Genomic DNA, 288,358 nt, shown 5'->3' on the forward strand with positions numbered 1-288,358 from the left:
TGTAGAGTATGCTGCAGAGTAATTAAATCTCTGAGAAAAAATTTTACGGGCAGTTTGTATGTCAACTTTTTGTAGAGTTTTGATTGCTTGAATCTCCTTTTCTCTTAAAAATATGGGACACTTTTTATCAAGGGAATTGTGTAGGGTGTTCTCCAATTTGTAAGAATAACAATTTACACAATGAGTTGTTAATGTGCATTTTTCGTTGTTATCTAGGTTGAGGTGATGGGAATTGCTGCAATTTGCACATATTTTGTTGTCTTTACAGTATTTTGTAGGGTGGCCAAATTTAAAGCAATTATAACATCGGAGTGGGTTTGGTATGAAAGGTCGAATGAGAAGGCGCTCATAACCTACATATATGTCTTCTGCGGGGGCACTGGTTGAGAATGTCAAAATCACGAGTCCAGTTTGTATCATATTGTCATTGGCTTTTCTGAGAATTTTCTTCACTTCAATTACATTGAAAACTTTAAGTTCCTTTAGAATTTCGTCTTCTGTTATTTCAAAAAGTTCTCGTGTAAATATAACACCTTTTGAATTATTTAAAAAATTGTGTTCTGTTACATCCACAATTATAGTTGGTGATATTTTTATTAATTGAACAAGTTGTTTAGCTTGATTTAGATTTTTCGTTTTTATTAGAACAAATCCGTTTCTTGTTTTTTTGCATATCTCCACTTCTCCGTCGCATGTGGAGTCAATTACTTTTTTCAGTAAGAAGGGAGAGACTCTTTGTAAGTCTCCACCATACTTTCTTTGCATCACAAGGTATTTACCACCAGGTGTTTTGTTTTTTAGTTCTCGTTTTTTGTCATACATTATTGGAGACTCTTCTCCATTTGTCTCACACTCCATTGTATGTAACGGGATGGCAAATATTTTGTGAAATTTCGTTTAAAGAACTTTTTGTTTTCTTTAAATGTTTTGCTTTTTAAATGAAAGAATGGGTATAGCTAAACAAATTATACACTATTGATTTCTGTTAGTTTTTCTTTTTTCCAAAGATATTTTAACGATATATTCTAATATTTGATTGATTTAAACTTCTACTCTCAAAGTCACGTCCGATCGCTTTCAACTCTCAAACAAGACTGAAGTGCTTCATTGTTTTGGTTAATTTGTTGTAAAAATATTTATTAATATTAAATTCATTAAACGAAAAAGTCTTGGACAAAAAAAATCCTCTGGCTTACAATGTTCACGCCCCACCACAAATTCAATGGCAAATATCAGTGGAGAAAAAGTGAGCTTTAATGCCATATCTGCTTACCACCGAGTGTGTGTTGTAATATGGTTCGAAATCCGTTTGGAAGTTTTTTGTGCGATTGTTACGGGAAAAAAAAAACCTGCAACTTGGGAGCAAACAAATATTTTTTGGCAATGGGTATTTTCCAATATTGTCGAACACAATGTATAAGCAAAAAAGAAGGATAAATACCTTCATCGAATCGTAAATCGACAATCGAATAATGAAATTTGTTCTTAACAAAAAAAATTGAATAGTAACTCTGTGTTGCCATAAGAGGGGTCCCCTTGGCCAGATATTCGGAATATTTTTTGTTGGCTTTTTCATTTATTTTTTTCGTTTTCAATGGCCAACTTCCTGATATGAAAATAAAAAAGCAATTCTTTGTTCGAATTTTTAAAATGTAATGCTTTAACGAACATATGTTACTCCCCAAAAGGGTGTCATGATTTGGCAAGATGTGTTTTGATGCGCTTTTTTCTGAAAAAAAAATCAATTTTATGGAAATCCCTATAAGGATTTAAAGACGTCTTCTAGAGGGATAAAATATATGAACCCTACATCATTTAAATATTATTCTTTATTCTAAAGCAGGGTGCGTATGATTGATATCACTAATCATACGACCTCGGTGCCATATGGTAAAATTATGGATTTCCCAGTTTTCTGTTTTAAATGGCTCCACTTTATTACTTCCTCCACAGAAGAAAATTGTTCTTGTAGGAATATCAGAAGACTTTTTTTTAGAGATTTATTGATTTTTTCTACCAGGGAGCGTATGATTGATAACACTACTCATACTCCACCCCATACCAAAAATAATGAAAATATTGGATTTCTTTCATTTGTATATTTTCAGAATTTTTTTCATTTCAATTAGTATCCCACTCATCGTAAGCACTTACAATATTAGCAAAAGGCCTTAACCCCGGTATCTGGCGGAAATTTACATTTTAAATACATTTTTTTAAATAAAAAATGTTCCACAATAACAATACTTTGTTAAATGTTAATAAAAATACGACGACACACACAAACATATATCAAGAACAATTTTTTATTTTTTGGTGGAGGGGGGTGGTTGTTATCAGCGCAAAATTGTTTATCCGAACAGCTTTTGCTTGTCAGTTCAATCTGTTGTCGTTTTAAGTGAATGATGAGCTTCATTCACTGCAGGATGTTATAAATAAGTAAATTACTGAACATGTTTTTTGTTGCGACTATTTGTTTCTTTAAATTGGATTTTCGGTGAAGGGTAATTCGAAAGAAAATTGGCAAAAAAAAAACAAAAAAATTTGCATAAAATTCTTGTATTTATAAAACTCCGTACATTCTTGAAATTTAAAAATATTTTTCGAAATTCATACAGACTTGGATTTTTTTAAAAATATATTTTTCAATAACGCACAGGCGTGGATTTTTTATAAAATATTTTTTCCAAATTTATAAAGCCGTGGTTTTTTAATAAAATATGTTTTTAAATAATTTAAATTCGTCGATCTTTTATAAAACATTTTTTCTAAATTTATACAGGCGTGGATTTTTTATAAAATATTTTTTTACAAATTTATACAGGCGTGGATTTTTATAAAATATTTTTTTTCCAAATTTATACAGGCGTGGATTTTTTATAAAATATTTTTTTACAAATTTATACAGGCGTCGATTTTTTATAAAATATTTTTTTACATATTTATACAGGCGTGGATTTTTTATAAAATATTTTTTTACAAATTTATACAGGCGTGGATTTTTTATAAAATATTTTTTTACAAATTTATACAGGCGTGGATTTTTTATAAAATATTTTTTTTCCAAATTTATACAGGCGTGGATTTTTTATAAAATATTTTTTTTTCAAATTTATACAGGCGTGGATTTTTTATAAAATATTTTTTTAAAAATCTATACAGGCGTGGATTTTTTATAAAATATTTTTTCCAAATTTTTACCGGCGTGGATTTATTATAAAATATTTTTTTCAAATTTTTTACAGGCGTGGATTTTTTATAAAATATTTTTTTTCAAATTTATACAGTCGTGGATTTTTTACAAAATATTTTTCTCCAAATTTATACAGGAGTGGATTTTTTATAAAATATTTTTTTTCCAATATTATACAGGCGTGGATTTTTATAAAATATTTTTTTTTCCAATATTATACAGGCGTGGATTTTTTATAAAATATTTTTTCCAAATTTATACAGGCGTGGATTTTTTATAAAATATTGTTTCAAAATTTATATAGAGACGTGGATTTTTTATAAAATATTTTTTCCAAATTTATATAAGCGTGGGTTTTATATAAAATATTTTTTCCATATTTATACAGTAGTGAATTGTTTATAAGATATTTTTTCCAAATTTATACAGGCTGGATTTTTTATAAAATATTTTTTCCAAATTTATACAGGCGTGGATTTTTTATAAAATATTTTTTTCCAAATTTATACAGGCGTGGATTTTTTATAAAATATTTTTTTTCCAAATTTATACAGGCGTGGAATTTTTATAAAATATTTTTTTCCAAATTTATACAGTTGTCGATTTTTTTATAAAATATTTTTTTTCCAAATTTATACAGTTGTCGATTTTTTATAAAATATTTTTTTTTCAAATTTATACAGGCGTGGATTTTTTAAAAAATATTTTTTCACTTATATACAGGCGTGGATTTTTTATAAAATATTTTTTCCAAATTATACAGGTGTGGATTTTTTATAAAATATTTTTTTTTCAAATTTATACAGGCGTGGATTTTTTATAAAATATTTTTTTCCAAATTCATACAGGCGTGGATTTTTATAAAATATTTTTTTCCAAACTTATGCAGGCGTGGATTTTTATAAAATATTTTTTTCCAAATTCATACAGGCGTGGATTTTTTATAAAATATTTTTTTGCAAATTTATAGAGTGTGGATTTTTTATAACATTTTTATTCCAAATTTATACAGGCGTGGATTTTTTTAAAAATATTTTTCCAAATTTATACAGGCGTGGATTTTTTATAAAATATTTCTTTTCCAAATTTATACAGGCGTGGATTTTTTTAAAAATATTTTTCCAAATTTATACAGGCGTGGATTTTTTATAAAATATTTCTTTTCCAAATTTATACAGGCGTGGATTTTTTATAAAATATTTCTTTTCCAAATTTATACAGGCGTGGATTTTTTTAAAAATATTTTTCCAAATATATACAGGTGTGTATTTTTTATAAAATATTTCTTTTCCAAATTTATACAGGCGTGGATTTTTTTTTTAAATATTTTTCCAAATTTATACAGGCGTGGATTTTTTATAAAATATTTCTTTTCCAAATTTATACAGACTTGGATTTTTTATAAAATATTTTTTCCAAATTTATACAGACTTGGATTTTTTATAAAATATTTTTTACACATTTATACAGGCGTGGATTTTTTATAAAATATTTTTTACACATTTATGCAGGCGTGGATTTTTTATAAAATATTTTTTACACATTTATGCAGGCGTGGATTTTTTATAAAATATTTTTTACACATTTATAAAATTTATATTTTTTATGAAATATTTTTTTTTCCAAATTCATACAGGCGTGGATTTTTTATAAAATATTTTTTTTTTCCAAATTCATACAGGCGTGGATTTTTTATAAAATATTTTTTTTTATTTTATACAGTCGTGGATTGTTTAAAAAATTATTTTTCTAAATTATTACGGAAGTAGGTTTTTATAAAATATTTTTTCCAAATTTAAACAGGCGTTGATTTTTAAAAAAATATTTTTTTAAATTATTACGGAAGTAGGTTTTTATAAAATATATGTTTTAATTTTTACTGAAGTAGGTTTTTAAAAAATATTTTTTCCACATTTATACAGGCGTAGATTTTTTATAAAATATTTTTTTTTTTTAAATTTATACAGTCGTGAATATTTTATAAAATATTTTTTTACAAATTTATACAGGCGTGAATTTTTTATAAAATATTTTTCCAAATTTATACAGGCGTGGATTTTTTAGAAAATATTTTTTTCCAAATTTATACAGGCGTGGATTTTTTATAAAATATTTTTTTTCCAAATTTATACAGGCGTGGATTTTTTATAAAATATTTTTTTCTAAATAATTACGGAGATAATTATTTATTAAATATTATTTGGCGTAGATTTTTTTATAATTTGTTTTCCAATTTTTTACAGGCGTGGATTTTTTAAAAAATATTTTTTTCCAAATGTATACAGGTGTGGATTTGTAATAAAATATTTTTTTTAAATAATTTAAAGTTGTCGATTTTTTATAAAATATTTTTTTTCAAAAATGTATAGGTGTGGATTTTTTATAAAATATTTTTTTACAAATTTATACAGGCGTGGATTTTTTATAAAATATTTTTTTACAAATTTATACAGTCGTCGATTTTTTATAAAATATTTTTTTCCAAATTTATACAGGCATGGATTTTTTATAAAATGCTTTTTTTCCAAATTTATACAGGCGTGGATTTTTTATAAAATATTTTTCCAAATTTATACAAGCGTGGATTATTTATAAAATATTTTATTTTATAAATTTATACAGGCGTGGATTTTTTATAAAATATTTTTTTTAATGATTTAAAGTCGTCGATTTTTTGTAAAATATTTTTTCAACAAAGTACAAGCGTGGATTTTTTATAAATTTTTTTTGATAATTTAAAGTTGTTGATGTTTAATAAAATATTTTTTTCCAAATTTATACAGGCGTGGATTTTTTATAAAATATTTTCTTCCAAATTTATACAGGCGTGGATTTTTTACAAAGTATTTTTATCAAATTTATACAGGCGTGGATTTTTTAAAAAATAATTTTTATCAAATTCATACAAGCGTGGATTTTTTATAAAATATTTTTTCCTTCATTTTTCGAAGGCATTTAACTCGAGGTTATTTCCACAAAATAGGTTACTTAACACCAAACAATTTGGGGGTCTTGTTTGTAGAATTTTCAATATTAATCATAATAAAAGAATTTCAATTTCCTTATGCTCTTAGGCGGAAAAGCTACATTTACATTTTCCCTCGAAGTGCCAAAATGACACTTGTAGTCATTTAAAAAAAGCGGATTTCCAAAACATATCCAGGCAATCAACAAGATTTGAAACCCCACTCTCCGACATGTCCCGCAACGGAATACTTAATTCAAATTTCCCCCCTCTCTCTTTGCAAAGTTCAAAATTGTTCCAACTTGCCATGAACTATGAACAGAAAACCTCAAAGCAAAATAATTTTTCATTTTCATCATCAACAGCAACAAGCTCGAACTCAAGCTCCTGCTGGCCAACCATAAGGAAATGATTTCCTTTCATTGCCTACTTTCCTGCCTCCAAACCACCATCACCAACACCACCACACCAAAATTTGAGTGCATGTGTGTTTGTGTTTCGAAATTTGATGGCAATAAACTTTGTGACACAAACCACGCCAACACTTATTCACTTATCCACACTCAATCACATTCATTCACACACACACACATATTTAAACACACGACTCACACACACACTCAATGACATTTGCTAAAATATCTTCACATGGAAATGCTTTTAAGTCGTAATGAATTTTGCATATAAATTTGACACATCAACGCTCTTTGGCCTATTTTAGCTGTGGAAAATGTCAAGAAGGAGGAAGAGTGGAAAAAGAAAAAGAACTTTTGATGTTTACGATGTGGCCAATTTAGGACACAAGTAGGGACAATAAATTGGCATAGATTTATTTCTGTAAAAAAACTAAAAAAATATGGTAAAAAAACAAATTTCGATAAACAGTGTTATCGATAATTTTAAATATCGATTAATTATAAGTTGTTATCGCCAACTTTCTATATGGAAAAGATGTTATCGCCAACTTTTCTATACGGAAAAGTTGTTATCGATAATCTTTCTATTTGGAAAAGTTGTTATCGGCAACTTATCTACACGAAAAAATTGTTATCGACAACTTATCTCTACGGAAAAGTAGTTATCGACAACTTTTCTATATGAAAAACTTGTTATCGACAACTTTGCTATAGAAAAAAGTCATTATCGACAACTTTTCTATAGAAAAAATGTGTTATCGACAATTTTTCTATAGAAAAAATGTGTTATCGACAATTTTTCTATAGAAAAAATGTGTTATCGACAATTTTTCTATAGAAAAAATGTGTTATCGACAATTTTTCTATAGAAAAAATGTGTTATCGACAATTTTTCTATAGAAAAAATGTGTTATCGACAATTTTTCTATAGAAAAAATGTGTTATCGACAATTTTTCTATAGAAAAAATGTGTTATCGACAATTTTTCTATAGAAAAAATGTGTTATCGACAATTTTTCTATAAAAAAAAATGTGTTATCGACAATTTTCTATACAGAAAAGTTGTTTTCGACAACTTTTCTATACAGAAAAGATGTTATCGACAGCTTTTCTATACAGAAAAGTTGTTATCGACAGCTTTTCTATACAGAAAAGTTGTTATCGACAACTTTTCTATCTAGAAATGTTGTTATCGATAACTTTTTTATACATAAAGTTGTTATCGATAACGTTTCTATGCAGAAAAATTATTATCGACAACTTTCTACACAGAAAAGTTGTTATCGACAACCTTTCAATTTTTCTATAGAAAAAATGTGTTATCGACAATTTTTCTATAAAAAAAATGTGTTATCGACAATTTTCTATACAGAAAAGTTGTTATCGACAACTTTTCTATACAGAAAAGATGTTATCGACAGCTTTTCTATACAGAAAAGTTGTTATCGACAGCTTTTCTATACAGAAAAGTTGTTATCGACAACTTTTCTATGTAGAAATGTTGTTATCGATAACTTTTTTATACATAAAGTTGTTATCGATAACGTTTCTATGCAGAAAAATTATTATCGACAACTTTCTACACAGAAAAGTTGTTATCGACAACCTTTCTATACAGAAAAGTTGTCATCGACAATCTTTCTATACAGAAAAGTTGTCATCGACAATCTTTCTATACAGAAAAGTTATTATCGATAACTTTTCTATGGAAAAAGTTTGTTATCGACAACTTTTCTATGGAAAAAGTTTGTTATCGACAACTTTTCTATAGAAAAAAGTTGTTATCGACAACTTTTCTATAGAAAAAAGTTGTTATCGACAACTTTTCTATAGAAAAAGTTGTTATCGACAACTTTTCTATAGAAAAAAGTTGTTATCGACAACTTTTCTACAGAAAAAAGTTGTTATCGACAACTTTTCTATAGAAAAAAATTGTTATCGACAACTTTTCTATAGAAAAAAATTGTTATCGACAACTTTTCTATAGAAAAATTTGTTATCGAAAACTTTTCAATACAAAAAAATTTTTATCGAAAGCCTTTCTATATGGAAAAATTGTTATCGACAAGTTTTCTATACAGAAAAGTTGTTACCGACAAGTTTTCTATAAAGAAAAGTTATTATCGATAACTTTTCTATGCAGAAAAGTTATTATCGATAACTTTTCTATGCAGAAAAGTTATTATCGATAACTTTTCTATGCAGAAATGTTATTATCGATAACTTTTCTATACAGAAAACTTATTATCGATAACTTTTCTATATAGAAAACTTATTATCGATAACTTTCCATGCAAAAAAGTTTTTATCGATAACTTTTCTATGCAGAAAAGTTATTATCGATAACATTGCTATGCAGAAAAGTTATTATCGATAACTTTTCTATGCAGAAAAGCTATTATCGATAACTTTTCTGTACATTAAAGTTGTTATCGACAACTTTTCTATACAGAACGGTTGTTATCGAACACTTTTTCTTGCTATCGATAACTTTTTTTAACCTTTTCCCCATTAAAATTTGGTCCTCAACCAAAAATTTTTCTGTCATGTTTTTTTAAATTGTCAATTTGTAATGAATATCCTCATTTGTTTCGCGCACACACACATGTACACATGCACTCTTCATTGTCTGCACAGACTTCATTTTGAGGCTTTTGAACATGTTCCTTCGCAAATATGAAAACAGGCATCTTCTCCATTTCAAAGAAACCTCAACCCGCAGATTCTTTCGCGTTGCCAGGGTACAAAACTTTTATTTCTTTGTTAAGTGAGCAACGTTTTGGAAAAGTTGTTGGCATTTTCTTCCTTTTTTCGGTAGACGAACACGACTGACTACACGGCGAAAACAATGAAAATGTTGGAGAATTTTAAAATTGAAACAGCTATTTGTTCTTTGACAGACTTCGAGTTAATTGCCAAGTTTATTTGTCAGTCGGATAAAGGGAGGGAGGAGGGGAGGAGGGAAGGATAGATGAGAGGAAGAGGGAAGAATGGGGATATGAAGAACACATGGAAAATGTAGAGTATGGTTAAATAGCTACAGTGGAGTTTTAATGGGGGATTATATGGAGATTTGCAAAAATTAGGAAGAAAACACCGGAAGTGGGAGGATATTTTTCGTGGAAACATATTCAACCGATATAATTTTTTTTTTTATTTTATTTATTTATTTATTTATTTATTTATTTATTTATTTTTTTTTTTTTTTTGAAAATTAACCACATTTTTTTATTTTTATTTTTTTTTTTTTTAAATTTTGTGCCAACAAAATATGTTCTCGCTCTGCCATCAACATTTAATTGATTTAGTGTGACAAAAATCGGATTGTCCCCAACATCACGAATAAAATTGTCAAAAAAAAATCATCCCGAAAGATATGCCCACTTTTAGACTATGAATTAGGTTGCCAACACCATCAATGCCACAAAAACGTTGCATATTTTTAGGGGAATATTTTAATCCTCAGGTCTTTAAAGTTCATCTCTTTCGGCTGTGGTGTTGGCGACTTTTCACCAATGGCCGGAGCATTCAAAAATGTGTTCTTCATGGTGTTTACTTCAACCACTCCAATCGACTCCACCCCCATCCCCCCCTTCCCAGTCCATTGAATATTGTTTGTCACTTTGTTTTTCTCGTTGCCAGCATGTGCTGTTGTTGAGAACATGTGAATGACCATTAAACACATTCCGGATAAAGTTTTTTTGTTGCTGTAGGTTTTCCTGAAATGCTTCAAACAAATTCGCGATGGTTGCTAAAAATAGGGTAAACCTATTAGGGATCTCATATTTTTAAGGAAGACTTTGAATCTCCCTTATTGATAGGACAGCCAAAAAGTAGGCTACAAATTATCTTTCATAATCGAAAAAGCCTTTATTCCTTACCTATAACTTGAAAGCTTCCAGGATAACTTAACAAAACAGGACCTCCTTATTTTACTTTTAAATATTTCGGTAAAAATCACTCACCCCCTTAACGAACACCCTTTTCCCGGTTCATCAAAAATGGGCATTTTGCCAATATCGCAGAGCATCCTTCAGAGGTGAGTGAGTGAGTTCGCAAGTTCTGGTTATTATAACGCTCAACGCTGTTTTCATTTACGGACAACGAGTTTCAGGCCAACATTTTTTGTTGTTATTGCTCTTGTTTTCGCTGTTGTTGTACCACGGTTTTTAAAGTAAAAACTAATTTATTTTATGTGGATTTCCCATGCCGGAAATGTTGCTGTTGTTACTATTTTTAGTCGTAATTATTGAAACAACAAAACATTATTCGCTGTTGGGATATGGAAAAAAATAACAAGGATAACAGCAGCAACAAGGACACCATGAAATGTTCAAATTCGCCAAACTTTTGCTTAATTATCATCTTTAATAATTAATAAATATCTAATCTAATAATTATGGCTGTTTTCATAATCAGTATGTGGCTGCGATTATTGGCGGAGCTTTTTTTGTCCGAGGTTTCCAACGACCCATGAGAGTAACTTTGTGATTAGAAAAGTTTAGTTTTGCAGCGGAAAAAGTGATAATCGAAAACAATAACTTTTTACATTGCGGTTGGTTTTGGTCCACAGAGAAATGCGAACGATTCAAGTAGTTTATCGATAGCAATTTTTTGTACAGAAAATTCATCGATATCAAGGACAGTTACAATTTTCCCTATAGAACAAAATTGTCGACAACCACTTTTCTGTATCAAAAGTGGTCCATAATAACTTATCTACATAGAAAAGTTGTCGATAACAGATTTTCTGCACAGAAAATTTGTCGACAAGAACGATTCTGCATAGAAAAGTTGTCGATAATAATCTTTTTCTATAGAAAAGAAAAGATAACAATCTTTTTCTATGAAAAAGTTTTAGATAACAATTTTTTTTCTATAGAAAAATTGTCGATAACAATATTTTTCTATAAAAAAAAATATCGATAACAATATTTTTATATCGAAAAAATATCGATAACACATGTTTGCTATAGAAGAATTGTCGATAACAACAATTTTAACTTGTCGATAACTTACTTTTTATAGAAAAGTTTTCCGCATTTCCGCATGGAAAAGTTGTCTATAACAGTTTTCCCGTATGAAAAAATTGTCGATAATAATTTTTTTTCTATGGAAAAATTGTCGATAACAATTTTTTTTTTGGAAAAATTGTCGATAACTATTTTTTTCTATGGAAAAATTGTCGATAATAATTTTTTTTCTATGAAAAAATTGTCGATAATAATTTTTTTTTCTATGGAAAAATTGTCGATAACATTTTTTTTCTATAGAAAAATTGTCGATAACAAATATTTTTCTATAGAAAAATTGTCGATAACACATTTTTTCTATAGAAAAATTGTCGATAACACACTTTTTCAATAGAAAAATTTTCGATAACAATTTTCTATAGAAAAATTTTCGATAACAACAATTTTCTATAGAAAAGTTGTCGATAACAACAATTTTCTATAGAAAAGTTGTCAATAACAACAATTTTCTATAGAAAATTTGTCGATAACAACAATTTTCTATAGAAAAGTTGTCGATAACAACAATTTTCTATAGAAAAGTTGTCGATAACAACAATTTTCTATAGAAAAGTTGTCGATAACAACAATTTTCTATAGAAAAGTTGTCGATAACAACAATTTTCTATAGAAAAGTTGTCGATAGCACATTTTTTCTATATAGAAAATTTGTCGATAACACATATTTTCTATATAGAAAATTTGTCGATAACACATATTTTCTATATAGAAAATTTGTCGATAACACATATTTTCTATATAGAAAATTTGTCGATAACACATATTTTCTATACAGAAAATTTGTCGATAACACACATTTTCTATATAGAAACACATATTTTCTATATAGAAAATTTGTCGATAACACATATTTCTATATAGAATATTTGTCGATAACACATATTTTCTGTATAGAAAATTTGTCGATAACACATATTTTCTGTATAGAAAATGATAACACATATTTTCTATATAGAAAATTTGTCGATAACAACAACGATAGCAATATTTTTCTATAGAAAAGGTTGTCAGTATCGATATTTTTCATAGAAAAGTTGTCGATAACCATATTTTTTATAGAAAAGTTGTCGATAACCATATATTTTTATAAAAAATTTATCGATAACAACTATTTTTTGTACAGAAATTTTGTCCATTCCAACTTTTTTCTATAAAAAATTTGTCGACAACACATTTTTTCTATAGAAAAATTTTCGATAACAATATTTTTCTATAGAAAAATTTTTGATAACTATATTTTTCTATAGAAAATTTTTTGATAACAATATTTTTCTATAGAAAATTTTTTGATAACAATATTTTTCTATAGAAAAATTTTTGATAACAATATTTTTCTATAGAAAAATTTTCGATAACAACTTTTTCCTAAAGACAAGTTGTCGATAACAACTTTTTCCTAAAGAAAAGTTGTCGATAACAACTTTTTCTTAAAGAAAAGTTGTCGATAACAACTTTTTTCTATAGAAAATTTGTCGATAACAACTTTTTTCTATAGAAAATTTGTCGACAACAAGATTTATCTAGTGAAAAATTGTCGATAAAAAGATTTATCTACTGAAAAATTATCGATAGTAAATTTTCTGTATAAAAAAAAATATTTACCTTTGATAACTTTTCCTAATAAATTCTTAAATTTTTATCATCAAAATAAAACTCCTTGCTTTATTATTTCAAATAAGTTATAAATTTTTATTTTAGTTTTTTTTTATTACTAACAAATAAAATTCAATTTTGTGGTTTTCTATTCCTGGGTTAGTAGTACAAAAATATTTTCCAATAAAAATATCGATTATTTTTTTTTCTTTCTTTCTTTCATAATTATTATTTAACACAACAATCTTTGTTAGCAAATGAGGAAATAAAAACAAACACAACTATTCGGATGTTAGGGACAAACACACGAAAGGGATAGGGAGGAGAAGAGATAGAAAAACGTAATACAACAACACACAAAACTCGAACTGTAAATCTGCGATAATAGCTGGTCACAAGGAGCCGAAAGAAACGTTAGAACTTAAATAATAAGTTATTATAGCCAAGGAGCAGCAAATGGCAGAAGAAATACCATAATTATATGAAAACATCAAGAATACTTAACGAAGACGCCAAGAACCCTGGTCGTAAGTAAAAGAAGAAGACTAAGAAAATGGAGAAACAAAAGCTAAGCCAAAATGGTTTTGACTTTTTGAGCTGTAATGCTGTAACAGTTTTCAACTTTAAACCTGAAATTGAGGTTGAGGAGAAAAACTATGGCAAAGTAAGTCCAAAAAAAGAAAACAACTGTGGTCGCAGGTCCTTTGGTTGGTCTGTCATTGCAAGGGGAAAGTAACTTCGTCTCAACCAAGCATTCACACAGAATACCCTCTGGCAAAACTATAAATAATACCCAAAAAAAGAATGAAATAAAATAATAAAGAATTATTTTAACAAAGAGAAGGAACAGAAAAAGAAGAAAGGAAAAACACAGCTGGAACTGAAACTGAATCCGTTATTATGGCCACTTTACCAGGTTCTTGTCGTACAATTTTCTCAGGGTCCTTTAAAAAGACCCCCTTCCAAAACAAGACAAAAGGAAGCAAAACTTAAACACAGAAAAAAAATAAAAAAGAAAACACTTAAAAAATAACAATTTTTGTAGGTTTCTGGCACGCACAGACAAGCAGGGTTTTAAGGACTTTCACTTTATTACGATGCAACAAACTATTTGCCCACCGCCCTCCATATACAAAAGTGATAGCTGTTTCCGACTTGTTTTACTTTGGTTATTTTCGTTCATTGTGCGTTCATTCCTTTTTCCACTCCCTCTCTCGCATCTAGGCCTTTGTCCTTTGTTTGGCATAATCGAGGGCCGCCACCAATATACGTTTCTCCAGCACACGATACTCCAGTATCATGGCCGCCCGCGACGTCATTGCCACTTGCTGGTCCTTAACCAAGGCTAATTGCTTTTCATCTTCCTCCAGTGTCTGGGGGAAGACACGCAACAGCAACATCAAACGTGTCTGCAGATACTGCCACGTTTTCGATTCCAATGACGTCTCCAAAGCACAATCAATGTGCAATAAATCCATAGCCCGTTCCGAGTTTATCCAATGATCCAATTGTTCCTCGTTCATGTTGAAGACACGTACAAAGGCCAAAAGTTCGGGTGAAATAAAATCAGGTGCTGGCAGTACTTTCAATTCACTGTTCTTTGGTATGCTGAGGAGTTCCAAAAGTTTGGCACGTTTTTCGAACAGGACATCCGAGGGACTGAGGCCAAGTTTGATCGATACTTTGTCCTTGGGATTGGACGCATTAATGAAACTGGAAAAGAAAAAAAGAATAATTACTGAAAAAATTCAAAATTTCCATGGGAATATATATCGATAACAATAAACAATTAATTAACTTTTGTTTATAGAAAAGTTGTCGATAATAACTTTTCTTTATAAAAAAGTGGTCGATAGTAACTTTTATTTATAAAAAAGTGGTCGATAGTAACTTTTATTTATAGAAAAGTTATCGATAACAAGTTTTTCTTATAGAAAAATTGTCGATAACAATTTTTCCGCATAGAAAAATTGTCGATAATAATTTTTCCGCATAGAAAAATTGTCGATAACAATTTTTCCGCATAGAAAAATTGTCGATAACAATTTTTCCGCATAGAAAAATTGACGATAGATAAATTGTCGATAGCAACAATTTTCTATAGAAAAATTATCGATAACACATATTTTCTATATAGAAAATTTGTCGATAACACATATTTTCTATATAGAAAATTTGTCGATAACACATATTTTCTATATAGAAAATTTGTCGATAACACATATTTTCTATATAGAAAATTTGTCGATAACACATATTTTCTATATAGAAAATTTGTCGATAACACATATTTTCTATATAGAAAATTTGTCGATAACACATATTTTCTATAGAAAAATTGTCGATAACAATTTTTTTCTATTGAAAAATTGTCGATAACAATTTTTTCCTATTGAAAAATTGTCGATAACAATTTTTTTCTATTGAAAAATTGTCGATAACATTTTTTTCTATTGAAAAATTGTCGATAACAATTTTTTTCTATTGAAAAATTGTCGATAACAATTTTTTTTCTATAGAGAAATTGTCGATAACAACTTTTTTTCTACAGAAAACTTGTCGATAACATCTTTTTTTCGATAACAACTTTTCGTTATAGAAAAGTTGTCGATAACAACTTTTCGTTATAAAAAAGTTGTCGATAACAACTTTTCGTTATAAAAAAATTGTCGATAACAACTTTTCGTTATAGAAAAGTTGTCGATAACACATATTTTCTATATAGAAAAGATGTCGATAACACATATTTTCTATATAGAAAAGTTGTCGATAACACATATTTTCTATATAGAAAAGTTGTCGATTACAACTTTTCTCTGTATAGAAAAGTTGTCGATAACAGTTGTCGATAACAACTTTTCTGTATAGAAATGTTGTCGATAACAACTTTTCTTTATATAGAAAATTTATAGAAAAGATATCGATAAAAAATTGTCTTTATAGAAAAGTTGTCGACAACAAGTTTTCTTTATAGAAAAGTTGTCAATAACAAGTTTTCTTTATAGAAAAGTTGTCAATAATAAATTTTCTTTACAGAAAAGTTATCGATAACAACTTTTCCGTATAGAAATGTTGTCGATAACAACTTTTCTGGATAGAAAGCTTGTCGATAACAATTTTTCTGTATTGAAAAATTGTCGATAACAATTTTTCTGTATTGAAAAATTGTCGATAACAATTTTTCTGTATTGAAAAATTGTCGATAACAATTTTTCTGTATTGAACAATTGTCGATAACAATTTTTCTGTATTGAAAAATTGTCGATAACAATTTTTCTGTATTGAAAAATTGTCGATAACAATTTTTCTGTATTGAAAAATTGTCGATAACAATTTTTCTGTATTGAACAATTGTCGATAACAATTTTTCTGTATTGAAAAATTGTCGATAACAATTTTTCTGTATTGAAAAATTGTCGATAACAATTTTTCTGTATTGAAAAATTGTCGATAACAATTTTTCTGTATTGAAAAAATGTCGATAACAATTTTTCTGTATTGAAAAATTGTCGATAACAATTTTTCTGTATTGAAAAATTGTCGATAACAATTTTGCTGTATTGAAAAATTGTCGATAACAATTTTTCTGTATAGAAAAGATATCGATAACAAATTTTCTTTATAGAAATGTTATCGATAACAAATTTTCCTAACTATTCTATATAGAATAGTTATCGATAACAACTTTTCTCTATAGAAAAGTTATCGATAACAACTTTTTTCTATAGAAAAGTTATCGATAACAACTTTTTTCTATAGAAAAGTTATCGGTAACAATTTTTCTCTATAGAAAAGTTATCGATAACAATTTTTCTCTATAGAAAAGTTATCGATAACAACTTTTCTCTATAGAAAAGTTATCGGTAACAATTTTTCTCTATAGAAAAGTTATCGATAACAATTTTTCTTTATAGAAAAGTTATCGATAACAACTTTTCTGAATAGAAAAGTTGTCGATAACAACTTTTCTGAATAGAAAAGTTGTCGATAACAACTTTTCTTTCTAGAAAAGTTGTCGATAACAACTTTTCTCTGTAGAAAAGTTGTCGATAACTACTTTTCTCTGTAGAAAAGTTATCGATAACTACTTTTCTCTGTAGAAAAGTTATCGATAACAACTTTTCTTTATAGAAAAGTTATCGATAAAAACTTTTCTTTATAGAAAAGTTGTCGATAACAACTTTTCCGTATAGAAAAGTTGTAGATAATAACTATTCTGTTTGTTATCGATTCTTTTCCACTCACCCATTGTGTATCATCAAATCCGAGTTGGTCCGATCTCCATAATAAATAAAGATCTGCTCCCCCTTCTTGTAGTCCTCCTGGGCGCTACTCTCCACCTGTTGCGTTTCCATGTTGAAGAAAGTGGTGATGGTGCCATCGCGATGATTTGCCATATCCCAGAAGGGTATCAAGGCGGCAATCGTGTCCGATGTGTCACCCTCACGCTTTGGCTTGGTGCGAGGTATCAGATTTTCGCGGGTCATGACCGTTGAGACAGCCCATCTGTAAGATAAAAAAAAATTTTAAATTATTAGAAAAATATTCCTCTATAATTGAAAGCATGGCCTCGAGGTAGGGCCAGTCATGGTTGGGGGTGCGGGAGGTAGCACAAACCCAATTTAAAATTAATTACCACATCTAAAATTCGCTCAAGACCATAACAATTTGTTGTTCGCCATTATCCTTGTAACAGACAAAAACTTTGTCCGTCTCTCTTAAAAGTTAAACCCCAAATGCAAATGGTGTGGTTGCTGTTGAGTTCATAAAAATGCCTAAAACTATGCTGTAATTTTTCAACTTTTTTTACACTTGAATAATTTGTTTTAACAACCATACTTTTGAGGTTGCCGTCTAAGGACCGGCAAAAAAACACAAGAACACAGCTCTGAGGCAGACCACAACCAATGTTTGACAAACGGAGTGAAAGCAGGAGGCGAGGTTGTAAACAGAAGACCAACAGAACAGGGTAATAAAATAAACAACACCAACAGCAAAAGCAACTTGAGCGCTAACAGCCATCAAAGTCAATCGGCCTAGTGAAGAAAATTTGAAATGTTGAAGAGGATGGAGATAAGGTTGTCATCAACGAAATTTTCGGTGACGACTATGACATCACCACAACTTACATCCTCTCATCATCAACACTCCAACGCAGTCTGAAAGTTGTAAAACTTCCATCATCATCCTCATCATTATCAGGGCAACAAGGACTTTAGTTTTAACTTTTCCGTTACCATAGCCATCATCAGCGGCCAAATAACTGGTGCCTCTTCTCCCGCGGTATTCCTCCGCCAGTCTTGGTGTCATTACTAATGAGCTTTAAGCCTCTAATCCTTTCAGCCACACAAAAATAAAAACAAAATTAAAAAGCCAAAAAGAAATGATGTTGGGCTTCATCATCATCCACATCGCTGTTATCGGCAATTTTCCGTTAGAGAAAATTTGTTAACTCCATTTTTCCCACACACAGAGGTTGTTATCGAAAACTCCATCACCAGAAAAACATTGGACAGGCCTTACTTCCTTAAACCTTAAACAGAACCCCCTTCGACCAGTAAAAACCATTTTTCAACAAGAAGAAGGCCAATGTCTGCCACCACTTAACCTACTCTTCTCATGACGAGAGAGCACAAAATTTCCATGCCGTGAAGTGGGACACAAAGCAAGCCTTAAAGTATGCAACAATTATATGCATAACAACATAAGTAAAAGCTATGCTGCTCCTCGACATTCTCTCATTCCCTCCGGCCTTACAAGACCACCACAAATGTCAGTTATCGTTTCCAATTGCCATGAGTGTCTTTCGAGCTGGGGGTTAGGGAGGACACAAGTGGCTTTAAGGTAGCCCCAACGTTTTGTGTGACCCACATTAAAAAAATGCATCGAGTTTTGCTACGAAAATTTAATAACCTTTCCTTTACCCCATAACTGTTTCGCACGACTAACAATCAAATTTCCATGTGACCTGAGCAAAAGGAGAGCGTGAAAAAAAAACCAGGCCGCCAAAAATGACAATGAAGTTGTCGCAAACTGATGCCAGAGAGGGGGAGGGGGAGAGAGTAAAAGTTTAAGGAAAATGAATTTTGACTCTTTCTTTTCTTGTGGCGTAATTTAATTATGGCCGACTTTTTATTGAAATTAAATTGCAAAGACCAACCTGATGTGGGACAAATATTATTGGGACGAAGGACAAGGGTTTTTTCATTTCATTTTTTCCTGGAAAGTAGCTGCTGCCAGCAGAAACGCCATGCCTTTTAGAAATAGTTTCTCCGAAGTTTAAGTTTTAATTTTTTTTGAAGGTAGACGGCTAAAACATAGCTGCCTCCCCTATCTCCTTAAGGACATACCTAACTCTCCCTAACGACTTCGAAGATATTTTTAATCAGACATAACTTATGCAGACTTATTCTTACCAACAATCTCTGAATTACTGAGACAGTCATGGAGTTCCGTGAAGCTGCCTGCATGCCTGCATTCGGATATTGTCATAACTGGTTGAAATTTCCAGTTGCCTGAATGTGACGTTAACATAATTAAATCTTAAATGAAATTGTAAATGCAGGCGGACGTTTTAATGGCTTTGGATGAGAGGACGGGGAAAAGGCAAATGAAAGGGGTAAACTATAAAAAGCAGAGATGTTATCGACAACTTTTCTATGCGGAAAAGTTAATATCGACAACTTTTCTGTGCAGAAAAGTTACTATCGATAACTTTTCCATGCAGAAAAGTTACTATCGATAACTTTTCCATGCAGAAAAGTTACTATCGATAACTTTTCCATGCAGAAAAGTTATTATCGATAACTGTTCTATGCAGAAAGGTTACTATCGATAACTTTTCTATGCAGAAAGGTTACTATCGATAACTTTTCTATGCAGAAAAGTTATTATCGATAAATTTTCTCTGCAGAAAAGTTATTATCGATAACTTTTCTATGCAGAAATGTTACTATCGATAACTTTTCTATGCAGAAAAGTTACTATCGATAACTTTTCTATGCAGAAAAGTTACTATCGATAACTTTTCTATGCAAAAAAATTACTAACGATAAGTTTTCTATGCAGAAAAGTTACTATCGATAACTTTTATATGCAGAAAAGTTACTATCGATAACTTTTCTACGCAGAAAAGTTATTATCGATAACTTTTCTCTGCAGAAAAGTTATTATTGATAACTTTTCTATGCAGAAAAGTTATTATTGATAACTTTTCTATGCAGAAAAGTTATTATCGATAACATTTCTATGCAGAAAAGTCATTATCGATAACTTTTCTTTGCAGAAAGGTCATTATCGATAACTTTTCTTTGCAGAAAAGTCATTATCGATAACTTTTCTATGCAGAAAAGTTATTATCGATAACTTTTCTATGCAGAAAAGTTATTATCGATAAGATTTCTATGCAGAAAAGTCATTATCGATAACTTTTATTTGCAGAAAAGTCATTATCGATAACTTTTCTTTGCAGAAAAGTCATTATCGATAACTTTTCTTTGCAGAAAAGTTATTATCGATAACTTTTCTATGCAGAAAAGTTATTATCGATAACTTTTCTATGCAGAAAAGTTATTATCGATAACTTTTCTATGCAGAAAAGATATTATCGATAACTTTTCTATGCAGAAAAGTTATTATCGATAACTTTTCTATGCAGAAAAGTTATTATCGATAACTTTTCTATGCAGAAAAGTTATTATCGATAACTTTTCTATGCAGAAAAGTTATTATCGATAACTTTTCTATGCAGAAAAGTTATTATCGATAACGGAAAAGTTGTTATCAAGGTGTTATGTGTAAACTCAGAATAACACAATTTCAACCCGTCAAAAGTAAATATCAACTTTTAGTTCCCCACTTGCGGTTGCCTTACAAACTCATCCAAAATGACAGTTAACTTTCCGTTTTGGAAACTATGATGCAAACTTTATTAAAATACTGATTATTCAATTACATCTTCCACTCGCTTGCTTACTTTTGGCCCTCACGGCGAGGAGAACAGAAATTGTAATTTGCTTCATGAAGATGAGATACGAACTGGCAAGTTGCAGATATTCAAGTAAAGAAGAAAATTTCGCTGGCAGATTAGAAGAGAAGAGAAAGAATTGCAAAAGAAAAAATAATCCCCCTAGACATTGGAGGAATGAAAGTGTCGGTAGAACAGCTCGAAGATTCTAACTTTACAAGAGTATCATATCCTGCAGATCCACTTGAGAACTTCACTTCAATTAGTAATGGATGTCGTGCTGTGGCTGAGTTCCTTTTTCTAGTGGATGCGTTGGATGAGTGGTTTAAAGTTCTTCTCCTTCCCATCCTCCTGCCAAGGAGAAAAAACCACAGGATTTTTATTTTCTTTTTTTAATTTTTGCTCCTCACAAGGACGTATATCTAGTGGCTGTCGAAGGATAAATTACAACGTGACTCTCGAATATAATTGCATTTCATAGCTTATAACTGCAAGCATTAACGTGTTGTGGAGCTTATATGTCTCAGCCGCGTTACAACTTGAGAGCAGAGAAAGATGAACTTAAATTCCTAAAAGGTAAATTGAAAACTTACAAGGCAGGAGGTTACGAAATCCGCAGAGTTAATAGGTTTCATGGGTTATTGACACTGCAGCCAGATTGGGTGTTTGTCACTCCCTACCCCATTTCTCGGCGTTGAAGGCACTCTGATGTAGTCAATTATTGATATCCTCTCAATCACCTATCGACTTTATTGCATTAATTTATCCAGGACATAACTTCAATTTCCCTCCCGCCTTTCTCCGCCCCCTTTTCTTTCCCGCCCACAACATGAGCGTTATTGACTTGATTACTGTCACTTGTTATCGAACGCTTCGAGCAGATTATTATGGCATATGAGTGCTGGCACTTCACCCCATTTTACGATGTGTGTGTGGTTGTGAAGGTGGTTGTCATTGCTGTCATGACAGGCAAACCAATAAATGGTGGAATTATTTTACATGTGTGGGGGAAAGAACCCCTCTCCTACATACATGTATGTATATACTTTTTTTTCTCCCTTGTAACCTTTTCAGATATTATCGCCAACTTTAAAATAAAGGGAAAAATATCACTGGCACTTTAAAAAAAAAAATCATGAAATTTCGAAATTGTTATCGATAATATGTCTTTACATAAATATTATTTAGCGACAATTTTCTTCGGCAGACAAAATTTGCTCCATGAGTTTTCTGCCCAGAAAAATTGTCTCATCTGCGGTCATAAAATTAATTACCTTCTCAGGTTTTCAATTCAATAATCTGAAATAGATTGAATTTACCGAAACTTTAATTTGAGTAGGAGCTCCTTTTGAGGGTGTGAAGCAATATCTGTACTTTACAACCACAAGAACAATCGCAGACATTTTGAATATTCAAAATGAGGTGCTAATCAATGTTTTGGGGAGGAGAATTGACATCCAAATGATAAACATTTAATTTCATTCCCAAATCAACAGAATTTACATTTTAATTGAAATTTTATCGAAATGCTCAACATTTAATCTCTGTCGATATTCTTAATGGAATTGAATTAATAATGGGAAATTTACACCTTCGTGATAAGGCATATTCACCCACACCTTAGCACTTAGTTGAACACATTCAGAATATACAATTGTTGTCGGTGAACCGAAAATCAAAATATAATTAAGTGTGCAATTAAGCTAATAATTAATCGATGGAAATCTGGTCTGTTATCGACAACTTTTCTATACGGAAAAGTTGTTATCGGCAACTTTTCTATACGGAAAAGTTGTTATCGACAAGTTTTCTAGGCGGAAAAGTTGTTATCGACAAGTTTTCTAGGCGGAAAAGTTGTTATCGACAACTTTTCTATGCGGAAAATTTATTATCGACAACAAAAAATTGTTATCGACAACTTTTCCATACGGAAATGTTGTTATCGACAACTTTTCCACACAGAAGAGTTGGTATCGGCTACTCTTCTATACAAAAAAGTTGGCATCAACAACATTTCTATACAGAAAAGTAATTATCGACAAAATTTCTATACCGAGAAGTTGTTATCGACAACTTTTCTATTCAAAAAAGTCGTTACCGACAACTTTTCTATACGGAAAAGTTGTTATAGACAATTTTTTTTGCACGGAAATGTTGTTATCGACAACTCTTCTATAGACACAAGTCGTTATCGACAACTTTTCTATCGAGACAAGTCGTTATCGACAACTTTTTTATGCAGAAAAGTTGTTATCGACAACTTTTCTATACGGAAAAAGTTGTTATCGACAACTTTTCTATACGGAAAAAGTTGTTATCGACAACTTTTCTATACGGAAAAAGTTGTTATCGACAACTTTTCTATACGGAAAAGTTGTTATCGACAAATTTTTTATACGGAAAAGTTGTTATCGACAACTTTTCTATACGGAAAAGTTGTTATCGACAACTTTTCTATACGGAAAAGTTGTTATCGACAACTTTTCTATACGGAAAAGTTGTTATCGACAACTATTCTATACGGAAAAGTTGTTATCGACAACTATTCTATACGGAAAAGTTGTTATCGACAACTTTTCTATGCGGAAAAGTTGTTATCGACAACTTTTCTATACGGAAAAGTTGTTATCGACAACTTTTCTATACGGAAAAGTGGTTACCGACAACTTTTCTATACGGAAAAGTGGTTATCGACAACTTTTCTATACAGAAAAGTGGTTATCGACAACTTTTCTACACAGAAAAGTTGTTATCGGCCAACTTTCTACACAGAAAAGTTGTTATCGGCCAACTTTCTACACAGAAAAGTTGTTATCGGCCAACTTTCTACACAGAAAAGTTGTTATCGACAACTATTCTACACAGAAAAGTTGTTATCGACAACTATTCTACACAGAAAAGTTGTTATCGACAACTTTTCTATACGAAAAAGTTGTTATCGAAAATTTAATTATACGGAAAAGTTGTTATCGACAACTTTTCTATACGGAAAAGTTGTTATCGATTACTTTTCTATACGGAAAAGTTGTTATCGACAACTTTTCTAGACGGAAAAGTTGTTATCGATTACTTCCTAACAAAAAAGTTGTTATCGATATCTTTTCTATGCAGAAAATTTGTTATCGATTACTTTTCAATACAAAAATGTTGTTATCGACAACATTTCTGTACAGAAAACTTGTTATCGACAGGAAAGTTGTTATCGACAACTTTTCTACACGGAAAAGTTGTTATCGACAACTTTTCTACACGGAAAAGTTGTTATCGACAACTTTTCTATACGGAAAAGTTGTTTTCGACAACTTTTCTATACGGAAAAGTTGTTATCGACAACTTTTCCACACGGAAAAGTTGTTATCGACAACTTTTCTACACAGAAAAGTTATTGTCGACAACAGAAAAATTGTTATCGAAAACATTTCTATACAAAAAAATTGTTATCGACAATTTTTCTCCACAGAAAAATTGTTATCGACAACTTTTCTACACAGACAAGTTGTTATCGACCACTTTTCTATACAGAAAAGTGGTTATAGACCACTTTGATGTCGTTTCTATTTAATTGTCCTTTAATTTTGTCTCTATAAATATAAATCCCTTTACGAATTATTTTTTTTTTGATCTAAAATCTTTCTAAGCCTTGCCCTTTTACTTAACAAAATCATTTATTAAAATATATCACTCCTTCAAAAGAAAGACTCGTTGACAGCTTTTTATTATGAAATATATAAAGCACAACTCACAGGCTTCTTTTCGTTTGACTTTTATTGATTTATAGAAACCATGTCCATTATATAAATGTTGAGAGCCCTCCTTGATATTATTGCAGGCTTTCACTTTTCATTAAGTGGTTGTCTGATAGTTTATTATGGCCTCAATAGTAATCGAATAAAAAAGTTTTATTCTGGTTTCCAGTAATCCTGACGCCACCCCACCGCAACCAACCACTTCACTTTACCCACTTGCAAAAAGAGTGTTTATATTTTTAAGAGGATAAAAAACTATTTTAATATTCAAAAGGGGGAGGGCAATTTCTAGTGGGTTGCGTTGGTATGTGTGTCAATGGAAAGCGATGTAAATAAATATGCCAATGATGAATGGGTGTGAGTACAACAAAACCTTGATCCATTAGAAATTATTTATGCACCACAACTTAAGTGGAAAAGTGGAAATCGAGGAAAGTAATTTTAGTGTAAAGAGACAAAATTTAGAATTTCCATCATTCCTTATGGAAGACACCCTTCCATTTACCACACACAATAAAAATATTGTACACATTTCATTCAGTATTGAATGAATGGAAAAATATGTTCCCAGTCTTAAGAGAATCGTGTCAAGATTTTTGTGTTATTCGATTGTTGAGCAATGGGGCCGAACAGCTAACAAAGCCAAAACAACAATTTGTTGAGCAGTTGAAATTTCTCTCAAGGGGAATGAAAATAAATTAGCACAGAGGGAGATATGAATACACAACAAAGAGCAATTTTTTCTTACAATTTTAATAAAAGGATAAATATGCCAATGAAAATGATATTCAAAGAACTTTATTTCATGTTTCCTTAGTTGTCGATAAGAAGATGTAACAACATTTTTCTAAAGAAAAATTGTCGATAACAACTTTTTTCGATAGAAAAGTTGTCGATAACAACTTTTTTCGATAGAAAAGTTGTCGATAACAACTTTTTTCGATAGAAAAGTTGTCGATAACAACCTTTTTCGATAGGAAAGTGGCCGATAACAACTTTTTTCGATAGAAAAGTTGCCGATAATAACTTTTTTCTAGAGAAAAGTTGTCGATAACAACCTTTTTTCTATAGTAAAGTTGTCGATAACAACTTTTTTCTACAGAAAAGTTGTCGATAACAACTTTTTTCTATAGAAGAGTTGTCGATAACCACTTTTTTCTATAGAAAAGTTGTCGATAACAATTTTTTTCTATAGAAAAGTTGTCGATAACCACTTTTTTTTATAGAAAAGTTGTCGATAACCACTTTTTTTATAGAAAAGTTGTCGATAACCACTTTTTTCTATAGTAAAGTTGTCGATAACCACTTTCTTCTATAGAAAAGTTGTCGATAACAACTTTTTTCTATAGAAAAGTTGTCAATAACAACTTTTTTCTATAGAAAAGTTGTCGATAACAACGTTTTTCTATAGAAAAGTTGTCGATAACAACTTTTTTCTATAGAAAAGTTGTCGATAACACACATTTTCTAAAGAAAAATTGTAGATAACACTTATTTTCTTTAAAAAATATTGTCGATAACAAAGTTTTTCTACAGAAAAGTTGTCGATAACAACTTTTTTCTACAGAAAAAATTGTCTATATCAACTTTTTTCTATAGAAAAGTTGTGGATAAGAACTATTCTCTATAGAAAAGTTGTCGATAACAATTATTCTCTATAGAAAAGTTTTCGATAACAACTTTTCGCTATAGAAAAGTTGTCGATAACAACTTTTCGCTATAGAAAAGTTGTCGATAACAACTTTTCGCTATAGAAAAGTTGTCGATAACAACTTTTCGCTATAGAAAAGTTGTCGATAACAACTTTTCGCTATAGAAAAGTTGTCGATAACAACTTTTCGCTATAGAAAAGTTGTCGATAACAACTTTTCGCTATAGAAAAGTTGTCGATAACAACTATTCTCTATAGAAAAGTTGTCGATAACAACTTTTTTCTATAGAAATGTTGTCGATAACAATTTTTTTTATATAGAAAAGTTGTCGATAACAACTTTTTTCTATAGAAAAGTTACCGGTAACAACTTTTTTTCTATAGAAAAGTTATCGATAACAACTTTTTTTCTATAGAAAAGTTGTCAATTACAACTTTTTCTAACTTTATTCGATAGAGAAGATTTCGATAACAACTTTTTTATATAGAAAAGTTGTCGATAACAACTTTTTTCCTATAGAAAGTTTGTTGACAAAAGCTTTCTACAGTAAATGTATCGATAACACTTTTTCTGTACCGTAAAAATGTCGATAACACTTATATTTAAATTTTTCTCTTTAATTAATTCACATACTTTAATAAAATGTATGAATGTGTGTGTGTGATCAAAAATGCTATATGTTTTCTTTTCCGAGATTGGCTGGTGGTTACCGTTGTTGTTGCCGCTATTGTAATCACTGCTGTAATTGTTGCTATTCGCTCTCTCTCTCTTTGTGTGTGTTGCCACTTTTACACTTCAACTATTGACTTAATAAAACAACAGTATAAACTAACTATAAAAAGCAACAACAAAAACTAGCACTTTATGAAGATAAACTTTAGACAAACAAACGGCAGGATGGATATGTTACCAGGAACCGAACCAAAGGAACCGCAAGTCATTGAAAACAAACACACAGAGAGCGACAGCTCAACTCAACTCAAATCAAAACTACCTACATATGTACGTGTGTATGTATGTGTGTTTGCAATCTAACAAAGTGAAGCTTCCTGCCAGTGTTGCCATGTGCGTGTATGCACATAGTTCAATTTGTAAGTCCCACACATCTACACACTCCCATTACACTTTTCATATTCGCAGGAAATGCGTTGCTTTCCAACTGAACTTTATTTTATTCCAATGTTTTTTTTTTGGTTTTTTTTTTCTGTTGCTTCCACTTCTCGGCAACTAGACAAGTTCGCCAGCTGTAGTGGCAATAACAGCTTTCAAAAAGTACTCTTGACTATTCATATCATTCTGTTGTGAAAAATGTAAACTATTCGCATAATATATACGCATTCACGCGTTGCACTTTACGCATGGACGGATAGTCAAAGTCATTCACACACAAAAAGGAAAATTAGTTATTAGTTATGTTTCATATGGCAAGTTATTTTCATTGCGAAGTTTTTCAATCAAATATGCGGGGGGATAGAATAAGTTAGGTTTGAAAAAAGAAAAAAAAAGTTGTCAATAACAACTGTTTCCTATAGAAAAGTTATCGATAACAACTTTTCTGCTTAGAAAAGTAGCCGATAATTAGTTTTCTACATAGAAAAGTTATTATCGATAAGGAAAGTTATCGATAATACCATTTCTGCACAGAAAACTTGTCGATAATAACTATTCTGCACAGAAAAATTATCGAAAATAACTATTCTGCATAGAAAAGTTATCGATGATAACTTTTCTGCATAGAAACATGATCGATAATAACTTCTCTGCTGAGAAAAATTATCGATAATAACTTTTCCGTAGAGAAAAGTTGTCGATAATAACTTTTCCGTAGAGAAAAGTTATCGATAATAACTTTTCCGTAGAGAAAAATTGTCGATAATAACTTTTCCGTATAGAAAAGTTATCGATATAAACTTTTCCGTATAGAAAAGTTATCGATAATAACTTTTCCGTATAGAAAAGTTATCGATAATAACTTTTCCGTATAGAAAAGTTATCGATAATAACTTTTCCGTATAGAAAAGTTATCGATAATAACTTTTCCGTATAGAAAAGTTATCGATAATAAATTTTCCGTAGAAAAAAGTTGTCGATAATAACTTTTCCGTAGAGAAAAGTTGTCGATAATAACTTTTCCGTAGAGAAAAGTTGTCGATAATAACTTTTCTGTAGAGAAAAGTTATCGATAATAACTTTTCCGTATAGAAAAGTTATCGATAATAACTTTTCCGTAGAGAAAAGTTATCGATAATAACTTTTCCGTAGAGAAAAGTTGTCGATAGTAACTTTTCCGTAGAGAAAAATTGTCGATAGTAACTTTTCCGTAGAGAATAATTGTCGATAATAACTTTTCCGTATAGAAAAGTTATCGATAATAACTTTTCCGTATAGAAAAATTATCGATAATAACTTTTCCGTATAGAAAAGTTATCGATAATAACTTTTCCGTATAGAAAAGTTATCGATAATAACTTTTCCGTATAGAAAAGTTATCGATAATAACTTTTCCGTAGAGAAAAGTTGTCGATGTTAACTTTTCTGTAGAGAAAAGTTATCGATAATAACATTTCCGTATAGAAAAGTTATCGATAATAACTTTTCCGTAGAGAAAAGTTATCGATAATAACTTTTCCGTAGAGAAAAGTTGTCGATAGTAACTTTTCCGTAGAGAAAAATTGTCGATAGTAACTTTTCCGTATAGAAAAGTTATCGATATAAACTTTTCCGTATAGAAAAGTTATCGATAATAACTTTTCCGTATAGAAAAGTTATCGATAATAACTTTTCCGTATAGAAAAGTTATCGATAATAACTTTTCCGTATAGAAAAGTTATCGATAATAACTTTTCCGTATAGAAAAGTTATCGATAATAACTTTTCCGTATAGAAAAGTTATCGATAATAACTTTTCCGTATAGAAAAGTTATCGATAATAACTTTTCCGTATAGAAAAGTTATCGATAATAACTTTTCCGTAGAAAAAAGTTGTCGATAATAACTTTTCCGTAGAGAAAAGTTGTCGATAATAACTTTTCCGTAGAGAAAAGTTGTCGATAATAACTTTTCTGTAGAGAAAAGTTATCGATAATAACTTTTCCGTATAGAAAAGTTATCGATAATAACTTTTCCGTAGAGAAAAGTTATCGATAATAACTTTTCCGTAGAGAAAAGTTGTCGATAGTAACTTTTCCGTAGAGAAAAATTGTCGATAGTAACTTTTCCGTAGAGAATAATTGTCGATAATAACTTTTCCGTATAGAAAAGTTATCGATAATAACTTTTCCGTATAGAAAAGTTATCGATAATAACTTTTCCATACAGAAAAGTTGTCGATAACAACTTTTCCATACAGAAAAGTTGTCGATAACAACTTTTCCGTATAGAAAAGTTGTCGATAACAACTTTTCCGTATAGAAAAGTTGTCGATAACAACTTTTCCGTATAGGAAAGTTGTCGATAACAACTTTTCCGTATAGAAAAGTGGTCGATAACAACTTTTCCGTATAGAAAAGTTGTCGATAACAACTTTTCCGTAGAGAAAAGTTGTCGATAACAACTTTTCCGTAGAGAAAAGTTGTCGATAACAGCTTTTGAAGCATAAAAAATATCTTCCTCTAAATACATTTTTGATTTTAGCCTTTCCGAACTACATTTCGATAACTACTTTCATTTATTAACATTTTTATTTACCCCTCTCTCATTTGCTTTGCTCTGCATTTATTCTCTGTTTGTATCGCATAATTAAAATTAGATTGCCTCTGTGATGCCAAAACAAATACAATTTTCCCATCTTTGTTTAATAGTCTCAGATAATTTTGTGCAGCACTCATTCAGCTCTGCATCACCCATCTAACATTGATGGACTGATTGACTGATTATGGCCAAACTGGATTCAATTCGATGCTCCACATTTCATTTATCATAACATCATTTCCCACAAGTGTGCTGGCAGCAGCCTACTTGCTACTACCATCGAAGCTCCTGACGATAACGATTTCGACACATAATTGCTTTTTTTGTTTCTATGCCCAGTCCTCCAATTGGAAATTGCTTTGGATAACGGGAATTGAAGCAATAGATAATGGTCCCATTGATGCAAATGCATGACAAAGGATGTAGATTTTCCTGAACAAGTCATAAATATTATTATTTTATGCCAGGGACACTCAATTGTATCGATAGTTTTACTATCGATGTGAAATAGTTTCATTTCCAATGGCGAAAATTTGAGGTTAACCCATAACCCCACAATACATTGTATTCTAACCTATAATCAATAAAATTATATGACAATACATGTGAATGTGTTAGTGTGTGTGTGTGTGGTCCATTGAGTGTGAGTGTGTTTGGGAGTATGTTTTCAACATTTCCGCTTAAATATTTTTACGGAAGTATTTGTAAAAATGTATCGGATGTTAAAATGTAATCAAAACTACAAATATAAGGAAATGCATGTTGCATACTTTTAGGCGCAGGTTGAGTAGAATACAAAATGAAAATTTATTTTCAATTTATTATCGATTTTTCTATATAGAAAACAGGTAATCGATAAATTCCCTCTATTGAAAAGTTGTTATCGATAAGTTTTATACATGATTTCTACATAATTATTCAATATATAATTATTGGTGGGCATAAAACTTCCACTCAGAAAAAATTGTTATCGATATATTCTTAATGACCTAATTATTAATTATTATAAATAATTCCTAGAAAATAATAATAATTTTTTCCGTTGCTCTAAAAATACAAAAGAAAAACGTAAACCTTTTAGAACAACAAAATTGCAAATAATTCCATCACAGTTGTTCAACAAAGAATTTGAAACACACACAAGCGGAACGAACGTAGAATAATAATTAATGTAAACAACACTAATTATGGACATAATAATAAGATCCCTTTGCTAGGACTCTAATGGGCAGCATGCCATTGCCATGAATAGAGAAGGACATTGTCAATGGTTCTGACTGAAGGAGAAATGCAAAAGTTTTGATAGTCTCTCGGACTAAAGTACACGGTAATGGATACTTGTAAGCAGATTAAATGTTAAGTAGCTCGTTTTTTTCTCTGAGAATGACAGAGAGAGGGTGGGGGGAGAGAAAAGAAAGAAGGACAAGAAGAATGCACGGAATAAGCAACTATGAGAAAAACAAAACAATTACTTAGCTGTATAAAGACAAAGAGGAGGTCGTCAAGTTGTAAATTTGCAAGGAATAAATGTTTAAAGGATAATTGTTGTGGAAAATTTTTATCGACAGGATTTTTATACGGAAATCTGGTTATCGACGATTATTCTGTGTAGAAAACGTTTTATCGATTAATTTTCTTCATAAAAAAAAAAAACTGTTATCGAAACTTTTATAAATACAAAACTTGATATCAGCAAATGTTGTGCATACAAAACTTGTTATCGACAAATTTTTATGTAGAAATCTTGTTATCGATATATTTTCTATTAAGTAACTTTGTTATCGAATCTTAAAAAACTTGTTGTACCAAAAATTTTCGTAATAAAAATCTGTAATCGAATCTTCTGTATAGAAAATTTGTTATCGACAATTTTATATGTAGGAATTTTGTTATCGATAACTTTTCAAAAAAGAAAATTTGTTATCGATAACTTTTCTATTATGTAATTTTGTTATAGACGACTTTCATGCAAAGGAATCTTGGTATCGTTTACTATTTAAAAAAAAGAAAACTTGTTATCAACAACTTTCCTATTAGGTAATTTTGTTATCGACAACGTTAATGAAACGAAATATTATTATTGATAACTTTTCATAAAAGAAAACTTGTTATCGATTAATTTTCTATTAATCAACTTTGTTATCGATAACTTTCATGCATTGGAATCTTCCTATCGATAATTTTCGAAAATAAGAAAACTTGTTATCGATAAGATTTCTATTAAGTAACTAGTTATCGACAGTTTTCATGCAAAAAAATTGTAATCGATAACTTTTCAAAAAGAAAACTTGTTATAGATAACTTCTCTATAAAGTAACATTGTTATTGATAACTTTCATACAAAAGAAGATTGTTATGGATAACTTTTCAAAAAAGAAAACATGTTATCGATAACGTTTCTGTGAAGTAACTTGATTATGGAGAACTTCCGTGCAAAAGAATATTGTTATCCATAACTTTTCGAAAATAAGAAAACTTGTTATCGATAACATTTCTATTAAGTAACATTGTTATCGATAACTTTTATGCAAAGGAATCTTTTATCGGCTGCTTTTCTATATAGAAAGCTTTTTATCGATAACTTTTCTATTAAGAAAGTTTGCTATCGATAACTTTCTATTGAGAAACTTTGTTATCGATAACTTTTCAAAAAAGAAAATTTGTTATCGATAACTTTTCTATTAATTAACTTTGTTATCGACAACTTTCATGCAAAGGAATCTTGTTATCAATAACCTTTCAAAAAAAGAAAACTCGTTATCGTTAACATTTATACCAAGTAACTTTGTTATCGACAACTTTCATGCAAATGAATATTGTTATCGATAAGTTTTCAAAAAAGAAAACTTGTTATCGATAGCGTTTCTATAGAGTAACTTGTTTATCGACAACTTCCATGCAAAAGAATATTGTTATCGATAACTTTGCAAAAAAGAAAGCTTGTTATCGATAACTTTTCTATAGAGTAACATTGTTATCGACTACTTTCATGCAAAGGAATCTTCCTATCGATAACTTTGCAAAAAATAAAATTTGTTATCGATAACTTTTCTATTAAGTAACGTTGTTATCGATAGCTTTCATGCAAAAAATCTTGTTATCGATAACTTTTCAAAAAATAAAACTTGTTATCGATAAATTTTCTATTGAGTAACTTTGTTATCGATAACTTTCATGCAAAGGAATCTTCCTATCGATAACTTTTCAAAAAATAAAACTTGTTATCGATAACGTTTCTATGAAGTAACTTGATTATCGACAACTTTCATGCAAAAGAATATTGTTATCGATAACTTTTCATAAAAGAAAACTTGTTATCGATAACATTTCTATAGAGTAACTTTGTTATCGACAACTTTCATGCAAAGGAATCTTGTTATCGATAACTTTTCATAAAAGAAAACTTGTTATCGATAACATTTCTATTAAATAATTTTGTTATCGACAACTTTCATACAATGGAATCTTCCTATCGATAACCTTTCGAAAAAAAAAAACTTGTTATCGATAACGTTTCTATAGAGTAACTTGTTTATCGACAACTTCCATGCAAAAGAATATTGTTATCGATAAGTTTACAAAAAAGAAAAATAGTAATCGATAACTTTCCCATTAAGTAACTGAAAACATGTTATCGATCATTTTTCCTTGCAGAAAACTCGTTTTTTAAAAACAAACTGTTATGGTCCACTGATCCATGAGACAACTATTATCTACAGAAAACTTGTTATCGACAACTTTTTGGCATAAAAAGCTTTTCATAAAATTTTCTATATTTAAAATTTGTTATCGATAATTTTTGATATTTTATCGAAAACTTTATGTACGCAAATTTGTTATCGACAATTTTTCTCTATAGAAAATCTGTTATCGATAACTTCTCTTTATAGAAATTTGTAATCAATAAATTTTCAATGTGTTATCAATTGTTATCGAAAATTGAAATTCCATGGAAAACTTCTTATCGAACACTTTCTGTCATCAAAACTTGTTATCCAAATTTTTTCGTTTAAGGATCGATAAATTTCCTGCTTAGGAAACATATTATCGATAACATTTTCATCGATTAGTTTTTCTTAAGAAAATGCGAAATTTTCTTAATTTCCTTCGAAATAAAAATTGTTTAATAGTTTCTCTCTATTTCCTTGCAGATGCTACAAACCGCTGCCTCCCTGATTGTCGAAGAAGAGCTGGCCCCACAAGCCGATGCCTTGCGAGGTCAACCGGAATATGCCAAGCCAAGCAGTGATGGAGGAACGGCAACAAAACGACGACCAGGCAATCGTAAACGTAAGCGTAGACCCCAAGTGGCTGCAAGTGGAGGTAGTGAAGAGATGGCCTCAGGACCTACAGCGCCCAGTCCCATAACCCACAATTGGCGTGTCTCGTCCAGTGAGGAAACTTTTAGAAATGATTTCAAGCCTGTGGCAAGTCCCAGCAGTGTGGCCGAAAGGAGATCAACATCTCCCGCTCAATCTCCTGGTGGAGGAAGACGAAGGAAGCCGGCAACCATTCGGGAACCCTTGGCCGCCTTAGAAAAGGAACAAAAGCTATATGAAATGCGTAACACCAAAACGCCGGGCACCAAGACGACATCCAGCTCCAACAAAGAAAATTCCAAGGGAAGCTCGACAAATCGTAATTCGGAAAATGTGAAAAATATTTTGAAAAACAGTGGCGGCTTAAGTTTGAGTGAAATTTTACAACAGAAAAATCTCTCCCTGGATGATCTGCTCAAGGGTAAACAAAATGCCCTGCAAGCTTTGCAGACCACTGCCACAACAGTTAGCCATAATGCCACAAAGGATTCCGGTGCCCGTTATACGGCCAAACCAAAATTTAAGCTCAGTACCACCTCGGTAAAGTCCACGGCAAATCAGGATGCCAAGGAGCATTCCAAGTTGACGGCCTTGCAGAAATTAAAGCTATTCGGGGCTGCCTCTAGGCCGGTGGGATCTCAGGTGGGTCTGGTGGATCATTTGACGACAAGGAAAAAAGAGGGAGGGGCAACAACGACCAGTACCACGACCACAACCACTGCGGCGCCCACCACCCGCATTCCGCTGTACAAGAAACTTTTGCATCAACGATCCACCTTGAGGCCGGCATTTTTGTTGAAAAATTCCCGGATGACATTGGCCAGTGTGGAACCGGAGCATGATACCACCACATTGGCCATGGGTATACGGGAAGCCAACTCAAGGGAGATGGAAGAGGATGATGAGAATTTCGATGATGAAGATTTGGAAAATAGCACAGCCACAGTTGATAGCTTGGAGGTCACCACATGGAGGGCCGAAACCACCACAACGCCCCCGCCCACAAGGCGTCCTCAGCCTACACAAATCACCGCCAAGCCCATTACCAAATTTAGCACCCTGCGAGAGAGGGCCAACTCTCTCAAGGAACTGAGTACAACAAGGCGCATGTATTCCACCACTCGGGGTCTTGGCAGGGCCACAAATCGTTTCACCACCAGCAGTAGCACGGTGGAGCCTCCACAGACCACCACATCTGTGGGCGATGCCATGACCACTACATCTCAGACAACCACGACGACGACAACAAAAGCAACGACAACAACCGCCAGCAGCAGCACCATGAATTTAACACCTCGGGCCAATTTAAATCTCAACACCGATGACATTCGGGAACGTATCCAGGAAACCCTGCTCAAGAATCTCATTGAAAAAGAGCAGGCATTTAAAAAACAAAATTTTGCCTCCAAGGAAACGGCGGCGGAGGAGGACAATGATGATGATTTGGAGAATTTCTTTGAGGAGTCAGTGAAACCCAAGGCCAGTAATGCCCTGGAAACCTCCACCATTACCACAAGGATGAAACAATACAGTTCAGCCATACCCAGCTCCACACCACTACCGCCAGCTACCCAGCAAACCTCCAACAGCATACCGGACTATGACAACGTAGATGATCGCACCGATCTGTTGGAGCTAATTGAGGATCGGCGATCAGGCAATCGCTTGTTTAAGGTGTTGGAGCAACGCAACATGACCCTGGATGAGCTGATTGAACATCGCAAACGTGGCTCCAGCCAATTGCATTTGGCCACCATTGTTCAGACGCCCTCCCGCTATTATCCCGACAAGAAAGTTCTGCTGCAGGACAACATGGACATTGTGACAGCCTTTGAAAATTTCCCCCATTTCAATTTGCTCAATTTGAAAAGTGTCAAACCAGATGACATTAAAACCGATTCACAGGGTTCCAGTTATTTCACCTCGATCATTGACATCGAGCCCACCGATGAGATTTACAAAAAGGGCCAGGCCTCACCGGGACTCAATGAAAAAGGTGCGTCCCACAATTATGTTAGCCATAATCGTTTGGATCGTAGACGCCAGCTGAGAGGCTCTTCCAGATATTTGTATCGTGGTTATCCTAGAATCAGAGAAGACAGGCAGTAGAGGGGAGGAGATAAATTAGAGAGAGGAAGAGTTTCGGAGATCTTTAATTTCCCCTTTTCCCAAATAAAATTTCATCAGATGGGAGCTGAGGCTGCTGCTGCTGCTGAGGCGGTTGTCAAATGGATTTCAAAACAAAATTTTTTTCATTGGCCAACAAATCAGAAAATCTCCTGCAAAAATTTTGCATTAAAAAGAGACAGTAATTTTTTATGAAAATTTGGAAGCCGCTAAAGCAGCAGTAAGCTCTCATCTCCATACAAAGGCAAGTAGGTGGAGTCCTGGATGAAATTATTTTAGGTTCCGGAAACAAAAAGTATTTAAATGTCGCTAAAATCATCAAAAATACCGAATATCGGGAGGTATCTTTATATGGGGGCTATACGAAGACGTGGACCTGCTTGGACAATTTTCCGTCATAGGCTGTAGTATCCATTACGAACTTCAAGTACCAAATTTGAAACATTTCCGGTGAAAAAAGTCGCTTAAATCATCAAAATACCGAAAATAGGGAGGTACCATTATATGGGGGCTATAAGAAGGCGTGGATCTGCACAGACAATTTTCTGTCATAGGCTGTGGTATCCATTTCGAACTTCAAATACCAAATTTGAAACAATTCCAGTAAATAACGTCGCTAAAATCATCAAAATACCGAATATCGGGAGATACCTTTATATGGGAGCTATACGAAGGCGTAGACCTTCACGGACAATTTTCTGTCATAGGCTGTAGTATCCATTACGAACTTCAAATACCAAATTTGAAACAATTCCGGTGAATAATGTCGCTTAAATCGCCAAAATACCGAATATCGGGGGGTACCGTTATATGGGGGCTATGCGAAGACGTGGACCTGCACGGACAATTTTCTGTCTTAGGCTGTAGTATCAATTACGAACCTCTAATACCAAATTTGAAACAATTCCGGTGAAAAAAGTCGCTAAAATCATCAAAATGCCGAATATCGGGAGGTAACGTTATATGGGGGCTATACGAAGACGTGGACCTGCACAGACAATTTTCTGTCATAGGCTGTAATATCCATCATGAACTTCAAATACCAAATTTGAAACAATTCCGGTGAATAATGTCACTAAAATCACCAAAATACCGAATATCGGGAGGTATCGTCATATGGGGGCTACACGAAGGCGCGGACCTGCACAGACAATTTTCTGTCATAGGCCGTAATATCCATCATGAACTTCAAATACCAAATTTGAAGCAATTCCGGTGAATAAAGTCGCTTAAATCATCAAAATACCGAATATCGGGAGGTATTGTCATATGGGGGCTATACGAAGATGTGGACCTGCACAGACAATTTTCTGTCGTAGCCTGTGGTATCCATTACGAACTTCAAATACCAAATTTGAAACATTTCCGGTGAAAAAAGTCGCTTAAATCATCAAAATACCGAAAATAGGGAGGTACCATTATATGGGGGCTATACGAAGGCGTGGACCTGCACAGACAATTTTCTGTCATAGGCTGTAATATCCATTACGAACTTCAAATACCAAATTTGAAACCTTTCCGGTGAATAATGTTGCTAAAATTATCAAAAACACCGCATATCGGGAGGTACCTTTATATGGGGGCTATACGAAGGCGTGGACCTGCACAGACAATTTTCTGTCTTAGACTGTAGTATCCATTACGAACTTCAAATACCAAATTTGAAACAATTCCGGTGAATAATGTCGCGAAAATCATCAAAATACCGAAAATAGGGAGGTACTATTATATGGTGGCTATACGAAGACGTGGACCTGCACAGACAATTTTCCGTCATAGGCTGTAGTATCCCATACGAACTTCAATACCCATTTTCAATACCAAAAGTCCTGCAGACATGATATACATTTGAGTAAAATTTAATCAACCTACTTCATTTCATTCAGAAGCTAGAGTGATTTCCACAGACGAATAGACCGACGGACATCGCTAAATCGACAGATTAGTTGGTTCCTAAAAAAACTCTTAGAAGTCCATAAAAGTTGTTTTTGTTTTTTTTTAATTTAGTCCTTAAAAATATTCTCTAAAAAATCGGAAATCTCCATTTTTTTCCTTCCAAAAAATCCTTTTCAAAAAAAAAAAACTTTGAAAATAATATCTGGAGGATTCATTCCAAGTCGATTTTAAAATTCCATATAAGTCAGCACCCCAAGGTGGCCCCTGACTTTTCCCCAAATCATCATCCTCCGTAACATGTTTTTCAATTCAATTTCCATTCTCTCATTTCAGTTGCCCTGTTACCCGATCGCTCTGACAAATCCCTGGGGTTCTTTCCCTCATGGAAGACCTTGGCTTTGGCCTCCTTGGCCACAACGACAACCACCAAAAAAGATAGTCCCAAACAAGCCCCCTTCTATTTGGCGCAACCCAAAATGCTACTGGAAAACAACAACGGCAATAATTCCGATGAAGATGATTACGAGATTCGGGAAAATGAATTGGTATTGATTAACAACGATGACAGTGGAGACGACAACGAAGATGGTGACTCCTCCAATGCGGCAGATGTTGATTATAGGCCCCAATCACCGGTACAGGCTGCGGTGCGTGTTGCTGGCTCGGCCAGTCTATCGCCTGGCGATAATTTAGAAAATCAAGCCCACGATTTGGTTGACTTGGAATTATCAGGTCATGGTTTCAAACGTAGCCCCATGGCAGCTGGTGCCCTGGCCGGTGGCAATCAGCACAAAAACTTTTATGCAAATATGCCTGCCGGCATTAAGTCAGCCATTGTGGCCAGTGCCACCATTGTAATGACAGCTCTTGTTACGTTCATGGTTATTTTTGCGGTGTGTCGCTGGAAACAGAAACATAGTCGCATGTCGAACATTATGAAATCCTATAATGCCATGAAAAGTAAATTGCCACCCATTGCCATGACGCAGACAACAGCCGCCTCCGCAGGTGGTGGAAATGCAATGGCCAGCACTTCGTGTACACGACATTCGTCGCTGCGCGAAATGAATAGTTTATTGGGTGGCAGTGGTCTATCGGTGGCGGCCACGATTACCACGACAACCACAGGAGTGCCAAATACCCCCTCACCGACCACTTCACAGACAACAGTGGCCCTGAGCACCTCGACGACAACGCCAACGGCAGCCGGCGCATCATTATCATCAGGTGGTGGATTGCGTGAAAGCAGCAGAAAATACAATCCCCTTATCCAGCACAGTAGTGGCCCGCAGCATATGCAAAGACCCAGCTCCTTGCTATTTCATCGGCCGCCACCAGCGAACAACAAAAACCACCAACAGCATCAGCAACAACAGCAGCCCACAAATCTAGCCATTCTAAGCAATTGTAATCTGTCGGATCTACGAAGAACCAGTGCAAATGATTTAAGAGGTTCAACGACATCGTTGAGTTTCTCACTGACCAGTGGCCACAACATTCCCAGCACACACATAAACAGTATGGATGCCAATTCGCCGGAAGTGCAAGAATATCTCTTCGATACGCTAAGGAATTCATTTTAATAGGAATTAAGAGACAGAGAGAGAGAGAGAGAGAGAAAATAATATCTGGTGGAAGTTTTTCTGAAACTAAAAAATATGGAGAACAACAAAAAACATGAATTGTTTAATTTCTGTGGTATTTTTTCTGAAACTCAACAACAACAACTACAACAATACAACACAATATAAATACACAAATTTAAACAAGGTTTAGTAGGTTTTAATTACAAAAACAAAAAAGATTCACAAAAATTAAAAACAAAAAAAAAATAAAATATTTAAATATGGAAAATAAAATTAAAAATAAATGGGAGGTAAATTCGGCATGGCCGATTAAATTGTAAATTCCACAAGAAAATGGAGAAATTTTCTTAAAAATAAATAATTTTTGTGGGGGCCTATACCCCCTATTCGCTTGAAAAACAGTGACAAAAATCTAGAAATCGGGCGATACGTCTATAGAGGTCATTATCCAATGATGGACCTAGACTGGCAATATTTGACAATCTAGTTTTCCAATAACCGAGAGCTCCAAATACAAAATTTCATACAATTCGTTTCGAAAATTAAGGCTAAAACCTACAAAATTGAAGAAATCGGGCGGTTCGTCTAAAGGGGTCAAAACCCAAACATGGACCTATCTTGACAATATTTGGCAAGGAGGTTCTTTAATTAATAGGAACACAAAATATTCAATTTCAGCCAATTCGGATGGAAAATTGTGCATAAAATCCACAAAATTCCAGAAAGCGGGCGGAACGTCTATAGGGGCTTTATCCAAATATAATACTATGTTGATAATAATTTGTAAGGAGGTTTTGCAATAGCTGAGAATCCGAATTACTAAATTTCAGTTAATTTGCTTGAAAAATCTAACAAAAATCGACAAAATTCAAAAATCGGACGATATTTTCTAAAGGGGGCTATATCTAAATTTGGACCTACAGTGACAGTATTTTGCAAGAAAGTTATCTGCCGAATAAGAACCCTGAATATTAAATTCCAGTCAATTCCGTTGGAAAATGATAGATAAAAACCACAATGTTCCTGAAATCGGGCGGTGCGTCTAAAGGGGCCCAACCTCAAACATAGACCCATCTTGACAATATTTTGCAAGGAGGTTCTCTAATTAATAAGAACCCAAAATATTTAATTTCAGCTAATTCGGATGGGAAATGGTGCCTAAGGTCAGCAAAATTCCAGAAATCTAGCGGTACGTCTAAAGAGACCTATACCCAAATATGGACCTAGGTTGATAATATTTTGCAATAAGATTTTCTAATACATAAGGGCAGAAAATATCAAATTTCCGTCAATTCGCTTGAAAAAATTTGACAAAAATTGAAATAATTCAAAAATCGGGAGGCATCTCTTAAAGGGGACTATATCTAAACTTGGACCTACAGTGAAAGTATTTTGCAAGGAGGTTATCCGACGAATAAGAACTCCAAATAACAAATTTCAGCCAATTCGTTTGGAAAATGATGGCTAAAATCCACAAAATTCCTGAAATCGGTCGGTGCTACTGAAGGGGGCTTGTCCTAAATATGGACCTATATTAGAAAAAATTTACATAGAGGTCTTCCCTTGAATAAAAATCTCAAATATCATATTCCAGTCAATTCTGTTGGAAAATGGTGGCACAAATTCACAAAATTCCTAAAATCGGACGGTACGTCTAAAGGGGGCTATAGCTAAACATATACCTATGTTGATAATATTTTGTAAGGAGGTTTTGCCATAGCTGAGAAGCCGAATTACTAAATTTCAGCCAATTCGCTTGAAAAATCTAACAAAAATTTGACAAAATTCAAAAATCGGACGATATTTTCTAAAGGGGGCTATATCTAAACTTGGACCTACAGTGACAGTATTTGGCAAGGCGGTTTTCCAATGAATATAGCTAAACATATACCTATGTTGATAATATTTTGTAAGGAGGTTTTGCAATAGTTGAGAAGTCGAACTCCTAAATTTCAGTCAATTCGCTTGAAAAAATGTGACAAAAATCGACAAAATTGAAAAATTGGACGGTATCCCTTAAAGCGGGCTATATCTAAACTTGGACCTACAGTGACAGTATTTTGCAAGTAGTTTTTCCGTCGAATAGGAAACCCAAATAGCAAATTCCAGCCAATTCCGTTGGAAAACTATAGATAAAACCCACAACATTTCTGAAATCGGGCGGTACGTCTAAGAGGCACAAACCCAAACATGGACCTATGTTGACAATATTTTGCAAGGAGGTTCTCTAATTAATAGGAACCCAAAATATTCAATTTCAGCCAATTCGGATGGGAAATGGTGCCTAAGGTCAGCAAAATTCCAGAAATCTGGCGGTACGTCTAAAGAGACCTATACCCAAATATGGACCTAGGTTGATAATATTTTGCAATAAGATTTTCTAATACATAAGGCAGAAAATATCAAATTTCAGTCAATTTGCTTGAAAAAATTTGACAAAAATTGAAATAATTCAAAAATCGGGAGGCATCTCTTAAACTTGGACCTACAGTGACAGTATTTTGCAATGAGGTCTTCCCCTGAATAAGAAATTCGAATATAAAATTTCGGAGAGTTCGTTTGGAAAATTATGGCTAAAATCCACAAAATTCTATAAATCGGGTGATAGGCCTAAAGGGCCCTACACCCAAATATGGATTTAGCTTAACTATATTTTGCAAGGAGTTCTTCGCCTGAATAAGAAACCCAAATACCAAATTCCAGTCAATTCGGTTGGAAAATGTTGCCTAAACTCTACAAAAGTCCTGAAATCGGGCCGTACGTCTAAAGAGGGCTACTCCGAAACATGGACTTATATTGGAAATATTTTGCAGGGAGGTTTTCCATGAAATAATAACCCTAAGCGCCAAATTTCAGCTCATTCGTTTGACAATTGGGCCAAATATAGAAAAAATTCACAAATCGGACGGTACCCCTTAAAGGGGGCTATATCTAAACAAGTACCAATATTGGAAGTATTTTGCAAGGTGGTATTGGCCTATAAAAGAAACACAAATACCAAATTTCAGCCAATTCTGATGGAAAATAGTGGCCAAAATTCCAAAAAAAAAAAAAAAAAAATACCGAAATCGGGCGGTACGTCTAAAGGGGGCTATTCCTAAACATGGACCAATATTGGAAATATTTTGCAGGGAGGTTTTCCAATAAATAACAAACATAAATAACATATTTTAGCCAATTCGGTTGGCCACAAGAGCCACAAATACTAGATTTTGTCCTATTCGTTTGGAAAATTGAGGGGAAATGCCAAAAAATCGATGAAATTTGGGGTACGGCTTAATTCCTAAACATTGACATTTATTGCAAATATTTTGCCAGAAGCCTTTACAGTTCTTCAGGAGCCAAGTCACTAAGTTTCAGCCAATTCAGTTTAAAAATGGTGACAAAAATCCCAAATACTCAAATATCTGACCTACTTATACTGGGAATAGACTTATACTGTCACTATTTGCGAAGAGGTTTTCCAATTATTAAAAAACCCAAAATTGATGTTAAAATATCAAATTTTCAAAAATATTTTTGAAAAATTATTCTAAACTTTTTTTTTAATTTTTCCTGAAATATTCAAAAAATATCTTTAATTTTCTTGTGGAGTTAACAAAAATGTATAACACAAAATCTCTCCTACACCGGTGATTTTGTTAAAAAGGGGTTTCCATAACAAACATCAACAGCACAGAGCGAAAGACACAACACTTTAGTGTCAATTACATTCAAATTATAGAATTAAAATAAAATAAAAAAACGTTTTTAAAATAAAAAACATTATATTGTTTTTGTTTCAAATCTTAGAGACCCAAACACAAAATAAACACACACACACAACATATTTTTCGTGACAATAATCTAAGGGAAAAAACACAAAAAAAAAAAAACTAAATCATTTCAAATTAGAAAAAAAAAACTGAAAACTAAATATTTGAACAAAAGTTTGAAAAATTATGCAACTTCTAATTTTTTGTTTTTTTTGTTTTTTTTTTGGCACACAAAGTGTATTGGAACTGAAACACAATATTCAATTGACCTAATTTCAACAGCAAATATTCAATTTGTAGATTTGTTTTGTTCTTTTGTTTTCTATTTGTTATTGTATACCAATTATTGTTATCATAATTATTATCATTTTTATTTTTAATTGTTATATTTTTCTTAGCATTAATTATTCGTTATTTTATTATTTTGTTGTATTTGTATTCGTTTTCTGTAATAATTGCAATTATTTTTTTGGAAATTCAAATATTACTTATATTTTGTTTACTACCAACAACTAACATGTTCATAGATTTTAAAACAAACAAGAAATAAAACCCACAATGGCAACAAGAACAACAAATATATACACACACTATATGTATATTTATATATAATATTATTAATATATATATAACACTTATGATTACATTTAATGTAGAATAAAAAAAATACAAGAAATAATTTTCAATAAAAATGTTTAATAAAAAAAACCAACGAAGTAAATTTAATTTTGGGAAAGTAGTAATGAGGCTTTCCTTTCTTCGGCGTTCCACAATGAAAATAAAAGGGGGCAAATATTCATAAAAGTCTTTTAAACTGCGAAACCAAGCTCGAAAACATGCAAAAAATATTTTCGTTTGGTTATAACCAAATTTGCTTGTGACATTTTTTCAAAATATATTACACCAACACATTTCATTTGTTCGTTGACCTATAGTGAAATTACTCGAAGAACAATTTTCTCATTGACATCATCATCCTAAAATGTAGCACTGAGGAAAAATTTTTCGAAATCCTAACCTAACTAACCTCAAAAACAAGCAATAAATGTTCTTTTTGTTTTAACCAAGTTTGTTTGATATATTTTCTCGTTATATATCATACATACAAATTTCTTTTGCTAGGAGACCTAAAGTGGAAGTTGACGGAGAATAATATTCTCCTTGACATCATCAACCTAAAATAAAGCACTGAGGAAAAAAATTCAAAATGCGAAACTAACCTCAAAAACAAGCAAAAAATATTTTCTTTTTGTTTCAAGCAAATTTGTTTTCTCGATATATATCATAACTACAAATTCCTTTTGTTCGTTGACCTATAGTGAAATTTCGCGGAGAATAATTGTCTCCTTGACATCACCACTCAAAAATGAAACACGGAGGAAAAATCTTTCAAAATGTGAAACTAACCTCAAAAACATGCAAAACATATTTGCTTCTTGTTCCAACCAATTTTATTTGTGATATTTTCTACATAAATATCATACCTACAAATTTCTTTTATTCGGTGACTTATAGTGGAATTTGACGGGGAATAATTTTCTCCTTGACATCATCATCCTAAAAGTAAGCACTGCGGAAAAATCTTACGAAATTCGAAACTTACTACAAAACATGCAAAAAATAATTTCTTCATGTTATAAACAAATTTGTTTGTGATATTTGCTCGTTATATATCATACCTACAAATTTCTTTTGTTCGGCGACCTATAGTGCAAAAAAAAATTATTTTTATTTCAACCAAATTCCTTTGTGATGTTTTCTCTATATGTAACATACCTACAAATTTCTTTTGTTCGGTGACCCATAGTGAAATTTGGCGGAGAACAAGTTTCTCTTTGACATCACAACTCGAAAATAAAGCACTGAGGAAAAATCTTTCGAAATGCGAAACTAACCTCAAAAACATGTCAACATGTTACTTCGTGTTATAAACAAATTTGTTTGTAATATTTTTTCGATATATATCATAACTACAAATTTCTTCTGAACAGTGACCCATAGTGAAATTTCTTGAAGAATAATTTCCGCCTTGACATCACCCCCCTAAAATGAAGCACTGAGCAAAAAATTTTCAAAATACGAGGCTAACCTCAAAAACATAAATAAATCTTGTTTTTAAAGCTAAAATTGTGTGTGCTATTATCGTGATATATATCATACCTACAAATTTCTTTTGTTCGGTCAAGTATCCCCTTGACACCACCACTTTAAAATGAGGCACTGTGGAACAATCCTTCGAAATGCGAAACTAACCTCAAAAACAAGCAAAAAAATATTTTCCTTTTATTTCAACCAAATTCGTTTGTGATGTTTTCTCAATATATATCAAACCTACAAATTTCTTTTGTTCGGTGACCTATAGTGAAATTTGGCGGAGAACAAGTTTCTCTTTGACATCACAACTCGAAAATGAAGCACTGAGGAAAAATCTTTCGAAATGCGAAACTAACCTCAAAAACACGCAAAAATATTTTCTTTATGTTTCAAGCAAATTTGTTTGTGATATTTGCTTGTTATTTATTATACCTGCAAATTTCTTTTGTTGAGTGACCTATAGTGAAATTTTATGGAGAATAATTTTCTCCTTGGCCTCACCACCCTAAAATGAAGTACTGAGAAAATATCTTCCAAAATGCAAAACTAACCTCAAAAACATGTCAAAAAAAATATTCTTCTTGTTATAAACAAATTTGTTTGTGACATTTTCCCGATATACATTATACCTACAAATTTCTTTTGCTCGGTGACCTATAGTGGAATTTGGCGGAGGATAATTTTCTCCTTGACATCACCACTCTAAAATGAAGCACTCAGGAAAAATCCTTCAAAATGCGAAACTAACCTCAAAAACATGTTATAAACAAATTCTTTTGTTCGGTGACCTATGGTGAACCAAATCTCTAAGCTGAAGTTTTGCAGGTGAATTAGGCTCTCAATTCGAAATAGGTGGAATTATCTATTACTACTTTGTTACCAAAATTTCGGGGATTTATGTAAACTTTGGAGTTGGAGTTAAACATTGAATTTCTGCGGCGAATAGTTTTGTTTTTACACAAAAAGACAGGGGTCCCATTGTTCACCGACACGGTGGTCCCAGATTTTACACTCAGTTTGGATATGCTTAATTCTTTTAATTCATCGTACAGCCATGCATTGACCCCTAGCCTCGGAAAAATAGGTCTGCTCACATCATTATGAATTACACAAACATATTATGTCACGGGCATTTCTTGTTCCACACCCTAGGAACACTCACCTATCAATTAAATTATAAATCAATATTTCTTTTAAAATGCGCCAAATATTGCACTTACCTATACAAATCATAGTGGAAGAGCTCCTTAAAATCCGCCATGGGTATTTGACTAGATGGCCAGTGATAGATGACAGCATAGAGGCGGGCAATTAAACGACATTGTTTCAATGCCGCTGCCAAGGCATTGGACCCCTTCAGCTGGGTCATTTCCTCCACTGTGAAATACAACACCGTATTATAACTTTCCGGCAGCAAGTCAATATAGGGTTTCCAAAAACTATCCTCCTTGAGAGCCTCAACCATTAATAAAAATGCCAATTTCAAATTGGATGGTTGAAAGAAATCCCTTACAAATGCACAAACTTCATGTTCTTCGGACAACACCAATTTGTGAGGTATACCAAAGAGGATTTCATCCTTTTGTATATCACGTGTGGCCTTTAGGCCCAAATCGTAGCCAGGAAATTCAGTGATTTCTACATTTTCATATTGTAACCCGTTTTCCTTGGCCCATTGATAGAATTTGTCAATGTTCGCCAAACGATTGCCCTTGGGCTTATGACTGCACTGCTGTTTCAAGGGTTCCTCCAGCTTTTGAATACGTTTTAAAATCTCCTGGATTTTTAGGTATTGTTCCCATTCCTCTTTGGGATTTGAGGTTTCTATATAGACTGTTTTCAACAGCAGACCAATAAGTTCGTGCAATTCAATGCGAGCCTGAGGGGATAAATTCAATTTTTTTGGTTGCTCAAATTGACGGACAGCGGCTGCAGCATTATGACTACTACTGTTATTGGTATTGTTTTTGTTGTTGTTGCTGTTCTGCTGGTTACCGGCATTGTTTTTATGTTTATTTTTATTGTGCTGCTTTTTGTTGCTTGGCATCTTTTGTTTGTTATCACCGAATGTCTTGGGTTTTTGATTATTCAATTAATAAATGTAAATTTATTTCGTTAAATAATTCACTCTGTTGTCAGGTATATGGCAGGATTTAATAATAGCTAAAACTAAATAAAATTCCAGCAACAAATAAACACCAAAAATAGAACTGCTTTTCACGTGCGTTGGCGGTCGGATTTGTTTTATTGTTTTTTAAAGGACTGTTTCACGCACAATCTCAAATCACACATATACACACTTGTTCTATTTGTTCCTAGATATTTATATATATATTTTATTTATATTATTTATACGAAATGCGATAAATAATTAATGAATTAACAATTTACCAAACCGACGCCGCCGAGCATGGCCCAATTATAAGGTCTTCCTTCGAGCGAATTAATCTAAAAAACAGCTGTTATTTTACTACATGAAATGTCAAAATTAAATATTTTCGCCTTGACAGAAGAATTTTGTGGCGAATACCATGGTAGAATTACAAGGTAGCCCTATCAGGGCAGCTGTAGGCAACTTGATATGTCAAACAACTTGTTGTAATTCGAATTCGCCCTACATATACACAAAGAGAAAAAAGAACACAAATAATTATTAACATTGAACATTTTGGAATAGTAAATTTTGAGGTATTGCATGGTGGACAAGCTAAGTCCAATACCTTCCTTAAGTTAACATTTGTATAAATGCATTCATGTGTTGGTGTTCAGTTCTTTATGTCTGTGAATTGGCAACTCTATCAGCTGTTAGCATTTGCTTAGAGACAGAGTAGTATTTTGGGTGCACCTTAAAATGTCACGCAAAAGTGATGAAATGAAACCCCTCAGAAATTCAGTAGAAAATGGGGGAAAATTCATAATTTCTTGTGGAAAACTATTGTTTCTATTATTGTTGATATGCTAAATATTTCGATGCTTAATAAAAGAATTTAAGAGAGGGGCAAAAGGAAAAAAATGTGTGGATTGTAAATGACTAAAATATTGATTAAAATCGATTAAGATTTTAATATTCAAATATTTATTATTTTTATATCGCTGAACTATTTTTAAAGAACTTTGTATAACAACAATACTTATACCCTACACCACATAGTGGTAAGGGTATTATGGCTTTGTGCATATGTTTGTAACATGGAGAAAGATAGACCCATTTTCTTCATAGAATCACTTTCTGAGTCGATTTACGCATATCAGTCCGTCTGTCCATGTATTCTTGTGCAATTTTCCAAACAATATTTGTTTGGCCCAAGGACGAACCCTATTGAAATTGGTTTTAATCGGATCAGATTTAGATATAGCTCCCATACATATCTTCAACCAATTTCGGCAAATATCAGTCCAAATGACCTGAATTTTGGCACATCCGACCCAATTCAACCTAGAATATTTATTTCATTCGATTTGGTGTTTAAGTCCCCCACATTCGTAATATGCATCCGACAACATTGATATTTAGTTCCAGATATCTTATAGAGCTCAGAAATACCTCTGCCAAAGTTCATCCCACATATATCTTCAACCGATTTCGGGTTAAATGTGCCCAAATAGCGAATATCACATTTTGGCACATCCGACCGAATTCAATCTAGAAGCAAGTACATCTAATTTGGTAAAAATCGGTTCAGAAATAGCTATAGCTCCCATATATATGCTTCATCCGATTTGGGGCTTAAGTCCCTTACATGCGTAATATGCATAAGACAACATTGATATTCGGTTCCTGATATCTTACAAAGTATCTTATGAAGCTCGGAAATATTTCTTCCAAATTTCATCAAGGTCGGTTACGATTTGGATATAGCTCCCATATATCCTTAATCCGAATTCCGGGTTATTGTGCAAATCATAGCTAATATCAGCCCAAATGGAGCGAATTTAGGGACGTGCGTTTGGCCGTGGAACTCGGCTCCGACTTTTTTTAATATAATTCTTGGAGCAAGTTGAGTTTAGGGGCTATGCTCGGATCATTTTGAAATTTTTACCGCAGGTAGGTATTTGTAACCTGATTACGGCAATGTAATTTTTTTGTGGGGGAAATACCCGGTTACCCGGTTATTCGACCCAAAAGTTCGAATACAACATCCGGTTTGTATCCGGTTCTACGTAACCGATATCAATAAAATGGGTATCATTTGAAAGCTTATGAAAATACCTATCCAACAAGTGGTAATATGACGGGGTTGCTGGAACCGGTTTCGGAGAAATTTAGGAAAATTTGCATTTTTGTATGAGTACTTTTTGAAAAACCTATAAAAACTCGAAAATGGACCCATTATAGGGTCTTAAAATCTATACACTATATTATAGCTAACACTATTGCCTTTCCAAAATGGTGTCATATGTGTTGATATCTTTTGTGGTTCCGTGGATATAAGAGATAGAATTCATTAAATTATATTTTTCTCCAGTCTAGATGCATTTGACTTTGACCTTTATAGCTTTTTTAAGCAACCGGCCTTCGGCCGGGGCTTAAGATTTTCTCTTCTGGGGTATGTCCAACACCGGCTACGCGATCCATAGTTTTTCTAAAAATTGTACATTTTGTAAGTAGCCGGCCTTCGGCCGGGGCTTAAGATTTTCTCCTCTAGGGTATGTCCAACACCGGCTACGCGATCCATAGTTTTTCTAAAAATTGTAATTTTTGTAAGTAGCCGGCCTTCGGCCGGGGCTTAAGATTTTCTCCTCTAGGGTATGTCCAACACCAGCTACGCGATCCATAGTTTTTCTAAAAATTGTAATTTTTGTAAGTAGCCGGCCTTCGGCCGGGGCTTAAGATTTTCTCCTCTGGGGTATGTCCAACACCGGCTACGCGATCAATAGTTTCCTAAAAACTGTAGTTTTCGAAAGTAGCCGGCCTTCGGCCGGGGCTTAAGATTTTCTCCTCTGGGGTATGTCCAACACCGGCTACGCGATCCATAGTTTTTCTAAAAATTGTAATTTTTGTAAGCAGCCGGCCTTCGGCCGGGGCTTAAGATTTTCTCCTCTGGGATATGTCCAACACCGACTACGCGATCCATAATATTCTAACAACACCAAATTAAAAACAAAGCAGATTAACAAGAACGTTAAACCCGACACAAAACTTGGGTTCACTCAAACTGCTTTCATAAGTAACGACTTTAAAAGTCAATATCTTCGGAACTACCAAAGATATCAACACATGTGACACCATTTTGGAAAGGCAATAGTGTTAGCTATAATATTGTGTATAGATTTTAAGACCCTATAATGGGTCCATTTTCGAGTTTTTATGGGTTTTTCAAAAATTACTCATACAAAAATGCACATTTTCCTAAATTTCTCCGAAACCGGCAACCCAGCAACCCCGTCATATGACCACTTGTTGGATAGGTATTTTCATAAGCTTTCAAATGATACCCATTTTATTGACATCGGTTACGTAGAACCGGATATAAACCGGATGTTGTATCCGAAATTTTGGGTCGAATAACCGGGTAACCGGGTATTTCCCCCACAAAAAAATTATATTGCCGTAATCAGGTTACTAATACCTACCTGCGGTAAAAATTTCAGGTCAATCCAAGCAAAGCCCCTAAACTCAACTTATGCCTAATTCTTCTCGAAGTGGTATCATCCATTCTATAGAATTGTCATTTGCTATAAAAAATTAAAATGTCTTCGTCAAACTTAGTGAAAATCGATTCAGAATTGGATATGCCTCCCATATATTAGTTCCCTCTGAAATCACACTGTAACCGCTCTAAAGCCAAATGTTGATAAGTGGTATAATCTACCACTCAGACTTTCAAAACTTTTTTCGCCAAAAAAGTGAGTTTCCCATAAACTATTCCCCTTTGTACTTCTGAATGGAGTCTCACTTTGTCGCAAAATGTATGTTAAACTTCCGTCATCATTAAAGTATCCCCTTCAAAAGTACCCTCATGTGGCAACCTTCTGAATACTGACTACCGAACTCTCCCCAAAGTACTCGCATACTTGTCAACTTTACAACACAACATTTTTCACACAAATTTTTCGATCGAGATGTTTTTACGCGTTTCGAAGTAAAATTAAAGAAATTCTGCTGGAAAAACAATCGAAACGCTTGTGAAAATATTAGAAAAACGTTTTTCAAACGCAAAGGGTAATAAATTCATTAAAATTCACACGAATTGCTAACATACAACGTGAGAAAAGGCCGGTGAAAAGAAAGGAATATTTTTTCAATGAGAAAAAAATCTGAATTCTCATGAAATGAGTGCAATTAAGTGTTAATGCACATAAGCCAAAAGGGAATTGGTGGTATTGTGTGTATGATGTGATTGTTGAGAGTGGTTGTCTCTTTCTTGTTAGTGTGGTGGCATATGAGTGTGTCGTTGGTGAGAAGAACAGGAATATATGTGTGCTGACTGTTTGTGGAGAAAAAGTGGGCGGTTTGTGTTGTTCTTTTTCATGTTTTTTCGTTTCGACTTGCTGTGAGATTTGTTTATGTGGCATACATTTTTGGGGTATTGTTTTTATCTTTAGCTGAAATAATTAAACTTTATGTGCAATAAAAAGAAATAAATAATAAAGTAAAGTTAATTAATAGTCAAATAAAAACAGGCAATAAAAATATATGTTCTCGGAGTGTGTAATTCGGCTTTTTTACCGTGAGTATGATTAAGCGTGGTGAATTAAGAATCCCAAATTGCGACAATATTTAACTTTATTTACTACTCCTGTATTAATTTAAATATAAGCCGGACTTTTCAGTGAGATTACGTATTTTAAATTTATTTTAAAGTATTTGCTGTACATTCCCTTCATTTTTTCTCAGTTATTTACTTTTGACATTTCCACCAGACCCCCAAGTTTTTGTTTGTTTTCTACCTAATGTCAAATTGTCACTGAAATTCACCACTACGTCTTTTTTCTCTGCCTTCAACTGTCAAATGTAGAAAAACGACAGTCATTTTTTAGAGTTCTTTACACATAAGCGGCAATAATCGGTTGGTAGAGATTTTATGTGTGTGTGCAGTGTGTAATAAATAATTTTGTGAAAAAATCGATGTAATTTGGAAATGAAATTCATTTTTGTTAAAATATTTGGCCAATTATTATAAATAAAGCCCAGTTTAATTATTTTTGAGAAAATTAAGAGGCGTTTTCAGGAAGTTGAATTTCTCTTAACATCCGCCCCTTTCTTTAGTGATGGGATTATTTTAATTTAATAATTTTTCTTTCACAATTACTTTTTTCTCAGTTTCCTTTCATTTTGTTAATTTCCATTCACAAATTCTTTGCCTTATTTTATGGTGGCTGTGAGCGTATGTGTGCATTGCAAACAAAATAAAATAACAATTCCAATGAAACCGTAAATTTCACCTGTGTGGCTCACTAAAAAAATTATACCTACCAACAAAAAATTAAATAAAATCAATCAAAACCCAGTGAAAAAAAAGTAAAATACAATAACAAAAGAACACTCACCAAGTGTTGTTAACTGTGTATTGTCAGTAAAAGAGGGAGTGTGAGTAGTGTGAGAGAGAAAACCAGCCAGGCCATTGATTTAACTAGCCAAAAAGAGAGTTAGAGCATAATATCAGTTAGTTCATCGTTCGTTAGTTGTTTGGTCGGTCGGTCGTCGTGTACACGTAATTACGACTTCTTTTTTGTGTCATCACTGATTTTCTTCTATATTTTTTGTCATTACAACATAACCACCAACAAAACACAATAAAATAAACCAATACCACCAACTCATTGTATAGAGTGAGTGTGAGAGAGAGGAGAACTAGTAAACAAACAATTGAACATACCTTTGCAGTGTTGCATTTTTTATGAAAACGTCATCTTTCAGCAAAACAAGACAACAGAAACGAACAAAAGTGCTAAAGAAATAATAATAAAAAAACCATAGTGTCCGTGCAACATTAACCAAGAAGAAGCGCAAGAGTAGCAGCAGCAAAAGGTGCACAAAATGACTCAAATTCTACCCATACGCTTTCAGGAGCATTTACAGGTAAGTTTTTATGAAATTTGAATTGAAATTTCAGCTAACAATTCCCTTAAAATGTACCATATGTTTTTGGGTATTTTTCTCTGTTTTAGTTGTTCATATCATTAGAAATTCTCCATTTAGTTCAACACCCCTATATAATGTTTTATCAGTTGCTCTTCTTCCGCCGCCATCGACAAATAAAATAACTCAAACAGCAACAACTTGTTGCCAATGTTATCTGCATTTTGGTGGTGAAGTTAAAAATGTTCTGTGATTTACAATTGTATAAAAGCAATGTATACTTGGTTTAATGAATTTTCTGTTGTAGATCCAACTCAGCATTGCAAAGAGTTAGTCGTCAAGCTCGTACCAGCAACAGCCAGCCAGCCAGTCTGCCAGTCAGTCACTCATCCATCCAACCAGCATTCATACATTATCGCTCATACAAAAGCAAAAACAAAGTCTGTTTGACATGCATGAGTCATGCTTTAGTGAATATCAGTCGGCGTTTCCTTTAATTTTGAATGGTGTGTGGCTTTCACAACCCCACAAAAAAAAATGGAGGAGGTTTTTGCTTATTTTTTTTTTTTTGGAGAAAACAAAGAAATTTGCCATATCTAGATTGTTATCATTAGATGGTGATACATTAAAAACCTCTAATTTAAAGTATAATGCCAGGGGTCAAAACATAGGAAAACGAATCTTGAAAGGGTTTTGGTACCTAGCTACTCGAAGTCAGACTCCAAACTTCTATGGAATTGAAACAAAACTTGAAAACACATAGACAAACTTAGATCGAGTTCGGAGATGGTCAATATCGGTACACTCCTCCTGGTACCTCCCCCACAAAATATCAACATTTTCAAAGAACATAATTTACTGCACTGAAAGAAAAGTGATAATCCGATTTTCGTCAAACTTTGCAAATCTTAATATTTGCATCATTGCTAGGTCAGGTCGAAAATGGACAATAATGGTCCACTCTATCAGGTACCTCCCCCACAAAGGGTCAAAATTTGGAATAATTATAACTCTTATAAAATGTGATGTATGAGTGCAATTGTCTTCAAATTACACGCATAACACTATTAGTTATTAACCCAAGGCCTGGTGTGAAAATTGGATATATCGGTCCACTTCTTTTGGTACCTCCCCCACATCCGAAGCTCATAAAACACGAAATTAACATCCGATTCTTTTCAGACGTGACACATCTCAATATTTCCATCAACGTAAGATCTGTAATATAGATGGTAGAGGTCGGACCATTCCTTCTGGTACCTTCCCCACAAAGGGTCAATATTTTGAATAACCAAAACGATCCTAGAATCCAAAATAAGCATCCGGTTCTCTTCAAATTACACACATCACAATATTTTTACTCATCCTAGATCTGGTGTGAAGATGGTAGAGATCGGGACATTTCTTCTGGTACCACCCCCACAAAGGGTCAAAATTCTAAGTATCCATAAAGCTCATAAATCGTGAAAATAACGTCGGATTCCATTCAGACTTGATACATCTCAATATTTCCATCAATACAAGATCTGTTATAAAGATGGTAGAGTTCCGACCATTTCTTCTGGTACCTTCCCCACAAAGGGTTAACATTTTAAATAACCAAAACGATCATAAAATCCGAAATAAGCCTCCGGTTCTCTTCAAATTACACAAATCACAATATTTTTATTAACTCAAAGTCTGGTGTGAAGATGGTGGAGATCGGTACATTTCTTCTGGTACCTCCCCACAAAGGGTGAAAATTTTGATTAACAAAAACGATCATAAAATCCGAAATAAGCTTCCGGTTCTCCTCAAATTTTACACATCACAATATTTTTATTAACCCTAACATCCGATTCATTTCAGACTGGACACATCTCGATATTTCCATCAACGCAGGAGATTTCAATATAGGTCCAGTTTTGGGAATGTCCCCCAAATGACGGTATTCCCAATTGTTTAGCAAATTTTCAATTCTAATTTTCAAATTTATAAACTATCTACTCGTTTTTTGTGGCTATAATTTGATGCTTTGAAATCTTATTAGACCCTGACCTCGATATTTGGTAGATATATGGTTCAAATCTGCATAATTTACACACACATAATGACTTATCCCCCTAGTCCATCTTCCTCAAATTTTTAAGGTTCGGAAATTATTTTCATGTTTTTAATTTCCTCCAACTAATTAAATTATCTAATTTCATAGCATACGCATGTAAAATTATTGATTCGATTACATAGCTTGCAAAGCATCCAGTGATTTAAATGGTTCGAATACTAAATAAGGGCATTAGCACCCAAGCACTCCCCACTGTTCTATTATAATACTATCCCCTCCTCCGGCAATGTTGGTCATTCGTGTCTAATCTACAAAGATAGGCTCCTCTCACTTGTCAATTAATATTAATTGAAAGTAGACCATAAAAAACTACAGCTATTCATAGCTAAGGCGAAGAAAGTGCGTTGAACATTTTCACCAACTGATAAAAGTACGGGAACTTAAAGCAATAACAACAATGTCCCTACTTCAGACTCATATCTAATTTTTTTTGAAGGTAGTAAGTAACAAAGCAAAGATGAGAGGAGGAAGTGGATTTTGAAAACATGAATGGTCTTTGGAGATTATGACACCGTTGTTTTACTTTAGTGGACAACTTGACAAAAACAACAAAAATTAGAAAAAAGAATATGAAGAAAAGGCATTAAGATAATCATTGTTGTTTTGTCCAACTTAAGTTTGGTGTAGGGAACCCAATTTAAAGGCAAAACAGAATATGTGTCCCATTGGCAAAAAAAAAATTTAGCGCATGCGTCATTTTTATGTAGAGCAATAACCGTTAGACAAGTTAGGCAGATTGATGACATGCAGCCAGTTTTGTATCAAAATACCTAACTATTGTTGTTGTCTGCTGAATGAATATAAAGACACAGCTTGTCATTCATGATGTTTTTCTTTTTTTTCGATATTATTTACATGTCTACACAACAATGCATTTATCGGGTTCTTTCCTACATCTTCCTTTCTCCCTCCTCCTCCTAAAATAATATTGCCAATATGGTGTTCTATTACTGAGCAACAGGAATATTGTTGCTATCAGGATTTTCTACGAATTTTCCTTTAAACAATGATGAAATTTCCTTGGAGGTTTTCCAAGGAGTCTGGGTGTGTATGTTTTTGAAACCTGCTCCTTGAGAACAAGAGAAAAGAGGAAGAATTAAATTTTCTCTAGGTGATTGATTTGATTGTTCCTGGAACGAAATTTTTCTGGTCTTTAGAGTTATACACATAGATATGTCCAATTTTACTTACCTACACCAAAGAAGTTTTTGGCGAGGTTGGAAAATGGGATATGAAGAATTCCAATACCGTCACTGAAACCTTCTGGAATAAGTCCCAGGGTACTCTTATAGATAATCGAAGAATATTCTCACAGGCAACCCAGAGATTTTCCCATTGAAGTCTGAGAGACTATCTTTTTACAAAACTAAAAGCTTCACATACATTATTTTTCCATGAATAGGTCACCTGCTTCATTTCCAGGACAGTTTTTGGGCATCTATGTCTCACAACAGACGAAGTGCTCATAAAGACATTTTCAAAGAAGAGTTGTTCTAAAAAAAGGAACAAGGTGTCTTTTTTTAATTTTTTTAATATAAAATAGTCTACGTTTTTTTGGCAAAAAAAGAGTTTCTGCGAGACCATATTTTCCTTTCCGTAATGGCCCATCGAGATTTATTGCTAATATGAATTAGCAACTTCTGTGTTTTATTTCTTGAAAAGCTCATCTCTAGGATAAAAACGTATATAATAATTGACCTTTTTCACATTTTTTCCGGTGTCTTTTTTGTTCTACTTATTCTTCCAATAAAGGGTGTTTAAGAGGTGACCATATATGTTTTCATTTTTCAAATGTAACCTTTTTTCTATATACTATACTATAACTACAGTGCGTAATAACAGTGTAAACTCAAATGCACACATGAATTAGGTTTAATATGTTTGTTTTCTTTTGTCTTTTCTTTCCTTTTTTCGTTCATAATTCATACTTTATCCATTGAAATTGTGATATGAATAAAGCCGCTTTAATGTTGCGTCAAATAAAACGGCGGTCGGTTCCGTTATTAGAAGAAAAAGAGAAAGAAACAAAAGCAAATTGTGGGTGATTAAGTGTTTGTGTGTGTGTGTGTACTTTAATGCTTATTCTGTCATTCATGGTAATTACATTTGTTGTTTTTTTTTCTTGTTTTCTAACACACAACTCATTTGCTTAACTTTTTCCTTTTTTTTATTTTATTATTTTCATTGTTTTCTTCATGCCTTTAAAACCAGTTTTACTTCAATTGAATTAAAAAAAGAGCGTATCGTCGTAACACACGTTTAACAACAACAGCAACACTACACATTGAGGTTAAAGAAGACACCGTCTGTCACTGAGCCATGCATAGAGCAAGCAAGCAAGCAAGCAAATCACGATTCACATAGAGACAATGACAAAAATAATGTGTATGAGCAGCAGCTCTCTTCTCAATCAATGATTGTAACTGAGACTTTTGACTGCTGCTGACTAATACACTGTTGTTACGTTGTTATTGCATATAGGTATTACGTACGGAATGACAGTAGAAAATAAGTATTTGAGAATAAGACGAAAAAACACCACAAAAACAAAAGCCGGCTTTATAAAGTTAATTAGCACTTGAACGATAAAAAAAATATCGTATGGAAAAGGAAATTGTAATAAGAAAAAGAGACCGGGCTGGCTAGTAAGCGAGACTATTGGGAGAACAAGAAGGTGAGAAAAATGTGCTCTCTTGTCGGGTGTCTGGAGAGAGAGCACTTGTGTAAATTGGTTGTTAAAAGGTGGAAATAGACGTAGAAATTTATATATTTTCAAGCAAAGTCATTAAGAAATGTGGAAATGGCTGCTTCCACAATGAAATTCACAAATTGGATAACAGATTTTTAACTATTTTAAAAGAAAGTTATTGTCATTGAATAACTAAAAGAGCAGAAGAAAATAAGTAATTTACTGGCAAAAATAGAAGAAAGTGAATCCAAACCAGTAAGTGGAGGACACTATCGGATGGAACTTATGTTTGGAGCACGGTAGTTAGAGTGCATATTATGACTTTAAGAAGGCTTAAATATCAAATAGTGTTATCCTTATATTTGGGATCATAGAACGTATAAAATTGTTTATTTTTTGGTATTTCTGGTACATTTTATATAAAAAAGTTAATTTTTTCCAGTACATCGGCGATGGAAGCTAACTTTTGACAGATATTACTCTGATCGGAGCTTTATCGTATTATCCAAAATTCACCCTAATTGGACAAACATAGCATGATTTGTGTATCATTTACATCAAATTGGAGGGAATTGAAATGGAAGCTATATATAAACCTGTTAGATTTGATTTTTTGCGATCTCATCGCTTTCTCTGTATTTTGTCTCCTGCCTTCCATGTGATTTTGGTTTCACATGGATTCTACTTCTAGGCATCTCCGAAGCCGTGATCAATGAACCCTTCCTATATCCCTTCTTCCCGACAATTGTGTAACCAGAAGTTGAAATAGCATCTCTATCGTCCATAAAAGTTTATGTTTTTCATCGATCTTTGAGTTTATTGGGCTTCTCCACAAATATAGCCTTTGGCGGCTATGTTTTTGGGCCTACCTTTGAGACCGATGACTGGGTAGAGCAGGCCCCTCCGTAGACGCCTTGGCTATTCGTTCTGGTTCCATCGCATTTTCTATTGTCGATGCAGCCCCAACCCTTATAACATAGATATTTACTCTATACATTTTCCCTTTGATTCCTAGAGCCTATATGAACTTTGTCGTCTAAAACCTTACGATAAGTTACAGTGGTAGAATGTGGAGGAGTACAGAGTGATCTTGGCTATCATATATTCAGACTCGCACAACATTTGAGCTTATTTCTCTGGTTTTCTTAATGTCCTTTCTTGGAGCCTTTCTAACTTGGGACACATCATTTTTTCCAAGTTTTTTTGTTTTCTCCCTACCCTTAACCCGATTTTTAAATTACCTTACAGAATTTTTTCATTCAAAAATCTATTGGCGCATTAAAATTTTACAAATTTTCTTTGCCAAAAACAAAAACCGATAACCTTGAACCCCCAACACATTGCCCCATTGCATTCCTGTTTTTCAAAATAACAATCGTCACTGGTAATCTAAAAATAAATCTTTTATATGGCGTTTGCCTTATAGGCAGTTTGTTTTCCTTCTCCTTTTTTCACTCTTTGATAAAATAGATTTTAAGACAAGGAAGAAATAAAATCACCAACAATAGTTTAGAAATTCAGGCGCCACCGTGATATTTTCTTTTTGTTTTTTCTTGTGATTTTCTTTCTTGAAAAGACAAATGAAAAATCTCTTCTCGATTAATAACATTGTGTGCGAGAATAAAATGTGAATAACAACGCATGCTGCTGTGGCGATAAGCAAAGGCAAAAAGCAAGCTGTCGCCAGCTTTTGTAAAAAAAATTACAATGGCAATGACACGGATAATAAATACACAATGAAAATTATGTGCGAAAAAGAATACAGAAAGAAACACATAAAAGGAAATATGTCTAACACTTCCACACATCCTTTGTGTGACCCAAAATTATGGTGAGAAAAATGAAAATTCTTAAAATTTAATTCAAGCCATTTTTAAAGAAATTCAATATTATTTAGAACCTTTAGAAGTTAATAAAATCATGGGACGGGTGTTATTGTTCCTGTAGGCTTGTGAGAAAGGGGAAACGAGTCGGGATTTGAAAAATGCATAATGGTCTATAGTTCCATATTCCTCCCAGTCGATTTTCCTATCCAGAATTGTTATCATATTTGAGGAAAATTAAGACAAAAAAATAGAATCAAATTAATTTCCAAAAAACTAACTGGTTCCAGGCACCCAATTTCATTGCATTTTAATTAAATTCAAATTCTCTTTGTGTTAATCTCTTTTATTTATTTTTCTTTGTACAAATTGTTAAATTGAGTTTGCTTTGTTTCTTCAAATCTTTATTTCTTTATAAGTAATTTTATTAACGCAAGAAGTTTATTGCACTTTTGTGCTAGGGTAACATCATCACCATCAGTCATGTGCCGTTTGGCATTTTTTTTCGGTTGTTTCTTCAATCTATTAAAACGATGCCCCTTGCAAATTTTGCATTGATAAAAAAATACTGGTTATATTGCCTGACTGGCTGGCTGACTGGTACTGATGGAGACGGGGTGGTACTAATTGCTTTTGTTTGAGTTCTTTTTCTTTTTTTTTTGATTTTTTTGCCTTATCAGCCAAATAAACGCGAGGCATCACTCACTTGTTAAAAAATCTACAGATTTGAATTGAAATTTTCACAAAAACCCAATAGCCGAATACTTATTTTTCCTCTGAGTAAAATATTCTAAACAAATTTCTTTTCATTTTGAAAATAAAGTCTATTTTTCCCCAATTATAAACAATCTTGACCTTGAACTGTTTTCAAATCGTTTAGAGAGGAAAATAAAATGCATTTCGACTAGTTATCTGCGATCATTGTTGTTTCGTTTCTTATCTTCTATTCTAATAAAAGCATATATTTATTGTAGGCCAATTAAAATAATTTTTTGAGGCCTAATTATAGAAACAAAACATGTCTAATGATGAATGACTTTTCGCCCTGGGGCAAATAAAAATGTTACACTGGGGTGTGTAGATAGAATTATTGGAAAACCATGCCATAAATAATAAGTTTTTTGAGCAATTTGATATTTTCAACAAGAAAAAAATTATCGATAACAACTTTTCTATTGATATATGTTGTCGATAAAAAGTTTTTTAGTTAAAAGTTGTTGATAACAACCTTTCGGTTGAGAAAAAGTCTTCGATAAAAACTTTTTTCGAGAGAAAGGCCCTCAATAACAACTTATCTAGGTAGAACATTTATCGATAACATCTTTTCTATAGAGAATTTTTTTCGATAAAATCTGTACTATAGTTATAAGTTGTCGATAACAATTTTTCTATAGAGGAAATTTATCGATAACAATTTTGCTATAGAGAAAAATGATCGATAACAAGTTTTCCATAGAGAAAAGTTATCGATAACAATTTTTGTATGTGGAAAAGTTCTCGATATCAACTTTTCTTTTGAGAAAAATCACGATAGCATATTTCCTATGGAGAATAGTTATCGATAGCATATTTCCTATGGAGAACAGTTATTGATAACAACTTTTCTATGGAGAAAAGTTGTCCATAACAACTTTTCTATGGAGAAAAGTTGTCGATAACAACTTTTCCGAAGAGAAAAATTGTCGATAACAATTTTTCCAAAGAGAAAAATTTTCGATAACAATTTTTCCAAAGAGAAAAATTGTCGATAACAATTTTTCCAAAGAGAAAAATTGTCGATAACAATTTTTCCAAAGAGAAATATTTTCGATAACAATTTTTCCAAAGAGAAATATTTTCGATAACAACTTTTCTATGGAGAAAAGTTGTCGATAACAACTTTTCTATGGAGAAAAGTTGTCGATAACAACTTTTCTATGGAGAAAAGTTGTCGATAACAACTTTTCTATGGAGAAAAGTTGTCGATAACAACTTTTCTATGGAGAAAAGTTGTCGATAACAACTTTTCTATGGAGAAAAGTTGTCGATAACAACTTTTCTATGGAGAAAAGTTGTCGATAACAACTTTTCTATGGAGAAAAGTTGTCGATAACAACTTTTCTATGGAGAAAAGTTGTCGATAACAACTTTTCTATGGAGAAAAATTGTCAATAACAATTTTTCTAAAGGGAAAAATTGTCGATATCTATTTTTCTAAAGAGAAAAATTGTCGATAACTATTTTTCCAAAGAGAAAAATTGTCGATAACAATTTTTCTATAAAGAAGTTATCGATAAAAACTTTTTATAGAGAAAAATTATCGATAACAATTTTTCTAAAGAGAAAAATTATCGATAACAATTTTTCTAAAGAGAAAAATTGTCGATAACAATTTTTCTAAAGAGAAAAATAGTCGATAACAATTTTTCTAAAGAGAAAAATTGTCGATAACAACTTTTCTAAAGAGAAAAATTGTCGTTAACAACTTTTCAATAGAGAAAAATTGTCGATAACAATTTTTTTATACAGAAAAGTTACCGAAAACTACTTTTCGGTGGTTATCGATAGCAACTTTTCTATAGGGGGATTTTTTCGATGTGGAGAAAATTTGTCGATACATTTTTAGAAAAAAAAACTTTCGATAAATTTTCTAGATGCATTTTGTTAATAAAAACTCCGCCGCTAACTTATTCTTTTTTAAGTTCACTTCCCCATATAATTTTATAAAAATCGAGAAAGACCCCCAAAAAAATCTGTACAACTTTCATGAAAAATATTCATTTTCTAATCTTTTATTTTTTCTCTCCTTTTATTTCTTTTCCAGCTCACAAATGTCGGTATTAATATCAATTCGATATCGTTCAGTACTCTCACCATGGAGTCGGACAAATTTATTTGTGTGCGTGAAAAGGTCAATGATACCGCACAAGTGGTCATCATCGATATGAATGACACAAACAATCCGACAAGACGTCCAATTTCAGCCGATTCGGCCATCATGAATCCAGCTAGCAAAGTCATTGCACTCAAAGGTACGAAACATGAATATTTGGAAAACATGATCAAACATGTTACATAACTATCGCAAAAATTTCATTGCAGCGCAAAAAACTTTGCAAATTTTCAACATCGAAATGAAATCGAAAATGAAGGCCCATACCATGACCGAAGACGTAGTCTTTTGGAAATGGATATCCTTGAATACACTGGCTTTGGTGACAGAGACCTCGGTGTATCACTGGTCCATGGAGGGTGATTCGACGCCCCATAAAATGTTCGATAGACATTCCTCATTAAATGGTTGCCAAATCATCAACTATCGTTGCAATCCCAATCAACAATGGCTGCTGTTGGTGGGTATTTCGGCCTTGCCAAATCGTGTGGCTGGTGCTATGCAATTGTATTCGGTCGAGCGTAAGGTGTCACAGGCTATTGAAGGTAGGTTATTTTTTTCTTTTGTGTGATAGGTTCAAAAAAATGCCATAAATTAATGTTGCATTGTTTTTGTTTTCTCCTCCAGGACATGCCGCCGCTTTTGCCTCGTTCAAAATGGAGGGCAACAAGGAACCTTCAACATTGTTCTGCTTTGCCGTACGCACTGCTACCGGTGGCAAATTGCACATCATTGAAGTTGGCGCTCCCCCAACCGGCAATCAGCCGTTTGTCAAGAAATCGGTGGATGTATTCTTCCCACCCGAGGCGCAAAGTGATTTTCCGGTAGCAATGCAAGTTTCCTCTAAATATGATACCATCTATTTGATTACCAAATATGGTTATATTCATCTTTATGACATGGAAACCGGCACCTGCATCTACATGAATCGCATATCGGCCGATACGATTTTTGTTACGGCCCCACATGAGTCGAGTGGTGGTATTATTGGTGTCAATCGCAAGGGCCAAGTGTTGTCGGTCACGGTGGACGAGGAACAAATTATACCCTACATCAATACGGTATTACAAAATCCCGATTTGGCCCTACGCATGGCTGTGCGCAATAATTTGTCCGGTGCCGAGGAGTTGTTTGTGCGAAAATTCAATAAACTTTTTACGGCTGGACAATATGCCGAAGCTGCCAAGGTGGCTGCCCTGGCACCAAAGGGTATTTTGAGAACACCCCAAACCATACAGCGTTTCCAACAGGTACAAACTCCTGCTGGTTCCACCACACCCCCTCTATTGCAATATTTTGGCATCCTCTTGGATCAGGGTAAATTGAATAAATATGAATCCCTGGAATTGTGTCGTCCGGTATTGTTGCAAGGCAAGAAGCAACTTTGCGAGAAATGGCTAAAGGAGGAGAAACTGGAATGCAGCGAGGAATTGGGTGATTTGGTCAAAACATCAGATCTCACCTTGGCCCTGTCCATTTATCTGAGGGCCAATGTACCCAATAAGGTCATACAATGTTTCGCCGAAACTGGCCAGTTCCAAAAGATAGTATTATATGCCAAAAAGGTGAACTATACCCCTGACTATATATTCCTCTTGCGTTCTGTGATGCGCACCAATCCAGAACAGGGTGCCGGCTTTGCCACAATGTTGGTGGCCGAGGAAGAGCCATTGGCTGATATCAATCAAATCGTTGACATTTTCATGGAACACTCAATGGTGCAGCAGTGCACAGCCTTTTTGTTGGATGCTCTCAAACACAATCGTCCCAATGAGGGAGCCTTGCAGACACGTCTGCTGGAAATGAATTTGATTTCTGCCCCGCAGGTGGCTGATGCCATTTTGGGTAATGCCATGTTCACCCACTACGACAGGGCCCACATTGCCCAATTGTGTGAGAAGGCCGGTTTGTTGCAGCGTGCATTGGAACACTACACCGATTTGTATGACATCAAGCGTGCCGTGGTGCACACCCATCTCTTGAATGCCGACTGGTTGGTTGGCTTCTTTGGCACCCTGTCCGTTGAGGATTCCTTGGAATGCCTCAAGGCCATGTTGACCGCCAACATTAGGCAAAATCTACAAATTTGTGTTCAAATCGCTACCAAATATCACGAACAATTGACCACCAAAGCTTTGATTGACCTCTTCGAAAGCTTTAAATCCTATGAGGGTTTGTTCTATTTCCTGGGTTCCATTGTAAATTACTCCCAAGATCCCGAGGTGCACTTCAAGTATATCCAGGCGGCCTGTAAGACCAACCAAATCAAAGAAGTCGAACGTATTTGTCGTGAATCGAATTGCTACAATGCTGAGCGTGTGAAGAATTTCCTCAAGGAGGCCAAACTGAGCGATCAATTGCCCTTGATTATTGTTTGTGATCGTTTCGATTTTGTCCATGATTTGGTCTTGTATTTGTATCGCAACAATTTGCAAAAGTATATTGAGATCTATGTGCAGAAGGTGAATCCATCCCGATTGCCTGTAGTTGTGGGTGGTCTGCTCGATGTGGATTGTTCGGAGGACATCATTAAGAATTTGATTTTGGTCGTTAAGGGACAATTCTCCACCGATGAATTGGTGGAAGAGGTTGAGAAACGTAATCGCCTGAAGCTGTTGTTGCCCTGGTTGGAGTCCCGTGTCCATGAGGGATGCATTGAACCTGCCACCCACAATGCCTTGGCCAAAATCTACATTGATTCGAATAACAATCCCGAACGTTTCTTGAAGGAGAACCAATACTACGACAGCCGTGTTGTGGGTCGTTACTGTGAAAAACGTGATCCCCACTTGGCCTGTGTGGCCTATGAGCGCGGCCAATGCGATCGTGAATTGATTGCAGTCTGCAATGAAAACTCGCTGTTCAAGAGTGAGGCCCGTTATCTGGTGCGCAGACGTGATGCTGAATTGTGGGCCGAGGTCTTGGCCGAATCGAATCCCTACAAACGCCAACTTATCGATCAAGTGGTGCAGACCGCCCTCTCCGAAACTCAAGATCCCGATGACATTTCTGTTACCGTCAAGGCCTTTATGACCGCCGATTTGCCAAATGAACTCATCGAATTGTTGGAGAAGATTATTTTGGACTCGTCAGTATTTTCCGATCATCGTAATTTGCAAAATCTTTTGATTTTGACGGCCATCAAGGCTGATCGCACCCGTGTCATGGACTATATTAATCGTTTGGACAACTATGATGCCCCCGACATAGCCAACATTGCTATCTCGAATCAGCTGTACGAAGAAGCCTTTGCCATCTTCAAGAAATTCGATGTCAATACCTCGGCCATTCAGGTTTTGATTGAACAGGTCAACAATTTGGAGCGGGCCTATGAATTTGCCGAAAGATGTAATGAGCCTGCCGTTTGGTCGCAACTGGCCAAGGCCCAATTGGACAAGGGTTTGGTCAAGGAAGCCATCGATTCGTACATCAAGGCCGATGATCCCAGTGCCTATATGGATGTGGTGTCTGTGGCCTCCCAGTCCGATTCGTGGGAAGATTTGGTGCGTTACTTGCAAATGGCCCGCAAGAAGGCCCGCGAATCATACATTGAAAGTGAATTGATCTACGCCTATGCCCGCACAGGTCGTCTGGCCGATTTGGAGGAATTCATTTCTGGGCCCAATCATGCCGACATCCAAAAGATCGGTGACAGATGTTTCAACGATGGCATGTACGATGCTGCCAAACTGCTCTACAACAATGTCAGCAACTTTGCCCGATTGGCCATTACACTGGTCTATCTGAAAGAGTTCCAGGGGGCCGTTGACTCAGCCCGCAAAGCCAATTCCACACGCACCTGGAAGGAAGTGTGTTTCGCCTGTGTCGATGCCGAAGAATTCCGTCTGGCTCAAATGTGCGGTCTACACATTGTCGTCCATGCCGACGAACTGGAGGACTTGATCAACTACTATCAGGATCGTGGCTACTTTGAGGAACTCATAGCCCTACTCGAATCCGCCTTGGGTCTGGAACGTGCCCACATGGGCATGTTCACCGAATTGGCTATTTTGTATTCGAAATTCAAGCCATCGAAAATGCGCGAACATTTAGAATTGTTCTGGTCTCGTGTGAATATTCCCAAGGTTTTGAGAGCAGCCGAATCGGCTCACCTTTGGTCTGAGTTGGTATTCCTTTATGATAAATACGAGGAGTACGATAACGCTGTTCTGGCTATGATGGCACATCCCACCGAAGCCTGGCGTGAAGGTCACTTCAAAGATATTATCACAAAGGTTGCCAACATCGAGCTCTACTACAAGGCAATTCAATTCTATTTGGACTATAAACCACTGTTACTCAATGACATTCTGTTGGTATTGGCACCTCGCATGGATCACACACGGGCCGTATCGTTCTTTGGCAAGACCGGACATTTGGCCCTGGTCAAACCCTATTTGCGTTCCGTACAATCGCTCAACAATAAGGCCATTAATGAGGCACTGAACGGTCTGCTGATTGAGGAGGAAGATTATCAGGGCTTGAGGAATTCGATTGATGGTTTCGATAATTTCGATACGATTGCATTGGCCCAGAAATTGGAGAAACATGAATTAACTGAATTTAGACGTATTGCTGCTTATCTGTATAAAGGTAAGGGGACTGATCTCCCTCTGGAGAAAGAAGAGACTGGGATTTAAAAAGTATGTTTTTTTTTCAGGCAACAACCGCTGGAAACAATCAGTTGAATTGTGTAAAAAGGATCGCCTGTACAAGGATGCTATGGAATATGCCGCCGAATCGGGTAAACAAGAGATTGCCGAAGAACTGCTGGCCTGGTTCCTCGAACGTAATGCGTACGACTGTTTTGCTGCCTGTTTATTCCAAGTAAGTAATGATGGGGGTTTGGGGGGGGATTCTGGACAATGTTGGTTTTTTGTATTCCCCAAGCTGCGCAGTATTTAAAAAAGGAATGAATTGGGTGCATTTGTAAGTAATGGAGTGACATTTGGAATGGAAGTGCAAATGGAAAAATGTGTATTCTAGATATCCAGAAGAAGAAGGGGAAGTTATCAGAAAATTTTGGTCAAGTTATAAAAATTTGAATTCTTTTTGATCAGGAAGTCTCACGCCACAACATTTGGACCTAGGATTCCAGTTTTTCCCATGTTTGACCCTTCAACATAACCTCAAACATGGCATAAATTGAGAATTTCGTGTTCTCAATGGTTGGGTAATATCTTGAACCCAATCGATGAGGGTTTACCTCCCATAAAACAAAATTGTATGAATTTCAAAAATTTTGGAACATTTTTTTCCCAAATTTTTTTTTCTAAAAATTTTCTCAGTTTGGGGAATTTGAGCTTTTATTGTTCAGGGTATATTCTAAAGAAAAATGAGTTCTCTGAATTTTGTACTTTTTAGAAAGCTGGCCTTCCAATGGTTGCAATTGCAAGTTTCTAGAAAACAACTTCTGACCGGTTTGATCACATTTTTATACCCTCAGCCATATGGCTAGTTATACCCTTCCTGGCTGAAGAGAGGGTATATATATATATATATATATATATATATATATATATATATATATATATATATATATATATATATATATATATATATATATATATATATATATATATATATATATATATATATATATATATTTGATACGGTCAAAACGTGCCTCATCGAAATAACGGGTTTAGACCTTAGGTCTCTTTGGATCAAATCCATTTCAGGACATTTGGAGTCGATCTAACGATGTCCGTCCGTTTGTCTGTCTGGTTGGTGCGCACGATAACTCTCGAAGGGAGTATCCGATTTGATCCCAACTTGGTACATCGTAATATTATTGTCAAACTTAGATCGAGTTCGGAGATGGGCAATATCGCCCCACTCCTTCTGGTACCTCCCACACAAAATCGCAATATTTTCAAAGAAAATAATTTAATGCACGTTAAGAGAAAGGATAATCCGATTTTGCTCCAACTTTGCGAATCTTAATATTTGCATCAGTGCTAGGTCAGGTGTGAAAGTGAACAATATCAGACCACTCCTTTAAGTACCTCCCCCACAATGGGTCAAAATTTTGAATAATTATAACTCTTATAAAATGTGATGTAAGTGTCCGATTGTCTTCAAATTACACACATCACAATATTTTTATTAATCCAAGGTCTGGTGTGAAGATGGAATACATCGGTCCACTTCTTCTGGTACCTCCCCCACAAAGGGTCAAACTTTTGAGTATCCATGAAGCTCATAAAACACGAAATTGACATCCGATTTCATTCAGACTTGGTACATCTCAATATTTCCATCAACACAAGATCTGTTATGAAGATAGTAGAGATCGGACCATTTCTTCAGGCACCTCCCCCACAAAGGGTCGAAGTTTTAAATAACCAAAACGATCATAAAATTCGAAATAATCATTTGGTTCTCTTCAAATTACGCACATCACAATATTTTTATTAACCTAAGGAGTGGTGTAAAAATGGAATATACCGGTCCACTCCTTCTGGTACCTTCCCCACAAATGGTCAACATTTGAATATCTATGAAGCCCATAAAACACGAAATTGACATTCGATTCTATTCGGACGTGGTACATCTCAATATACCCAAAAACACAAGATGTGTTATAAAAATGGTAGAGGTCGGGCCATTCCTTCTGGTACCTCCCCCACAAAGGGTCAAAATTTTGAATATCCATGAAGCTCATAAAACCCGAAATTGACATCCGATTCCATTCAGACTTGGTACATCTCAATATTTCTATCAACACAAGATCTGTTGTAAGGATAGTAGAGATCGGACCAATTCTTCTGGTACCTCCCCCACAAAGGGTCGATGTTTTAAATAACCAAAACGATCATAAAATTCGAAATAATCATTTGGTTCTCTTCAAATTTCACACATTCACATTGTTTTTATTAACCCAAGGTCTGGTGTGAAAATGGTGTATATATCGGACCACTCCTTCTGGTACCTCCCACACAAAGAATCAACATTTGATTATCCATGAAGCTCATAAAACACGAAATTGACATTCGATTCCATTCAGACTTGGCACATCTCAATATTTCCATCAACACAAAATCTGTTATGAAGATGGTAGAGATCGAACCAATCCTTCTGGTACCTCCCCCACAAAGGGTCGAAGTTTTAATAACCAAAACAATTATAAAATACGAAATAAGCATCTAGTTCTCTTCAAATTACACACATCACAATATTTTTATAAACCCAAAGTCTGGTATGAAGATGGGAATTATCGGTCCACTCCTTCTGGTATCTCCCCCACAAAAGGTCAAAATTTTGAATACTCATGAAGTTCATAAAACGTATGATTATCATCCGATTCCATGCAGACTTGCTACATCTCAATATTTCCATCATCACAAGATCTGTTATAAAGATGGTACAGATCGGGCCATTCCTTCTGGTACCTCCCACAAAGTTTTAAATAACCAAGACGATCTTAAAATCCGAAATAAGCACGGCACGTAATATTTTTATCAGTCTTAGGTCCGATACGAATTGGTCAACATTGTCCAGTTGCTTCGAAACACCCTCCCCATAAAGGACCAACAGTTTCAATATCATAACTCAAGGCTGGGGGTATATACGAGTAGAAAACCTTTGTCAGGTCTTTGGTGGAGCAAAAGTAATCCTCCTTTAAAAAAATTCTATAAATTTTACGATTGGCCCCTAATGTCTTAATTACAGCAAAAAACAGACATTCCGATGTTTTTTTCAGCTGTAATTAAGACATTAGGGGCCAATCGTAAAATTTATAGCATTTTCTGATAGGAGGATTACTCTTGTCCCACATGTTATGTTTAAACTTTCCAAAAGACTTGGAAAAATTGCAAACTTATTGAAAAAAAATACACCTTCTTTTTTTATAAAAGTCATCAGCTTCCAGTAGTCCAAAGACCTATCTCTTGGTGTTCTACCATACCAAGTTGCCTTGACCTAGATCCAAATCTCATTATTCTTATACTTATATTTTCATTTGCTTTCTTTTTCAGTGTTACGACTTGTTAAGACCCGATGTTATTATGGAATTAGCATGGAAACACAATATTCTGGACTTTGCCATGCCTTATCTAATTCAAGTGAGTTGGAAATTCCCTTAAATGTTTTTTTTTTTAAAGTAATCATAACGAAATTTTCCAAATCTCGTTTCTAGGTTATACGTGAATATACCGCCAAAGTGGACAAACTCGAACAGAACGAAGCGCGACGAGAGAAGGAAGACGAAACTGTCGAACATAAAAACATTATTAGCATGGAACCTCAATTAATGATCACAGCCGGTCCTGGTATGGGTATACCGCCACAGTATGCTCAAGGTTATGCGACTGCTGGACAGGCGCCTGGTTATGCGCCCAACATGGCCTATCCCGGCTATGGAATGTAGGCTCCTTTTTGTCATTCGTTAAACTATGTGTAAAAAACAAAAACAAACAAACAACTTTTAAGAACCACGAATTAAAATAACAATAACAAAAACAACAACAAAAAACATCAACACAACAAACATCATTAATGTTAACGATAAAACAAAAAAAAAAAAAACAACAACAAGATTCCATGTTTAATATAATTAATTATTATTACTATTATTATTGCATATTATAATTTTTTCTTTACAAAAAAAAAAACACACAAGATATAAGTTCAATTCCAAAACCAACAAAAGTTAAACAAACACTAGACCTCTCATATATATATTACACACAACACCACATACCTACCATCATTATTACAAAACAAAAATGTTTAAAATTTCTCAAAAAAATTCAAGATTTTGTTTGAAATTTACTAAAACAAATATATATATGTATGTTGGTTTCTTTCCCCCGTTTGTTTGTCTTAACTTCCATTTTGGATTATGTTTGTGGATTTAGCATATATATACATATTTTGATAACTGTTTGATTTTCTTCCTTATTTCCTCCTCCCCCTCCCCGTCGTTTTTTTATTTGTATTTATGTTTGCATTACAAATACCGCAAAAAAATAATAAATTTATAATTTATCTCGTCGTTGACTCTCGTCACCACGTTGGCTGGCATTGGAGAATTGAATGCAAAACATTATTTAATCTAGAGAAGAAACAGACAAAAAAAAAACAACAAAAAACAAAACGAACATAGTTTGAGAATATACATTTATTATATTATTATAATTTTTTATTTTACTTTTTATTCTCTTTAAATAAGTTTAAAATTAATTAAAAAATTTAAACAAAAAATAATTAGTAATGCCGCTCCATCAACAAAAAAAAACAAAGTTACAACAAAAATATACGCTCTATTATATATAATCGAACGAAAAATAATAATGATTTTATTTTATTTCATTTTTGCAGGGAGAAGAAGGAAGGTTCTTTTTTTGGTATTCCATTTTGGGTTAGATTAGATTAGAAATAAATTAAGTGTTTTGGGTAAATAAATAATAGGAAGGTAGATGATCCAGTTTTTAAACCCCCAGCCATATGGCTAGAGAGGAGGGTATATACAATTTCATACGGCCAAAAAGGTGCCTCATCAAAATAACGGTTTTAGACCCTAGGTCTTTGGACCAAATCCGTTTCATGAGATTTGGAGTCGATCTAGCAATGACCGTCCGTCTGTCTGCCTGCTGCTGGCTGGTGCTAACGATAACTTTCGAAGGGAATATTGTAATTTTATTGTCAAACTTAGATCGAGTTCGGAGATTGACAATATCGGTCCACTCCTTGTGGTACCTCCCCCACAAAAATGTCAATTTTTTTAAAGAAAATAATTTACTGCACAGAATGAGAAAGGATAATCCGATTTTGTGCAAACTTTGCATATCCTACTATTTGCATCAGTGCTAGGGCAGGTCCATTGCTTCTGGTACATCCCCCACAAAGGGTAAAAATTTTGAATAATTATAACTTTTATAAAATGTGACATAAGGAGGCCGATTGTCTTCAAATTTCACACGTCCCAACAATTTTGTTAACCCAAGGTCTGATGTGAATATGCGATATATCGATTCACTCCTTCTGGTACCTCCCACACAAAAGGTCGAAATTCTTATATGACGGTTATCAGAGACATGGTATAAAAAGCTTTAAGTCAAATTATAATGGAAAACGACGGCAGGATTTTAGTGCAGATATGTAATCCCTTTATGAAAAGTCACAAAGTTTGCCTAGCCTTCTTATGTACTTACACCTTTATATGGGATACGGGTAGTCGCATCGACGAAGACGCTTGAACTGTCAAACCAATTTTGAAATTGTAAATTTTGAATGCAAAATTATCAAAATTTTTTATAAATTATTGAAAAATACACACCACAACAATCTCCAATTGGTGTCGTATAAGAAAACATCAAAAAATCTACTTATTTTTGACAAAACATCTTAAAAATGTTGACATATCAATGTTCCCAAGCGTTGATGCATCTACCTGTATTCTTCTACCATGGTATTTTCATTAGCTATCAAGTGACATTCACAAAGAGACAATCAGGGTCGACAGAACCGAACCGTCACCCTGTGTTTGTTGTTTTAGCGATGTAGCGTGACATGAAATAACGGATGGCGCCTTCATTCTGACATGGCGTTTACAACGAATAAATAATTATACAGGTGGTCTGTTCCAGAACCTTCAAGATTCTACCCGTTTTCCAATTTTCTCCGATATCATAAAGGGAAAAATTTTATCAGGCATTGTAAAACAATAGAGGTGAATTGAATATGGCAACTCTTTTCCGAACTATACAGGTAGATGCGATAACGGTTGTCAAAATTTTTATGTTTTTTTTTTTGTATTTTTAACTTGTTTAACATTTTATTAACAATTGTTTGTTGTTTTTTAATTCTTCCCTTTTTTTGGAAAATAGATAAATTCAAAGTGAGTATTTGTATGTTTGTACACCAATTGCATGTCTTTTTTAAAATTGGAATCTAATCATGAAATTAAAACACAAATCACATCAGAAAACACTGTACAATACCTTCATCTAATTTGGCTTGATTGTGAATGCATAAATATAGGGTAATGTAGTCCGTGGATTAAATGTCAAAATACCAACATTTTTCTTTGTGATGATGGCGAAACCATAATTACACACACCATGGAAATACAATATTTTTTATTAGGAAAGAAATAAATGAAGGTGTGGGTACATAAAAAGCTTGGCATTATGGCAAGGCATATTAATTCCAAATTATAAGGAAAAACGACGGCGGAAATTGAGTGCGAGTCTAGTATTTCTTTATGATATGTCACAAAATATGTCATGTGAAGACCTCAAACTGCTTATTTACTTAAAATAGATCAAAGCTTTAGTCGTGACTTCGGCGACATAAACATAGGGTAAGGTAGTTCATAAATTAAATGTCAAAATAACAAAATTTGTCTTTGAGACGACGGCGGTACTATAATTACACACACCATGAAAATACAATATTTTTATCGGAAACAGAATTAAAATAGGTGTGGATACATAAGAAGCATTTCAATTTGGCTAGGCATATTTGTGTTAAATTATAGGGGAAAACCACGGCGGGATTCGACTGGCATCCCTTTATGATATGTCATAAAATATGGCATGTGAAGACTCCAAGCTGCTTATCTACCCACACTTTAACACAGATTAAAGCTTTAGTCGTGACTTCGGAGCGAAAACACAACACCGTTGCCACTTGTAGCTGACAATAGTGTTGTATTTTAATATTTCGTGCAGGCAAAAATGGCAGAGTTGCATTTTAACGCCAAAGTCACGATTTGAGCTTTTATCTATTTTAGCTTCAAGGGCTTGGTTATTCTCATGGTACAATTTTTTATTTGATGTCCATTAAAATTGGCAAAATTTAAATTTTGCAGTTCTTCCTTAAATATAAGCATACAGCTGGCAAGTAATTGATATTTTTTTTCCGACCTATTATGTAATTTTCACGCCTTTTAAGGTGAGAATATATAAAAGGTTTTTTTTTTTTTTTGACTGGCTTAAGTCATCGGCTGGCTTGTTTGTAGAGGAATAAAGGAGTTTTAGTTTGACATAGTTCGATCTTGGCCCTATGCTCCTTTGTTCATTTACGAAGAAGCCAGAAGCCTTTAGAGGATATAGGAATATAAAAACAAAAACATTAGCCTCATAAGTAATGTAATAGTACGTTTATATATATGAGGGTTAACCCACTGGATTTGGATTTAAATTGTCATATCCATTACTTTTACTTCAAATAAATCCTCTCCAAGTAGGTTAACCCTACAAAAAGTTCTAACGTAAACATGGCATAAGGCTTGATTATAGAATGGTTCAATTTTGTTTCAAAATACCATTTTGTAGCACCAAGTATGAAGATCGAAAATATCACAGCTTGTTTTGCTATAATGCTGGTAGAAGATTGTCATCCCGAATTAAGGCCAACTGGCCTTAATTTCATTGCAGAAAGTGGTTAGAGTAAAGGTGAGAATAGATAATACAATTTTTTGGCTGACTTAAGTCATCAAGGAACGTAGGCCCAAAATCGAACTAAGTCAACCTGAAACTCCGTTATTTCTCCTCGAAGAAGCCAGCCGATGACTTAAGCCAGTCAAAAAAACAATTTATGTACTCTCACCTTAAGTTATCGTTTTATAATCCATATAGGATACCTGCAAGAGTCTACTAATTTTGCAATTTTTTCAGACAGACCAATTGTGACGATTTTCCCAACATTTTTGGCCGGTTATTCTGGGGTTTTGATCCTTAAATACTGACTTAAAATAAAACGTCACTTGAGGAAAACACTTTGCCTAAAGTTGAAGGGTTTAAAGTCACAATTTTTATGTGTTTAAGCTTAAGACAATCTAAATAAAATTCATCTTCCTAAGATATAGAACAAATAACCATTTTTAAGAGCCTAGGAACTCTGAAAATGATAGATTATATGTGATCTTTGTAAAATATGTCACTCGTCACACGTAAATATTTCAGATATTAAAATAGATTTTATTTGAAAAAATACTTCAGAAAAGTGTTGCCATATTCGATTTAGCAAATGAGTCTACCGCTATTGTTTTGACAAGCTTATTCCGTTTTGTGTCTCGAGATAAAATTACAAATTGGAAAATAACATTTCACAATCAAGCCACTACACTACATATACATTTTAAATTTATATTTATTTTTCTAATTTTAAATCATTTAAAAAGTAATTATAAAGAATTTTTTCATCTTTTTCTCCTTTCTTTTAGATACAAATAAACATTCTGAATCTAGAAACAATAGTATTACAAATCATCCAGTTCTCGTTTTTGTTCTGTGAAAGCTGTACAATGCAACAAGACTTTTGAAAAAAAAAAACAAGAAAACGAAACTCTCGACAATGGCCAGCTGCTTCCGTAAACTCAACATCATTCGCATCGGTTATACCCATCCGTGAGCACGCACTTTTTGGTGGAAATGCATGAATATTAACTTTTCTCAATCTAACCCCTGAGAACTTGACAGAAAAATAACTAAATTTCATGGCGGACTTCTCACTCTGTTACAATTTTAAATTTTGGTTCAAAATAATGTGTTCCAACGGATTTTCTATATCAGCTGTAATGGCAAAATTGGTTTACGTTTCATTTATTATTTTACTCTCTAATGTAAACACAGTATAAGATCTGATCATGGCCATGGAATACTGGCTTGGGAACTTGAAATATGAAAAAAAAAAATTTTTCCAAAAATAAGTAGATTTTTATATATTTTCCTAAATGACGACAATCGGAGGTTGTTATGATATACATTTTTTAAAAATGTTTACAAATTTCAATAGTTTATCATTCAACATTTTCAATTTCAAAATTGGTTTGACAGATCATTGCCCCAGCAGCTGTGTCGATGCGACTACCGGTATACTTCTACCATGATCAGACGAAAAGGTAAAATTTGTATACTTTTCATTTATCATTGTACTCTCTAATGTAAACATAGTATAAGATCTGATCATGGCACAGTAAACAGATTCTCCTTTTATTACCTTATTGTGATTGAGATGACAGTACAATAATATTAGTAAATAGTAAATGAAACGTCACACATTTTTTAAACGTCAGGTGGAATACATTATTATTTCAACATGTGGCAACACCATGTTAAAAGTAGGTAGTCGCATCGACACAGCTGCTGCGACAAAGAACTGTCAAACTAATTTTGGAGTTTCAATTTTTGAATGAAGAATTACTCAATTTTTTAAAAATTGTTAAAAAAAATCATATCATGACAACCTCCGATTGGTGGGTGTTGTATGGGAAAACGTATACAAATCTACTATTTTTTGAAGAAACATTTGAAAAGATTTGTCATTGTTCCCAAGCGATAATGCATCTACTTGTATTCTTCTACCATGACATTCGTTTAATGTTCCATAAATTATTCATGCACAATAACTTGAAAGCCAGGAAAACATAACATCCCACAATAAATTATATACATCCAGTTCAGAAAAACTATTATCTTATTAATTTTAATAAAAAAAATTAGAAAATAACCCATTTGTAATTTATTTAAAAATTAAAAAAAAAGAAATACAGTTGCAAGAAATACAAATTCCCCGAATGGGAAATTGTTACATATTTAATTTAACATTTCCAATAGAAATCCTCATATAAAATAATTAAATTCAAATGAACAAAAAACTAAAATAAAATATAAATAATAAATTAAATATTATATTAATTAAAATAAAATATTGTTTTTTTATTCAAAAATGGTACAAGTTTGTTGTAATGTTTCTTGGAATATTGGGAACAGAGTACAGCAAGTGTATTCTCAATGCATATTTTCCCAATGCCTACCAGAGAGACATAATGAAAATTTAATTTCCGAGTTAATATCAGGCCTCAAAACTATATTTTCTATGAATATATTTTGAAAGACTCATAAATCACTAAGGAGTAGATTTTTGGAAGTCGTTTCTGGACCAAACTAATCACAACAAAAAATATAAGTTTTTTAAAATGTTTTTAAAAAAACTCAATATTTTTTGAGAATGCTGAGAATTTTAATCATCAGCCAATAATATATAAAATATAAAAGATATATAATTCTTTAGCTATATTCGCTGATTTTGTTTTTGGGGAACACTTCCATTTCTGTTTCGAAACTTTCCCTTTTTTGACTTCTAAGAACTATTGTAATATTTTTATCAACCATTTTTTTTAATTTAATTTTAATTTAAGATTCCTTATATAATTTGTTGTTGGGAGTAATTTCCATTTATGTTTTTGTTTCGAAACTTTCGTTTTTTTTTTTTTTTGTTTTCCAAGATATATCAGAATTTTAATAATCAACCAAATAATTTTCCAAAATTTAAGATTTCTTAGCAGCCTTCTCTGATTTTGTTTTTGGCGATAGCCAAATTTATTTACAAATATATGATTCTTTAGCTATATTCGCTGACTTTGTTTTTGGGGAACATTTCCATTTCTGTTTCGAAACTTTCCCTTTTTTGACTTCTAAGAACTATAGGAATTTTTTTCATCAACCAATTTTTTTTAAATTTAGGATTCCTTATATATTTTGTTGCTGGGAGTAATTTCCATTTATGTTTTTGTTTCGAAACTTTCCTTTTTTTGTTTTCCAAGCTATATCAGAATTTTAAAAATCAACCAAATTAATTTCCAAAAATTTAAGATTTCTTAGTAACCTTCTCTGATTTTGCTTTTGGCGACAACTTCCATTTATCCTGTTGCTTTGCACATTCCTTGTTGACTTCTATTAACAATTCAATTTCATCCTTAATATAATCCAATTGCTTTTCGATTTCATTACGTTGATACAGTGGATCCATATCTGTTGAAAAAATAAATTTTAATATTCCAAAGTGGTTGTCTTAAAAACCAAATCTTACTTCTCCTTTTGCATAGCAATCGATACATATAATGGATACCATCCAAGGCCCGATCCTTATTCAAGTCATGTGTCGCAACAGTATCCTTGGCATTGGCCATAATTTTCTCCCATTTCGAGCATTCTGCGCGAGCTTCATTATAGGATCTTTCCAGTTCGGCCAGATCATTTTTCAAGCCCAAAACTGTAAGAGCTGCCTCATTGGTTAGCTTGACCATACGCTTGCGCATTTCCTCAATTTCTTGAAGTTTCTCCTGTTCCAAGCGGGAAATTTCCACTTGGGCTAGCACTAAAAATTATCAATGAAAAATAAATAAAATTAAAAGTCTAATTTTTTAAAGCTCAGGGAATATGGAAGTTATTTGTCATAAAACTTACTCAACGCATCACATCTATCCATGCAATCTTTCACCGACTCAAAAATATCCGACTTTTCAACAACTTCTTCCAATACCTTTTCGTACGGCTCAAATTCCTTAACGGTGGCCTTCAAGACATCACGGAAATGGGCTAAGGACAAAATAACAAAAATTAAACCCAATATATTTTTTTGCATTCAATACTCAAACAGTCGTTTACTTAGTTCCTCAATGCTAGTTTTATATTGGGCGATTTTTTCCCTCAACTCTTTATGCATGGCCGTCTCCTCGGCCACCTTCTTCTCGGCTATGCGTTTCTTATCGGAACAATCCTTTATGAAATTGTTGACCTCAATGAAACGTTTACGCAAATTTGCATGAATTTTATACAATTTGCGTATACGAGCAGCATTTCCAGCGGCCTGGGTTTTAGCATTTGCAAGCATTTCATCTTGCAGACGCATCATGGCCGCATGTTCACGTTCATTGCGTATGTAGAGCAGCTCTATGGAATCCCCGGCTGAATCCCAATTTGGTGGCTTGCTATAGGAATTGCAAAAAATTATTGTTTCTATTCTCTCTATTGCCTGTTTATTCATGCTTACACAAAGAACTCCTTTTGCTGCTTGGATTCAATGTAATCGCCAACAGCCTTTTCGGGGCTTAAATCCAAGTTTCCTATCACATCTACTTTGGTTGTTGGCTTAAGACGTGGCATTTTAATAAATTTCAATGATTTTTTAATAACTTTTTTCAAATAAATGTTAAAAAGATATGCTTGTTGTTTTAAAGTCAAATTCTGCCGTTATGACAACCAATTGCCAATAGGGTTGCCAAGACATAAGAAAATGTAGGGTTGTATACATATATGATAGCATAGGAAGTGTTTAGAAACATAAAACCATGTTCAGACGATGATGTAAAACTGTTTTACAAATAGCCACGCAGAATAAAAGGCAAAAATATTACATTTTGTTATTTCGAAGAAGCAAAAGACAGAAAGAGAATGAGAAATTGTTGTTATACGTCGCTTGGATATTAATTTTTTAGTTAAAAATATCAATTCCCCAATGTTTGCTTGTTAGAAACCTTTATTAGTTATTTATTTGGAAATACTATTTGGTTGGATCATGAAAGAATCGACTATTTCTTTGGAAATTAAAAAGGTACAATTAGGGTTTGGACAGTACAACATCAAACTTTCAGATTTTACCTTCGAAATATATTCTCATCTTATGTGGGAGAAAATTGCAGATTTTTTTATTGTATTTATGTCAATTTGCAACCCTGATGCAAACCACTTGGGAACATTTTTCAGATTCTTTTTCATCAGATTTTTTAGTGAATTTATGTCAATTTGCAGCCCTGATGCAAACCACTTGGGAAAAATGTTCAGATTTTTTGTGATCAGATTTTTTAGTATATCTACAGGGTGAGATAAAAAAACTGCAACAAAGTCAAACGCCATAATTTGTAATTTTTTTTAAATTTTATTGATTAAAAGCAAAAAATGTCGGAAATAGCATCAAAGATTTGATTTGTTTGAATTGATCACCTTTTGACACAAATTATGGCCTTCAGACGGCCAATGAAAACGTCACACGCATGTTGCTCTGCGGTATTTTGGCCCATTCCTGGCGAAGCGCTTGCTTGAGGTGATCGACACTTTGATATTTTTTAGTGCCAACCTCGCTTTCCAAAATACTCCAGACACAATAGACCAACAGATTGGTATCCGGAGATTTTAGTGGCCATTCTGCGCTGGAAATGAATAAAGGAACCTCATTTTGTAAACATTCTTGGGTGGCGCGTGCTCATTGCGATGATGCTGAGTCCTGTTGGAATGTCTAAGGTCTGCGGCCAAAATGTTTCCGTGCGTGTTTGTTAACTGCCGGACAACGAATGTTTTCTCATCGGAGAAAATCAAATTCGGCAGTTCACCACTTTCGGCCAAGCGAAACAACTCTTTAGCTCTTTTGAGTCTATTTTCTTTCTTTTGCGGTGTAAATTCTAGCACTTTTTGGAATTTCAATGACTTTACCCCGAGCTCATTTTTCAATATTTGCGAATGCAATATTGCGATATGTTCATCTCACTAGCCATTTTTCGGCCACTGCGACGCGGGTTTCGATCAAGTCGCTTCTTTACTTTTCGAACCATTTCGGCAGATGTTGCTGTTTTCTTCCGTCCATTTCCTTAATGTCGGGCTACGCTACCAGTAACGAGCGATGGTACGAGACACAAAAGATTTATTCACATTTAAATGCTGGAGTGCTTTAATGATAGCCTCTTGTGGTTTTCCAGGGAAATATAAATAAATCACCCTATCACGCATAACTTTTAACTTTATTTCTGGAAAATTCTCACCAAAATGCTTTTGTACGGTTGTAAACAATATATAGAGATGTCACTGGAATAATTTTAACAGCTGTTGGAAGAGTGGCTTAGACATGGCAGTAGTACGAAGTTGGTTGCAGTTTTTTATTGTCACCCTGTATATCCCTAAAGGTTTAATTCGCTACAAAAACGGCACATTTGTTGCAATACGCATTTTGAAAACATCCGAATTCGCATATTTTCTGAACAATTTTTTTTTTTATTATTGAAAAGAATACACACACATAAACAAATAAAGTTGACACATTTTTAATATTTTATTTATTATTTTAAAATGATAGATAATTTCCAATACAAAGGAGGCAATTTAGGAAATTAGATCAGAACCTGTAAGGGTGCATGTACATAAAAGGCTTGAAGTCAAGGCTAGGCATATTAATGTCAAGTTATAATGGATAACGACGGCAGGATTTTAGTGCGACTCTGTACTCCCTTTATGAAATGTTACAAAATATGCCTATCCATGACTTCAAGCTTCTTATGTACTTGCAGCTTAAGAATCTAAAAAATATTTCCATATTTTTTATGTAAAACTGTCAACTTCGAGTGACTGTGTGCATTCTACTTTGAGAACTACACACACTGTCAGTTATGATTGCCATTTCTGCTCAAATATCGATTGCTTTGCACGATGGCAAGAAAAACCTAGTGAACCCTACAACTTGTAAGACGTACCGATTTTCGCTCCAATAAAAGATAAAAAAAATAAATTCAGTCTAGTAGACTTTGTAACAATAAATTGTAGCCCAGGCATCTAAACTTGCATTTATTTGCAATGGAGGTGCCTGAAACTCTTCCAGATATGGACCTTGATGTTACAGAAATAGTTGCAACTACTTCTGATCATCCCTTACCGGCGTTAGCAACAACAAAATTGCAAACAAAACAAAATGAGCGCAAAAGACAAAGACTGGAAAGCGTTCTGTCCCCCATAAATGTAGACATTTCTGATTTAAATAACCAGTTATTGAAACATAACATGCAAGACGACAATAGATTTGGAATTCTAGGAGCCCTTGCAGACATCAACATTGAATTGCCAAATCAAAATGATACTAATCAAAAACCCCAAAATCACAGCGTTGTTGAGCCAAAGACCAAGAAAACCTGGTGTCCTCCAATTTTTGTATTTAATGTGGATATAAATGCCCTAGTGGAGACCTTACGTAAATCCGTCCCAGAATCTTCGTTTAAAATAAAAAACGTTAACAGGGCAAAAAGCAAAATCTACTTTGCAGACCCAAAAGTACATGCCTCAATGATGGCTATACTCAAGGCCAAAAACGTACACTCCTACTCATTTACACCAAAGGAGCTTAAACAAGTCCCACTAATAATAAGAGACCTGTATCCAAACACAGATCCGGGAAATATCAAAGAGGAACTCGATATACTTGTTCCAAATACAGTGGCAAACGTAACGAAATTTAAAACGCCGAGGTCAATAAAAATGAACACCGACACGGGTCTTTTCCTAGTAACATTGTTGCCAGGCAAAACTTTCGGAGAAGTCTCCCATATACGTGGTCTACAAAACCAATCCATCTCCTGGGAAAAACCCAAAAAGAAAGAAGGCGATCCACAATGTCGTAGATGTCAAGGTTATGGCCACATATCCAGGAACTGCAACACTCCATATAAATGCGTAAAGTGCCGCGATGTTCACCTCCCAGGAGAATGTCAGCGTAAGAAATCTGACACCTCAGAACCCTTCTGCGTAAATTGCAACAAATCAGGGCATCCCGCAAACTATAGAGGCTGTCCGGCATACAAACAATACATAGCTGCCAAAAAGAAAAGAACTACTAAAGATATAGAAATTAAGAACATTGCACAAAACAACGTCAAAAAAGTCATAAATTCGTCCGATACTTACCATGGAAATTCTTTTGCAAGTCTTTTTAAACCGAACTCGGCATCTACGAACGGAAACATTCCAAAACCATCACTGATACAAGATTTTTTAAAACTTGCAAATTTATTCCTTGATCCTGAAGAACTAACATTAGAAGAAGAAATTCAATTGTTTTTAAATAACTTTAAAAACATGCCAAAAAATGAAGCCAAGAAGGAATTTTTGAGGCTTCTTACAAAAGTTAGGACTAATTATGGACCATAGGCTCATAAAATTCCTAACATTCAATGTTCGCTCACTTGTTGAAGCGAGTCGTCAAATTGAGCTGAAAAATATTCTCCACAGCGAAAAAATTGACTTTGCTCTTGTTCAAGAATGTCACCTTCGAAGGAACCGTTACGTCAAATTAGACGGATACAAATTTATTTACGACAACTCACCTATTGGAACAGCAGTAATAGTGAAAAATGACATAACTTTCACTCGAATACAAAAAAACGATATTGGCATTAATACTTCTTTCATACAAGTAGAAATTTCTTCAAACAACGGACCTAAAATGTTCTTGATTGGCACGGTATATATACCTTGCAGTTATCCTGTCAACAGTCTCGAAGCAGATCTAAATAAACTTTTGGAATTCTGTACTTCTTTTGATGGATTTATCATCGGTGGTGACCTTAACTCCAAAAATCCTGTATGGGGTGATTTAAACGAAAATTCAAATGGTAAAGTTTTGTTTTCATGGCTAAGCAACAACTCCTTAGATGTCACGCGGCTTTGTGACACCTCGCCGTCATACCCAAATGGACCGTCTTACTTGGACCATTTCTTAATCAGCCCACATCTAATAAACCATGGAATTCAAAACTACCACATATCTTCGCTTCCGACCTTTTCGGATCATTTTCCAATAAAACTTTCTTTGAAACTCGATGGTTCCAATCTAGTTCTGAAGCAACCAAAATTCTTCACATCTTACAAAAATACAAACTGGCATGATTTCCGTAGAAATTTGGAGACAATAACTCAACAAATTATGCCACCGACAAATAAAAATCTCGAAAACAATGAGATTGAAATGATCATCGAGAACTTCAACAATGAATTTAACAGCATTCACAGCTCTCATTCAGAAAAGATATTCATAAAAGACGGAAAATTCCCTCTTTCCGATAGAACTAAAAACTTTCTTAAAGTCAAACACCAATGGCAGAAAGAACTGAAAAAAATTTTCCACCGTACAGGAAACAGAATCAACCGTGAGTACATAATTCTCTCAAAACAAGTTCAATTACTTAAAAACATAATAAAGGAGCTCATAAAAATAGAATCTGCCAACATGTTTAGCAAAAAGCTGGAAAAAATCAAACCCGGACCATCAGCTTTCAAAAAAATTTCCCAATTTACAAAAAAAACAAACTCATCTTTTTGTCAAAAACTTCAACACGGCGACGGTATTATTACAAACAACACTGAAATTGCAAATAAGTTTCAATTATTTTATTCATCAATTTTCATAGAGAAATTGCCTCTACATCCAGTTCACGATCTGAATTCCAGGGTTTCATCGTGTATTGACGCCACAACACCTTACATTTACACTTTCAATGACGAATTCAATGTCCTGGACAATCCCGACTCCCATCATTTTACTACTCCTGAAAAAGTAAAGAGTGTTATTGCTACTACCAATTCAAAAAGATCTTGTGGATCCGATGGCATATCAAACTTTATACTTAAAAAATTTCCGGACTCAACAATAAGATTTTTCACCTGTCTGTTCAACAATTGCATCAACAATGGGTATTTTCCAATACAATGGAAACGCGCCCAAATCATCCCAATTAAAAAAAAGCCGAATGCTGTGTTTGTTGATGACTTTCGGCCAATTTCGTTGTTGTCCAACATTGGGAAAATCTTCGAGTTAATCCTGAAAGAAAAAATTTTGAATGAACTCACAATAGATCCGACCTCTGTCTACCAATTTGGATTTAAACCCGGACATTCTACCCAACATGCTCTTCTCAAGTTCCATAACGATATAACTTCTAATTTGCGGAACAAAATGTGTACCGTGGCAATATCGTTAGACATTCAAAGAGCATTTGATTCAATATGTCACGTCGGAATTATTTACAAATTAATAGAAATTGGCATTGACCCATATTTAATAAAAATTATGAAAAGTTTCTTCACATCAAGAACGTTTTCCGTCCACATAAATGACGCATCATCACCTCCAGGAGAAGTAAATAGCGGAGTTCCACAAGGCAGTATTTTGGCACCATTTCTCTTCAATCTATTCCTTCACGACTTCCCTCACATTAGTCAAAACTCAAAAGCAATTTTATACGCCGATGATTGCCTCATTTATGCGCATCACACATCACCATCAATTGCATTAAATAACGCAAAAAATCACCTTCAGAACATCAACAGCTACTACAAAAAGTGGGGTATACAAATAAACGCCGCGAAGTCTGTTGCAATCTGCATACGTAACGCCTCCGGAAAATGTCCATGGTACGTTGTCCCAGAGAGCAAATCACTACAACTGTCCTTGGATGGCGTAAACATACCATTCAGAACCTCTATCAAATATCTCGGCATCCAATTCAACAACTTAATGAAATTTAATTTCCATGCCCGCTCAATCATGAAAAAAGGAAAAGGTGTTTTAGCAAGATTTGCATATGTGTTAAACAATAAACACCTACCTCAAAAAACAAAACTCCTCCTCTACAAGGTAGCAATCCGTCCTATTTTGCTCTATGGATTTCCGATCTGGTTCTCTGTTTCCCCAACAGTGGCCAAAGAATTAGAAGTCCTGGAAAGAAAAATTATAAGGAAATGTATCAACAAAAACTTCATCAATGAACATAAACGATACTCAAACACCCACATTTATACTGCGTCAAATGTTGTTCCTCTTTGTGAATATGCCCAACGCCAACAATTAACATTCGTCGAAAAACTTGCCACGCATGAAAACTATCTGATGAATGAAATTTATGAAATTGAAAAAGAAATTTCCTGGTCACAATCCTCCTACCTATCATCTGTAGGAATTTTGAACGAATCGCTTGAAAGCCTTCTTGACCACAACTTGCCACAATTCTACCAAAAAATCGCGTCTGGCTGTCACAGAGGATAGATAAATAAGTTTATTCTTATTTACATTGTATACTATATAGCAACTTAATATACCACATAAGGTTCCATATAATTGTTTTTACATATAAGCTCACTGAGCACTCGATTATTATTATATGATACATTTATCTGTGATAATGTTATTTTACTACACATAAAAAAAAAGCTCTTTGAGCACTCGATTAACTGTGATAAACTATACATTAAGCATACAATTATATTTAAAAACTATCACTTTTATACCCTCTGTTCGACACTGTTTTAACAGACCACTTTGTTATTTAGTTTTTTAGTTTGTTTTGATTCCTTATTTATTATTACTGCAGACGTCAAAGCGCTGCTCGTATCAGCGGAGGCCGGGAGCAAGCCTCATTTTCTCTTTTCACCTTGCACGAAAAATAATACATTCTCATATTACGCTAAGTAGCATATCTTTACGACTTCACTGTATAATAGAACAAGACGACTATAGTTCTAAGTTAAACATGTTAACCATTCGATTTGTACGTACATTTACCAAAGAAAAAGAAGAAGACTCTAATAAAGTTTACTTTACTTTACTTTACTTTACGATGGCATCTCTTGCATTCTCTCATACATCCGGCCACACCAGCAATCGATTTATCGATAAATCTAATGTCGACTTACGCATCCCTTGGCAGCAGCAGTCAAAAAAATGCGTTCATTGTGATTGGTTCGATTTCAAGTTTCGTCGGTAAGCGAGAGAATAAACCAAAAAAAAAATAAAAAAAAACAGACACGGTAAATCATGCACGGGTGATACAATCAATATATTTTTGGAAAAAGAAAACCCAAGAGTTAACCAAAAAATAATGCAAAACTAAAGAAAAAATTAAAGGAAATTTATTGGAGGAAATATAAACGCGAGCAGGAATGCAGAAGTGTGTGAAAAAGTGCTGCATTTGAAAAGAAAACTCCACAAAATAAAAAGAAAGCAAAAAAAATTGCCGAAAAATAGAGGAGATATTTGCTGGTCTTCCAATGTTTTGTGACAAATTCTTATTGGGAATTTAATTCCTGATCGCATTTGACATTTTTTTTGAGAATGGAAACGAAATGAAAATTCCTCCACACCCTTTTGTGGTGGTGCTGTTGTTGTTGTGCTCACTGCAAAATCATTTTTTTTAGTTTATTGGGTTATTTTTGTATATTTCTTCTTTTCGCTTCTCCGCTGACTCGCGTGTGTATTTGTTTGTGTTGCCAGTGCTGCTTGTTGTTGTTTTATCTTGTCTTCATTTTACGCCGATTAGAAACTAATTGGATTTGTGTGGTTTTGTGCGTGTTTTGTTATTTTTTTCTCCCTCTCGTATTTCATTTGTTTTTAAGTTTTTATTTTTTCGGGTGGAGAAATAATATTAACAACAGCAACAACAAATGTGATTCACTTATACAGCGCGCAAAAGGAGAAGAAGCTCCATCCAAAATTACCCCACAAGATAAAACAGAAAACATGTGAAGAAGTAGAATATAAAAAATCGAGGAGATGAACAACAGCAACATGAAGAATAAATGATAGACGTGTTTTGGCCAGTTCAGCTTGACCCAGCATCCATCCTTTGGACTGACAAAAATATGTTGGGTTAAAAAAAAAACGCGCGGCATTGTTCCAACAAACCAAAAATATAATGGTCGATAAAATACAAATATAATGTTCCATAGCATGTGCTGAAGACCTGATGAAACGGAGAATACATGACAACGGTCAGGGTCGTATCCTAGTGACCAATATGTAAAAATGAGTCAGATGTGCAGGGTCATCACTGTCAGAGCAGCAACATATCGTGATTCACAATTCCAGCAGACAGCATATGGGGTATACCAAATGGTGCCCTACGCCAGCATCTTTCTGCGGTCAAAAAGGCCAAGCTGACCTTACTATCAAATAGATCAACTCTGGATGTATATCCTAATGTTTTACCAGATATAAAATAATCAAATCGTTGATGATATTTCCTTTCTGAGCAGGCAGGAACCAATAGCTAGATCTGGCCGTTGTGTATCTGCTACCCTTAAATCGTGAGGTCAACTTCCTGCACATAAGGAAGAAAAATCTGTCTGGAAATACTCTACTCAAACATCGTTCTGCGATCGTAGAGGTCGATAAACCTCTGACCTAACAGCCAAAAAGTCCTGAATAACTAGATCAACTCTAGATCTGGATATATCTATCATCCTCGATTCTTGCCAGGTCACAACTAATGAAAGCGTAGAGCCTTGAAATACTCTACTCGAACATCGTTCTGCGATCGTCGATTATTCTCTGACCTAACGGTCAAAAAGTACCTGAGTAACTAATTCAACTCTAGATTTGGATGATCCACCATCCTCAATTCTTACCAGCCCAAAACTAATGAAAGCGTTGAGACTATCTGCCTCCTGTCCAGGCAGTGGCCTTACAGTCAGTAGCAGGGTCTGATCGATGCCTACCTAATGCCGACCCTAAAATTGTTAGCGCAAGTTCTATTGGGCCAAGCACTGACACATGAGGAAGAAAAATGTGTCTGGAAATGTCCTACACCAACATCGTTTTGCGATCGTAGAGGACGATAAATTTCTGACCTAACAGTCAAAAAGTCACTGAATAACTAGATCGACTCTAAATCTGAATTGATCCACCATCCTCAATTCTTACCAGGCCAAAAATAGTCAGAGCGTTGCGTATTATTGCCTTATGTGTGGTCAGGTCGTTAATGGTTCTGAGACCCTAAAATCGTGGAAATGTGTTCTATTGGGCCAAGCGCTGTCACATAAGGAAGACAAACGTGTCTGGAAATTCCCAAGGAGGACAGAATTTATTCTATCTGTCTTGCATACCTTTAGTCATACTTTTTTCCTTAAGTTCAGAGGACCGAGACTTTTAATTGTTGGCAGAATTCATTGCAAGCTTTGCCCCCAGCTCTCATTTTTAAGATGTCAGCACTTTCTAGCTGGCTAAATCATGATGAAAAGACGGTTGGTGGCTTTACTGAATATGGAAGCATAAATAAATTACAGATAAATCTGTAAAAAAATTGCTTTCATTTTTCGTCAACTGTGGAACCAGCTGATTTTGAAGAAATTAGTTTCCATTTCCGGCATTTACATTTGGTATTTTGTAATTTTTTTGTTTTAGACAGTACTTTGAGTTAGGAAACTACAGCGAAAAACAGGAGAATCTCAATTAACGTGGATTTTTAAAATATTTTCCAGTACCTCCAAAATTGGATTTTCCTTGCCTTAGGTCGCCAAATGGGGATTGTGATGGGATTTTCGTAGTTCCTAATCATATTTAATAATACTAGCTTTGTGTGAACAAAAAACCATCGAACTAAATTAGAATATCTTCTCAAATTCCCCCTCTGCATTTGGCTACATGACGAACCACATATCTGTTTTATTTATAAATATTTTCACAGTAAACAATTTAATTAGCACCTTATGGACAGGTTAATAGCTTTGCAGAAAATATCTTCATTATCATCATCAAGTTTTTCTTTGTTAATCAATTCCTAAAAATATTATTTCCGGTAGCTACCAACCTAGAAAGGAAAAGCAAAAAAAAATTAAATTAGGATCACATGATGATGGAAAGCAGTTAGGATACTTGAGGTTACCACTAGGTATAACCACAATGTTTCCTTGGGAAAAAATTCAACAATTTTTAATTCTTCTTTTCAGAAATCTGGAGTATTTTATGATACCTTAAGTCCATTCCTTGGGTAATCCTAACCATTCTTTGTCTACTTTTGAAAAAAAAAGAATTGTTAAGATATTTCCCAAAAATATTTTTTAGCTTTATTACCTCGACCTTTACGTGTTTCTCCCGAAAATCTATAGAACTTCTCAATACATGCCCCTTTTTGGCACTTCTTTCCATTTGCATAATGGATCTTTTCTCCGATATTGGCAAAAATATATTCAAGAGTGGTCCGCAGTTCTAAATGTGTGGTTCGTTTTGGTGTTGGGGACATCGCTTCTTACTCTCAGGTCCACCCTTTCGTCTGCTTTTAAATTAAAATTTAGTTTATTTCTCAAAAATATTTTTTCCATAACCTCAATATTTACTTTTCGGAAATCTAAACAAGTTTCCATCTCCAAGTTCCTTTTATTCAATTCTTAGTGTGTGATTACCGCCTTTTTTAATTCTGGCTCGTGCTATGGATCTTTAAATTTGATATGCCCTGGCCATAACCACAAATATCAATGCACGCGACTGCTGCTGAGTGGATCATGAGCTCCTTCAATGTTTGTGGTTTTAAACTTATTTATGTTGCTCTATTACACTTCCTACAAATATTTATGCCTAGCTTTATACATTTTTTACATTTTCTTTTTAGATTTCATGTGAATTTTAATTAAAAGCAAAGAACAGAAAGAAACTACAAATTCTAATTGTAAACAATATTTTCAACTTTACTCCAATTAGAAAATTATTCTCCAAGTGAAACAGTGAAAAGAGAGAGAGAGAGAAATACAGAAAAAAAATTCTCAGTGGTGTTCTGTCCCCGTGAGAGAGTGAGAGAAAGAGTGTGTGCGCTTGTGTTGTTATTGTTGCGTGTGTGCAGTGCACTTAAGAAAAAAAAAAATAAACCCAGCAACAAATTCTTTAGCGAAGTGTGAAGTAATTCGTAAAAACAACAAAAACCAAACGACGTCAGCAGCATTATTCATGCCAAAGGCGTAAGAAGCGGCACCGACGAAAAATAATTAAATAAACAATTAAATAAATTTTAAGTTCCTTCAAAAGAAAACAAAAAAAAAAAAACATAATTGCCGTAAAGAAGCAAGTGAGAGCGTTACATTTCTCACCAGAAAAAAGAGAGCAACAGACCAAACAAACCAACAAGTGACATCAACATCGTTAATCAACAATAATAACAACGACGGCGACGACGACGCAGCAGCATCAGCATCACAACACTGTAATCAGAGTAAATCATTCACAATGGCGGATTTTGATTTAAATGTGGACAGTTTGATACAGCGGTTACTGGAAAGTAAGTAAACAGTGAAATTATTTTATTTATCTAAATTATTTCAATTCATTTAAAAGGCTAGGTGCAAAGTTTTTATATTTTCTTATTTTTTTACACATTTTCACAAACAAAAAATGTAAAAATGCAATGTAAAGCAAATGCTTGATGTGGGCTTTTGCACTCACAAACCAACACCCCACCAGCCGCTAGCAGGAATTTTTTTGTAATTTGTGTAACAAATCTTAGGCCAGAGACCCGAAATGTGCACTAAAACGGTACTAAAGAATTATTTTATTGTATATTTTGTTTAATTTTATGATTTTCTTGTTTTTTTGCAATTTATTAAGATCATTCACAGTAGTTAAGAAGTTCATCGCTGTAAAGGATTTGTAGAGGGCGAATAGAATATTCGGGTTATACGCAATATACGGTTAAAAAGATTTGAAGGAGATCTTTTTGGTATAGAATGTTTGCTGGATATTTTCCAGAAATGGACAGTCTTTTGATATTGGATATTGATGTCCCGGGAGATATAATATAAACAGGTCTTCGACATAGGATTTTAGAATTTGCATAGCAAACATTAGCCCAGAGCTCGGAAAAGAAGTATTTGTTGAAATTATTTGTTTATGACTTTTTAAACTAATATTGTGTATCATTCACAATAGACCATTCTAAGATGTTTATCTCTGTAAAGAACGTCTGGAAAACTTTTGGAAGCTACAGGTTAAGAAGATGGTATAGCAGACCTGCTGAGCGGTTTTTGGACGTCCTATAGAAGGTCTTTTGTTTATTGATGTCAGGGAGGATATTCTAATAGCTCATGGATTTAGGATTCTGGAATTTTTGTAGAAAATGTTCAATGGAGAAGGCATAGAAGAACTGAAAAAAGTTTTTAAGGTATATGCAGCTCACGAGAGGGTTTATGGTGTCGAAAACTTGCAAAAAGATCTTATGGGAACAGACGTCCTGGCGGAAGTAGGATTTCTTGCCAAGCCATAAGTCCAAAAATGCACTGAAAGGAAGTTACCAACCTAAAAATTATACAGTATTTGCAGTTGTTTTATCATTCACAATTGTGAATTCATAGAAGTTCAGAATGCTTGGAGGGAGGAATTAGAGGATTCATACTTAGAAATTTTTCGAAAGCCTTAAAATTGTAGAAAAGTTGAGGGGTAATAGACCTCCTATGGGTGTTTTTTTTTTTTTGGGATTTCCCAAAAAAGAAAAGTTCTTGAAGATCTCCTTGAATAAATTCCCAATAGTCCTTCTCACATAGGCCGTAGATCCTCACAAGATTTCCAATGGCTTTCTAAGACTTTTACATTGAGATTGCCACCTAGAGGACTTATCTTCTAGAAACTTCGTCTAGAAAAACGCCCTCCTGAATGTCTTCTTCCATCTAAAGAATATATGGACATTTTCAATAGATAAAAGAGATCCAAAAGGTATTTCGTTAATAGGGGAGACTCCTTATAAAATTCCCTTTTAGATGCACTCTGACCACAAAAAGCCCCTTATAAATTTCCTCTGCAGAAAGTAGTTCTTTAGGAGGTTTCCTATAAATTGGAGATCATCTAAATGTAGTTAAGCTTCCAAGTGGGTTCCAAAAGCCCTTCTGAAGTCTTCCTTCTTCTTAGAAAATCTCTAGAGAATATATCTCCTTCTACAGAGAACATACCTTCTCCATAAAGAATCCCTGATAACCTAGAGTAGCGATCCGGAAAGCTTCCAGAAGTTTCTTTCGAAGAAAATGTCTGCTAGTCATATTCTGAAAACAATAGCGTTTTAGAGGCCTTCATTAGATGTGAGTTTTTTTAGAAGTTTCTTATTGAATGGAGACCATCTAAGTGAATTTTAAGGGTAAAAAACTTTCAAGAACCCCATGAACATCTATGAGAGGTAGATAAACTCCTAAAGGTCTTCCATAGAGAAAATCCTTTTAGACATCCTCTTCTTAATTTCCTTATATCGACTTAGTATTGGAACATAACAACTTTATTTTTAATAAATCTATTTACCCTGGTAATATCTTTCTCCCACTGTTCCCCCATTGCCATATAACTTCTGGACATTTCAAAAACCAAAAAAAAAAATTGTAACCCCTTTTTTTGTTATCCATTATTGCTATTGCAAAATTACGTTTACTACACAGATGTCACCTTAAACTCAATTTAAACAAAATATAAATTGCGCATCTTTTTCGCCCACATGATGACGATGATGATGTACATCAAAGTTACTTTTTGCTCAAGTTGGCGGTGTATTCAGAATTTTCATTTGAATGCTCAAATGGTCATTTCTTCCTTCCTTCCACCGTTCGTTCGATCGGTTGGTCGTTCATTCATTTCGTTTTCATTTAATAATAAAAAATGCTAATTAAACTTTTTGAACTGTATTTTCCAGTCAAAGGCATTGTTGTTGGTTGGTCGTTATTAGCCAGCCATCTAACCAGCCAGCCAACCAAGTAGATGCAGTAGTGGTTTCCATTTTCATAAATTTATAGACGAGAACCACCCAAGCGTCAAGTTGAGCAAAAAAAAATGAAAACCAAAATACGTTTTCAAATGATTCACAAAACAGAGAAAAATCTAAATAGAAATGTTTATTGAAAATCATGTATGTGGTCGGTTGGTGTTTGGTACGTACGTACAGGTCGTCCGTCGTACATCCACTGGAGATGTCATTTGAGTTGTTGTAATTAAAGGAAATGTTGGGTTACTATTTTTATTTATTTTTTAACTAAAGAAAAAATGTAAAAAAATTATCATTTTGGGCATTTGTAAATTTCTGATATGCCGGAGACTTAATAAATCATTTAAGCTTAGATATGTTTTAAACAAAAATGCAATTTGCAAATACAAAGAGATCTATTTGGGCTACCTATTTTTGTATTTATGAGCCAAAGAAAAAATCTTCGAAAAACTCTTAAAATTCGAAAAATTCGCATATTTTGGAGGACACATCCTCAGAACTTACCCTGCCCCACCCTCAGATGTTGCTCTTATAAAATCATGTAGACTTATAATTTTTTTTCATTAACTTCAAAAGTTATGACCCATGAAATAGACTCCCGAAAAAATATCGAAAAAAAAACAAATTTTGCTATTTTTACAATTTGGCCATATCTCGGGTATTAGAAGAGATATGACATCAAAATTTGTTTTGTTTATACAGGAGATATTCTACTACTAGAATCAAGTGGATTTTTTAAAGTATCCCCAATAGTTTAGAAGTTATGGTCAACGGAATGTGATTGTTATGGTCAACTTATTTGCAAATTTTCAAAATTGCGTACCAATAATATTTTGCCTATATCTCTGGTATTAGAAGAGATAAGTGAATACAATTTTCTAAAGTAACCTTGAGATATTTTGCTTTCAGAATTTAGTGGATTTTTTAATTTCGATCGAATATTTGAAAAGTTATGATGTCTGGAAAGGTATTGAGTAAAAATGAAAGAAATTTTGCAAAATTGCGTACTAGTGATTTTTTGCCTATATCTCTGGTATTAGAAGAGGTAATTGAATACAATATTCTCTGTGTTACCTTGAGATATTCTGCTTTCAAAATCAAGTAGATTTTTTTAAATTCCGCAAGTTATTACGAAAGTTAGGGCCTCTGAAAAGGGATTGTGTAAAAATAAAAGAAATCTTGCAAAATTCCGTACTAGTGATTCTTTGCCTATATCTCTGGTATTAGAAAAGGTAATTGAATACAATCTTCTCTGTGTAAGATTGACACATTTTGCTCTCAGAATCTAGGAGATTTTTTAAATTGATCGAATATTTGAAAAATTATGGTCTCGGGAAATGGATTGCGTAAAATTTTTAGAAATTTTGCAAAATTGCGTACTAGTGATTTTTTGCCTATAACTCGGACATTCGAAGAGGTATGTTCTTGATATTTACAGAGCACACAATGGCAACGTTCTTCTTTGCAAATCAAGCAAAAATAAATAAATGGGATGTATATTAAGAAAGTTATGGTTACCAGAGTGTGACTATGAAAATATTCCAAAAAAAAATTTCAAAAATAAGCTCTTGTGATTTTTGGTCATATCTTAGGTATTGGGAGAGTTATATCAATAAAATTTAATCTGTGTAAACGTGAGATAATATTCTTTAAGAATCAAGCAGATTTTTAAAATTCGACGGAATATTTGAAAGTTATGGTCCTCGGAATATGATTGCGGAAAATATTAGAAATTTTGCAAAATTGCGTAGTCCTGATTTTTTGTCTATATATCAGGTATTAGAAAAGTTATGTCGTTAAAACTTGCTGTGTGTTAACATCAGATGGTTTTCTTACCAAATCAGCTAGAATTGTGAAATTATGCCGGATATTGAAAAAGTTATGGTCTCTTCAAGGGATTAACTCGAAAATATCAGAAATTTTCTAAAATTGCCTGCCAGTGAATTTTTGCCTATAACTCGGGTATTTGTAGAGGTATGTCAACGTTATCTACAGAGCATATATTTGAGATATTCTTCTTTCAAGATCATGTCAAATCATTAATATTGATAGGATACACAAAAAGTTAGGGACCAATGAATGTGATTGCCGAAAATTTTCAATTTTAAATAAATAAATAATTTTTCATTCTCCACAAAATGACTTGATCTTCTAAGAATAATGTCTCTTGGAGGGTTTGAGAAAGTTTTGTTTATGTATCCCAACAAGTACCAGAGATATCAGAAAAGGTATATGGGTCGCCAATTCAAAAATGTTGAAGACTTTTTGAGTTATTATTTTCCAGAGCCCATAACTTTCATTATATCCTGAGCAACATCAAGAATTAGGATGATTTTGAAAGGAGAATGCCTAAACATGCAGTGGAGAAAGTTTCAATGGCATATCTAATCAAATACCCGAGATATGGTAAAAATATCATGGAATCTTAAAATTCATAATTTTTGGTATATTTTGCGTAACCTCCTCTCATAGGCCATAACTTCCAAAATAATTGATCAATTTTTATAAAATGACTTGGTGTTATAAAAATAATGTGTCTTGACGCTGTTGAAAAGGTTTTGTAGATGTACTCCAACAAGTACCAGAGATATCCGGAAAGTTATATGAGACGCAAATTTAAAAATGTTGAAGACTTTTTGAGTTATCATTTTCCAGAGCCCATAACTTTCATTATATCCTGAGCACCAATAAGATTCTATATGATTTTGAAAGGAGAATGTCTAAACATACAGTGGAGAAAGTTTCATTGGGATATCTAAGGAAATATCTGAGATATGGTAAAAATATCGTGGCACCTTAATATTCAAAATTGTTGGTATATTTTGCGTAACCTCCTCTTATGGGCCATAACTTTTCAAATAATTTATTATTCTTTATAAAATTACTAGATCATGTAAGAATAATGTCTTTTGAAGGTTTTGAGAAAGTTTTGTCAATGTATCCCAACAAGTACCAGAGATATCAGCAAAGATATATGTGTCGCAAATTCAAAAAAGTTGAAGACTTTCTGAGTTATCGTTTTCCAGAGCCCATAACTTTCATTATATCCTGAGCACCATCAAGATTCTACATGATTTTGAAAGAAGAACATATAATCGTTATGTAAAGAAAGTTTCATTAGCATATCTAACGAAATACCCGAGATATGGTAAAAATATCTTTGAATCTTAAAATTGGAATTTTTTGGAATATTTTGCGTAACCTCCTCTTTTAGGCCATAACTTCCAAAATAATTTATCAATTTTTATAAAATGACTTGATCTTGTAAGAATAATGTGTCTTGACGCTGTTGAAAAAGTTTTGTAGCTGTATCCCAACAAGTACCAGAGATATCAGGAAAGGTATATGAGTCGAAAATTTAAAAATGTTGTAGACATTTTGTGTTATCATTTTCCAGGGCCCATAACTTTCATTATATCCTGAGCACCATCAAGAATTCGGATGATTTTGAAAGAAGAACGTCTAAACATACAGTGGGGAAAGTTTCATTGGCATATCTAACCAAATACCCGAGATATGGTAAAAATATAGTGGAATCTTAAAATTTAAAATTTTTGGTATATTTTAGGTAACCTACAAGAGGAGGTCATAACTTCCAAAATAATTTATCAATTTTTATAAAATGACTTGATTTTGTAAGAACAATGTCTCTTGAAGGTTTTGAGAAAGTTCTGTAGCTGTATCCCAACAAGTACCAGAGATATCAGCAAAGATATATGAGTCGCAAATTCAAAAATGTCGAAGACTTTTTGAGTTATCATTTTCCAGAGCCCATAACTTTTACTTAATATTCTGCATGATTTTAAAAGAAGAACATCTAATTGTTATGTCATGAAAGTTTCAAGGACATCTCTAACCAAATACCCGAGATATGGTAAAAATATCTTTGAATCTTAAAATTGGAATTTTTTGGAATATTTTGCGTAACCTCCTCTTATAGGCCATAACTTCCAAAATAATTTATTATTCTTCATAAAATGAATTTTTCTTTTAAGAATAATGTGTCTTGACGCTGTTCAGAAGGTTCTGTAGATGTATCCCAAAAAGTATCAGAGATATCCTGAAAGTTATATGTGTCGCAAATTCAAAAATGTTGTAGACTTTTTGAGTTATCATTTTCCAGGGCCCATAACTTTCATTATATCATGAGCACCTTCAAGATTCTACATGATTATGAAAGAAGAACGTCTAAACTTAAAGTGGCGAAAGTTTCATTGGCATATCTAACCAAATACCCGAGATATGGTAAAAATGTCTTCAAGTCCTAAAATTCGATTTTTTTGGAATATTTTGCGTAACGTCCTCTTGTAGGCCATAACTTCCAAAATAATTGATAAATTTTTATAATATGACTTGATCTTGTAAGAACAATGTCTCTTGAAGGTTTTGAGAAAGTTCTGTAGCTGTATCCCAACAAGTACCAGAGATATCAGGCAAGGTATATGAGTCGCAAATTAAAAAATGTCGAAGACTTTTTGAGTTATCATTTTCCAGAGCCCATAACTTTCATTATATCCTGAGCACCATCAAGATTCCACATGATTTTGAAAGAATAATGTCTAAACATACTTTGGAGAAAGTTTCATTGGCATATCTAACGAAATACCCGAGATATGGTAAAAATATTATCTTGGAATCTTAAAATTGGGATTTTTTGGAAATTGGAAAATTTTCAATTTTGTAACTTTTGTAAATTTTTTCCGATATATGACTAATTGACGAAATTGTTTTCGGAAGTCTCTTTTGGAAAATTCTAGATTTTTTAAATCTTTTTTTCCTTTCTTTGAGATTTTCAATTGAAGGCCTCTTTAGGCAATTTCTGGCTATTTTTACATTGTTTAAAATTCTGGCTAATTTTCAATTTAAATTACAAAGTACTCCATAATAGAAACTGTTTTCATATTCAACTGATTGGCATGGCGCTGGGCTGTTGAAAATGCATTCATTCATTGGAAACCATAACGATAATGGCGGCTACGACTACAACGTCGTCGCTCTTGATGATGATGCTGCTCTTTATGGGTATGACGGCAATGACGATGATGATGATGGCGATTTTATGAACATCATCATCATCATGACGATACCTGCCTTCAATGGTGATTATGGAACTATGCACGTGTTTATGACTATGGTTCAGGTTTGTTCGATGTACATGATTTTGTTTTCGTTTTTTTTTTTTTTTTTTTTTTTTTTTTTCATTTTCATCTTTCATCCCACTATCCTCCCCCATAAAATAGACATTTCGTTTTTTTCAGTGTTCATCATCGTTATTGTTTTCTTTTCGCCAGAAAACGAACAATAAACAGAAAAACAAAAAATTATTTTGTAAGAAAACAGTTTTGAATTTAATTTTTTTTCGCTTGCCTTCATTCCACCACTTTGTCAAAATGTAGATCTCTGGCCGTTTTCTATTCCCCCCACATGAGTGAGTGTGTGTGTGGGTGCTTTCAAAGTTCCCCCTCGTATGGTTTAAGTACCAAAGAATATCGACAAAAGATACACGCAGACACTGTAAGCGGTATTTTCTTTTTCTTTTCAGCGTCATTTCTAATTCACAAAAGCAGCCATTTCGAAATTACCCCTTTTTTTTTCAATATAAACAACAATTAACTGTACTTTTTTTTTGTATTTGATTTTCAACATCTCCAGATGTGGCTAAAAATATGTATTATTTTTTTTCGTTAGACATTTTTATGTAATTTTATGAATGCCGTTCAATAAACAAATGAAATTCCTCATTTCAAAAAAAAAAAAAACACAGTTTTCAAAGAAATTTGAAGAGAAAAATGACGAAAAAATTATGAGAACCAAATTCAAAATTTCTTAATAGATTTAAGTTAGCAGTTTCCAGAGCCCATAACTCTTATAATATTCTAGCAACTTTTACAAATTTGCAAGATTTTGAGAGAAGAACCTCTTTTCGTTGAGTGGTGAAAGTTTCATGGGCATATCTAATCAAATACCCGAGATATAGTAAAAATATCTTAGAATCTTAAAATTGAAATTTTTTGGTATATTTTGCGTAACCTCCTCTTGTAGGCCATAACTTCCAAAATAATTGATCAATTTTTATAAAATGACTTGATGTTGAAAGAAGAACGTCTAGGCATACAGTGGAGAAAGTTTCATTGACATATCTAACCAAATACCCGAGATATGGTAAAAATATCGTGGAATCTTAGAATTGATTTTTTTTGTATATTTTGGGTAACCTACTCTTGTAGGCCATAACTTCCAAAATAATTGATCAATTTTTATAAAATGTCCTGATCTTGAAAGAAGAACGTCTAAGGATACAGTGGAGAAAGTTTCATTGACATATCTAACAAAATACCCGAGATATGGTAAAAATATCTTGGAATCTTAGAATTGAATTTTTTTGGTACATTTTGCGTAACCTCCTCTTGTAGGCCATAACTTTCAAAATAATTAATCAATTTTTATAAAATGGCTAGATTGTGAAAGAAGAACGTCTAAGGATACAGTGGAGAAAGTTTCATTGGCATATCTAACCAAATACCCGAGATATGGTATAAATATCTTGGAATCTTAGAATTGAAATTTTTTGGTATATTTTTCGTATCCTCCTCTTGTAGCCCATAACTTTCAAAATAATTGATCAATTTTTATAAAATGGCCTGATATTGAAAGAAGAACGTCTGAACATTCAGTGGAGAAAGTTTCATTGACATATCTAACAAAATACCCGAGATATGGTAAAAATATCTTGGAATCTTACAATTGGATTTTTTACTATATTTTGCGTAACCCCCTCTTACAGACTATAACTTCCCACAAAAATTATAATTGTCCATAAAATGACTTAATCTTATAAGAATAATGTCTCTTTAAGGTTCTGAGAAAGTTTTGTGGATACAACTCAACAAGTACCAGAGATATCGTAAAAGTTATATGAGTCGCAAATTTAAAAATTTTGAATATTTTTGAGTAATCATTTTCTAGATGCTAACCATTTGCGAAAGTCACAACTTTCAAAATAGTCGAGCGATATTCTTGAAATGTACTGTTATTGGTATAAAAACATCTAATAGAAATGCTGAAAAAGTTTGGTCGGTGTAGCTGAGCGAGTACCAGAGATACCGCGAAAAAGTACTCGAAATGCGAAAATTAAATACCTTAGTATGTTTTGCGTAATCCGGAGGCCATAACTTTTCAAATAGTTGCCCAATCTTTTTGAAATGACTTGATATTGGTAGAAAACTTCTAATAGAGATGCTGGGAATGTTTGGTGGATATAGCTGGGCGAGTAACAGAGATATCGGTAAAAAGTCGTTGAAATGAGAAATTAATATACTTTAGTATGATTTGGGTAATCGTAATCCAGAGGTCATAACTTTTCAAATAGTTGACCGATCTTCTTGAAATAGCTTGGTATTGGTAGGGGTACATCTAAAGAAGATGTTGCGAAAGTTTGGTCGATGTATATGAGCAAGTACCAGAGATATCGTGGAAAAATCTTGAAAGCGAAAAATGAAAAAAAAATTCATATATTTTGCGTAATCGTTATCCGGAGGTCATAACTTTCGAAGTAGCTGATCAATCTTCTTGAAATCACTTGATATTGATAGAAGGCCGTCTGGTGAATATATTGAGAAAGTTCTGTCTATGTATCTGGCAAAATTCCAGAGATATGGCGAACAAATCTCAGTAACGAAAAATTAAATAGGTTTCATACATTTTGCGTAAACTCATTTCAGAGTTCATAACTCTCAAAATATTCAACCAATCTTCCTGAAATGGATTGATATTGTTAACAGAAAGTCCTACGACGATGTCAAGAAGTTTTGGCATAAGTATTTTACCGAATATCTGAGATATCGTCAATAAATTTTAGGAACAAATATTTTAAATTTTTTGATTTATTTTGCGTTGACAACTTCTTAAGGTCCTAACTTTAAAAATAGTTAATTAATCTTCTTGAAGTGAATGGATATTGATAGAATTACATCCAATGAAGATGTTGGGGAAGTTTGGTGTGTGTATCTCTAAAAGTATTAGAGATATCGCAAAAAAATCTTCAAAACAAAAAATTGATTTTATGTAGAAAATTTTGCGTGATCATTTTTCGCAAGTCATAACTTTGAAAATAGTTGGCTTGGCTAAATGAACTAAATTGATTTTGAAAGAAGACTGTCTCATGATGAGGCTAAGGAAGTTTCGTTTGAATATCTGACAAAATATCGGAGATATAGGAAAAATACTTTGAAATCCGTACTTTAAATTTTGAAGATTTTTTTGCGTAAGCCTTTTCCAGAGGCCATAACTTTTGCAGTTGTTGACCAATGTTTATGAAGTGACTTGATTTTCGAAGAGGAGTATCTCACCTTTAAGTCCACCCAAAATTTGTCTATGCATCTCATCAAATACCCGAGATATCGCCAAAATATATAAGTAACCCAAAATAATTTCTTATTGCATATTTTTGGCGTAGTGATTTTGAAATGTCCAAACTTTGAAAATATGCAATATATATTGGCAAAATGACTTATTTATGGAAGAAGCGTTTGCAAAGAACTCGTTTTCGGAAAAATAAATTCTAATTTCTCAATTGATAGGAAAAAAATTCCCCCAAAAACGTCACCAATAAATTTTTTTCAAATTATAGAAATGCTTATCTTTTAAATCACCTTCAGGGTAATTTCCAAAACTGCATTTCCCATTTTTTCGTATATTTCGCCATATAAACCAATTATTTGTCGATGGATTTACTTATCTTTTCCCATGCCATCAATCACCGGGCATTACTTACCTTGGGGTCACCCAACATATTTTTAAGTAAATAGTCATATTTTGGACAACATCCAAATTTCCGTTGCAATGAAGAAATCCATGTAAATGTTATCAAAATAATTAGAGCTGGAAATTGATAATGAATTTTTATTAGTCAGAATTTTTTGGCGGATATTACGTGGAAGTTATAAATCTATGGACTTCAATTTCGAAAAGTCTTGGGATGCCTTTTCTTTAATCCCTAATTAAATCCCCCCTAAAGAATGACTTAAAAATTCATTCACTTCTTTCCATTATTCATTAATGAAAAATGTCAAACCAATTCCGTAAACGGAAGTATCCACTTGTTATTGTATCTGTTTTCATTCTGTATTCCCGAGGGGATGTCTGTTTTGTTTGCTGTGACAATGTCAATGTTATTAGAAAACGCCATCGTTTTTTCTTTCCCCCTTCATCCCAACCACCATTGGTTTCCTTCGCCTCACAAAATTCCTATGCATAAATGAAAATAACATTTTTAATGCTACCTTCCATATCCTAAGGATTCCGAAGAGCTTTCATGTTACATAAAACACGGACACGTTTTGCTTTCACAAGAGCAGCCTACACGGAGAGAAAGAAATTTGTTATAGCTCAATTAAATGTATTCAGGTAGGTTGAAGGAATTTGAGGTGCTTTCATAAAGGCTTATGGCAAGTTATGGAAGTAAAATTAACAAATTTCAGTTCAATTGATGCAATTTGGGACCCTACCCATTCCTTTTTTGCCTCCTAGTAAGCAGTTTGTAAGCAAAAGTTCTTCCTTTCTTCAGGATGGAAAATATCGGCCATGAGAAATATTCCACGAAGATTATCGTGACTTTAAGAAGACCTTTCCATTATGTGAAATTGAAAAAATCCGTAAAAATTTATGAACTTTGAAACCATATACTTACTTTTTGCCTCCAGGAAAGCACAATTGTAAGCAAAAGTTCCTTTCTTCGTGCACGGAAAATTTGTTCAAGGGTAATTGGTCCTTGAGGACTCGTAAGACTCAAAAAAGATTGATTCATAGTTCGAAATATATATCTCTAAACTTTGTTAGCCGAGTTTTTGGATTTTTCACTGACGAAAAAATGCTTACATAGAAGCAGAGATTCATCACTTACTTGAAGAACTAAGAAAATGGCATAATATTGCTAAATTATCATACGAAAGCTCACGTTTTCTCCCAATTTTCCTAATTTATGGCTATTTTGTTCGGTGAAAAAATGCTTACATGGAAGCAGAGATTCATCACTTATCTGAAAAATCTAAAAAATGACATAATTTTAAGAAATTTCCCTGCGAAAGCTCACGTTTTCCCTCAATTCCCTCTTTTTATGAGTATATTCACTGAGGAAAAATATGCTTACATGGAAGCTGAAATTCATCACTTATCTGAAAAACTAAATTTGGATTTGGAAATCGATTACTTATCTGAAAAAAAAAATAAAAATGGCATAATATTGAGAAATTTTCCTACAAAAGCTCACGTCTTCTCCCAATTTTCCTAATTTATGAATATTTTCTTCGATGAAAAAATGCTTACATGGAGGCAGAAATTCATCACTCATCTGAAAACTAAAAAAATGGCATAACATTGATAAATGATCGTACGAAAGCTCACGTTTTCTCTCAATTCCCCCTTTTTTATGAGTGTATTCACTGAGGAAAAAATGCTTACATGGAAGCAATAATTCATCACTTACCTGAAAAGCTAGAAAACAAGACATATTATTGAAAAATTTTCCCTTCGAAACCTCACATCCCCCAATTTTCCTAAATGACGAATTATGATTAACATATTCGGAATTTGTGAATTATGGGCGATATCTCAGGTATTACGAAAGATATGTCAACAAAAACTGTACCGTACATTGACTAGATATTCTTCTATCAAAATCAAGTATAATTTTTTGAAAGGAATTAATAACTAAAAAGTTATTAGCCCTGAAATATGGCTTTGAAACATTCAAGAAAAATTTGTAAATCCACGCACTTGTAAATTTTGGTTGATAGCTCATGAATTTAAAGGGATATTTTGAAATAATTTTCACCATTTAAAGATATGATTCTAAGCTTTCCAAATCAGGTAAATTCAACAAAAACGAACACCTGCTTAAAAAGTTATGGCCTCTCCAAAGTGATTACAGAAAAATTCAAAAAAGTTTGAAAAATTGCGCACTCACGAATTTTTGTCCATATCTCAGCAATTTAAAGAGATATGTCCCTATAATTTATTGATTATTAAGTTCTAACATTTTCCTTTCAAAATCAACTAAATTTGTAAAAATTGGCCTACTATCTAGAAAGTTATGACCTCCAGAATGTGACTGCGGAAGAATACCACAAAATTTTCAAAATTGAGTACTTGTGAAGTTTTGATGATATCTCAGAAATTTAAAGAGATATTTTGAAACAACTTTCATCACTTGAAGATATGATTTTAAGCTCTCCAAATCTGGTAAGTTCAACAAAAACGAGCATCTGCTGAAAAAGTTATAGCCTCCGAAAAGTGATTACGAAAAAAATTCCAAAAATCTTTCAAAATTGCGCACTCACGAATCTGTGTCCATATCTCAGCAATTTAAAGAGATATGTCCCTACAAATTATTGGGTAATGAGTTCAAACATTTTCCTTTCAAAATCAACTGAATTTGTAAAAATTGACCGACTATCTAGAAAGTTATGGTCTGCAGAATGTGACTGCTGAAGAATTCCACAAAATTGAGTACTTGTGAAGTTTTGATGATAACTCGTGAATTTGAAGAGATATTTGAAACAACTTTCATCACTTGAAGATATGATTTTAAGCTCTCCAAATCTGGTAAATTCAAGAAAAACGAACATCTGCTAAAAAAGTTATGATCTCCGCAATGTGATGACGGAAAAATTCCAGAAAATATTGAAAATTGCGCACTTGCGAATTTTTGTCCATATCTTAGTCATTCAAAGAGATATGTTCCTATAACTTATTGTGTATAAAGTTCTAAAATTTTCCTTTCGAAATCCACTGAATTTCTAAAAATTGGCCGACTATCTAGAGAATTATGGCCTGCAAAATGTAGCTGCTGAAGAATTCGACAACATTTTCAAAATTGAGTACTTGTGAAGTTTTGATAATAACTCAGAAATTTGAAGAGATATTTTTAAATAACTTTCACAATATAAAGATAATATCATAAGCTTTTAAAATCAAGAAGTATTATGAAAAACGAACAACAGCTTAAAAAGTTATGGCCTCCGAAAAGTGATTACGGAAAAATTCCAAAAAGTATAAAAAATTGCGCACTCAAAAATTTAAGTTCATATCTCAGCCATTTAAGGAGATATGTCCCTATTGCTTATTGTGTATTAAGTTCTAACATTTCCCTTTCAAAATCAACTGAATTTGTAAAAATTGGCCGACTATCTAGAAAATTATGGCCTCCAGAATGTGACTGCGCAAGAATACCACAAAATGTTCAAAATTGAGAACTTGTGATGTTTTGATGATAACTCGTGAATTTGAAGAGATATTTTGAAACAACTTTCATCACTTGAAGATATGATTTTAAGCTCCCCAAATCTGGTAAATTTAGCAAAAACGAACACTTGCTGAAAAAGTTATGACCTCCGCAAAGTGATTGCGGAAAAATCAAAAAAGTATTCAAAATTGCGAACTCACAAATTTTTGTTCATATCTCAGCCATTTAAAGAGATATGTCCCTATAACTTGTTCTCTATTAAGTTCCGGCATTTTACTATCGATACCAACTAGTTTCGTGATATTTGGAGAGTGACAACCGTTTCCACCAAAGAAGCGATTTGTAAGCAAAAATTCCTCACTTTGTAAGGAGAAATTTTCCCAATACCGATACAGACATCAATTTGACTTTTAATATTTTTACTCAAGGTCTGATTCTGAAATTTCTTGCCATGTATTTTTTATCTCTACATTTTTCAATGCCTGCGAGCGTTTATTGAATGAATGCTGACTGAATAGAGACGAAGAAATATCAAGTTTTGTTGGAAACTCGTGTAAAAAACGCCACCCTCCCCTCTCTCCTTTGAGAGGTGCGAAATTTCCAAGTATCAACATTTTACAAACGGTATGGCTGTCAAAAGGGATATAAGGGTTATGAGTTTCCATACTGCCATCATCACCATACAAAAAAAAAAAAACTTCTGAGTCGATTCAAGGCAAGTGAGTGTGTGATATATCACCACCATCTCTGAGCTACGCAATTTCTTTCACACAAAAAGGTTTCTATGGCTCTAAAGGTGTTCACCATTATTTGAGTTTCTTTATTTCGTTTCTTTTTTTGTAACCTGAATGATGCTATTAAATAACAACTCATAGCCAAAAAAGAATTCATTTTGGGTATTGAGAAATGGGAATTGAAAGATGAAGGTTGTTAAGATACTTCAAGTAAAATGGGAGACTTTTTTAAAAAGAACCCTTTGCGGAAGAAAACTTTTTTCAAACAATTTTATCGAGTGTCCAATTGCCTTTCAATTGGCTTTCCAGGTCCGGGAAAATTTTTTCCTGCAAGAAAATATCGATTGGAATTCTATGCCTGAATAAGAGGAAATTTCAACTTCACAGCTTGCAGTAATGCCTTACCAAAGACTTGACAAGGAAAATAATATTTTTCCCAAAAAATATATCCCTCAAACGTGATTATACCAAATTGTCATTGAATAGAGGCAAAGGAGTAGCAAACTTCATAGAAAGAGGATACAATGGTTCCGAATCCGAAATAATTTCTATTTAAATTGACTCCCCGGCATCGTTTCGTACAGTTGGAACTATTTTCAGATCTAATTCGTATTTATTATGGGGAAAGAAGCAATATGTAAGCAAAAAATCCTCACTTTGTAAGGGCATATTTTCAAAAAGTAAGGTTTAAGCTTCCTAAGACCATTAATTGAACCCTAAATTGAGTCAGCACATATAGTGACAAGAGAAAACTATTTCTCCGAAAGTGTGTATCGCTCAAACGTTCTCATACAAAATATCCATTGAATAGAGAAAGGTTCTGAATTCGAAAAAAAATCTATTTAAAAAGACTTCCCGGTATCGTTTCGTACAGTTGGAACTATTTTCAGATTTAATTTATATTTATTATGGAGAAAGAAGTAGTTAGTAAGCAAAAAATCCTCACTTTGTAAGGGGATATTTTCAAAAAGTTAGGTTTAAGCTTCCTAGGAACACTAAATTCCATTTTTTGAACTCTAAATTGAGTCTGTATATACTTTAACTTTATATACTTTAAATAAATCCAAGTGCTTACCAGAAATATTCGTTTTTTGAGAAAAAAGAATGCTTTCCTGGAGGCTGTATTTTAACAGTTACATCTCAGAAGTATTGGCATTTCTTACATACCACCACGGTACAGTACCTTGCCAACCATTGAGGAATATTTTGAGGTCATATTAACACTTATTACAGACCAAGAAGCACTTTGGAAGCAGAAAATCCTCACTTTGTAAGGAGATATTTTCAAAAATGAGGTTTATGCTTCACAAAAATATTATTTCCATACTTCAAATTAAGTTTACATTATTTTATAGCATATTTCGTAAATTAATTCAAGTGCTTACAAGACATATAAGTGTTGAGGAAAAAGTGGTTACCTGGAAGCAGTATTTCATAAACAAAGTCTAAGACTATTTCTAACCTTTGCAAACCATGTGACAGTATTTTGAGATCATAATAACACTTATTACAGACCAAGAAGCACTTTGTAAGCAAAAAATCCTCACTTTGTAAGGAGATATTTAACAAATATGAGGCTTATTATTTCAAAATCTCAAATTAAATCTCCAAAATTTTATATCATATTGCGTAAAAAATATGAGTATCTACGAGCAATATAAGTATTTGTAAAAATGTGCTTACCTGGAAGCAGTATCTCATAAGCAACGCCTAAGAGTATTTCTTGCCTACCATTGTTCCACATTGCCTTGCAAACCCTGTGACAGTATTTTGAGATCATATTAACACTTATTACAGACCTAGAAGCAGCTTGTAAGCAAAAAATCCTCACTTTGTAAGGAGATATTTTCAAAAATAAGGGTTCATGCTTCACGATAACATTATTTTTAGGCCTCAAAACAAGTCTCCACAATTTTATAGCATTTGGCGTAAATTAATTCAAGTGCCTATGTGAAATAGAAGTCTTTTCGAAAAAGTACTTACCTAGAAGCAGTATTTCATAAGCAACGTCTAAGAGAATTTCTTACCTACCACTATTCCACATTGCTTAACAAAGCCTGTGACAGTATTTTGAGATCATATTAACACTTATTACAGACCAAGAAGCACTTTGTAAGCAAAAAGTCCTCACTTTGTAAGGAGATGTTTTCAAACAATGAGGTTTATGTTTCAAAAGATACATAATTTGGACTTCAAAGTAAATCTCCACTATTTTATAACATATTGAGTAAATAAATTCAAGTACCTATGAGAAATAAAAGTCTGCGAAAAAGTGCTTACCTGTAAGCAGTATTTAATTTATATTTCAATGTATAGATATAACTTACCACCATTGCACAATCCCTTGCAAACGATCTTAAGCATTTCCAACCCATATTCATGCTTACTTTAGGTTAAGAAGCAGTTTGTAAGCAATAAATCCTCACTTTGTAAGGAGATGTTTTCAAACGTGACTGGCAATCAAGAGACTTAGTTTGGACACAGATCTATTAAGACTGAATATTTTATTCATATAAAAGAAACGAAAGGTTGAATGATACCAACCAATTATTTGGCACCCTTTTTGTAATGTGTAGTGCCTTCCCAAGGCATTACGGGTAATCAGGTCTATTATTTTAGACAAAGATTTATAAAAACTTTAAATTTTGAGTAACGTACAACTCGGTAAAGAGGGAAAGTCGTACAAAACTCCTTACTTAGCACCTTTTTTGCAATCAGCAATGCCTCCCAAAGACTTGACGGGTAAGCAAAAAATCTCGTTTTAAACATAGAACAATAAATAAAGAATTTTTGGAAATATTTAAAGTACATTAACGAAGGGATATGGCTTTTTAATATCATGTGACCTAAATACGCTTACGTGGCGTCTTTATGTAATGTGTAATGCCGTCCAAAGTCATTAACGGTAATCAAGATTCTCATTTTAAAGATAGACCTATAAAAACTGGATATTTAGGTATTTTTTATTCACCGAAACGAAAGGATATAATCTTTTAATGTCAGGTGGCCTATAACCTCTTATTTGGCATTTTTTGTGATGGGTAATGCCTTCCAATGTCATTACCGGTAATCAAGATTCTCATTCTAGATATAGAACTTTAAAAATGGAATATTTCGATATTATACGCTCTCCGGATTGAAAGGAGATAACCAAAAACATTCTCCTAAAATTTCGGATAAAAACACTTTTAGGTAATGCCTTCGTAATGGCCTTACCGGTTATCAAGTATTTAACGTAGATATATAAAAACTGGACATTTATAAATATTTCATTCACCCAAACGACACGATATGATCTTTTAATGTCAAGTGGCCTATAACCCCTTATTTGGCAACTTTATGTAATGAGTAATGCCTTCCAATGGCATTACGTGTAATTAAGATTCTCATTTCAAAGATAGAGCTATAAAAAATGAATATTTGGCTATTATACATACTTCGAATTAAAGAGAGATAACCAAAGATATACTCTAAAGATGTCTGATAGTTTAAAACACCTTCTTTTGCACTTTTATGTAATGCGTAATGCCTTCGTAATGTCATTTCCTGGTAATCAAGAATCTCATTTTGAATATGGAGCCATAGAAATTGGACACTTACAAATATTTAACTCACCCAAACGAAAGGATATGATCTTTTAATGTCAGGTGGCCTATAAACTCTTATTTGACACCTTTTTGTGATGGGTAATGCCTTCCAATGTCATTGCCGGTAATCAAGATTCTCATTTTAGATATGAAGGAAATATAAATGAATATTTGGGAATATTTTAATCACATAAGAGAAGGGATATGGCCTTTCGAAGGCCAAGACGACAAAAACCTCCTTTTTTGGCAATTTTATGTAATGTGTAATGCCTTCGTAATGTCATTACCGGTAATCAAAAATCTCATTTTGAACATAAAAAAGAAATATTTGGATATCATATGCACCCTCCTTTGAAAGAGGACGTATTCATGGTAGATCCGATTGCGTGACACGCCTTTTTTGGTATGTTTGTGTAATGGGTAATGCCTTCCAAGCCCATGCATGGTAAGCGAGGGTCTCGTTTCTAAGCATCCGCCATAAAAAGTGGATATTTTGGTATGAAAACTTTATAGAATTGAAAGGCTATAATCTTCCAAGGTTATATCTCATAAAAAATATGAGAAAGCGATATCTAGAAAAATTGATTTTTTCCTCTCTGAGAGAGAGAGAGGGAGAGTGATGTGAGGGAGAATAATACAATTATATTGAGCAACCGCCTTCCTCTAATATCTCCAAGGCGATATCTAGAAAATTAATTATTTTTCTCTCTGAGAAAGAGAGAGAGAGTCTGGGTGAAGGAGAGAATGACTAATACAATTATTTTGAGCAGCCGCCTTCCTCCAACAGCTGCCTTCATCCAAGAAAATTATCTGCCGATAAATTAATAATCTTTACTTTTCGCAATGCAATAAAAGAACTTTTGGCAAATAACAGACAAATTGAACAAATAGACAAATTGGTGAGTAGTATTTTTTGGTGGGATTAACATTTTTTTATTATTTAATAATTTCTATTTGTTTTGTAAATATTTTGTTGCAAACAAAAAAAATATAATTAAGAAAATTTGGAATACGTTTGCCAAATTCGATGGTATTATCTAAGACAATAAACTGTAATTAACAAAGGCAAATAATGGGTGACGAATCTTCCATGGCGGCGAGTGGTAGAAAATAGAGATACTCAAGGTGTTGTCGATAGTAAGAAAATTTTTTGAGATGTTTCTCTATAGGAATTTTATAATTATAATAAAAAAAATAAATAAAAAAATTAAGAAAAAATATAAAAAATTAAAAAAAAAATTAAAAAAAAAAATAAAAAAAAAATTAAAAATAAAAAAAAAAATTTTAAAAATTTTAAAAAATTAAAAAAAATTAAAAAAAAATTTTAAAAAATTAAAATATAAAAAAAATTAAAATATAAAAAAAAATATAAAAAAATAAATAAAGAAAAATAAAAAAAATTTTGTATCGAAAAAAATGAAGATTTTTTTAAATTTTCTTATTTTCTAGAAAAAATATTCTTAAAATATTTTTTAAGAAAAATTATTTTCATAATATTTCCATGTGCCCCCCAACTTCTCATCCACCAAATAAATTGCCCTCAAAATAAGCCTTCCTTCGTTCGCCTTGCCTTGGCTTTATTGACACATTTTCCTTCAAATAATTTTCAATATTTTTTTATTGATTATTTTCTTTCTCACAATGCGGCACACACACACACCTTTGTTTTCCCTCCTTGAATTAATTAATATTTTTTTCCTTTTCAATTTTCTTTTTGTCATCCGATTCGCATGCTTTGTAAGAAGTCTCTTCCGTTCCTCTCAAAAAAAAAAGCAATAGCCCTTTCCTCACTTCCTCCCAAACCAAATGGCTTTGATGTTGGGAGGCTTGTTGTTGTATTTGCTGCTGCTGTACATACTTTCATTTATTTGCACTTGGGGGAGCCATGTAACGTCGTCAATGTCAATGTAACGGGGCGAACCGAACGACAGCCACCACCTTCATTTCAGATGTGCCAAAGCTCGACCGGTTCGTTTTCGCCACAATCTGTAACCACAAACCAGCACAGCTCCCTTTTCCACAACCACAACCAGCTAACCAAGCCAATCTAAAGATCCTAGTTATGGAGAGAGGAGGGGGGAAGGTATACTGCAAATTTGTTACTGAACTGGAAAAATTGAAATTCATGGATATTTGGGTGGCAGAAGGAGGCTGTCGGGGGATGGCATTAAGGGGTTATTATTTTGGCAGATAGATTTAAATATAACACCAAATAACATTTTCTATAGCAAAAAATTTTCAGGATAACATTTTCCCTAAAAAAAAATTGTCCGGATATCATTTTTTCCAGAAAAAATTTATTCGGTTAATATTTCTCCAGAAAAAAATTATACGGATAATATTTTCGCCAAAAAAAAAAAATATCCGGATAATATTTTTTTCCAGAAAAAAAAAAAACATTTTCGAGGGGAAAAAATATCCGGATAATATTTTTGATAGGAAAAAATTTATCCGGATAACATTTTCGATAGGAAAAAATTATCCGGATACCATTTTTCGATAGGAAAAAATTCATCCGGATAACATTTTTCGATAGGAAAAAAATTTATCCGGATAACATTTTTCTATAGGAAAAAAATGTATCCGGATAACATTTTTCTATAGGAAAAAAATTTATCCGGATAACATTTTTCTATAGGAAAAAAATTTATCCTGATAACATTTTTCTATAGGAAAAAAAATTATCCGGATAACATTTTCGATAGGAAAAAATTTATCCGGATAACATTTTTCGATATATATAGGAAAAAAAAAAATATTCGGATAAAATTTCTCCGGATAAATTTCTTTAAGGAAAATGTTATCCGGATAATTTTTTTCTAAAGAAAATTTTATCCGGATAATATTTTTCTAAAGAAAATGTTATATGGATAATATTTTTCTAAAGAAAATGTTATTCGGATAATTTTTTTCTAAAGAAAATGTTATCCGGATAAATTTTTTCTAAAGAAAATGATATTCGGAAAAACTTTTTCTAAAGAAAATATTATCCGGATAAATTTTTTCTACAAAAAGAGTTAGCCGAATATTTTTTTTCTATAGGAAATCTTAACCGGATAATTTTTTTCTAAAGAAAATGTTATCCGGATAATTTTTTTCTAAAGAAAATGTTATCCGGATAAATTTTTTCTATAGAAAATGTTATCCGGATAATTTTTTTCTATAGAAAATGTTATCCGGATAAATTTTTTCTATAGAAAATGTTATCCGGATAAATTTTTTCTATAGAAAATGTTATCCGTATAAATTTTTTCTACACAAAATGTTAACCGGAAAAATTTTTTCTAAAGAAAATGTTAACCGTATATTTTTTTCTATAGAAAATGTTATCCGGGCAATTTTTTTCTAAAGAAAGTGATATTCGTATGAATTTTTTCTATCGAAAATGTTATCCGGATAAACTTTTTTTTGGAAAATTTTATCCGGATACATTTTTTTTAATAGGAAAAAATATCCGTATACATTTTTCAATATTTAAAATTAATTTCCACTTCCATTTCCAATTGACAATCTTCTTTGTAAGCGCTAAATGATGACTTGGTGATGCCATGGCCGTCTCTGTGTTGGCTTTAGTGTCAAATTCAATTGACCTCAAATTGCAAAATAACGTAAAAAAATACTGGAACATTGAACAGAATTTAAAGCCAGCCAGCCACATTCCGCCCACACACACCAAAGCCAAGTAAATTGACGACCAAGCTGACAACGTATTGAGACCAATAAAAACGAAACACATTTTCATTGAACGAAACAATTAGCGAGAAGCAACTAAAATAAAATGGTGATGACAAAGCTCCAATGCATTGAATGGAGTAGCTTAGAAATTGAAAAAGAATTGAAGGAAAATTGGAAAAAAAAATTAGATTTAAATGCAAATAAGTACTGTCTCTCCCTTTTACTTTTTTACTCCTAATGTCTCCTGGTATGGGTGATACTGTCTCTCCTCACTTTGGCAATTTATTATTTCACATAATCCAAATTCACTTTTCATTCTCCGTTCGTTGAAAAAAAAAACACATTTCAACTTAAAACGTCATTTAATTTTCAATTTCCTTCGATAATTTCTTATGCTCCCCCCTCCCCCTTCCCTGTGCAAATTTAGCTGCAGATTAAATGAGCCAAAGAACGAGCGAGATGAAGCGTGGGTGAAGAATACCGAGGTGTAGAAACTAATTTCACATTTCATTTCATTAGACGACATTATCGCGTTCAGAACATTCATCTTGTTAAACATTTTCATTGTTGGAATTTCATTAAAAATCCATTACCTTTTTAACAACGAGAATGTCGTCGGGCGAAAGTACAACATTACTAAATGTTCAGGACAAGGGAAATGGAAAGGAGGCAGATGAAGGAAGGCAGGAGAAGGCAAACTCTCATCCTCACACAAACACATTCCAGAAAAAAGTAGCTTAAATCAGCTGCAAAGTAATGATGGCTGACACTGCCATCAGCAATTTACTGAGAACTACCACATTTTACTTTTTCCAGCTTTTCTTCATCATTTTAAGCAGAGCAATTTCAGGGTGTCGGAAATCAGAGATGATGGCATTTTTTCGAACATGAAAATGCCAGTAACAAGAATTTCTATGGAAATATGTATCCGGATAAATCTTTTCCATAGAAAATGTTAACCGAATAAATTTTTTCTATAAAAAATGTTATTCGGATAGCATTTTTGAAGAAAAAAATTATCCGGATAACATTTTCGATAGAAAAAAAAATATCCGGAAAAATTTTTTTCTATAGAAAAAAAATATCCGGATAAATTTTTTTCTATAGAAAAAAAATATCCGGATAAATTTTTTTCTATAGAAAGAAAATATCCGGATAAATTTTTTTCTATAGAAAAAAAATATTCGGATAAATTTTTTTCTGTAGAAAAAAAATATCCGGATAAATTTTTTTCTATAGAAAAAAAATATCCGGATAAATTTGTTCTATAAAAAATGTTATCCGGATAAATTTGTTCTATAGAAAATGTTATCCGGATAAATTTGTTCTATAGAAAATGTTATCCGGATAAATTTGTTCTATAGAAAATTGTATCCGGATAAATTTGTTCTATAGAAAATGTTATCCGGATAAATTTGTTCTATAGAAAAATGTATCCGGATAAATTTTTTTCCTATAGAAAAATGATCCGGATAATTTTTTTTCCTATAGAAAAATGATCCGGATAAATTTTTTCTATAGAAAAATGTATTCGAATAATTTTTTCTATAGAAAAATGTTATCCGGATAAATTTTTTCCCATAGAAAATGTGTTTTGGATAAATGTTTCTATAGAAAAATGTTATCCGGATAATTTTTTTTTCCTATAGAAAAATGTATCCTGATAAGAAAAATGTATCCGTAATGCAAAAAATTATTCGAATAATTTTTTTCTATAGAAAAATGTATCCGGATAACATTTTCTATAGAAAAAATTTATCCGGATAACATTTTCTATAGAAAAAAATTATCCGGATAACATTTTCTATAGAAAAAAATTATCCGGATAACATTTTCTATAGAAAAATTTATTCGGATAACATTTTCTATAGAAATATTTATCCGGATAATTTTTTTCTATCAAAAATGTTATTCGGATAACTTTTTTCTATCAAAAATGTTATCCGGATAAATTTTTTTCTATAGAAAAATGTTATCCGGATAAATTTTTTTCTATAGAAAAATGTTATCCGGATTAATATTTTCTTATAGAAAAATGTTATCCGGATAAATTTTTTCTTATAGAAAAATGTTATCCGGATAAATTTTTTCCTATAGAAAAATGTTATCCGGATAAATTTTTTTTCTATAGAAAAATGTTATCCGGATAAATTTTTTTTCTATAGAAAAATGTTATCCGGATAAATTTTTTTTCTATAGAAAAATGTTATCCGGATAAATTTTTTTTCTATAGAAAAATGTTATCCGGATAAATTTTTTTTCTATAGAAAAATGTTATCCGGATAAATTTTTTTTCTATAGAAAAATGTTATCCGGATAAATTTTTTTTCTATAGAAAAATGTTATCCGGATAAATTTTTTTTCTATAGAAAAATGTTATCCGGATAAATTTTTTTTCTATAGAAAAATGTTATCCGGATAAATGTTTTCCTATCGCAAATGTTATCCGGATAAATGTTTTCCTATCGCAAATGTTATCCGGATAAATTTTTTCCTATCGAAAATTTTATCCGAATAATTTTTTTTCTATCGAAAATGTTATTATTTCTATACAAAAATTTACAATTTTTTCAATACAAAAATTTTTATCTAACCCCACGACTCTGGGTGTTGGTGACACAGATGACAGCCACTGAAATGAAACAAAACAAAAAAATTACCGAAAGAAAATTAAAAACCATAACATTGTGACGTTATTTTCAAAATGAATCACAAGTCATGGAAGGGGTGGGAGATAGGGGTAATGGGGTTCTTGTTTATCACAGCCATTGCTGTGGCGATGAGGAGGTACCCAAATGCCTTTTGCTGGGGTGATGGTGAGCGAGTTCTAGTTTATTATTAACCTTGACCTTTACTGATTTGTTGACGACCTCTCCTGTGGCTGATGGGAGGAGGAGTTGACTTGTATGGCGTGGCAGGCTGCCTTCCACTTCAATTAGGCCATGCCAGCCAGGCATTGATGGTGGTGTTGTCGCTGAATTCTCCGGCTGATATGTGACGTCGTGCAATGTCGGCCACTATGCAAGGCGCTCTTTTGTTTTTGTTCAAGTGTTAATAGACTTATGTCATCAAAACGAAAACAATAACAACAACAAAAACAACACCGCCATCTTCATTATTTCCAAGTGCTAATATTTCATATTTTTCTTGTTTTTTGGAACTGGACTTTTTTTGTTGTAAATTTTTGATTTATTAGGGTTTTTATAGCCTTTGCCCGGAACCCCTCCCCTCTCTTATTATAGTGTAGTTATATAGTTTTCCAATTTATTTAAATGACAGTATTGTTGTAATTTCCATTGAACTGACATGCCCTGAGGGCAGCAGGGAGCAGGAGTAAATTTCACAAGAAATAAAGCTGAACAAACACCAGGTTTTATCCGGATACATTTTTTCCTATAGAAAATGTTATCCGGATACATTTTTTCCTATAGAAAATGTTATCCGGATACATTTTTTTCTATAGAAAATGTTATCCGGATAAATTTTTTCCTATCGAAAATGTTATCCGGATAAATTTTTTCCTTTCGAAAATGTTATCCGGATAAATTTTTTCCTATAGAAAATGTTATCCGGATAATTTTTTTCCTATAGAAAATGTTATCCGGATAAATATTTTCCTATAGAAAATGTTAACCGGATACATTTTTTCCTATAGAAAATGTTATACGGATAATTTTTTCCTATAGAAAAATGTTATCCGGATAAATTTTTTTCCTTTAGAAAAAAGTTATCCGGATAAATTTTTTTCCTTTAGAAAAATGTTATCCGGATAAATTTTTTTCCTATAGAAAAATGTTATCCGGATAAATTTTTTCTATAAAAAATGTTATCCGGATAAATTTTTCCCATAGAAAATATTATCCGGATAAATTTTTTCGCAAAGAAAAATGTTATCCGGATAAATTTTTTCCATGGAAAGTATTATCCGGATAATTTTTTTCCATAGAAAATATTATCCGGATAAATTTTTTCCATAGAAAATATTATCCGGATAAATTTTTTCGCAAAGAAAAATGTTATCCGGATAAAATTTTCCCCATAGAAAAATGTTATCCGGATGAATTTTTTCCTATAGAAAAATGTTATCCGGATAAATTTTTTCCTATAGAAAAATGTTATCCGGATAAATTTTTTCCTATAGAAAAATGTTATCCGGATAAATTTTTCCCATAGAAAAATGTTATCCGGATAAAATTTTTCCCATAGAAAATGTTATCCGGATAAATTTTTTCCTATAGAAAAATGTTATCCGGATAAATTTTTTCCTATCGAAAAATGTTATCCGGATAAATTTTTTCCTATAGAAAAATGTTATCCGGATAAATTTTTTTTCATAGAAAATGTTATCCGTATACATTTTTTGTATCGAAGATGTTATCCGGATAATTTTTTTTAATCGAAAATGTTATCGGATAATTTTTTTCTATAGAAAATGTTATCCCTGTATATTTTCTTTGCTAAATTTAAATTATTTAAGTTATTGTGTAAAATGGATGTGAGTGTCGATAATTGAATTCGAAATATTTGTTACAACTCGCCCAACAATGCTCGGCAAACAAACAATGGTTGGATTTAGTTTTCTGGCAAAAAATCACGTTTCATTTAATATTTTATTATTTGTTGTATCTTTACTGCTGTTTGCTTTGTAATTTCCCTATAACCATTGGCACAGCGTGAGCTTTTCTCTTTCTACAATCCCCCCCCCCCCTCCTCTCATAAATTATTGCACCACTTAGAGTAATGGATAAATGAATGAATTTCACATGAAAAAAAAAATAAATAAAATCATAAAACTGGGCAATAAAACATTTCTCGTATTTGCTGCCTGCACCATTTAACACCAGTAGTAGCTCCGCTTGATGTTTGGATGGATAGCTGAAGTTATCATTTGTAGCTGCGTTTGGCTTTCTTTCAATTTTTGTTTTGCCTCAATTTTTTCCGCATATTATTTTTGAATTATTTAAGCTATTTATTTCGTTTTCTGTTGCCTTAAAAAAAATAGATTTTTGTTTAAATAATCAGGTCACACACTCAACACACACTTACGTATAAAAAAATATTTTTAACTTTTAATCAGTTGGCTTTGTTTATGGCAAATAGATTAATTTCATTCGATAATTGGCTGATAGGTAAATGAAAAATAACTTGTGCTGAGATTTATGAAAACGTGAATATTTTCTAACCAAATCTTTATCGGAAAAAAAATTGAAGAAAAAAAAAATATTCGGATATTTTTTTCTATAGAAAATGTTACCGGATAAATTTTTTCTATAGAAAATTTTATCCGGATAATTTTTTTCTTTAGAAAAATGTATACGGATAATTTTTTTCTTTAGAAAAATGTATACGGATAAATTTTTTCTGTAGAAAATGTTATCCGGATAAATTTTTTTCTATAGAAAATGTTATCCGGATAACTTTTTTCTATGGAAAAATTTATCCGGATAACTTTTTCCTATGGAAAAATGTATCGGGATAACTTTTTCCTATGGAAAAATGTATCTAAGGAAAAATGTATCCGGATAAATTGCTTCCCATTAAAAATGTCATCCGGATAACATTTTCTATAGACAAAATTTATCCGGATAACATTTTCTCTATAGGAAAAAAATTATCCGGATAACATTTTCTCTATAGGAAAAAATTTATCCGGATAACATTTTCTCTATAGGAAAAAAATTATCAGGATAACATTTTCTATAGAAAAAAATTATCCGTATAACATATTCTATTGGAAAAAATTTATCCGTATAACATATTCTATTGGAAAAAATTTATCCGTATAACATTTTCTATAGAAAAAATTTATCCGGATAACATTTTCTATAGAAAAAATTTATCCGGATAACATTTTCTATAGAAAAAATTTATCCGGATAACATTTTCTATAGAAAAAATTTATCCGGATAACATTTTCTATAGAAAAAATTTATCCGGATAATATTTTCTATTGAAAAAAATTTATCCGGATAATATTTTCTATTGAAAAAAATTATCCGGATAATATTTTCTATTGAAAAAAATTATCCGGATAACATTTTCTATAGGAAAAAATTTATCCGGATAACATTTTCTATACGAAAAAATTTATCCGGATAACATTTTCTATACGAAAAAATTTATCCGGATAATATTTTCTATACGAAAAAATTTATCTGGATAACATTTTCTATACGAAAAAATTTATCCGGATAACATTTTCTATACGAAAAAATTTATCCGGATAACATTTTCTATACGAAAAAATTTATCCGGATAACATTTTCTACACGAAAAAATTTATCCGGATAACATTTTCTACACGAAAAAATTTATCCGGATAACATTTTCTATACGAAAAAATTTATCCGGATAACATTTTCTATACGAAAAAATTTATCCGCATAACATTTTCTATAGAAAAAATTTATCCGCATAACATTTTCTATAGAAAAAAAATTTATCCGGATAACATTTTCTATAGAAAAAAAATTTATCCGGATAACATTTTCTATAGAAAAAAAATTTATCCGGATAACATTTTCTATAGAAAAAAATTTATCCAGATAACATTTTCTATAGAAAAAAATTTATCCGGATAACATTTTCTATAGGAAAAATTTTATCCGGATAACATTTTCTATAGGAAAAAAATTATCCAGATAACATTTTCTATAGAAAAAAATTATCCGGATAAACATTTTTCTATAGAAAAAAATTATCCGCATAACATTTTCTATAGAAAAAATTTATCCGCATAACATTTTCTATAGAAAAAAATTATCCGAATAACATTTTCTATAGAAAAATTTTATCCGAATAACATTTTCTATAGAAAAATTTTATCCGAATAACATTTTCTATACAAAAATTTATCCCGATAACATTTTTTATAGAACAAATTTATCCGGATTACATTTTCTTTAGGAAACAAATTTATCCGGATAACATTTTCAATAGAAAAAATTTATCCGGAACATTTTCTATAGGAAAAAATTTATCCGGATAACATTTTCTACAGAAAAAATTTATCCGCATAACATTTTCTATAGAAACAATTTATCCGTATAACATTTTCTATAGAAAACATTTAAACATTTTTTATAGAAAAAATTATCCGGATAAATGATATGCTATTGAAAAATTTTATTCGGATAAATTTTTTCCTATAGAAAATGTTATCCGGATAATTTTTTTCTATAGAAAATGTTATCCGGATCATTTTTTTCTATAGAAAATTTGATCCGGATCATTTTTTTCTATAGAAAATTTGATCCGGATAATTTTTTTTCTATAGAAAATTTGATCCGGATAATTTTTTTTCTATAGAAAATTTGATCCGGATAATTTTTTTTCTATAGAAAATTTTATCCGGATAAATTTTTTTCTATGGAAAATTTGATCGTGAATATTTTCTAACCAAATCTTTATCGGAAAAAAAATTGAAGAAAAAAAAATATTCGGATATTTTTTTCTATAGAAAATGTTACCGGATAAATTTTTTCTATAGAAAATTTTATCCGGATAATTTTTTTCTTTAGAAAAATGTATACGGATAATTTTTTTCTTTAGAAAAATGTATACGGATAAATTTTTTCTGTAGAAAATGTTATCCGGATAAATTTTTTTCTATAGAAAATGTTATCCGGATAACTTTTTTCTATGGAAAAATTTATCCGGATAACTTTTTCCTATGGAAAAATGTATCGGGATAACTTTTTCCTATGGAAAAATGTATCTAAGGAAAAATGTATCCGGATAAATTGCTTCCCATTAAAAATGTCATCCGGATAACATTTTCTATAGACAAAATTTATCCGGATAACATTTTCTCTATAGGAAAAAAATTATCCGGATAACATTTTCTCTATAGGAAAAAATTTATCCGGATAACATTTTCTCTATAGGAAAAAAATTATCAGGATAACATTTTCTATAGAAAAAAATTATCCGTATAACATATTCTATTGGAAAAAATTTATCCGTATAACATATTCTATTGGAAAAAATTTATCCGTATAACATTTTCTATAGAAAAAATTTATCCGGATAACATTTTCTATAGAAAAAATTTATCCGGATAACATTTTCTATAGAAAAAATTTATCCGGATAACATTTTCTATAGAAAAAATTTATCCGGATAACATTTTCTATAGAAAAAATTTATCCGGATAACATTTTCTATAGAAAAAATTTATCCGGATAATATTTTCTATTGAAAAAAATTTATCCGGATAATATTTTCTATTGAAAAAAATTATCCGGATAATATTTTCTATTGAAAAAAATTATCCGGATAACATTTTCTATAGGAAAAAATTTATCCGGATAACATTTTCTATACGAAAAAATTTATCCGGATAACATTTTCTATACGAAAAAATTTATCCGGATAATATTTTCTATACGAAAAAATTTATCTGGATAACATTTTCTATACGAAAAAATTTATCCGGATAACATTTTCTATACGAAAAAATTTATCCGGATAACATTTTCTATACGAAAAAATTTATCCGGATAACATTTTCTACACGAAAAAATTTATCCGGATAACATTTTCTACACGAAAAAATTTATCCGGATAACATTTTCTATACGAAAAAATTTATCCGGATAACATTTTCTATACGAAAAAATTTATCCGCATAACATTTTCTATAGAAAAAATTTATCCGCATAACATTTTCTATAGAAAAAAAATTTATCCGGATAACATTTTCTATAGAAAAAAAATTTATCCGGATAACATTTTCTATAGAAAAAAAATTTATCCGGATAACATTTTCTATAGAAAAAAATTTATCCAGATAACATTTTCTATAGAAAAAAATTTATCCGGATAACATTTTCTATAGGAAAAATTTTATCCGGATAACATTTTCTATAGGAAAAAAATTATCCAGATAACATTTTCTATAGAAAAAAATTATCCGGATAAACATTTTTCTATAGAAAAAAATTATCCGCATAACATTTTCTATAGAAAAAATTTATCCGCATAACATTTTCTATAGAAAAAAATTATCCGAATAACATTTTCTATAGAAAAATTTTATCCGAATAACATTTTCTATAGAAAAATTTTATCCGAATAACATTTTCTATACAAAAATTTATCCCGATAACATTTTTTATAGAACAAATTTATCCGGATTACATTTTCTTTAGGAAACAAATTTATCCGGATAACATTTTCAATAGAAAAAATTTATCCGGAACATTTTCTATAGGAAAAAATTTATCCGGATAACATTTTCTACAGAAAAAATTTATCCGCATAACATTTTCTATAGAAACAATTTATCCGTATAACATTTTCTATAGAAAACATTTAAACATTTTTTATAGAAAAAATTATCCGGATAAATGATATGCTTTTGAAAAATTTTATTCGGATAAATTTTTTCCTATAGAAAATGTTATCCGGATAATTTTTTTCTATAGAAAATGTTATCCGGATCATTTTTTTCTATAGAAAATTTGATCCGGATCATTTTTTTCTATAGAAAATTTGATCCGGATAATTTTTTTTCTATAGAAAATTTGATCCGGATAATTTTTTTTCTATAGAAAATTTGATCCGGATAATTTTTTTTCTATAGAAAATTTTATCCGGATAAATTTTTTTCTATGGAAAATTTGATCCGGATAATTTTTTCTCTATAGAAAATTTGATCCGGATATTTTTTTTCTATAGAAAATTTTATCCCGATAAATTTTTTCCTATAGAGAATGTTATCCGGATAATTTTTGAAATTTTATTTTTTAAAAATAAATATTTTTGATTTCAATTTTCTTTTAGTTTTGCTTAACTAAAACCCACGCGTGCTTCATTTGGCTTGCGCTCGCTCTCTTTTGTGCACCCATGACTAGTAGTTTTCCATGATCGTTTCTCCAAAAAATTTGGTTGAATTTCCAAAAGAAAATATTAATTGAAATTTCTTGTTTATTTTCAATTTTTTTACTAACAACTACAACACCACAACCAACACCCACCACCACCACCATCCACATTAAAATCGAAAATTCGAAAACAAAAAAAATATCGAAAAAACAGATTTCAAAAAACAAAAGGAAGCCGAAGAGAATGCACAAAAACTCTTTGTGACTCAACAGCTGATGAAATTGAAATCGGAATCGAAGACTCCCGAAGAGGAGGCCGATCAAGATCAGGAACGTCGTCTGATGGAACAGTACGCTCTGTCGCCCACCACTGAGACCATTATCTCCGCCGATGGTGATCAGTTGACCATCCATCATCCACGAGAGGAGCCCATAAAGAGGTCCAAAACGAAATTACGAGATTACTTTGTATCCGAATTCGGTATTTAAAAATTTCTTACTTTCTTCCTTTTATTTCCAAAAAAACAATTATTTATTCCACTTCTTCTCTCCTACTTCTCGTGTAAATCATTTTGTTGTAATATAATTTCAATGTCCTCCTCACCAGAAAAAAAAAACACAAAATAAATATTTGTAATTTCACCAAGAGATGGCCAAGAGTATCAGCCAGCTCTCTTTGTCTCCTCCCCTCGCCCCCTTTGTGTATATCGCTATGTCTGGGTGTTGGAAGGACCTTTCAAGTTCTTCCTGGCCTTCCAGCCCCCAATATAATTCCCTTTATAGTGCACTAAGTGTCTCTGCTCAACACCTCTGTGCCATTGGATATTTATTCTACATTTTCCATTTTTTTTTACATCTATACAAACGTAGATACATACCTATGTACATATCGAACTGATGGCTACTGAAGTTGTATACATTTCGTTTTGAAATTTACAGAGAACAAATTGTAAAGCACACAACCAATCATCCGCACATTTCGTCTGTCTACCGTGTACTCGTTGTTGTAGATTATGGTAGAATTTTAGAAAAAAATAGAAAAAAATATCCGGATAACATTTTTCTATAGGAAAAAAATTTATCCGAATAACATTTTATTTAGAAATAATTTATCCGGATATAAAAACTTTATCCGGATAATATTTTCTATAGGAAAAAAATTATCCGGATAACATTTTCCATTGAAAAAATTTATCCGGATAATATTTTCCATTGAAAAAATTTATCCGGATAATATTTTCCATTGAAAAAATTTATCCGGATAACATTTTCTGTAGAAAAAAAATTATCCGGAAAACATTTTCTATAGAAAAAAAATTATCCGGATAAAATTTTCCATAGAAAAAAAATATCCGGATAAAATTTTTCATAGAAAAAAATTATCCGGATAAAATTTTCCATAGAAAAAAATGTATCCGGATAATATTTTCCATTGAAAAACTTTTTCCGGATAACATTTTCCATTGAAAAAATATATCCGGATAACATTTTCTATAGAAAAAATTTATCCGGACAACATTTTCTATAGAAAAAATTTATCCGGACAACATTTTCTATAGAAAAAAATTATCCGGACAACATTTTCTATAGAAAAAATTTATCCGGATAACATTTTCTATAGAAAAAGTTTATCCGGATAACATTTTCTATAGAAAAAATTTATCCGGATAACATTTTTCTATAGAAAAATTTTTTCTGGATACATTTTTCCATAGAAAAAAAATTTATCCGGATAACATTTTCTATAGGGAAAAAATTTATCCGGATAACATTTTCTATAGGGAAAAAATTTATCCGGATAACATTTTCTATAGGGAAAAAATTTATCCGGATAACATTTTCTATAGGGAAAAAATTTATCCGGATAACATTTTCTATAGGGAAAAAATTTATCCGGATAACATTTTCTATAGGGAAAAAATTTATCCGGATAACATTTTCTATAGGGAAAAAATTTATCCGGATAACATTTTCTATAGGGAAAAAATTTATCCGGATAACATTTTTCTGTAGGAAAAAATTTATCCGGATAACATTTTCTATAGGAAAAAATTTATCCGGATAACATTTTTCGATAGGAAAAAAATTATCCGGATAACATTTTTCGATAGGAAAAAATTTATCCGGATAACATTTTTCGATAGGAAAAGATTTATCCGGATAACATTTTTCGATAGGAAGAGATTTATCCGGATAAATTTTTTCCTATAGAAAAATGTTATCCGGATAAATTTTTTCCTATAGAAAAATGTTATCCGGATAAATTTTTTCCTATCAAAAATGTTATCCGGATAAATTTTTTTCTTATAGAAAATGTTATGCGGATAAATTTTTTCCTATAGAAAATGTTATGCGGATAAATTTTTTCCATAGAAAATGTTATCCGGATAATTTTTTTCCATAGATAATATTATTCGGATACATTTTTTTCCATAGAAAATATTATCCGGATAATTTTTTTCCATAGAAAATGTTATCCGGATAACATTTTTCGATAGGAAAATATTTATCCGGATAATATTTTCTATGGAAAAAAATTTATCCGAATAACATTTTCTATGTTATCCGGATAAATTTTATTCTATAGAAAATGTTATCCGGATAAATATAACAGTTTTTATAGAAAAAATTTATCCGGATAACATTTTTCGATAGGAAAAAATTATCCGAATATCGTTTTCTAGGAAGAATATATCCCCATCTGTATACTACCGTACTGTACTTGGAAATAGCAACAATGTTTATCTTTGTTGTTTTTTGTCGTTGTCTTATATCATTCATGTTGCCGTTGTTGTCATTGTTGTTGCTGTAATTACTATAAAACACATTCCTTATCTCTTTACCACATTTCATTGTTAGAATCTCAAAACAAAAGTGTATCGTATTTATCTGTTCCGGTACTTCCGTCAAAGATGATGTGGTGTGGTTTAATGGTGATGATGACACCCACTACCCCTCCTATCTCTTTGCCCAACAGTTCAATGTCAGCAGAGGTTCTAACCCATTCGACATCGAATTGTGGTCAGGAATGCAGGGCTAGCATTTCAGTTTCGTATTGTCGTGGTTGTTGTGTATTCTGTGCGCCCCTCTGATATATGTAATATTGGCGGCATTTCAGACATCCATCAAACACCTAGCTTCCTAACAAGCACTTCCCCCCACCCCAACCCCGAATTGTCCCTATAAATATTGTAAAATATTTTATAATAATTAATTGTCATCAAGCCAAAGCTCTTATCGCTTGGGAGCGAACAGAAAAAAAAAACAAACAAGATTGTGCAAAATCGTAACAAGGCATTCTGCTGTTGTACAAATTTTTTTTATAACAATTTGTGTTTTTTTTATTTTTTTTATCTATAAAATAAATATTTGTGTGTGGTGTCGGACATGTTCTACATACATGTTGAAATGAATTCTCTTTCCTTTCCTTCCATGTTCAATTAATTGAAAATGTTGTAATTGGATATTACGAAAGGCGTGTGAAGGTTTGCGTTGTGTAATTTTCCGAAAAAATGATTTCTTTAATGAAAATTTTATGCCTTAAAAAAGCCTAAAGAACCTACCCTCCATTTTTTAAAGTTCCTCAGAGAAAACACGTGAAGGGCCAAGAAGAGGCCCCCTGGTAGTCAGCAAGTCATTGCCGCTGTCATGAAGTCATAATCATGTTTTTCCACGAAGAAGAAGAAGCAGACAAATCTAACATCATCATGCCATCATTAACACCGCTATCGGCCTTTGTTGTGATTACCCACCCACTCTCAGGCACGTGATGTTTGAATTGCCGTTTCCCTTTCCACCTTCCTTTGTTCTAGGAAGGCAAGGTTATGCGACCCTCAAACACGAAGACAATGTCACGCAATTTCCACAAATTAAAGAAAAATAACAAAGTTTTTCTATAGAAAAAATATTCGGAAATTTTTTTTAAAGAAATATTTATCGAAATAATTTTTAATTTTTTTTCTATAGAAAACTGTATCCGGATAAATTTTTTTCTATAGAAAATGATATACGGACAAATTTTTTCTATAGAAAAAATATATCCGGATAAATTTTTCTATAGAAACATATATCCGGATAATTTTTTTTTAGAAAAAAATTATCCGGGTACATATTTCTTTAGAAAAAAATATTCCAAGTAGATTTTCCTTTAGAAAAAATTTATCCGGACAGTAAATTTTATCCGGATAAATTTTTTCCTATCGAAAAATGTTATCCGGATAAATTTTTTTCTATCGAAAAATGTTATCCGGATAAATTTTTTTCTATCGAAAAATGTTATCCGGATAAATTTTTTTCTATCGAAAAATGTTATCCGGATAAATTTTTTTCTATAGAAAATGTTATCCGGATAAATTTTTTTCTGTAGAAAATGTTATCCAGATAAATTTTTTCTATAGAAAATATTATCCGGATAATTTTTTTTCTATAGAAAATGTTATCCGGATAAATTTTTTTCTATAGAAAATGTTATCCGGATAAATTTTTTTCTATAGAAAATGTTATCCGGATAAATTTTTTTTCTATAGAAAAATGTTATCCGGATAAATTTTTTTTCTATAGAAAAATGTTATCCGGATAAATTTTTTTTCTATAGAAAAATGTTATCCGGATAAATTTTTTTTCTATAGAAAAATGTTATCCGGATAAATTTTTTTTCTATAGAAAAATGTTATCCGGATAAATTTTTTTTCTATAGAAAAATGTTATCCGGATAAATTTTTTTTCTATAGAAAAATGTTATCCGGATAAATTTTTTTCTATAGAAAAATGTTATCCGGATAAATTTTTTTTCTATAGAAAAATGTTATCCGGATAAATTTTTTTTCTATAGAAAAATGTTATCCGGATAAATTTTTTTTCTATAGAAAAATGTTATCCGGATAAATTTTTTTTCTATAGAAAAATGTTATCCGGACAAATTTTTTCCTATCGAAAAATGTTATCCGGATAAATTTTTTTGCTGTAGAAAAATGTTATCCGGATAAATTTTTTTGCAGTAGAAAAATGTTATCCGGATACATTTTTCTATAGAAAAAATGTTATCCGGATACATTTTTCTATAGAAAAAATGTTATCCGGATACATTTTTCTATAGAAAAAATGTTATCCGGATACATTTTTCTATAGAAAAAATGTTATCCGGATACATTTTTCTATAGAAAAAATGTTATCCGGATACATTTTTCTATAGAAAAAATGTTATCCGGATACATTTTTCTATATATTTTCTATAGAAATTTTCCATAGAAAAAAATTCTTCCGGATACATTTTTGTATAGGAAAAAATTTATCCGGATAACATTTTTCTATAGGAAAAAATTTATGCGGATAAAATTTTCTATAGGAAAAAATTTATCCGGATAACATTTTCTGTAGAAAAAAATTTATCCGGATAACATTTTTCTATGGAAAAAAATTTATCCGGATAACATTTTCCATAGGAAAAAATTTATCCAATTTATCCAAATAAAAAAATTTATCCGGATAACATTTTCCATAGGAAAAAATTTATCCGGATAAAATTTTCTATAGGAAAAAATTTATCCGGATAACATTTTTCTATAGGAAAAAATTTATCCGGATAACATTTTTCTATAGAAAAAAAATTTATCCGGATAACATTTTTCTATAGAAAAAAAATTTATCCGGATAACATTTTTCTATAGAAAAAAAATTTATCCGGATAACATTTTTCTATAGAAAAAAAATTTATCCGGATAACATTTTTCTATAGAAAAAAAATTTATCCGGATAACATTTTTCTATAGAAAAAAAATTTATCCGGATAACATTTTTCTATAGAAAAAAAATTTATCCGGATAAAATTTTTCTATAGAAAAAAATTTATCCGGATAACATTTTTCTATAGAAAAAAAATTTATCCGGATAACATTTTTCTATAGAAAAAAAATTTATCCGGATAACATTTTTCCATAGAAAAATGTATACCGAATATTCGGATAATTTTCTTCTATAGAAAAATGTATCCGAATACATTTTGTTCTTAAGAAAAATGTATCCGGATAATTTTTTTCTGTAGAAATATGTATCCGGATAAATTTTTTCCTATGGAAAATTTTATCAGGATAAAATTTTTCTATAGAAAATGTTATCCGCATAATTTTCTTCTATAGAAAAATTTATCCGTATAAATAGAAAAATTTTATCCGGATAAAATTTTCCATAGGAAAAAATTTATCCGGATACATATTTCTACAGAAAAAAATTATCCGGATACATTTTTCTAAAGAAAAAAATTTATTCGTATACATTTTTCTATAGAAAAAAATTATCCGAATATTCGGATAATTTGTTTTTTTCAAATAATTTTTCTTATACTTTCACTGTGCCAAGTTGTGTGTGTCACTTCCCGGCAATCTTGACATCACCATTTTCATGTCTTTTGCCAAAACAATCAAATTCTAATCAAGACCTCAGTTATTTACCTTCATGTCTATGAAGTGCTTTCTTCTTCTTTTTCTTCTACTGCATCTTATCAATAAATACGGGCAAGTTATTGAAGACATTTTTTTATTTGTTATTTTTTTATCAATAGCGATGATGGCGTGTTGAAGTTTCTTGAAATAACTTTTACAGAGAAACCAAAAAAAAAAAAAAAACAAAAATTGGGAAAAAATAATGGGCTCGGCTTGCCTTCGAATTGAAAAGCTATTACGGATAATGAGTTCCTAAAAGATGGTAATGATTGGTAATAAAACCAATCTGTCATAAAGATTGCGGTTTGTGGAGGGAGGGAAGGGGTAGGGAACGAAACACGTGAAATGTGATATCATTTGCTTTTGGTTATATTTGAAGTTTATTGGGAATGACGTGCAGATAAATTTGTGAGGGGGTATACTTTTAGGCGCCGGTTTTTTTTTTTTTTTTTTTTTTTTTTTTTTTTTTTTTTTTTTTTTTGGAAATTTAAGGTTAAAAAAAGTCCTAAAGAGTCGAAATAATTTATATAAAATATTTTTCTCATATTCAATGGTCTTAAATTTATATCAAAAATGAAAGGTATTTCAACTATTTGTCTCTTTTTGGTCGTCACATACTTTTAGGCTGCCGTTTGCATTTCCAAGAAAATATTTTCAAACGTGTCATTTTTTCCAATTGATGACACTCTTTGTAGTAAGAGAGTAGAAATATTTTAATTGCCATACATTTTACTTTGAAATTTTCCCTCTTCCGAGTTGTCAAAATTGAAACGATGCCTTAATTCTGGAAAAATTCCCAGCAAAAGGCAAATCTGTCGCAAACGGAAATACAACACGAATTGTGATTCCAGGAAATTTTAAGCCCCCAAAAATATTTCTATTTATTTTTCAAAATCATCAATGTCAACAAAATGGAAAAACAGATCCAATGACAAATTTTTGTTGTCAATTCTGTTATGCAAATACATTTTTTGTTGCCTACATTCAGCCGCTGCAAAAACCGAAAATTTTCTCTCATTGTTCAATTTCTCTAAATCAACAACAATAGGATTGTATTTCATTAAATAAACATTAAATGGTAAATAGAAGCCGATTAAATTGCGCTTGTGCTGCATGTGTTTAATAAGCAATTAAATTATATTTGCCTACTTTTAGGCTCGCTTTGTTTTTTCTTGTTTTGTTTCTTTTATACGCCATTTAATTGGCCTTTTATGGACCCTGTGTTGGTTTTTTATAAAACGTTTACATGTTGTTGTTGTTTTTTGCGAATGTAGCCACAATTCATTGGCATTAAAAATTTATTACACATCGTGTTGCCTACATTTAGGCTGCGTAGTTTTTTTTATAATTAATTGTTGTGATTTTAAAATTAATGATGGCGTTTTAGTTTTTAAAGGGGGGATATGGATGACCTTGAATGGTTTAAATTTAATTTTTTTTTATTTTTTTTAATTATTTTTTTTAATTCCTAAAAAAATAGGCTGCGTAGTTTTTATAATTAATTGTTTTGATTTTATATTTAATTATGTTTTAAATGTTGTTTTCATTTAAATGACCTTGAATGGCTTGCAATTAAAATTTTGTTTCTTTTTTCTTGTGTTTTTTTTTAATTCTAAAAAATGTTACAAAAAATAATTATAAAGAGTTCAACAATTGATATTAAATTAAAAAAAAAAAATTAAAAGTAAATTAATTATAATAAACCTAAATTTTAACTAAATTTAAATTAATTTAAATGAAATTAAATGAAAATTGAATAAAAATTTTCTCAAAATTTTCTCTGAGTACAATCTTGAGCGGTAAGCCGTGCCTTATATCGCTCCACCTGTCCCATGTTCTTTCGTTCCTAAGAAACTATTCATAAATAAATTCAATTTGGTGAACCTCGAAAAAATCCACATTTCGTCCTACGAAAGTATTCTTAAAAAATCCACATTCCGGCCTTGGGAAAATATTCTCATAGAATCCATGTTTGAGGCTCTGTTGGTCGTTGGAAAATTTCTAAAAAAAATCCACATTTGCTCCTGAGAAAATAAGCCTCATAATCCACATTTGGTCCTTAAGGAAATATTGTAAAAAATCGAAATTTTGTCCTTCAAAAAAAAAAAAAATAAATAAATAAAAAAATAAAATAAATAAAAAAAATAAATAAAATAAAAATAAATAAATAAATAAAATAAAATAAATAAATAATAATAACGTTAAAACCCTTAAAATTTTCTTAAAAATCCACGTTTGGTCTTTAAGGAAATATTGTAAAAAAATCGAAATTTTGTCCTTCAAAAAAAAAAAAAAGTAAATAAATAAATAATAAAAATAAATAAAAATAAATAAATAAATAAAAATAAATAAATAAAAATAAATAAATAAATAATAAATAAAATTAAATAAATAAAAATAAATAAATAAATAAAATTAAATAAATAAAAATAAATAAATAAAAATAAATAAATAAAAATAAATAGATAAAAACAAACAAATAATAATCTTAAAACCCTTAAAATTTTTTTGAAAATCCACGTTTGGTCCTTGTAGAAATATTTTCAAAGTCCACATTTCGTCCTGCGAATATGTTCTTAAAAAATCCACATTCCGGTCTTGGGAATAATATTCGTAAAAATTCATAAGAATAATTAATAAAATTCTTAAGAATAATTAGCAAAAAAAAAAATTAATAATAAAGTTAATAAATAAAAAAATAAACAAAGAAATAAAATAATTATGAAAAATAATTTAAATATAAAACTAAAAACAAAATAAATAAAAAAGTTAATTATAAAAAATACTAAATTAATAGATGAAAAACAAAAATAAATAAAAAAGGAAAAAAAATCATAAATAAAAAAAATTATAAATAAAAAACTATTAATGAATAAAAATTATAAAAAAAATAAACAAAGAAATATAAAAAGTTATATATAAAATACAACACAAAATAAATAAACAAAATATTAATTATTAAAAATTAGAACGATTATTAAATAAAAAAATAAATAAATTAATAAAATAGTAAATGAAAATATAAAAAAGTAAAAAATAAAAAAGCCTAAGTATGTACAATTATGAATAAAAAAAAAATAATTATGAATAGCAAAAAAATAAAAATTATATTTAGTGCTATTTAAAAATGTAATAAACAAAAAAAAAAAAAAAATAAACAAGAAAATAATAAATAAAAAGTTATAAATAAAAAATAGTAAATATTTAATATTAACAATAATAAAATAAATAAAAAAGGAAGTAAAAATGTGTATAAAAATAACTAACAAAAGAAAAATAATAGCTAAATTAAAATTGTAAATAAATAAACAAAAAAAAAAAAAAAATATGTAATGAAATAAAATAATTTAATAATTAAATATTATTTATTGCAAAAATAAATAAATAAATAAATAAAATAATAAATGAAAAGATAAACGAAAAAGGGAAAAATCATAAGTATAAAATAAAAGTATGAGACAAAAAATAATAATGAATTCATTACCTTTTAAAAATTTAATGAACAAACAAATTAATAAATAAGAAAATAAAAAAAATATAATAAACGAAAAAAATCAATAAATATTTTATTAAAAATATAAGAAAATAATAACTAAAAAAATTCATTTATTAATTAAAATAAATATTAAAAAAATATTAATTAATATAATTATTAAATAAAACTTATTTAAATAATATAATTATTAAAAAAATAATAAATAATGGTCACAAGAATAAAAAATAATAAATACTAGAATTTATAAATAACAAGTAAGAAAAAAAAAAACAAATAAATAAAATGTAAAAAATAAAAAAATCCACGTTCGGTCCTTGAAAATAATAAAACAAAATAAATTTAATAAATTAGAAGTAATTATTGAAAAAGGAAAAACAACTAATTAACTAAATAAATAAAATAATTAATGTTAAAATACATCAAAAATAAACAAATCATAGGTATACAAAATTAATAAATAAAAAATAATGAATAAAAAATAATGAATAAAAAATAATGAATAAATAATAATGAATAAAAAATAATAAATTAAAAATAGTAAATAAAGACTTTATTAATAAAAACTACTAAAGATTAGTAAAAAATAATTAATTAAAAAAAATAATAACAAACATAATTAATTAAAAAAATAATAACAAAAATAATTAAAAACTAAAACATTGAAATGGAAAGCAAGAAAAAAAAAATAAATATATAAAAATTAAAAAATAAAAAAAAATCACATTTGGTTCTTAAGGAAAATTAAAATTTAATAAATTAAAATTAATTAATAAAAAATAGCAATTAATTAAATGATTAAAATAATAAATGATAAAATAAAAATAAAAAACAAATCATATGCATAAACAAATTTAAATAAAATTTTAATAAATAAAAAATTAATAGATAAAAATAATGAATTAAAAATAATAATAAAAAAAATATTTTATTAATAAAAACTAAGAAAGATAAATAAATAAATCATAAATAAAAATTTAATAAATAAATAAAAATTTAATAGATAAAAATAATAAATAAATAAGAAAGATAAATAAATAAATAATTAGCTAATTTATAAAATTGATAAACAAAAAAAAAAAAATAATTAATAAAAATAGAACTAATAAATACAAAAATGAATAAATAAAAAATAAACAAAATAAAAAAATAATTGCTGCAAAAATAAAAAATAATTACTAAAACTTTTCTACAAAAAGTAAGAGAAAGTAAATAAATAAAATTTAAAAATAACAATAAAAATTCCACCTTAGATCCTTGAGAAAATGTCCTCCAAAATCCACATTTCGTCCTTGAAAAAAATATGACCTTAAAAAAATCCTCAAATCCTTTTTTAAAAATATATTCCCCAGAACACCGCCGTTATTGGCTTGTCAGTCCTTTTAAAATGACATTTTTACTATGTAATTTGTCACTGTGGCATACATTCAGGCGCTACGTTTGGGACTAACCTTAAAACTCTGAAAAAATACTTTGTTGCTCTTCTAATTGTTGTTGCAGCGTTACAAGCAATTTTATTTTTATCCACACATTTTTGCGTTCCCATTGCTTAACTTGAGCCGTTTGGCGAAGGGAAATGACACAGTGACCGCCATAGGCAGGTAGGTAATGGTTAGTCATCAACTTGTCGGTGCTGGTCTTCGTCACTTGCTCCCGTCTTCCACTCTCTCGCTCTCTCTCCCTCTCACACACTTTGCCTCTTTACTGGGTTTTAAGCTTTGGGCTGCATTTAATTTTATTATTTTTGCTGTGTAAATGTCATGTGAAATGCCAACGGGCATTTTGCAAAAAGAAAACAAAAAAACAATATGGAAAATGGTAGATAGAAAGGGAAATTGTTCGCAACTGTACTTCTTCTTTTTATAATTTGTGAAAATATTTTTGTGGCATACTTTTAGGTGTGGTGGTTGTGGGGGTGAGGTAGTTTTGTGAAATGCCCGGAACATGTGTTCTTTGGATGATTTTTACACCTTTAAAGAAGTTATTGGAGGAATAAAATTATTTTGAAAGTAAACGTGGATTTTGTTGCATACTTCTAGGCTGAAATCATTTATTTTTTTTTTCTAATTATATTTTTATGGATTTTAGAATAGAAATTTGAAATTAGAAATGTAAAAAATTAATTCTCCAAAAATGTAAAGTTTTTCGATACAAAAATGTCGCTCCTAAAAGTATGCCACAGCAAATTTCCAGTTTTCTTTTAATAAACTTCTCACCTTAATACCTTGAAAATTTGCCACAACTTAACACCATTTCAGCTCCTCCCCTTGCCGCTAAATCACTGAAGCCGAATAGTTTTTGTTTTCCAGTTCAAATTTCGAAAATCTGAACTGAACTGAACGAAAACTTCAACAATTTACTGCACTTGACACAATATTAAGACACTTGAGTCGTAAAGAAAAAAGCAAAACTTTAAGAAACAACATTAAGGCATGAATTGCTGTCGGATTCCGGCAAACTAAAGTTGGAAATTTCCGAAAAGCATGCAATGAAAAAAAGTGGAGGACAAGAAAAAAAAACTACCCCAAAAAAAAAAGTGGAAGGAAATTACAACGAAACTGGGTGAAAGTAATTTTTTAACATTTTATTTTCACACCTGGACGGGAATCGAAAAATAAATGGAATATTAAAAGAAATTATATTTTTTGGGTGCCTAAAAATAGGCAATGAAAAAAAAAAAAACAAAATAATAAGAGGGAATGACGATACTAGGTAAAAGTAATTGTTTTATATTCTAGTTATTTTCACACCTGCACAGAAATCTTAAAATAAATGGAATATTAAAACAAATAAAATTTTTCGATGCCTAAAAATAGGCAATGAATTTCGATAATTTGGTGTTTAAAGGAATTTCTAGATTTTTTTTTTTGCAAAAAACAAAGACTGATTGCAAGGCAAAACATGTGACCATATGTTATTCTGTTTCTATTGACCATTTGTCACACAGCACCTAAAAGTAGCCTTTAAAAATTTATACATTCCGTGCTGGGGTTATAAATAACCCGGCAGGACTGTTTGTTATTCCTTTTTGGTTGTTCATTAATAATTTATAAATTATTTTCTTTTCGCTCTCACAAGAGTTTGAATAATGAACAAGCCTGCAAATAAATGACCCAAGAAAATCTGGCATACTTTTAGGAGTGGGGAAAAATAGCGTTTACTTTAAGGGGATATACAAATCTGTGATTTATGGTTACAAAACACGAAGGGGCTTAAAGTTCAAATCGAAGGTGAATAAATGAATAAATTAAGAAAGCAAATAATAAGATATTAATAAATAAAAAAATATAAAACATAAAATTATAAATAAAAAAAGTATTAAAAAATTTTAACTAAAAAAATTAAATAAAATAATAATAAATGAAAAAAAAAAATAAAAAAGTAACAAATAAAAAAATAACTAAAAACTGTAAAAAATTACTAAATTAAACAAGAAAAAATAACCAAAAAAAATTAAAATAAACATGTTAATAAATAAGAAAAGATATATAGGAATTATTAAAAGTACTGTATAAAAATGATAAATAACAATATATTTATTATTAAAAAAAAATAAGAAGAAAATACTAATAAAAAAATAATCAAAAAATTAAAAAAAATAACTAAAAATAAAAAAAGGTAAAATATAAAAATATATAAGTATAAAAAAGAATAAATAAATAAAAAATATAAAAAGATAATAAATAGAACAAAAAAAAAAAAATAAATAAATAAAAATAATAACAAACAAGAAATATTAATAAATAAAAAAATAATTAATAAATATTAAAATAAAATAAATAACAAAAACAAGGACAATTAATAAATAAAAAAATTATTAAGTACAAAAATAATAATGAAAAATAAACAAAATACAAAAAATAAATATGAAATAATAATTATTAAAAATATAATTAAATAAAATAATAATTATTAAAAAAAATAATTAAATAAAATAATAAATGAAATTAAATATTGAAGTAAAATAAATAAAAAATTCTATAACAAAAAAAACTTAACAATTCAAAACAAAAAAAAATAAATAATAAATAAATAAAAAAGTTAATAGCTAAAAAATTAAAGAATTTTAATAAAAAATATAAACAAATAATGTAATAAAATAATTAAAAAAATTAATTAAAAAAATTAATAACTTAAAAATTAAAGAATTATAAATAAAAAAACATAAACAAATAATGTATAAAAAATAAAGAAAAATAATAATAATTAAAACATAAAAAAGAATATACGAGAAAAATAAGAAAAAAAAAATGAAAATAATAATTTAGTTAATAAACAAATGAATTACGAAAAATAATATAAAAAAATAATAATAAGAAAATAATAAAAATAAATAACAAATAATAAACTAATAAAAAATAAAAAAGAATGGCTTCAAAAATGTTAAATAATAATTACAAACATTTTTAAATAAATAGTAAGAAAATAAATAAGTAAATGAAATAAAAAATTAATCATTAATAAAATTAAAAAATAAATAAATAAATAATAAAAAATGAAATAAATAAATAGGTTAATAAATAAAAATAGTATATAAAAATTAAGAAATAATAAAATTACTAACCAGAAAATTAGACAACAAAAAATATATATATTTGAAAAATAATAAATAAAGATATTTAATGACTAATTTAAAAAATAATATTTTATATTTTTAATAAAAAAAATTATTAAAATATAAAAAATAAAGCAATAAAAAAATAAGATAAGAAATAAAGAATTCATAAAATTAATTATAATGAAAAAATTAATAAGTAAAAGAATATAAATACCAAAATAAGAAAAATAGCAATAAAAAAATAAATAATAATTAATAAATAAGAAAACAATAAATAACAAAAATAAAAAAAAAAAAAAAATAAAAAATAATAAATAAAAAGAATAAAAATTAATAAATAACAAAAAAATAAAATTAAATGAAAAAAAAACTAAATAAATTAAAATTGATTAAAAAATAATATATAACTAATAGACTAAAACATAAAAATATAACAAATAAAAAATACTAACTAATAAATAGAAATATAAAAATAATAAATAAAAAATAATTAAAATATAAAATATAATAAATATAAAAAATAATAAATAAGTAATTAAATAAATTAAAAAAGAAATTAAAACTTAATAAAAATTTAAGTAACAAAATAAAACAAAAGTAAATAACAAATACAATAAATAAATTTAATGACGAAAACAATAATAAAGAAACAAATAAAAAAATAATAAACAAATTAGTACAAACTAAATAATAAATAAAAAAAATATATAAAAAAATTATAAAAAAATAATGAATTATAAAAAAATAATAAATTATAAAAAAATAATAATTAAAAAGTAAGAAAAAATAAATAAATAAAAAATGATGCAAAAAATAATATAAAACGGAATGAAATATAAGAAAAATAATAATAAATAATAAAAAACTTTAGATATAAAAATAAAAGAATGAAAAAAGGAATAATAAATGAGAGAATAAATAAATTAAAAATAGTATAGAAATAAATAGAAAATATAATAAATAAATGTAATAATTAAAAAATAAATAATATAAAAATAAATGAAAAAATTGTAAATAGAAAAATTATAAAAGGAAAAATAATGAATAAAAATAAACAAAATATAAATAAAATTTATAAAAAGTGAAAAATTAAAAAAGTAAAAAAATAATAATTAAAAAATCACAAGAACTCTGTTGTCAGTCCACTATGGCAACTCCTTCCAATCATTGTAATTTTTTCCAATCCTTGCTTATGTCCTCCAAAATTGGTAATTTTTATCAACATCGCAAGCCTTGGTTTTGGCTTTAAAGTACATGTGTTGCCTTCTACTTCTGATGTTCACGCCTTGATTAAAATATTAGTTTTACCCTATGTAAAATATTTATGTAAATATGTTGATATGTACATATATATGTAACTGGAAATGTGACCCAGTCACGCACATCTGACCTTTACCTTTTTTTTGTACATAAACACTTGGCCATGTTATGTGTCATATGTCAAACGACAGGGGAATGCATTAACGGTGGGGACGTGCGCTGCTACGAGGCGGGGTTTGAAATTAAGAATTGACTTTTTTCTGTAGGAAACCTTGCTGTACTGAAGTTTTCTATTGAAAACAATATTATATAAAATAAAACTAGAAAAAATATAAAAAATCTTGGAAACCAAATTCTCATATCAGGTCCCTAAGAAAAATTTCTACTAATGGACTTCCCTAAAATCTCTTGAAAAATCTCCATTCGGTGTCCCAGTGCCCTCTGAGATAGTTTTTGGTCCTAAACACATTGTTGTTGATGTTTTCTATTAACAAAAAAAAAAAAAAAAAAAACAAGTAAAAAAAATAATAAATGTAAAAAAAAATAAAATCTTGAACCCCAATTTCTTAGATGGTCCCTGAGAAAAAATTCTAGAAAAATCTTTTTCTTTCGTGGCCCTGGTGACCTTGGAGAAAATTTCACTGTTGTATTGAAAATGTAATAAAAAAAACTAATAAAAAACTGTAATAAAAAAATTAAAAAAAAAACAAAAACTGAAAAAAAAAATAAAATTGAAAAAATAAAATAAAAATTGAAAAAAATAAAAATTGGAAAAAATAAATAAAAATTAAAAAAAAAATTGAAAAAAATAACAAAGAAGTCTTGGAATCCAAATTCTTAGCTGGTCCTTGAGAAAAATTTCTTAAAAAAGTCTCCTTTCGTGACCCTGTTGACCTCTGAGACAATGTTCTTTCTTACGAAATCATTGTTGCATTGAAGTTTTCTATTTACAAGAAAGAAAAAATCAATTAAAATAAATTATAAAAAATAAAAATAAAATATTAAAAAAGAATATAAAAATTGGAAAAATTACAAAAAGAGTCTTGGAAACCAAATTCTTAGCTGGCCCTTGAGAAAAATTTCTTGAGAAGTCGCCTTTCGTGGCCCTGGTGACCTCAGAGACAATTGTATTTCTTACGAAAACTTTTTTGTATTGAAGTTTTCTATCAACAAGAAAAAAATACAAATAATATATAAAATACAAATAATACAATAAAAAAAAAATAGAAAAAAAAAAATAAAAATTAGAAAAAAAAAATAAAAAAACTTAAAAATAAAATTAAAAAAAAAAAATTTTTTTAAAAAAATCAGATGGGGTTTCTAAAAATATTTTCTTGAAATAAAAAAAAAAAATTAATCCTCTTTTGTGGCTCCGGTGGATCCTGAGACAAATTTCTAAATTAAAAAAAATTACTGAATTGAAGTTTTCTGTATCAAAAAAAAAAAAAAAAAAAGGAGAGGAAATAAAAAATCGGAACATTTTCAGTCACGGTCTTCGTCGTCGTCTTTTTTGGCATTCGTGGCCAAAAAATTTTAAGAAAAATAAAAAATTTAAGAAAATGGGGGAAAAAAATAAAAAATCTGACAAAAATTCTCAGTTGGGGTTTCGAAAAACCTTTTCTAAAAATTAACAATGTCCAGAGCTCCCTGAAAATCTTCGTTTTTGGCTTTCACGGCCCCTAAGACAATTTTCTACATTAAAAAAATATTAAATTGAAGTTTTCTGAAAAAAAAAAAAAAAAAAATAAATAAAAATATATAATTTAAAAAAAAATATAAAAATTAAAAAAAAAAATTAAAATTAAAAAAAATCAAAAACTAAAAATTAAAAAAAAAAATAAAAAATTACAAATAAATAAATAAAAAATTACAAATAAAAAAATAAATAAAAAATTAACAAAAAATAAATAAATAAAAAATTAAAAAATAAAGAAATTAAAAAGAAGATAAAAAGTAACGGAAAAAGAGAAAAAAATTCACAGATGGGGTTTCTAAATATATTTTCCAGAAATAAACAATGTCCAAAACGTCTGAAAATAGACTAAGGTGGCCACTGAGACAATTAAAAATATTCGGATTCAAAATTAAAAAAATAAATAAATAAATAAAAAATTACAAAAAAAAAAAAAAAATAATAAAAATTAGAAAAAAATAATAAAAAATAAGAATTAAAAAAATTGAAAAAATCTCGGTGGTTCCTAAGAAAATGTTCTTTTAATAAACCATCTTTAAAAATTCTTTAATTCCACTATTCCACCCCTAAAAATATGCTCTAATTTTTTCCAACCTCCCTCATATTTGTTCCAAAAATATATCCATGACCACACGTATTACATTCATGCCTGACATGCTTCATGCTCATGTTTTTCAAAGCCACATGCTGCATTGTGTCAACCAGGATTTTTCATAGGAATTGTTGGAACATCGGAAAAACGTGTTGGTGTCACCGCAAACACCCACAACATTTTACATTGGCGCTGTAAAGAGCTTTATGGTTAAAGGGATTTAGATTAGTCCACCACAAGAGATGAGCTTTAAAGTAAAGGGAAAATTGGTAACATTTCCTAGAAAAATTAGATAAATTTTCTAGAAAATGAGAATGTCTTTGCCTAAAAGTATGCTACAAGGAATAAGTGCAACGGATTTAATTGACACCGATCTTTAATTACAAAATAACTTCCCATCCCCTCACAAGATATGGGGGCTTTAAAATTAAGGGAAAAAATGGTAAATTTTCTAGAAAAATTAGCTAAGTTTTCTAGAATATGAGAAAGTCTTCGCCTAAAAGTATGCTACAAGGAATAAGAGAAATTAAAATTAATTAATAAAGTTTTCACCGATCTTTAATTACAAAATAACTTCCCATCTCCTCATTTATTTTTATTCTTCTCTCAGCTTTTCAGACATTTTAATAGCCTACATTAAGGCGTTGTGTAAATTTGCATATCAAAGCAAAAAAACGAAGAGTTTTTTCTTCTTTTTGTGCTTAGCTTTTCTGTCTTTTGCATAAAACATGGTGTTAAGCAGCGAAATCATTTAGCGGAATTAAAATGAAGTAATGTAAAAAAGAGATATTTTATTTTGAGGAGGAGAGTGGGGAACAAAGGGAGAAGGGAAGGGAGAGGGAGGATAGAGAGGTAGGGAGAGGGAGGAAGGAAGATAGAGGAAAGGAGTGGGAGGAAGGGAGAGGGAGGGTGACAATACGATTCGTCTAAGTTTTTATACCATCAGCCATATGGCTAGCTACCCCTATCGTGCCTTATCGAATTAACGGTTTAAGAACCTAGGTCTCTTTGGACCAAATCCGTTTCAGGACATTTGGAGTTGATCTAGCGCTGTCTGTCCGTCCGTCTGTCTGTTTAGCTGGCTGGTGCGCACGATAACTCTCGAAGGAAGTATCCGATTTGATCCAAACTTGGTACACCGTAATATTATTATCAAATTTACATCGAGTTTGGAGATGGGTAATAGCGGCCCACTCCTTCTGGCACCTCCCCCACAACATGTCAACATTTTCAAAGAAAATTAATTTCTGCACAGAAAGAGAAAGGATAATCCGATTTTGCTCAAACTTTGCGAATTCTAATATTTGCATCAGCGCTAGGTCAGGTGCGAAAATGGACAAAATCGGTCCAATCCATCAAGTACCTCCCCCACAAAAGGTCACATTTTGGAATAATTATAACTCTTGTAAAATTGTGATGTTAGGGTCCGATTGTCTTCAAATTACACACATCACAATATTTTTAACAACCCAAGATCTGGTGTGAATGTGGGTTATATCGGTCCACTCCTTCTGGTACCTCACCCACAAAGGGTCAAAATTTTGAATATCCACGAAGCTCATAAAACGCGAAATTAACATCCGATTCCATTCAGTCTTGGCACATCTCAGTATTTCTATCAACATAAGATTTCTTATAAAGATGGTAGAGATCGGACCATTCCTTCAGGTACCTTCCCCACAAAGGGTCAAAACTTTGAACAAACAAAACGATCATAAAATCCGAAATAAGCATCCGGGACTCTTCAAATTACTCACATCATTATATTTTTATCAACCCAAGATCTGGTGGGAATATGGGTTACATCGGTCCACACCTTCTGGTACCTCCCCTACGAAGGGTCAAAATTTTGAATATACATGAAGCTCATAAAACACGAAATTAACGTCCGATTTCATTCAGATTTGGTATATCTCAATATTTCCATCAACACGACATCTGTTGTAAAGATGGTAGAGAACGCAGCATTTCTTCTAGTACCTTCCCCACATATGGTCCAAGATTTTGAAAAACAAAACGCTCAAAAAAAAGCTAAGTAAACATCCAACTCTCTTCAGATTTCACACATCCAAATATTTTTCCTACCGCAAGGTCTGTTACGAAGATGATATATATCTGCCAACCCCTTCTGGTACCTCACCCACAAAAGATTACAATTTCCAATACGTATATCTGTCATAACTTGGGAAACAAGTTGGCGATTCTTCACAAATCACCCGCGAAATCTAAATATTTCTCTTATCCAGAATTCTGATATAAATATGTGATTTACCAATTTTCAATGAGGATTTTTTTAGAATATGATTTAAAAATTCTTTGTAAAAAATTGAAAAAAATAGAAATTCTTTGTTCCCAAATTAACCTGCATTTATTTAAATATATATTCCAACTAAATCCTCTGCAGCCCAAAAATATGCAACAAAATAATTAAAATTGCACAAGGTAAAATATGTTGTTGCAACCAAACAATTACGTAAATATTTTGCATATATATTTTTAATAGATTTTAATTTGTGTGCCACCAATACATTGTTATTGGTTTTGCAGTCAGCCTAAAGGTATGCCACACAAAAATGTTTATAAATAGATTTTGTTGTTTATTCTTTTTGATTAGAAGAGCTCTTGAATAAATTGGAATACGTTTCTTTTCGGAATTTGAATTACATTTTTATTATTTTTGAATGCATTAAAAAAAAAACGCCCACAAGTATGCTTCATTTATTTATTTTTAAATTTATTTCAAGAGTTTCCTGGATAATCTTTAATCACACTGCTGCAATATTTCCTTAATTAGTTTTATATTGGAAAAAGTTTTTCCTTTAGCTATGCATCAGCCGGGATGCATGCTGCTGGTGTTTGCCACAGAAATCTTCCTGGCAAGCTCTGGATTCTTAATTAAATAGTTTATTGGCTAAAAGTTTGAAAGGCACTGGAGTGTTATTAATTAGCTGGGGAAGTGAGTTGGGATGGGGGTAGGGAAGGGTGTTGGGCGGTAAGTAAAGATGCAATAAGAGTAATTATTGTTTGGCAAGTGAAGATTAAATTGAAGTAAAGGCTGTTTAGGTGCAAAAACTGGAGATTTTCTCTTATAAGACTAGGCTAAATGCAGTTTATTTTTATGGAAAATTATTGTTGAATTAAGTTTTCGTAGAGAAAAATGTTGTTGCATACAGTTTTTCCATAGAAAAAAAAAATAAATAAATAAATAAATAAAAAAATGAATAAAATAAATAAAAAAAAATAAATAAATAAAAAAAAATAAATTAAGAAAAATAAAAAATTAAATAAATGAAAATATATAAAAAAATAAAAAATATATAAAAAAATAAGAAAAACAAATAAAAATAAAAAAAATTAAATTGAAAAAAATAAAAATAAATAAATAAATAAAAAAAATAATTAAAAATTAATTAAATAAATAAAAAATTAATTATTATGTTAAGAAAAATAAAAAAAATAAATTAATTAATATATATATAAAAAAATAAAAAAATATATAAAAAAAATTAAAAATATATATATAAAAAAAAATAAAAAATATATATATAAAAAAATAAAAAAAAAACAAATTGAAATATAAAAAAATAAAAAAAAAATAAATTTAAAAAATTAAATTTAAAAAAAATAAAAAATAAATTAAATTAAAAAAAAATAAATAAATAAATGAATAACAAAAAAATTAAAAAAATAAAAATAAATAAAAAATGAATAAATACATAAAAAAATTCAATAAAATTAATAGCATGTGTGAAATTCGTAGAGAACCGGATGCCTATTTCGAATTTTATAATGGTTTTGGTTTTTCAAAATTTTGACCCTTTGTGGGGGAGGTACCAGAAGGAATGGTCCGATCTCCACCATCTGTATAACAGATCTTGTGTTGATGGAAATATTGAGGTGTGCAAAGTCTGAATGGAATTGACTGTTAATTTCGCGTTTTATGAGCTTCAGGGATATTCAAAATTTTGACCCTTTGTGGGGGAGGTACCAGAAGGAGTGGACCGATATATTCCGACTTCACAGCAGATCTTGTGTTAGTAAAAACAATGGAATGTACGAAATATGAAGAGAACCGTTTGATTATTTCGGATTCTATAATCGTTTTGGTTATTCAAAATTTTAACCCTTTGTGGGGGAGGTACCAGAAGGAGTGGTCCGAGCTATACCATCTTAATAACAGATCTTGTATGGATGGAAATATTGAGATGTGCCAAGTCTGAATGGAATCGAATGTTAATTTCGTGTTTTATGAGCTTTATGGATATTCAAAATTTCGACCCTTTGTGGTGTAGGTACCAGAAGGAGTGGGCCGATAAATTCCATTTTCACAACAGATCTTGTTTTACTAAAAATATTCTGATGTGTGAAGTTCGAAAATAATCGGACTTTTAAATCATATTTTATAAGAATTATAACTATGCAAAATGATGAGCCTTTGTGGGGGAGGTACTTGTCGGAGTTGATCAATATTGTCCATTTTCGCACCAGACCTAGCACTGATGCAAATATTAGGATTTGCAAAGTTGGAGCAAAATTGGTTGATCCTATCTCTTTCTGTGCAGAAAAATATTTTTTTTTTGAAAATTCCCACCTTTTGTGGGGGAGGTACCACAACAAGTGGACCGATATTGCCCATCTTCGAACTTGAACTAAGTTTGACAGCAATATTACGATGTACCAAGTTTGAACCAAATCGGATACTCCCTTCGAAAGTTATCGTGAGCACAAGCCAGACAGACAGAGGGAAGGATGGACGGACCTCGCTAGATCGACTCCAAATGTCCTGAAACGGATTTGGTCCATAGAGAAATAGGGTCTAAAATAGCTATTTCGATGAGGCACGTTTTGGCCATATCAAATGATAGCCATATGGCTAGGGGTATAAAAATGTGAAAAACCTAACGTAACGTATACATACCGCCATTGCTCATACGCCCCCGAATGCCCCGACACTTGAAATTCCATGGCATACTTTTAGGAACCCAACACACAAAAATCAATTAACTGTATAACATTTTTCATTCTGTCCTGGCTACCTTGAAAATAATTTTTTTTTTCACCCCCCAACCCCCACCTCCCATAAATGAAAGAAAAACCAATTTTCCAAACAATGAAACAATTTTGTCTTACATTATTTCTACTTAATCACGTTTTCTTGGGAAATTTTCATGGAGCAAAAGAAAAACACAAAAAAAGGAAAAAAAATTAAACCAAAGAAATGATGCCATTAATCATCATCATTCTTTTGTTTTTTTTTTCGGATTCTTTATCGTTTTCTTCTGGTTGTGGTCTAAATACTGTTACAAATTTCATTCTCTATGTGCTTAGACAGTTATGTATGTATGTGTATATGTGTGAAATACACATATACATTACTGTAAATAAATTTAGTGAAAAATTCTGCAGACTCTGGCAGCTTGTAATATTATTTTGCAGTAAATCCACTTAAATGAGAATAAACTTTGAGGATGTGTGAAGGAAGCCATAACCAAGGGGTATGAGGAGGATGATAGGAAAAACGGGGAGGGGAAGGGGTGAGAGGCCTTGGTAAAAGGCTTAAGGACATGCCAAGACTGTGTGGATATGCTGGCATTAGACAGACCACAAGCATGGCTGTGGTTGGTGGGCTGGCTGGCTGGTTGAATGACTGCTGGTGGAAGGCTTGCCACCTATTCTCTCTTAGCAATTTTCTCTGGCCTGTGACATAATCTGGCCCTAGAAAAGACATATATGAATTTTGACATTGTATCTAATTGTTGGTATCACAACAACAACAACAGCAGCAATATTTCGACCGATAGACATAGATAATCAGGGATAAGATTAGATGCTGGCATTGACTTTAAAACCCTCTTCTCTTAATTTTGATATTCTTTTTTTCTTCGTGGCACTTTAACGGAAATTTTTTCTTTGAGGATTTTTATAACATAAATGCGGGTGTGTAATCCTCTGTTCTGGGATACCATTTCACCCAATAACCTTTGACATTTAATGGCTACTTGGACAAATATATATTTAAAATAACTGATGACTGGCATGAAAAATGGAAAAGGAGAAAAACTTTATCACAAAAAAAAAAATAATAATAAATAATAATAATATTAATACGTAATAATAATAATAATAAATAATAATAAAAACATTAATAAAAATAATAATAAATAATAAATTAATATATATAAATAATAAATAAATTAATATAAATAAATAAAAAAAAAATAATAATAAAATAAATAAGCAAAAATAAGTAAATAAAAAATAAATAAATAAAAATAAATTATTACAAATAAATAGTAAAAATAAATAAATAAAAAAAGTAAGCTATAAAAATATATAAATAAATAAATATAAATAATTAAATATGAATAAGAAAATAAAAAATAATAAGTAAATAAAAAATAAAAAAATAATATATAAATAAAAATAAATAATAAAAAATAAATAAATAAATAAAAATATATAAAACAAATTTCTGCAGAAAAATTTCAAGGAAAAGCCATGTTTAATAATGTTTGTCTAAAAAATAAAAAAAGGATATATAAATAAATAATAAAAAATAAAATAAATAAAAAAGGAAGCAATAAAAAATTATAAATATAAATAAAAAATAAATAAATAAAAAAATTGCCGAAGAAGATTTTCAAGGAAAAATCTTGTTGAATACAGTTTGTCCAAAAAATACAAATAAAGATAATTAAATAAAAAAAAAAATAAATAAATAAAACAAAAAATAAAATTAAATAAAAAAATAAATTAATAAAAATAAATTTAAATATAATAAAAATATATTAATCAAAATAAACAGTAAAATTAAATAAATAAAAAAGGAAACAATAAAAATATATAAGTAAATAAATATAAATAAATAAATGTAAACAAATAAATATAAATCAGAAAATAAAAGAGTAAATACGAATAAGAAAATAAAAAAATAATAAATAAATAAAATAATAAATATATAGAAATAGATAAAAAAATAAATAAATAAACAAAAATACATAAAACAAATTTCTGTAAAAAATTTCAAGGACAAACCAGTTTTAATATAGTTTGTCTAAAAAATAAAAATAGGAATAAACAAATAAAAAAAATAAATAAAAATAATAACATAAAAAATAAATGAATGTAAATAAATAAAAGAATAAATAATAATAAATAAATAAATGAAACAAATTGCTTTAGAAGAATTTAAAAATAAAAATAAATAAATAATAAATAAATAAATAAATGAATAAATAAATAAAAATAAATAAATAAAATAAAATAAATAAAAAGTAATCAATAAAATATATAAGTAAATAAATGTAAATAAATTAATATAAATAAAAAATAATAAATAAAAAATAATAAATAAAAAATAATAAATGAAAAATAATAAATAAAAATATAAAATAATAAAAAAATAAAAATAAATAAGGAAAAATAAATAAATAAAACCAATTTCTGTAGAAGAATTTCAAGGAAAAACCATGTTTAATACAGTTTTTCTAAAAAATCAAAAACAAATAAATAAATAAAAAAAATAAATAAAAATAATAAAATATAAAAATAATTAAACATAAATAAATAATAAATAAATAAATAAAACAAATTGCTTTAGAATAATTTAAAAATACAAATAAAAATAAATAAATAAAAAAATAAAAAATAAAAAAATAAAAAATAAATAAATAAAAATAAATCAATAAAAATAAATTGTAAAAATAAATAAATAAAAAAGTAATCAATAAAATATATAAGTAAATGAATATAAATAAATAAATAAATATAAATAAATAAATATATATAAATAAATATAAATAAAAAATAATAAATAAATAAAAGTTGCTAAGAGATTAAAATAAATAAAAATAAATAAGGAAAAATAAATAAATGAAAATAACTAAAACAAGTTTCTGTAGAAGAATTTCAAGGAAAAACCATGTTTAATATCGTTTGTCTAAGAAATAGAAATAAGGATACATAAATTAAAAAAAATATATAAAAATATAAAAATAAATAAATATAAATAAAAAAATAAATAAATAAAACTAATTGCTTCAGATGAATTTAAAAATACAAATAAAAAAATAAATTGATTAAATAATAAAAATAAGTTGTAAAAATAAATAAATAAAAAAGTAATCAATAAAATATATAGGTAAATAAAAAAATAAATAAAAATAAATTAATAAAAATAAATTGTAAAATTAAATAAATAAAAAAGTAATCAATAAAATATATAAGTAAATAAACATAAATAAATAAATGTAAATAAATAAATGTAAATAAATAAATGTAAATAAATAAATATAAATAAATAAATGTAAATAAATAAATATAAGAAAAAATAATATATAAATAACAATTACTAATAGATTAAAATAATAATAAAAAAAATAATAAATAAATAAAAATGAGTAAGTAAAAATTAATAAAAATACATAAAACTAAATAAATAAAAAAAAAACAGAAATAAAAAATTAAAAAAAAAAAATAAAAAATAAAAATATATTAATAAAAATAAATAAATCAAAATAAATGAATAAAAAATAGATAATAACAAATAAATTTATATAAATAAATAAAAAATAAATGAAAACTAATTAATAAATAAAAATAAATAAGTAAATAAATAATATTTTAGGGAAAACCCTTTGTCTAAAAAATAAACATAAATAAATAAAAAATATTAATAAAAATATATAATAAATAAATATAAATAAATAGATAAAAAATAAATTAAATAAAATAAAATAAATTGAAAAAAAATATAATTAGTAATCGAAATAATGGTTTTAGAACCTTTGGACCAAATCCGTTTCAGGAAATTTTGAGTCGACCAAGGATGTCCCTCCACCCGTCTGTCTGTCTGTCTGTCTGTCTGTTTGCCTGGCTGGTGCGTACGATAACTCTCGAAGGTAGTATCCGATTTGATCCAAACTTGTTACATCATAATATTATTGTCAAACTTAGATCGAAATCAGAGATGGGCAATATCGGCACACTCCTCCCCCACAAAAGGTCAAAATTTCATAATATATTTTACTGCACAGAAAGATAAAGGGTAATCCGATTTTGCTTCAACTTTGCAAATCCTAATATTTGCATCAGTGCTAGGTTAGATGCTAAAGTGGACAATATCGCTCCACACCATCAAGTGTCAAAAATTTGATTAACTACAACTCTTATCAAATCTGATGTTAGTGTCCGATATTTTAAATTTGTTATTTTTAGACTTTGGATATATAAATCCCTTTGTGGCTATTAAATAGAATTTCTCTCTCTTCCCCCTCCCTCCCTTCCCTCTCATCTCTCTCACTTTAATACATAATTTTCTAAAATGTAAACCCCACTCGAGTGCCTATTTTGCCGTGTTAATGCGAGCGAGCTACTTGTGAAGTACATACAGCAGACCAGGTGGTATTTTCGCACTTCACTTTTTCCTAAAGTGGGTTAACAACAACGGCAAAAAGGAAAAACTGCAGTTATTCTTTGGAAAAAAAAAACACCACAATAGAACAAAACATGTCTGGTTAGTTTTGCTTTCAAAATTTTTTTTTTTGCTTTCTGAGAAAAAAAGCATTTTCCAAAGTTTAATTTTTTATAATGGCTCTGTAGTCGTATGTGGAGCCTCAAAGTAGGCAACGGATTTTTTTTTTAAATTTAGTCTCATTTGCAATGAAAATAAGCATGTGAAATGCATGTTAATTTCGATTTAAAACATATATGGCTCAGAAATTGACAAATAACAATGTTCCCAAAAGTATGCAACATTTTTTCAACTCTTCATTTTATATAGTTTTTTTTTTTTGTTTGTACACAATTTATTTTTAGTATTCCTAATATTAAGATGTGCCGAGTTTGAAAATAATAGGATGCTCATTTCGCATTTATAAGCGTATTGGTTATTCAAAATTTTGAGCTCTTTGTGGGGGAGGTACCAGAAGGAGTGGACCGACATATTCCATCTTCACACCAAATCTTGTGTTGATAGAAATATTGGAATGTGTGAAATTTTAAGAGAGTCGGATGATTATTTCGCATTTTATGAGGGTTTTGATTATTCAAACATTTGACCCCTTTGTAGGGGAGGTACCAGAAGAAATGGTCCGACATATACCATCTTCACAACAGATCTTGTGTTGATAGAAATATTAAGATTCGCCGAGTTTGAAAATAATCGGATGCTTATTACGCATTTTATGTGCATTTTGGTTATTCAGAAAAGCTGACACGTTGTGGGGGAGGTACCAGAAGGAGGGGACTGATGTATCCCATCTTCACACCAGATCTTGTGTAGATAGAAATATTAAGATGTGTAAAATTTCCAAAAGAATTGGATGTTTATTTCGCATTTTATGAGGGATATAATTTTTCAAAATTCTGACCCGTCGTAAGGGAGGTACCAGAAGGAGTGTACTGACATATTCCATCTTCACACCTGATATTGAGTTGATAGAAATATTGGGATTTGTTAAATTTGAAAATAATCTGATACTCATTTCGCGTTTTATGAGCTTCATAAATATTCAAAATGTTGACCTTTTTGTGGGGGAAGTACCAGAAGAAGCGGACTGACATATTCCATCTTCCCACCAGATCTTGTGTTCAAAGAAATATTGGGATGTGTGCAATTTGAAAAGAATCAGATGCTCCTTTCACATTTTTGTGAGATATAAAATCATTCCAAATTTTGTCAGCTTTGTGGGGATGGTACCAGAAGGAATGGTCCGATCTCTACAATCTTTATAACATATCTTGTGTAGATGGAAATATTAGCATATGCCGAGTTTGAAAATAATTTGATGCTTATTACGCATTTTATGAGCGTTTTGGTTATTCAAAAATTCTGAACCGTTGTGGGGGAGGTACCAGAAGGAAGGGTCTGACATATTCCATCTTTACACCAGATTTTTTTATAGTAAAAATATTCGGATATGTGGAATTTGAAAAGAATCAGATGCTCATTTCGCATTTTTGTGAGAGATATAAATATTCGGAATTTTGACGTTGTGGGGCAGGTACCAGAAGGAGTGGCATTTTTGCCAGAGTAAAAATATTCGGATGTGTGAAATTTGAAGAGTGTTTACGTCAAAACGTAAACCATTTTCATTTCCTTAAACTGTATCTTAAATATGAATAGCACCATTGTTAGTGTACTATCCATTAGAACTGTTATCGAAGTTAAGATAATTATTCTATGTTTTTCCTTTTCCCATTTTCATATTTTCTTTTATCGGCCTTCTCTAATGGCCATATTGGGAGTCTAATTTCCGCGTCTTATTGAATTCTATTCTAATTCGACTCTGGAACCTGACAGTCCAAATCCAGTACCATCCTAATAAAAAGAATTCTAATATAGCGAAATATAAAAGCTTTTTTTTCATTACTCTGGATTTGGGTTCCAACCGTTTTCAACGTTTCTGCCAGCTACAACATTCAAGGTAAAAAAAAGTGATCTTGGATTTTGTTTGGGCTCTAAGAGCAAGTTGTCCACCATCACACTCACGGTAGATGCTTCCAAAGCTTTACCAGGCAATTCAGCCGTTTGCCTGAACATTTTGGTCCACGTCGAACCGGATCGACAAGCTGCTCTCCAGAGAATTCAGCTGCAGAAGCCTTTGATTTCCATAGGTACGTTTCTCTTGTAATAATTTCGTCGTTTCAGTACACAACAAGAAGTCGAAAGATTCACTCAATTTGATATAAAGTGCCGTGTCGTGTTTCACCCCAAAATATAAACTTCAAAATAATTATATATCTGGAAATTCCTGGCTAATTCCCCAAATAACTAAGCTGAGAAGATCGACAACCTAGGAATTGTGGATTTACTAAGAGGAAGACTAAGAGGATTTACTAAGAGGAGACTGCCTTAATACAACAAGAGGATTGTGAGTAAGTTTTTTACAAAAAAAATATTGATATCCTGTGTGTTGAAAAATAGCCCTGAGTGAGACTACAAAAAAAATCTCTGTGGGAAGTTCTTAAAAATTTCGGTAAAAAGGAAACATTTTGTTGGAAAAAAAATAATAAAAAAAGGGGCAAAATTCGTTTAAAATATGTGTGAACATAAGTGGTACATTTGCTCCTTAGTGTAACAGATCCGAGGCTGTTAAATTAAAAAACGTGTTCTGTAGAACTCTGTTAATAACAGAGTCATAACATTTATCTGCGACAGCCTCACTGTTCACTATTTATTTATGGGAACATCTCTCTGTTGTACCAGATGCATTTCAGGTTTACCCTGAAAATACATTAGAAGTGCTTTCTCAATGATCATCCAGGCACTCATAATACACATGGGAGTGAGCAACCTCCATGCATGATCTCTTCCATATTGTTGTTCACTCGTCTTGCATTGTCCATTCCATTCTCTTTTTCAGCTTCATGTTTATTCCCAGCGCGCATGTCCACTGAGTACATGCTCTTATTTATGGATGTTGAGATCCAAGCTTGCCATGTTCTCTTAAGTTATTTTCAGCTTACCTTTCTTCGTCTTCATTGGTCCGAATGAGCATATGCTACTCTTGTGTATGTATGTGGTGATCAGAGCTTGCACACTTCTCTTAAGTCAGTTCCAGCATCATTCTCTTCTTTTCTATTATTCGAATGCGCATGTCCACTGAGAATGCGCTTCTCTCGTGCATGCTGAAACTAAAGCTCAACTCATCGTTCTCTTCCTCAGCCACATACATCCTATTGCAACCAATGTTTACATTCTCTGCTTTGAGTGCGCATGTCCAATGAGAATACGCTAGTCAATTGTGGGTGAGATTACAACTCAATCGTGTTGTTGTATCATTGCCGTGTAACTACTATTGCAGAGTTTGAGTTCTCCGCTCAATCAGTTGTTACATTTGTGTTCTTTTCTCTATTTATTTTTACGTGTCATTCTCGCTGTTTGAGAGTCCGACACATACCAACGGAGGATTGATTGCTCAGAGCGGAGCATATCATTCCAAATTATTCCATTTATTCCAATTCTTCCAAATTCTTTCCACTTACATTGAGTTCAATGAACTCTTGAACGATCAGCTGTTTTTCTACTTTAGCAAAGTCGTGTTTTTGCTTGTGATGTCTCTGAAGCACATTTAGAAGCATTTAGATACAAATAATAATATCTGGATACCAACGCACAGTGGTACCAAATATAACTTTTCTACAATCAAAAAAAAAAAAAATATTAAACAAAAAATATAGATACTTGTCGCGCTTTTCACTATTACTTGAAAATTCAACCAATTAAATGTCATTAATGAGAATTAATTAATTGAAGTTAAGAAAAAAGAAACAAGAGTTAATTAAGAGTAATTCAACACATTAGTTCAAATTAAAGAAGCAAATTGATCAATATTAAAAAAAAAAATTAATTAATTGATATTTGAGGAAAAAGTTTATAATTGGTAAGAATCAAGTACATTATTTAATTGAAATTTAAATTCAAGAGAATCATTAATTGAAATTACTAGAGAAAAATATTATTTTTCTGAAACTAAAATAAAAAAAAAATACTTTTAATTAAATTAAAATAATAATAATAATTAAATACGTTCAATAAAAATCAAAGGAAATAATTAATTAATTAAAATAAAATAAATACAATAAAATTACTAAAATATTCCACCAGTGGAATTTGAAATTAATGATAATACAATCTCCTGTTCGTTTCAAGTTAGGTTTTCCTAAAATAGCATTCAATTGGTACCCGTACTTTCTACCAGGACATTTTATGCTATTTTTTCATCATTTTCAAATTTGGAACACACGGTGAACTCAGTTTGTTGTTTCTTTCACCAGTCCTAGTTGCCCTACTCCGATATAACCACTTGTCTTGCATAATTTTTATCCACTCATTCTATTGTCTTTGATCCATCAAACTTCTTGCTTGTAGTCATGTCACTCGACAAATTCATTCGCCTAGCTGACAGCTTGGTAGAATTTGAAGCGGCACTTATTGCCAATGAGTTTCCTCTAACAACTCGGTGTTTGCTGGAAACCCACACTGAAGAGGTGAAATCCACATGGTCACATCTTAAACAAGCTTATGAGCAATGTCTGGCGGATTTGGAAAATGAAGAAGAAGATGAAGAGGTGTCCGATGATAGAGAAACCAATGAGGTAGCGACAGTGAAGGATAAATATAAGAAATCCTACTCAACTTACTGTCGTTGTATCTCAAAGCTCAATGAAGCTCTGGAACCTCTCTCTCCTTCCTCTTCTAGTCCAAGTTTACGGTCCAGTAACGCTTTTAACTTGCCTCCAATTGAGTTATCCACATTTCATGGAGACTACAAATCCTGGCCAAGCTTTCGTGACATGTTTACGGCCATTTGCATACGCAATTCCAAATTAAGCCCAGTAGAAAAATTGTTCTACCTAAGTCAGAAGACCAAAGGTGAAGCACACGACATTGTTAGGAAAAGTCCTTTGACGAATTCCGGATTCACCTTAGCGTGGAACAATCTATGTTCCAGGTTTGAGAACAAACGAGTGCTGGTTAATGGCCAACTAAAGAATTTATTTTCACTTGTCAATATTCATACAGAAACTGCAATATCCATCAAGAAGCTTCAAAGAGATATCAATTCTTGTATATCCACTCTAAAGCTTTATGATGTTGACGTTGAAAGCTGGAATCCGATTTTCGTGTTCATTTGTTCCAACTGTCTTCCAGATTCTACTTTAACTTTATGGGAACAAACACTCTCGGATAAAACCAGCATTCCAAAATGGTCTGAATTGGATATATTTCTTACCAACCGGTATAGAACATTGGAGGCTGTCTCTGAAATGAGAAGTTCTTCTGATTCCAAGTCCAAAGGGGATAAGTCCAAACCTTTAAATACAAAGAATCAGAAGGACAGGCTTCAGACATACCAAACCAACGTCAACAAAACTAAATGTCGATTGTGTTCCAATGAATTCCACATAATAAGGAAATGTCCTCGGTTCCTAGCATTTAATTACGCACAGAGATTGGCGGAAATAAAGGCCAGCAATCTCTGTCTAAATTGTTTTTCCAGCTCCCATGCTGTCAAAAATTGTAAAAGCAAAAATTCTTGCTTCAAATGTCAAAAACGACATAATACTCTCCTCCATAAGGATGCTGAGCAACAAAATATACCCATTAGTACTTCTCCTTCAGCTTCCAATACACCACTTCAAACGCCTAGGACATTTGCATTCCAAGCTTCTCCAAATTCCTCCATACAGTCCACTAACTCTTCAACCGATGTTATTCAAAATTGTTTCGCGGTTAATTCAAACGGCGTTTTGCTTGGTACCGCTGTAGTAAAAGTTATTCATGCAGGTGTTGGTTATATAGCGAGGGCCCTCATAGATTCAGGTTCAGAAGGTACCTTTATATCTCAAAACCTTGCCAATGCCCTCAGGTTACCTTCCAAACCTACATCCGCTATCATATCAGGCCTTAATAACACGGTTTCAGCTGCTGTTCAAAAAGAATGTCGCTTTATCCTGGGCTCCTATGCGGATAAAGCTTTCGAGATCGATGTTTCAGCCTTAATTGTGCCTCATCTTTCTAATAACCTTCCAACCTGCACAATAGGGTCTGATATTCTCTATTCGCTACCAAAGTTAGACTTAGCTGACCCGTATTTTTACCGAAGCTCCAAGATTGATATCCTAATTGGCGCAGATTTACTTCCTTCTGTCATGTTATCTGGGTGCCAGCGAGCGATTTGCGGATCCTTATTCGCCCAGGAGACCGTATTCGGATGGATCCTCACTGGCCCCATTCCAACCAAAGCTCCAAAGTCCTTCTCTACATGTGTATCGTACTTCTGCGAAATTTCTTTAGAAAAAAGTCTTCTGAAATTTTGGGAGGTGGAGAATATTCCACAACAGCGTGTAATGTCCAAAGCAGATAGACAATGTGAAGAAATTTATCAGAGAACGACAACTAGAGATGGGAATGGAAGGTATACTGTTTCGCTTCCGTTTAAAGACGAATATTCCGATTCACTAACCTTAGGTCAGTCGAGAAAAGGTGCGATGGCCCAATATATTCGGAATGAAAGTCGTCTGCTAAAAAATCCAGAATTGAAAAGAGAATATGATCTTAATATTGAAGAGTACGTCAAACTAGGACATATGATTCCTGTTCTACCTCCTACAATCTCAGAATTTCCCGATCACTACTATTTGCCGCATCATGCTGTTGTGAAGCCAGATAGTTCTACCACTAAAGTCCGTGTGGTTTTCAATGCTTCTTACGCAACATCGAATGGTACAAGTCTAAATGACGTTTTGTATACTGGTCCAGCCTTACAGAACGACTTGACTATTCTCATCCTTAAGTGGCGTTTTTATCGCTATGTTTTCAGTGGTGATATAGAGAAAATGTATCGCCAAATCCTTGTGTCTCCTTCTCACACCCACTTTCAGAGAATCCTGTTCCGCCAGAATCCAACTGAACCAATAAAGGATTACGAGTTGAAAACTGTAACCTTTGGTGTTAACTGTGCACCGTATCTTGCGATACGTACGATGATTCAACTAGCCAATGACGTCCATGATTCATATCCATTAGCTAGTCATGTTTTGAAGAATTGCATGTATGTGGATGATGCCCTTGCAGGGGCACATGACATACACACAGCAATTTCAACCGTACGTGAATTAATCCTATCTCTGAAGTCCGCAGGATTCAACATGCGAAAATGGACCTCCAATTCAACAACAATTCTCTCGGACTTGTCACCCGATGATCTTCTTAATGATGGCTTTTTAGACTTTAACGCACATTGTGCAGCTAAAATGTTAGGCATTCGTTGGAATGCGTATTCTGATCAGTTTTATTTCTCCTCCATTGCATTTTCTCCCCATACTTATACCAAACGAGAGGTTCTTTCCCAAATATCAAAACTATTTGATCCTGCTGGCTGGATTTCGCCGGTCATTGTATTAGCCAAGATAATTATGCAAAAAATATGGCTAGATAAAGTGGGTTGGGATGAAGAGATATCACCAGAATCAATTGACTTATGGAAAGCATTTCAGTCTTCATTTTCTTCCATCAATGAGATTCGTGTTCCACGTTGGTTTAACTTTGTCCCAGACCATGAAATTGAATTCCACGGGTTTTCGGATGCATCAGAAAGGGCTTATGCCGCAGTACTATACATTCGAATTGTTTCTCCAACTACTGTGTACACCCACTTAGTGGCTTCCAAAACGAAAGTAGCACCGATTAAGTCCCTATCTATTCCTAGACTGGAATTATGTGCAGCTACTCTCCTTGCTGAGCTAATTGACAATTTAGTGCCTCAATTCGACGTTCACCGTCACTCATTACATTGCTGGACGGACTCCACCATTGTGATTTCATGGTTAGCAAAACAACCATGTCATTGGAATACTTTTGTGGCAAATCGAATTTCTAAAATCATCCAAACTGTCGATCCACCAAAATGGCACCACGTCAGTTCAGAGGACAACCCCGCCGATCTCGCGAGTAGAGGTGTCTATCCACAGGATCTAATCCAAAATGATCTTTGGTGGAGAGGTCCTGCATGGTTATCTGAATTTGACACTCCTTGGGAAAATTACTCTAATCAAGATGTCCAACCAACTGAATTAGAGAAGAAGTCGGTAAAGACACATTTTGCATATTTCGAAAACTTCCACGATTACTTAACGAATTTTTCTTCCTACCCAAGAGCTCTAAGGATTATGGCGTATGTATATCGTTTTATAAATGGTACTCATCCACGATATAAGACCAATAATAGACGTTATGGTAACGTCATAGAAGCTCAAGAAATCATCCATGTTCGCTCAAAGCTGATATCCATATACCAAAGGCTATTTTACCCAAATGAGTACATGGCGCTGAGTATCCAAAGACCGATTCCTTCTTCTAGTAAACTATTGAGTTTGAATCCCTTCTTAGATTCCGAAGGTCTAATGCGAATTTGCGGTCGACTTGAAGTATGTCCAGAGTTATCCTACAACGAGAGACATCCTATAATTGTTCCATACAACTGTCAATATTCCAAACTATTAGTCCAATATATCCATTTGATAAGTCTACACGGGGCAATCAACTTGTCCTCCGATTGGTCCGTACACAATACTGGATACCAAAGGTTCAAAATCTTATAAAATCCATTATACGAAATTGCAAGATCTGTGTCATATATAAGAAAAGATGCCAAAAGCAGTTGATGGCTGCATTGCCTCCAGAAAGATGTGAAATATCCCGACCATTCACACATACCGGTTTGGATTTTGCAGGACCTTTTGATATCAAGAGCTATACTGGAAGATATTGTCGGATTACCAAAGGATATGTGTGTGTGTTTGTCTGTTTTTCCACAAAGGCAATTCACCTTGAAGCAACATCCGACTTATCCACATCCAATTTTCTGGCAGCTTTTAACCGTTTTGTTTCCCGTCGTGGCTGTCCACTCCATTTGCACTCTGACAACGGAACTACGTTTGTCGGAGCTTCCAAGAGGATCGCAAAAGATTTTATCGATACCTCGAATCAAGCTCTAATGTCTAATTACGCCCACCAAAATTTGACATGGCATTTCATACCTCCCGGAGCTCCTCATATGGGTGGACTCTGGGAAGCCGGCGTAAAAAGTTTCAAACAACATTTCCGCAAAGTTGCTGGCAATACAAAATACACATACGAAGAATTTCAAACCTTACTGACTAAAATTGAGGCGTGTCTAAACTCTAGACCAATATCCCCATCTTCTCAAAGCCCATCAGATTTCACCGCATTGACTCCTGGACACTTTTTAATCGGTTCTCCTATACTATCTCCCTTAGAACCAGAAATTTCCCAGTCATCCATTTCTATTCAAAATCGCTGGCAACGACTCCGATCAATGTATCAACATTTTTGTAGCAGATGGAAGACTGAATATCTGAAGGAACTTCATAAAAGGACTAAATGGAAAAGTCCAGAACGCGATGTCGAAGAAAATATGCTGGTGGTTATTCAGGAAGAAAATCTCCCTCCGACCTGTTGGCGTTTGGGCAGAGTGATTCGTGTCTATCATGGCAATGATCAGAAAGTGCGCGTTGCTGATATTCTCACTCAGAAGGGAAGAATCACCCGGCCAATTACAAAGCTGGTCATCTTACCAGATAACCAGTCTTAGACTTTATCCTCATACAAAGCCTGAGACAAATAATTTTTCCATTTTCTATTTTAGTTCAATTCAATTCCATTCTTCTTTTTTTAATTCATTCCTTTTTTTCAGTTCTTTATTTACAATATTACAATGAAGGGTCCTTCGTCTTCTCGTTATTCGGAATTTGCCTGCAGGTTGTGCCGCAAAAAACATCCTCTGAAATCGTGCTGGAAATTTCGTGCCATGAACTCCGCAGAAAGGTTAAATGCGGTCAAGAAATATGGGTACTGTATGAACTGCCTGGCGCATACCCATTCACAGGGCACCTGTTTTACCACCACAGGATGTGGATATTGCCACAAAAAGCACCACTCCTTGTTACATCAACACCCAAGGTTACAAAAGGCCAAATCATCATCGACGAAAAATACCAATAAGATGGTTACCCCTCTTGATATCACCACCCCCAAGGACTCTTCAGATACTACCGGCTCAATACCGAGGTCAACATCGACATCCAGTATTACCTCTTTGTCGGCACTTCTTAGGCAGAATGCCACCCCTCTTCTTCCTACTGCAGTCGTCAAAATCAACGGAGCAAATAGCACACAGTTGGCAAGGTGTTTATTGGATTCCGCGGCCCCCATGAGCTGCATTTCCAAACGCTTCGTAGATAAGTTGGGGTTGTCTACGCTCGAGTTGGAAGATGAAGTTATGTGCCCCGTCACCTTGACATCCTGCGTCGATTCCAAGACAAAGATAGAGGCTATATTGCGAATGAGGAACAGGATTGGAATTACAACTCCTAAGCAATCGCTGCCCGAGTCTTCAAAACTCAGTTTCAAAAACTTCGTCCTAGCAGATAGCAAATTCTATAAGGCAGCTTCTGTTGATATCGTCATTGGTGTTGACATATATTCCAAAATTATTGTCGACGGCATCTTTATTCGCCATGGACTTCCTACAGCTCAAAATACCCTTTTCGGATTAGTGCTATATGGAACATTTTCAAATTAATACAAATAATTGTACTCTCTTCCACCACTTTTATTCTGAATTTACGATACCTTTTTTTTAAATACTAATATGCCAATTGAAATCGCTTGAAGACATATTGTATTATGATATAATAAGTTATGCATTAAGTCATTTAGTCATATGAATTTAGTCCTAAATGAATTGATTATATAATTGTCATGTCCCCTTGCCATGGGGGGCGGAATGTTTACGTCAAAACGTAAACCATTTTCATTTCCTTAAACTGTATCTTAAATATGAATAGCACCATTGTTAGTGTACTATCCATTAGAACTGTTATCGAAGTTAAGATAATTATTCTATGTTTTTCCTTTTCCCATTTTCATATTTTCTTTTATCGGCCTTCTCTAATGGCCATATTGGGAGTCTAATTTCCGCGTCTTATTGAATTCTATTCTAATTCGACTCTGGAACCTGACAGTCCAAATCCAGTACCATCCTAATAAAAAGAATTCTAATATAGCGAAATATAAAAGCTTTTTTTTCATTACTCTGGATTTGGGTTCCAACCGTTTTCAACGTTTCTGCCAGCTACAACATTCAAGGTAAAAAAAGTGATCTTGGATTTTGTTTGGGCTCTAAGAGCAAGTTGTCCACCATCACACTCACGGTAGATGCTTCCAAAGCTTTACCAGGCAATTCAGCCGTTTGCCTGAACAAAGAGAATCTGACACTTATGATGCATTTTATGAGAGATATAATTATTCAAAATTTTTACCCGTTGTGGGGGAGGTACCAGAAGGAGTGGGCCTATATCTGCCATCTTAACACCTGATCTTGTGTTGATAGAAATATTGGGATGTATGAAATTTCAAAAGAATCGGATGTTTATTTCGCATTTTATGAGAGATATAATTTTTCAAAATTTTGATCCTTTGTGGGGGAGGTACCGGAAGGTGTGGTTCGATATTTCCCATTTTTACAGCAGATCTTGTGTTAGTTAAAATATTGGGATGTTTGCAGTTTAAAGGGAATCGAATGTTCATTTCCCGTTTTATGATCTTCAGGGATATTAAAAATGTTGACCCGTTGTGGGGGAGGTACAAGAACAAGTGGGCCGATATTTTCCATCTTCACATCAGATATTGTGTTAGTTTAAATATTGAGATGTGCGAAATTCTAAGATAATCGGATTCTTATTTCTCATTTTATAAGAGTTATAATTATCCATTTTCGCTCCTGACATAGCACTGATGGAAATATTAGGATTTGCAAAGTTGGAGTAAAATTGGACTATCCTTTCTCTTTCTGTGCAGTAAAATATTTTCTGTGAAAATTTCGACCTTTTGTGGGGGAGGTACCGGAAGGAGTGGATCGATATTGCCCAGCTCCAAACTCCATCTAAGTTTCATAATAATATTACGATGTATCGAGTTTGCAGCAAATCGAATACTCCCTTCCAGAGTTTATCTGAGTATTTTTATTTGAAAATCACATATTTTCGAACGCCCTAAAAGCCGGCAACACATTTTCAATAAAAATTACGCCCTGAATTATTTTTTTTTTTATTAAAACAATTCAATTTAGTTGCGTTTTTTCTATGAAAAAAAAATTGAGTAAGGAGCTATTTTTTCCATTTTAAAAATTTATTTTTTTACCAGTCACCCTAAAAGCAGACTACATTTTTTTTCTTAGAAATTCCACCTAATGGTACTTTTTTATTAAAATAAAAAAAAAACAGCAAAGGGCATTTCTTCTATGGAAACGATTTGCTGAATGAATACTATAATTTTCAAAATTATTCCCATTGTTTTTTTTTATTATATTTTATTAAAATTACTTAGCTTAGTTATGTTTTTCTATGAAGAAAAAGTGTAATTTTTTCCATTTAAAAAAAAAAACTTAAATTTTTACCAATCACCCTAAAAGCAGACAATACTTTTTTCTAGAAATTCCTACCTAATGGTACTTTTTTTATTAAAATAAAAAAAGAGCAAAGTTCTTTTCTTCTATGGAAAAGTTTAGCTGAATGCAGATTTTGATGTATAATCTTTATTAGCCCCTAAAGGTAGACTATAATTTTCAAAATTATTCCCATTGTTTTTTTTATTATATTTTATTAAAATAACTTAGCTTAGTTATGTTTTTCTATGAAGAAAAAGTGTAATTTTTTCCATTTTAAAAAAATCTTAAATTTTTACCAATCACCCTAAAAGCAGACTACACTTTTTTTCTAGAAATTGTAAACGAATGTTATTAAAAAAGACAGCAAAAGTAATTTTTTTATATGGAAAAATATTGTTGAATCCAAATTTTGATGTCTATAAAGTCATTATTTTTACCAGCCTTTTTTTTTTTCTCAAAATTATTCCCATTGGTTTTTTTTCATTATATTTTATTATAATAACTTAGCTTAGTTATGTTTTTCTGTGAAGAAAAGGTATAATTTTTTCCATTTTAAATAAAATCTTAATTTTTTACTAGTCACCCTAAAAGCAGACTACACTTTTTTCCTAGAAATTCCAACCTAATGGTACTTTTTTTATTAAAATAAAAAAAGGGCATTTCTTCTAAGGAAAACTTTTGCTGAATGAACATTTTGATGTATAATCTTTACTAGCCCCTAAAAGTAGTCTATAATTTTCAAATTTATTCCTATTGTTTTTTTTATTATATTTTATTACAAAAAAACTTAGCTATGTTTTTCTATGAAGAAAAAGTGTAATTTTTTCCATTTTAAAAAAATCTTAATTTTTTATCAGTCACCCTAAAAGCATACTTCACTTTTTTCTTAAAATTCTACCTGATGTTACTTTTTTATTAAAAAAAAAAACAAAAAAGGTAATTTCTTCTATGGAAAAATTTAGCTAAATGCAAATTTTGATGTCTATAAATTCATTATTTTTACTAACCCCTAAAAGTAGACTACACTTTCTTAAAATTATTCCCATTGTTATTTCTTTTGTTTTTTTTTTTTTTACTGCAAACACAACACAAATAGCTGAGTAGATGTTAAAACGGTGCTTCTAAACTATTAATGGAAGGTCAAGGTAGCCTCAGACCCCCTCCCCCTCCTTCTCCTCAAAACAAAAAACAGAAAACGCCATGAAAAAAATCTTGATGAATGAATATGAAGAAGCTAAAAAGCAACAACAACAACAACATTCTTGACAATGTTGAGGGGGAAAAGGGAAGCAACAACAATACTTGCCATGAGAATGTCTTTAAGTAGTTGTTAAAGTGGGTTATACTTGGTGTTCTTGTCAACACAATGGAGGAACAAAAATAAGTGCAAAGGAAGGCAAAAAAAAAAAAAAAAAAAAAACTCGGAAGCCAGCTCTGGTCTTAAGTACTGCCCGGGAAAGGGGGCTGACAGTTCACTGAATATTAAGCAAATGTTTGTGGAAAAAAGTTAATTTTTTTCTGCCTTTACCTGGTCGCTTATAAGCCAAGTAAATTTAGCACAAAATGTTGTCAACGTTGTTGTAGTTTTTGTAGTGTTTTTTTTTGCTAAAAACTCACCTTAACCTTTTGACCTTTCCAGCACAATTATTGATTCCAATGATGTTTTGGCCAGCATTGAAAAAAAAAAGAAGCAAATTTAATTACATCCTTCTTTGGTTTTGCTCCATTCGTTATCTCTCCTCTTTTAGCTCGGATTATGTGGTCAAGTCAGCAATTATAGGCCTGATGAAAATCCCATCCCATCACCCATGGAAAATGGTAGGAAATTGAAAAATCACAAAACCCATGCAATTTCCATACATTAACCAACCATAGAAGTTGTCTGGCTGCAATAGGCTGTATTCAGCCTTTTGGGTATGCAATGGTTTTTCTCTCTTTTTTTTCCTTTGACTTGGAATACCAAGATCCGAATAGTGCAGGCAAATTCCATTGTTCATTAAATGACCAGAAAAACCTGGAGAAGTTGCCATGGCAAGGAGGAAGTTACATGGGAGGATAAAATTGAATTGCCAATGGAAATTAAAATCTTCCGAATATTTATTTCAATTTCATTTAAAATCCTTTGATATTTCCATTAATTATACCCTCCAACATAGTATGGAGGAGGGTATAATTTAAGGTTATAATTCTGTTTGTAACACCTCGAAATATATATATTTCAGACCCCACAAAGTATGCATATATTCTTGTTCAGCATAAAATTCTATGGCGATTTAGCGATTTCCGCCCTACTGTCCGTCTGTGGAAATCACTCTAGCTTCCGAACAAAATGAAGTAGGTTGATAAAATTCTACTCAAATGTTGATTATATCTGCAGGATTTTTAGTATTGAAAATGGGACATGTAGGTCCACGTTTTCGTATAGCCTCCATATAACGGCACCTCCCGATATTCGGTATTTTGATGATTTTAGCGGCATTATTCACTGGAAATGTTTCAAATTTGGTATTTGAAGTTCATTATGGATGCTACACCCTATGACAGAAAATTGTCTGTACAGGTCCACGTCTTCGCATAGCCCCCATACAACGGTACCTCCCGATATTCGGTATTTTTATGATTTAAGCGACATTATTCACCGGAATTGTTTCAAATTTTGTATTTGAAGTTCGTAATGGATACTGCAACCTATGACTGAAAATTGTCCGTGCAGGTCCACGTCTTCATATAGCTCCCATATAACGGTACCTCCCTATTTTCAAAATTTTAATGATTTTGGCGGCATTATTCACCGGAATTGTTTCAAATTTGGTATTTGAAGTTCGTAATGGATGCTACAGCTTATGACAGAAAATTGTCTGTGTGGGTCCACGCCTTCGCATAGCCTCCATATAAAGGTACCTCTCGATATTCGGTATTTGGATAATTTTAGCGACATTCTTCACCGGAATTGTTTCAAATTTGGTATTTGAAGTTCGTAGTATATACTACAGCCTATGACAGAAAATTGTCTGTGCAGGTCCACGTCTTCCTATAGCTCCCATATAATGGTACCTCCCGATATTCGGTATTTTGATGATTCTAGCGACATTATTCACCGGAATTGTTTCAAATTTGGTATTTGAAGTTCGTAATGGATACTACAGCCTATGACAGAAAATTGTCAGCATATGTTCACGCCTTCGTATAGCCCCCATATAACGTCACCTCCAGATATTCGGTATTTTGATAATTTTAGCGACGTTATTTACCGGAATTATTTCAAATTTGGTATTTGAAATGCGTAATGGATACTACACCCTATGACAGAAAATTGTCCGTGCAGGTCCACGTCTTCGTATAGCCCCCATATAACGGTACCTCCCAATATTCGGTATTTTGATGATTTTAGCGACATTATTTACCGGAATTGTTTCAGATTTGGTATTTAAAGTTCGTAAAGGATACTACAGCCTATGACAGAAAGTTGTCTGTGCAGGTCCTCGCCTTCGTATAGCCCCCATATAACGTCACCTCCAGATATTCGGTATTTTGATGATTTTAGCGACACTAATCAACGGAATTGTTTCAAATTTGGTATTTGAAGTTCATTATGGATGCTACACCCTATGACAGAAAATTAATCGTGCAAGTCCACGTCTTCGAATAGCCCCCATATAATGGTACCTCCCGATATTCGGTATTTGGATGGTTTTAACGACATTATTCACCGGAATTGATTCAAATTTGGTAATTGAAGTTCGTAATGGATACTACAGCCTAAGGCAGAAAATTGTCTTTGCAGGTCCCAGTCTTCGTATAGCCCCCATATAACTGTACCTCCCGATATTTGGTATTTTGAAGATTTAAGCGACATTATTCACCGGAAATGTTTAAAAATTGGTATTTGAAGTTCGCAATGGATACTACAGCCTTAGACCGAAAATTGTCTATGCAGGTCCACGCCTTCGTATAGCCCCTATGTAATGGTACCTCCCAATATTCGGTATTTTGAGGATTTTAGCGGCATTATTCACCGGAATGGTTTCAAATTTGGTATTTGAAGTTCGTAAGGGATACTACAGCCTATGACAAAAAACTACTTATGCAGTACCACGTCTTTGTATAGCTTCCATATAAAGGATTTGATTTGAGCGGTATTTTTTGGCGGATTTTTATTTTGAAAAATTTGAATTTTCTTCCGAATGTTTGTGGGCCCGGCCAACATTAGCTGCGTTTTTAATTTTTTAGTCCTGATTTGGATTCAATTGTGCTTACATAATTATTTATTGGAGATTCTGCAGCATATAGGGCGTATAAGTAACGACATAAATCATACGCACCCCAGTATTGATGTTTCATTTATATTATTTGGAATTTAAGAACAGCAATAAAAGAGATTAAAGAATATCGAAAATAAAAATCACGATTTGTGAGACCTAATTTTACTTCAAGAATTTTCAAAAAATTCATGAACTGTTAGCCACAGGGCTAAGGGTTTGCAAAATTAAAAAAAATCATCTTTTTAAAATCCACTTTAAGGAAGTTTTGAAAGTTCTTGAAAAATTCTCTAAAAATTCCGCGTTTGGAGGACCTGAAAATTCATTTAAAAAATCGTCTTAAAGGGCATTGACAATTTTTTAAAAAATTCTCGTTTAGAGTCCTGAATATTTCTTAAAAAATCCACGTGCAATAGGCTTGTGAAATTCCGTGAAATATCCTCGTGGCTCCTTTGAAAAAATTCCAAAAAAATACTTTTTTAACATTTTCTCCCTGGGGCATGCTTTAAACTTCACATGACCCTAAAAGTATGCTTTAAATTTGCTGCCACATATGTTTCCCTTTTGTAGGCCACACCGCCGCAAATAACTTTCTCCTGTTTTTAATTTTTTTTTTGAGGTTTTCCATATTTTTTTGGCACATCGTATATGTATGCAGGGAGGTAGAGAGGGGAATTACACACCTCCACACATCCACTTTTCCTCACTTGGGAATTTTGCCTCAACATAAGAAGGACACGCACGTGTTATTTTATGTGACACAAAGTTCGAATGCGTGTTGCCTTAGCGTACCTTTCGTTTCTTGTTTTTTTTTTCTCAGCTTCGTTAACATATTCGTCTGTTGGGGTTTTGAGAAAAACATGTGCTGTTGTTGCCCGATTTCATTGGATTTTAACATAAATTTTGTTGCTGCTGCGGCTGCTCTTGGTTTCGTTATCGGAAGTCTTTTGGGAGACCAGGCGGGGCCTTTGTGCTTCTGCTGATGCTGCCGTTGTGGTATCTCGAAAACAATGGCTGTTTATTTTATTCTTTGGCATTTTTTCTCTCTCCCGCTCATCGAAAAGGCAAAATGCTTGAAACCAATGCTGATTTGTGGTTGTAATGTAATTTATTTATCTGTGTATGTGTGTGTGTACGCGAATTCAGGTGAAGGATCTGATAACAACGGGGATTTTGCGTCTAAAGGATATTCAATTTTTTTTTATCAAACAATGAGGAAAACATTTAAATTAAATTGTAAGTGAGAATAAAATTAAGGATATTTTTAAAAAAAATATTGCATACTTTTGGGCTGATTTACTTTATGTAAATTATTGCATACTTTAGGAGGCTTAAAATATTGAAATCCCAAAATATTTAAACTAACTTGAGAATGAATATTAAATTAAGGGATTTTTGAAACTTATTGCATACTTTTAGGCTACATTATTTTATATAAATATGTGCAAATTTTCAAGAGGCTTTAATAGTGAAATTCCATAAAATTTAAATTAAATTGCAGATGAGAATTTAATTTCGAGTCCTGTTTGAAAATTATTGCATATTTTCGGGCTGATTTTTTTATTTTTTTATGTAAAATGGTGGTTCTCAGAGGGGCTCTCATTGAAATTCCAGAAAATGTAAATGAAATTGCAGATGAGAATTGTATTTAATGTTATTATTTTTAGGCTGTTTAGTTTATTTTATTTAAATTAGTGCATACTTTAAAGAGGGACTCTCACTGAAATTCCAGAAAATTTGAATTAAATTGTGGATGAGAATTAGATTTCAAGTTATGTTTCGAAAATTATTGCATACTTTTAGGCATTTTCATATATTTTATTGTAATTAGTGCATACTTTTAGGAAGATTTATATTGAAATTACAGAAAGTTATGAGAAGTCATTGTGAAGTCCTTTTTGAAATTCTAGCATACTTTTGGGATGATACAATGATTAATATAAATTGGTGCATACTTTTGGGGGTCTAAAAGATTAAAATTCCAGAAAATTGAAATTGTAAGTGGGAATAAAATTTGGGATATTTTATGAAAATTATTGCGTACCGTTAGGTTGCTTTATTTATTTTTAAAATAAATTGTTGCATACTTTTAGGAGCTTAAATATATAAGTTATATTAAGTTATATTTTATTGAGACTTTTTTAAAAAATAAATTAAATTTTTGATGAATATTTAATTTGAAGTTTCATTTGATTCTTATTACATACTTTTGACATGGTTTATGTATTTCATTTAAATTGAAGCATGCTTTTCGGAGGCTTAAATATAGAAATTGCAGAAAATTCATATGAAATTGTAGACTCATCTCTAATCATTAGCTTTCGAGTTTTTTCGAAAATCATTGCATACTTTTAGGCTGCTTTTATTTTTTTTATAAATTGTTGCATACTTTTAGGAGGCTTAAATATTGCAATTCCAGAAAATTTAAATTAAATTAAAATGCAGATGAGAATTTAATTTATTTAGATTGATGCATTCTTGTCGGAGGAATAAATATAGAAATTCCAGAAAATTTAAGTGAAATTGTAGATGAGCATTAGTTAGCTTCATTCAAAGCCTAAATGTTAAAATTCAAGGAAATTTAATTAAATTTTAAATGTTTTGAATATTGAATTTCCAGAAAATTAGAATTAACTTAAATTGTAGATCGAAATTTAAGTTGAAGTTCTTTGAAAAAATTATTGCATACTTTAAGGTTGTTTTATTCATTGATTTAATATAAATTCTTGAATTTCTTTAGGAAATTTTACAAAGGCAACTATGCAAATATATTTTTTAAATTTTTGAGGGTCTGAAATCTTAAAAAAAAATCATTAAAAATCCGACGTTAAAAGGTAGAGGTGGATTTTAGAAAGTCGGCTGAAGAGGGTTTTAAAAATCCTCTTGTGCATAACTAGCAAAGAAATTGTGAATTTTAACCAAAAAATCAAAATTTCCCTTTTGGGATTTTTTTGAAACATTTTACCTTTTTGGGAAATTTTATGAGAAATCTTTATTTGGTTGGATTTTGATAGTTTTTATTTACATGTGCTAAATATCATGGAAATTATGAATTTTGAACAGAAATAAAAATTTCCCATAAATTTCCCAAAATTTTCCTCTTAGGAAATTTTAAGGGAAATTTTTATTTACGTTTATATATGATGTTTTCATTCAAATGTGACTAATTATTAAATAAATTGCAAGTTTTGCTAAAAAAATAAAAATTTCCCATGTAGGAAAATTTTCCATCTTGGGGAATTTTAGGGGAAATTTTTTATTTGCTTGATATCTGAAGTTTTTTATTTTAATGTGCATAACTAGTAAAGAACTTGAGAATTTTGACCAAAAATCGAAATTTCATTTGATGGTTTACATTTAAATGGGCCTAATATTAAATATTAAGCAAGTTCTGTTAAAAAAAAAAAAATAAAAAATAAAAAAGAAAAAAAAATAAATAAATAAAAGTTTCCCATGAATGAAAATTTTCCCTCTTGGGAAATTTTAGGGAAAATTTTTATTTATATTGATATTTATTTTCTTTTTATTCAAATATGCCTAAATATTTAGGTAATTTTTAATTTTGACCAAAAATACAATAAATTTTTCCTTATGTGAAAATGTTTGGGAAATTTTTAGTTTCAATGGTAATTGATGTTTTTTATTGGAAAATAACCAAATATCAACGAAATATTGATTTTTTATTTTATTGGAGATTTTTCTATATTCCTTTGAAAAATTATTCTCTATTGTTTTTAATAAAATCCCCCGTGGCAAAGAAAAACAGCATAACCTACTTCCCGGCAAAGCTTGTTATCTTTCGCAAAACATTGCCTACTTTCAGGTGGCATATTAAATAGTTTACTTTCTTTACTTTTTCCACACAGTTTACTCTGAGACACTTGCACAGAATGCAGTATTCATTGAGAATTCCTGCAGTAAATTTACTCTTTTCCTTTTCAATTAACATTTCATAGCTAATCCCCAATGGGATTTGGTCGTTGTAACAAGAAAGGAGAAGAGAAAAAAAATGACAGAAAATAAGGACAGAGCATCATCATCGGCTTGGCCACTTTTTTAATATCTTTTGAAAGATTTTTCTCTTTAGTTTTGTTTTTCTTTTCTGGCTTTATTTTATGATGCAGCTCTTTATGGCTGCTGTTCTGTGTGTCGATATGTGTGTGTGTGTGTGTGCGAAAAGATCAAGATTACAAAAGCCACTTTTCATTTCTTTACAACAACACTACTACGGCATGCGAATTTGTCTCAAAAACGCCATTCACACATAGTCGACCCAGGAAAATTGCCAGCCAACCATGTATGGCTGACATGAAAATAAAAAAAAAAAAAAAAAAAAATAGAACGAAAATGAAAACGAAAACGAGGTTTTTAGTCTAAGATTTGATGACGGGTTTCGGGGATATAGAAAATCCCAGCATAGGAAATAATGGCTTCTTGGAAAAATGGAACGCATAAAAGTGTAGACATTTCAAAGGATGTGATAAGCTCCATATGTGTTGGGTGGAAAAGAGAAAGAAAAAGAAATATGGCTACACCTAAAAGTATGCACTAAAAAAATTGCTACACCATAATAATGTGGTAGCATACTTTTGGGATCCCTGATGCATTGTCATTGCTTTAGTGGGGGTAATAATGATACATTAAAAATAATTACAAATTTGAAAGCAGATTGTCGGCGGCATCCTTTCATGAAAATAATCAGCAGAAATTTAAGTGCCTTGTAAAAATTCTTAAAAATGTACCCTTAAGTGTCTTGAATATTTATGAAAATTTGAAATTTAAAAAATTGGAAAATTTCACGAAAATTTTCCTTCGAGTGGCTTGAATATTTATGAAAATTTGAAATTTTAAAATTGGAAAATTTCACGAAAATTTTCCTTTAATTAGCTTGAATATTTATGGAAATTTAAAATTTTGAAATTCGAAAATTTCACGAAAATTGAAATTTTTTTAAAACATTACCTTTGAACAGCTTGAAAAAATCTCCTTAAAAATCTACGTTTGAGAGGCTTGAGAAATTCTGGAATATTTTAAATAAATAAAAATAGGTCGTATACGTGTTGTCAACATTCATACGCACCGTACCACTTGAGATCCCATGTTTTTGCCAGTATGAAGTAGTATTTTTACAGAATTTTAATTTTAATGCCAAACAAACCTAACATTGATCAGCTGTTGTTATTTAAAAATTTTAAATTTTGAAAGGCATTGGATCCCTTGAAAACAATTTTCTTAAAAATGTTCCAAAATTGATAGCCTTGTTAGTTCCTGAAAAATCTCCTTTGAAAATCCATATGCTCTGCCCCATATGTATGGCGTATGAGTGTGGTCCGTACTTATTCGCCCCGTTTTTTTCGATTTGAGTGATCTCAGGTTTTTTAAAATATTGTTCCCAGTAGAAAGTGAGATTTATGGAAATTTAAATGGAAAAAAATCGATATGCGAGGAGCTATTGGTCTTTTCAAGGAATATTTTTTTAATCCAGGTTTGAAAGCTCTAAATTTTTTCAAAAATCTTCTTATAAGCCCTCATTTTGAGAGCTGCTATTCCTGGAAAATTTAGTCAGAAAATCCCCACATTTTATAGCCCTGTTAGTTTTTGAAAAAAAAAAAAAAAACAACTCCTTTAAACACCCATATTCTTGCCCTGTATGTATGGCGTATGAGTGTTGCCAGTACTTATACGCCCCAGGGTGAGATAAAAAAGTTGCAACAAAGTCAAATGCCATAATTTTTGATTTTTTTTTTTTTAATTTTATTGAATGAAAGCAAAAAATGTCGGAAATAGTATCAAATTCTAGAATAAGTTTAGATTTGTTCGAATTGGTCACCTTTGGCTCGAATTATGGCCTTGAAACGGCCAATGAAACTGTCACACGCTGCCCGAATGTTGCTCTGCGGTATTTTGGCCCATTCCCGGCGAAGCGTTTGCTTGAGGTGATCGACATTTTGGTATTTTTTAGTGCCAACCTTGTTTTCCAAAATCCAGAACTCCAGACACAATAGTCCAACGGATTGGTATCCGGAGATTTTGGTGGCCATTGTGTGCTAGAAATGAAGCGAGGAAGCTCATTTAGTAACTATTCTTGGGTGGCGCGTGCTGAGTCCTGTTGGAATGTCCAAGGTCTGCGGCCAAAATGTTTGCATGCCTAAGGCCTTAAATCCCCTCTCCAGATTACTTTCGCGATAATATTCGGCATTTATTCTGATGCCTCGGTCGATTTATATGAGCGTAGAGCAACCATCGACCATTTTTTATTCTTCAAAATTTTATTAATTTTTTGAAAAAATATTCTTCCTCGAAAAAATCTTTAAAAAATAATTCCCTTTTCCTTTCTTTTTTTGCCATTTTATTGCTAGACTTTCTGGCAATGATGTTCTGATGTTTACAAGTTTTTATTGCAAGTAATCCCATTTTGGAGTTGCTTTCTCTATAATTAGAAAAATTTCCAATTTTTTAAAAAAAAATTCAATTTTTGGAAAAATTTCCAATTTTTTAAAAAATTTTCAATTTTTGGAAAAATTTTCAATTTTTGGAAAAATTTTCAATTTTTGGAAAAAAAATTAAATTTTTGGAAAAATTTTCAATTTTTGGAAAAATTTTCAATTTTCGGAAAAATTTTAAATTTTCCGAATAATTTTCAATTTTGGGAAAACTTTTCATTTTTTGGCAAATTTTTCAATTTTTGGAAATATTCTCAATTTTTGGAAATATTTTCAATTTTTGGAAATATTTTCAATTTTTGAAAAAAAATTCAATTTTTGGAAAAATTTTCAACATTTGGAAATATTTTCAATTTTTGAAAATAATTTTTATTTTCGGAAAAATTTTCAATTTTTGGAAATATTTTAAATTTTTGGAAAAATTTTCAATTTTTGGAAATATTTTTAATTTTTGGAAAAATTTTAAATTATTGGAAAATTTTTAATCCTTGAAAAAATTTCCCAAAAAAAGTGTATTTCTTTTTTCATCATTTCTTTCCATTTAATTCCTAGTTTTTGTGGCCCTCTGGCAATGTAACCATTTATACTTCGAAAAATTTTAAATTTTTGGAAAAATTTTCATCCTTGAAAAAATTTCCCCAAAAAAGTGATTTTCCTTTTTCCATCATTTCTTGCCATTTAATTCCTAGTCTTTGTGGCCCTCTGGCAATGTAACCATTTATACTTCGAAAAATTTCCAATTTTTGGAAAATTTTTCCATCTTTGAAAAAATTTCCCTAAAAAATTTAATTTCCTTTTTCCATAATTTCTTGCCACATTTAATTGCTAGACTTCGTGGCCCTCTGGCAATGTAACCATTTTTCGTTTTTAATTATCCCATGTTTTTTCTCTCCTTATTTGTAAAGGAATAGTCATTTTCTTCGAACACAAAATATATACTTGATATTCATTTGCGTGTTGCTGCATACTTTTAGGAAGAGGGCTCAGCATGTCTTGCTATTGTTTTAAACAATAGTTTCCAATAGCAATAAATTGTAATTATCTTTGGTTTCTTCTTCTGCACTTGTTCTTACTATCCTATATCCTTTGAAAGTGTGTTAATTTTACACTCAAAAATTTCCATTGCATACTTTTGGGGCGGTTTGGGAGATGACATGACAAGGGGTGGTTGGAAATTTTGTATTATAGTTTCAGGGTGTGGGGTTTTTGTTTTTATAGTTTTTTCTTCGTTTTTTTCTTTTTTTTGTTTTTGTTTCATTCTCCTTTGGCTTTAACGATGAACTCAATTCCGCTGCTGGTAGGTGTTTTATTTTTAATATATAATAAAATTCTATCTAGGGATTTTTTCTGCTATCTCATATTACTTTCAGTTTCAATCCAACAAAATATGAGAATATTTTTGTTGTTGTTGTTGTGTCAAGAATCCTTTCACTTGTTTCGATTTTGTTGTTTTTGCTTTTGTTTGCTCTGAAAATTTTTACAGCTGTTGAGTTCATTTAAAAGTCAATGTAGCTCGAGCTCGAGCCTGCTGTCTGTTTTAATAAAGTGTCGGAGAGCCAGCAGTAGTGGCTCCCCAAACCTCCCTCCCCCTCCCTCTTACCTCCCTCTTGGTACAGAAAATTGTGTATTAAAATATTTCGTTGTTTTTATTTGTATAAGTAAGTGTATATAGTTTTTTGTCTCAAACTATTATTTCCAAGAGTCCTTGCCACTTCCGATCTGATAGCTATAAACGCACTTACTCACTCACCCACCCAATGCCTCTCTCTTGCTCTTGTTAGCCCACTTGAAAAGTCCTTTTTGCAAAGTTTATGAAAATGATGACAAATCTGACATCTTTCATTGAGATCACGTATACATATGTATGTATACATGCATATGTATGTATGTATGTGTTCCTCTGTGTGTGTATGCATAATTTAACTGCAAAAACCCCGATATGTATATCACCGCATACAATTACAGATTTGTGTCTGTTTGAAAAAGAAGGTCAGCCTTATGGTTATTAAAATAAAAGAGACTAAGTCGCAAATAAGGAAAAAAAATTGAATTTTGAAAAAATTAAAAAAAAAATTACAAAAATTTGTATTTGAAAATATTCCCAAATGCCAAAAATTCCTTGGAAGAAATGGAAAAGTCCTTGGAAATAAAAAAAAATCCCAAAGTAAAAAAAAATATAAAAATGCAGGGTGAGATAAAAAAAAAAAATTGCAACAAAGTCAAACGCCATAATTTTTACTTTTTTAATTTTTTTTAAATTTTTTTTTAAATTTTTTTTATTTTTTTTTTAATTTTTTTAATTTTTTTAATTTTTTTTTTGAATGAAATCAAAAAGTTGTCGGAAATACCATCAAATTTTAAAATAAATTTAGATTTGTTCGAATTGGTCACCTTCGATACGAACTATGGCCTTCAAACGGCCAATGAAACCACGCCACACGCTGCCCGAATGTTGCTCTGCGATATTTTGGAACATTTGGCCCGGCGAAGCGCTTGCTTGAGGTGATCGACACTTTGGTATTTTTTAGTGGCAACCTTGCTTTCCAAAATACTCCCGGCACAATAGTCCAACGGATTGGTATCCGGAGATTTTGGTGGCCATTGTGCGCTGGAAATGAAGCGAGGAAGCTCAGTTTGTAACCATTCATGGGTGGCGCGTACTGAGTGCGATCAATGGTGCTGAGTCCTGTTGGAATGTCCAAGGTTTGCGGCCAAAATGTTTGCGTGCCCAAGGCTTTAACACACCCTCCAGAATATTTTCGCGATAATATTCGCCCAAATAAAAGAAATCACACTATCACGCTTGAATTCCGAATAACTTCGAATAACTTTTTTTCTGGAAAATTCTCACCAAAATGCTTTGGCGCGCTTGTAAACAATATAATGAGCTGTCACTGGATTAATTTTAACAGCTGTCGGACGAGTGGCTTGGAAATGACAGCAGTCTGAAGTTGGTTGCAGTTTTTTCATTTCACTCCGTAATTAAAAAAAAAAAGAAATCCCATATTCAAATGGCTTTAAGACAATTTTTTTGTTGTCAAAAATTCCCAATTTTTATTATGGCAAGGATCTTGGCGATATTTTCCAATTGATTCGATATGCTATACCAAAAGGTTAACAAATTTATTTGTATGAAATTATAAGAAAATTTAAAGGGAATTGAGAAAAAATCCAAAATTTTTCAGAAATAAACAATTGTTTTTTTTTTATCAAAAATTGAGGCTATTTTTTATTGTAAATATTGAGTATACAAATTTCTTTTGTTCAGAGACCCACAATGGATTTCGATCTAGAATAATTCTTCCTTTGACACTTTCCCCAAAAAATGAAGGATAAAGGGAGATTTTGAGTCGGACTGGATATGTGTTAAATTAACCATAGAAAAGCAAACACATAATTTTCACATTAAATACATTATTTTTCGAATATAATTTTCATAAAAACTATTGGGCCCAGATATATGGTTTATTCTGAGATCTGTAGTGAAATTTTGTGTAGAATATATCTTCTCTTTGTACCTTGCGTCTAAAACGAAATTTTGTATGACTTTCAGGCGTCAGCTCAAAAAAAGTCCGGGGAAAAATTTATCAAAAAAAAAGAAAATGGGGAATATTTTTTTTTTGGGAATATTTTTTTGTTAAGCAATGGAAATAGAGATTTCTTTTCTTTGGTGACTCATAGTGAAATTTGATGAGGAATAATTCTTCCTTTGACACTTTCCCCAAAATATTAAGTACAAAGGGAGATTCAGACTCGGATTCGATGGGTGTTAAAATAAAAGCAAAAAACGCAAACACATAATTTTCACAAATTAGTACCTCAAGTTTAAATGTAATTTCGATAAAAAACTATTGGACCTATTTATATGGTTTATTCTGAGACGTGTGGTGAAATTTTGTGTAGAATATTTCTTCTTTTAATACCTTCCGCCTAAAACGGAATTTTATGTTAATTGCAGGCGTCAACTCAAAAAAAGTCCAGGGAAAGATTTATCAAAAAAAGTTGGGGAATATTTTCGGTTTCTATTTTTGGGGAATATTGATGCAAATATTTTTTCGATATGCAATGAAAATAGAGATTTCTTTCCTTTGGTGACTTAGAGTGAAATTTGATGAAGAGCATTTCTTCCTCTGACAACTTCCTCAAAAAATTATATGGTTAGGGAGATTTTCACTCAGAATGGCAACGTATTTAATCAACAGTGAAACTCGTTAAAAAATAATTTACGCTTGTAATACATAAATTTCGAATGCAATTTCCATAGAAACTGTTGGACCTAGATGTATGTTTTATTCTGACATCTATAGTGAAATTTTGTGTAGAATATTTCTTATTTTAATACCTTCCGCCTAAAACGAAGTTTTATGTTACTTTCAGGCGACAAATCAGAAAAAGTCCGGGGAAAAATTGGTTAAAAAAAGGGAATATTTTTGGGTTTTTTTTGGGAATATTTTTTTGATAAGCAATGGAAATAGAGACTTCTTTTCTTTGGTGACTCATAGTGAAATTTGATAACGAATAACCCTTACCTTACCACTTTCCCCAAAAAATAAGGTATAAAGGAAGATTTCGACTCGGGATCGAAAAGTGTTAAATTAACAGCAATAAAACAAATACATAATTTTCCCATTAAGTACATATATTTCGAATATAGTTTTCATAAAAACTATTGGACCTAGATATATAGTTTACTCCGAGATTTGAAGTGAAATGTTGTTTAGAATATTTCTCCTTTTAATACCTTCCACCTAAATCGAAATTTTATGTTACTTTCAGGCTTAAACTCAAAAAAGGTCCGGGGAGTAAAAAAAAACAAACACATAATTTTTTCATTAATACATAAATTTTGAATGCGATTTCCATAAAATCTGTTGTACCTAGATATATGGTATATTCTGAGATCTATAGTGAATTTTTGTGTAGAATATTTCCTCTTTTACCAGCTTTTGGCTAAAACGAAATTTAATATTACTTTCAAGCGTCAGATCAAAAAAAGCGCCGGGAAAAATTTATCAAAAAAAAGTTGGGGAATATTTTCGGTTTCTATTTTTTTGGGGAATATTGATGCAAATATTATTTCGATATATAATGGAAATAGAGATTTCTTTTCTTTGGCGACTCATAGTGAAATTTGATCTAGAATAATTCTTTCTTTGGTGCTTTCCACAAAAAATGAAGTTAAATGGAGATTTTGACTCCGACTAAATTCGTGTTAAATTAACAGTAAAAAAATTAAAGACATAATTTTCACTTTTAATACATAATTTTCAAATGTAATTTTCATAAAAACTATTGTACCTAGACTTATGGTTTATTCTGAGATTTATAGTGAAATTTTGTGTAGAATATTTCTTCTTTTAACATCTTTCACCTTAAACGAAATTTTATATTATTTTCAGGCGTCAAATTGAAAAAAGTCCAGGAAAATTTGATCAAATAAATTAAGTAATATTTTCGAATTTTTTTAGGAACATTAAGGCGAATATTTTTCTGATATACAATGGAAATGTAGATTTCATTTCTATGCCGACTTATAGTGAAATTTGATGAAGAACAATTCTTCTTTTAACGTCATCCTTCTAAAATGAAACTTTGTTGGAGATTTTTGCATAAACTCTTAAGTTATTTGACTTGGGTCATTTCCGCTCTCACCGTGACTCTTTTCACTATTTACTTATGCATTCTGCAACTACTTTTCACATTTGTCATCATTATTATCAACATCATTATCAGCATCATCCTCATCATTATAATGTTGACATATTCATTCAATAGTTTAGTCGTTGCCTGCCAGCAGCTGTGTGCCATTGTTATTTTTATTATTATTATTGTAACACAAATGCGAAAATGTCTGAGCTGAGTAAATAACCTAAATTCGTATAACAGAATACCAAAATATTATAATGAAACATTTCCCTATGACAAACATCATTTTCCTCAGCTTAGCTTAGCTCTGCTCTGCTCTCCTCCTCTGCTCCACACTCTGGTGGTGCCTTCTATTCTTTCGTTGAAAAGCTTTCACTGATTTAAATTTTAAATATAAAAATTGCTTTTCATAACTGAGTAGAGGCAAAGGAGCAGAAGGAGGACGAGGAGGTCTTGGAGGAGAATAGGTTAGGACCATATACGCACTACAGTTACATATGTACATACAAAGGCAACAACATCAACAATGTATGTAAGGTTAATATACACAACAATAATTGTTGTTGGGCAGGCTTACAAACAGCAGCACCATCGACATGAATTCATACGTCAACGTTTTGCTGGTTTTTGTTGACTTTGTAAATTTTTAAAATCCACAGAAGCGAAGAGGACCGAACAGAACAGAACAGAACGCATGGAAAGCAGGACAAATGCATTGCATAAACAAAGGGGGATAGCAACAGAAGCAGGAAACGAGGTTCAAAAATTAAATCGAGGGAAAACAATTTTTTCTCGGAAAAATAAAAAAAAAAATCGAATTTCTAAAATTTTTTGAAATTTTATTTCTTAAAAGGACAGAAATATGAAAATACGTTCTAAAAATCCGAAATAAGATAAGTCCTAGAATTTTTTAAAGCACCGAATGTGGTCCGAAAAGGAAATCGACGGAAAAAACATTTTTCCTTGGTAAAATATGTGTCAAAAATTTGAAATAGCTAAAGTACTTGCAAAAATATTTTTTAAAAATTTCAAATTTCAATAAAATTCTTGGAAAATATTTTTTAAAATTTTAGAATTTCGAAAAATATTTTTAAGAATTCTCAAAGTATTAAAGCTTTTGGAAAATATTTTTAAAGAATTTCCAATGTTCCAATAGTCCTTTCCACAAAAAAAAAAATAGTTTTTGGAAAACATAAAATTTTTTTAAACATGGTCAAAAATTCAAAATCACTAAAGTCCTTGCAAAAATATTTTTTTTTCAAAAAAATTCAAATTTCCAACACTTTCAAATTTTGAAAAAAAAAAATTGAAAATATTTTATAAAAATTTTCAAAGTGGAGAAGACTTTGGAAAATATTTTTTAAGAATTTCCAATGACAAATAGGACTTAAAAAAATTCCCAAAGGGCCATAGTTTTTTAAAAATATTTTTTTAACGGGTCAAAAATTCGAAAAAAGGAACGTCCTTGCTAAAATATTTTTTTATGAAATTTAAATTTCAAGAAATATTTGAAAATAATTTTTAAAAAATTCATTAAGAATTTCCAATGACAAATAGCACTTAAAAAAATCCTAGAGGGCCATAGTTTTTTGGAAAATTCGATAAACGGAAAGTCCTTGCAATAATATTTTTTTTATAGAAATCAAATTTCAAGAAATATTTGGAAAGTATTTTTTAAAAATTTTGAAAAATAGTCGGAAAATATATATTTTTTCCTTATTCAATTTTTTTTATTAATTTCCAAAATCGCATAATCTTTGGAAAAAAGTACTTAAAAAATTTGCAAAAACAAAAAGTTTTTGAAATAAAAAAAAAAAATCTAAAGTCGAATAGTCTTTGGAAATTATTTTTAAAAACTTCCTAAAGTCCAAAGGTCCTTGGAAGATATTTTAAAAAAGTCTACTGAGCTAAATAGTCTTGGGTAAATATTTTAGAAAAAATCAAAGATGGGGAAAGAATTTCTGAAATCAAAATACCCATTATTCCCAAGATTTAGTCGTTGGAAAAGGATTTAAAAAAAGATCAAGTTTTTGGGTTTTTTGAAAAAAAATATTAAAAATGTCCAAATTTGTTGGTCCTTGAAAACAGATTTTAAAAAAAATCCACGTTTTTTATTTAAAATAAAAAGATGTTTTAAAAAAATCGACGTTTTTGGTACTTGACAAAAAATATATATAAATGAAAAAATCCATGTTTTTTGTCCTTGGAAAAAATATTTAAACAAATCCATGTTTTTTTTTGGTCCTTGAAAAAAAATTTAAAAAATCCTTATGGTCCTTGGAAAAATATTTTTAAAAAATCCACGGTTTTTGGTCCTTGAAAAAAATATTTTTAATTAAATCCACGTTTTTTGTTTCTAAAAAAATATTTTTTTTTAAAAAATACACGTTTTTTGGTCCTTGACAAGAAATATATATAAGAAAAAATCCATGCTTTTTGGTCCTTGGACAAAAATATTTAAACAAATCCACGTTTTTTGGTCCTTGAAAAAAAAATATTTAAAAAATCCGTTTTGTTTGGTCCCTAAAAAATATTTTAAAAAAATCTACGTCTTTATGGTCCTATAATTTTTTTTAAATCCAAAAAAATATTTTTAAAAAGATCCTCGTTTTTTTGGTCCTTGGAGATTTTTTTTTAAATCCACGACTTAATGGTCCTTGGAAAAATATTTTTAAATAAATCCACGTTTTTTGTTTCTAAAAAAATATTTTAAAAAGAAATACACGCTTTTTGGTCCTTGACAAGAAATATATATAAGAAAAAATCCATGTTTTTTGGTCATTGGAAAAAAATATTTAAAAAAATCCACGTTTTTGGTCCTTGAAAAAAAAAATATTTCAAAAAAACCTCTTTTTTGATCTCTAAAAATTATTTTAAAAAATCCACGTCTTTATGGTCCTAATTTTTTTTAAAAACATCCACGTCTTTATGGTCCTTGAAAAATATTTTAAAAATGTCCACGACTTTATGGTCTTTAGAAAAATATTAAAAAAATCCCTGAAAAAATTATTTTTAAAAAATCCACGTTTTCTGGTTCTTAAAAAAAATATGTAACAAAATCCTAGTGTTTTGGTCCTTGAAAAAAATATTAAAAAAACGCGTTTTTTTCTTTTGGTCCCTGAAAAAATATTTTTAAAAAATCCACGGAAAAATAATTTTATTTTTTTTTTCACCTAACTTCCTGTTCTATCAAATTTTGTGGAGTTTCCTGTATTGACCAAATCCGTTTCCCCCCGACATGGGGCTAACATAAACATGCCAATCAAGCTGTGCACCATCACAACAAAATAAACGCCAGTATTCGATTTGGAAATTTTGAACAATTGAATACTATGCGTAAGCAAAAAATGTGTTATGGTGAGTGGTTCCGGCAGCCTTGGTTGGAAAGCTGCTGGTGCTGATGTAGAGGAAATTTCCTTTGGAAAATTGTTGAAGTCACCAACTTGTTTTGCTTCGTATTTTTCTAACTTTTAAAGCCCAAACCCGGTCGAGAAAATCTGCCAATTAAAATGCATACCATTCTCAAAAAACAAAAATTTCCAACCCATGATGGTTTTGTTTTTGCAGTAATTATCCACAGATTGTCTGTTGGCAGCGGGGAGGCCACTGCTGTTGCACCAGCTCTGTTTGTTTGGCGGAGCTCATTTGCCATGGAGGCTGAAAAAACAAAAGAAAACAAAACATTGCTGGCTGCGTCACAGCTTTTCTAAATTATGATAGGAAAATGACAAATAGAGATTTATATGCAAATTATGAAATGGTCCATTCACTGCAATACAAACTGGGTAAAAAATACCAACGGAGAGCAATCGTAGCTGCTGGTGGCTGCTGGGCCACATTTCTCGTTGCACAAATGAAGCCAATTTATTTATCTTTAACAGGAAGTTGTGTTGAGAAATGACGACTTGGTAGAAAATGACTTAAATTTCACGAGAAATGAAAAGAAAGCGAAAATTGGAGGGAAGGACAAAAATGGCGGCCAATGAAACTGCCATCAACCTTCTGGGTTTCCTCGGATTTCTTTTTTTTCTTGTTTTTATTTTTTGTATTTTCTGTCAGTTGTTTTAGTTCCGCTTTTCCCAAGCATCCGTTATTTGGACAGGGGGAAAGGGAAATTCATTCTTGACATTAAAAAGCTGGGTTATATTAAATCACAAGTTTAAAAAATTCCTTAAAAACTAAAGCATACTTCTAGGAGTTTGGAAAGTTGTAAATTTCTCAAAGTTGTAAACATTTTTCTCAAATTTTCGTAGCAGAAAAAATGAGAAAGCTCAGAGAAAAATCGCACTGTATGTCCTTGAAAAAATATTTTTAAAAAATCCATATTTAATGTAGGTCCTTGCAAAAATATTTTTAAAAAATTCACGTTTACTGTAGGTCTTTGAAAAAATATTTTTAAAAAATCCACGTTTAGAGTTAGCCTTTGGAAAAATACTTTTAAAAAATCCACGTTTAGAGTTAGCCTTTGGAAAAATACTTTTAAAAAATCCCCGTTTACTGTAGGTCCTTGAAAAAATATTTTTAAAAAATCCACGTTTACTGTAGGTCCTTGAAAAAAGATTTTTAAAAAATCCACGTTTACTGTAGGTCCTTGAAAAAATATTTTTAAAAAATCCACGTTTACTGTAGGTCCCTGAAAAAATATTTTTAAAAAATTCACATTTGCTGTATGTCCTTAAAAATTTTTTTTTAAAAAATCCACGTTTACTGTAGGGGCTCGGAAAAATATTTTTTTAAAATCCACGTTTACTGTAGGTGCTTGAAAAAATATTTTTAAAAAATCCACGTTTACTGTAGGGGCTCGGAAAATTATTTTTTTAAAATCCACGTTTACTGTAGGTGCTTGAAAAAATATTTTTTAAAAAATCCACGTTTGGTAAAGGTCCTTGAAAAAATATTTTTTAAAAAATCCACGTTTGGTATAGGTCCTTGAAAAAATATTTTTAAAAAATCCACGTTTACTGTAGGCCCTTGAAAAAATATTTTTAAAAAATGCACAACTACTGTAGGTCCTTGAAAAAATATTTTTAAAAAATCCACGTTTACTGTAGGTCCTTGAAAAAATATTTTTAAAAAATGCACAACTACTGTAGGTCCTTGAAAAAATATTTTTAAAAAATGCACAACTACTGTAGGTCCTTGAAAAAATATTTTTAAAAAATCCACGTTTACTGTAGGTCCTTGAAAAATATTTTTAAAATATCCACGTTTACTGTAGTTCCTTGAAAGACTATTTTTAAAAAATCCACGTTTACTGTAGGTCCTTGAAAAATATTTTTAAAAAATCCACGTTTACTGTAGGTCCTTGAAAAATATTTTTAAAAAATCCACGTTTGGTATAGGTCCTTGAAAAAATATTTTTAAAAAATCCACGTTTGGTATAGGTCCTTGAAAAAATATTTTTAAAAAATCCACGTTTGGTATAGGTCCTTGAAAAAATATTTTTAAAAAATCCACGTTTACTGTAGGTCTTTGAAAAAACATTTTTAAAAAATCCACGTTTACTGTAGGTCCTTAAAAAAATATTTTTAAAGAAATCCACGTTTGGTATAGGTCTTTGAAAAAATATTTTTAAAAAATCCACGTTTGGTATAGGTCCTTGAAAAAATATTTTTAAAAAATCCACGTTTGTATTTAGCCGTTTGGAAAATATTTTTAAAAAATCCACGTTTAGAGTAGGTCCTTGGAAAAATATTTTTAAAAAATCGACGTTTGTAGTTAGTCCTTGGAAAAAGTTCACGTTTTATTCTGTTTTTAATCATGATTTCGTTATTGTGTACTTAGGCGTATGAGTAGTGACAACACTCATACGCCCATCTGTTAATACGTTACTAGTTTTCTCCACAATTTACCGGATTTCCTCCATAGAACTTTAATTACAACAAATGTTTTCTTAAAAACGAAACAAGAAAAAGTAAATTATAACACGTTGTGAAAATTATTGTTACAATAATTTTCCAATTAACACTTGTTGTTGTTATTTGGGGCCAAAACAAAAGCTGCGGCGAGGAACTAACGAAAAGGCAATTAAAAAATAATTACAAAAGCGGCAGAATATAACAATTGCCCCTTAACAAAACAACACGGCAATAGAGTTTTTCACAAAAAAACAAAAAAAAAAAAACAAAAAAAAAAAGTGATTGACATTGCCTGACATTCGGTAATTTATTCCCTTTTGAAATAGGCTTAAAATTTACCCAGATGGCATGGAAGCAGATATATTTTTATTATTTCTCAATGAATCATTTTTATCCGGTATTACAAATACCGGACATTTTGTTTTTCGGAAAAAAATTCGAAATAATGCAAACATTTTTATTTTTAAAAATACCTACCATCTGCAGCCAGTCCATCGTCTCCACATCTGTTTCATGTGCATTATGGCGCACATTTTTTACCCTATTTTATTCCATTGGAATATCTAAACAAAACAGAGAAGATGAGAAAAAAATACTAACTCTTGTATCGACAAGTCAAATGCATTCGGAAACTATTATAAACAAACATCTTTCAGATACTCACCATGAATGTAAACAATTTCAAGTGAGTGAAACGAAAAACTGAAAAAAAAAATAATAAAAATTGGGTCCGGTAAATAAACAAAATTGACGGACTGACTGGATAGCTCGCTGTCCAAATGCACCAGCCAGCAACAGCAGTGCCCGCCACCCACCAGCTGAGCTGGAAAAACAGTGTCAGCAGCAGGAGGAAAAATAAACAAAATTTGGAGAAAAGAAAAACATTGAAATGCAATGCAGTAGGTCCCCTGAAAAATATTTTTAAAAAATCCGCATATAGTCTAAGTCATTTAAAAAATATTTTTAAAAACTCTGCGTTTGTCAAATGTCCTCTAAAATATTTTTTTTGAAAAAATCCAGCTTTGGTATTGGTCCTCTAAAAGATATTTTTTAAAAAATCCACGTTGGGCATAGGTTCTCTAAAAAATATTTTTTTTAAAAAATCCACGTTTGACATAGGTCCTCTAAAAATATTTTTAAAAAATCTACGTTTGGTATAGGTCCTTGAAAAAATATTTTTAAAAAATCCACGTTTGGTATAGGTCCTTAAAAAAATATTTTTAAAAAATCTACGTCAGGTATTGGTACTTGAAAAAATATTTTTAAAATATCCACGATTGGTATTGGTCCTCTAAAAAATATTTTTAAAAAATCCACGTTTGGTATTGGTCCTCTAAAAAATATTTTTAAAAATCCACGTTTGGTATAGGTCCTTGAAAAAATATTTTTAAAAAAATCCACGTTAGATATTGGTCTTTGAAAAAATATTTTCAAAAAAAATCCACGTTTGGTATTAGTCCTCTAAAATATATTTTTAAAAAGTCCACCTTTGGTATTGGTCCTTCAAAAAATATTTTTAAAAAATCCACGTTAGGTATTGGTTCTCAAAAAAGTATTTTTAAAAAATCTACGTTAGGTATTGGTTCTCAAAAAAATATTTTTAAAAAATCTACGTTAGGTATTGGTTCTCAAAAAAATATTTTTAAAAAATCCACCTTTGGTATTGGTCCTTCAAAAAATATTTTTAAAAAATCCACCTTTGGTATTGGTCCTTCAAAAAATATTTTTAAAAAATCCACGTTTGTTATTGGCCTTTTAAAACTATTTTTAAAAAATCCACGTTTGGTATTGGTCTTTGAAAAATTATGTTTAAAAAATCCACGTTTGGTTATATGTCCTCTAAAAAATATTTTTAAAAAATCCACGTTTGGTTATAGGTTCTCTAAAAATATTTTTAAAAAATCCACGTTTATTTTAAGACCTTGAAAAATATTTTTAAAAAATCTACGTTTGGTATTGGTCCTCTAAAAAATATTTTTAAAAAATCCACGTTTGGTTATAGGTCCTCTTAAAAATATTTTTAAAAAATCCACCTTTGGTTATAGGTCCTCTAAAAAATATTTTTAAAAAATTCACCTTTGGTTATAGGTCCTCTAAAAAATATTTTTAAAAAATCCACCTTTGGTATAGGTCCTCTAAAAATATTTTTGAAAAATCCACGTTTGGTATTATTCCTCTAAAAAATATTTTTAGAAAATCCACGTTTAATAGTGGTCTTCTAAAAAATATTTTTTAAAAATCCACGTTTGGTTATAGGTTCTCTAAAAAATATTTTTAAAAAATCCACGTTTGGTTATATGTCCTCTAAAAAATATTTTTAAAAAATCCACGTTTGGTTATAGGTTCTCTAAAAATATTTTTAAAAAATCCACGTTTATTTTAAGACCTTGAAAAATATTTTTAAAAAATCTACGTTTGGTATTGGTCCTCTAAAAAATATTTTTAAAAAATCCACGTTTGGTTATAGGTCCTCTTAAAAATATTTTTAAAAAATCCACCTTTGGTATTGGTCCTTCAAAAAATATTTTTAAAAAATCCACCTTTGGTTATAGGTCCTCTAAAAAATATTTTTAAAAATCCACGTTTGTTAAATGTCCTCTAAAATATATTTTTAAAAAATCCATGTTTAGTGTAGATCCTTTAAAAAATATTTTTAAAATATCCACATTTGGTATAGGTCCTCTAAAAATATTTTTAAAAACTCCGCATTTGGTATAGGTCCTCTAAAAATATTTTTAAAAAATCCACGTTTGGTATTATTCCTCTAAAAAATATTTTTAGAAAATCCACGTTTAATAGTGGTCTTCTAAAAAATATTTTTTAAAAAATTCCCGTTGTTTATAGGTCAATTAAAAATATTCTTAAAAAATCCTCGTTTGGAATGGGTCCTCTAAAAAATATTTTTTAAAAAATCCCCGTTGTTTATAGGTCAATTAAAAATATTTTTAAAAAATCCACGTTTGGCATAGGTCCTCTAAAAAATATTTTTAAAAAATCCACGTTTGGCATAGGTCCTCTAAAAAATATTTTTAAAAAATCCACGTTTGGCATAGGTCCTCTAAAAAATATTTTTTTAAAAATCCACATTTGGTAATGGTCCTCTAAAAAATATTTTTTTTAAAAATCCACATTTGGTAATGGTCCTCTAAAAAATATTTTTAAAAAATCCACGTTTGGCATAGGTCCTCTAAAAAATATTTTTAAAAAATCCACGTTTGGTATTGGTCTCCAAAAAAATATTTTTATAAAATCCACGTTTGTTATTGGTCCTCTATAAAATATTTTTATAAAATTCACGTTTGTTATTGGTCCTCTATAAAATATTTTTAAAACAACCACGGTGAATTCCCATCATACCAATGGTGCGTATGAGTAGTGACAATGCTCATACGCAGTACTATACTCTTCGTATTAATTTGTTGCCTACTTTCTGGCTGTAATTAAAAAATGCACATGTTTCTGCATTGTGCGTTTTATGGTTGGCCTACAATATTTTCTCTTAATCCTCTGTCATTATCCTCCATATTTCCAACTCATTTAAACATTTTGCATTTCCTTTCACTTGATAATTATTAAAAGTTTAAATTAACCACATGAAAATAAATGTCAGTTGCAAGTTTTTGCCATTCGTTACTTTATAATTTTTTATGTTTTTTTCTTTTAATTGAAACCGAATTACATTTTTATTTATAAACTGTTGACAAGCCCAGAAACAGAACCGAACCGAACTCCCCAGAACCAGTGAACCAAAGTCAACCATAATGGCTTTCTGCTGCCGCTTTGGCTGTTGCATGTTTGTTTTAAAACTCCATAAAAATGTTTTCTGTTTTTCCACAACTTCCTTTTTTTTTTCCGCCGCTGCTGTTGTTGTTATTATTGTTATTTATCTGGCTGGTCGTTGTGTTAATTGCCAGCATTCTTGTTTCGGACGTAATTTTTCTAGCCACTTGCCGGGGTTTTATTAAATATTTTAAAATGGAGACTCACAACAACAGAAGGTAAAGCCACCCACGCATTGGGAATTTTTTTCTCATTCCCTCAGGTGGCAGGATAGGTAGAGAATTTTTATATTTTCCTCAGTCACACTCCCAAACCCCGAACTGGGAATTTTAAAATAACAAATATAATTCCAACCAGGTTGCCAATCAAAGGGTAGGACTGATGTTGCCGAGGTGTAGGTTTTGTAGTTTTGAGGTGCCAGAGAAGCCTTTAATCCCACAAAAGAAAAAAAAGAGAAAATAATTTTGTTGTTGTTGTATCACAACAACACAAAACCATAATCCCTTTGGGATTTACAAAAAAAAAAAAAAAAAAAAAAAAAAAAAAAAAAAAAATGTGGGATAGGTATTTGGCATATAATAAGATAAAAATAGAAAGAAGGAATGACACAACTCCTGATAAAATCCAATCATCAATATTTATTTTTAAAAAATCCACGTTTGGTATAGGTTCTTGAAAACATATTTTAAAAAAATCCACGTTTGGTATGGGTTCTTGAAAATATATTTTTTAAAAATCCACGTTTGGTATGGGTTCTTGAAAAAATATTTTTTAAAAAATCCACATTTGGTATAGGTCCTTGAAAAAATATTTTTAAAAAATCCACATTTGGTATTGGTCCTTGAAAAAATATTTTTAAAAAATCCACGTTTGGTATAGGTCCTGCAAAAAATATTGTTAAAAAATCCACGTTTGTTATAGGTTCTTGAAAAAATGTTTTTAAAAAATCCACGTTTGTTATAGGTCCTTGAAAAATATTTTTAAAAAAATCACGTTTGTATAGGTCCTTGAAAAAAATATTTTTAAAAAATCCCCGTTAATAGTTAGTCCTTGAAATAATATTTTTAAAAAATTCCCGTTAATAGTTAGTCCTTGAAATAATATTTTTAAAAAATCCACGTTTGGTATGGGTTCTTGAAAAAGTATTTTTAAAAAATCCACGTTTGGTATGGGTTCTTGAAAAAATATTTTTAAAAAATCCACCTTAGGTATAGGTCCTTGGAAAAATATTTTTAACAGATCTCCGTTAATAGTTAGTCCTTGAAAAAATATTTTTAAAAAATTCACGTTTGTTATAGGTCCTTGAAAAAATATTTTTAAAAAATCCACGTTTGTTATAGGTACTTGGAAAAATATTTTTAAAAAATCCACGTTTGTTATAGGTCCTTGAAAAAATATTTTTAAAAAATTCACGTTTGTTATAGGTCCTTGAAAAAATATTTTTTAAAAGTTCACGTTTGTTTTAAGTCCCTGAAAATATATTTTTTAAAAAATCACGTACATATTGGTCTTTAAAAAAACATTTTTAAAAAATCCACGTACATATTGGTCTTTAAAAAAATATTTTTAAAAAATCCACGTACATATTGGTCTTTAAAAAAATATTTTTAAAAAATCCACGTACATATTGGTCTTTAAAAAAATATTTTTTAAAAAATCCACGTTAGGTATAGGTGCTTGAAAAAATATTTTAAAAAAATCCACGTTTGGTATAGGTCCTTCAAAAAAATATTTTTAAAAAATCCACGTTTGGTATAGGTCCTCTAAAAATATTTTTTTAAAAAATCCATGTTTGGTATTGTTCCTTCAAAAAATATTTTTATGAAATCCACGTTTGGTATAGGTCTTTGAAAAATATTTTTAAAAAATCCACGTAAGGAATAAGTCCTTGAAAAATATTTTTAAAAAATCTACGTGAGTAATAGATCCTTCAAAAAATATTTTTAAAAAATCCACGTTTGATATAGGTCCTTAAAAATATTTTTAAAAAATCCACGTTAGATATTGGTCCTTGAAAAAATATTTTTAAAAAATCCACGTTTGATATAGGTCCTTAAAAATATTTTTAAAAAATCCACTTTTGGTATAGGTCCTTGAAAATATATTTTTAAAAAATCCACGTTTGGTATAGGTCCTTGAAAAAATATTTTTAAAAAATCCACGTTCGGTATTGGTCCTTCAAAAAATATTTTTTTGAAAAATCCACGTTTGGTATAGGTCCTTGAAAAAAAAAATTTAAAAAATCCAGGCTTGTTATAGGTTCTTCTTTTCCTGTGAGAATACTTCAATTTAGAACATATTTCTATTAAATTAAATTACTTTTATTTTTAGTGAGCACTTTTAAACACCCAAACCCACATGCAAATAAATATAATATTGTATTTAAATAATTCCCTCTGCCCCTAATTACATGGCATATTCGCTAGCGTGCCATTTTGTAATTATTATTATTTATTGGCTTTATTAGATAACAATTAATTATGCGTATACATTTAACATTGTTATATATAGCCTAGTGGAATATAATGTATTCAATTTTTTTTTGCTTTGCTATTTTTCCTGTTGTTTGTTTATGTGAAAATGTATTGCATACTTTGGGGATCAATTTTATAAATTTGATTTAATTACCATTCTATTTTCATTTTCTATGGCAAATAAAGATTAGGAGTTGAATATTTAATGCAATTTAATTGCGATGCAAATAATTGTTAGAAAATGTTCCGAACCTTGAACTCTTTGAAAAAATATTTCAAATAAAAAAATAAAAATATTTTTTCTACTCTTCCCCACTTACCCTTTGTGTGTGGGCATGAACTTAGATCTTCTCTCACCATCCATCCGTTGCCTTTTTCTGCTGCATTTACAAATTAAAGTTCAACGAAAGAAAGAAAAACAAAGAAGTTTTTTTCCGCCCTCCCCTAAAATATGTAAATTTTATTTGTTATTCATGCTCTATGTTAAAATATATCATAATATTATGTAAATAGAACGATGGAGAGAAGCTTTGTTTTTTTTTGCTGAGGGGGCGACATCTGTTGCCAACTACAAGAATCGCACATACATATCAGATTTTTTTATTTACATTTGAAGATGTGTACATGGATGGTTTAAATATAAAAGTTTTTTGGTGATATTTTTAAAATCAGAAATTTATCAAAAAAAAAAAAAAAAAAAAAAAAAAAAAATGTAGCATACTTTTAGGTGATTTTTGGTATGTAGAGCATTTTAAATGTGAAAGCAAAGGACATGTATCTCTCATGACCAATATAAATTCGGTAGGAAAACTTCACTGAATATCATATTTCCCCAGGAAAACCTTTCTAAACTGAATTTTTCAAAAAAAAAAAAAAAAAACTTTGCAGAATTGAGTTTTTCTTTGGGAAAATTCTGCTGAAACGAATTTTATCAAAGAAAATCTCCGCTGATTTGATTTTTCTGTAGAAAACTCACTATAAAATGACTTATTTTTGAGAAAAATGGTTTTTTTTTAATATTTCTAAAGAATATTTTTTGTACAGCCTACTTTTAGGCTCTCTATGCCACACTGGGTCATTACCTACCCTGCGTATGCAAAATGTTTGTTAAAATCATTCATGGCCTCCATAACATAAAATACGTGGCCAACATAACTTCTTGCCCAGGCAGCATGCTTTTTAATCATTTATATGGGTCATACTTTTAGGGGCTAAACGTGAATAAATTTATTGCCAACTGAAAGGGTTGTCGCTTTAATTAAATGGAAATAAGGAAATATCAAGGGGGATAGGACAAAGCCTTTGGTATGCGGGTTAAAAAAAAAATAAGAAAAAATACAAATTTTGTAGCATATCTTGAGGGGCAATCAATGGAAAATACGTAAATAACCAAATATAAAATTTAAAAATATTTTAACATTTATATAAAACTTTATATCCAGCGAATTAATTTTTAAAAACAAAAATTTGTTGCATACTTGTAGGAGATATTTAAAAAAAATGTATAAAACTTTGCATAACCCAAGGGGAAATAATTTTAAATTCAATTTTAGAATTTTTTAAACTTTAAATCCAGTGAATAATTTTTTAATAATGAGTTCATTTTTAAATACCAAAAATGCATTGCCTACTTATAGGTGTTTGTAAGGAAAAATGCCAAAATTTAATATAGCATACTTCAAGGATTTTTAAGAACATTTTTCCAAAAATCATTTGTGATATCTTTGCACTCAATTATTTCTTGTTCTCTCTCTCTTCTGTCAAACTTTATTGTTTTGTCATGCTGCAGTTATTTGTCTTTTGCCGAACTTGTTGTTCTGCCTTTCTTTTTGCTTTAATATTCTGCTAAAATGCCAACATTTGAGCAATATTTTATGCAACTTTGTTTTTGGTGCTGTTTTTGTTGGAGGGACAGAGCAACCGAGCGAGCAGGAGAGAGGGGGAAAGTTTGTCTTTTTGTGCAGTTCATGTTTGATTTTCGCCATTTGACACTTTGTCTCAAAGTGAAAGTAGAATAAACAAAGTTTTACATATTTCGTGTGTGCATATATATTTGTGTGTGTGAGTTTTCAAAAGAGAATAACTTTCTTGTTGCCTATAGTCAAGGCTGTCAATGGAGGGTTTGATTTTCATCGAAGTCAATTGTTAGGAATAAAATAAATATTTAAAAAATTTCATAAAAAATGCAAATAAAAACCAAATTAATTTTTTAGGGGAAATTAAATTATAGAAAAAATCGTCGACCCAAGGGTCTCGAGGAATTTTTTTCTATAGAAAAAAATCTGCGGCCCAAGAGTCTCGATGAATTTTTTTCTATAGAAAAAAATCTGCGACCCAAGAGTCTCGATAATTTTTTTTCTATAGAAAAAAATCTGCGACCCAAGAGTCTCGATAAATTTTTTTCTATAGAAAAAAATCTGCGACCCAAGGGTCTCGATAAATTTTTTTCTATAGAAAAAAATCTGCGACCCAAGGGTCTCGAGGAATTTTTTTCTATAGAAAAGAATCGTCGACCCAAGGGTCTCGGTGAATTTTTTTCTATAGAAAAAAATCGTCGACCCAAGGGTCTCGGTGAATTTTTTTCTATAGAAAAAAATCGTCGACCCAAGGGTCTCGGTGAATTTTTTTCTATAGAAAAAAATCGTCGACCCATGGGTCTCTCGGTGAATTTTTTTCTATAGAAAAAAATCGTCGACCCATGGGTCTCTCGGTGAATTTTTTTCTATAGAAAAAAATCGTCGACCCATGGGTCTTTCGGTGATTTTTTTTCTATAGAAAAAAATAACTTCGACCCAAGGGTCTCTCGGTGAATTTTTTTCTATAGAAAAAAATAACTTCGACCCAAGGGTCTCTCGGTGAATTTTTTTCTATAGAAAAAAATAACTTCGACCCAAGGGTCTCTCGGTGAATTTTTTTCTATAGAAAAAAATAACTTCGACCCAAGGGTCTCTCGGTGAATTTTTTTCTATAGAAAAAATGTGCGACCCAAGGGTCTCGGGTCGAATTTTTTTCTATTGAAAAAAATCGTCGACCCAAGGGTCTCGATGAATTTTTTCTACAGAAAAAGGTACTGCGACTCAAGGATCGGTTTTTTTATATTTAATTTTTTTGAAAATAATTATTTGCTGCCTACTTCTAGGCTCTCTTTACAATAAATTACCTCTATCTAGGTAATACATCTGCATTGTTTGTGTTAATCGAATCGATTTAAAAATACGACCTTCAACCTCTCTGCCAACCCTATACCTCCCCCTCCCCTCGACCAATTCCTTTTAGGCCTTCTATAGGATCCATGAATGAAATGTATATAAAACAATAACAAACCTGTGTAGACAATAAACATAGATGCTGGACAAGAAACGGAAAAAGCAAGCAGCAACATGATGACAATGGAGAGCAGGAGAGAAGAGAGAATGATGAACACAATAAATAATTACAATAAGACTTGTCAAGCGACAATGACAATACATCACTGGCACCATCACCATCACCACCAAAGCCCAGTTGAGAAGATAAAGGATGTTGCAACAACAACAACACTCAAGGAAGGAAAAACTCATTTCGAACAAGCATAAAAACAAAACAGAAAATAATAATAATAACAACAAACATTGTCTTTGGTATTCTCTGTGTGTTGCGCACTCCTTTGCAAACATGGTTCCAGGGAACAATGTCGATTTTATTTTCTGAGAAAAAAAATGGTATATCTTTCGAATTAGGACAGGTGGAGAAAATGAAATGAAATGGGAATAATCCGACAACTAATGGATAATAAAGAGGGAATCAAAGAATGAATCAAAGAAAATTTCAATAAAATCTCATTCAATAAAAAACAATAGATCAGAGAGGACCATTTTTAATTAAAAAATAATTTCTAGGAGCCCAGGGATTGTCTGTGGAAAAAAATAATCCTCTTTTTATCTACTAATGTTTTTATAAAAACAACAACGGAAAAAACTGGATATTTTGCTAAAAAGGGGAGATACAAATAATCCCTTATCCATGGCGCCCAACGTAAATATTGTAGACATTTTTCTTAAATATCCCCCTCTCTAAATCTAAAATAAAAATTAATAATTACTTAAATAATAAAACCCGAGACACCTATCTCTCCCCCTCTTTTCACATCAAAATATACCCGACATTTACTAAACCCCCTAATGTATGCTAAGGTCATTTGAACAATTTATTTTTCCTCTTAATTTTTTTTGTTTGCCCAAATGACTTTGACCTTATTTCTGTGACAACCAGGCCAACCTCACCTTAATCTATCCATGCAAATGTCATTGTGAAGTGCCAAAAAATTCTTGGAATTTTTCACAGCATATTTAAGGGAGGCAAGGACAAGGTAGTAATGATAATGAGCCTTAAATTAGATAAAGTTGTCTAGTTGTCATAATTTTAATTACTCAACGTGTGGTAGGCCACCACGTAAGTTGGCAGGGAGCAAAGGGGAAGGGAGCGGAGAGAGGCATAATATAAATTAGGCACGTAGATATTAACCAACACATTAACATAATTATGGAGTGTGATCATTAGGGAGACATAGAAGAGGAGCAATGCGAAAGGGAGGAATGAAATATTAAGGAAATGTATCTGGGCTCCTTAAAGTATGCCAGCATTTTGGCAGAATATATTTTAACAATTTTTAAGATTTTCTAAAAAATTCACCCAAGATTGCAATTTTTTTCCATAAAAATACAGATTTTTTTCTATAGAACAAAGTTCTCCGAGACAATAAAGATCGAAATGTTTTCTTTAAAAAAAACTCGCCTAGACCCATGGGACGCAGATTTTTTTCTATAGAAAAAAAATTCCACAAGAATTTTGTTTCGCAGATTTTTTCCTATAGAAAAAAATTCTTCGAGACCCTTGGGTCGCAGATTTTTTTCTATAGGAAAAAATTCGATCCGAGACCCTTGGGTCGCAGATTTTTTTCTATAGAAAAAAATTCCTCGAGACCCTTGAGTCGACGATTTTTTTCTATAGAAAAAAATTCCTCGAGACCCTTGGGTCGACGATTTTTTTTCTATAGAAAAAAATTCGACCCGAGACCCTTGGGTCGACGATTTTTTTTCTATAGAAAAAAATTCGACCCGAGACCCTTGGGTCGACGATTTTTTTTCTATAGAAAAAAATTCGACCCGAGACCCTTGGGTCGACGATTTTTTTTCTATAGAAAAAAATTCGACCCGAGACCCTTGGGTCGACGATTTTTTTTCTATAGAAAAAAATTCGACCCGAGACCCTTGGGTCGACGATTTTTTTTCTATAGAAAAAAATTCGACCCGAGACCCTTGGGTCGACGATTTTTTTTCTATAGAAAAAAATTCGACCCGAGACCCTTGGGTCGACGATTTTTTTTCTATAGAAAAAAATTCGACCCGAGACCCTTGGGTCGACGATTTTTTTTCTATAAAAAAAAATTCGACCCGAGACCCTTGGGTCGACGATTTTTTTTCTATAGAAAAAAATTCGACCCGAGACCCTTGGGTCGACGATTTTTTTCTATAGAAAAAAATTCGACCCGAGACCCTTGGGTCGACGATTTTTTTCTATAGAAAAAAATTCGACCCGAGACCCTTGGGTCGACGATTTTTTTTCTATAGAAAAAAATTCGACCCGAGACCCTTGGGTCGACGATTTTTTTTCTATAGAAAAAAATTCCTCGAGACCCTTGAATCGACGATTTTTTTCTATAGAAAAAAATTCAATCCGAGACCCTTGGGTCGACGATTTTTTTTCTATAGAAAAAAATTCGATACGAGACCCTTGCTTGGGTCGCAGATTTTTTTCTATAGAAAAAAATTCGATACGAGACCCTTGCTTGGGTCGCAGATTTTTTTCTATAGAAAAAAATTCGATACGAGACCCTTGCTTGGGTCGCAGATTTTTTTCTATAGAAAAAAATTCGATACGAGACCCTTGGGTCGCAGATTTTTTTCTATAGAAAAAATTCCCTGAGAGACCCCTGGGTCGACGATTTTTTTCTATAGAAAAAAATTCGACCCGAGACCCTTGGGTCGACGATTTTTTGTCTATAGAAAAAAATTTGACCCGACACCCTTGGGTCGACGATTTTTTTCTATAGAAAAAAATTCGACCCGTGACCCTTGGGTCGCAGATTTTTTTCTATAGAAAAAAATAGACCAGTTATCGGTTATATTAAAAAAAAAATAATAATTTATCCTAAATATATGCTTTAAAATTTCCATCTGCCCAAATGTATGCTATAAAATTTTAAGGAAATACCAAATTTCATTGATTGCCTTTTTAGGCAAAATATATCATGTTTTTTTTGTTGTTTGTTGGTTTGCCCCTTAAAATAGGCTTTTAAATTGTTTTCAATTTTCATTTCACATTGGACCGCCATTTGACTGTAAATCCGTATACAATGTTGCCACAGCCTTTTTTATGCAATTTCTATAAGCCCTGGGTCACACAACGGTAACAGAAGTGGGGAAGGGTGGAAAGGAAGGGGGAGGTTAAAATATAAGCCTAAATTTGCCATTTTCTAACCACATAAACCATTCAAACTGGCAAACTAATAAAAAACACGTGACAATTGCCAGGGGGGGCCAATAAGGGGAGAGAGGTTGGTTGCTTGGTTTGGGGCATCCGGCTTATATATGTTTGACCTTTTTTCCAAGTTGCTTTTCATTGCATTTTCTTTAAGTCTTTTGTCATTTCTCTTTTCTCTTGGCCCAAGATGATGGCAATGCTGAGACAACGACATTAGTGTCGTTTGGCCCAGCCCGGATTACAATGTGAACGAGTGGTGGGATAATGACAGTGAAGACATTTTTTCCATAATTTGACCTCCCCTTGAATATCTCTGAGTACTGAGTACATACATAATTGATGAGATTATTGGTTGGTGTGTGTGTGTGTTTTCCAACTATTTTCTAAATATTTTTTTATGGGATTATTTTTAAGTTTTATATTCTCTTCTTGTGGGTTTTAGAAAATTACAATGACAAACAAAAAAAATTATTTGCAAAAAAATAATAGTGACCAACAACAGCAATGATAGATATCTATCATTGCCTTGTGCCTTCATGCAACCATTCAGGCCTTATATCGAACCAATTCATCCGTCCATCTCAACCCAACCCATTCATATCTATCTCTACCTTCCTTCCTACCATCAATTTATCAATCTTCTATGAGTGGTGCTCTGCCGTGGTGATGCATTTTCATGCTGGGCGAGGCCGACCGACCAACCGACCAGATGAGACCAGAAATATTTTCAATAGTTGTTTTTTCCTATTTTGTTTTTTTTTTTTTCAATTTTTTTGCTGCCTTGTAAATGAAAATGAAAATAATTCAAATAAATGAATGTTAAATGCAAACATGTGTCCGAGGTAATTGAATCTAATCTGAGTGCACAAATAGGTTTTATTTTTCACAAGTACTGCCGTCGACGCTGATTGTAATTCGCATCAGTTGCTTTTTTTTTCTCAGTTGGGAAATAGAGATTTTCATTGCTCTTGATTTACAACAACAATGACAACAAAAAAAAAAAAAACTTAAATGGATTTTAAACAAACTTGTTCAATTTAATTTAGAGGCTCTAAAAATAAATTGGAAATACTATAATTAATATTTTGCAGCATATTTTCAGGGATGGGAGGGTTGGCCGTTAGACACAAGAATAAACAAAAAATTTATTAGACATAAGGATTATAAATATTTAATATGTGAAATAAATTAATATTTTCTATAACCTAAAAGTATGCAACATTTCTTAATTAAAATAAAAAATGTTGCATACTTTTAGGATATAAAAAAATATTATTCTACAGCTAAGGCTATGAAATAGAATTTTGTCTATGGAAAACAAGTAGAAAAGCTGTAAGTTCGTCCGGGCCCAACTTTCAATACCCTCCACCATTTGGAATGAATTTGACAATTTTCAAAAAAAAAAAATTCCGTTAAAAATTCTCTTAGAATCTTAAAAATGCCGAATGTAGCCGTTATATTAGGGTCTACCTGCACAGACAATTTTTTGTCATAGGCTGTAGCATCCATTACGAACTTCAAATACCAAATTTGAAAATATTCCGGTGAATAATGTCGCTAAAATCGTAAAAATATCGAATATTGGGAGGTACCCTTTTATGGGGGCTATACGAAGACATGGACCAGCACAGACAATTTTCTGTCTTAGGCTGTAGTATTCATTACGAACTTCAAACACCAAATTTGAAACAATTCCGGTGAAGACTGTCGATAAAATCATCAAAATACCGAATATCGGGAGGTACCGTTATATGGAGGCTATACGACGACGTGGACTTGCAGAGACAATTTTCTGTCTTAGGTAGTAATATCCATTACGAACTTCATATAACAAATTTGAAACAATTCCGGTGAAAACTGTCGCTAAAATCACCGAAATACCGAATATCGGGAGGTGCCGTTATATGGAGGATATACGAAGACGTGGACCAGCACAGACAATTTTTTGTCTTAGGCTGTAGTATTCATTACGAACTTTAAATACCAAATTTGAAACATTTCCGGTGAATAATGTCGCTAAAATCATCAAACTACCGAATATCGGGAGGTACTCTTATATGGGGGCTATACGAAGACGTGACCCCGCACAGACAATTTTCTGTCTCAGGCTGTAGCATCCATTACAAACTTCAAATGCCAAATTTGAAACAATTCCAGTGAAAAATGTCGCTAAAATCATACAAATACCGAAAAAAGGGAGGTACCCTTATATGGGGGCTATACGAAGACCTGGACCTGCACAGACAATTTTCTGTCATAGGCTGTAGCATCCATTACGAACTTCAAATACCAAATTTGAAGTAACTCCGGTGAATAATGTCGCTAAAATCATAAAAATACCGAATATCGGGAGGTACCGTTATATGGGGGCTATACGAAGACCTGGACCTGCAAAGACAATTTTTTGTCTTAGGCTGTAGTATTGATTACGAACTTCAAACACCAAATTTGAAACAATTCCGGTGAAAACTGTCGATAAAATCACCAAAATACCGAATATCCGGAGGTACCGCTATATGGGGGCTATACCAAAACGTGGACCTACATCACACATTTTCAATACGAAAAGTCCTGCAGACTTAATACACATTTGAGTAAAATTTTATCAATTTACTTCATTTCGTTCGGAAGCTAGAGTGATTTCCACAGACTGTCGGACATCGCTAAATCGACATTGAATTTTATGCTGATCAAGAATATATGTATATAATTTGTGGGGTCTAAAATGTATATTTCGAGGTGTTACAAACGGAATGACAAACTTAATATACCCTCCATACTATGGTCGAGGGATCTGCGATTTTTTTTGGGGATGGGATCTGCGATTTTTTTTCTGTGGAAAAAATTAAGACCCATTGGGGGGGTCTGTGAATTTTTTTCTATGGGAAAAAATTGAGACCCAGGGGGGGGGGGGTCTGTGAATTTTTTGCTATGGAAAAAAATTGGACCCTGGGGTCCGGTGAATTTTTTTCTATGGAAAAAAATTGGACCCTGGGGTCCGGTGAATTTTTTTCTATGGAAAAAAATTGGACCCTGGGGTCCGGTGAATTTTTTTCTATGGAAAAAAATTGGACCCTGGGGTCCGGTGAATTTTTTTCTATGGAAAAAAATTGGACCCTGGGGTCCGGTGAATTTTTTTCTATGGAAAAAAATTGGACCCTGGGGTCCGGTGAATTTTTTTCTATGGAAAAAAATTGGACCCTGGGGTCCGGTGAATTTTTTTCTATGGAAAAAAAGACCCAGGGTGGGGTCTTTGAATTTTTTTCTATGGAAAAAATTGATACCCTGGAAAATTCAATTTTTTCCCTTTCAAAGTGAAACAAATACAAATTTGCCAATATCTCTTTGACATCCATTTATTTGCATTTCTATTGTTTTTCACAAGCCCCCAGAACAAATAGTTTTTTTTTTTTTCCACAATACCAAGTGTTGACAATTTTTGTTTTTGCCAGCATGAGTACAACAACCACAACAAATTGGAACAAGAAGCGTTCAAGTGATATGCTCGAACCATGTTTCTTTTTCGATTTGTGTTTCTATTTGATTGCCATAAAATATGTCTGTCCACAACATCCAAATACACAAACACACACACACAAACCATGTTGTCTGTGAAATATTGCCCACACACAAATCACCAAGAAATAGAAGAAGACAAACGCCAAAAGCTTCAAAACATTTTCATGGATATTCAAAGGCATTGCTCTTCGGCGGTGTGTAAGGCTTTTCCTCAAAAATCATTTTTTTTTTCTTTTCAAAATTTTTATTTCGACGCCATGACGTCAGAACCTTGAAATGAGGCCAACCGCACAACGAAGACGACGACCACGACGCAATGTGAAATGATTAATAATAATTTTAGTAGATCAGACGAAAGAAAAAAATCAAATGGCAAAGAATTTTTTATTGTCTTCGTTTACAAAATAAATTTTCAAAATAAAATTTTTAATTAGAATTGGATTTTTCCTAATGAATATTGAATGGATTCTGAATGAGTCGAAAAAAATGGAAATTCATTATTTTCCATTCGATTTTCTTTTAATAGACTTTCCAGGAAATCTGATAATGATGATTTGTGTTATTGGCTAAATATATTTGGCATTGGGGGTTGCTGGCGGCGCATCGAACACGGAACAAGAAAACGGAAATAACCAATGAAAAATTCCAAAACAATTATGATGAATAATGAATGTGGAAAGTTAGCAAACAAATTGGCTGGCCAGCGCAGACAAATGCTGACCCACAGACAAATCCATGTAAAACGACAATGACATGGCCATCGGCTGTAACCTTTCCGAACAAATTGGCTTAACTTGTCATTTGTTGGGTTTGACAAGTATTTAAAGAAATTTTCCATAATTTGTTTGTAATATTTTCAATTTAAATGAATTAAAGCCTAAAAGTAGGCAACACATTTTCTTTTCAAATTTTTGCTTAGGAAAAAAAAATTCACGGGTCTTGATTTTTTTCCATAGAAAAAAATTCACAGACCCCCCTTGGGTCTTAATTTTTTTCCACAGAAAAAAATTCATGGGACCCTGGGTCTTAATTTTTTTCCATAGAAAAAAATTCACAGACCCTGGGTCTTAATTTTTTTCCAGAGAAAAAAATTCACAGACCCTGGGTCTTAATTTTTTTCCATAAAAAAAAATTCACGGGACCCTGGGTCTTAATTTTTTTCCATACAAAAAAATTCACGGGACCCTGGGTCTTAATTTTTTTCCATAGAAAAAAATTCACGGGACCCTGGGTCTTAATTTTTTTCCATAGAAAAAAATTCACGGGACCCTGGGTCTTAATTTTTTTCCATAGAAAAAAATTCACGGGACCCTGGGTCTTAATTTTTTTCCATAGAAAAAAATTCACGGGACCCTAGGTCTTAATTTTTTTCCATAGAAAAAAATTCACGGGACCCTGGGTCTTAATTTTTTTCCATAGAAAAAAATTCACGGGACCCTGGGTCTTAATTTTTTTCCATAGAAAAAAATTCACGGGACCCTGGGTCTTAATTTTTTTCCATAGAAAAAAATTCACGGGACCCTGGGTCTTATTTTTTTTCCATAGAAAAAAATTCACGGGACCCTGGGTCTTAAATGATAATGACCTGGGAAATCTGATAATGATGATTTGTGTTATTGGCTAAATATATTTGGCATTGGGGGTTGCTGGCGGCGCATCGAACACGGAACAAGAAAACGGAAATAACCAATGAAAAATTCCAAAACAATTATGATGAATAATGAATGTGGAAAGTTAGCAAACAAATTGGCTGGCAAGCGCAGACAAATGCTGACCCACAGACAAATCCATGTAAAACGACAATGACATGGCCATCGGCTGTAACCTTTCCGAACAAATTGGCTTAACTTGTCATTTGTTGGGTTTGACAAGTATTTAAAGAAATTTTCCATAATTTGTTTGTAATATTTTCAATTTAAATGAATTAAAGCCTAAAAGTAGGCAACACATTTTCTTTTCAAATTTTTGCTTAGGAAAAAAAAATTCACGGGTCTTGATTTTTTTCCATAGAAAAAAATTCACAGACCCCCCTTGGGTCTTAATTTTTTTCCACAGAAAAAAATTCACAGACCCCCCTTGGGTCTTAATTTTTTTCCACAGAAAAAAATTCATGGGACCCTGGGTCTTAATTTTTTTCCATAGAAAAAAATTCACAGACCCTGGGTCTTAATTTTTTTCCATAGAAAAAAATTCACAGACCCTGGGTCTTAATTTTTTTCCATAGAAAAAAATTCACAGACCCTGGGTCTTAATTTTTTTCCATAGAAAAAAATTCACAGACCCTGGGTCTTAATTTTTTTCCATAGAAAAAAATTCACAGACCCTGGGTCTTAATTTTTTTCCATAAAAAAAAATTCACGGGACCCCGGGTCTTAATTTTTTTCCATAGAAAAAAATTCACGGGACCCTGGGTCTTAATTTTTTTCCATAGAAAAAAATTCACGGGACCCTGGGTCTTAATTTTTTTCCATAGAAAAAAATTCACGGGACCCTGGGTCTTAATTTTTTTCCATAGAAAAAAATTCACGGGACCCTGGGTCTTAATTTTTTTCCATAGAAAAAAATTCACGGGACCCTGGGTCTTAATTTTTTTCCATAGAAAAAAATTCACGGGACCCTGGGTCTTAATTTTTTTCCATAGAAAAAAAATTCACAGACCCTGGGTCTTAATTTTTTTCCATAGAAAAGAATTCACAGACCCTAAGTCTTTATTTTTTTTCCATAGAAAAAAATTCACGGACCCCTGGGTCCAAGTTTTTTCCATAGAAAAAAATTCACGGACCCCTGGGTCCAAGTTTTTTCCATAGAAAAAAATTCACGGGAGCCTTGGGTCCAAGTTTTTTCCATAGAAAAAAATTCACGGGACCCTTGGGTCCAATTTTTTTCCATAGAAAAAAATTCACCGGACCCTTGGGTCCAATTTTTTTCCATAGAAAAAAATTCACAGGACACTTGGGTCCAATTTTTTTCCATAGAAAAAAATTCACGGGACCCTTGGGTCCAATTTTTTTCCATAGAAAAAAATTCACTGGACCCTTGGGTCCAATTTTTTTCCATATAAAAAAATTCACGGGACCCTTAGGTCAATTTTTTTCCATAGAAAAAAATTCACATACCCTGGTTCTTAATTTTTTTCCATAGAAAAAAATTCACAGACCCTGGTTCTTAATTTTTTTCCATAGAAAAAAATTCACAGACCCTGGTTCTTAATTTTTTTCCATAGAAAAAAATTCACAGACCCTGGTTCTTAATTTTTTTCCATAGAAAAAAATTCACAGACCCTGGTTCTTAATTGTTTTCCATAGAAAAAAAAATCGACGGAACCATGGGTACATGGTCAATTTTTTTCCGTAAAAAAATTTTGGCAGATCATAGGGTCAATTTTTTCTGTAGAAAAAAATTTGCCAGACCCAATTTTTTTATTTTAAAAATTTTGTAGAATATCATTTTCCCTTTTTCTGGTCCATAATACCCCCTTTTTGAAACCATTTTCTAATTTATTTTTTCCATTTTTTTCCTCTATTTCTAGTGCGCAGTTGTCGTACCGGTAAATCTGTACAAATGTCAGAATCCGAAGTTCGAGGCTTATGTCTAAAATCCCGTGAAATATTCCTACAACAGCCGATATTGCTAGAGCTCGAGGCTCCACTGATCATTTGTGGCGACATACATGGCCAGTACACAGATTTGTTGCGTCTCTTCGAATACGGAGGATTCCCGCCGGCAGCCAATTACTTGTTCTTGGGCGACTATGTGGACAGAGGCAAACAATCCTTGGAGACCATTTGCCTGCTGTTGGCCTATAAAATTAAATATCCAGAGAATTTCTTTTTATTGCGTGGCAATCACGAATGTGCCAGTATTAATCGTATTTATGGTGAGTCCGCAAACCTATTTTCAATTCTGGAAGTTGATAATGATCTCCATTTTTTTCCTCCTTCCAGGTTTTTATGACGAATGCAAACGACGCTACAATGTCAAGTTGTGGAAAACCTTTACAGACTGTTTCAATTGTTTACCCGTCGCCGCCATCATTGATGAGAAGATTTTCTGCTGTCACGGCGGCCTGAGTCCCGATCTCCAGGGCATGGAACAAATTCGACGCTTGATGCGTCCCACAGATGTACCCGATACTGGTCTATTGTGTGATCTGTTATGGAGCGATCCGGACAAGGATGTCCAGGGCTGGGGTGAAAATGATCGTGGTGTTAGTTTTACATTCGGTGCTGATGTGGTATCGAAATTTTTATCAAAACATGAAATGGATCTGATTTGTCGTGCCCATCAGGTGAGTGAGACAGCTGCGATAGACTCCTGTAATTTTTAATTAATTTTCATATTTTCCTTTCAGGTCGTTGAGGATGGTTATGAATTCTTTGCCCGCCGTCAATTGGTGACACTATTTTCAGCTCCCAATTATTGTGGTGAATTTGATAATGCCGGTGGCATGATGACTGTGGATGATACATTAATGTGCTCATTCCAGGTGAGAGGAGCAGGAAAATGTCATATTTTTCCATAGAAAAAAATTCACAGACCTCTCTAGGTCTTAATTTTTTCCATAGAAAAAAAATCACAGACCTGCCGGGGTCTTAATTTTTTTCTATAGAAAAAAATTCACAGACCCCCCGGGGTCTTAATTTTTTTCTATAGAAAAAAATTCACAGACCCCCCGGGGTCTTAATTTTTTTCTATAGAAAAAAATTCACAGACCCCCCGGGGTCTTAATTTTTTTCCATGGAAAAAAATTCACAGACCCCCCGGGGTCTCAATTTTTTTCCATGGAAAAAAATTCACAGACCCTCCGGGGTCTCAATTTTTTTCCATAGAAAAAAGATCACAGACCCCCAGAAGTTTTAATTTTTTTCCATAGAAAAAAATTCACAGACCCCCTTTGGGTCTTAATTTTTTTCCATAGAAAAAAATTCACAGACCCCCCTGGGTCTTAATTTTTTTCCATAGAAAAAAAATCACAGACCCCCTGGGTCTTAATTTTTTTCCATTGAAAAAAATTCACAGACCCCAGGGTTTTAATTTTTTGCCATAGAAAAAAATTCACAGAAACTAGGTCTTAATTTTTTTCCATAGAAAAAAATTCACAGACCCTAGGTCTTAATTTTTTCCCATAGAAAAAAAAAAAATTCACAGACCCTAGGTCTTAATTTTTTCCCATAGAAAAAAAATTCACAGCCCCCTGGGTCTTAATTTTTTTCCATAGAAAAAAATTCATGGAACCCCGGGTCTTAATTTTTTTCCATAGAAAAAAATTCATGGAACCCCGGGTCTTAATAGAAAAAAATTCACAGACCCCCTGGGTCTCTATTTTTTTCCATAGAAAAAAATTCACAGACCCCCCTGGGTCTCTATTTTTTTCCATAGAAAAAAATTCACAGACCCCCCTGGGTCTCTATTTTTTTCCATAGAAAAAAATTCACAGACCCCCCTGGGTCTCTATTTTTTTCCATAGAAAAAAATTCACAGACCCCCCTGGGTCTCTATTTTTTTCCATAGAAAAAAATTCACAGACCCCCCTGGGTCTCTATTTTTTTCCATAGAAAAAAATTCACAAACCCCCCGGGGTCTTAATTTTTTTCCATAGAAAAAAATTCACAAACCCCCCGGGGTCTTAATTTTTTTCCATAGAAAAAAATTCACAGACCCCCCTGGGTCTTAATTTTTTTCCATAGAAAAAAATTCACAGACCCCAGGGTCTTAATTTTTTTCCATAGAAAAAAATTCACAGACCCCAGGGTCTTAATTTTTTTCCATAGAAAAAAATTCACAGACCCCTGGGTCTCTATTTTTTTCCATAGAAAAAAAATCACAGACGCCCCTGGGTCTCTATTTTTTTCCATAGAAAAAAATTCACAGACCCCCCTGGGTCTCTATTTTTTTCCATAGAAAAAAATTCACAGACCCCAGGGTCTCTATTTTTTCCATAGAAAAAAATTCATGGAACCCTGGGTCTTAATTTTTTCCATAGAAAAAATTCACAGACCCCTGGGTCTTAATTTTTTCCATAGAAAAAATTCACAGACCCCTGGGTCTTAATTTTTTCCATAGAAAAAATTCACAGACCCCTGGGTCTTAATTTTTTCCATAGAAAAAATTCACAGACCCCTGGGTCTTAATTTTTTCCATAGAAAAAATTCACAGACCCCTGGGTCTTAATTTTTTCCATAGAAAAAATTCACAGACACCTGGGTCTTAATTTTTTCCATAGAAAAAAATTCACAGACCCCTGGTTCTCTATTTTTTTCCATAGAAAAAAATTCATGGAACCCTGGGTCTTAATTTTTTTCCATAGAAAAAAAAATCATGGAACCCTGGACCTTAAATATTTTTCTTTTTTTCGATCCCAAGTATTTTTTTTTTTTTCATTTTTTCCTAATTTCCCCTTTTTGTTTGTGTCTTCCAGATATTGAAGCCCTCCGAAAAGAAGGCCAAATACATGTACAGCGGCATGAATACATCACGGCCAACAACACCGCAACGTAACGCGCCTCTAATAGCAACGAATAAGAAGAAATAATACATCCATCCGCTTCCATTTCCTTAAAAGTTATTAAATTATTATATACATATAAAATTTGATAATAATAATTATTATAATTATAATACGACAAAAACAAGAAGAACTACAAAAACAACAACAACAACCACAACAGCAAAAGCAAATAAATTAACAAAAAATCCAACTACAAAACAATTATCATCATCAGCGTCAGCATCAGCAACACCTCGAAATGAGACAAAACTTGCTACTACTATTACTTCATGTTGTTATTTTAAGATGACTTCGAGCAAAATAACACCAGCAACAACAACAACCACACAACAGCAGCATCCTCAGAAACCGTAAAATGTTAACAATAAATGTCCATTTAAATATTTTTTTTTTTTTAATTTTGGAAAAAAAAATTAATTTCCATTTAAATAAATTTCCATGCCATTGAAAATAGGGCTGTGGAGTTATTGGCTAGAAGCAATGTTTTTGGAACCTTTGAGAGTCGTAAGGACTCAAATTGTAGGTCTAAAAAAATTCTTCAATTAAATCATTAAAACAAAAATTGTGGTCAACCTTGATTTGAAACTCAAAAGCCTTTCAAGATTTTCTCTTCTAGAGCTAGAGAGAGAGAAAAACAAAAACGGATATAAATTCTAGGATTTAAACATTTTACAGTTCCCTTAAGAGCCCCAACTGCATTATGGCTCCCTTAAGAGCCCCTCTTTAAGGTCTTCTGTTGATTTTTGAACTCCACAGCCCTGTTGAAATTTTCTTTAAAATTTAGACACATTTTTGTTAACATTTCCCTCACACTCACATCCAGCCACATTTATATTCTCCTTGACTAACTATTATCTCCTTTTGTAATCTTGATTATCTGTTTGTATTTTCTAAATTTAACATTTATAAAAAAAAATTAATTTGAGAATTAAAGAAAAAATATAAAATATATATTTTATTGTAAATGTTTCCTTTGTGGAAACCTTAAAAAAATTGTTTTTGAAAATTTTGTAATTTTTGTTTTTTTTTTTTTGAAAATTTTGTAATTTTTTTTTTGTTTTAAGAAATTTTTTAGTTTTGTAATTCCATATTCTTGCCAGAATTGTTAGCAGAATATTTCTGAACTAAATTTTTTTAATTGTAAAATATTCAAAACTTTGAGGAAAAATTGATTCACAATGTAAAAACCTTGATTGGGCGCCATTTGAATATAAAGCAATTGTAAATGTCCTATATTTTAGGGCTCATGAGCGGGTTGGTAATTTGATAAATGAAAAATGTATTAGTCCATACATTGCCAAAAATAAATGTAATTAGGATTCCAATAGGAAGCCATGGAAACGAGTCCAACATTGGGCGCCGAAATGTATAACTGAATAATGATTTATTTTCCATATTCTTTTAAATGAAAGCTCTAACAATTCTATAATCAAAAATGAATTAATTACCAAAATTTAGAAAATGTAATTAGCATTAATAACAAATTCCGTCAGGCCTAAATTAGGTGCCGCTTTTTTGTTGTACAATATTGAAAATTTAAGTTGATACACAATGTGGAATCCTTGATTGGGCGCCATTTGAATAAAGAAATTGTAAATGTCCTGTATTTTAGGTCTTATGAGCGGTTGGGAATTTGATTAATGAAAATGTATTAGCCCATACATTGCCCGAAATAAATGTAATTAGGATTCCCATAGGAAACCACAGAAATCAGTCCTACCTTGGGCGCCAATTGTATAACTGAATAATGATTTATTTTCCAAATTCTTGTAAATTAAAGCTCTAAGAATTCTATGATTAAAAATAAAGTAATTACCAAAGCTTGAAAATTCCTTTGAAAATGGTAACAAAAATCGTGAGAGGCCTAGATTGGGCACCAAAATGTTAAATGAAATAATGATTTAGTCACACATTGGGCGCCGAATTGCTGAAAGAATTAATGACTTAGTTTTCATATTCTTCAATATAAAAGCTGTAAAAATTCTATGACCAAAAATTAAGTCATTGCCATAATTTATAAAATGTAATGAAAAAAAAAAATAATAACAAAATCCTGTCAGACCTAGATTGGGCGCCAAATGTCTTAAAGAAATAAGGACTTACTTTTCATATTTGTCAATAGTTAAACTATTAAAATTCTCTGAACAAAAATGAAATAATTATCAAATCCTGAAGAAAAAAAATGAAGGTAGTCTTAAAAATCCCGTCAGCCCCAGATTGGACGCCAAATTGCTTCAGAAATAAGGACTTACTTTCTATATTTGTCAATTGTTAAGATATTAAAAATTATGTGAACAAAAATAAAATAATTATCAAACTCTAAAAAAAAAACAATGAAGATAGTCGCAAAAATCCCGTCAGCCCCACATTGGACGCCAAATTATTTGAAGAATCAATAATCTAACTTCCATGCTTTTCAACTTTTAAAATTCTATGACAAAAATTAAAAAATACGATGCTTGAAATACCCAATGAAAGTAATGACAAAAATCCCGTGAGTGCCAGGTTGGGCGCCAAATGACATAAAGAAGTAATGACTTAGTTTTCATATTAGTCCATTGTTGAGCAATTAAAATTCTGTGAACAAAAATAAAATAATGATCGAATTTTGAGAAATTTAATGCAAACCAAAAATCCCTTCAGGTACCAGATTGGGCGCCAACTTATTTAAAAATGCAATGACTTAATTTTCATTGTTGTCAACATTAAAGCCCCAAAAATTTTAAGTACAAAAATGAAAGAACTCACGAAGTTCTGAGAAATCCAATGAAAATAGTAACAAAAAATACCGGCAGTTCAATTTGGGCGCCATTGTTTAAAGAAATAAGAATTTAGTTTCCATATTTGTCAATTGTTAAGCAATCTGTGAACAAAACTAAAATAATTTTCAAATTTTTAGCAATTCAATGGAAATAGTAACAAAATTCCTGTCAGTCCCAAATTGGGCGCCAACTTATTTAAATATGCAATGACTTAATTTTCATATTTGTCAACAATAAAGCCCCAACAATTCTAAGAACAAAAATGAAATAACTTACGAAGTTCTGAGAAATCCATTGAAAATAGTAATAAAAAATACCGCCATTCTACATTGGGCGCCAAATTGCTTAGAGAAGTAATGAATTAGTTTTCATATTTATCAACATTAAAACTCTCTATGACCAAAAATGCAATTATTACAAAAATTTTGAGAAATTCAATGCGAGGAGCAACTAAAAACCCGTCAGCCCCAGATTGGGCGCCAATTTGACTTAATATGAAAGGAACATTAAGTGAAATAAATTTATATTGAAAGGCATTGACTATGCTGGATTCTAAACCAGAATCACGAGGTTAAATAATATCTGAATTCTTTTTATATTCAAACCGCTGGAATTAAATACCGAAATAATTAACAAATTTTGAGAAATTCAATGCAGATATTAAAAAAAAAATCCGCCAGGCCTATATTGGGCGCCAATTTGCCTAATATGAAATAAACATTAAGGGAAGAATATCTAATTAGAAAGACGTTCACAATGATAGATTGTAAACCTGAATGACGAGACAAAATAATGCCTCAATTAATTTTGAAATTAAAGCCGCTGGAATTAGATCCCGAGATTGGGCGCCAATTAAGGTTTTGTCCTTAGACCCCAACAAATTTACATTCGAAGAATGATCTTTGTTGAAAAGCAGAAAACGATAATAATTTAAAAGTCACGTTTCATTTAGATCCCGATATTGGGCGTCACTATAAGTTAAGGGTTTGGTACCCAGTCATTTTTTCATTTTTTCTAGGTCCTTCTGTTCAATACTAGTCCATGGGAAAAAAAAGAAAGTTGAGATTTGGGGTCCACTTTGGGCGGCAACTTACATTATTTCAAAAATTAAAAAAAAATATTTTTTTAAATATTAAATACTTGTACATACACGAAATTTAATTGTAGCCGAATATTTGAAAATTTCCCTGCCCCAGGTTAGGCGCCACTTACCTCAATAAACCTACGAAGTTTCAAGAATTTTATTATTTTATTTTGGGGTATTGAGAGTTCCACATCAGTTTGGGTGCCAACTAATAAAGTCATCGGGATCTGAACATTGTATGAGAAAAGAATACAAAAACACTAGAATATGCCAGTGTTTTTAACACTCGAACATCCCAGTCAGTTTTATACGTGGAATCTTCAAAACATAAACTTTAATATTGTACTTCTGATTGGGCGCCACTTGTGCCTTTTTTCAATAATTGTCAAAAATAAAAAAAAAAAAAAAAAAAAAAAAAAAATAAAAAAAAAATCGAGAAACCCTGGAATTTCCTTTTAAAATTTGAGACATAAAAAAAAATTCTATTAGACAATATATTGGATTTTAATATCTTATTGCCCTTATTGGACGCCACTTTCCACCAAAAATCCTTAGAATTTTTTTCGTGGGATTTTTTTTAGATTTTTTTTCTGGAGTTCAGAACGAGTTTTGGAGTCAAAAGAACAGGAACATGACCAAAACACAGGATTTAAAGTAATCTGTGACACTTAATATGTTTTTTTTTTTTTTCAAATTAAGGTATGCCTCCTATTGGACGCCACTTTCCACCAAAAATCCTAAGGATTTTTTTCGAAGGATTTTTGTTTAGTTCGGTATGAGTTTTGGCGTCAAAACAACAGGAACATGACCAACACACTAGATTTGAAATAATTTATGCTACTGAATATTGGCTTTTAAGTTAACGTATGCCCCTTATTGGGCGCCACTTTCCACCAAAAATCCTAAGAATATTTTTTTCGAGGGATTTCTTTTTAGTTCGGAATGAGTTTTAGAGTCAAAACAACTGGACCATGACCAAAACATAGCATTTAAAATAATTTATGTCACTGAATATTGGCTTTTAAGTTAACGTATGCCCCTTATTGGGCGCCACTTTCCACCAAAAATCCTTAGAATTTTTTTCGATGGATTTTTTTAGTTCGGTATGAGTTTTGGCGTCGAAGCAACAGGAACAAGGCCAAAACAAAAAATTTAAAATTACTTATGTCACTGAATATTGGCTTTTAAGTTAACGGGTGCCACTTATTGGACGCCACTTTCCACCAAAAATACTAAGAATTTTTTTCGTACGAATTTTTTCATTTTGGTATGAGTTTTGTCGGCAAAACAACAGGAAAATGACAAAAACACTGGATTTGAAATAATTTATGTCACTGAATATTGGCTTTTAATTTAACGTATGCCCGTTATTGGGCGCCACTTTCCACAAAAAAATCCTGGATTTTAAATAATTAATGTCACTGAATATTGGATTTTATGTCAACGTATGCCCCTTATTGGGCGCCACTTTTCACCAAAAATCCTAAGAATTTTTTTTCGAGGGTTTTTTTTAGTTCGGTTTGAGTTTTGGCATCAAAACAACAGGAAAAAGACCAAAACACTAGATTTGTAATAATTTATGTCCCTGCTTGGGCGCCACTTGACCAGAAAATTCTGCTAACATTAAAACGTTTTCAATGAAATCTTTATACCATTTCATTTTTTTTTTTTTTTTCAAAAATCAAAAACCCAAAAACAGACAACAGGGACATGGTCAAAACACTGGATTTAAAATATTTTTTTTTATCCCTGCTTGGGCGCTACTTGACATGAAAATTCTGCTAACTTAAAAAAGTTTTTAATGAAATCTTTATACGATTTACATTTTTCTTTTTCAAAAATCAAGAACCCAAAAACAAACTACAGGAACATGACCTAAACACTGGATTTGAAATAACTTATGACCCTACTTGGGCGCCAATTTACAAAAAAATTCTGCTAACATTAAAAAGTTTACAATTAAATCTTTATCTGATTCCAATTTTTCTTTTTCAAAAATCAAGAACCCAAGAATTTCTAATTTTTTTTTAATTTCAAATTTTTTGTTTTTTTTTTTTTGTAATTTTAATCAAATATTTTTTGTCTCCCTTTCATTTGGGAATCCCGGTATAAGCAACTAAATAAGTTAAAAAATCAGCAAGGCAATTCAAAACAATTAATGATAATAATACCGAATAACATAACCTGTAAGAGTTTTAATCATAAAATATGGAAAAAAAAAAAACAAATAATAAAGGAGAATCGACAGTATAGGAGGAGGAAGAGGATGACTAATAAAAGAAAGCAAGCAAGTTGAAAATAATGAATCCCCCAAACTTTTTAAATAATTTATAAGAAATTATTTAGAATTACTTTATAAGGAACGAAGAAATTTGAATTTTCTCTAGTTCTCTAAACTATTAAAAAAATTTAAAAAAATTAATTAAAAAATAATAATTATTATTTATTTTTTATTTTCTTAAAATAAACCTGTATTTGTCTTTATTTGTGTCTTTCTAATAATCTTCAACACCACTACCATTTTTCATTTTTGTTTTCAATTTAGTATTATTTATTTTTTTTTTAAATACTATTTTTAGTTTTTCTTTTTATTTCTGTATTTTAAAAACAATATATGAATATATATTTATTTAAAAAAAATCTAAGTATGGAAGCAAAATAAGTAACTTTGTTTAATCCTATATATGAAATAATATAATTTTCTGTTTCATTCTTCTATCATTATTATTTTTTGTTAATTTATTGTGAATTTTTTTTCTTGTCAATTTTAAAACAACCACCAACACCACAATCAACATTAAACATATATGCTTGAGCATTTAATTCAATAAATGTGTTTCACTTTAATTATTTCTATAATTTTGTTTTATTTTTATCTGTTGTTTTAGGGTTTTATTAAAAAAAAAAACTTTTTTTTTTTGATTTTTCATTTGGGCGCCACTTGAAGTTAAAATCTTCGAGAAGAGCCAATCCAAAGGTGGATGTTATTTTTAGAGAAAAAATTGTAACATTTTTCTTACCCTTACAATGTTGGGTTTCCTGAGACCCCCATGTGGGCTCGAGGTTCCTAAAAAAATTAATTATATAGCCTCTTTGGTCGAGGTTGGTTCTTCGAGACAATTCCTAGAAATTCAGATAGTTTTGCAATTATTGGGCGGTTCATTGAATTGGAATTGGAAAAAGACAACAAACATCTCCTAGAACGACCTGAGGAAGACGTAGCGAAAAGTAGTCTGTAGGAGGACTGAGGCAGCAATCGGGTCTTGACAATTTTTCTCCATATCCAGTATTTGAGATCCGCTGTATATTTTTTAATGGATTGGAATTTGGAAAAGAAAACAAACTCCAATATTTGACAGCGTTTCCGTATTTATTTAAAAACATTTTCTGGAACGACCTGAGATAGGTATCGCGAAAACTCTGTAGAAGGACTGAGGCAACTGCGGTGACTAATGTCCCTAAAATCGTAGAAAATACCGAATATTGGGAGGTGCCCTTATATGGGGGCTATACGATATCGTGGAACGATATAGATAATTCTCTACCAGGAGATAAATTACTTACAAGGAACTGCTTGTGTGGATTTTCAGGCAATTCCATTGAAAAATGTCACTAAAATCGTAAGACACCGAATATGGGGTGGTGCCGTTATATGGGGGCTATATGACATCTGGGACCTATATAGTCTATTCTCTTTCTCTTTCTTCTACTCATGAAGAACACCTTGTGAAGAGATTCAGACAATTTCATTGAAAAATTTGGCTACGATCATCAAAATACCGAATATCGGAGTGGTACCTTTATATGGCGGGCTATACGATATCGAGGACCGATATAGCCCATCTTCGAACTTGACCTGCCTGCAGACAAAAGACTGATCTGACAAAATTTTAACTTCCTATTTTTAATCCTTTGACTACAATATATGGACATGCATGAGGATTTAATAGGTTATACACAAAATTCCGGTTCCCATTGGGGGCCAACTGAAAATTGCATTACAAAAATGTCCATTGAGAGTTTCGGATCAGTTTATTGGACATCATTTGCCAAGAAATACAAAATACAGCAATTACATGATTGAAAGAATTATACAGCAAAGGTCTATTGGTCCACATTGGGCGCCAACTATTCTTTTGTTAAAAAAAAGAAAATGGCATACCCCGAATTGGACAACACCAGATTGAAGATAAAATCTGTTAAAAGATCCATCAAAAACACATTTAAAAATTGCCTCTTGTTTTGGGGTTACTCCGATTGGGCGCCGATTTAAAATCTGAATGCAATTTTAAATAATCGAATTTTTTTATCTGTTTTATTTTTTTAATTAAATTGTTATTCTTTGTGTTTTTTATAAACTTCTTAAAATATTTTTATTTTATTATTTTATTTTTCATTATTTTTTTTATAAAAAAATAACAACATTTTTAAATGGTCTTCGATTGGGCGCCATTTTCTCAGGTGTGAGTAAAAGCATGAAGATTTTCAAAACTCGAGAATACATCAGATTGAAGTTTAAATCTATTAAAAGATTCATCAAAAAGTACATTTGAAAATGACCTCTTGTTTTAATTCTGTGGCTATTTTGATTGGGCGCCATTTTCTCAGGTGGCAGTAAAAGTATGCAATTTTTCAAAAATCAATAATATTTTTTAATACATTGTTAATATTTTTAATACATTGATAATATTTTTAATATATTAATAATTATTTTATAAATATTGAAAAATACATTTTAAAATAATATTTTATATTTTATACATTTTTTATTTGTTTTTTTTTTCTAATTTTTTTATTTTGTGAAAAAAAAAGGTTCAAAATTAAAAGTTTTTTTAAAGTTAACATTTTTATTTATTTTTTTTTTAAAAATTTTTTATTATTATCAATACTATTAAAAAATAAATCTTAAAAAAAAAAACATTTTAAAATAACGTTTTATAATTTATTTATTTTAAATTTTATTTATTTTTATTAGTTTTTTATATATTATTATGTGTTTTGTTTTTATTTAAAAATTATATTTTTATTTACATTTTTTTCAATTATACTTTTAAATTATTTATTTTTATCATTATTATTTAGAAAGAAAAGTAATTTTTAAAAAATAAAATTTAAAACAATATTTTATAATTTATTTATTTTGAATTTTAGTAATTTTTTCTTCATTTTATTATGCATTTTTTTTTTATTTTGTAAGAAAAATATGTTTTGAAATTAAATTTTTATTTATAATTTTTCAATTGTATTTTTTAAATAATTTATTATTATTTTTTTTTAAATTAAACTTTTTAAAAATACATTATAAAATAATGTTTTATAATTTATTTAATTTTCTATTTGTTTTTTTTAATAATTATCTTTTTTTATTTTTCGAAAAAAAAATAAGTTTTAAAATTAAAATTTTTATTCATATTTTTTCAATTGTATTTTTCAAATAATTTATTAGTATTATTATTATTATTATTTTTTAAAAAAGTTAAATTATAAAAAAATACATTTTAAAGTAATATTTTATAGATTATTAATTTTATTATGTGTTTTTTATATTGTAAAAAAAAAATTCTAATTTTTTTTATTTTTTTTTCTTTAAATAATTCGTTATTTATTATGATATTATGGTAATAATGATATTATATTTTACAAAATGTTATTTTATTTATTTTTAATTTTTTTTTATCTCATTATGTGTTTATTTAATTATGTTATATAATAACTATAATAATAATAATATTATTATTATTATTAGTATTATTATTATTATTATTATTATTATTATTATTATTGTTATTATTATCATCATCATTCTTTTTTTATAAAATCCCCAAAAAAACTTAAATTTGTTACTACAATTAATTAAATTAATTGCAATTATCTTACCTTCATAATTAATCATAAAACAAACACCAATTTTTGCATTATAAAATAAAAGCAAAATTAAAAAAAAAAAAAATACAAATAATTTTTAACAAAATTTAATATCAAATTTTTTCATCGACTTAAGCTTAGTTTTTAATTCCAAACGACAAAAAACAAAAAACAATCCCTTTGAAATATTTTTATTATATGAAAAAAAAAAAATTAAAAAAAAATTAAAAAACTAATCATCGATGAAAAAATAAAAAAAAACTAATAAAAAACCTAATTAGATAGTAGTGCCTTTTTTGCCTCCCGTTATAAATTTCATAAATATTTGTTAACAATACAAGAACAACAACAACAAGCAACATTTAACAAAAAAATATACATATATAAAAACATACTTACATACATTGAAAATAATAAAAAAAATACATTAAAAAATAAAAAAAAAAAAACAAAATAAATAAAACTTAAAAAACTAACATTTTATTGGACAAATTGGAAAGAAATCTGTTACATCAATGTTATCAATTTAAAAAAATATATATATAAATTAAAAAAAAAAAAAATAATAATAATAATAAAAACCAAAGAAACCTACTATAGTAGTATCAGTAACGCATGACAATTCATAAAAATTAATCATAAAATTTAACTATTAATTTCTTAAATTAAAATTAAAGAAAAAAATACAAAAAATGATTTCAAAAATAGTTTTCTGAGGAGAATGTGGGAAAATTACAATTCTTCAAAAAAAAAAAAAGAAAAATAATAATAATAATAATAATAATAATAATAATAATAATAATAATAATAATAATAATAATAATAATAATAATAATAATAATAATAATAATAATAATAATAATAATAATAATAATAATAATAATAATAATAATAATAATAATAATAATAATAATAATAATAATAATAATAATAATAATAATAATAATAATAATAATAATAATAATAATAATAATAATAATAATAATAATAATAATAATAATAATAATAATAATAATATAATAATAATAATAATAATAATAATAATAATAATAATAATAATAATAAAATAAAAATATAAAAATAAAATAATAAAAAAATAAATAAATAAAAAAATAAAATTCGACAGAAGTCCTTGAAACTAAAGTCTTAATTTTGTTTCAGTTATTTTTTTCAAAACATAAAAGAAACTTAAAAAAGCTCTTCAATAACTCTAATATTCTTTAAAAAATATTTTTGTCTCAGATCTGATGACCCTTTGGCTAATACTTTTTATGCTACTGTATTTTTTTTTTAAATTATTTGTATTTTTTTTTTAAATTATATGCAATAATTTTTAGGTAAAATTTGACTTTTCGCATCTTTTTTATTTGCCGACTCTGATATGGAGAAGCCCTAAAAATACCCTCCTCAGGATATCCTCATTTAATATACTTTTTGATTGGGCGCCAGGAGACTTTTTATTTTATTTTTATTTTTATTTTTTTTTTTTTTTTTGAATTTTTATGTCTAAACCCAATATTTTTCCCATCTTTTGTATTTCCCCATCAAGTTTCCAACATCTTCAAAAACTGTTTTTGAAATTATCTAATAAAATGAGTCAATTATGTATAATTTCAAAACTATTTCCTATAATTTGTATTATACATACATATAATATAAATAAATTTATGTATTTAGGAAATAATAAAAATTTTAATTTTTTATTTATTTAAAAAAAATGTTTTTTGTAGCCAAAAAAAAGGAAAATAAAACTATATATCATAACTGTAAAAAAAATCTTAAACAAAATTTTGTTTGAAAACTAATTAAAAATTAAAAAAAAAAATAATGACTCACACACATCTACCCCTAACCCTTATACATATACAAAAAAATCTATATCAAAAAATCCAACTCCAAATTACATGAAAATATATATTATAAATATATATTAATTTAAAAAACCAAAAAAAAAAAAAAAAAAAAAACTTATATAAATATCTAACGAATACATCCAACAACAACAACAAAAAATACAATGAAAAAAAACACTCAACTATTATTGAATGTCTGTATAGAATACAAAAATAAAAAAAAAACAAACTCTCATGACATATTTATGAATGGATTTAATTCGAAAAATTATAATCAAATGCATAAAAAACAAATAACAATTAAATAAAAATAAAGAGAAAATAAAGAAAATTACAAAAAAAAAATATTAAAAAAAAATATTCTGGTGTTTTTATTTTGGAATTTTGGAAATAGATAAAATTTAAAATAAGAACTGAAAAAAAAATTCAAACAAGTATAAAGTAGTAAGTTCGGGCCTCCGAAACTGGAAAAGAATTTGGAAATTTCAAACAAAAAAAAAAAAATAATAATAAAATAAAAAAATAATAAAAATAAAATCCGTTAAAAATTCTGTTAAAATCTTAAAAATAGCGAATATATATATTGGGGTCTATACGAAGATGTGGACCTGCATAGGCAACTTTTGTCATAAGCCATTACAACATTCAAATAAAAAACTTGAAAAAAAAATCAGTGAATAACGTAGCTAAAATCATCAAAATACCGAATATAGAGAGGTTTTGATATATGGGGCCTATACGAAGACCTGGACCTGCACAGGCAATTTTCTGTCACAGACCGTAGTACCCCTTAAGATCTTCAAGTACAAAATTTCAAACAATTCCGGTGAATATTGAACCTAAAATCGTCAAAATACTGAATATAGGGAGGTCTTCATATATGGGGCCTTTACGAAGAACTGGACCTGCATAGACAATTTTCTGTCACAGGCTGTAGTATTCATAACGAACTTCAAATACGAAATTTCAAAAAATGTCGGTGAATATTGTCGGTAAAATCATCAAATTATAGAATATCGGAGGGGTACCGTTATATGGGCGATATACCATATCGTGGACCTATCTAGATATTTCTCTTAGAGGGGGAAAAGTGCTTAGAAAGACCTTCTAATAATATTTTTAGACAATTCCATTGAAAAGTGTAGCTAAAATCACGAAAATACCGAATATCGGGGGTTACCGTTATATGGGGGCTATATGATATCGTGGACTTATATAGGCAATACTCTTCCAGGGAGGTAACAACAATTAACAATAACAATTTCATTGAAAAATTTGGCTACAATCATCAAAATACCGAATATCGGAGAGGTACCTTTATATGGGGGCTATACTATATCGTGGACTAAATATAGCCCATCTTCGAACCTGACCTGCCTGCAGATAAAAGACTGATCTGTGAAAAATTTTAGCTTCCTATCTTTATTCATTTTGACTCTAGCGTGATTACAACAGGCCAACAGACGGACGGACGGATAGGGCTAAATCGTCTTCGAATTTTACGCTGATCAAGAATATCCTTTTGTTATGTCTAAAGTTATTATTTCGATGAGTTACAAACGGAATGACGAACTTAATGAACCCCCTATACTATCTAGGGTGAAGGGTATAACATTTTTAAATTGGCCACTTCTGTTGCCTGCTGTGAATATGTCATGGCTTTACCCACCATTAACCAATGGTAGAAGAATAAAGGTAGACGCATCAACGCAGATACTGGGACAATGAACTGTCAAACCAATTTTGGAACTGAAAATGTTGAATGAAAAATTATTTAAATTTATAAAACATGTTGAAAAACGCGAATTATAGTAACCTCCGAATGACGTCGTATAAGAAAACGTATAAAAATCTATTTATATTTGAAAGAACATTTGAAAATTTTTGACATTTCTATGTTCAAAACTGTTAATGCATCTATCTGTATTTTTCTACTATGCCACTAACCCTATTTAATTTCGTGGCAGTGGCTTTAAAACTGCTCACCACTCTCCGAACACTATTATCGACGATATGTTGCCTACACATTACTACATAGCAAAGACACAAACCTATTGCATATTTCAATGGTTGGCAATTCAACAATTCTTATTTGATTTGTTTGTGTATTTTCCACCACAGTATTGAAGGGTTTTGCCCTTTTAGCGATTTTTGATCCATGAAAGAAAATATATTTTCAAAAAAAAAAAAAAAAATAAATAAATAAAATAAATAAAATAAATAATAATAATAATCAAAAAAAAAAAAAATAAATAAATAAATAAAATAAAAAAAATAAATAAAAAAAATCTAGGAAAATAAATAGTAAAATGGTCTCAGAAAAAATTTATTTTTTTTTAAATTCACAACAAAAAATTCACCAATAATTACGTCCTTGAAATATCATTTTTATAAAATCAATGTTAATTAAAAAGATATTTAAAAAAATCACTTTAATAAATGGTATCTGGAAAAAATATTTTTTTTTTGAAAAATTCACACTAATTGGTCACTGAAATATCATTTTTAAAAAATCAATGTTAATTAATGGTCTCGGAAATATATTTTAAAAAATCCACATTAACTAATGGTTGAAAAAATACGAAAAAACGCGTTAATAAATCGTCTTAAAAATAATATTTAAAAAAAAAATATTTTATAAATAGTCTTGGAAAAAATATTTTAGAAAATCCTCGTTAAAGGGTCACTGAAAAATAACAAAATTTTAAAAATCCAAGTCAATAAATTGTATTAGAAAAATATTTAAAAAAAAATCCAAGTCAATAAATGGTATTGGAAAATATTTTAAAAAAATCCAAGGCAATACATGGTATTGGAAAAATATTTAAAAAAACCACCTAAAATGGTGTCGGAAAAAATATTTTAAAAAATCCACGTAAATAGATGGTATCGGAAAAAATATTTTAAAAAATCCACGTAAATAGATGGTATCGGAAAAAATATTTTAAAAAATCCACGTAAATAGATGGTATCGGAAAAAATATTTTAAAAAATCCACGTAAATAGATGGTATCGGAAAAAATATTTTAAAAAATCCACGTTAAAAGATGGTATCGGAAAAAATATTTTAAAAAATCCACGTTAATAAGTGGTGTCGGAAAAAATATTTTTTAAAAAGTCCACGTTAATAGATGGTATCGGAAAAAATATTTTAAAAAATCCACGTTAATAGATGGTATCGGAAAAAATATTTTAAAAAATCCCCTTAAATAAGTGGTGTCGGAAAAAATATTTTTTAAAAAAATCACACTAATTATTGGTCTTTGAAATGACATTTTTAAAAAATCAATGTTAATTAATGGTCTTGGAAAAAAATATATAAAAATTCCAATGCCATAAAAAGTCTCGGAAAAATATTTTAAAAAATATACGTTAATAGATGGTCTCGAAGAAATATTTTTTTAAAAAATCCATGTTAATAAATGGTCTCGGAAAAAATAGTTAAAAAAATCACGTTAATAAATGGTCTCGGAAAAAAAATGTTTAAAGAAATCCACTGCAAAAAGTATTTTCTAAAAATCCACTTTAATAAATGGTCTCAGAAAAAAATATTTTTAAAAAAATCCACGTTAATAAATCGTCTCGGAAAAAATATTTTAAAAAATCCACGTTAATAAGTGGTGTCGGAAAAAAATATATTTTTTAAAAAATTCACACTAATTTTTGGTCTTTGAAATGTGATTTTTAAAAAATCAATGTTAATTAATGGTCTTGGAAAAAATATATGAAAAATCCACTGCAATAAATAGTCTCGGAAAAATATTTTAAAAAATCTACGTTAAGAGATGGTCTCAGAAAAAATATTTTTTAAATAATCCATGTTAATAAATGGTCTCGGAAAAAATATTTTAAAAAATCCATATAAATAAGTGGTGTCGGAAAAAATATTTTTTTAAAAATCCACGTTAATAAATGGTCTCGGAAAAGTATTTTTTAAAAATCCAGGTTAATAAATGGTCTCAGAAAAAAATTTAAAAAAATCCACGTAAATAAATTGTGTCGGAAAAAACATTTTTTTAAATGCACACTAATTATTGGTCCTTGAAATATCATTTTTAAAAAATTAATGATAATTAATGGTATCTGAAAAATATAAATAAAAAAATCAACGTTAATAAATGGTCTCGAAAAAAAGTTAAAAAAATCACGTAAATAAATGGTTTCGGAAAAAATGTTTAAAAAATTCATGTTAATAAATGGTATCTGAAAAAAAATATTTTTTAAAAATATTTGAAAAAGTCCACTTTAATAAATGGTTTCGGAAAAATATTTTTATGAATGGCCTTTTAATAAATTTTTATAAAAAAAATTAATGGATAGTAAAAATTTCATTCATGACAAATTTTTGAAAAAAGTATTTGTAAAAAATCCAGCTTTCCAGCTAGTCCTTAAAATAGATTTATTTAATCTACCTTTATGGCAAATCCTTTAAAATATATTTTTAAAAGATCCACATCGATGACAGGCCCTTAATTTTTTTTTTTTTTTACGCTAATAAGTGGCATTGGTAAAAAATATTATTTAAAAATCCAAGTTCACAGCGGGTCCTGAAAAATATATTTTTAAAAAATTCTGGTTAATTGTTGGTCCTAGCCAAATTATTTAAAAAAATCCACATTTTTGTTGAAATCCGTGCTGATTTACTATTTAATTTGCCACCCACAGGCTTAAAACGGTATATTTACACAAACATCAGGAGAATTTATTTTTTGATTGCAATTTCCCTAAACGTGTGGCAAAAAGTCATAAAAAATTAACATAAAATCTTTCAATAAAAATAATGAGAAAGGAAATATGCTAATACACATAAAATATCCTTAAGGACATCGACCATACATACACAGAACGTTCGTCATTATTTGTGGCATATTTTCAATGAGTAAAGTCATAAAAATCAAGGAGATCCTTACCAGGACATTGGTAATAAAATTTATTTTAAATGAGAAAGAAATACCCTGGTCAGTGACAATAATGACACATTCGATGGATGTGTGTGTGTGAGAGAGAGAGAGAGACCCATCATCTCTCGCCTTTGATGGGATGTGAATTTCACACCTTGAGTGGCTGTTTCTGGCTGTGGTCAAAAGGCAAGGCAAGAGAACAAAGGACCTAATGTCCTGTGCCATAACAAATAGAGCACTTCATGTGGACTGTCATGCAAAAATCAGAAAAACAAAGGGAAGGAGTTTTAAAGACAGCTTTCTTTTTCTGAAATGTTTCAGAGAGTGTTAGAGAAATTTGCAGCCATTGACCACCTATGGTGTGAACGGTTAAGAAGATTTGAAGATTTTTGGTTATGAAGTGGATTTTCAAAACAATAGGCAGGATAATTGCAAAAATGTAGAGCATCATCATATTGCATAAAATTTCGTTCAATACCTTTTTGATGGCATCTTATTTTTGGATTTAGGGTTTCAAGTGGTGTCTTTGAGATTTTGAACAACAAAAAGGTGTAATGTAATGTCAAATATATATCCTTTCAAGTAAGCAGATCCACGTTTACAGCGATCCACATTTACAGCTGATCCTTGAAAAAATATTTTTTAAAAATCCACGTTTACAGCTGATCCTTTAAAAAATATGTTTTAAAAATCCACGTTTATAGTTAGTCCTTGAAAAAATATTTTTTAAAAATCCACGTTTACAGCTGATCCTCGAAAAAATATTTTTTAAAAATCCACGTTTACAGCTGATCCTTTAAAAAATATGTTTTAAAAATCCACGTTTATAGTTAGTCCTTGAAAAAATATTTTTAAAAAATCCACGTTTATAGTTAGTCCTTGAAAAAATATTTTTAAAAAATCCACGTTTATAGTTAGTCCTTGAAAAAATATTTTTAAAAAATCCACGTTTATAGTTAGTCCTTGAAAAAATATTTTTAAAAAATCCACGTTTATAGTTAGTCCTTGAAAAAATATTTTTAAAAAATCCACGTTTATAGTTAGTCCTTGAAAAAATATTTTTAAAAAATCCACGTTTATAGTTAGTCCTTGAAAAAATATTTTTAAAAAATCCACGTTTATAGTTAGTCCTTAAAAAAATATTTTTAAAAAATTCACGTTTATAGTTAGTCCTTGAAAAAATATTTTTAAAAAATCCACGTTTATAGTTAGTCCTTGAAAAAATATTTTTAAAAAATCCACGTTTATAGTTAGTCCTTGAAAAAATATTTTTAAAAAATCCACGTTTATAGTTAGTCCTTGAAAAAATATTTTTAAAAAATCTACGTTTATGGCTGATCCTTGAAAAAATATTTTTAAAAACCCACATTTTTAGGTGATCCTTGAAAAAATATTTTTTTAAAAAATCCACATTTTAAGCTGATCCTTAAACTGCCATTTAAGTCACAAATCTTCACTGAAAATCAGCTTAGCAGAAAAGATGTAAATTTTGTTTTTAATTACACCTTTTGTCCTCTACGACCTTAGAGACAGCTCTCAATGCCATAAACCAAAAGAAAACCAAAAACATTTTCAAAATAATTTCAAAATTTATGCAATATGGTTATGTCCTATATTATTGCAATTATCCTGCCTATTGTTTTAAAAATCCACTCCAAAACCAAAAATCTTAAAATCGCCTTAGCCACTCACACCATAGGTGGTCAATGGCTGCAAATTTCTTTAACACTCCAGAAAAAGAAAGCTGTCTTTGAAACTCCTTCCCTTTGTTTGTAGTGATTTTTGCAAGACAGTCACATGAAGTGCTCTAGTTGTTATGGCACAGGACATTAAGTCCTTTGTTCTTTTGCCTTGCCTCTTGACCACACCACAAAACAGCCACTCAAGGTGTGAAATCAACATCACATCAAGGTGAGAGATGATGAGTGTCACTCTCCCTCTCTCTCACATCCATTGAATGTGTCATTATTGAAATTGTCCTGGACATTCCATTCTCATTTAAAATAAATTTTATTACCAATGCCCTGGCAAGGATCTCCTCGAGTTTTATGACTTTTCTCATTGAATTGATGCCACAGGACAATGACGAACGTGCTGTGAATGTGTGTCCTTAAGGATATTTTATGTGCAATTGCATATTTCTTTTCTTATTATTTTTATAGAAAGAAACTTATGATTATTTTTTATGACTTTTTGCCACACTTTAAGAGAAATTGCAATCGAAAAAACAATTCGTCCTGGTGTTTGTGTAAATATTCCGTTTTGAGCCTGTGGATGGCAAATCAAATAGAACTCAGCATGGATTTCGAGAAAAAATGTGGATTTTTTAAAAATAATTTGGCATGGACCAACAATTACCTAGATTTTTTTAAGAAATATATTTTCCGGGACCCGCTGTGAACTAGGACTTTTAGATAATATTTTTTCCATGACAACTTATTAGCGTAGATTTTTAAAAAATATTTTTCAGGAGCCCGCCATAGAGGTGGATTTTTTTAAAAAAATATATTTTGAAGGATTTGTCATAAAGGTAGATTTAACAAATCTATTTTAAGGACCTACTGGAGAGCGGGATTTTTAAAAAAAAAATACATTTTTTTAAAATATTAGCCATGAATGTCAAATTTTCAGAAATATTATTTAAGGGTCGTCCTTTTATGACTTTTTTTATAAATATTTATTTATAGACGTTAATAAATAACGTGGATTTAAAAAAAATATATATTTTTTCCGAGACCGTTTATAAACGTGAATTTTTTATAATTTTTTTTCAGAGTCCATTTTTTAAAGTGTTTTTTTATTTTTTTCCGAGACCATTTATTAACGTGGATTTTTAAAATATTTTTTCCGAGACCACTTATTTACGTGGAATTTTTAAAAATATTTTTTCCTAGACCATTTATTAACGCGGATTTTTAAAATATTTTTTTCCGAGATCATTTATTAACGTGGATTTTTTAACTGCTTTTTTCGGAGACCATTTATTAACGTGGAATTTTTAAAAATATTTTTCCGAAGTCATGTATCAACGTGGAATTTTTAAAAAATATTTTTTCAAAAACTATTTATTAACGTGGAATTTTTTAAAAAATATTTTTTCAAAGACCATTTATTAACGTGGATTTTTTTCCGATACCATTTATTAATGTGGATTTTATAAAATATTTTTTCCGAGACCATTTATTAACGTGGATTTTTTTAAAATATTTTTTTCGAAACCATTAATTAACGTGATTTTTTTTTTAAATATTTTTTTTTCGAGACCTCTTATTAACGTCAATTTTTTAAAAATATTTTTTCCGCCATCATATAAGAACGTGGAATTTTTTTAAATATTTTTTCCGCCATCATATAAGAATGTGGATTTTTTTAAATATTTTTTCCGACATCATATATAAATGTGGAATTTTTTAAAATATTTTTTCGAGGCAATTTTTTAATGTGGAATTTTTAAAAATATTTTTTCAAAGACTATTTATTAACGTAGATTTTTTAAATATTTTTTCTAAGACCATTTATTATTAATGTTGGTTTTTTAAAATATTTTTTGGAGACCATTTATTTTTATAAATATTTTTTCCGAGGCCATTTATTAACTGGATTTTTTTTTTTTGAAATATTTTTCAAGGTCCTCTTAAATACGTGAGAGTTAAACAAATATTTTTTTGGACATTTTAAATTCATGTTAAAATTTTATAAAATATTTTCCAATACCATCTATAAACGTGAAGTTAAAAAATTTTTTTTTTTAAAGAAAAATTATAACAAAAAATAATTTTTCAAGAAAAATAATTAACTTGAATTTTTTAGAAAAATATAGTTTTTTTCTCAAAGCCATTATTGAAGAGGATTTTTAAAAAATATTTTTAGTGACCACTCATAAAAGTGGATTAAATTTAGATGTCAATTATTAAATAGCGTTTCCACATAATAAGAATGTGGTGGTATTAAAAGGGAAATATGGCCAAAATGTGAAAATACTTGAAATCGGAAGTTTTTTTTTGGGGCCATTGCAAAAAGTAAACCAATATGAACCATTTTCTGTACCAATGATTCTGGATGTAACCCAATCTCTACCAAATTTCAAAGCTCTATTCCACATATTGATAAAAATATCTCAAACTATGAAATACAAAACAGTGTTATGAAGTCCACTTGGAAATTTCCACAACTCAAAATTCCAAACTCCAAAAAAAAAAAAAAAAACCTAGGAAAATTTGTTAAAAAAAATCAGGAAATATTTTCGATTTTTATTTTTGATTTGACAACATTGTTGCAGATCATTTTTTGATATGCAATGGAAATAGAGATTTCTTTTCTTTGGTGACTTATAGTGAAATTTGATGAAGAATAATTCTTCCTCTGACCACTTCCCCAAAAAATTAGGTAGTGAGGGAGATTTTGTCGCTGAATTGAAACGTGTAAAATCAGCCATAAAACACGTTAACACATAATTTTCACATGTCACATACATATAATTCGAAGGTAAATTTGTTCAAAACTATACTTATACTGAGATCTATAGTGAAATTTTATGTAGAATATTTCTTCTTTTGACAGCTTTTGCTTGAAACGAAATTTTATGTTACTTTCAGGCGTCAACTCGATAACATGTCAGGGAAAAATTGTTAAAAAATAAGGAAATATTTTTGGGTTTTTTGGGAACATTGATACAGATATTTATTTTATATGCAATGGAAATAGAGAGTTCTTTTCTTTGGTGACTTATAGTGAAATTTGATTAAGAACCATTCTTCCTTTGACAACTTCTCCAAAAAATCATGTAGTGATGGAGATTTTGTCATATCATGGAAATTTGTTCAATCAGCCATTAAACACGTTAACACATAATTTTCACATGTCACATGCATATATTTCGAATGTAAATTTCTTCAAAACTATTTTTCCTAGATATATAGTTTATTCCGAGATCTTAAGTGAAATTTTGTGTAGAATATTTCTTCTCTTGAAACCTTTCACCTAAAACGAATTTTTATGTTACTTTCAGCCGCCAACTCTTAAAAAGGCCAAGGGAAATTTTTTAAAAAATGTTAATGAATATTTTTGGTTTTTTTTTGGGAAGATTGATGCAGATATTTTTTTGATACACAATGGAAATAGAGATTTCTTTTCTTTGGTGACTTATAGTGAAATTTGATGAAGAACCATTCTTCCTTTGACAACTTTCCCAAAAAATCATGTAGTGAGGGAGATTTTGTCATATAATGGAAACTTGTCAAATCAGCCTCAAAACACGTTAACACATAATTTTCACTTGTCACATATATTTATTTCGAATGTAAATTTCTTCAAAACTATTATATCTACCCTTTTATTTTATTCTGAGATCTATAGTGAAATTTCGTGTAGAATATTTCTTCTCTTGACATCTTTCGCCTAAAACAAAATTTTATGTTACTTTCAGGCATCAACTCGATAACAGGTCAAGGAAAATTTGTTAAAAAATGTCAATGAATATTTTCGGTTCTTTTTTTTTTTTTTTTTTTTTGGGTAACATTGAAGTTAATATTTTTTTGGTATGCAATGGAAATGGAGATTTCTTTTCCTAACTGACTTGTAGTGAAATTTGATGAGGAATATTTTTGTCTTTAACGTCAAATTTCCAGAACGCTGTTTTGTGGGAGATTTTTGCATACACTCACACAAACTACCGCTTTAACCCTAAAATGTGTTTTTAATGTATATGCATTTCTGGCATTTGGGTAAGATTTAGACTTTTGATATGTTCTAGGACCCATAGTAGAATTATGTGACAAATAATTTTGTGAAATATTTTTAAAGGCTAAGCCCACTTTTAAAGGGAGCTTTAACCATATTTTGTAGAAAAGGACCAAAAAGTCCCTTTTCTTGACTCGCTTGAGGGTTAAAAATTCCCACCGAAATAATCCTTGTTATTTTATCTGCAATATTGCCAAAGACACTATATACCTAAAGTGTAAGGATTCCAAGGAATCTTAATCTCAAAATTTCGTAAAAGTGTTGAGTATGAGGAAGGGGGGGGGGGGGGGGGGGTAACTTGTCCCCTCTATTTAGGTTACTTTGCTATGTAAAACGCCGATACACGGGTCTTTTATTTCTAGCTCTACTTTCATAATCTGCTGGATTTTCCCTGTCATTATTGGAATTTGGAAAATGAATTTTCCAAGGACCTCCAAGGACCTCCTTTAAAAAAATGAAAAATATTTTTTTTTAAATTTCTTTTTGGAAAAAATGCTCGCAGGATTCTCTATTTTTAGCTCCACTTTCATAATCTGCTGGTTTCTCCCTGTAATTATTGGAATTGCAAAATGAATTTTCCAAGGACCTCTTATAAACGTCGATATTTGAAAAAAAGGTATGTTAGTTGTCCCCTCTATTTATGTTACTTAGCTATAAAAACTTTTAAAATGCCGATACACGGGTCTTCTATTTTTAGTTCTGTTTTCATAATCCGCTGGATTCTCCCTGTATTTATTGGAATTTGGAAAATGAATTTTCCAAGGACCTCCTATAGAAATGAAAAATATTTTTTTTAGTTTCCTTTTGGAGAAAAATGCTAGCATGATTTTCTATTTTTGCTCTATTTTCATAATCTGCTGCTGGATTCTCCCTGAAATTATTGGAATTGTAAAATGAATTTTCCAAGGACCTCTTATAAATGTGAATATTAAAAAAAAAAATAAAAAATACATTTTTTTTAATTTCCTTTTGGAAAAAATGCTCGCATGATTTTCTATTTTTGCTCTATTTTCATAATCTGCTGCAGGATTCTCCCTGAAATTATTGGAATTGTAAAAATAACTTTTCAAGGACCTCTTATAATCGGAAATATTTTATTTTCTCTTTGGAAAAAAAGTTCGCATAATTTTTACAAAATCAATTATTTTATGGCACCTATAGTCTAAGCCCTTCAATTATCCTTTCTTTGCAATTAAAATTTGTTTATAGCTCATTACATTTTATGACTCTTTTTTGTAAGGATTTTGTCCTTAAGAGATCTCTTTATCCCATTCGATGTCCTGGCAAATTTACGAGAATCCTTTTGCCAGATATTTATGATAATTCCCATAAATATTTTCCAAAGGAAAAGGGTTTCCTTGCAAAAAAAAACACTTAAGGCTCGCAAGGACATTCCATGCAAAAACAAAAAATCGCAAAAAATATTGAAAAAAATATGGGGCGTTTACAAGAGGATGTCGTGACAAAATTTTGACATTTATGCAATTTTATGACGATTCTTTTAGGCTGGCGCTCATATTTTTAGTACTTACAAACCGAAAGGAGAGACAATAAAGGGGCGAGTCCTGGCAAAAAGGCTGTCAAAAGGCTAAACTCATTATGGAATCCTCCCTTGCTCAACACTACAGCTGGCTGACAAGTCTATCAAAATGTTCACACACACTCGCAAACTCAGCAGGGTCCTTGCACGTATCCTTGCCCATCACTTTGGCAGAGAAAACCCGATCGATGTCTATCAAAAATATTTGCAAAAATAACCACTTTGTTGTTGTTGTTTTTGTTTTACAATTTAAGGGTTTCATTGGTTTTTGTGACAGAGCGACGAAATATGTAAAAGGATATTTTTGAAGGACTCAAATCTCTTTTAGCAAAAAATCACATAATCTAAAAGCCTTTGTCAGGTTTTTCGTAATAAAAGAAAATCTTTTTGACATTTTCAATGAATTGCAAAACATTTGGCAAGAAATTTGCCAAAAGAGAAGAACACATCTTAAATTACGACAGGACTGATATCCTTTTCTTCAAATGTCAGGCAATTGAGGGAAAACTTGCAATTCTGCCATTGATGAAATGATAAGCAAATGTTTTGATATTTTGGGAAATGAGGGGCCATTACTGTTTGGATGATGTTGACGACCCTCAAGGAAGAAAATGTCATAAACAGGATATTTTATTACACAAAAAGGATAATCGATTATGATGATGATGTAATAAAATCCCGACTTGATAAAATCATAGAACATTTTCTTATCACTCCTGGCAGTGACTTTATTTTTAGGGGTTTTGTAAAAATCTCCTCAACGGATGAAAATGAGAAATTTTTGCAAACATCCTTAACATATCCTTTTCTTCCTTTGGCGGCATACATTTGAAGATTCTTATCTCACCATTAACCGATTTGCCAAAATCTAGTTTTGCATAAACACATTTTTCCCGTCTCTTCTCTTTTCTATCCCTTCCACCCTTTCGTCCTTGCATATCCTTAATTTTTCCGCACACATTCCTGATGTGTATCTAATTAACTTATTAGCATATTCCGTAGATACAATTAGCTTCTGATAGCCATAAAATTAGTTCATATTCATGTCAGCGATTGCTATCTAATGATTTTCACACGACTATCATGTGGCTAGGAAAAAATTTCCTTTAAAGGACACCAAGTGTCCTTATTCTGAAAGGCATGGCAAATCTGCTGGTTTCTTGCGAAAAAAATTATTGCAAATAATTATTTAACGGAATTCATAGTTGTCATATGCAAATTGCAAAGAGTGATCATAGATTTCCTCCCAGGACAGCTGTCTTAAATATTTTTGGAAAAGCCATGCACGTTGTCCTGTTGGTCCTTGTGATAACATTTTTTAAGAATTCATTGAAAAAAAAAAAATAAATAGAAACAAGTAAAAAATTTGAGATACCGTAATATGGGAGCTATACGAATATGTGGACCGGCACAGGCAATTTTCTGTCTCAGGCTACACTATCCGTTACTAACTTCAAATACGAAATTTGAAACAATTCCGTAAAAAAATTTACTTTAAAAATCACCTGGTGAATTTTTATTTTTTTTTTTTAAAGGGAAATTTTTGATTCTTGAAAAAACAGGTACTTATTTTGTTAAATACTCCCTAAAGTTCTTCGAAAAATAAGGTCCTTTGCAACAAATCTCTGTTAAAAATCCCCATCATGGATTTTTAAAGAATTTTTTTTCGAGAATTTTTCTCAGAAATCTATTTGGATTCCTGAAGAAAAAAAATTGAAAAAACGAATCGGGATAGTCCTTGAGAAACATTTTCATTAAAATTCATGGAAAAAATTTTATAAGAAAATCCTTAAAGGTCCTTGAAGAAATTCAGTATTGAATTTGTTGCGAAATTTTTTTTTTTTCAAAAATCTGTTTGGATTCTTAAAAAAAAAACTTAGAAAAGAAAATCAGATTCTTAAACATTCATTTAAAAAATAGTTAGTCCTTGGTCTGTTTGGTAAACAAATTTGTTTAAAAAAAATCCTTTAAAAAGCCACGTTGCCAAATCTTATCCACAATAGTCCTAGCGAGATAAGCAGCTTCTAAAAAACCTTTTTTTTAATTTATATGTTTTTCAAATCCATGTTGATTCTCGAAAAATGAAAAAAAAATTTTTTTTGATTTTAAAATAAAAAAAAAAAAAATCCATGAAAAAATTTAAAAAAACTTTATCAACCCTGCGAAAAAAAACCAAAAATCTTAAAAAATCAGGTTTGTGGTCTTTGATCTTCGGGAAGTAGGAGAAATCTTAAAAAAAGCCTTGCGAAACAATTCTAAAAACGCAGTGGCCAGCCAGACAGACGGACGGACACCCCAGATCGACTCCAAATGTCCTGAAACGGATTAGCTCCAAATAGACCATTATTTCAATGAAGCACATATCTGAGGGTATAGAAATACATTTTGGGAATCTTGATGATTCTTGTGATTCTTGGTATATCCTCATATTTCCATCATCACAAGATCTATTATAAAGATGGCAGAGATCGAACCATTATTTCTGGTACCCACCCCAAATAGGGTTCAAAATTTTGAAAAACATCCAGTTGGCCACTGTGTTATTCCTGAAAAAATTAAGGAGAAAGCTATTAAAAATTGGTATCCTTGAGAAAAAAAATCTTGTGAAAATTATGTCCTTGTTGTTAAGAAAAACTTCTTCGATCCTAGAGAAAAAAAATTCCCAAATTTCACATTAATCCTGGCGAAAGGAAAAAAAATCTTTTAAAAATTCTAGTTTGTGGATCTGCTAGTCCTTGAAGAATTTTCCTTTATTTTTTGCATTTTTTTATTTCAAGTTTATGTTTCAGTTTGTTTTTGGGGAAAATATTTAGAAAAAATCCTTGATTCTTGAGAAAAAACAAAAATTTCTCAGAATTTCACATTGGTCCTGGCAAAAAAAAGATATGTTTGAAAAAAAAATCCAAGTATGGCGATTTGTTAGTCCTTGAAGTAAGAATTTCCTTTAAAATAATAACTGAGTGTTATGTTTGAATTTTTTTTTCTTTTTTTCGAGTTTATGTTTCTGTGTGCTTTTAGAGAAAATAATTGAAAAAAATCTTTGCTTTTTGATTCTCAAAATTAAAAAAAAATGAAAAAAATCCAAATTTTAAAAATTTAAAAAAAATCCTTGATCACTGAAAAAAACATACTAAAAATTTTACATTGGTCCTGGTGAAAAAAAATGTTTGAAAAAATTCAAGCTTTTAGGTCTGTTAGTCCATGAAGGAATTTTTGTTAAAAGAAAAAGCTGAGCGCTCTACTTCTATTTTTTTCTTCTTATTTTCAAGTTTATTTTCTTGTTTGTTCTTGGAGAAAATAATTGAAAAAATCATTGATCCTTGAGAAAAAGAAAATCCTCAAAATTAAAAACTTAAGGATCTGCTTTAATTTTTTTTCTTCTTTCAAGTTTATGTCCTTCTTTGTTCTTGGAGAAAATAATTGGAAAAAATTCTTGATCTTTGAGAAAAAAATTCCTCAAAATTTCAAAATGGTCCTGGTGAAAAGAATTCTTGAAAATAAAAATTCAAGTTAGGGGAACTACTGGTCCTTGAAGGAAGGATTTCATTTTAAATTAAAAACTGAAGGCTCTGTTGGGAAACGATTTCAAATATCCTTGATCTTTGAGAAAAAAAAATCCCTCAAAATATCACATGGGTCCTGGCAAAGTCCTTGTAGGAATTTTCTCTAAAATAAAAAACTAAGTGCCCTGCTTGTATTTTTTTCTTAATTTCAAGCTTATGTCTCTGTTGGCTCTTGGGGAAAACAATTAAAAAACCCTTAGTCCTTGGGAAAAAATAATCCTCTAAATCTCACTGGGTCATGGCGAAAAAATATGTCTGAAAATTTTTTGTCGATCTGTTAGTCCATGAAGGAATTTCCATTCAAAATTAAATCTGAGTGCTCCGCTTGTATTTTTTTCTTTATTTCAAGTTTATGTCTGTGTTGGGAAAAAAAAAATCCTCAAAATTTCACATTGGTCCTGGCCAAAAAAAAATTTTAAAAAAAATCCAAGTTTATTAATCTGTTAGTCCTTGAAGGAAGGATGTCTTTTAAAACAAGAAACAGAGTACTCTGCCTGAGTTTCTTCCTAAATTTCTCCCTGGAAATAGGAAATTCTTCTTTCAAAGACCAGGAGATCTACAAAATTGTTTTTTTTTTTTCAAAAAAAAAAAAAAAAAAAAAAAATCGCCAGGACCAATGTGAATTTGTTTTTTTTTCTGCGAACAAGGATTTTTTCCTTGAGAAAAAATTGACATTGGTCCTGTCGACATTTTTTTTAAATAAAGAAAGAAGTAAGGAAGAAAAAAAGACCAGGAGATCCTCGAAATTGGATTTAAAAAAATCGCAAGGATCAATGTGAATTTGTTTTTTTTTATGAAAAGGATTTTTTTCTTGAGAAAAAAAAATCACATTGGTCCTGTCGAATTTTTTTTTGAAAAAAATCCAGTTAGAGGATCTGCTGGTCATTCAAAGAAAATTTCCTTTAAACAGAAAACTTAGGGCTCTGCTTGTGGTTTTTTCTGAATATCCTTGTCTTGCACTAATCCCTGTTAGTCCTTGAAGGAAGGATTTCTTTTAAAACAAAAACTGAGTACTCCTCCTGAGTTTTTTCCCTCAATTTCACTATCCCTGGAAATTGAAAATTCTTCTTTCAAAGACCAGGAGATCCACAAAAATGGATTTTCTCAAAAAAATAAAAAAAAAAACGAAAAAGGATTTTTTCCTTGAGAAAAAAAATCACATTGGTCCTGTCGAAATTTTTTTTGAAAAAAAATAAGTTTGAGTATCCGCTGGACCTTGAAAGAAGAATTCCCATTAAAAAAGCTGATTACTCTGGTTGTGGTTTTTTTTTTCTGAATATCCTTGTCTTGTACTAATCCCTGTTAGTCCTTGAAGGAAAGATTTCTTTTAAAACAAGAAATTGAGTACTTTGCCTGAGTTTTTTTTCCTTAATTTCAAAGTCCCTGAAAATATGAATTTCTTCTTTCAAACACCAGGAGATCCACAAAATTGGATTTTTTCAAAAAAAAAAAAAAAAGAAACTCGCCAGGACCAATGTGAGTTTGTTTTTTTTGCTACGAACAAGGATTTTTTCTTTGAGAAAAAAATTCACATTGGTCAAATTTTTTTTTTGAAAATAAATCAAGTTTGAGGATCCGCTGGACCTTGAAAGAAGAATTCCCATTAAAAAACTGATTGCCCTGGTTGTGGTTTTATTCTGAATATCGTTGTCTTGTACTAATCCCTGTTTGTCTCTCTCAGTCCTTGAAGGAAGGATTTCTTTTAAAACAAAAGACTGAGTACTCCGTCTGAGTTTTTTCCTTCAATTTCACTATCCCTGGAAATTGGAAATTCTCCTTTCAAAGACCAGGAGATCCACAAGTTTGATTTTTTTCAAAAAAAAAAAAAAAAAATATTCGCCAGGACCAATGTGAATTTGTTGGTTTTTTCTACGAATAAGGAGTTTTTTCTTGAGAAAAAAAAATTCACATTGACCCTGTCGAAAATTTTTTTTTGAAACAAAAATCAAGTTTGTGGATCTGCTGTTCCCTCAAAGAAAAATACTCTTTAAATCAATAAAACTTAGCACTCTGTTTGTGGTTTTTTTTTCTGAATATCCTTGCTTTGCACTAATCCCCCTCTAAATGTTTTAATTCTCTAAAAAAATGTTACATGAAAAAAAAAATCACATTGGTCCTGGCGAAAAAAATTAAAAAATCAAAGTTTGTGGATCTGCTGATCCTTTAAAAAAAATTCCCTTTTAAACAAAAAACTTAGGGCTCTGCTTGTGGTTTTTTTCTGAATATCCTTGTTTTGTACTAATCCCCCCTCCAAATGTCTTAATTCTCTAAAAAAATGTTACTTGTATTTTTTTTCCATATTTTTAAAACCAATTTCCTTTGCATGTCTGGGAATTTCCTTCATTTTATGCATCACTGGAATTTTCCATGCATTCCTTCACAAAAAAACCGAAAAATATTCTGGAATCTTACCCAGAAAATTTCAATTTTTTTTTGTGATACAATTTTTGATGTATTCATTTCAAAAAAAAATCCTTGATAAAGATGCTGTTGTAACTGTCCAATGTTACATGACAGCAAAAATTGATGGATGTATGACAGGACATATGTAGCATTGGTTGCTTGGGTGGGATGTTAGGCTTGAGTGGCAATACTCACTCTCTCGCATGTATGAGGAAATGGGGTGCTAATCTCGGATTTTTTTCTCTCTCACTATGTTGATGTTGGAGATTTAGGGATTTTGTAAATTTGTGGGGTAGTCACAAGAGTTTTTTTTTTGGTGTGTCTATATTTAGTTTCCAGCTAAAATTGTTGATATGTGTTAATCTGCTAATGTTATTATGGCATTAATTCAGCGAGTATGACCTGGCAAAATATTTTCTCTATGGATTATTGATATCCTCTTTATTTTTTGCCATAAACATTTTTTTTGCAAATTTTTGGCTTAAGGGTGTTGAGGGTGTTTCGCTACAAATGATTGCCCGACTTTATTTTAATGTAATTATAAAAGGTTAGCCATCAGAGAACAAATGGCCAGGGGTTATTATCCTAAAATTGCAAATTCAGATTTTTTGCAATATTTCCACAAGGGGATTATCTCGAAGAGATCATGGAGGAAAAATTGCCAAAAAAATATTTTAGGGAGATTGTATTCACAAAAATTTTGAAGATTTAATTATTCAAAATTTACATAAATAAGTTTTAAGATATTTTCAAAAAAAAAAAAAAAAAAAAAAAAATAAAAAAAAAATAAATAAATAAAATAAAATAAAATAATAATAAAATTGTTATGCCATTAATTATTTTTTTCTGTCATCGTTCCCACACATTCCCCCACACACAATTGAAAAATGAGAAAAATATTTTTGTCTTCCATTTCCCCCTCTCTTGATACTTCCAACAAAAAACCGCAAGCATTAATCAAATCTATGTAAAGTAATTACCACTTAATAACACCCTCAATTTTCTCAAGACAAATTTCCAAAAAAAAAAAAAAAAATTAGGGGATCTTCTTCTTTTGAGCCACAATGCCTGCTCAACAATTGCTACCTTAAAGATCCTTAATTGCAAATAAAGTCAAGACAGGAAAGACACGCAAAGGAATTACATGTAAAAAACTACAAAAAAACACACAACAACTTCCTTCCTTTCTCTCTCTCCCTCACTCTCTCTCTGCACCTCCTTCACTGTTCACTTGTCACGCTTGGTTTCACAGTTCGGTAAGACACCAGTTCTTCCTTTGAGAAATTGCTTGCCGCTTCCTTACACATCAACTTCCTTATGGGGCAATAATTACCGGTTTTTTTGTGGCCTGAGAAAATAAATGTTTTTCAGGGACGACTTCAAGTGACACCTATTAGGGAGACACTTTTTCGGAATGCCACACAGGAAAACCTATAATTTAAAAAAAAAAGAAAAATATTTTATTTCTTAACATTGATCGTTTAGAGGTGATAAGAGGCTAATTATGGGATTTTTCCTAACGAATTTCTCTTGGAGAGAAGAGAAAGAAGAGCTTAAAAGTAACAAATATACGAAGGAATTTTAGGGATTCCCAAATTTGCATATTTCGGAAATTTTCCTCAAGGTCATCATAGCGGAAAAACAAGGATTTTCTAAAAAATTTTCTTTAAGGATCAAACGGGCCAAAAACAGGATTTAAAAAATGTTTTTGGAATTTTTTCTCAAGGGCTAATAAATAGGTCAACAATACTTTTGGTTTTTTTCTCAAGGATTTTTGTCAACCATTATTTTTTTATATTTTAAGGGTCAACCGGTCAAATGAGGATTTTAAAGTAATTTTTGGCAATCAACTGTTTTGGTCTTTTTTTCTGTCCAGGACCAATAAGCCAACAACATTTTCGGTTTTTTTTTTCTCAAGGAGAGTTTTTTCTTCTAGGACCAACCTGGCCAAAAATTATAAAAATAAAAATTTTTGTGTACGAAGTCTTTTGGGAATTTTTTTTCTCAAGGACCAACTGGTCAACAACCATTCTCAAATTTTTTCTCAAGGATAAAGAGCTTGAAAAATTTATAATTTTTCTCAGAAATTGATTTTGTTTTGAACATTTCGCCTAAAATCAAAAGGGAAAACTTGCATAGTAAGGAAATTTTCCTCCACGTCATCATAGCAAAAAACAAGGATTTTCCAAAATGTTTAAGGATCAAACGGGCAAAAAAAAGGATTTAAAAAATATTTTTGGAAATTTTTCTCAAGGACTAACAACAACACTTCTGTTTTTTTTTTCTCAAGGATTTAAAAAAATTTTGTCAACAATTTTTTTTTGATTTTTTAAGGGTTGATCCTTAAAAATCAAAATTTAAAAATAATTTTTGGCAACCATTTTTTGGGCTTTTTTCTGTCCAGGACCAATAAGTCAACAACATTTTCGGTTTTTTTTCTCAAGCAGAGTTTTTTCTTTGAGACCAACCTGGCCAAAAATTATATTTTAAAAATTTTTGTTAACGAAGCCTTTTAGGAGTTTTTTTTCTCGAGGACCAACGGTCAATAACTATTCTCCAATTTTTTCTCAAGGATAAGGGGCTATAAAAGTGGAACCTTATGAATTTTAAGGATTCCCAAACTTGCATATTTAGGAAATTTTCTTCAAGGTCATCATAGCGAAAAAAAAACAAGAATTTTTCTTTAAGGATCAACCGGGTCAAAACAGAATTTTAAAATAATTTTTGGCAACCAATTTTTTTGGACCTTTTTCTCAAGAACCAATAAGTCAAAAACATTTTTTGGTTTTATTTTCAAGAGGAGTTTTTTTTCTAGGACCAACCAGACCAAAAATAATATTTTAAAAATATTTTTACTGAAATTGTTTGATAATTTTTTCTCAAGGACCTACGGTTCACCAACTATTCTCAATTTTGTTTATCTTAAGGATCAAGAGCTTGAAAAATTTATAATTTTTCTCAGAACTTGATTTTTATTAAATATTTTCCCTTCATATCAACAGGGCTATAAAAGTGGAACCTTATGAATTTTAGGGATTCTCAAACTTGCGTATTAAGGAAACTTTCCTCAAGATCATCATGGCGAAAAAACAAGGATTTTCTAGAATTTTTCTTGAAGGATCAAACAGGCCAAAAACAGAATTTAAAAATTGTTTTTGGAATTTTTTCAAGGACTAATAAATTGTCAACATTTATTTTTTTTTTGATTTTTTAAGGAACAAAATAATTAGTCAATTCAGAATTTTAAAATAATTTTTGGCAACCATTTTTTTGTATTTTTTTCTCAAGGACCAAAAAGTCAACAACATTTTCGGTTTTTTCTCAAGGAGCGTTTTTTCTTTGGGACCAACCAGGCCAAAAATTATATTTTAGAAATTTTTTTTAACGAAGTCTTTTGGGATTTTCTTTTTTCGCAAGGACCAACAGGTCAACAACATTTTTTCTCAAGGATCAAGAGCCGAAAAATATATAATTTTTTTTCGATCTTGATTTTTTTAAATATTTTTCCTTAAGAGGGCTATAAAAGTGGAACCTTATGAATTTTAAGGATTCCCAAACTTGTATATTTAATAAATTTTCCTCAAGGTTGTCATAGCAAAAAACGAGAATTTTCTAAAATTTTTCTTTAAGGATCAATCGGACCAAAAAAAGGGATTTAAAACAATTTTTGGCAACCATTTTTTTGAATTTTTATTCTCAAGGACCAATAAGTCAACAAAATTTAAAACTAAAAAATTTAAATTTTTTTTTAATTTTTTTCTTTTTTTAATTTAAAAATTTTGTTAAAATGTATTTTTGAATTTTTGTTCTCAATTATCAAGGTCAATACCAATTTTTCCAGAAAGTGTTTTTTAAAGAATTTTCTTTACAACTAACAGGGCCAAAAAAGTGTAATTTTAAGAAATTTTCCAAAGGGCCAAAGGGATCGGAATGGGTATTATAAGAATTTTTCCCTATCACCAAAATCTTGGGTTAAATGCGAATATTTTTCTCGAAATCCAACATATCAATAAACAGGGATTTTAATTTTTTTTTCAAAAACAGCTAAAAGGGAAAGCAAGGATATATTAAAATGTTTTCCTGACATAAAAAAATTTAATCCTTCTAATACCTCCCCCACAAAAGGTCGAAATTTTCATGGAAAATATTTTACTGCACAGAATGAGAAGGGATGAACGGATTTTGCTCCAACTTTGCAAATCCTAATATTTGCATTAGTACTAGGTCAGGTGCGAAAATGGACAATATCGGTCCACTCCACCAAGTATCTCCCCAATAAAAGTTAAAAATTTTGAATAATTATAACACTTATAAAATGTGATGTAAGAATCCGATTGTCTTCAAATTACAAACATCACAATATTTTTGTTTACCCAAGATCTGATGTGAAGATGGATTATGTCGGACCATTCCTTGTGGTACCTCCCCCACAAAGGGTTCAACATTTTTAATATCCATGAAGCTCATAAGCAATGAAATTAACATCCGATTTCATTCAAAGTTTGCACATTTCAATATTTCCATCAACACAGGATATCTTATAAAGATGGTAGAGAATGGAACATTCCTTCTGGTACCTCCCCCACAAAGAGTCAAAGTGTTTGAATAACCAAAATGATCATAAAATCCGAAATAAGCATCCGGTTCTCTTCATATTTATTTCTACTAGCAGAAGCATTTTTTTTTTCAAATTTAAATGATTTTGAACAATTTTCTAGCTGTATAACAGTTATAAGAAAAGTGTTATACAGTCCGAAACTCTGTTATATGGGTAAAAATAGTGTTCTTGGACTAAAATTGCAATAATTCTTGAGTTTCTGCATGTATAACAGTTATAAATAAAAGTGTTATACACACACACTTAAAAATTACTATGCTGTTAAAAATGTAAAGCTTGCAAAAAGATTAAGCTACTGTTAAATTAAATTACAATTTCTTTTTTTTTAACTAACTGAGAAAGTGAAGTAAAGATTTCCAATAGATGAATTTTCCTGGTTGTATAACAGTTTTGAAACTGTTATAAATCAGTTTAAACAGTAATACGCTCACAGAAGTTTTTTAATTTTCTAATTTCAATACTTTTTGACAATTTTCTCGCTGTATAACAGTTATAAGAAAACTGTTATACAGTCCGAAATTCTGTTATATGGGTAAAAATAGTGTTGTTGGACTAAAATTGTAATAATTTTTGAGTTTCAGCATGTATAACAGTTATATATAAAAGTGTTATACACACACACTTCAAAATTACAAAGTTGTTAAAAATATAAAGATTAATATAAAGATTAAGCTATGGTTAAATTAAATTACAATTTCTTTTTTTTTTATAGCTAACTGAGAAAGTGAATTAAAGATTCCCAATAGATACATTTTTCTGGTTGTATAACAGTTTTAAAACTGTTATAAATCAGTTTAAACACTAATACGCTCACTGAAGTTTTTTAATTTTCTAATTTAAATGATTTTGGACAATTTTCTAGCTGTATAACAGTTATAAGAAAACTGTTATACAGTCCGAAATTCTGTTATATGGGTAAAAATAGTATGCTTGGACTAAAATTGTAATTACATTGTATTTTTCTAATTAAAAAAAATGTCATGTTGTATAACAGTTATAAGAAAACTGTTATACACTCGGAAATTCTGTTATATGGGTTAAAATTGTGTTTTTGGTCTAAAAATCCAAAAGTTCGTGAGTTTCACTGTGTATAACAGTTATGGAAAAAGTGTTATACAGTTTATTTTTTTACAAAAGTACTAAAGTATAGTTACAATAGGTTCAATTCATTATATTTTTCCAATTTCAATAATTTTTGGCAATTTTCTCGCTGTATAACAGTTATAACAAAACTGTTATACACTCCGAAATTCTGTAATATGGGTTAAAATTGTGTTTTTGATCTAAAAATCTAAATATTCCTAAGTTTCACTGTGTATAACAGTTATGGAAAAACTGTTATACAGTGTTTTTTTCTTCCAAAAAAATTACAAAAGAGTTAAAGTCGATTCAATTCCATTACAAATACATTTTTAAACTCGGGTTTCTACTCAAATTCGCAACATAGCTTCGAATTATCCTCTGACCCATTATTAATCCTTGTTTTGCCATGGCCTTCAGACTCGCATCATAGATATTCGCCACGCTTGTCCTTGCTTGTATTTTGTCACTTGGTGGGAATTGTGTGATGGCCCGAAGTTGCGCTAAGACACTCATCATTAAGTCGGCAAAATTATTTCAAGGCTCATCAAAATATTTTTAATTTTTCTGGCAAAGGATTACAAGGAAAACACTTTTGCCCTAGAAAAGAAAATTGTCCTTACAAAAACGTCACCGTAAGATGATAGTTTCGGCTACTTTCTAACCCCTTTTTGTGATACATAAGGTCTACCAGAACTAACAGCCATCAAATTACCCGAGGTAAAGGCTAAGATGAGAATATCAACACTGTGATTGATACGGCAATGACACAATTCCATCAGCCCAAAAAGGATAAGAAAAAGTAATGAAGAAAGGATCAAGAAAATCCTTACCCACAGAGAAATTGAAAAAAAAAAACCAAAAATAAAAAAATGTGAGTCCAAAGACTATTCTGCCAGAAAAAATGTGTGTCATGTTTTTTTTCTTCTCCATTTGTTTGACAGCATGCATAATTAGCTGATGATCCTTGCCATCAAAATTTCTGCAGGACAATTTCCAATAGTTTTTTTTTTTTGGTGTAATAATTTATTGAATTTTATTAGGTTATGCTTGATTTTTATGATGGTTGTGTTTTTGACGTTTCAACAATGACACTGTGAGTTGTGTGTGTGTAACCCTTTTTTTGGGCAGTGATCCTGTGAGAGGAATTCAGGACCAATGTAGGGGGGTAGTTTTTTTCCCATCAATACTCACGCCATGATGTGTCATAATATTTTTGATTTTAATTTTTTTATTGGCTCCACACTTAATCCTTGCTATTGTCCTTTTTTTCTCTCCACCTCTCTCCACTCTTCTCTCATCAATTGATGAGCTAAATATGCAAATTTCAAAATTTCCATGTTTTGTGTTTTGATTTCATTCGAATGATAATTATCATTTTTTGAAAATTAATTTTGCTATTTCTGAAGGAAATAAATGAGAAGATAAAAGAGGCGTGGAAATGTAACAAACATTTAGCTGTCATGTAATCATTTGTTTAACAACATGTCAAAGGGAAAGTGTTGAAATATTTGCATAATTTGTTTTTTTTTTTTTTTTTTTGGCAAATTTATGCCAAAGGTTTCAAAGGATAATACAAGGGATTAGGAATGTGAATATATTACGGATTTTAAACTCCTTCTGGGCTTCCCATTACTGAGCAAATCCTAACTGCCGTTATAAATACTTTTCGAAGGTCCTGGGCATTTACAAAAATTTTTACAAAATTTAAAAAAAAAAATACAAAATTATTAAAATTATGAATTACTGTTATTTAGTCCTTCAAAAATCATATTGCCAGATTTAAAGCTGGCCTTCAAAAAATATTATTCATAAAACCGAGAATTTTTGGCTGTTTTGACCACAGTATAACAGTTTTCATAACTGTTATACACTATGAAAATTGTGAAATGGCGTTTTTTATTCGATAATTCTTTCTTTTATGTATTTTTAATCGTTTTTTTAAGTTGTATAACAGTTTCAAAACTGTTATACACTTTTTACAAACTTAAAAAAAATACATAAATGTGTTTTAAACTCAATAATTCGTTTTTAAACATGCATATAACAATAACAGTTTAAAAACTGTTATACAAGGTTGAAAAATCGTTGTTTTTAATTCAATGATTGCTATATAAGAAATAAAAGTAATTTTTTTGACATTAAATATTGGTTCTTTCAAAAAATATAAGTCAAAAATCCAAAATTTTTAAATCCTTAACAACAGTATAACAGTTTTCATAACTAATAATGTTGTTATTTATTGTTGACCTGGTAGATTTTAATATTTTTGATGAAAAAAAAAGTTTTCATAACTGTTATACACTTTGAAAATTGTGAAATGGCGTTTTTTATTCGATAATTCTTTCTTTTATGAGTTTTAAACGATTTTTAAAGTTGTATAAAAGTTTTAAAACTGTTATACACGTTTGAAAATATTAAAAGGGTTACCAAAATGTGTTTCAAATTCCATAATAACTTATTTTACATGTATATAACAATTTTCCACAATTGTATAACAGTTTAAAAACTGTTATACAAGGTGGAAAAATCGTTGTTTTTAATTCCACGATTACTAAAATACCTTAAGAAAAAAAAAAATAAATTTTTGTCGACATTGAGTGCTGGTTCTTTAAGAATATAAGCCAAAAATCCATGAATTTTATGTCCTTAACCATAGTATAACAGTTTTAGTAACTGTTATACACTATGAAAATTACGGAATTGTGTTTATAATTCTATAATTCGTTACTTTAGGTATTAATAACCGATTTTTAAAGTTGTATAACAGTTTCAAAACTGTTATACACCTTTTAAAAAACTACAAAAAATACCGAAATGTGTGTTAAACTCAAAACTTCATTATTAAAAATGCACATAAAAGTTATCTACAATTGTATAACAGTTTCAAAATTGTTATACAAATTAAAAAAAAAAATCCTTTTTTTAATTTCGCGATTATTATAGTCCCTTGAGAAATGAAAAATTAAATTTGTCTATATTAATGCTAGTTTTTAAAAAATAATATTCAAAAAATCCGTAAAAATCCAGAGTTATTAAGTTTTTTTGTTGCAGCATAACAGTTTTAGTAACTGTTATACAGTTCAAAATAATTAATAAAATATGATTTTAATTAAGTAATTCGTTATTTTAGACATTTATAACATATTCTCAAAGTCGTATAACAGTATCGAAACTGTTATACAAATATTAAAAATCCAAAAAATTGGCAATTTTTTATTTCAAATATAAGAATAAGTTATCTTACACGAATGTAACTGCTTTTCACAATTGTATAACACTTTAAAAACTGTTATACAAATTCGAAAAAATCTAAAAAAGTACAGGAATTACTTATGTATATTAACTAAACTAATTTTGAGGGCTAATAAAAAATTGTAAACCATAATTATAAGATTTATTTAAATATTAATTTAAAAATATTTTCTGAAAATTCATGATTTTTATAATTTCTTGAAATAGTTAAAAATATTAAAATTCTTTATATTTCAAAATTCACAACTATTATAGTCTTCCAAAAAATAAAAAAAATTATTTCTCGACATGAAGTGGTTCTTCTTAAAAAATAGTAGTCAAAAATTTACGATTACTAAGTTTGTTAAAATCTGTATAACAGCTTTGAAATTTTTAGAAATTTTTAAATTTGTATAAAACTTTTGAAACTATCATATAATTGTTGAAAACTGTTGTATACATAAAAAATCAATGAATTTTTGAATTTGAAACAAAATTTGCTGCTTTTTTTTTGGATTTTTAACATTTGTATAACAGTTTTCAAAACTATTATACAGTATGGAAATTTCGAAAATGTGTTAATAATTCGATAATTCATTGATTTTTTACGTATATAACAGTTTTCTACTATTACATAACAGTTTCAAACTGTTATACAAACTTAAAAATTTGGAAAAAAATTAAAACTGTTATACAAATGTTATAATAATCAAAAAAAGTAGCAAAATTTGTTCCAAATTCGATAATATATTATTTTCTATGTATTTAACAGATTTTTACAATTGTATAACAGTTTCAAATCTGTTATACAAATTTAAAAAAATTCCAAAAAAGTACCAACACTCCTGCAAATTCCATAATTCATTGTTTTACATATATTTATTGTTTTACATGTAAAAGTTTTCTGCAATTGTATAACAGTTTCTAAACTGTTATACAAATTTGATAAAATCCAAAAAATACCAAAATTATTTCGATATTTTAAGTATGGTAAAACTGTCATATAAATCGTTATTTTATGCATTTATAGCGTACTTTTAAAGTCGTATAACAGTTTCAAAACTTTTATACAAATTTGAAAGAATACAAAAGAGGGCAAAATTTATTCGATATTTTAAACATGATACAACTATCATATAATTCGCTATTTTATGCATTTATAGCATATTTTTAAAGTCGTATAACAGTTTTAAAACTGTTATACAAATTTTAAAAATCCGAAAAATTGGCCAATTTTTTTTTAAAAATTCGAAAATTTATTATTTTGTATGTATATAACAGATTTTTACAATTATATAACAGTTTCTAGACTGTTATACAAATTTGATAAAATCCAAAAAATTATTTCGATATTTTAAGTATGGTACAATTATCCTGTAATTTATTGTTTTATGCCTTTATAGCGTATTTTTAAAGTCGTATAACAGTCTCGAAACTGTTATACAAATTTAAAAATTTCAAAAAAATTATCAACACTTATGCAAATTCGATAATTCCTTTGTATACATATATATAAAAGTTTTCTGGAGTTGTATAACAGTTTCTGAACTGTTATACAAATTTGATAACATCCAAAAAATACCAAAATTACTTCGATATTTTAAATATGATAAAACTATCATATAATTCATTATTTTATGCATTTATTACACATTTTTAAATTCGTATAACAGTTTCGAAACTGTTTTACAAATGTTAAGAAATCCAAAAAAAGTCCAAACTATATTCAATTTTTTAAACATGATAAAATTATCATCTGATTCTTTATTTTATGCATTTATAACATATTTTTAAAGTCGTATAACAGTTTCAAAACTGTTATACAAATTTAAAAATTTCCAAAAAGTACCAAAACTTGTTCAAGTTTGATAATCCGTTGTTTTACATCTGTATAAAGGTTTTCTACAACTGTATAACAGTTTCAAAAAATACCAAAACAGTTTTGAAACTGTTATACAAAGTTGAAAAAATCCGAAAACAAATTTAAAAATTTCCAAAAATGAACCAAAATTATTTCAAGTTCGATAATCCGTTGTTTTACAAAAATATAAAGATTTTCTACAATTTTATAACAGTTTCAAAACTGTTATACAAACTTTATAAAATCCAAAAAATTCCAAAATTTCTTTGATATTTTAAATATAATGATTTTGAAATAGTAGCTCATTGGTAATAACCCATAATTATGCCATGAGGAACACGCCAATGAAACTAATTTTTAACGCTTCATCTACAAAAAAGGACGAATATTTATTAAAAAACGCACACATTTTTTTTGAAACGATATTGAAGAGTCCACAGTGTGTAATTACAATTATGAACGAGTACAATAATTACCCCCCATTTAAAACAACAACAGGAAAAAATATGTCATTTACAGGATAATTTTTGTATAATTTTCAATAGGCATGAAGTAAGGAAGGAGGCCAAAACAAAAAAACGAACAGAATCAATTACAACCCACTGCATGGCAAACAAAAAACGACAAACAATCAAACAAACAAGTACAAGGATAATTTTACATATTTTCCCTCCCTCCCTCCCTCTCACAACTCTAGTAGAGCCTCTGTATTTGTTTAACCAAAGGAATTTGTTTGTGACAGGATCAACAACAAAAAGGAAGGACAACATGTAGCCTGCCTTTAAAAAATGTGTCATATGTTTACACGTCTATTTATCGGTTGGTGAGTGAGTGTGTGGGGGGGAGGGTGTGTGTTCGACTCAAATACAGTTGGTATTTTTTCTTTTTTTTTCAATATTTGAGTGACACGTGAGGCAAAATGATGTCCTGCCAGGCTCGCCCTACACCCGCAATTAAACGGGGCATTGAATATCCTTTTTTTGTAATTGCATTAAATTGATACAACATTTTAAACATTTTGTCCTTATATCTCTAATCGTGAGGTAGGAAGAGAGAGAGGGGTAATGATGCATTCTGACCATATGGTAGATTGGAAATTCGGGTTTTCATTATCTCAAACGTTTTTTTATTGAACTGCATTACAGGACATTTAGATTGAGTGGTTGATAGGTCATCTTCATGCCGGTTTTTTTTTGTTTTAATGAAATAATTTTTAAAACATATTTTAAGGGTGTACTAATAATGTTCCGAATGTTTGGATTGTTTTAACAAGTTTTCATCCAGAATATGGATATGAAAATTGATTTGGAATTTTCGAAAGAAAATTAAGTAATTTTGTCATTAAAAACTCATTAGAGTGCGGAAGAGGGACAAATAATGAATTAATTTTAGTCTGAGGATGGTAGAAACTAATTTAGGACTCACGTTCGGGATTGACATAAAACCCAAACAATGGAGATGCGAAGGAGAAATGTCTAAACAAAAGATTTTTTTTTTTTAATTTTCTCATGTTTATTGCAGTATAACAGTTTTCTGAAACTGTTATACAACATGAAAAAATCAAGTTTTACCTAGAAATCAATTGAAATTCGGTATTTTTCAAGTGTATAACATTTTTTAAGCATTTTACAAAACTGTTATACTCAGAAAAAAAATTTAAAATAATCAAAATCGAACATTTTGAAGAAAAATATATTGATAATAATATGCAAATGTGATTTTTCTGACAATTTTTCCGTTTTTTTTGCCAGTATAACAGTTTTCTTGAAACTGTTATACAACATAAAAAATCAATTTTCTCATAAAAATCAATTAAAATATTTATTTTTTTAATTTTTTATAACAGTTTAACAGTTTTCCGAAACTGTTATACAACATGAAAAATGCAAGTTTTACCTAGAAATCACTTAAAAATTCAAATTTTTCAAGTGTATAACATTTTTTAAGCAGTTTACAAAACTGTTATACTCAGAAAAAAATTAAAATAATGAAAATAGAAATTTTTTAAGATATATATCAAAATGCAAATACAATTTTTCTCAATATTTTTCTAATTCTTTGTCTGTATAACAGTTTTCTTGAAACTGTCATACAACATAAAAAATCAATTTTCTCATAAAAATCAATTGAAATATTTATTTTTTTAATTTTTCTCATATTTTTTTATCAGTATAACAGATTTCTGAAACTGTTATACAACATGAAAAAAGCAAGTTTTACCTAGAAATCAATTGAGATTCGATATTTTTCAAGTGTATTACATTTTTTAGCAGCTCACAAAACTGCTATACTCAGAAAAAAAATTAAAATAATCAAAATAGAAATTTTTGAAGAAAAATATGTTGATAATAAAATGCAAATGCAATTTTTCTGACAATTTTTCTATTTTTTGACAGTATAACAGTTTTATTGAAACTGTTATACAACATGAAAAAACAATTTTCACATAAAAATCAATTGAAATATTTATTTTTTTAATTTTTTTCTCATTTTTTATAACAGTTTAAGAGTTTTCCGAAACTGTTATACAACACGAGAAACCAATTTTTAGATGAAAATCAACTGACATTCAATTTGTAAACTGTTATACAACGATGAAAAAATAAATAAATTGTCTATGAGTAGTTTTGCCCATCAAATCGTTGGGTTTTATGTTGTATAACAGTTTTCCGAGACCGTTATACTCTTAAAAATACAGGAAAACAAATCTTTAAACTGTTATACAGCGTTATAAAAAACAATTCTTTTATGTCAAAACAAAGTTTTATTGCTGTATAACAGATTCATATCCATGTATAACGGTTTATGAAACTGTTATAGTCGCTGAAAAAAATGCAATGTTTTTCAAATCTCCTAGGAAAATTTTAAATACCAACAATCACATGAAAATTAATTAAATTAATAAGTGTTCTGTCATTTTCCTACTTAAATATTTTTTTAAACTCTATTTTTACGCATTTTTCAAAAGTATAACAGTTTTCATGAAACTGTTATACTACGTGAAAATTCATTATTTTAGTTAAAATCAACTTTAAACGCGTTTTAATGGTTGTATGACAGTTTTTTTTTTACCTCAGTATAACAGTTTATGAAACTGTTATACTCGCGGAAAAAATCGTATTTAATTAGAAAAAAATTACCTACTTTTTTTACTTAAATATTTTCAAAAACTCAAATTTTTCGCATTTTTCAACAGTATAACAGTTATCATGAAACTGTTATACTCTGTGAAAATTCATTATTTTACTTAAAATCAACTTTAAACGCGTTTTAATGGTTGTATGAAAGCTTTTTTACCTCAGTATAACAGTTTATGAAACTGTTATAAAATCAGATTTAATTAGAAAAAATTATTTAAATACCAATAATCATATGAAAATAAATTAAATTAATAAGTATTCTGTCATTTTCTACTTAAATATTTTTTTAAACTCTAGTTTTTCGACTTTTTTCAACAGTATAACAGTTTTCATGAAACTAACAATTTTCATGAAACTGTTATACACCGTGAAAACTCATTATTTTACTTGAAATCGCCTTTAAAACGCTTTTTAATGGTTCTATGACAGTTTTTTACCTCAGTATAACAGTTTCATAAACTGGAAAAAATCGTATTTAATTAGAAAAAAATTTAAATACCAACAATCATATGAAAATAAATTAAATTAACAAGTTTTCTGTCATGTATTTACATAAATATTTTTTAAAACTTTTTTTTCGCATTTTTTCAACAGTATAACAGTTTTCATGAAACTGTTATACACCATGAAAATTCATTATTTTACTTGAAATCAACTTTAAAACCCTTTTTAATGATTGTATGACAGTTTTTTACCTCAGTATAACAGTTTATGAAACTGTTATATTCGCGGAAAAAATCGTATTTAATTGGAAAAAATTATTGCAATTCTAAAAAAATGATTTTAAAAATCATAAATTCAAGGAATCTCATGAATTCTCGAGGAAAACTACCTTTTTTCAATTGTTAATTGCTTTTCTGAGAGCCATCTTTGAATCTCCGTCTTTTTCTCAAAAAATTTTCCCCTAGTCGCAGTTCTATACATTTGACTAATTACCCGAACATCTGCTCACTGCAAAAATTGCACAAAAAATCAATACGTTCTGCCAGCCATGGCCATACTCCAGCGAAAATTCGCCGCCCAATAAAAGAATTGAAGCACAACGAATTTGAAAAATCTATCTGCCAAGAATTTATTCAAGAAATTCAAGCACGTTCCATTAGCGGCTTAATGGTCACTACAAAGTATTCTTGCGGCGAACGAAACAAGTCTATAGTTTATGAAAATAACCATGAAATTCATGGCAGCAATTTCTGTCTCAAATTATGTGACAGATTTACGAATGTGTCTTCTTCATTGCATGGCTTGGTTGGGGTGGCGGCAGTGGTGTCGGCGTCTTTATAAGACGTGCTAAAGAAATGCAATCAAGCAGAGATAAGAGGAAAACAAATTACGGACAGAGGTATGGACGCTCGACGCACGAAACTGGACTAGATTAGATGAGTGAGATAAATTGTGGCACAGCTGTCTTGAAACAGAGATGACCACGTAACGTAGGGACCCACAAACACACCCTTACCTGGCCATAGCTTAAGGCTGGCCAAGCTGAAAAAAAAGGTAAGAAAATCCAGGACAGAGAAGATTAAAAACCACACCGCTCTGCAGGAGTGCCATAGTAACAGTGTTTGTTTTTCTTCTTCTTCCTCCTCGTCCTTTAATGAAAAAGGAAAATAAAAGACATTTGTGCCACAATGGCCATTGGGCAATGGCTCGTACCAAAATCGCTCGTACACATCCTTTAAGGATGTTTCATGAAATTTGAATATCTCGAACAAATATTTTGCATAAACTAAGGTCTTCAATGTTTGCATTGACCTTTTGTCTGGTATTTCCTTTTTTTTTGGGAAGAATGACAAAATTTTCGCGTTATGATTTATTTATTTCCTGTTGTGTCCTTATGTTTATTTAATCAGATCCTTTGGGCCATCGTTTTCAATAGAACAGTTTCTTATTTCTCCCCTGGGGATTTGCTGGACATTTGCTAGGTATTCTATTTCAATATTGATTTTGGTGATCCGAAATTGGCAAATTTAAATTTTGGCTTTATTTCATATCCTTTTTTTTGGGGGGAAGAGGTCCTTTAAAGGTCAGTTATGTTTTGCAATTTCTTGGGAATTTTTGAATTGAATTCTAATTTATATTTTGTGGAAAACGGAGATGACATAAAGAAAAAAAATAATTTTATAGAGGTTTGCATATCCTTTTGGAAGAGAGGTCCTTTGAAGGTCAGTTTTATTTTGAAATATTAAGGATTTTTTTTTGGTCACAAACATCATTCAATGAATAATAAAAAATTAATTTGATTTTGGTCTAGGAAAGGGAGGTATTATTTGGCTGGTCAAAGGCATTCGAGGACGAACAAATTTTCCGACATTAATGAGGCATTCCCCAAGTATATATACACGGGGTGGGATAAAAAACTGCAACAAAATCAAAGGCCACGATTTTTACATTTTTTTTAATTTTATTGAATGAAAGCAAAAAATGTCGGAAATAGCATCAAATGTTAGAATAAGTTTAGATTTATGGATGGAGATTCATGAATTATGGCCTTCAAACGACCAATGAAACCGTCACAGGCTGTCCGAACGTTGCTCTGCAGTATTTTGCCCCATTCCCGGTAAAGCGCTTGCTTGAGGTGATCGACACTTTGGTGTTTTTTAGTGTCATCCTTGCTTTCCAAAATCCAGAACTCCAGACACAATAGTCAAATGAATTGGTATCCGGAGATTTTGGTGAAAAAAGGGTACATATCTATGGAGGACTTTTAGAATGCAGTCAAGTGTTCTGTCATTTTTCTACTTGAATATTTTTTAAAACACCTTTTTCGCATTTTTCGACAGTATAACAGTTTTCATGAAACTGTTATACGCCGTGAAAATTCATTATTTTACTTCAAATAGACTTTAAAACGCTATTTAATGGTTGGATGACAGTTTTTTACCTCAGTATAACAGTTTATGAAACTGTTATACACGTTGAAAAAACCGTTTTTAATTAGAAGAAAATTTAAATACCAACAATCACATGAAAATAAATTAAATTAATAAGTGTTCCGTCATTTTCCTACTTAAATATTTTTAAAAACTCTATTTCTTCGCATTTTTCAACAGTATAACAGTTTTCATGAAACTGTTATACTACGTAAAAATTCATTATTTTAGTTTAAATCAACTTTAAAACGTTTTTTAGTAGTTGTATGACAGTTTTTTACAAAAAAAAACCACCATAAGTTTTCATCACCTAAAAATTACCGCTGGAAAATGATGATGCACTAAGTCAAAATTTTTGAGAAAAGTAGGAAAAATGTTTTTCGTGGAAACGTTGCCCCACATTATTTTATGTCCTCCCTAACCTTTACTCGTGATAAAAATCATTATCTCAAAGAGTTTCAAATGTTCCCATCAGTTTCGATGTTAAATTCATTTAATAATAAAATAAATGTATTTTTGAATTTTTTTTCGAAGTGTATAACAGTTTTGCAAACTGTTATACTGGCATATAATGCTGTCCTGCAGCTTCTAAAAATTGTTTTAACACCAAAAAAACAAATATTTTTTTATATAAATATCACTTTTACTTACAGTATAACAGTTTAGGGAACTGTTATACATGCATTCCTAAGTCTAGGATACAGAAGAATACATTATTACACAAAATTTCTTTTGATTCTGGTGTAAAATTAATTTTTACAAAATTTTAAGTTTATTTCGAAAAATGTTAGAGGTGTATAACAGTTTTACAAACTGTTATACTGGGTAAGAAAACTGTCCTACGACCAATAAATATTGTTATTTCAACAAAAAATCAAATACTTTTAACATTAATATCACTTTTAATGAACAGTATAACAGTTTAGGAAACTGTTATACATGCATTCCTAAGTCTAGGATACAGAAGAATACATTATTCCACAAGATTTCTTGGGATTCTGGTGTAAAATTAATTTTAGCAAAATTTTAAATTTATTTTCGAAATTTTTTCGAAGTGTATAACAGTTTTGAAAGCTTTTATACAAGCATATAAAACTCTCCTACAACCTAAAAAAATTATATTACAACCAAAAAACAATATTTTTATTATAAATATCACTTTTAATGAACAGTATAACAGTTTAGGAAACTGTTATACATGCATTCCTAAGTCTAGGATACAGAAGAATACATTATTCCACAAGATTTCTTGGGATTCTGGTGTAAAATTAATTTTAGCAAAATTTTAAATTTATTTTCGAAAAATTTTCGAGGTGTACAACAGTTTTACAAACAGTTTTACAAACTGTTATACTGGGTAAGAAAACTGTCCTACGACCAATAAATATTGTTATTTCAACAAAAAAGCAAATACTTTTAACATTAATATTACTTTTAATAACAATATAACAGTTTAGGAAAGTGTTATACATGCATTCCTTAGTCTAGGATACTGAAGACTACATTATTCCAAAAGATTTCAGAGAATGCCTTGAATTCTGGTGTAAAATTAATTTTAGCAAAACTGCAAATATATTTTCGAAAAATTTTCGAAGTGTATAACAGTTTTGCAAACTGTTATACTAGGTTACAAGCCTCTCCTGCAACCAATAAAAATTTTATTATAACCAAAAAATTATTTTTACAATGAATATCACTTTTAATAACAGTATAACAGTTTAGGAAACTGTTATATATGCATTCCTTTCTGCGGGTATTTTGATAATTTTAGCCACATTATTCACCGGAATTGTTTCATATTTGCCATTTGAAGTTCGAAATGGATAATACAGTCTAAGACAGAAAATTGTCTGCGCAGGTCCACGTCTTCGTATAGGCCCCATATAACGGTACCTCCCAATATTCGGTATTTTGATGATTTTAGCCAATTTATTCACCGGAATTGTTTCAAATTTGGTGTTTGAAGTTCATAACGGATGCTACATCCTAAGGCAGAAAATTGTCTATGCAGGTCCAGGTCTTCGTATAGGCCCCATATATCAGTACCTCCTAATATTCGGTATTTTGATGATTTTAGCGACATTATTCATCGGAATTGTTTTAAATTTGATATTTGAAGTTCGAAATGGATACTACAGCCTGTGACAGAAAATTGTCTATGCAGGTCCCCGTCTTCGTATAGCCCCCATATAAAGGTACCCCCCGATATTCGGTATTTTGATGATTTTAGCGAAATCTTTCAATGGAATTGTTTGCGATTTGGTGTATGAAGTTTGAAATAGATACTACAGCCTAAGGCAGAAAATTGTCTATGCAGGTCCCTGTCTTCGTATAGCACCCATATAACGGTACCTCCCGATATTCGGTATTTTGATGATTTTAGCGTCATTATTCACCGTAGTTGTTTCATATTTCGCATTTATAGTTCTTAATGGAAGCTACAGCCTGTGACAGAAAATTGTCTGTGCAGGTCCCCATCTTCGTATAGCCCCCATATAACGTTACCCCCCGATATTCGGTATATTGATGATTTTATCTACATTATTCACCAATTTTTTTTATTCAAGTGTCGCATTTGAATATTGTAATGCCTTATGAAAAAAAGTTGCCCATGCCGGTCCACGGCTACATTCGGTATTTTTAAGATTTTAACATAATTTTTACCGGATTTCATTTTTTTTAGAAAATTGCCAAAATCGTTCCAAATGGTGGAGGCTATTCAAAGATCGGCCCGCCCGAGCTTATTGCTTTTTTACATTTTTTTCAATGAAACCCTGTATTCTGAAAGTGTTTTTTCTATTCTGAAACCTCTATTGAGCAAAGTTTTTCTTTTTTGGATTTTTTTTTAATTTTCCTTTCCAAGTCAAATTCCCATCTTTGAAGTCTCTCTGCCTCTGATAGCCGGACTATCTATATTTAAAACTAAGATTAGATTGCTTATCAGAACTGTGTTTAGGGGAAGAGGTAGTTCACCCCCCCCCCCCCCCCTTGCCTGAGTCTCTTAATTGATTTCGAATTTCAATATTTCCCAACAAAAATTAACATATCAAATCGGAAAATTAGCTTATCCGAAGCGCCTCAAATCTTATCAATTTGTAAACATTTATATTTAAAGAAAAGGTAAAAGTAGATTTTTAGATTGTGGGAATTTGGGCGCAAAGACACCCTCTACCCCCTCTAAGGTACACAAAACGACGAATTATGAATTACCAAACATTTATGATTTAATCCGGAATTTCAATTTTTTTTCGAAGATTAGAAATGTTGGAATCTTTCTTTCTTTTTTTATGAATTTAATAATTTCTGACAGCTGTCAATATAAGTGACGAAATGGAGAACACAAAAAAACACAACACAACACCCTCCCTCCCTCCCTCCATACCTACCTTCCCATTACAAGACAAATGAAAACAAATAAAAACATTTGTGAGAAAATAATTCTAGGATTTCCCAAAGAAAGCGAAAAAAAAATTGGATCATAACTGTTTTGGAATTTATTTTTTTTTTTTTTGCCGAACGAAAGGATTACAAGAAATAATTGTGACAAATGTTTGACAACAAAAGGATTAAATCAAGAAAACATGCGTTTTGCAGGACACAAATGACAACAACAACGCCAAGAAATCACACAATGTAAACAAGCATGTCATGGCTGTCATGTTCTTGTCTACACTGTCCCGTCTGGGAGTTGTTTCTGTTTTCCGGAAAAATGTGGTCAACCAAACAACCCTTTTTCCTTGCCTGTCCCACCAAAGGATAACAACATGTTTTTTTTTTAGAAAAAAATATTAAATTATCCTTGGTATTTATAATTGGTCTGCTTATCTCCTTCTCACCGCAACCGGATATTCCATCAAGGAAATGTCACAGGCTCGTCATCATGGTGTTGACATTTCAATTTAGTGTTGTTGTTGTTGTTGCTGTTGTAAGGATGTGTCACAATATTTAACAGAAAATTGTTAAGGATTACAAAAGCGCTAATCTTTACTTCCGTTAAATTGTTGATAGTCACCTTAAAGGGTTAAGTAGCCGAATGTCCTGCTGAACGAGTTGTGATGTGTCCCTTGTAAAGATGTTTTTGAACTTTGTCGCCAAGCAGTGGACGACAGGATACCTTTAAGTCGCTAAATTGAAATATAATGTTTTTCACCTATGACAGCGAACATGAATTGTCAATTAAAAATTGTGTCCGTACTTTTTTTTTTAACGGAAATCTACAGCTGCAATCTCTAAGGCCTTAATTTCTAATTTTTGCAAAATAATATTTTTATACCCTCCACCATAGTATGGAGGGTATATTAAGTTTGTCATTCCGTTTGTAACACCTCGAAATATACATTTAAGCGATGTCCGTCTGTCTGTACGTCCGTGGAAATCACTCTAGCTTCCGAACGAAGACGTGGACCTGCACAGACAATATTTTGTCTTAGGCTGTAGTATCCATTTCGAACTTCAAATACCAAATTTGAAACAATTCCAGTGAATAATGCCGCAAAAATCATCAAAATACCGAATATAGGGGAGGTACTGATATATGGGGCCTGTACGAAGAACTGGACTTGCACAGACAATTTTCTGTCATAGGCTGTAGTATCCGTTACGAACTTCAAATAACAAATCTCAAACAAATCCGTTGGATAATATCGCAAAAATCATCAAAATACCGAATATCGTGAGGTATCGTTACATGGTGGCTATACGAAGACGTGGACCTACATAGCTCATTTTCAGTCTCAGGCTGTAGTTCCCATTACGAACTCTCAATACGTAACTTGAAACAATTCCGGTGAATAATGCCGCTAAAATGCAAAAAAATACCGAATATTGGGAGGTACCGTCATATGGGGCCTATACGAAGACCTGGACCTGCATAGACAATTTTCTGTCATAGGCTGTAGTATACATTACGAACTTCAAATACCAAATTCGAAACAATTCCGGTAAATAATGTCGCCTAAATCATCAAAATACCGAATATAGGAGAGGTACTGATATATGGGGGCTATACGAAGACTTGGACCTGCACAGACAATTTTCTGTCATAGGCTGTAGTATCTATTGCGAACTTCAAATATCAAAATTGAAACAATTCCGGTGAATAATGACGCTAAAATCATCAAAATACCCAAAAAAAGGGAGGTGCCGTTATATGGGGGCTATACGAAGACTTGGACCTGCCCGGACAATTTTCTGTCATAGGCTGTAGTATCCATTACGAACTTCAAATACCAAATTTTGAAACAATTCCAGTGAATAATGACGCTAAAATCGTCAAAATACCGAATATCGGGATGTGCCGTTATATGGAGGCTCTATCAAAACGTGGATCTACATGGCCCATTTTCAATGCCAAAAGTCCTGCAGACATAATACACATTTGAGTAAAATTTTATCAACCTAATTCATTTCGTTCGGAAGCTAGAGTTATTTACACAGACGGACAGACGGATGGACATCGCTAAATCGACAAAGAATTTTATGCTGATCAAGAATATATTTGTGGGGTCTAAAATATATAATTCGAGGTGTCAGAAACTACTATTTGGTGAAGGGTATAAACATTTATTTATTTAAGCTTGTGGAGTCTTTTCAGAATTTCATGCCAAGAGATCGCATGCATTTTTTTTAGGCAAGCTGAAAAAAATCGTATGCCTGCCGAGGAATCGAAAATTTTGCAAAATTTAATGGAATTCCAATGAAAAAACCGGACAGAATTGCGGTCGCCAAAAAAAAAAAAAAAAAAAAAAATATGTATTTGAAATGAGGTTTTTTTTATAAAAGAAAACTCAGCTGAATTCAGTTCGGAAAACTTTGTCAAATTCAAATTTTGCTCAGTTCGGGGTTTCCCATTGAAAAAACATTGCGGAAAATTGCTTTATGGGTTCTTGGAGCTTGTCTATTTGTAAATTTTGCCGGGTTTTGAATTTTCTATTGAAAATGTTTGAATCAATGCATTTTTTGGTTGTTTAAAATAATTTCTAATTTTTTTTTTGGAAAAATTTTGGAAAATTTTGATTTTTAACATGAAAAATTTTGCCGAATTAAGGCTACCTACCGCAGCCCTGAAAACCTAAAGTCAGCAAAGCCAATTCAAAACAGTTTTTCCCAAGAAAATAGCTACCTTTTCTTGGGAAAAACAGTTTTGAATTGGCTTTGCCGACTTTAGGTTTTCAGGATTAAGGGTTTCAGATGAATTTAAGTTTCCGATGGGAGAAATCTTTTCTGAGTTGAGTTTTTCTTTTGAACATTTTTGCTGAATTAATTTTGATAAGGAAAATCAATAATTTGTGTTGAATGGGAATGAGGTGAAATGTGGCGGAAGGATTACCAATGCTTGGCTGGAATTAGCGAATAGAGCTAAATATTTAAAAAAAAAAAAAAATTGGAAATTGTATGACAAATATTCGGAAGGGATAATTGGACATAGAAAAGTTAGTTATTTTCTTTTGAATTTTTCTAAAAAACTGAAATTGGTTAATTCAAGTTTTCCTTGGAAAATCTATGAGAAACTTAAAATATAAGGAAAATCTGATCTAGGGATAGTTGGGAATAAAAAAAAAATAAATTAAATTAAATTAAAGAAATTAACTTTTCTGAGGGAAAAAATTGGCAGAATTTAAATTTTCCTTCAATTTTTTCCAAAAAAAAAAAAAAAAAAATAATAATAATAATAAAATAATAAACAAATCAATTTTTCTTAGGGAAAAATTGACTGAATTCAAGTTTTCCTTGAAAAATCCATGCTAAACTGAAAATATGAGGAAAATGTCGTCAAAGGATAGTTGGGAATAAAAAAAGTTAGTTTTTTTTTGGATTTTTCCAAAAAATCAAATTAACTTTTCTTAGGGAAAATTTGGCAGAATTTAGTTTTCCTTCAATTTTTCCAAAAAAAAAAAAAATAAATAAATAAATAAATAAAAAAAGTCAATTTTTCTCAGGGAAAAATTGGCAGAATTCAAGTTTTCCTTGAAAAATCCATGCTAAACTGAAAATATGCGGAAAATGTTGTCAAGGGATAGTTGGGAATAAAAAAGTTAGTTTTTTTTTAGTTTTCCCAAAAAATCAAAATCGACTTTTCCGAGGGGAAAATTGGCAGAATTTGAGTTTTCCTTCAATTTTTCAAAAAAAAAAAAAAAAAAAACAAATCAATTTTTCTTTGGAAAAAAATTGGCTGAATTCAAGTTTTCCTTGAAAAATCCATGCTAAACTGAAAATATGAGGAAAATGTCGTCAGGGGATATTGGGTATAAAAAAGTTTTTTTTTTTTTTGGATTTTTCCAAAAAAATCAAATTAACTTTTCCGAGGGAAAAATTTGCAGGATTTAAGTTTTCCTTCAATTTTTCCAAAAAAAAAAAAAAAAAACAAATCAATTTTTCTTAGGTAACAATTGAATTCAAGTTTTCCTTGAAAAATCCATGCTAAACTGAAAATATGAGGAAAATGTCGTCAAGGGATAGTTAGAAAATTAAAATTAACTTTTCCGAGGGAAAAATTGGTAGAATTTAAGTTTTTTTCTTCAATTTTCCAAAAAAAAAAATCAATTTTCTCTGGGAAAAATTGGCTGAGTTCAAGTTTTCCTTCAATTTTTCAAAAAAAAAAAAATTATAAAAATAAAAAAAAAAATAATAAATCAATTTTCTTTGGGAAAAATTGGCTGATTGATTTTTTGGAAAATATGAGGAAAATGTCGTCAAGGGATAGTTGGGAATAAAAAAAGTTCGTTTTTTTGGATTTTTCCAAAAAATAAAATCAATTTTTCTTAGGGAAAAATTGACTGAGCTCAAATTTTCCTTGCACAATCCTAATTTTTTTCCGTGGAAAACCCTTGATGAATTGAATTTTTCTTAGGGGAAATTTAGCTGAGTTCAGTTTTCCTTGGGGAATTAAGGTTTTTTTTTAGGGAAAACGTTGCTGAATTGAGTTTTTTTTTTTGGAAAAACGTATCCGAATTGAGTTTTTCTTGGGGAAAATGATGCTGAATTGATTTTTTCCCGTGGAAAATAATTTTCAAATTTAGTTTTTCCGGGAGAAAATCTTAGCTAAAAAGAGTTTTTCGTAGAGCAACTTTGCTGAATTTAATTTTTCCAAAGAAAAATTTAACTGAATTCTGTACTTCTTTGGAAAAAACTCTGTTGAATAGGCTTTGCTGACGCCAGGTTTTCTGGATTGAGGGTTTCAGGATTGAAGGTTTTAGGATTGAGGGTTTCAGATAAATTTAAGTTTCCGTTAGGAAAAATTTTCTGAATTGAGTTTTTTCTTCAATATTTTTAATTTTCCAATGATACGAAAAATATTTTTTTTTTCAAAAATCGCTGGTGTCCTTTTGAAAGGAGTGCCATGCATGTTCGCCATAAAAAGACCAGCCAGCATCCTGGTATCTCAAAAAAAAAAAAAAAAAAAAAAAAAAAAACCAAAAAAAAAAATCAACCCGGGTGTTAAAGATTTATTAGCGTTAATTTGTGTACAAGCTACTTACCCACATCGACGTAAATACATACATACATACATACTAACTCACATATCCCATGGCCACAGACTCCCGCTCACCAGAGGCCGGGGAGAGGGGATATTCATTTCAAAAGCTAAAATAAATAAACAGCATTGTTTTTGCATAACACGCTCATTTGAATGCCTCGGATGTTTCAACCACAAACATGGGACAAGGGGTTAAAAACGCAATGTGAGGGGGAAGGGGAGGGGGTATGCAAAAATGATTAATTACCCTGATGCTGAGTTATGGCAAAAATATCCCCTTTTGTAATTTGTTGTACGCTTGTTGTTGTTCTTTTTTATTTTTTTCGATAGTCGATTTTTTTTTGTTTTTTTTTTTTTCTATGCCTTTGTATTTGAATATGCGCTGGAGTGGTTGCGCATGCGCCTGGATGGGTTAATTGCCAACACAGGCTATTCATGGCTATGTAAATCTCCATTTCAAGTGATCGTAAATCAATTGCTGTATGATTTTTGTTGTTGTTGTTTTTGTTCGCCGTTTTTTTTATTCGAAGCATTGTTTGCGGTTAATTAAAGAGTTTTAAGCGTTTCATATTTCCGCACGCTTAACTGAGGGCGAAATGATTTATGCGAATTTAAGTAAAATTCAATACGCGAAGGGAATTTTTTTTTAAATATTGAAAATTATTGAAATTTAAATATGTTTAAAAAAATTGGCAAGGACTCTTTGGGAAAAACCCAGGTTAAACTGAATCCACTTTTTGTCGAATGCTTTTTACAGAAAACTTTCTGGAGTAAAACTCGAGGAAAATTGAGTTTTTGAGGTATTTTCGGCCTGAAGAGTTTCTGGCATTGGTATATCGAATTTACCAAGCTCTCTGAATTCGATCGGAAGTGTCAAAATTCAGGTCATTTGGTTTGATATTAGCCATTTGGTGTACAATTAACCCGAAATCGGTTGAAGATATATACAAGGGAGCTATATCCAAATCTGAACCGATCTTGATAAAATTTGACAGAGCTATTTTCGAGCTGTATCTGATGTTCGGTACCAAATATCATTCTCGTGGAGTGCATATTACGACTTCGAGGGACTTAAAACCATAAATCGGATGCAACTTATGTATGGGAGCTGTAGCTATATCTGAACCGATTTTCATCAAATTTGATGTACTTGCTTCTAGGGTGAATTCGGTGGGATGTACCAAAATTCAGGTAATTCGGACTTATATTGGCCATTTGGTGCACAATTAACCTGAAATCGGATAAAACATATATATGGGAGCTATGTCCAAATCTGAACCGATCTTGATAAAATTTGGCAGAGGTATTTCTGGGCTGTATCTGACATCTTTTACCAAATATCATTCTTGTGGAGGCTATATTACGAATGTAAGGGACTTAAAACTCCAAATCGCATGAAATATATATATGGGAACTATGGCTATATCTGAACCGATTTTCACCAAATTTGATGTACTTAATTCTAGCCTGAAGTCTGTCGGATGTACCAAAATTCAGGTCATTTGGACTGATATTGGCCATTTGGTGCACAATTAACCTGAAATCGGATGAAACATATATATGGGAGCTATATTCAAATCTGTACCGATCTTGACAAAATTTGACGGAGGCATTTCTGGGCTGTATCTGATATCTGGTACCAAATATCATTCTTGTGGAGGGTATATTACGAATGTTAGGGACTTAAAACCCCAAATCGGATAAACTTATGTATGGGAGCTATAGCTATATCTGAACCGATTTTCACCAAATTTGATGTACTTGCTTCTAGGATGAATTCGGTGGGATGTATCAAAATTCAGCACTTTTGGACTAATATTAGCCATTTGGTGCACAATTAACCTGAAATCGGATGAAACTTATATATAGGAACTATAGCTATATCTGAACCGATTTTCACCAAATTTGCTTCTACTTGCTTCTAGGATGAATTCAGTCGGATATACCAAAATTCAGGTCATTTGGACTGATTTTGGCCATTTGGTGTACAATTATCGGGAAATCGGATGAAACTTATATATGGGAGCTATATCTAAATCTGAACCGATCTTGTCAAAATTTGGTAGAGATATTTCTGGGCTGTATCTGATGTCCGGTGTCAAATATCAATGTTTTGGAGTGCATATTACGCATGTGAGGCACTTAATACCCCAAATCGGATGAAACATATATATGGGAGCTATAGCTATATCTGAACCGATTTTCACCAAATTTGAATTACTTACTTCTAGGATGAATTTATTTGGATGTGCCAAAATTCAGGTCATTTGGTCTCATATTGGCCATTTGGTGCCCAATAAACCTGAAATCGGATGAAACATATATATCGAAGCTGTATCCAGATCTGAACCGATCTTGATAAAATTTTGCAGATCTATTTTCGAGCTGTATCTGTTATCCGGTACCAAATATCAATCTCATGGAGAGTATATTACGAATGTTAGGGACCTACAACCCCAAATCGGATGAAACTTATGTATGGGAGCTATAGCTATATCTGAACCGATTTTCACCAAATTTGATGTACTTGCTTCTAGACTGAATACAGTCGGATGTACCAAAATTCAGGTCATTTGGACTTATATTGGCCATTTGGCGCACAATTAACCTGAAGTCGGTTGAAGATACAGGGTGAGATAAAAAAAAAACTGAAACAGAGTCAAAAGCCATAATTTTTACATTTTTTTTTTTTAAATTTTATTGAATGAAAGCAAAAATTATCGGAAATAGCATCAAATTTTAGAATAAGTTTAGATTTATTCGAATTGGTCACCTCTGGCACGAATTATGGCCTTCAACTTCAATCGGATAATAAATGCAACCTGCACTTTGTTCACAAAAATACATGGCAAGACCGAAGGACGGATAGACGGTCTGACATGCATAAATCGACTGAGGAAGTGATTCTATGAAGATCTACAAAAATAAATATGGGTCTATCTCGCCTTCCTTCGACATGTTACAAACAAATGCCCATAGACATAATATTCTGACTGCAGGGTATAAAAATAAATTTCAAAAAAATAAAAAAAAAAATCCTTGAATCCTTGCAGATATTTTATAGAAAAAAAAATCGGCCAAATTTTAGTTTTTGAGTTCTTGGTATTTTTCTCACCAAAGATAGCAGCGAAGATTTTCCTAGTCCTCTCAAAAAAAAATAATAAATAAATAAATAAATAAAATAAAAAAAATAAAAATAAAAAAAAATAAAAAAAAATTAAAAATAAAAAAATAAAAATAAAAAAAAAAAATAAAAAAAAATTAAAAAAAATTAAAAATAAAATAAAAAATAAAATTAAAAAATACATTCCCAAAAAAATCCCTCATTTTCCCACAATTGATAAACTTGCTTTTCCTGAGAAAAAAAAAACTTTGCAAAATAGCAAAAAAATTAGGCGATGAAAATTCCCACTTATTTAGTCAAGCTGCTCTAAGGACAATAAAGAACAAAGTATCCTTTAATAATTCTGCACGCTTCGAGTGGTTTTCGATTTAGCTACACCCAATTTTTCTTTTAAAAAATCCGCATTTTTCACCCAAAAAAATTGAAAAAAAAATTTCGGCTGATGAAAGGGGTTAACAAGATGCTTAACACTTTCACCACCAAACAGAGAACAACAACTTGGATGATTACCCCTTTTGTTAATTCCGGCAAGGGTTGCATGCAGGAAAAACAAATCATTTTTCTTTAAAAAAAAGAATTCCATCCATTTTGAGGTTAAATTTATAGAGTTTTCCATTAAAAAAAAATAGAAGGGTTATTATTTTGTGCTCGGATAATCGCCAAAGGATATCAAGGACATTGTTATTTTTGTGTGATGCTAATAATGGGTGTTGAACAATTTAAATAGCTATTTGGGACGAGGAGAAATGCAACGAAAGGTTTAGCAATGCTTGGCTGGAAATGGCGGTTATAGGAAAAGCTATTGGAAATTAAAGAAAAATATTTTTGGAAATTCAAAAAAAAAAAAAATAAAATTTTTTCGAAAAATGTCCTGAAGGGATTTTGGACGTAATTATTTTCGTTTGAGTTTTTTTTTAAAAAAAATTGGAAAAAATTTTTTTTCTTGGAAAATCCATGATGAACTGAAAATTTAAGGAAAATCTCCTCAAAGGATAGAAAGAATTTGAAAAAAATTTTTTTTCTTACGGAAAAATTGGAAAATCCATGTGATTTTGGAAAATCCCTGCTGAATTGAATTTTTGTTAGGGAAAATTTTGATGAATTTAATTTTTCCAAAGAATTTCTTCGTGGAAAATTCTTGCTGATTTTAGTTTTTTCTTAAAGAAAACTTTGCCGAATTGAGTTTTCTCAAGGGAAACATTACTGCATCGAGTTTTTCCGTTGAAAATATTTGCTGAATCGGAGTTTCCCGGGGCAAATGTTTTGATAAATTGGTTTTTCTTTGTAAAAACGTGAAAGATTTCAGTTTTTTCCTTGTATATACGTTACCAAATTAAGTTTTTCCAAAGAAAAACTTTATGCGTAGGCCTTGAAAAAATATTTTTAAAAAATCCACGTTTATGGGTAGGCCTTGAAAAAATATTTTTAAAAAATCCACTTTTATGGGTAGGCCTTGAAAAAATATTTTTAAAAAATCCACGTTTATGGGTAGGTCTTGAAAAAATATTTTTAAAAAATCCACGTTTATGGGTAGGGCTTGAAAAAATATTTTTAAAAAATCCACGTTTATGGGTAGGGCTTGAAAAAATATTTTTAAAAAATCCACGTTTATGGGTAGGCCTTGCAAAAATATTTTTAAAAAATCCACGTTTATGGGTAGGCCTTGAAAAAATATTTTTAAAAAATCCACGTTTATGGGTAGGCGTTGAAATAATATTTTTAAAAAATCCACGTTTATGGGTAGGTCTTGAAAAAATATTTTTAAAAAAATCCACGTTTATGGGTAGGCCTTGAAAAAAGATTTTTCTTTGGAAAAACGTGGAAGATTTCAGTTTTTCCTTGTATATACGTTGCCAAATTAAGTTTTTCCAAAGAAAAACTTTACCGAATTGAGTTTTCCGGTGGAAAATTCCTGCCGAACAAGGTTTTTTCTATGGAAAAACTTTGCCGAATTGAGTTTTCCTATGGAAAAACTCTGCTGATCAAGTTTTTCTTTCCCTGAATCATGTTTTTCCGTGGAAAGTCTTTGCTATATTAAGTGTTTCTTAGAGAAAATTTAGCGAAATTGAGGTTCTCCGCGAAAAATTGGGACTGTCTTAATTTTTTTCTGTGGGAAAATTGGGGCTAAACTTGGTTTGTCTTTGAAAAATCTGAAATTTCTTAAGTTTTTCCAAGGAAAATCCTTGCTGAGTTAAGTTTTTCCAAAGAAAATTGTTGCGGATTTAATTTTTTTTTAGTCATAGAAATCCTTTGTTGAGTTGAGATTTTTCACAGGATAATTTGGCTGAGTAGAATATTTCTTCTTATTATCCTTAAAAGTAGGTCCTTGGGCAATAGGTTTTAAGTTTTTGAAGAAAATAAATTTCTTTTAAGGAATTGTCCATTGTTAAAAAAAAAAATAAAAAAAGTACTCCTGTCATATTCCATGCCAGTCACATTTAACAAGGATACAACTAACCAAGTATTACAACTTTGATTTAGATCCTTTACCATTATTACTACTAAAAAAAGGACAATTACATATTAGGCCCCGTCCTGGATGAAAATTACATTTTATTGAAAGGACATGCAATAAAAAAAATCCAGATAAAAAAACCAAACCTTAGTTGTCCTTCCCTGCACTGCTTTCAAGTGCATAAACCCTCCCAATTATTACAAGGATGCAATATCCTTTAATTTAGTTTTGGGAAATTAAAATCGTAACAATTTGCTCGTGGGACAGTCGCCAGATAATGGCTGTAATTGCAATGTTGCAAAATCAAATGTCAGTCATAAATTAAGGCACAAGGATATTTGGCAAAAAGGATTCACAAGGAAAGACACACAAATTTTGCAAGGAAGATGGGTGGCTGATCGTCTTCATTATCTGTGACAATTGTCTTGATTTTCGAACCAGATACGAAACATATTTTCTTGTGTCAATATCCTGTACCTGAAACGGCAGGATCTCATTATGGCCATTGTTCATCGGTGTGTGTGCGTGTATCGTCGTTCTTTTTTTTTTTGATGATTTACTACCCCAACCCCCTTGCCAGACCAAGATGTGTGCCTTTGGCTTCCTTTTTCCTGCACTCCTTTTCCTATTTCTTGTGTTATATTTTTGCAAGCCAAAAAAAAGGATACTAACTATCCTTTCACATTGTATTTTATTTTTGCCATAGTTTATGGTTTAGTAGCAACGAGCAGATTGCTCACCGTTTTATTTGTCCAGGACTCGAAGACAATAAACGATTTTGACAGTTTTTCCAAAAGGCTACTAAATTATGAGCGTAAACATTGCCAAAGATGTTAAGTCACAAATACAAGACTACTCTCTCTCTCACTCTCTCTTTTTCTTCCTATCTCTGTCGCAGTGTGTGGGGGTCCTTTGTGGACAATTGGAGTTAAATTCCAAAGAATTTAGACTAGGACGGAAGTCTCTAGCAACTGCTACTAAAATAAACACAACAAGCCATTGTTGGCTTCAAGGATTTAGTTTTAGCTTCCGGTTCGCAAAACCAAGGATATATATTGAGATGTTCCCAACGAGTTTCGGAAGAAGTCATCAAATTGAAAAAAAATAATAGAAAAAAAAAAAAAACAATTGTCACAAAAACGAGGAGAAAGTAGAACTTGAAGTATTTTGGTCTACAGGTATTGTTGGGAGAACAAAAAGGATCAAATCATAAAAATTCTCAAAAAAAAAAAAAAAAAAAAAAAAAAAAATAGAAAGAAATTTTTAATAATAGGAGGCTTGTAGTTTTTATGGACAAATTCTTAAAAAAATGTATTCTTTGAATTTTTTCTGAAAAATCCACGTTCATAAGAAGTCATTGAAAAAATATTTTTAAATAATCCACGTTCATAAGAAGTCCTTGAAAAAATATTTTTAAAAAATCCACGTTTATGGGTAGAGCTTGAAAAAATATTTTTAAATAATCCACGTTCATAAGAAGTCCTTGAAAAATTATTTTTAAAAAATCAACATTCATAAGAAGTCCTTGAAAAAATATTTTTAAAAAATCCACGTTCATAAGAAGTCCTTGAAAAAATATTTTTAAAAAATCCACGTTCATAAGAAGTCCTTGAAAAAATATTTTTAAAAAATCCACGTTCATAAGAAGTCATTGAAAAAATATTTTTTAAAAATCCACGTTTATGGGCAGTCTTTGAAAAACTATTTTTAAAAAATTCATATTTATTTTAAGATCTTGAAAAACATTTTTAAAAAAATCCACGTTTACGGGTAGAGCTTGAAAGAATATTTTTAAAAAATCCACGTTTACGGGTAGAGCTTGAAAGAATATTTTTAAAAAATCCACGTTTATGGGTAGAGCTTGAAAGAATATTTTTATAAAATCCACATTTATGGGTAGAGCTTGAAAAAAAAATTTTAAAAAATCCACTTTTATGGGTAGAACTTGAGAAAATATTTTTAAAAAATCCACGTTTATGGGTAGAGCTTGAAAAAATATTTTTAAAAAATCCACGTTTATGGGTAAAGCTTGAAAAAATATTTTTAAAAAATCCACGTTTATGGGAAGAGCTTAAAAAAATATTTTTAAAAAATCCACGTTTATGGGTAGAGCTTGAAAAAATATTTTTGAAAAACCCACGTTTATTGGTAGAGCTTGAAAAAAATATGTTTAAAAAATCCACGTTTATGGGTAGAGCTTGAAAAAATATTTTTAAAAAATCCACGTTTATTTTAAGACCTTGAAAAAATATTTTAAAAAAATCCACGTTTATTTTAAGACCTTGAAAAAATATTTTTAAAAAATCCACGTTTATGGGTAGAGCTTGAAAAAATATTTTTAAAAAATCCACGCTTATGGGTAGAGCTTGAAAAAATATTTTTAAAAAATCCAAGATTATTGGTAATCCTTGAAAAAAATATTTAAAAAAAATCCACGTTTATGGGTAGAGCTTGCAAAAATATTTTTAAAAATCCACGTTTATGGGTAGAGCTTGAAAAAGTATTTTCAAAAATCCACGTTTATGGGTAGAGATTGAAAAAATATTTTTAAAAAATCAACGTTTATTGGTAGTCCTTGAAAAAATATTTTTAAAAAATCCACATTCATAGAAAGTCCTTGAAAAAATATTTTTAAAAAAACCACGTTTATGGGTAGAGCTTGAAAAAATATTTTTAAAAAATCCACGTTTATGGGTAGAGCTTGAAAAAATATATTTAAAAAATCCACGTTTATGGGTAGAGCTTGCAAAAATATTTTTAAAAAATCCACGTTAATAGGTAGAGCTTGAAAAAATAAGTTTAAAAAATCCACGTTTATGGGTAGACCTTGAAAAAATAATTTTAAAAATCCACGTTTATGGGTAGAGCTTGAAAAAATGTTTTTAAAAAAATCCACGTCTATGGGTAGAGGTTGAAAAAATATTTTTAAAAAATCCACATTTATGGGTAGAGTTTCAAAAAATATTTTTAAAAAATCCTCATTTATGGGTAGAGCTTGAAAAAATATTTTTAAAAAATCCACGTTTATGGGTATATTTTGAAAAAAATATTTTTAAAAAATCCACGTTTATGGGTAGAGCTTGAAAAAATATTTTTAAAAAATCCACGTTTATGGGTAGAGCTTAAAAAATATTTTTAAAAAATCCACGTTCATGGGTAGAGCTTGAAAAAATATTTTTTTTAAAAATCCACGTTTCATAAGAAGTTATTGAAAAATATTTTTCAAAAATTTTAGGTTTAAAGTTTCCCCTTGAAATTTTTAAAAATCTAAGTTTATTTAATTAGTTAAAATAATTTCACTTTTCCTCTTCTAACAAAACATGTTTTTTTGAATAGGAAGTCAAGTACTATAAAGCCCAAACAATAAACACCCCAAAGAAAGGGGAATTATTTTCATGTAATTCAGGACGAGTTAAAAGCAGCAAAGAGACTTACAAGAAAACGATCATATTTGTTTACCCAAAAACAAATAACCACAAGAAGAGAGAGAGAGAGATAGACAGCGAGAGGATAATTTGCATACGTGACCGCCAGCAATACCCAGGAAAATTGGTGACAAACATTGTCCTACGTCCTTTGCGTTAATTGCTCGACCAAAAAAACAGAAACACCCATCTTGTGGCTGGTTGTTCAAATTGCTTGACAACCCCAGGAAAATTTGCCTAAGATTCTTAAGGATTTTAAATTGTTCTTATAAGTATTTTTCCTGTGTATGTGTGTGAGTATGTACTTCACACACAATTACCAGATTTGTAATTATCACAGAATTTTTTAAGACTTTTTTCCTGATTTAGGAAAATAATTGAAATTGTCTCAGCCAAAAACTGTGGCCGATCGATAATCACCAATTGTCACCTTCCCTAAGGCATTCCTCAATGCATGATGGATTTTCCAAGCCTAGTTATCTGTGAAATTTATGCAAATGTCCTTTGAGAGAAATTCCTATAAAAGAATTGTTGCGTTTTTTAACGATTTGTGATCTACCACAATTCCTTGCCAGAGACGTTGATGGATTTGTCTTAAGGTGTTCCCATAATGACAATGATTAAATGATGAGTTTTTTCGGCCTTGGCAGGATTAGAAGATCATGGGCTTATGCAAAATCATGGCATTGCATAAATCGAGGGAATTAGAAGAAGTTGTATTTTTTTCTCTTAGAGGAGACATAAAAAATCAATCATTGCCCTCATGGAGATCAATGTTTTGGGTGGAAATTTCCTTTGAAGAAGATCACGGAACAACAAATTGAAAAAAATATTTTGAAGATTTCTGTACCATTTATAAAGACTATATGGAGGTCAGGGCTTATGTTAATTTTCAACGTCTTTTAGTGGTCCAAAAGGATGAAAAAATGCAATTTTTAGGATGAAAACAGTCCTTCTTGAAAAATTCTCTTCTTTGCAAATGCTATTTCCTAGAAAATTATTTTGAAACACTTTCAAACGAATTTCAAGGCACGATGGATGAATGTAAGTCTTAAGTAAAATTTACGGATTTTTTATAAATTTCCCATACAAAATTTACCAAAGAATTCCATTCTATCAAAATCATATAAGTCCCCCTCATTCATTAAACAAGGCTTCGCTCCATAAAACTATCAACACTTCAGATGAAATTTCGAAACTTTCTCTCTATTTTCCCCCTCAATTTCGTTGAATTTCCAAAATCAAAAATTGTCAGCATCCCTGCACACAAAGGGTTAAATTGATGATGGGTTTAGGATGAGTTTTAATACAGATCTTTAATTTAGTTACCCCTTTCATCAACCTCGTCTTAACAAAAGGTTTGTTGGTTGAAAGGGGTTCGCTAACATCTTTAAGAAATCTTCAGGAAAAATTGCCTGAATTTTTGGGTAAAATTTTAACAATTTCGGCATTAAAAAGGCAACAGTTTCACAAAGGGGTTAATATGAAGTAAAGGATAATATCATCATTGTAAAACATATTTTAATACTAAAAATACGATTACAACCACTGTTTTAGGAAATATATCATAAAAATGTGCCGGCTTTTGGGTAAATTTGTGGAAAATGTTCCCTTAATAAATAATTGAAGTTTAAAGGGTTAATAATAATAAGAACAGCATAACAACAGAGAAATAAGACCTACGTGTTAATGATGTGTTGATAATTTTAAAAGGCTATTTACTATCTACAAAGATTAAAAAAATCCACGTTTATAGGTAGTCCTTGAAAAAATATTTTCTTTGATTCCAAATTTATAGGTAGCCTTTGAAAAATTATTCTAAAAATATTTTTGTAAAATCCGCGTTTATTGGTAGTCCTCGAAAAATATTTTTGAAAAATCCGCGTTTATTAGAAGTCCTCGAAAAAATATTTTTGTAAAATCCGCGTTTATTGGTGGTCCTCGAAAAAAATATTTTTGAAAAATCTGCGTTTATTAGAAGTCCTAGAAAAAATATAACTTTCATAAAAAGTCTTTGAAAAAATATTTTTTAAAAATTCACACTTATTTTGAGACCTTGAAAAATATTTTTAAAAAATCCACGTTTATTTTGAGAACTTGAAAAAAATATTTTTAAAAATCCATGTTTATCCACGTTTTTTAATAGTCCTTGAAAAATAGTATTAAAAAAATAGGTTTTTTTTTTTTCAAAATATCAAGGTCACTAGCTTTCATGCAAAGTCCTTGAAAAAATATTTTTAAAAAATCCACGTTTATGGGTAGTCCTTGAAAAAATATTTTTAAAAAATCCACGTTTATGGGTAGTCCTTGAAAAAATATTTTTAAAAAATCCACGTTTATGGGTAGTCCTTGAAAAAATATTTTTAAAAAATCCACGTTTATGGGTAGTCCTTGAAAAAATATTTTTAAAAAATCCACGTTTATGGGTAGTCCTTGAAAAAATATTTTTAAAAAATCCACGTTTATGGGTAGTCCTTGAAAAAATATTTTTAAAAAATCCACGTTTATGAGTAGCCCTTGAAAAAAAATTTAAAAAAAAAAATATTTTTAAAAAATCCACGTTTATGTTTAGAGCTTGAAAAAAATATTTTTAAAAAATCCACGTTTATGTTTAGAGCTTGAAAAAAATATTTTTAAAAAATCCACGTTTATGTTTAGAGCTTGAAAAAAATATTTTTAAAAAATCCACGTTTATGTTTAGAGCTTGAAAAAAATATTTTTAAAAAATCCACGTTTATGAGTAGCCCTTGAAAAAATATTTTTAAAAAATCCACGTTTATGAGTAGCTCTTGAAAAAATATTTTTAAAAAATCCACGTTTATGAGTAGCCCTTGAAAAATTTTTTTTAAAAAATCCACGTTTATGAGTAGCCCTTGATAAAATATATTTAAAAAATCCACGTTTATGAGTAGCCCTTGAAAACTATTTTTAAAAATCCACGTTTATGAGTAGCCCTTGAAAACTATTTTTAAAAAAATCCACGTTTATGGGTAGTCCTTGAAAACTATTTTTAAAAAAATCCACGTTTATGGGTAGAGCTTGAAAAAATATTTTCAAAAAAATCCACGTTTATGGGTAGTCCTTGAAAACTATTTTTAAAAAAATCCACGTTTACGGGTAGAGCTTGAAAAAATATTTTTAAAAAATCCACGTTAATTTTAAGGTCTTAAAAAATATTTTTAAAAAATCCACGTTTATTTAAGGGTCTTAAAAAAATATTTTTGAATAATCCATGTTTATAGGTATTCCTTAAAAGATATTTTTAAAATATCCACGTTTATTAAAAGTCCTTGAAAAATTATTTCTAAAAAATCCACGTTTATGGGTAGTCATTGAAAAAATATTTTTAAAATATCCACGTTTATTAAAAGTCCTTGAAAAATTATTTCTAAAAAATCCACGTTTATGGGTAGTCATTGAAAAAATATTTTTAAAAAATGCACGTTTATGGGTAGTCGTTGAAAAAATATTTTTAAAAAATCCACGTTTATGAGTAGCCCTTGAAAAAAAATTTAAAAAAAAAAAATATTTTTAAAAAATCCACGTTTATGTTTAGAGCTTGAAAAAAATATTTTTAAAAAATCCACGTTTATGAGTAGCCCTTGAAAAAATATTTTTAAAAAATCCACGTTTATGAGTAGCTCTTGAAAAAATATTTTTAAAAAATCCACGTTTATGAGTAGCTCTTGAAAAAATATTTTTAAAAAATCCACGTTTATGGGTAGTCCTTGAAAAAATATTTTTTAAAAATCTACGTTTATATTAAGGTCTTAGAAAATATTTTTAAAAAATCCACGTTTATTTTAAGGTCTTGAAAATATATTTTTAAAAAATCCGCGTTTATGGGTAGTCTTTGAAACAATATTTTTTAAAAATCCACGTGAGTTTTGAATTCTTGAAAAATATTTTTTAAAAATCCACGTGAGTTTTGAATTCTTGAAAAAATATTTTTTAAAAATCCACGTGAGTTTTGAATTCTTGAAAAAATATTTTTAAAATATCCACTTTTATTGGTAGGTCTTGAAAAAATATTTTTAAAAAAATCCACGTTTATTAGAAGTCATTGAAAATTATTTTTTAAAAAATCCACGTTTATTAGTAGTCCTTGAAAAAACATTTTTAAAAAATCCACGTTTATTTTAAGGTCTCGAAGAAATATTTTTAAAAAAGCCACGTTTATGAGTAGTCCTTGAAAAATATTAAAAGAAAACCACGTTTATTTTAAAGTCTTAAAAAAATATTTTTGAAAAATCCACGTTTATTTTAAGGTCTTGAAAAAATATTTTTAAAAAATCCACGTTTATGGGTAGACCTTGAAAAAATATTTTTAAAAAATCCACGTTTATAAGTTGTAGTACTTGACAAAATATTTTTTAAAAATCCACGTTTATGGGTAGAGCTTGAAATAATATTTTTAAAAAATTCACGTTTATGGGTAGAGCTTGAAATAATATTTTTAAAAAATCCACGTTTATGGGTAGCTCTTGAAAAAATATTTTTAAAAAATCCACGTTAATTTTAAGATTTTGAAAAAAAAAATTACAAAATCTACGTTTATTTTAATGTCTTGAAAAAAAATTTACAAAATCCACGTTTATTTTAAGGTCTTGAAAAAATATTTTTAAAAAATTCACGTTTATTATAAGGTCTTGAAAAAATGTTTTTAAAAAAGTCCACGAAAAAATATTTTTAAAAAATCCAAGTTCATAAAAAACCTTGAAAACTTATTTTAAAAATTTTTTAAAAAATCCTCGTCTAATTCAAGACCTGTAAAAATGTTTGTTAAAAAATCCACGTTTATCAGTAGTCCTTTAAATGTTTTTTTTTTTAAATACACGCCCCTGAAAAAATATTTTTAAAAAAAATCCACATTTATGGGCAGTCCTTGAAAAAGTATTTTTAAAAAATCCAAGTATATGGGTAATCCTTGAAAAATATTTTTAAAATATCCTCGTTTATTTACAGTTCTTGGAAAAGTATATTGAAAAAAATCAATGTTTATAAGTAGCCCTCAAACAAATATTTTTTATAAAATCCACGTTCATAGTAAGTCTTCAAAAAATATTTTTATAAAATCCACGTTTATAAGTAGTCCTTGAAAAACTATTTTTATAGAATCCACGTTTATATGTAGTCCTTGAAAACATATTTTTAGAAAAATCTTCGTTTATTAGTAGTTCTTGAAAATATTATTTAAAAACCTACGTTTATTAATAGTCCCTAAAAATATATTTTTAAAAAATCCACATTTGTAGTTGGCCTTTAGAAAAATCTTTTTTAAACAATTTCCGCCGTTTGTAATAGCTTCTTGAAAATCCAGATTGGTTACTTTAATAGTCCCTGAAAATCCCCTTCCGACTTATTTCCATGCAAATAATCAATGTAATTCTCTCAAAATATCTTCCAACCAATAGTTGCCCTTAATCGCGCTCTAATAAATATTTGCTGATCCTTAAAGTGCTTGCCTTATTATCCTCCCCCATGTTAATTTTCCTTTCAACTATCTGCAAGTCCTTCACTAATCTCCTGATTACCTCAAGTGACACTGAGATTAAGAGTAATAGCAGAAATGTTGAAGTCTGATGACATTTCTCTGCTTTAAAGCTGAAAGGCGGGTTTACAACGCCTACTAATTCTATCACAGATCTCTCCAGCAAAACAATCGTTGTTGGATATCTATGCCTGTGGAAAATCTCATTGAAGAATGGCAAATTGTTGCTTTATTCTAAAGTTCATCAACTCTGTGAGAAAAATGTTTTCAAATGTGGTCAAGAAATATGCTGCCTTTTAAAGCTGCCATTGGGGTCTATAGGGCCTCAAATGCCATCCGCAGGATGTCATATCCTTTCAACTAAATTTCCGAATTTTAGAGTTGTGATTTTGTAAGGTTATCACCATAACTTGAGGGGTTTGCAAGGAAATCTAAGTGGAGCCCTGTGGGAATAATTTCAATTACCTACAAAAACTAGATTTATTCTCTAAGACGGGGAGCCTTTGCCAAGGGAATCCTATGCCTGATCTCAAATATTATACTACATGAGTATTTATGTTTTTTTTTTTTCATTTCTAATTACACATATCACCACTTATAAAAATATTTTGCGAACACAAAATTTCTTTTATGAAATTATCAACACATATTTATCACAAGATTTATTTGCCCTTTGTTATCCCTGTCTTATTAACCCTTTAAAATGCAATCCTTTTTTTAAGGGAAAAATTTCACAAATTTACCTCCAAAACACGGTACATTTTCTTGAGAGATTTCTTAAAGAAGTGGATATTTCTACCTATTAAAATTCGATTTACAATGATCATATTATCTTTTACTTCATATTTACCCCTTTGTGAAACTGTTGCCTTTTTAATGCCGAAATTGTTACAATTTTACCCAAAAATACAGGCAATTTTTCTTGAAGATTTCTTAAAGATGTTAAGGAGCCCCTCTCCTCACAGCAAGCCTCTTGTTAAGATGACATTGATGAAAGGGGTAACTAAATCAAAGATCTGAATTAAAACTCATCTTAAACCCATCATCAATTTAACCCTTTGTGAGCAGGGATGCTGACAATTTTTAATTTTGAAAATGCAACGAAATTGAGGGGAAAAGTAGAGGGAAATTTTCGAAATTTCATCAGAAGTGTTGATAGTTTTATGGAGTGTAGCCTTGTTTAATGAAGGAGGGGGACTTAAAGGATTTTCATATAATGATATCCTTTGATAAATTTTGTGGGAGAAAATTTATAAAAAAATTCGTAAATTTTACCTAAGACTCACATTCATCCATTGTGCCTTGAAATTCATTTGAAAGTAGTTCAAAATAATTTTCTAGGAGACACCATTTACAAAGAAGAGAGATTTTCAGGAAGGACTGTTTTTATCCTAAAAATTGCATATTTTCGGTCCCATTGGACCACTAAGATGCCTTGAAAATTAATATAAGTCCTGGCCTCCATATAGTCCTTAAAAATGGCACAAAAATCTTCAAAGCATTTGTTGGTCCGTGATCTTCTTCAAAGGCAATTTCCTCCCAAAATCATTGATCTCCATGAAGGTAATGATTGATTTTTTATGTCTCGTCTAAGAAAAAAATACAACTTCTTCTATTTCCCTCGATTTATGCAATGCCATGATTTTGCATAAGCCCATGATCTTCTAATCCTGCCAAGGCCAAAAAAACTCATCATTTAATCATTGTCATTATGGGAACACCATAAGACAAATCCATCAACGTCTCTTACTACGAAATGTGGTAGACCACAAATCGTTAAAAAATGCAACAACTTTTTTACAGGAATTTCCCTCAAAGGACATTTGCATAAATTTCACAGATAACTAGGCTTAAAAAATCCATCATGCATTGAGGAATGCCTTAGGGGAGGTGACAATTGGTGATTATCGATAGGCCACAATTTTTGGCGGACACAATTTCAATTATTTTCCTTAAAAAAGGAAAATGTCTTAAAAAAATCTGTGATAATTACAAATCTGGTAATTGTGTGTGAAATACATACCCACACACACATACACAGGAAAAATACTTATAAGAAAAATTTAAAATCCTTAGGAATATCAGGCAAATTTTCCTAGGGTTGTCAGGCTATTTGAACAACCAGCCACAAAATGGGTGTTTCTGTTTTTTTAGGTTGAGCAATTAAAGCAAAGGACGTAGGACAATGTTTGTCACCAATCTTCCTGGGTATTGCTGGCGGTCACGTATGCAAATTATGCTCTCTCTCACTCTCTCTCCCTCTCCATCTTCTTGTGTTTATTTGTTTTTGGGTAAACAAATATGATCGTTTTCTTGTAAATCTCTTTTCCTCTTTTTTAACTCGTCCTGAATTACATGAAAATAATTCCCCTTTCTTTAGGGGTGTTTATTGTTTGGGCTTTAAAGTACTTGACTTTCTATTCAAAAAAGCATGCTTTGTTAGAAGAGAAAAAGTGAAATTATTTTAACAATTTAAATAAACAGGATTATGAGAAGAGGATTTTTTAAAAATATTTTTTCAAGGACTACCAATAAACGTGGATTTATTAAAAATATTTTTTCAAGGACTACCAATAAACGTGGATTTTTTAAATTTTTTTTTCAAGGACCAGCAACGAACATGGATTTTATAAAAATATTTTTTCAAGGACTACCCATAAACGTGGATTTTTTAAAAATATTTTTTCAAGGACTACCAATAAACGTGGATTTTTTAAAAATATTTTTTCAAAGACTACCAATAAACGTGGATTTTTTAAAAATATTTTTTTCAAGGACTACCTATAAACGTGCATATTTTAGAAATATCTTTTCAAGGACTACCAATAAACGGGGATTTTTTAAAAACATTTTCCAAGAACTATTTTTAAACGTGGATTTTTTAAAAATATTTTTTCAAGGACTACTTATAAACGTTAATTTTTTTAGAAATATTTTTTTAAGAACTACTTATAAACGTGGATTTTTTAAAAATATTTTTTTCAAGGACTACCAATAAACGTGGATTTTTTAAAAATATTTTTTCAAGGACTACCAATAAACGTGGATTTTTTAAAAATATTTTTTTCCAGGACTATCCATAAACGTGGATTTTTTTAAAAATATTTTTTTCAAGGACTACCCATAAACGTGGATTTTTTAAAAATATTTTTTCAAGGACTACCTCTAAACGTGGATTTTTTAAAAATATTTTTTCAAATCCTACCCATAAACGTGGATTTTTTAAAAATATTTTTTCAAGGACTACCAATAAACCTGGATTTTTTAAAAATATTTTTTTAAGGACTACTTATAAACGTGGACTTTTTAAAAATATTTTTTCAAGGACTACTTATAAACATGGACTTTTTAAAAATATTTTTTTAAGGACCAGCTACGAATGTGGATTTTTTAAAAATATTTTATTAAGGACCAGCTACGAACGTGTATTTTTTTTAAATATTTTTTCAAGGACTACCAATAAACGTGGATTATTAAAAATATTTTTCCAAGGTCTTAAAATAAACGTGGATTTTTTAAAAATATTTTTTCAAGGACTACCAATAAACGTGGATTTTTTAAAAATATTTTTTCAAGGACTACCAATAAACGTGGATTTTTTAAAAATATTTTTTCAAGGACTACCAATAAACGTGGATTTTTCAAAAATATTTTGCAAGGAATGCTAATAAACTTGGATTTTTTAAAAATATTTTTTCAAGGACTACCAATACATGTGGATTTTTTAAAAATATTTTTTCAAGGACTACCAATAAACGTGGATTTTTTAAAAATATTTTTTCAAGGACTACCAATAAATGTGGATTTTTTAAAAATATTTTTTTCAAGGACTATCAATAAACGTGGATTTTTCAAAAATATTTTGCAAGGAATACTAATAAACTTGGATTTTTTAAAAATATTTTTTCAAGGACTACCAATACATGTGGATTTTTTAAAAATATTTTTTCAAGGACTGCCAATAAACGTGGATTTTTTAAAAATATTTTTTCAAGGACTACCAATAAATGCGGATTTTATTAAAAATATTTTTTCAAGGACTACCAATAAACGTGGATTTTTTAAAAAATATTTTTTCAAGTACTATTTATAGACGTGGATTTATTAAAAATATTTTTTCAAGGACTATTTATAGACGTGAATTTTTTAAAAATATTCTTTCAAGATATATTTAAAGACGTGGACTTTAAATTTTTTTTCAAGGACTATTTGTAGTCCTGGATTTTTTAAAAATATTCTTTCAAGAACTATTTAAAGACGTGTATTTTTTAAAAAATATTTTTTTTTCAAGGAATACTAATAAACGTGGATTTTTAAAAAATATTTATCCTAGGACCAGCTACGAAAATGGATTTTTTAAAAATATTTTTTTCAAGGCCTATTTATAGACGTGGATTTTTTTAAAAATATTTTTTCAAGGACTACTAATAAACTTGGATTTTTTAAAAATGTTTTTTCAAGGACTACCCATTAACGTGGATTTTTTAAAAATGTTTTTTCAAGGACTACCCATTAACGTGGATTTTTTAAAAATATTTTTTGAAGGACTATAAATAAACGCGGATTTTAAAAAAAAAATAGTTTTTCAATAACTATAAATAAACTTGGATTTTTTTTAAATATATTTTTTTCAAATGTAGATTTTACAAAAATATTATTTTCAAGGACTACCAATAAACGTGGATTTTTTAAAAATATTTTTTTCAATGACTACCAATAAACGTGGATTTTTTAAAAATATTTTTTCAAGGACTACCAATAAACGTGGATTTTTTAAAAATATTTTTTCAAGGACTACCAATAAACGTGGATTTTTTAAGAATATTTTTTCAAGGGTTACTAATAAACGTGTATTTTTTAAGAATATTTTTTCAAGGGTTACTAATAAACGTGGATTTTTTAAGAATATTTTTTCAAGGGTTACTAATAAACGTGGATTTTTTAAAAACATTTTTGCAAGGGTTAATAAACGTGGATTTTTTAAAAACATTTTTTCAAGAACTATTTGGATTTTTTAAAAATATTTTTTCAAGGACTATTTGGATTTTTTAAAAATATTTTTTCAAGGACTACTAATAAACGTGGATTTTTTAAAAACATTTTATAAGAACTACCAATAAACGCGGATTTTTCAAAAAATATTTTTTCAAGGACTAGTTATAAACGTAGATTTTTTAAAAATATTTTATAAGGACAACTAATAAACGTGGATTTTTTAAAAATATTTTTTAGGACTATTAACAAACGAAGATTTTTTAAAAATATTTTTTCAAGGACTACCAAGAAACGTGGTTTTTGTTTAAATATTTGCATTCCTGACCGCCAGCAATCCCCAGGAAGATAGGGGACAAACATTGTCCTTCGGCCTCCTTGCTAATTGCACAACCAAACAACAGAAACACCCATCTTGTGGCTGGTTGTTCAAATTGCAACAACCCTAGGAGATTTCTCCTGAGATTTAAAAGGATTTCAAATTTTCTTATAAATATTTTTCCTGTGTGGGTATGTATTTCACACACAATTACCATATTTGTAATTATCATAGAATTTTTTAAAACCTTTTTCCTTTTAAGGAAAATAATTGAAATTGTCTCAGCCAAAAACTGTGGCCGATCGATAAACACCAATTGTCACCTCCCCTATGGTATTCCTCAATGCATGATTGATTTTCCATGGCTAGTTGTCTATGAAATTTATGCAAATGTCCTTTGAGGGAAATTCCTGTAAAAAAGTTGTTGCATTTTTTAACGATTTGTGGCCTACCACAATTCCTTGCAATAGACATTGATGGATTTGTCTTAAGGTGTTCCCATAATGACAATGATTAAATTATGAGGTTTTTCGGCCATGGCGGGATTAGGAGATCATGGGCTTATGCAAAATCATGGCATTGCATAAATCGAGGGAATTAGAAGAAGTTGTGTTTTTTTTTCTTAGAGGAGACATAAAAAATCAATCATTTCCTTCATTGGGATCAATGTCTTGGGGGGCAAATTGCCTTTGAAGAAGATCACGGACTAACAAATTGAAAAAAAATATTTTGAAAATTCCTGTGTCATTTTTAAGGACAATATGGAGGCCAGGGCTTATATTAATTTTCAAGGCATCTTGGAGTCCAAAAGAACAAAAAATATGCAATTTTTAGGATGAAAACATTCCTTCTTGAAAAACTCTATTCCTTGTAAATAGTGTCTTCTAGAAAATTATTTTAAAACACTTTCAAACGAACTTCAAGGCTCGATGGATGAATGTGAGTCTTAGGTAAAATTTACGGATTTTTTTTATAAATTTCCCCCCACAAAATTTATCAAAGGATTTCATTCTATGAAAATCCTTTAAGTCCCCCATCTTTATTAAACAAAGCAACGCTCCATAAAACTATCAACACTTCTGGTGAAATTTCGAAAATTTCCCTCTACTTTTCCCCTCAATTTCGTTGCATTTCCAAAATCAAAAATTGTCAGCATCCCTGCACACAAAGGGTTAAATTGATGATGGGTTTAAGATGAGTTTTAATACAGATCTTTAATTTAGTTACCCCTTTCATCAACGCCATCTTAACAAGAGGTTTGCTGGATGGAGAGGGGTTTCCCAACGTCTTTAAGAAATCGTCAAGAAAAATTGCCTGAATTTTTGGGTAAAATTGTAACAATTTCGGCATTAAAAAGGCAGCAGTTTTACAAAGGGGTGAATATGAAGTAAAGGATAATATCATCATTGTAAATCAAATTTTCCATTGGCAAAGGCTTCCCGGCTTAGAGAATAAACCTAATTTTTGTAGGTGATTGAAATTATTGCCCCAGGGCTCCACTTAGATTTCCTTGCAAACCCCCTCAACTGATGGTGATAGCCTTGCAAAATCACCACTCTAAAATACTGAAATGTATTTGAAAGGATATATTATTCTGTGGGTGACATTTAAGGCCCCATAGTCCCAACTGACAGCTTTGAAGGGCACCATATTTCTTAACCACATTTGAACACATTTTTCTCATAGAGGAGACGAACTTTGATAGAAAGCAACAATTTGCCATTTTTTAAGGTGATTTTCCACAAAAATAGACATCCAACAACGATTGTTTTGTCGGAGAAATCTGTGATAGAATTAGGAGGCGTTGTAAACCAGCCTTCCACCTTCAAAGCCGAGAGATGTAATCAGCCTTCAGCATTTTTGCTATTACTCTTAATCTTAGGGTCACTTGAGGTAATCTGGAGATTAGTGAAGGACTTGTAGATAATTGAAGGGAAAATAAAAACAGAGGAGTAGAATAACGCAAGGACTTTAAGGGTCAGCAAATATTTATTAGGACGCGATTAATGGCAACTACTGGTGGGAGTTTATTTTAAGAAAATTAAATTGATTATTTGCATGAAGGTTTTTCAAGGACTATCAAAGCAAATAACTTGGATGTTTTAAACAAAAAAATCTAAAGAATGAATAAAAAATCTAAAAAACCTATTTTTTACAAATATTTTTGCAAAGGCCAACTACAAACGTGGATTTTTAAAAAGTATTGTTTCACGAACTAACTTTAAACGTGGATATTTTAAAAATATTTTCTCAAGGCCTATCTATAAAAGTGGATTTTTAATAATATTCTTTAAGGCCTATCTATAACGTGGCTTTTCTGAAAGTATTTTTTTAAGCCTATCTATAAATGTGGGTTTTATATTTTTCCAAGGACTGTTAATAAACGTGGTTTTCTTAAAAATATTTTTTAAAGCTACCAATAAATGTGGATCCTTTAAAAATAATTTTTCAAGGACTATTTATAAATGGGAATTTTTTAAAAATAATTTTTTAAGGACTATTTATAAACGGGAATTTTTAAAAAATATTTTTTTCAAGGACTTGCTATAAATGATGATTTTGTTAAAAAAAAGCTTTTCGAGGACTATATGTATTCATAAATTTTTTAAAAATATTTTTTCAAGGACTACTAACAAACCTGGATTTTTTAAAAATATTTCTCAAGGACTGCTAACAAACGTGGATTTTTTAAAAATATATTTTCAGGGACTGTTAGTAAACGTGGATTTTTTAAAAATATTTTTTCAAGGACCAGTTACGAACGTGGATTTTTTAAATATATTTTTCCTAAGACTGTTATTAAACATGGATTTTTAAAAATTATTTTATCGAGGACCAACTACGAACGTGTATTTTTTAAAAATACTTTCCAATATGATCAACTACGAACGTGGATTTTTTAAAACTTTTTTTTGAGGACTGTTAGTAAACGTGAATTTTTAAAAAATATTTTTTGAAGGATTATTTATTAATGTGGATTTTTAAAAAACATTTTTTCAAGGATTATCCATTAACGTGGATGTTTTAAAAATATTTTTTCAAGGACTATCCATTAACGTGGATTTTTCAAAAACATTTTTTCAAGGATTATCCATTAACGTGGATTTTTTAAAAATATTTTTTCAAGGATGATCCATTAACGTGGATTTTCTAAAACTAAAACTTTTCAAGGACAACTATTTAACGCGGATTTTTTTTCTAAATATTTTTTTCCAGAACTACCTATAAATATGGATTTTTTTAAAAATATTTCTTCCAAGACTACCAATAAATGTGACAAAAAATAGATTTTGAAAGACTATTAAAAATGTAGATTTTATAAAAAATATTTTTTCAAGGACTTGCTATAAACGCTGATTTTATTAAAAATATTTTTTCGAGGACCATATTTATTCATAAATTTATTAAAAATATTCTTTCAAGGACAACTATTACACGAGTATTTAAAAAAAAATCCAGGGCTACCAATAACCTTGGATTCTTTTAAAAATATTTTTTCTAAGACTACCAATAAATGTGGATATTTTAAAAATATTTTTTCGACACGTACAATTTTAAAAGGTATTTTTGCCAAAGACTACCAGTAAACACGAACTTTTTATTTTTTTAAGGACTATTAATAAACTTGGATTTTTTAAAAATATTTTTCCAAGAACTACTAAAGAACGTGGATTTTTTAAAATATTTTTCCAAGAACTGTTATTAAACATGGATTTTTAAAAATTATTTTATCGAGGACCAACTACGAACGTGTATTTTTTGAAAATACTTTTCTAGGACCAACTACGAACGTGGATTTTTTAAAATATTTTTTTCGAGGACTTTTAGTAAACGTGGATTTTTAAAAAATATTTTTCCGAGGACTGTTAGTAAACGTGGATTTTTAAAAAAATATT

The 288,358-nt window shown here is 30.8% G+C and overlaps 6 protein-coding genes and 2 long non-coding RNA genes across 24 annotated transcripts; 4 read left to right on the forward strand and 4 right to left on the reverse strand.

Moving 5' to 3' along the window:
* Positions 1–13,268: 13,268 nt before the first annotated feature.
* Positions 13,269–27,382, reverse strand: LOC101899078 (actin-histidine N-methyltransferase). Its single transcript, XM_059122431.1, has 3 exons — positions 27,275–27,382; positions 17,446–17,706; positions 13,269–14,913 (listed from the first exon to the last, which is right to left on the reverse strand). Exons 2-3 carry the CDS (start codon positions 17,685–17,687, stop codon positions 14,421–14,423), a joined length of 735 nt encoding a protein of 244 aa, XP_058978414.1. The 5' UTR covers positions 17,688–17,706; positions 27,275–27,382; the 3' UTR covers positions 13,269–14,420.
* LOC131802357 (serine-rich adhesin for platelets) lies at positions 19,760–40,209 on the forward strand. The gene is made up of 3 exons (XM_059122537.1): positions 19,760–19,819; positions 34,406–36,678; positions 38,910–40,209. The coding sequence occupies exons 1-3, from the start codon at positions 19,760–19,762 to the stop codon at positions 40,177–40,179; spliced, it is 3,603 nt and encodes a 1,200-aa protein (XP_058978520.1). The 3' UTR covers positions 40,180–40,209.
* An 11,827-nt stretch (positions 40,210–52,036) lies between these two features.
* Positions 52,037–72,787, forward strand: LOC101898560 (clathrin heavy chain). Of its 3 annotated transcripts, none has more exons than XM_011296263.3 (8): positions 52,037–52,194; positions 53,893–54,054; positions 63,474–63,681; positions 63,752–64,087; positions 64,170–68,135; positions 68,203–68,369; positions 71,522–71,608; positions 71,683–72,787. In XM_011296263.3, the coding sequence occupies exons 2-8, from the start codon at positions 54,013–54,015 to the stop codon at positions 71,911–71,913; spliced, it is 5,037 nt and encodes a 1,678-aa protein (XP_011294565.1). In that variant the 5' UTR covers positions 52,037–52,194; positions 53,893–54,012; the 3' UTR covers positions 71,914–72,787. The 3 variants fall into 3 exon arrangements, with proteins under 3 accessions (XP_011294565.1, XP_005188552.1, XP_058978417.1); XM_005188495.4 differs by having other exon boundaries at positions 52,050–52,194; positions 53,860–54,054; XM_059122434.1 differs by having other exon boundaries at positions 52,051–52,194; positions 53,804–54,054.
* Positions 72,788–78,822: 6,035 nt separating this feature from the next.
* LOC101898732 (coiled-coil domain-containing protein 42 like-2-like) lies at positions 78,823–80,528 on the reverse strand. The gene is made up of 6 exons (XM_005188496.3): positions 80,328–80,528; positions 79,943–80,265; positions 79,742–79,873; positions 79,365–79,652; positions 79,161–79,306; positions 78,823–79,098 (listed from the first exon to the last, which is right to left on the reverse strand). Exons 1-6 carry the CDS (start codon positions 80,438–80,440, stop codon positions 79,057–79,059), a joined length of 1,044 nt encoding a protein of 347 aa, XP_005188553.3. The 5' UTR covers positions 80,441–80,528; the 3' UTR covers positions 78,823–79,056.
* Positions 80,529–85,462: 4,934 nt separating this feature from the next.
* On the reverse strand, positions 85,463–87,664 carry LOC131802329 (uncharacterized). Of its 9 annotated transcripts, none has more exons than XR_009342152.1 (6): positions 87,185–87,664; positions 87,030–87,115; positions 86,880–86,972; positions 86,215–86,804; positions 85,751–85,907; positions 85,463–85,635 (listed from the first exon to the last, which is right to left on the reverse strand). It is a non-coding gene; the product is annotated as an uncharacterized LOC131802329 (long non-coding RNA). The 9 variants fall into 9 exon arrangements; XR_009342150.1 differs by having other exon boundaries at positions 85,714–85,907; positions 87,185–87,663; XR_009342155.1 differs by having other exon boundaries at positions 85,463–85,907; positions 86,880–86,968; positions 87,185–87,662.
* Positions 87,665–87,763: 99 nt separating this feature from the next.
* Positions 87,764–216,369, forward strand: LOC101896435 (serine/threonine-protein phosphatase beta isoform). Of its 5 annotated transcripts, none has more exons than XM_059122437.1 (7): positions 87,764–87,845; positions 91,468–92,127; positions 124,860–125,126; positions 206,686–207,033; positions 207,101–207,444; positions 207,508–207,642; positions 209,575–216,369. In XM_059122437.1, the coding sequence occupies exons 2-7, from the start codon at positions 92,076–92,078 to the stop codon at positions 209,686–209,688; spliced, it is 1,260 nt and encodes a 419-aa protein (XP_058978420.1). In that variant the 5' UTR covers positions 87,764–87,845; positions 91,468–92,075; the 3' UTR covers positions 209,689–216,369. The 5 variants fall into 5 exon arrangements, with proteins under 5 accessions (XP_058978420.1, XP_058978421.1, XP_058978422.1 ...); XM_059122438.1 differs by having other exon boundaries at positions 87,802–87,892; XM_059122439.1 differs by having other exon boundaries at positions 87,834–87,907.
* On the reverse strand, positions 90,482–91,456 carry LOC109613566 (uncharacterized). 3 transcript variants are annotated; one of them, XR_002195073.2, is made up of 4 exons: positions 91,196–91,456; positions 90,933–91,131; positions 90,832–90,870; positions 90,482–90,669 (listed from the first exon to the last, which is right to left on the reverse strand). It is a non-coding gene; the product is annotated as an uncharacterized LOC109613566 (long non-coding RNA). The 3 variants fall into 3 exon arrangements; XR_009342158.1 differs by having other exon boundaries at positions 90,832–90,873; XR_002195072.2 differs by having other exon boundaries at positions 90,933–91,134.
* LOC131802330 (uncharacterized) lies at positions 158,352–160,459 on the forward strand. Its single transcript, XM_059122435.1, has 2 exons — positions 158,352–160,273; positions 160,342–160,459. Exons 1-2 carry the CDS (start codon positions 158,534–158,536, stop codon positions 160,399–160,401), a joined length of 1,800 nt encoding a protein of 599 aa, XP_058978418.1. The 5' UTR covers positions 158,352–158,533; the 3' UTR covers positions 160,402–160,459.
* Positions 216,370–288,358: the final 71,989 nt, after the last annotated feature.

This window comes from Musca domestica, unplaced genomic scaffold (assembly GCF_030504385.1).
Source record: "Musca domestica strain aabys unplaced genomic scaffold, Musca_domestica.polishedcontigs.V.1.1 20, whole genome shotgun sequence".
NCBI classification, from domain to species: Eukaryota; Metazoa; Arthropoda; class Insecta; order Diptera; family Muscidae; genus Musca; species Musca domestica.

Excerpts from the sequence above, each read along its gene's own strand:
- LOC101899078 (XM_059122431.1), bottom strand. The coding sequence starts at position 17,687 with ATGACCCGCGAAAATCTGATACCTCGCACCAAGCCAAAGCGTGAGGGT. Across the intron at positions 14,914-17,445 it reads GATTTGATGATACACAATGG|TTTCATTAATGCGTCCAATC; the intron begins GTGAGTGGAAAA and ends TTTCTTTTCCAG.
- LOC131802357 (XM_059122537.1), top strand. The coding sequence starts at position 19,760 with ATGCAGGCGGACGTTTTAATGGCTTTGGATGAGAGGACGGGGAAAAGG. Across the intron at positions 19,820-34,405 it reads GGAAAAGGCAAATGAAAGGG|ATGCTACAAACCGCTGCCTC; the intron begins GTAAACTATAAA and ends ATTTCCTTGCAG. Across the intron at positions 36,679-38,909 it reads AGAATCAGAGAAGACAGGCA|TTTCCATTCTCTCATTTCAG; the intron begins GTAGAGGGGAGG and ends TTTTCAATTCAA.
- LOC101898560 (XM_011296263.3), top strand. The coding sequence starts at position 54,013 with ATGACTCAAATTCTACCCATACGCTTTCAGGAGCATTTACAG. Across the intron at positions 68,136-68,202 it reads TGCTGCTTATCTGTATAAAG|GCAACAACCGCTGGAAACAA; the intron begins GTAAGGGGACTG and ends TTTTTTTTTCAG. Across the intron at positions 68,370-71,521 it reads TTGCTGCCTGTTTATTCCAA|TGTTACGACTTGTTAAGACC; the intron begins GTAAGTAATGAT and ends TTTCTTTTTCAG.
- LOC101898732 (XM_005188496.3), bottom strand. The coding sequence starts at position 80,440 with ATGCCACGTCTTAAGCCAACAACCAAAGTAGATGTGATAGGAAACTTG. Across the intron at positions 79,874-79,942 it reads AACTAGCATTGAGGAACTAA|CCCATTTCCGTGATGTCTTG; the intron begins GTAAACGACTGT and ends TTTTGTCCTTAG. Across the intron at positions 79,307-79,364 it reads ATTGCTATGCAAAAGGAGAA|ATATGGATCCACTGTATCAA; the intron begins GTAAGATTTGGT and ends TTTTTTCAACAG.
- LOC101896435 (XM_059122437.1), top strand. The coding sequence starts at position 92,076 with ATGGCGGATTTTGATTTAAATGTGGACAGTTTGATACAGCGGTTACTG. Across the intron at positions 92,128-124,859 it reads GATACAGCGGTTACTGGAAA|ATTTCAAAAAACAAAAGGAA; the intron begins GTAAGTAAACAG and ends TCGAAAAAACAG. Across the intron at positions 207,643-209,574 it reads CATTAATGTGCTCATTCCAG|ATATTGAAGCCCTCCGAAAA; the intron begins GTGAGAGGAGCA and ends TGTGTCTTCCAG.
- LOC131802330 (XM_059122435.1), top strand. The coding sequence starts at position 158,534 with ATGTCCAAAGCAGATAGACAATGTGAAGAAATTTATCAGAGAACGACA. Across the intron at positions 160,274-160,341 it reads CTGAATTAGAGAAGAAGTCG|AGCTCTAAGGATTATGGCGT; the intron begins GTAAAGACACAT and ends TTCCTACCCAAG.